General features: G+C 40.8%; 4 protein-coding genes and 1 pseudogene across 11 annotated transcripts in view; 2 read left to right on the forward strand and 3 right to left on the reverse strand.

Moving 5' to 3' along the window:
* The first annotated feature begins 23,536 nt into the window (after positions 1-23,536).
* Positions 23,537-88,469, forward strand: LOC101042120 (lutropin-choriogonadotropic hormone receptor). The gene is made up of 11 exons (XM_074384829.1): positions 23,537-23,703; positions 41,671-41,742; positions 43,740-43,814; positions 47,126-47,200; positions 49,165-49,239; positions 49,328-49,405; positions 59,891-59,959; positions 65,159-65,233; positions 69,339-69,524; positions 79,267-79,347; positions 87,307-88,469. The coding sequence occupies exons 1-11, from the start codon at positions 23,537-23,539 to the stop codon at positions 88,457-88,459; spliced, it is 2,106 nt and encodes a 701-aa protein (XP_074240930.1). The 3' UTR covers positions 88,460-88,469.
* Positions 88,470-96,445: 7,976 nt separating this feature from the next.
* Positions 96,446-183,581, reverse strand: GTF2A1L (general transcription factor IIA subunit 1 like). 2 transcript variants are annotated; one of them, XM_010333608.3, is made up of 9 exons: positions 183,542-183,581; positions 180,242-180,343; positions 179,911-180,034; positions 157,631-157,686; positions 154,710-154,794; positions 153,118-153,707; positions 123,003-123,263; positions 121,288-121,377; positions 96,446-96,714 (listed from the first exon to the last, which is right to left on the reverse strand). In XM_010333608.3, exons 1-9 carry the CDS (start codon positions 183,560-183,562, stop codon positions 96,607-96,609), a joined length of 1,437 nt encoding a protein of 478 aa, XP_010331910.1. In that variant the 5' UTR covers positions 183,563-183,581; the 3' UTR covers positions 96,446-96,606. The 2 variants fall into 2 exon arrangements, with proteins under 2 accessions (XP_010331910.1, XP_010331911.1); XM_010333609.3 differs by lacking the exon at positions 180,242-180,343.
* LOC141581682 (translationally-controlled tumor protein-like) lies at positions 167,683-168,971 on the forward strand (annotated as a pseudogene).
* Positions 183,582-201,867: 18,286 nt separating the features above from the next.
* Positions 201,868-267,646, reverse strand: STON1 (stonin 1). 5 transcript variants are annotated; one of them, XM_074400274.1, is made up of 7 exons: positions 267,521-267,646; positions 266,907-267,090; positions 239,973-240,065; positions 226,735-227,446; positions 220,764-222,740; positions 210,037-210,239; positions 201,868-205,102 (listed from the first exon to the last, which is right to left on the reverse strand). In XM_074400274.1, the coding sequence occupies exons 5-7, from the start codon at positions 222,691-222,693 to the stop codon at positions 205,028-205,030; spliced, it is 2,208 nt and encodes a 735-aa protein (XP_074256375.1). In that variant the 5' UTR covers positions 222,694-222,740; positions 226,735-227,446; positions 239,973-240,065; positions 266,907-267,090; positions 267,521-267,646; the 3' UTR covers positions 201,868-205,027. The 5 variants fall into 5 exon arrangements, with proteins under 5 accessions (XP_074256375.1, XP_074256379.1, XP_010331912.2 ...); XM_074400278.1 differs by lacking the exon at positions 226,735-227,446; XM_010333610.3 differs by lacking the exons at positions 226,735-227,446; positions 239,973-240,065.
* Positions 267,647-278,684: 11,038 nt separating this feature from the next.
* The window catches only part of PPP1R21 (protein phosphatase 1 regulatory subunit 21), an 82,918-nt gene continuing 73,244 nt past the window's right edge, over positions 278,685-288,358 (reverse strand). For all 3 annotated transcript variants that reach the window (XM_074400281.1, XM_039462629.2, XM_074400283.1), the window contains 2 exons: positions 286,500-286,628; positions 278,685-281,809 (listed from right to left, as the gene is read on the reverse strand). In XM_074400281.1, the coding sequence (XP_074256382.1) occupies positions 281,780-281,809; positions 286,500-286,628 (159 nt within the window). In that variant the 3' untranslated portion in view covers positions 278,685-281,779. The remainder of the gene's footprint in view (positions 281,810-286,499; positions 286,629-288,358) is intronic.

Consider the following 288,358-nt stretch of genomic DNA (forward strand, 5'->3'; position numbering starts at 1 on the left):
AAGAAAGTGAAAAGATAATCTATAGCATGGGAAAAAATATTTGCAGATTACATATCTGACAAGATACTTGTATCTAGAATATATAAATAACACAACTCCCCAATAAACAGACAAACAACTCAATTTAAAAATGGGCAAAGGGGGCCAGGCACTGTGGCTCTCACCTATAATCCCAGACTTTGGGAGGCTGAGGTGGATGTCTTAAACTTAGGAATTTGAGGAGGCCAGACTGGGCAACATAGTGAAACCCCATATTCACACACAAAAAAACAACTTTAACATCAGCTGGGCATGGTGGCGTGAGCCTGTGCTTCAGGCTACTTGATAGGCTGAGGTGGGAAGGATCAGTTGAGCCTGAAAGTTTGAGGCTGCAGTGAACCATGATTACATCATTGTACTCCAGCCTGGGTGATAGAGTGAGACCCTGTCTCAAGGGGAAAAAAAAAATGGGCAAAGGATTTGAATAGAATTTCTCCAAAGAAGACATATAAATGGCCAATAAATACATAAAAAATGTTCAACATTATTAATCATTACTGAAAGGCAAATCAAAACCACAATGAGATGCCACTTCATACCCATTAGGATGGTTATAATGAAAAGGAGAGACAACAAGAAGTGTTGCTGAGGATGTGGAGGAACTGGAACCCTCATACATGACTGGTGGACTATAAACTGATACAACCATATTGGAAAACAGTTGGACAGTTCCTCAGACAGTTAAGAATAGGTTGCCATAGCAATTCTACTCCTAGATATACACTCAAGAGAAATGAAAACTTACATTCACCTAAAAGTTTGTATACAAATGTTCCTAGAAGTATTACTTGTGACAATCAAAAAGTCGAAACAAACCAAATCTCAACTGAATGATGAATAGATAAACAAAATAAAGTATATCAATAAGACATAATCCAGCAACACAAAAGAATAAAGTACTACCACATGCTATTACATGGAGAAACTTGCAAATAGTATGCTGTGTGAAGAAAAGCCATACACACACAAAAATACACATACTGTATGATTCCACTTATATGAAATGTCCAGAATAAGCAAATCCATAGAAACAGAACATAGTGTAGTACCTAGGGATGGATCAGGAGAGTGAGGGGAGAGAGCAAGGAGAAAGAGTAAGTGCTAATGTACATAGAGTTTCTTCTGGGGGGTTCTTAAAATTGTTCTAAAATTAGATTTTGATGATAGTTTTTCATCAAAACTATCATCAAAAAAACACAAAGGGTTGATGAAAACCTAAGAAAAATAGTTGATGGCATGCCTAAGTTCAGGTTTCTTAACCACACTAAAGAGCAGGAACCTGGTAAAATATATAAAGATAAGTCCACTTTTTTTCATTTATGTTCCATATAAACTTAGATGATCTACTCTACATAGTCATACACTTTCAAAAGTTTACAGGATTACAAACAAATGGTTTCCATCAGAAATCTGGAATGTAATCCCCATCTTTGTCAGTAGCTTACTATAGGACAAAACCTGTACATTATTTCCTCATTAATAACTTATCCCTGGTTCTGTGTGCCTGCACAAGTATAAATAAGCAATATGAACAAAAATGGAAACTTTTCATGTGTTCTGAATACCCATGGATAAATCCATCTGAATGTATCTGAAGAGCTGGTAAAAGAGCCGCCAGGCTGTGCTGAGAGCGGTGATATGCTGGAGAAGGCTCTTTTCACCTCTTAAGAGCCAACCATGTTCCTCTCATCCACACTCTACATTCAATGACATCACGTGAGTAGCTTGAGATCAGCCATAGTTTGCGAAGGACATCCACTTTCTCAGCTTAATTTAGTCCAAGATGTCTCATGGCTTGAGCGATTTCCTTTCTGAAGACCTTTCAGTAAGGGAACTTATCAATGAATGTGTTTTATGAGCAGTCCAGTGATTAAAACCACCTGCTTTGGAGTCAGAGCGACAGAGGCTCTAGTCCTGTCTGGCTCTGCCATTTCCTAGTTACTTAACCTCTTTTCCAGAAAGCTGGTTTACCAGCACAGCACTGGCATCTTCCAAGGAAGTCTCACTTTTTAATGGCATCATGGCTCACAGCTCGACTTAAAGACCATGGATGAGGACCTAAGTAAAAGGCTGTTTTGAAGACAAAACAGTGTCCGTCACTCAAAATTGTCCTCTAGCAGAGAGTGAGTCCTAGATAACAAGGTGCTATAATGAAGAGCAGATGCTTCTTAAAGATTCCTGAGCCACATGGAACAAGAGCCCAGGGTATCCCTGAGTTTCCTTTGCCAGCAGGCAGCTAGCAGAAGTTACGGCAAGTTGTAGAGCACTCCGCAGAATCAAGTGGACCCTGCCCAAGCTGGATTTGGACTAGCTCGCATTTGGAATAAATGGAAAGAAAAATGAGACAGCCATTTGTGGACTTGTGAATTAGTTTGCACACACACATTATTTACTAACATGAACAACCTTCTTCAAGGGTCTGATAGTTTATTCTCATTCTTTGTGATTCCTGATGACTCTTCTCCAAAGCCCAAGAGACTTAAACTCATAGGTCAGATGGATGACTCTTTATTGATTTACTTATTTTTTTTAGATATCCAATTCTCTTTTATTGAGGCTTTTCTGGGCTAGGTCACATGTCTTCAATGGAAGGCTTATTTATTGGTGATGCTTCCTGAGTCCTGGGAATTCATCATATCAGGCAGCATTGGCAGGCTAAGGAAGCGCTTGATATGCACAGCCTCAAAGGAGTCTTTGGCCTGACCCAGAAAGCCAGCCACACTGTAGCTGTGGCCTGTGGCTGGGGAAGCCAAGTTCATGCATTGCCTTGCCGTCACCAGGAGTTGGTCACCCTTTTACGGTGGTTGCTAGTCAGGCAGCCATTTCAGGATGCCTTCAAAAACGCGCTTCAGCTAAAACATGGTGCTTGACTCATTGATGTCTGTGAAGATGGTGGTCATGGTCCCAGCCCAGCCCTACTCTTTTATTTTTAATAACAGCTTTATTGAGACATAATTCACGCATCACACAATTCACCCTTTTAAAGTGTATAACTTGGTAGGTTTTAGCATATTCACAGAGTTATACAACCATTACCACCATGTAATTTAGAACATTTTCATCGCCCTAAAAAGAAACCCCACACACACAGGCAGTTACTACCCATTTCTCCCTCCCCCAGCCCCTGACAACTACTAACCTACTTTTTATCTTTATGGATTTGCCTATTCTGAACATTTCATAAAAATAGAAAAATTCAACATATGTCCTTTTGCAACTAGCATCTCTCATTTAGCACAATGTTTTAAAGGTTCATCTATGCTGGAGCATGTATCAGTACTTCATTCCTTTTTATTGAAAAAACATGTTCCATTACAGGGATATACTACAAACTGTTTATCCATTTGTCAGTTGATAGACATTTGAGTTGTTTCCACTTTTTAGCTATTAAATAATCCTCCTGTAAACATTCATGTCCAAGTTGGTGCCCAGCTATTTAGGCATTTGAATCTCTCCTGGCTGTGCTCCTGGGCAGATGAATGGACCTGCAATAACATAGGCTCCCAAAGTGCCTATAGCACTTTCTTCTCCACTCTGTACTTTTTCAAGAAAACAGGTTCGTGTTCTTTGCTGGTCTCCCTGCCTCTAAGCATTCTCCAAGTCTAGTTCTCCACACATTTTTACATCAAGAGCTTTGGCTAACACTCAAAGCCTATAAGGCCCCGTCTCTTCACACTACTAATTGCTACCTTCATTCAATCTCTATCAGGAGTCACCTTGCAAATCCCTCTGCTATCTTATGCCCTCCTCTTTATGCATCCAGCAAACATTACTGAATTTCTAGGCACAGGGCTGAGCACTGGAGACATCAAGAGATGACTGGAAAAGATCTGTTGTCTTGAGTTCATTTTCTGGATCTGAGTGGAAGAGGGGGGTGGGTGGTATTGGAGAAGGTGAATGGACATATTAACAGAGAACAAGTAGGCAATACGCAGAAATGGACTCCAGTCCTATTGGTGACTCATCCAACCCTCTTAGAGTCTTTTTCTCACTCCAGATGAAGTTTTTGATGAAACTTTTTTTGGCACAGGATTTTTATAACTGACATTTTGTGAACTCTTTTTTATTTTATCATTTTTTTTGGCACAAAAATGCAAAAAGGAGTAAGCAAGTAAGCAAGCCCCATTTGCCCCAAGCAGTGCGGAGGCTGGAAAGTGGGAGGCATTCTCAGATTGCCATGAACAGCCACATCTGCATGTTGTCAGGTTTATCAAAATTGCCATGACAATGACCCAAGGGTTCTTCCTCAGATAAACCCTGCAAATACTCAGCTGATTTCAGCCAGACTCAACTGCATGCCCTTGAGGTTTGCAGTTTGCGTGCTGTAAAAAAGCTGGAAATGGGGGTGGGAGGGTATAAGGAGGAGGTAGGAGGTGACGCAAAGGGGAAGAGGCCAGCTGAGACTGCACAACCTTGGAATAATGTTCAGTTCAAATATGAAGAGAGGTCACTCGACATCCTAACTTTGTCTTTCTTAAGAAATGCTGAGGTAGACACTGTTAAGTGTCTAAAAGTCTCAGAACTGTTCCCCATCTATTGACCGGAGGAGGGTGGACCTGTGAAGAGGGAAGGTATGTATAGAGTTTTGTTCTCCAGAGACAATTCCTTAGACCCTATACCTAGGGCTTGGCCCCTGACAAACTGTAATGTCATTACATTTAATCTTCAGAGTTCTGGCCTCCAGTTTCTTGATTCTCCTAGCCTCACTTTCAGCCCTGATTCAATTTGGAGATCAGTTCCTCTCACTGTACAGATGAATACACTAAGGCCCAGAACATGAAGAGAATGGATACTCTTCACTTGGGGATACTGTAGATGAAATGCTTTCATCAAAAGAAGGTTGGACAAGATGATCCCTAATTTTATTCCAATACAAACTTTCTACAATTCTAAGACCTACCCAAAGGAACCCAGCTATTTCAAGGCAAAGTTTGGACGAAACCCCAGGTTTCTCCCCTCCCAATCTAGAAGCCCCTGGAGGATGAGCCCTAGTACATCTTTCATGATGAGCCTATCATTGATTTGGATTTTTAGCTCAGATTTTAAACATTTGTTAAGCACCATGTGAACATTATCTTCACAATTTTCATGAGAAGGAGGGGCTGCGTGGAGGGGTAAAAGAGGAATAGAGCAAGAAGACATGCAGAACTCCCTTTTTTATAACTGATACTTTCTTTAAAAGCTGAAAACACAATCACATTCTGCAAACCAAATTCCATTTCTTCTTATTCTTTTTTTTTATTGTACTTTAGGTTCCGGGGTACATGTGCAGATCATGCAGGATTGTTGCATCGGTACATACATGGCACAGTGGTTTGCTGCCTCCATCCCCCTGTCACCTATATCTGGCATTTCTCCCCATGTTATCCCTCCCCAACCTCCCCACCCCCCACTGTCCCTCCCTTAGCTGCCCCCTAACAGACCCCAGCATTTGATGCTCCCCTCCCTGTGCTCATGTGTTCTCATTGTTCAACACCCGCCTATGAGCAAGAACATGCAGTAACCAAATTCCATTTTCAAATCAAAGTTCAACTGCCCTATAAATGGATATTACTGTGAATTATTATAAAGGGGATAATCCTTTCATTGTAAAGCAAATAACCACTCCTTAATGTATTAGTGTAGGATATTTAGATGTTTGTGTTCGGTTTTTATTAAAGCTCTGCCCACATTCTTGTAGTCATTTTACCATAAAACTAAGACAGTGAAACCAAGCTCCAAAAAGGTATGTCTTGTCCAAGAACACCCTAAGACTAACTCCACACTATCATGACTTGAATCCCTTCCCTACTCACACAATTTCACAGTCTAGCTCTCTAAGGAACCAAGGGACTTGATCTGATCTCTTCACTTTGCCTACATCAGAGCCAAGAGCTCCAAGTTGGGCATATCTTGAGATTTTTTTTAAGCAAGGCTTTCAAACAACCTTGTGCTGGATACTGGCATGGAAGCAGCGGCTCACGTCCCTGACATACAAAGTCACTCTGAGTCCCCTAATTCCACAGCAATTCCCTGCCTGCTGGGTCTTATTGCTCCTCCGATATTGATCTGGACAAGTGCTGCATACTTGGGAAGACAGGGGAAAGGGTAAGAACAAAACATCTTTGAGCACATTACCCACCTGCTTGATTTCTGCAGGCTGTTCCAGTGGCCTGACTCCCTACTCTGGATGGGGGACTCTTGAGACCACAGGCTCACAAAGCTTGTGCTCCCTGGGAAGTGGTGAGCTGCAGAAATAAACTGCTCCTTTCCTTGAAGCAATCAGCCCTGCAAACTCACTCTTAGTAAAACAAAAGATATTAAATTCTTGTTTTCCTTTTTTTCTCTCACTTCCCTTTAATATGATAGCAGCTGAACTCAATGCTCATTAACCTGGCCATTTATTTACCAGTTAGGTACAGGTGGTAGGTCTTAAGTTGTTAACAGACCCTGATGGATTATCTCTGGTAAGGATCTCCTAGCTATTTGAATCTTCTGTCTCCAAGTAGGCTACATGTTCTCAGAAGACTGAGGTAGGACCATATAAGTCTTTGCTTTACCCACAGAAAGTCTTGCTAATATTTGGAGTAGAGTTGATACTCAATAGACTCATTACTCTCTGGATGATAATTTTTTTTTTTTGAGACGAAGTTTTTTTGCTCTTGTTACCCAGGCTGGAGTGCAATGGTATGATCTTAGCTCACCGCAACCTCCGCCTCCTGGGTTCAAGCAATTCTCCTGCCTCAGCCTCCCGAATAGCTGGGACTGCAGGTATGTACCACCATGCCCAGCTAATTTTTGTATTTTTAGTAGAGATGGGGTTTCACCATGTTGACCAGGATGGTCTCGATCTCTTGACCTCGTGATCCACCTGCCTCTGCCTCCCAAAGTGCTGGAATTAAAGGCGTGAGCTACCGCACCCAGCCATGGATGATAATTTTTAAGTGCCTACAACCATTATGAATCTCAATCTACAAACTGGTATCTGCCAAAAATAATCTTCTTTCTTTATTTTCATTAAATCAAATTACTTTCCATTTGAGTTCACATGCTCCTAGACTTGCAAGAACTTCAATGTCAGGCATTTACAGGAATATTCTTTCTCCTCAAGGTCTGCCTAGAATCCAGGGGTCTTCCATGGTGCTCAGAAAATCAGGGCCTCTATTGTCTTGTCTATCATAGTCATTGCTGGCAGTTTCATTATCCCAGCCCATGATGAACTGTATCTCTGCTGATTTTTTTTTAATGCCATTGGGAGCACAGGGGCCTAAGGTCAGGCCTTCCTAAGTTCACCATTCGCCCTCTCTCTGATATCTTGCCATCACTTTAGGCAAGGGACTCTCACATTGCTGAGCCCAAGTCTCCTCACTTCCTGCTTTCCAGTCCTGGTGTCCTGTTAGACTCTGAGGAAAAGTACTCTCCCTCTCCTCTTTTTGCTCTCAAGGGCACTCAACAGAGTCTCTTCAGTGAGGTCACTAAGGCCAGTTAGGTTGGGGAAATCTCTTACTGGATTGGCTTCCACAATTAGGAAGTCAATCTTCTTGCTAAAAGAATAAAGCGATCCTTTCCACCTTGGGGCAACAGAGCAAAGAATAGAAAAGATCACATGTGGAAAGAAAAGCAGAGAGACTTTATACAACCATCAGGTTCTTTGGTTGTAAGCAACTGAAACTTACTCTAAAGGAATACAGAAAAAAAATATTTATTGGGAGGAAAGAACATTGGGTAATATCCTATACATGAAAAAACATCTGAACAGTCAGTCCTCAAGAAGGATAGGAAAAAAGCAGTTCCAAGAATTCCAGTCAGAACCTCACAGAAGAAAGAAGAATGACTCATCTCCAGCCACCTCTATCTACAAGTCATTCCACTGAAGACCAAAATCCCAGGAGAGCATCTTATAGAATAATCCAGGTATATGCTCGCCAGCCACCTCTTGGGTAGGAGAGTCGAAGGTCAAGGAGCACTTAGATCAATAGGTTAACTAAACCATTAAAAAGAGGACACAGAGTCCTCCCACACCAAAAAAGAACACAGCACTATTACCAAATGAAGACGATACTGGGCAGGCAAGACAACTAATGCCTATTGCAAACAGAAGAGAGCATTTCCAGGTAACAAGTTGCCAAGAGGAGAGCAAAACCTCCTCAGCAATATTAATTATACTTGAAGCTTAAAATGAACTTGGAGCATTTACAGACGCAAATACCAAGAACGGACTGAAGAAAAGTGATATAAGCATTAATATAAAGAAATGACCAACCCCACAGAGACTGTGTGGGAAGAGAAAATAAGCCATATCCTATATAACTAAGCTAAATGGGAAAGAAAACTGTGGAACAGATGAGAAAGAGGACTGTATTCTTAAGAATAAAGATTTTTCTCAGTTATCTTGAAAGGAGCAACTTGAGATTTATTCAAGAATTCCACTTCAAAACCATATGTCATTGCTGTATAGAAGTATGTCTAGGCTAACAAGTAGTAAAATCTACATACTTCTCATAATAATGTGTGGGTTTAATTATCGTTGACTATTTTTTATGGTCTTCAAAGTCCCTGGTTAAAGAATTCTTCCCATTATTAAATATGGATACCTTAACTAGATATAATTCCAGGAAAGATTCTTAGCACCAAAGTAGGCAGAAACCAGGTAAGCTGTGCTGATTAGAGATGGTGTCTCAAGATATATTTCTCTGTGTGTGTGCATACTGCACATGAATTAAGTCTGAAATGCAGAATTTTAAAAACAAAACAGCAGCATTTCTCAAACTGGTATCCCACAAATCAGCTCTCTGAGATTCTCTTTGAGAAAAAAAAAAAAAAGAAGAATGAAGTTTTACAAGTTAAGGGGAGTAGAAATTAGAGACACAGTCTCCTATTAGAAGACCACTGAGGTAGTTCACTGGCCAGGTATTAAGGGCTGTAATAAGGAAAAGTGATTGTGGGAGCAGGTGAAGGAACAGCAAGTGAGGCATCCATCCAGGAAGCAAAATCATCAAAGTAATGTCTAGTAGTGACTGCAAAACCTAGAAGTCATGACCCTTTGTTCTTAACCATAAGCTTATCTTTCCTCAAGAATAAGTAGTTCAGCAATGACATGGATAAATCTCAAAATAATTATGCTGAGTGAAAGAAGCCAGTACATAATGTATGATTCCAATTATATAAAATTCTAAACTATGCAAACGAATCTCAAGTGACAGAAAGCAAATCAGTGGTTGACTGGGGCTGGGAAGCTGAGATGGGTGGCCCAAACAAGAGCAGAATTACAAAAGGGCAGGAGGAATATTTTGGGAGTGATGGAGAGGTTCGTTTTCTTGATTATAGTGATGGCTTTACATGTGGAGAAGTCAAAAATCATCAAACTGTATACTTTAAGTATGTACATGTCATTGTATATGAATTATACCTTTATACCTGATAAAACTGTGGAAGAAAGGAAGGGAAGGAGGGAAGGAGGGAAGGAGGGAGGGAGGGAAGGAAGGAAGGAAAGAAGAGAGGGAGGGAGGGAAGGAAGGAAGGAAGGAAGGAAGGAAGGAAGGAAGGAAGGAAGGAAGGAAGGAAAGAAGAGAGGGAGGGAGGGAAGGAGGGAGGGAGGGAAGGAGGGACGGAGGGAAGGAGGGACGGAGGGAGGGAGGGAGGGAAGGAAAGAAGGAAGGAAAGGATATGTACTTCACTCAATTTTATCTATAGCAGAGCTTTGCAACCACAGCATGACTGACATTTTAGACCAGATAATTCTTTGTTGTGGGAGAGAGCTATCCTGTGCATCTTAGGATGTTTGGCAGCATCCCTGGCTCTACCCACTATATGCCAGTAGCACTACCCACCAGCAGTGATGACCAAAGATGACTCCAGACGTTGCCAAATATCCCCTTGTCAGTAGAAAAGCTAGATGCAGAGGGAGGGCGCTCGAGAGCCGTGTGGCCCCTGATGGAATGCCACGCCACTCCTCTTCTACAGCAAAGCCAGTGCTGTAGAAGACGAGGATGAAAACCGTGGCAAAGCAAAACTCAAAGGAAAAGACAGAAGTATTTAAATAATAACTCCCATTTGTTGGCATTTCCCAGAGTATTTTTAGTCACATTATCTTACTGGGTTTTTACAAAGTCCATGTGGAGGTGGGTGGGGGTAGATATTGCTCTCTTATTTTTCAGATGTGGAAACCAAAACCTACAAGGAGCATCCATCAGCCTCTGAGTTCTTGGGTCTCTGAGCACACTGGTAGACTTTTGAGTCTCACCAGTAAAGGAGGGTTAGATAACCCTTCACCAGGCTAGACTTCCAGATAAAAGTTCTGAAGGAATGTGATTAAGAATTCTTAATCTCTGATGGCAATCCAACAAGAAACAAGCTGTAACATTGCAAGTGGGGAATTTAAGAAGTTTGGCTTAAAGAAGTATTTCTAGGGTGAGTCTTGTCAAAGAATGTATGATTGAGAGATGTTAAAGAAAATCCTCTTCTAGTGTTTAAAAATAGGAGATATTTACTTCACTGAAATGATTTAAAGTCACTGATGGAGGGAAGGAGGATAAACAGAAGGCCATGTCCAGCCCCTTCCAGTCCTGTAATTCCTTGCACCAATAAAAGGAAGGAAGAGAATTCAGAAGTGAGGGATGAAAGATCATTTGAATTGAGAGTCTAGCTTTAACCTCAGCATGAGTGAGAAGGGGCTAGATTTCAGTGTTCCCAGCCTCTCCTTTCGGCACCCTTTGCCCTTCCCAGATACTAAAACTCTTCGTTTAGAAAGACATAATCATTTACATGTACTGTAAAGGTCATGATGCCTCTCCTTTATTAAAGAAAAGTATTGCTTTTAATAAAGAATCTCAGGCCTGTGAAGGAGGTAGAGAGAGATTTGGCAAAGAGGCCTTCATGAACCACATAGTGGTAACCACATTGTCCAGTAACTCTTACAGCCCCAGAAACTAAGTTAGTCTTCATTGCAGGCTGATCACCGTCCAAGCAAATTCACAAGAGATTTCAATCACACCAACATTTCGGTTGGAAACTAATTAGTTATCAGAATGCAGTAACTATCCGTGTGTGTGTGTGCACGTGTGTGTGTGTGTGTGTGTGTGTGTGTGTAATACAATGATATTTTGATGGCCATGCTTGCATTTTGGAGTGTCTTTCTTCTAGAAAAGCTCAAGGAAAATTTCATGTGGGCTTTTAAATTCTCTAATTATCTATTTTAACAACGTTACAGTGAACTACAAACAAAATCATGAAAAAAGAAAAAATCTAGCCCTCCTTAACACAAAACCTAAGTGAGAATCAAGATGGCCTCTCCTTGTCTTAATATTGTAAGATATAAATTTTTCATAATTGCAGACAACATGGCCATACTATTTTAAGGTTTTATTTCACTCAATATCATACAATCTATATTTTTTCATGTTCCTACTTCATTCACATATTTTTAAAAAGCAATGTGATATTCAAATTGTTAACACGCCAGATTATTTAACCAACTTGCTACAGTTTGATCATTCACATTGTTTTGCACTGAAAGAAAAAAGTCTCAATGGAAGGATTCTAGTTCTATTCCATTATTTTGCTTATTCATTCATTTCTTCATGGAACATGATAGAACAAAAAAAAGGAAGCATCCTGAATCCTTGGCAGCATCTTACTGCTGCTATATCAACGCTAGACTACCTGCCTCCTGGACCCTACTTATTTAAGCCACAGTAGTCAATTTTCTGCTTCATGCAGCTAAAAGATATCCTAACTGATACACTACTGAGACATCTTTAGGTCTGCATCTCATTTCTCCTGTCTTTGAAGGAGAGATAGCCCTCCTGCTTCTTTTTTTTTTTTTTAGACAGAGTCTGGCACTATCACCAGGCACCAGGCTGGAGTACAGTGCCGCGATCTCGGCTCACTACAACCTCCACCTCCCAGGTTCAAGCAATTCTCCTGCCTCAGCCTCTGGAGTAGCTGGGACTACAGGCACATGCCGCCACGCCCAGCTAATTTTTGCATTTTTAGTAGAGACGGGATTTCACCATGTTGGCCAGGATGGTCTCCATCTCTTGACCTCGTGATCCGCCTGCCTCAGCCTCCCAAAGTGCTGGGATTACAGGCGTAAGCCGTGCCTGGCCGCCTTCCTGTCTTTTGAATTAGCTTCCACACTGACCCCATTCCCTCTTCCACCTCCTCTTAGGCCATGTTCTTACAGTCTTGTCTTTCTTTGTTTGCATACTCAGTCTTTCCCTCCATTCTGGCTCTTTTTCATGTTTACTAATAAAACTGTTAGGAATGTCCTAGCCTAAAAAAAAGAGTCCCTTTCCATTGAAATACGTTTTTAAAATACCAAGCACATCCCGAAGTTAATGCTCTCTTTGCTGTTCTCCCTTTACTACCAGACTCCTTGGCAGACTGGTCTAAATGTACTCACTCTTCTATACTTACTCAGTCTCTTTCAAGGTGGCTTTCACCCCATAACAGTGGAATCAGCAATAAGTTCACCAATAACCAGTCACCTAATTAGCAAGTCACACAAGCTTTCGCAGCCTCCATCTTCCCCCACCCCCGAGTCCCCTGGCTTTCTGCCTGTGACACTTCTGATCACCTTCTCCTCTTTTAAACTTTTTTTAAAAGTATGAACATATTATAGAAATGTTGGAGAAAATTATTTTAAATAAAATAATTTATTTAAATAGTTATTAAACATGTATCTAGTAAATGAATTAAATAATTTTAATATGTATGAAATATTTTAATTTATTTTGAAATAAATGAACATTGAAAAGTAACCATTTGTTTCCTTTCTTTTCCTAAACACCACTAAAATTAAGTTTTTTTTTAAAAGAATATACCCTCCTCCACAAAAAAGGAACACACCCAAAAGATAAAGGGAGAAAAAACAGTCTTTCATTGCCATGAGGCTACTCATGCCCCTATCTATGGGAGTCAAATTGACCAAGGATCCCCACTGCTGGGCTCTGAAATCCAGCTAAAACCACAGCTGATCTTGACCCAAGCCATGCTTCCCAGAAGAGCTCCCAACTAATCATTACTCAATGAGCATGCCAAGGAAATTAAGGCAGGTCCATTCCCAGGGTCAGCCAGCTTTGACTCGCGTACTCTCGTCAGCCTTGCTGGACTTGCCTTAGACTGCACTGTGGTCTAGGACACTTCCACTCGGCATTGCTTTCTTTCCATCACTCTCATCTCAGTCTGATGCTTTCCAAGTCTTTTCCGGCTCCCCCCTATTTTCTCTCAAACAGGCTGTTCCCTAACGAAATCCTTGCACATTTATTATCATTTGCTATCTGCCCCTTGGAGGACCTGAACTAGTGCACAACTGTAGGTGAAAGATTTTAACAACTATTTGGAAGGTACGCAGATGGAGGAGCAGTAGTTAATGGAGCAGTATGCCCTGAAAGCCCTACAGAAAGAATCTGTAAGATCTGATAAGCATTGAACTGGATTAGCAGAAAGTCTCAGGTCTTGGAGACTCAAGTTATTGCATAAGGTAGGGGTATAGTGTGGAGCTAAAAACAGATCTATTAATTGAAACTTTGTATACAGAGAATATATAAAGACCACCAAGGCCGGGCGCGGTGGCTCAAGCCTGTAATCCCAGCACTTTGGGAGGCCGAGGCGGGTGGATCACGAGGTCGAGAGATCGAGACCATCCTGGTCAACATGGTGAAACCCCGTCTCTACTAAAAGTGCAAAAAATTAGCTGGGCATGGTGGCACGTGCCTGTAATCCCAGCTACTCAGGAGGCTGAGGCAGGAGAATTGCCTGAACCCAGGAGGCGGAGGTTGCGGTGAGCCGAGATCGCGCCATTGCACTCCAACCTGGGTAACAAGAGCGAAACTCCGTCTCAAAAAAAAAAAAAAAAAAAAAAAAAAAAAAAAAGACCACCAGAGCCTCTCCGTGACCCCACCCATCTCCACCAGCTAAGCTGTCCCAAACTTCTGATCTACAGAAACTGTGCAGGCAAGTGTTATATTTTTCATTATTCATTTTATTTTTAATACAGGGTCTCACTCTGTCACCCAGGCTGGGGTGCAGTGGCATAATCATGGCTCACTACAGCCTTGATCTCCCAGCTCAAATGACCCTCCCGCCTCAGCCTACCAAGTAGCTGGGACCACAGGCGTGTGCCACAAGGCCCTGCTAATTTTTTAATGTCGTACGGACATGTGGTCTCCCTGTGTTGCCCAGGCTGGTCTCAAACTCCTGGGCTCTAGCAATCTTCCTGCCTCAGCCTCTCAAAGTGGTAGGTGTGAGCTACCACATCTGACAATATGAGCTTTTGAAAGCCATTTGGCTAGTTTTAGCATGAACATTACTTTGATGCAATTTTTCATAAGTAAAAACTTAAACAGAAGTATTTTCATTATTGGGCTGTTAGAGTGGGCTTTAATAGCTGAGATTGTCTGAAACTGGGAGAGCTGGTCCAAGCAGTCTGTGGAGGAGGTAAAAGGAGTGTGAAAGAACAGATTCTACTATAAAGTATGGAGTCAGTGGCAGCATCATAAACCAAAGAGAGAAGAGTTGGAAACCAAATCAATAAGGAACCTGGAGAGGAGCGGATTTAGGATATTTACACAGCTATTTTGGCCATCTGAGCACCTTATTACTGCCAAGAATACCCATTAGTAGCCTTGGCTTGCTTTATAAGCTACCAGTTAAATGGTACATGTACTTAACTGACTTAAAAGTACCAAATTGGGAAAGGAAATTACTGTCCATTTTTTTTCTCAAAAACCATTTACATTATTGTATTTACAATATATGTATTACTTTGTATTCTACGTTTTTCAATATACACCTTTTTCTATATCTCTAAATGAGCCAAATTATCATTTTAAATTATTACATACTTCATTAAGTGAATCGTAATGTCTTTACATCACTGTGATCTTGCTGAGTATTCAGGGTATTCCAAATTCGTCATATAGATACTGCTATAATGAACATTTTCATTCTTATGGCTTATTTATTGCCTGCAGTTATTTTCTTTGTAAAGTTCTCAGTGCTAGAATCACTGGATTGCGGGCTATACGCATATGCCTGGCTCTAGATGGGAATTACCATATTGCTTTCCAAAAGGCTTAAATCATTTTAAATGCATGAGTGTATGTTTTATAATTATTTCCCTGCCATTTGGTGCTTCCTTTAAGTGACTTTTCTCTTGGCTAATTTAGGAGTAAAGTCATACATAAGGTTTTCTTTAATTTTCATGTCTTCCATTTCGAGGAGGAATAAACTTCTTTGTTTTTGCCTGTCCTTTGTATTGTTCCTTAGGTGGATGGTGGATTCCAGTGCATATTCCACTCTCCCCGTACCTCTCTGATGGCCCCTCTGCCTTCTTCCCTGGCTCTTCAGATTCCTGTTTTTCCCCATTGTGGGTACAGATATTCCCATGGTGCCGTCCTTAGCCCTTTCTTCTTCTCCATGAGTTTCTCTATCGCTCTGAAGAAGTGTTCTCCAGAAGGCATTTCTCCCTGCATAAAAGTCACCTCAGACACCTTTTAAATGCAGATTTCCTGTCTTGATGTCAAGTATACAGAAGTAGAATCTCCCAAGATGCGCCCTCCAGATCCATCTCTTAAGGAACTTCCCAAAAGTGATTCTTAAACTTTGACAATCACGAATGTAGGATTCCCAAATTTGTCTCTCCCATTTTAGTGTTTCTCTTGCTTTACATGAGCGTAGTTCAGCTGCCTCCTGAATCTCTCCAGGCAGATGTCAGCCCAACTCTGCACATCCAAATGGCACTCCTGGTCTTGGTCACTTCCATCTCTCTCGGACATGCTCAGCACTTCTGCAAATCAGCTCCTCCTTTTGCCAAAAGAATTCTCATTTCATGAAAACAGGAGCAGCATTTGCACAGTCTGTCACCCCCACATGCACAATTCAGTACCCCCTGCTATTTCTAAACTATTCTTTGAATGAGATTCCCCTTTTGGTAAGGGCCTTACTAGTTCTAGGGTAATGACTGGCCTCTCTGTCTGCATTCCACATGATGTCCAGAAGGCATAATTCAATGTGACAGATATTATCAGCAGCAGGCATACAGATAGTTTATCTCTAATACAGCTGGCATCCAAGCAAGCAGCGTCTCAGCGTGCCTGAAAGCAGACCCTGCACAGGCTTAGGATGAGGATGAGAAAAGAGGGCCACTGCATCCACACAAAGCAAGCCAAGAGTAAAACATGGGTTTTCTTCACTCTCCCTAATCTCTGGGTTCTGAATGCATCTGAGAGCAAGCTGTATGTAGGGTCCACTTCCTGGCCCAGCTCTGATGGGAGGAATTCCTATGGGGATTCCTCGCTTCCTTCTAGAGGGCCCACCTCCTATGAGCTACACACCCAGTATTCTCGAACCACCCTGGGGTCTTCCAAACTTTTTCTAAAAATCAGTAATTCAGATGAAGATACAACTGACTCAAAGTGCTCCCACCCTGTGTTGTTTTCATTTCAAAAAGGAGCCTGGAAAGGGCAATGCCCTCAAGGAATGTATTGATAACACTGGAATTTCTAGACCTTGAATATTTGTGTTGAGGTATGGAGGGGAGAAGAATAAGGATCCAGGTGATCTTTCTTATCCTCACCAGGTCCACACATTAGTCTGCTCAATGGATGTCAAGGTCAACTCTGGCTTCCAGGCCAATGAAGGGGTTCTTTGCCATAAAATGCAAGTGTTTGAAAATTTCTGAAAAAGTTAATTTTCTCAAAGTATATTCCCAAGTCAGTATTCTTAAGGTTTCTTAAAGAAACACCAGTCCCCTGCATAACTATGGCCCTCTTGGAGATCCAGAATGCATACTAAAAGTTCTGAGAGGCCAGGCACAGTGGCTCACACCTATAATCCCAACATCTTCAGAGGCCAAGGCAAGAGGATCGCTTGAGAACAGGAGTTCGAGAACAGCAAGGGCAACAAGCAAAACCCTCATCTCTACAAAAAAACTAAAAATTAAGAAAACTAGCCACGTGTGGTCCCTGCTACTTGGGAGGCTGAGGCTTCAGTGAGCTATGATCATGCCACTGTACTCTAGCCTGAGTGACAGAGTAAGACCCCAGCTCTAAAGTAAAAATAAAAATGGTTCTGGGAAACTCTTTAGTAGAGAATTTCACTTAACTTTTTTAAACCTAATTTTACCCAAATTTCTTGAGCCTTGATCCCTTTTTCCTAAATACTGCCAATTGGCATGGCAGAAAAACACCATGCTGTGGTACAGGGATTCCCTAACCCTAAGGCCTGAACTGGTACCATTGGGTGGCCTGCTAGGAACCAGGCCACACAGCAGGAGGTTAGCAGCCCCCAAGCAAGCATTACTGCCTGAACTCTACCTCCGGTCAAATCAGTGGCAGCATTAGATTCTCACAGGAGCACGAACCCTATCATGAACTGTGCATTCAGGGATCTAAGTTCTGTGTTCCTTATGAGAATACAGTGCCTGACAATCTGAAGTGTAACAGTTTCATCCCGAAATCAGCCACTCACCCCATCCATGGAAAAGCTGTCTTCCACAAAACCAGTCCCTAGTGCCAAAAAGGTTGGGGACAGATGCTATACCACATGCTTTCATAAATTTGACACCGATTTTAAACAATCAAATCTTGTTTCTTTGTTGATTTATATCATCATTTCAGAAAACTTTCTTGCTTTCCTTGTGTTGCCCTTGTCTAATATTTCAGCCCGAAGTTTAATTGCTAAACCAAGATTTCAGTAAGAGGCCTTCCCTTAAAGAAAAATGATGTTTGGTAAGTTATGTAACAAAATGCAGCTTCTCTATAAAGAGGAATAACATGGTTCTACCACACAGCCTCTTTGGGACTTCAGTGAGCTATGATCATGCCACTGCACTCCAGCCTGGGTGACAGTGAGATCCCCAACTCTAAAGCCTCTAATTCATTCAGCAGCGCCTAATTCTTTCACATCCTTCCAGCAACATGACCAAAAAGGCAAAGCTCCTTCTCCAACTCTCACTCTCTATCAGTCTCAGAGAAGAATTCTCATGCCCCAGACCAATCATCACATTCCAATTATTGGCCCAGCTGCCTATCAGCCTGCAGCTTCAAACTCCTCCAGAGACCCATAGGAACCTCAGGGCAGTGTTGGAGATGGCACAGATGATCACAGCTCTGATTTTACGTTATGTAGACAGTGAAACGGAGATGAAATTTCCAGACAAGTGATAATTCATTCTTCAAGCCTCATTCATTAATTCACTCACTTGACTTATTTATTCCCAAAAGTACAGTGAACAAGGCTGTCCATGCAAAGGGGAAAATTCACTATGACTACAATGAGTCCTATGACAGAGATAAGAATAGAAAAGCCCTATTTCTCTCCTAACTGTGAAGGGATGAGGGAAGTCGGCAGGTTAAGTAAAGTTCACAGCAAAGGCTGATAGGAGAGATGACACATTTGGGTTGCAAGTGAGAGAGACTCAACTCCAACTAGCTTAAGCAGGAGGGGAGTGTGTCAGCTCATTATTTAGGAAGTCCAAGGATAGAGCTGGCCTCAGGCATGACCAGTTCCATAATTAAAAGAACATTAACAAGACTGTTTGCCCCCATCTGTTTCTCATGTCTACTTTTCTCCAGTTGTTGCCAGCACAAATCAGCTTTTTCCATGAGACAAGAAGGACAGCAGCCTCTAATTCATTCACATCTCACATCCTTCCAGCAACATGACCAAAAATGCAAGGCCTCTTCTCCAAGTCTCTCTCCATCAGTCTCAGAGAAGAATTCTCATGCCCCAGACCAATCATCGCATTCCAATTACTGCCCAGCTGCCTATCAGCCTGCAGCTTCAAACTCCCCCTGAGACTCACAAGAACCCCAGGGCAGTGTTAGAGGTGGCACAGATGATCACAGCTCTGATTTTACATTATGTAGACAGTGAAACGGAGATGAAATTTCCAAACAAGCCATAAAGAAGTTGCATGAAATTTCGGAGTATAACTTTCAGTACTTTTTTGTTCTCCTTATTTTGTTTCATTAGTTTTTTTTACCCCAGGTAAAAAGGTGAACAGCTCAGATGTGTAACTATATTTTTCTTTTCTTAAGCAATTTTTTCTTCCTCTGCCTACATTCACCTGTTCCTCCAAAGGAAAGGTAAAACCACTGCTTTTAAGTGAAAAGAAATATCAGTTATTGTACTAACAGGGTATGTGTTCAGGAATAAAAAACACCTTGCCTACTCTACTTAAGGTTTTAAAAATTACTTTGCTAATCCCATTACTGGGTATATATACCTAAAGGATTATATATCATTCTACACATATATTTTTTGCAGCACTGTTTACAAAAGCAAAGACTTGGAACCAACCCAAATACAAATCAAAGACTGGATAAAGAAAATGTGGCACATATACACCATGGAATACAATGCAGCCTAAAAAAGAATGAGTTCATGTTCTTTGCAGGGACATGGATATAGCTGGAAGCCATCATTTTCAGCAAACTGACACAGGAATGGAAAAACAAACACTGCATTTTCTCACTCATAAGTGGGAGTTGAACAATGAGAACACATGGACACAGAGAGGGAACATCATACACGGGAGCCTGTTGGCAGTGGGGACAAGGGGAGTGAGAGCACTGGGAGAAATATCTAATGTAGATGATGGGTTGATGGGTGCAGCAAAGCACCATGGCATGTGTAAACCTATGTAACAAACCTGCATGTTCTGCACATGTACCCCAGAACTTAAAAGTAATTTTTTTAAAAAAATTATTTTGCTAATGTCTTTAAACTCCAATGTCTTAATGTAACTTCAGGTGCTATTGAGTTTTGACCTAGTGTGGCATAAAGAAAATAGATTCCATGATTTTGGAACATTGTTCATTCCATAAGTAAATAAATAAATTTTGGCAATAAAACCAATTAAATAAGTTTAGACATTTAAACACATGCACAAAGAATATACTGTTTCTATGCATGTAGTTATACACATCAAGGTTTGAAAAAAAATGCATCGTATTATTAGGCTTCATTCGAAGTCCTTAATAAAGACTCTTGAGCTTTGTCTTCTTAAGGCAAATTTAATTCTAGAATTTCTATTTTTGTATTCCTCAAATTGTGCTCTAGGACTACATGCATCAAAATTACATGAGAAAGCTTGTTAAAATACAGATTATTGGACCCCACTTTATATCTATTGAATCAGAATCTCTTGGGGAAAGTTCTAGGAATACTTGTATTTAAAGCTTTGCAAATGGTATTTCTGCACCCTAAACTATGAGCAGCTCTGTTCTAAAACTTTGGAGAGTTTTAATTGCAATTTCTGAGTTACAGTTTCAGATACTATATTTTTCTATCTCTAAAGTAGGATAAAATACTTGTGAATTCTGTGAACTTTATTTTGTCATTAAAATGTAATTAGCAATCTTTGTGGGTCATGCTGGTTTGAAGTTCTGTGAGAAAGTAGCTATAACCATAGTTAATAAAACAAAGTCCTTTGGATTTAAAAATACTCACTCTAATGAGTATTAATGAATAAGACAGGTAAACTCCATTGTTGCAAACTTCTATGATTATAACAAATGAATCAATATGATTTTATTACAATAGGTACATTGCAAGAACTGATGTGATAAGACCCAACTGAAATTAATCTAGATAGTAAAATTTTGTGAAAACTCATTACAGTTGAGAGTTTTCTTCCAAATGAACAACCTCAGCTCTCCATAAACAGGATTTTATTTCCAATCCAAGAGAAGTTATAAGAAGTCAACATATACAATCCAGTTCCTCCCACTAGCAATGCTAGAGTTGCTGCTTAGAAAGTCCTTGCATTTTAGAGCCGGAAGAGCCTTAGGGATAGTGAACTTCAATCCTTCTTACAGATGAAGAAACTGAAGAGCAAATCGCATGATTGACGGCAGAACCAGAAGGAAAATCCTAGTGTTCTGATTACCTACTCCTCCTATTAGAGTACAGAATTAAATGATTCTTCCTGGGATATCCCTGGTTCTCAAAGATTCAGGGGTAGCTGGGAGCAAACTTTTTTATATAACAGATACACTACAGAGTTAAAAAAAAAAATTCAAGTAAACATGAGACTTGAAAGAAACACCACTCAGTCCCCTTGAGTTATTCATTCCTTCTCTCCTCCATTCGAGATACATGGTGGAAATGTTTAAAAATCCCATTGCTACCCCAACTTCCCTACCAAAATCTGACAAAACTAAAAGCAAACAGAAAACATGACCCCCAAAGCAGTCATGGATAATTACTTTATTCATATCCAGGCAGATCCAACATGGTTGAGAATAAGGCAAGTGAGGCTGTTAAGCTCTTCTCAGGTAATTTACTGAGCATCTACTACAAATCTGGGCCTGGGTTTCACTTATTCACTCTGTTATTCAGCAGATACATATGGAACACCTACTAGGAGCTAGAAGCTATGACATGCTTGGGTGATAATAAGATGAATAGACAGGAGAAAGCAGAATTAAACCCATAACTACAGTGTGTTAGATTACAGGCTATAGAACCAGGTGTTATGGCCACAACTACTCTATTAGGTGGAGTCAGAGAAGACGCAAAGTGGAAATGACATTGGACTGAGTCTTGAAAGACAATCAGAGGCTGGGTGCGGTGGCTCACGCCTATAATCCCAGCACTTTGGGAGGCCGAGGCGGGTGGATCACGAGGTCAAGAGATTGAGACCATCCTGGTCAACCTGGTGAAACCTCGTCTCTACTAAAAATACAAAAATTAGCTGGGCATGGTGGCGCATGCCTGTAGTCCCCGCTACTCGGGAGGCTGAGGCAGGAGAATTGCTTGAACCCAGGAAGCAGAGGTTGTGGTGAGCCGGGATCGCGCCATTGCACTCCAGCCTGGGTAACAAGAGCGAAACTCCATCTCAAAAAAAAAAAAAAAAAAAAAATAGAAAGACAATCAGGAGTCTATTTAATGGAATAATGAAAAAGGAAGAGAAAAGAATGGGAACAGCCCATGCAGAGGTATTAAAGGGTGAGGGGTCATCAGATAAGCAGTTGACGAGAGGATCCAGAGAAAACAATATTATAGATATAAGCATTGTTTTTGTGCCATCTAGCACAATATGGGCAAAGCCAAATGAGTTTTTAAAATAATAATAATCTACCCTCCTTGAGCAAGAGACTGTAGAATGGTGAATGTGGGAGCCCACTCTTGAAAGCTGGCTTCAGAATGAAAGAAATCTATTACGTTTCCTCTCTTTAAAGCCTCAGCTGCCTTCCCAGCTTTCAGAGCCCTCCTCTTCCTGCAAAACTGCTAGGATTTCTAAAATCCAAAAAGAGTCCTTGGAAGGAAGGAATGGTCAAATCAAAGAAGGGACATTATGCATCCCCATGATTACCATAAAATTTTGTCTCCTTTCTAAGTCCCTTGATATGTAGATCACATAGCAGTTTTTTACAATGCTGAGGGATGGTAAGTGATAGACATGAGTTCCAGGTTTCACTACTTAAAAACCATGTGACTTCAGGGAAGCCACATACCTCTCAGGACATTTTTCTCATTGTAAACACCCTGCTAGTTCAATGTGGAGCTTAGACATGATGTAAGGTAGAGCACCTGTTACCAGGTCTAGCCTATCCTGGGCCTTCTATGGGGCAACCGCTACCAGTATTATGCAGTTTCATTCATTCATTCAACAAATCTTTACTGACGACTTATCATGTAGAAGCCAGAAGGAATATAAAAATAAATCTGAATTGTATTTTGCTGTCAGTGACCTCCCAATCTATAGAAGAGATACAGGACCAACCCAAATAGCTATACCATAAAGAAGAAAGCATCTACCACCAAGAGAAATTACTGGGGTTGTAGGGAGGATGGGAAGTGATTACTCATAGAGTGGAGGGATCTGGTAAGAAAGAAGAGGAAACGATTAGGGGCTGAGGATAAAGGAGAGGAGAAATGCCTGAGCTGGGCACTCTTATGCCTTCTGCTGTGGGTATAGCGACTATCTATCCGATGCTTTCACAGATGAAATAAAAGAGGTTTCTGGAAGTATCAACTCACTCAACTCAGAACGCCCCACCTCTAACCGGAAACATATGTGGAACTTAGACATAATGTGAGGCAGAGCACCTGTTACAAGGTCTAGCCTATCCTGGGCCTTCTATGGGGCAGCCGATACCAGTATTATGCTGTTTCATTCATTCATTCAGCAAATCTTTACTGAGGACTTATCATGTAGAAGCCAGAGGAATATAAAAATAAATCTGAATTGGATTTTACTGTCAGTGACCTTCCAATCTATAGAAGAGATACAGCACCAAGCCAAATAAATCTCTCTGCCTCCTATAGCGAGGACCATTTGCAGATGGTAGGGAACAAGACAAGGGAAAGTAGCAGGAAGGAGGTGATGGGGTCACTGGGCACGCAGACAGACTCAGCGGGGTGCACGGTAAGAGGGGGAGGGCAGGGGCGGGCCGGCAGGGAAGGGTGTGTGGAAGGGCAGGTCAAGAGGCGGGGAGAGGAGTGCGGGCCGGACTCCGAGGCCGTCCAAGACACTGGCAAGCCGCAGAAGCCCAGTTCGCCGGCCATGAAGCAGCGATTGTTGGCGCTGCAGCTGCTGAAGCTGCTGCTGCTGCTGCCGCTGCCGCCGCTGCCACGAGCGCTGCGCGAGGCGCGCTGCCGCCCTGAGCCCTGCAACTGCACGCCCGACGGCGCCCTGCGCTGCCCCGGCCCCGGGGCCGGTCTCACTCGACTGTGAGTACACAGCGCTCCCGTCGCGGCCCCCTCGACGCAGGACCCTCAGTCGCTCTGTGTCACCTTCCCTCCCTTCTCTCGTGGCCCCCTTTCCCTGGAAGCTTGGAGAAAGACGCTTTGCCCTATCAAATTTCCCCCACGTTTTAGGGTGATGAGAACTCAAAGCTTGGTGGTGGTTTTTGCAACCCCATGCCCCTGAGAGCCCCGGACCCGGCTCTTTCCCCCTGGGTGGGGCTGCGGCTTGGAGAGTAGAACTATTCAGGAGCCTCAGGAGAAGGCCTGCTCTCTGCCGCTGCTGGAAGGGAATATGGGTGTGATGCTCCTCAACCAGCAGCTGTCTCTGCCAGAGAAGTCACAGGCCTTTGAGCCTAGGGCCAGCCACGTCAGGGAAGATGAATGTGGGCTCTAGCACCCTGTGGTCCTCCAGGAATGGAGTGCTCAGGCCCTATGGCCAAGGGTGACCTAATCTGTCAACTGGAACTGCTGGCGCGGTCACAGGGCCTCTTAGTGAGCATACAAGCCACTGCTCCACCGGGCCCAGATGTGCTCACACTTGAGTCTCATGGTCAAATGGACCAAAGGCCCCGTGCCCAGCCGCCGGACCCCGTGCACCACCACCACCACCTCCACACTCACAGGCCTGATTCAGGGATTGTATACACCAGCAAGCAGATGGAGGGCGTTCATTCCAGGGTGATGAGGTCAAGAGGAGAAGGGGAGCCTTTAGTGCTGGTGTATCAGGGTGTCATCAGGTCTCCTTTCTCCCGTTTAGAAAAAAAAGTACCACAGATTTTATAATCCTATTTACATGAAATGGCCAGATAAACTGAAAGTAGATTAGCAGCTGCCGGAGGTGACAGGGTGGATGGGTGACTACGATCAATGGGTATGGGGTGGGGGGTGATGAAACTTTTGTAAAATTAGATTGTAGTGACAATTGCATGTGAACATATTAAAAACCATTGCATTGTCCACTTTAAATTCTATAGTATAGGATTTACATCTCAATTCTTTTCCTTCAAAGGAAGGAAAAGAAAGAAAAAAAGACAAGTATATCTAAAAGGCTGGTAGAGGTCTTGATCATCTCCTAACCATTAGACATGATGGAATTCTGTGCTGGGGAAGGAAGGAGACCACCCCCTCTGCCATTTCCTTTGAACCCCCAACAGCCTGTTTCATAGAAGAGGCTGGCCCTCCCTAACCCTCTCAACCACAATCATTCCCAGAAGTCTGGGCTGCTTCCAGCGGAAAAGTTAAAGGCCTTCTGGGAATAACTGTGGTTGAAAGATACAGTTTAAGGGTTGAGGGATTTATATTAATTAGTTTCCATTAATTATCTTGTCAGCTCCATTCCCTGAAGGAATGGACCATGCTGATGGAATCTGTTTCCATCAATTCACAAATCCATAGCACAGGCCTTCCAAGTTCCAGCCCTGGTCCATCCCCGACAAGCTGCCGTGTTGCTCCTATGAATGACTGTACCACTAGCAGACCTTCTCACTTGCCTGCTACTTATCATGCAGATTAGAAGAAACTGAGATCCAAAGAGAAGGAATAACTTGCTCAAGGTCCCACAGCTATTGAGTAGCAATTCAGGATTTTATCTATTCATTATCTTTTTAGATTTACTTGTCTTTGTAAGAAAACCACCGCTTTCTTAATAAAACACACACACACACTCTTACACACTCAGTTTCTCCAAAATTAGTACTGAGTGAAGAACTCCCACTGGGGGCATGATTGGGTGGGCCAAGCCCCAGGTCCTTTTCAATTCAGCTTTTCAGTGAGAGAGAGCTCTTAAGGGCTCCTGCTATTCTCGAGAGGACCCCTTCCCTAGAAAAGGCTGAAGTTAATTAAAAACAAACAAACAAACAAACAAACAAACTTTCTCCTGTTGCCTCCCAGCGGGGTTTCAGGAATCCTAGAACCCCTCAGAAATATTTGGCAGGGCTGACTAGGTTTGGGGGTGGAGACCCTGAGCATGCACCAGGAACATCCTCTGCCAGTCATTTAGCCTCCTTAGCCACCCATGCTGACCCTCACCAGGTTGCATTTCCTGAGCATCAGATGGTTGAGAGATGCCCTTATCACTCTGTGGAGGAAGAGCCTATGCAAGCCAAAACAGGATGACTTTTGGCACGACATAACAACATCAACATCCATATGATGAGAGAGGTGCATGTTAAGCAAAGAGAGGGTTGTTACTTTAAGGCAGTATTTCTCTAAGTATGGTCCTAGCCCAGCAGTATGAATATCACCTGGGAAATGTTAGACTGCATATTCTGAAGCCCCAGCCCCAACCTACTGAATCAGAAACTCCAGGGGTGGGGTCCAGCAGGCTACATGTTAACAAGCTCCCCAAGTGATTCTGATGCGTACTAAAGCTTGAAAACCAAGGCACAGCTCTCCACGGAGACAGGCAAAAGTATATTTTAAATGTCTTTGTTCCCTTCTCCATCCCCCCAAAGCATGTATAACAGCTATTTATTGCAAAAAAGCAAAAATTAAAATCCTAAATCCAGAGGTAGATGGAAAATAAGCAGAATTGAGGAAGATTTTTTTTTCCTCAAAGAAGACTGGAAGAAGGAATCCATGGAGGACAGACTAAAGATACAGGGAATGAGGAAAGATTAATAATTGTTAGAGTGGGATCTCAGTGGGGGTAGGAGGAGGGCATCAGTCTAACAACATAGGGGAAATGTTAATCTTAGAACGAATAAGGATAGTTTTGAGTCCTGAAGGAAGAAGACCTTTGGGTAAAGAAATAGCTCAATATTAAGGCAAAGGACAGGAAAAGTGGACAGGTTCACACTGAAATCCTCTTTTCTTGATGGTGAATGCAAGAAATGATAAACAGTAATTATGCCACAGAAAACTGCTATAAATGGCAAGTTATCAGTTCATTAAAAAAAAAAAAAAAGACAGCTTAAATTATGAGATAAGGCTTCCAAGAGAAGATGCTATGGTCTTCCACTAAATTATTATAGACTTTGCCTCTGCAGAGAGAAGGGGGGCACTCCAGGTTCTCAGGGTTGGAGGAGGCGATTCCACAGAGCACCTTGGTATTCAGTATCAACCCCTCAATGGATGCCAGTTTATGCTTTAGTCATTTGGGCCCCTAGTAACCTAAGACCTTCATCTGAAGTTCACTATTTGGTTTAAGAAGAAGAAAAAAACCCAAGGTACATGGATTATAACTGCTTATCACTGACAAGCCCACTGCTTACAAATTTTGAAAATGGCATCGTCCAAATCTTTCCTCCCCTTCCATATTTTATGAAAAACATAGGTATTTAAAATCCAAAATGTGATTTAAAAAAAAATGGCCTCCCACATTTCATTTGTTTTAATTGGGGAAAAAAATGAAAGAAAAAATTGATTTAAAAAATTTCCTCTCCTTTCTTATTAGTTCTAGGCAACTGGAAAAAGGGGAAGAAAAAACTCTCACCTTGCCCATGGTTATATAAAGATCTTTGTCTCTATGACAACAGAAAGGTTGATCTGCTTGATATAGAAACAGCTTCTAAAAAATCTGTTAGTAAGAAAATGCTAATAATAATTACGGCAATTTATTTTTATGCCTGTTGTACCTACTGAACAGAAATTAAACTTTTAGACTTTGTTATAAGACACAATCCAGAGGCTTTGGCAAGATACTGGCTTGGTGCAAAAGTAATTGCCATTAATTTCAATGGCAAAACCACAATTATGTCTGCACCAACCTAACACAATGTTCATATCAATCCAGTGTTACTCTTTCCTCACATCTTTTTTGAGTGTCTTCCTCTTCTCACCTGCAGTGTAAATCAGGGTCCAAAACAATGTTCAATGCCATAGAGGGATGTACATGTAAACGGTGTGGTTCCTGTCCCTGAGGATCCCACAATCTCTGTGGAAACACATCTCCAAGAGACTGGTGTAGATGGAGAGAGAGACAACAGTGTCCAAGGAATTCAGAGAATGAATTAATCACTATGAATGGAAATCTCCAAGGGAAGGTTTCATGGGCCAAGTTTTAAGAAGCTTTAAAGCGGAGTCCTGGTGGAAGAACCACATGTTAAAATCAACTAGAGATCCCTGCTGAGAAGCAAGGAACAAGGTTGAATAAATTCTTCCATCTGTATCCCTCTCCCAGGCTTGAAATATTTTTTAAGAGAAGACATAAAGTTATTAGAGAGCACTGATTACCCAGAGGTTGTGCCAAAAAAAAAGAAAAGAAGAGAAAGAAAAATCCCAATATGGAGTTCTTGACTAATAAGCTTTCAGTGAAAGTCATTCTTTGATGATTCGTTGCAAAAGTGTTAAGTAAAAACCATGATTAGGAGTCACTTCCCCACGAAGCCTGCCCTGATGCCCACCACCCCAACCCCATTCCACTTCCAGCTTCCCCCTCCACATAGTCACTTCAATATCCTGGGCTTACATATATTTTTGCACATATCCCAGCATAATGCAATCATTTATTCACCATGTGCCTCTTCTGCCAGAGCAGGTTTCTAAATCTTAATAATATTAACAATTGGGGCCAGATAATTCTTTGTTATGGGAGCTGTTTTGTACCTTGTAGAATGCTTCCCACTTGATAGATGCCAGGAGCGCTTCCCTCCCAAATTGTGACAAACAAAAGTATCTCTAGACATTTGCCAGATGAACCCTGGAGGGGGCAGGGGGCAATTCCTCCCCCACCCCTTGGTTTAGAATCATTGTGCCAGAGTAAGAACCACCTGAAGAGGTGTTACTCAACTCAGGGTTCCCAGAATTTCACGTGTGTATAATTAAAGTGTTTACTGAGTTTCATGATTAAACTGAGTAGATAGCTGAATAGGAACAATTAACTCATGCAAAAAAGAAGCATGCCTACATTAGCTAGCATGTATTACATCTAAATCTCATTTTTTAAATCTCCATTTTAGAAATGGGGAAGTGAGAAAATGCTAGAGGTTGTGAAGGGAGTTATTTGTGTTATGTCAGCATCCAGATCCTATAATAGAGTTTGTAGGCTTCCAGTCTATCGTTTGAATGGGAAATAGTAGACACAGCAACTTCGAAGCTTACCTATATTAGTATATTCCATCTAGATTGTTTTCATTTTATTTTTTAGACTCACTCAGTAGGGAAGAATCAATTCCTAGCCCAAGATCCCTTAATAAAAACAAACTGAAAACAAACAAAAACCACCAAGGCAGCCTGAATTGAGAGAGATGGGCTCCCGCTGTAGGACACAAGGTAACAGCCCCCAGGAAAGAATCCACAGACAGAAATAAAACTACCAAAGTCTTGCAAGTAAGGCAGCTTGGCCCTACCCTCCGCTTTCCTAAAGCTGGGCCAGCCAAAAAATCTCTGAATTAAGAAAGTTCATGTCCCACCTCCCTAGCCCACCCCCACCACCACCACAACCACCCCTAAAGAAACAAAGGCCCAAGGCTGAGGTTAATCTTGAACCTTAGTTCTGACTCAGCTCTCCCAGCCATGCCTTCAAGGCAACTCTTAAACCTGACCTTGCTGATACACAGACTCCTCGGGACAAGCTCAGGAAGCACTAGATTTTATTTGTTTAAAAATCACTCTTTTGGGGAAAATGAATGATAGCCCCTAGCAAGACACTAAAAAAAAAAGGGACAGAGTTCCGAAAATCTTAACGCAAGTATAGAGCCAAAAGGTTCACACACAGATCCCCTTGGCATTGGACCCAGCTCCCTCGTTGGAGAGCAATAATTCCTTGGGCTTTTTTCTTCTATTTTTTTTTTTATTTCAAAAGCAGTAAATCAGATTAATTCAAGGCTCCAGTTCTGCTCCTTTGCCCACCTCTATCTTCTTCCTAAGCCCCTCAATTGGCTTCTTTTCGTGTCTTGAAATGAGGCAACAGAGGTCTCTTTCCAAAATATAATCTCCCAGAGTGACTGCACCAAATGGTGTCTTGGCGGCCATGTGTAACTCTGATCTTACACTTGAGGTTTTAAAGCCAGTTGAGTCACAGTGGTGAAGAGAAGCCCTGCTGCTCACTTCCACAGCCGAGAGGGCTGGCTCCATGGGAGCATATGTGCTTTGTTCCGGCAGCTCCCCTTGGCTGCAGAAAAATCATATTTAATGCAGATTTTAGCAAATTCCCACCAGCTTTTTTTCTTATGAAAGGAATTAAAATAATCCCACCCACCAGGCAGGTGGGCTTTCTGACTTGGTGGACAGCTTCTAGCTGCTTCTCCACAGGGTCCTCATTTACTCCCAGCTTCTGCCTCCCTGGGAGATGACACCCCCTCCTAGCAAACCACTCACAGCTGCTATGTGGCCCTGAACCTCAGCTCTTTAATGCCACCTGAGCCAAATTCAGAAAAGTACAATTTATAAATAAAACTCAACTTTTAGAATGAAGATTTAATCCCTTGCTGCTGTTACATTTGTCCTTGACTCTGATGCAATGAGGTTACGCTACTCCTGGGTTCCTAATTCCACCTCATGAGCAGAAGCAGACAGCATTTCTCAGCCCACAGAGGTGGGGATGCTCTGGTGTAACAGGATAGGGTCCAACACAGTCCCCAAATTACTCAAACTGATCAGTAGGACAGACTGGGTTCTAGCACCAGGTCCCCTTTCCCTCATTTGCACTGTAGGTATTGGCTCAATGACAAAATCTCTCTGCTGTCTGTAAAAGGGACATGAGGATTCCTGACCCTGAGTGGGGGCAGATATAGTGAAGATAAATGAGATCAAAAAAAAAAGCCAAAAGCATGGAAATAAAGTTTTCATATAACTACAAGGTATTACTGTAATAATCTGATGATGCAGAAAAGACTAAAAAACCCACAGCCCATATGTGAGGTTGAACAGTAAGTATCTGTCATCCAAGGGGCAAGCCTGATGAAACAGTTTTGTTCCTGGGAGGTGTTAATTAGAGAAAATAACCCACTATATCTTCTCAACTTGGAAAGTGAGTAAGTTAGAATCCCAAAATAGCAGAGCTCATTATTGTGTTGAGTCTAATTTCTGGCCTTTTCAGCCCAGACTGAGCTGTCCCTGCCCCTGACACATACCTCCTAATACCTGATTATAGGCTGTTTTTGGTCCTGTCTGCCCAGCTAGAGCATCCAAACCCATTCTAGATCTTCCCCGCCATCCCCCACCCCCACACCCCACCCCACTTTCCCCATCCCTAAGCCTCAGACTGGACACACAGAAAACCTTCAGATGAGACTTGTTGGCCATTCAGGAACTATGTACTGAAATGTACAAGATAGCATACAGGATCCAAAGACACCATCTCTGCCCTCCAGAAGCTTATAGTCTTCCAGGTGTAGAAGAGGGATCTTGTTCTCAAATGACTACAGAGAAATGAAGACTGTGATAAATGCTAGATAAAGGTCATAAACAAGATAGAAGTTCAGAGCAGGGAATCATCTCTTCTAGCCAAAATAACAAAGAAGCCTTGGTGGAAGTGTCATTTGAACTGTGTAATGCTTTAAGGGTCATTCTCTATAGGAGCAGCGGGGCTAACATGGCTCCCCATAAGCTCAGTTCTAGCCAGCTTAGAGAGGCCACTGAGGAATCACTATTCAAAGCTTTCTGTCATCTCACTGAGCACCAGCATGTGCCCTGAGTTATGGACTGTCCATAGAACAGTGGATTACTTCACCCTGGAAACCTTGAGTGGGGCTCTGGCTAAGTCCTTTTTCATTTGCAAGCACCAGAAATCAATTCTGACAATTTTAATCATAAGAGATTAACTTAATAGAAGGATAAGGAGGTAGAAGTATGCTGTGAAGATGTGAGGAGAATATCCGGCATCTTAGCAAAAGGAGCTCAGGGAGCTTCTCCCGAGATTTACAATGAGTCCGTTCCAAAGACAACCCCTCTCTGTCCCTCTATTATAAATTTCAAATTCCTAAAAGGAGAAACTGACTGACCCATGCACACCCAGCATAGAATCAATCTGCTCAGTCAGCAAGATTCTTCCACCATAACGCAACCAGCTCTGAGGTACTTCCAGAGAAGGGGACGTTTTTGATACAGGCAACCTGATAATGGTGGCTACCAGAGGAGATGAGTTAGTAAAAAGTGAAGGCACACACACCAGTAATTTCAGGCACCACCCATTCTCAGGCACAATGGCTTGCACCTGCAATCCTAACACTTTGGGAGGCCGAGATGGGCGGACCACTTGAAGTCAGGAGTTTGAGACCAGACTGGCCAACATGTGAAACTTCGTCTCTACTAAAAAATACCAAATAATTAGCCAGCCATGGTGGCACATGCCTGTAGTCCCAGCTACTCGTGAACCTGAAACAGGAGAATCTTTTGAACCGGAGGCGGAGGTTGCAGCGAGCCAAGATTGCACCACTGCACTCTAGCCTCGGCAACAGAGCGAGACTCTGCCTCAAAAAGAAAGAATGAAAGAAAAGAAAGAAAGAAAAAGAGAGAAAGGAAAGAAAGAAAGAGAGAGAAATGAGAAATAATAAAAGTATGTAGCATATCAGTTGCAACCAGATTTTACACATTTACTTAAAAAAAAGTTTTTCAGCCGGGCGCGGTGGCTCAAGCCTGTAATCCCAGCACTTTGGGAGGCCAAGGCGGGTGGATCACAAGGTCAAGAGATCGAGACCATCCTGGTCAACATGGTGAAACCCCGTCTCTACTAAAAATACAAAAAAAAAAAAAAATAGCTGGGCATGGTGGTGCGTGCCTGTAATCCCAGCTACTCAGGAGGCTGAGGCGGGAGAATTGCCTGAACCCAGGAGGCGGAGGTTGCGGTGAGCCGAGATCGCGCCATTGCACTCCAGCCTGGGTAACAAGAGCGAAACTCCGTCTCAAAAAAAAAAAAAAAAAGTTTTTCAGTGTTGGGAAAGAAAGTTTTTAATGAAAGAGCTTCCTGAACCATATCTGTAATGTCACTGCCTTGACAACATAATATTCTCTGCTTCTGAAAAATATTTTCAAGAAATCATTACAGATGATGCAGACATTCCCCAGGGAGAATCCAACAAGTAGTTTTATTTACCAGAGTTATTCTTGTCATGTTATATTATTGCTCTTTGAATTCTAGTTTAAAGAGACAGAGATTGGGTTATTTTGCTTTGTTTCTTTAGAAAACCTTAAATGGGTTTTGAGTAAGGGCTTAGATATACTTACTATTTTCCTCTGAGGCTTTATATTTTTAATTTACTTGTTGCACAAATGACTTGAAAAATCCATTATCCGAGAATCTTCTTAACATCTTGGTTCACGTGACAAAACATAAACTCCTCACAGCTTCTTGGGTGCTCTGGAATGGCTGTCTTAGAAGACAGTCACTCAAATTGTATTTTCCAATGGGAAAGTTTCAACTGACTTAACTTTAAAACAATCAGTGCTTGAATGCAAAATCTGCAGAGTGGCTCTCTAGAGTTGAAATATTTAATGGAAGGTTGTTCTTTATCATGTCTTAAAAAGACTATCAGACAAGGCCTAAAAGAGATATCTGAGCCCAAAAGAAAGGTACCAATTGGGAGTGTTTCTTCTCCCTCTCAGTTGTACTAATCAGAGGAGAGTCAAGAGTTAGGAACAAGCCACAGACTTAGAGGTGACTGACCCATGACAAACAGAAAAATCAATTCCAAAGTATGGAACCCACCCACCCCTACCCCCGCCAAGGAAATAGATATGTCATTAAATGTAGCCTAGGTAGCCTAACCCTTTGACAGTGAGCAGCTGGTGAATTGTTAATAAAAATGCTTATTGAGTTCTTATCTTGTACTGCATGCTATATTATGTAAATATAGATTTTTTTTAGCTTATACACATTTTATAGATATGGAATAATTTTGATTTGAACCCAGGCTGGCTCCAGAGTGTGCATTCTTAACTGCCACACTATGTGGCTGCAAGAGAGAAAGCAAGTGCAACTGGTGACGAAGACCCCTTCCACAGAACATGTAGTGCCTGAGAGGGACCTTTAATCCAAGATAGAATTTGACCAGCAAAGAAGGGAGATGTGCCAAACAGCAGGAACCGTGAATGACGTCAGCAAAGTGTGAGTCAAGTTCAGGAAGTACAACTAGTTTGATTTGTCTAAGGAGGTGCTGTTCAGTAGAAACATAATGTGAGTCACATAAGTAATTTTCAATTTCTAGTGCCCACATTTTAAAAGTTTTCAAAATGTGAAATTAACTTTAATAAAACATTTAATTTAGTCTAGTATGTACAAAATATTCTCATTTCAATATGTTATCAATACAAAATTACTGAGATATTTTACATTGGTTTTTCTTACCAAGTCTTCAATCCTGGTATGCTTTATGTTTTATTTTTGTGTGTGGGATGAAGTCTTGCTCTGGCACCAGGCTGGAGTGCAGTGGTACGATCTCGGCTCACTTCAACCTCCACCTCCTGGGTTCAAGCAATTCCCCTGCCTCCGCCTCCCAAGTAGCTGGGACTACAGGCACGGGCCACCACGCCCAGCCAATTTTTTGTATTTTAGTAGAGATGGGATTTCACCATGTTAGCCAGGATGGTCTTGATCTCCTGACCTTGCGATTCACCCACCTTGGCCTCCCAAAGTGTTGGGATTACAAGCATGAGCCACTGTGCCCGACCAGTATGCATTTTATACTTACAGCTCATCTTGATTCAGACTGGCCTATATTTCAACTGCCCAGTGGCCACTATGGCTAATGGCTGCCATATGAAACAGTGTAAGTCCAGTGTATTGGTTACATAAGGGCAAGATACAACTGGTGAATAAAGATTGAGCTTTGAATGCAAGGCTGAGACATTTGTAGATAGTTACGTTAGCCGAGAGGGAGGCACAGAAGCTATCTGACGTGAGAATGACATAGCAGGAGTTGTCAGGAAGAGTAATCTAGATTGGTCAGGGGAAAGCAATGATGGAGTCAGAGGAAACCAATTAGGAGACTCTAGAATAGTCCACATGGAGAAAATAATGGCCAAGAGTCGCAGTGGGTAAGGAATAAAGGAGCTGAAAGCAAGAGATAATTGTGAAAGCAGAATCTACCAGAGACTGGGTGTTCAATGGGAGAAGAGAGGAAATGCTCATGCCTGGCATCCAGTAAATTCTCAAATAATACTACAGGAGAAAAAAAAATAGTGTAGTCATTAAGTGCAGAGGAAGATAGAGGAAGAGAAAAACCATTCTGATAGGCTCCAAAGCTTCATGGGGAAACAGGGATTTGAGGTGCATCTTGAAACTGAGCTATGTCCTCAAGAAGCTGATGGCTCTGTTCAGGAGGCTAAGTTTTCACACAAAAAATAGAAGATCATGTAGTAGAGTGTATTAACAAACATCCAAATGAACAGTACTGATGTGACTTGATTGGTGGAGGACAACAGCACCGAACCAGGGATGAAGAAACATTTGCTTTAGTCCAGATTTGCCTCTGAATTGCCATGTGGTTTCAAAAAAAGTCATCTCCCTTTTCCCAAGTTAAGATTCTTTCTCTGTGAAGTGAGAAGTTGGACCAAATGCTTGTAAGCAACCCTTTCACTCTGATTCCTTGAGCCTAATGCAATAAGTGCAGGGAGTAATCAACAATAATCAAAACCACCTGGATTTTTAAAGCATGTTCCAAAGTTTTCTGCTGTAAAGCTTCACATATTGGATGTTCACCTATACTAACTTCATGTTTCAGTTACCATTGAAGCCTCAGCTCCCTCTAGGTAAATGCTGAAAACAATAAGCCAGTAAGTGAAGACATTCCCTGTAATGAAGCCACCAAATAGATCGATACCTTTGAAAGCTTGAATATTTAAAATCACTTGAAAAGAAGAAAGCTATTTTTTATTCTAAGATGAAAGCAAGTTTATTATAATTGTGAGCACCTTGAAAAGAACACAGAACTTCTTAAGACACTGTTAATTGTAGAACAAGATCTTAATAAATACAAAACACCAAATTCTTTTGAATTTAAATATTTAAATAAACCTCCTCCCATTTCAACAAGGTCATTAGGCAAAAAAGCTTTGACTGTCTCTGGTTTCTCTCTTTTTTCCCTTCATCTAATTTTGTAGTGTTTTAGAATTCAGGATGTAGCGCTAGCAATAAACTAATTATCTGTGGAAAATGGATGGATGTTTGTAGCTTTCTTAAATCAATAATATAGGTGGCTTTAAAAAAAAAACAATTAGAAGGTACTGAATAAAAACATTTCACTTCTGCCATGTGTTGGGCAGAAAAAGTAAAAACTCTGGTAAGTCACTCTACTCTTTGGGGAGCCCAGATTGGTGCTAGATTTCTTCCCTGGCTCTTCTTTCCCTCTGCACCTGCTCAGCCTCTGGGCCTCAGAAGACCGTCCTGCCCTAGGAAACATCTTGTGCTCAAGTTCTGAAAAACCAAGGGAAGGTGAGAAACCTACAGTTATTTGCTTTATCAATACCTGTCTTTAAAAACAGAGAGTGTGTCCACTGAACTCTATTTTCAATTCACCCAAGGAGTTTGCTATTTAAAGTAACCCTGCAGTAAATACTTCTATAGAACAAAGAAATCTTTGATAATGCTGTCTTCCAATTGATAGGTTTTTGTAAGCAAGGATTTCCAGATTTTTTTTAATTTTTAATACATATAACATACAAAACAAATCTGTTTTCTTAAAGGGAGACACTAAAACCCTCCTGACTGAAGCTCTCCAGGTAACATTATTTTGAGGATTCGTTGACAAAAATTAAACTGGGAAAATTGGCTCCTTCCAAGGCCATTTGTGTTATTGAACTTAAAAGGAAAAAAAGAAGAGGGGCCCAAGAGCCAATCCTGGGTACTCAGGAAACATTTGAAACCACTAGGGAGGACATGATAAGGTGACATTATCTTCTTTAAGGTAATTAGATTTATCTGGATGCTATAAATTTTCCTGTCACTGGACTCTGACACAGCTGCACTGAGTACTTTGCAGTTAGATTTTTCTGGGAAGGAAGTCAAGTCAGGGCCCAGGTAAGAGCTGACAGGAAGAAGCTCTGAAGATAGAATGGTCCTTCTGAGTAGACCCACCTGAAGGCATGGGGCTGGGCCTTTATTCTATACATTGTCCAGTCATTGGATGAAGGCTGCCCAAAAGAGAAGACATAATCTTGAGCAAGGTAGCAATCTTGGTCTGTGTTCTGGTCCCTTCTCACACTGCTATAAAGAAATACCCAGGACTGGATAATTTATAAAGAAAAAAGGTTTAATTGGCTCACAGTTCTGCAGGCTGTACAGGAAGCATGGCTGGGAGGCCTCAGGAAACTTACAATCATGGCAGAAGGCAAAGGGGAAGCAATCACATTTTCACATGGCCAGGGCAGGAGGAAGAGAGAGAGGAGAGGTGCTACACACTTTTAAACAACCAGATCTCACAATAACTCACTCACTATTGTAAGAGCAGCAAAGGCGAAATCTGCCCCCATGATCCAATCACCTCCCACCAGGCCCCACCTCCAACGTTGGGAATTACAATTTGACATGAGATTTGGGCAGACACAGACCCAAACCACATCAGTCTGCAAGCATAATTCTAGGAGAGCAACTGAGCTGAGAGCTTCAGCCACCCACTCTCTCCTAGCAGTTGGTGAAATTGGTGCCTCAGTACTGAAGAGTGATTTGGGTAGCCCACCAGAGAATCTGCTACAGCAACTAACCAGCTCCACTGGGTAGTACCAAAATAGGGTCACCATCTGTGCCAAGGGCCCCAGTTTGAAAGTCAGAACCAAGCAGTAAGAGATACTAGCTTGATCCTAACCAGACAGCAACCAGGAACTGTTCTAGGGCAGCACGGTCCCCTAAGGGGTAGAGTAGAGATAGAGAGACCAGGATCTGGTGACTCAGAAGAAGAAAAGGCAGGCACTAGAAGGAGCCCTACTCCTAGATGGACTCTGGGGAGACCCAGCAAGCTACAGGATAAGAAATCGAGACAAAAACATACACCAGCATGGCATGTGGGTAGGCACTTCAGGTACACTCCTGCCCCCCAAGTATTAATATTATTGGGTCCAGTATAGACAGTGCACAAGCCTCACCAGAGTCATGACCAATCCCAAGATCCCAACACTAGGGTGAATGACTTAACTCCAGCCCTAAGGAGTACAGACTGCTTCTATTTCAACTTTAACCCACAACTAAAGGGGTGGGGACCTGCAGATGGGATTAATGAATAGATGGAGGTTTCAGAGCTGAGGAAGCTGATGCAGTTTTTGGATTCCAACTGAAGCATTTGTTTCAATATCTATGGCAAAGGCACTTGGGCAAGGTGCCACCTGCATTGCATCGTCAATTTATTTAAAAACAAAGCTTCAAAACTGGAAAAATGACTGTGAAAATATAATTTAAGTAGCTACATAGTTCTACAGCCATATTTTTCACAGCTGTCACCTTTCAAGAGAGAACTCTCCACCCTGCAAGTTTAACCTCATATTTGCTCAGTAATCCTAATTCTTTACCACCCATCTGAGGTGCATAGTTGTGGTGTGTCACCCTCTTTTGCTGATACAGAAAGGGCTCTGTCCTTTTATTTTCTTTGCTATACGCATAGCTTTCATTCCTTTTTTGACCCTGGGCGGCAGAGCTGCTGAACGTCCTTGCCTTAGGCATTTTTGCCCTCAGTTCTCCTTGGCTTCTGCTCTATATCAAATGATATCAACTAGACCTTTCCACAGTAGTTCACAAAATTATTGGAATATGAGTATGCCTAACTTCAAAAAAAAAAAAAAGGAAAGGAAAGGAAGGAGAGAAGGAAGGAGAGGGGAAGGAGAAGGAAGAAAGGTAAGCAAGTAGGTAGTCAATACATCAAAACAAAACTTTTTTATTTTCCATTTGTCTCCCTGGTACAGAGGGTTAAGGTGGTCATATTTCTTCATTTAAGTAACATTATCACTAGTCTATTCAAACACCTCTCTGTTTTTAGTTATTTATTTGCTCTCATTCTCCCACTTCTGTTCCTCTCAACTCCTTAGATAACAATCCTAGTGTATGTTCATGTGCAGGAGGAGGTTAACATCTAGTGTTTTATGTACATTTATTTTAATTCTGCAAATAGTATATTATATCTCAGTAATTTCTCACTTGTTTCTCTCAGTTTCATGATTTGAAGATCCACCCATGCTACTCTGCGTGCCTTTAGACTCTCACTTCTACATGCTCTCCTAGTCAATTAGGTGTGCACTGTTCAAATTTTACCTACTCCCTCACCTAGTAATGGACACCCAGGTTGCCTCCAATCCCCTAATGCCCCAATGCTATGAAGAAAACGTTTGTAAAAGATTCCTTGTGCCAGTTTGAGACTCCGTTTGATAATTTCTCTCAGTGTATACACAAGTGGAATTGCAGGGGTTATTAAGATCATTGTTCACGTTGTTAAAAGTTTCTGGCATCATGGAAAGAATTATAGACGCATCCATTAAAGAGTGGGCACCTTCAAAGGGAGTACATTCAAATAGTTATTAACAAATCATAAAATTTATTAATAAATTCAGGAGACAGACACTTGAATGCTTAGGAACTGAGACCAACCAAAGACAAATCAGAAATGAAGATGTAATGTTTCTGAAATAAAAACATAAGTCAGTAGGGAAAATGACTGGATTCACAGAACTGCATTCTCCGTGTTGCTTCATGAGAACACTCTGTTGTGACAAGCACAGTGCGCCTGCCTATCCCCACCTCTCTCCCCATTCCCTGGCCCCCAGGCCTCTCTCTTGACCCAGTCACATCCACAAAGTCACCTGCTGTTCTTTTAGTGTCTCTTTTATAGGGGAGGCACTATTTTTACTCTCCCCACTGCTGCCTTTCCTGCTCTGCAGCATCAACATCAACGCTGCAAAATTTCAGCTTGCACCAGGGCTGCTTCTGTAGCCACTGGAGACTGCCGTTGCATGAGCTACAGTTTCTTGCACTCTGTCCGACCTTTGCTCCTCATCCCTCCTCCCTACATCAATCAAAAGCTCAGGCAACCTCCCGGTCAAATCTGAACCAAAATGCTCCTCTGGGAGTCACACCATGCTCCCATTTGGAGGAGGAGGCTGCCTGCTGAGAGACGCCAGCTTCTGGGCTCCATTTGCATGAATAAACAGCTCTGAAGGGTTCTGTTGAAGCTTTTATGTAAACACTCTCCAAAATATGTTCTCCACTGTATTATCCCCAGCAATAAAGATTCTGGAATCAGAATTTGGCTGTCAGTTTTATTGATGCTGCATGGGGTACAGTGGAATACAGCTTTCTCTTCTGGAAATTTATTGGTTTGGCAGTGCAGAGAGCAATAAAACTGTGTTTTTAATCAGGAAGCCAAGCGAACATGATTCCAGAAGAAATATAGAAAACAAATATGCCATCACAAGAAGACCTGTCCCCACACTGTCCCTGTTCTTCTCAGATCCTTTGTTAAATAAATTTAGATGTTGAACAATGTGCTTGGTGGGAATGACTTTGGGAATAGAATCAGAGACCAAAGTTGGATTATTTTCTCTAGGCTGTATCATTTCTAAGAGATTGTTGAGTGAAAATATTTTTCTAAAACGAAATTTCTGAAATTCCTCTGCATTAGCACCTAGGAAGGAACAGCTGGTAAACTGCTTTGTGGAAGGAATAGAGAGAATGTGACATGCTTCCTCTCAGGAAAGGCAAGGTTACAATGCCTGTCCCTCCACCTTGTTCACCAAGACAGTGGGTTAAGAATAATATGCTTTGGCCCAGTATTGCACAGGGAATGGGTGTCTGGAGTCATTCTGCTTGGTTGTAACCTTGTTCAGTTTACTTAATCTCTTTGTGACCCAATTTCTTCTGCTATCTAAGGGAAATACCCACCTCATACCATTGCTGAGTGGGTAAAATAAGGTCACAAATGGTGTATAATTCACACAGCAGCTTACACCTGCAGCAAGTCCCTTCTAGGACTGTAAGAAATCTTACTTTCATCTGCCCATCATGGAGGTGTTCTTTCCTAGCAGCTTAAAACAGTCTTTGCTGCATAGACATGTTAAAAACAAGACAGCATCTCTCACCTTTGTTCTCATATTCCTGATACACACTTCCCATCTGAAATATCCTTGTCCTCTCTCTTCTTCTCTGCCAGTCCTTGGGCCAAAATATTAAACTATTGTAGATGCTCAATAAACATGTTGGTCGCATGTTCACCCCTGCCTTGCAGTTGCTTTCTCCTGAGTTATCTTCACCTCCAGTTCCTTTAGCATTCCCACATCATCCTATGCTGGTTTTAGATTTCTGAGTGTCACTCTTTTCTCAAATCTCAAGTACAGCATAGCTTTCATTTCAATTTCAAGAATACTTAGATTGTTCCTGTGGGTAAACGTGAATTCCTGAAGGAAATGATCTCATAGACATTCCCCCCAAGTGACATGAGATGCCCATGTGAGTTAACCATAGGATTAAAGTTGTCTGTTTGGAATAATATTGAAATAGGCTACCTGAGAAAGACAGTAGAGATCAAGACAGGGGCATGTTCTTAATGAATCTTCTGTTCTCCTGCCTGCATAATTTCCAATTGTATTTTCATCATTCATTTCGCCACTCTACTCAACATAGTTTTTGTCCATCTTCCCAATCAAGTCTATAGGACCACTCTAGAACTATTTAACTATATACTTGGTGCCGAGCCTTGTTCTTTACATGGATAATCCTGATTAATCATCACAACAATGCTGTGAAGCGGGAATTATTATCACAATTTTACAGGCAAAGAAACTGAACTGGAGGGCATAAATAACATGCTTAGAATCACATAGCCAAGTAGTGGGAGAGCGAAGATCTGATCCCAGGTATGTCTGATCTCAACATTCACAATCTTAACCACAAAACTATATACTCTTTGATAAAGACCAAGAATAAGTCATGGCACATCTCTTCATTGATATGTTAGAATCCTCAGCCTGAATCCAGCTGTTGGAAACACTGAAGTCTCTCTGTCTCTCTCACACACATACACATACACACTTAATTCATGAACTTTAAAGGCACCGAATCATAAATCTTAAACTCTTGGATTTCCTTTTTTTCTTTTCTAGATCACTCGCCCACCTCCCTGTCAAAGTGATCCCATCTCAAGCTTTCAGAGGACTTAATGAGGTCATAAAAATGTAAGTTACTGCATATCAAAAGACATTCATAATTGAAATAATGAATTTTTTCTAAGAGAAAACACAGTTGAAAGGGGATAATTTTTCTAGGAGAGAAATTGTGTTTAAGATACTTGAATATTTTTCCTTTGTAATATAAATAATAACTAGAGATTGCTGAAGAAAAGATATGATTTTTAAAAATCATTAAAATCCAGATAATTAACCTTGCTTCAAAGAACTGAATGTATTTTATAAGTGATAATATACCTTTTAAGCAGAAAAAAAGATAGATTCCAATCATAAAAAGTCTCCTTCTGCTAGAACAGCTATTCTCTTGTGTCACATTTTTAGATAACACCCACATAGAAAAAAATGTGTTAGAAGTTTATTGTGCATCAGAAGATAATCTTTATATCTAAAATATAAGTATATGACAAAACACAATATTTATAACTATACTGATGAAAGGCACTTATCAAAAGTGTAAAGCACCCTGATAATGCTGTATGATCTCACGTTTATTAGATGTAACTTCGATCATTCACCCCTGGGTTTCAGCTTCTAGGACCAAAGTTCCCATGCTTGGAGAGACAATATTCTCAAGAGCCCAGTATTCCAGCATCTTTCTTAATATTAGCCTGAGTCAAAGGACCTCATGGCCATTGAGTTCTTACAGTGCATCTCTAATCTTAATCCACTGGACTTTGGAAGTAGATGTGCATTTCTAAAGAAGATGCTACACTATCAATCCTAGCTCCTTGTGGAACCTCTATTGCCCTTTAGGGTATTGGTAAGCAATTAGAATATTTAAAATAATTCTTCAAGAATTAGTGCATATTATAGGAAATTCACTGCAGGCCATAGACATGTGAGTTTACTTGAGCCTAACCCATGCTCTTCTGCTCTCAGGTTGGAATGTTGAGTTTTGATAACTTTTAATACATTAAGACCTCCTACTGAGAAAAGCAGCTACAGTTAAATAAGCAAACTGTTAGGCAGGAATAAGATGAACCAGCCCAAGAGCAGTCCATTCCTGTGTTGTTCAAAAAAGATGTTAGCTATCTTAAGCTCTGCCTTTCTGTGGGCTAATGCTCTCATCAAGTCTGAAGTCTTCAGTGAGTCTTAACCTTAGAAATAAGCAAACGTACACTTTGTGAGTTTGAGACATTTTTCTCAACTGGCAGAAAATGGTAGCTTATGTTGGGATTTGACAGAAACACTGACATTACCTACATGCTTGCAAATCGTATATAACAAAGCTGGTTCCTTTATTTTTGTGTCTTTTTCAAAAACACCAATTATTCATTACTCCATTCACTTATTCATTCATTCATTCATTTGTACTTTTAACTCTGTGTTAAGCAATATGAAGCCACCAGGGATTCAGAGGTGAATAGAATATATCCCCTGTCCTCAATTTGCTCACAGGTGAGAAAAACAGACAAGGAAGTAGATAATTATAATTCATGATGGATATCATGTGCAGGAGTTGACTACCTTGCAATAGCCTCAGCACAAGATTTTGAGAAACCAAGGGTTAAGAGTTTGAAACAATTCAACCCATATTAAAGCTTCACTAGAGTGACAGAATTAAGACCCAGAGATCCACATCCTAGTCTTGAACCTTAATGTAAATACTATTTGCCTCTCCTCTCGGGGCCTTAATTTCCAGAGCTGTAAAACAAAGGAATCTGACTAGATTTTCTCAAAGGGCCTATGTAGTTCTAACAATCTGTGGCACTGAGTCAGAGATAAATAAGAGAAAAATCTGTCACATAAACAGGGGTTACTAAAACTTGCATTTCAACTACACCTGGGTTGTAGGTGCCCATCAGTGCTCCTAAGGGGAGATGTTAGCACTGTATGATGTGAGGACAATTTATACGTCCCTGTTTTTCTCAGGGGGACACAGTGGAGTCCCCAGTTGTTGGTCACACATACACAGCTCCTTATCATGCAGACACAGTCATTTCTTTCATGTTTCTTTCTCTTTTCTCCCTCCCTCTCTTCCCTAGTGAAATCTCTCAGAGTGATTCCCTGGAAAGGATAGAAGCTAATGCCTTTGACAACCTCCTCAATTTGTCTGAAATGTAAGCATCAGCTAATAGACAGTTTATTGCTGTACACTATTACCCTCGCTGGCTGGAGCCCCCTTGGTATTTGTATTCAAGCATCCACTGCTTGGAATCCAAGAGGAAAAGACTACAGCAATTACTAGGTCTGGGCAGGCACTAATTTTTCTCACTGCAGTGGCCTGTAGGTTGCTATGGTGACAACTGCTTCTCCCTGGGAGCTGTATAAACTCTGAAACATCACAACACAAAGATAGAAATCAAAATTGACATTGTGAAGTCCTGCCAAGTAGCTCTTGCCTATGGAATAGAGGGTATGGAGTACTTGGGATAGTGGAAAACTTGGAAAAGAACTTAGAGATCACAAATTGGTTCACTGGGGGCTGTCTGGGTACATTCACTCATTCAGTAAATGTCTCTTGAATACCTACAATATAAAAGCTGCGTAACAGGCATGTGTGTGTTGGGCTCGTTGGGTTTCATTGTTATTGTGATGTTTTGAAACAACCCTTGCCAAAGTCTCATTTTTCGCCCAAATCACAAAAAGGATAGGAAAGGACTGGCTCAATTCAGTTTTTTCAAGTGATAAATCTGTGGCCTAAAGAGGTTAACTAACTTGCCCGACATCACACAGCAAGTTAGTGCCAAAGATGGAATTAGAAATCAAACCATGTGACTTCCAAACCAGGACTCCTACTGCTGCTTTGTGTGGTCCAAACCTGAGCTTCCAGAAGAGCACTCAAACTTCACCTACTTTGGAGTTTCAAAAGTAAGGGAAGGGAAAAGGCATCAAACATTTTTTGAGCTCTTGTGCTTGGCATTTTTTCTATGTTGTGTCATTTAATCCTCACAGCTACCATGCACAGTGGAGGTAATTATCCCTTTTGTTCAGGGGAAGTAATGGAGGCTTGGAAAGGCACAGAAACTTGACCAGTGTGACACTGTAAACCAGGGGTATCCAGTCTTTTGTCTTGGGCCACACATAAAATACACTTATACTAACAATAGCTGATGAGAAGAAAAAAAAAAAAAAGGCCTCATAATGTTTTAAGAAAGTTTACAAACTTGTGTTGGGTTGCATTCAAAGCCATCCTGGGCCGCATGTGGCACACAGGCTGTGGGTTGGACAATATTGTTTTAGACCATGGCAGGACTGGGATCCAATACCAGCCTGTCTTTCTTCAAAGCTCCTGCATTTTCCACTATACCACAAGGCCCCCCTATAAATGATCCAATGAATAATTACCTAAAGAGAATAATTAATTGGTAAGTACATGAGCAACTACCATGTGTCCAATACAGGGCCAAATGTTGCTAGAATACAGAGGAGGTAAAATATAAATGTCTACCATGAGATAACAGTGTAGCCAGGGAAGTGAGACTACTCACCAATTACGGAGAAATCCAAAATAATGAGTAAGTGCAAAAACATAGTCTGAACTTAGCTGAGAGGCAGAATCACACATAGGGCTCATTTGTAGATGACAGTCCTGTTCCAGACCTGGAAAGCTGCAGTTTTAACAGACTTCCCAGGCAATGCTAAAACACAACTTATATTGAGAACCACCAGGACAGCTAATGATAAATAAAGCTTCTCGTGATGCAAAGCAACATTTATCAACAGAAAGAAACATGAAGCACTCTCACAAAAAGTTTATGGATTCCCAAAGAAGGCCCTAAAACTAGCATGCTAGCTCCATGAAGGCTCTTTTTGCTTTGTTCACAGCTGTAGTCCCAGCATGTAGAACAATGCTTGCCACATGTTGTGCCCAATAAATGTTTGTTAAATGAATGAATGACTGGGCTAGGGTCAGGCCTCAAAAGTCTTTTATTAAATTTCTTTTAATTTTTCTTTTCTTTTTTTTTCTTTTTTTTTTAAGATACAGGGTCTCACGATGTTGCCCAGGCTGGCCTCAAATTCCTGGGCTCAAGTGATCCTCTCACCTCCTTTCCACATAGCTGGTACTACAGATGTATGCCACCACACCCAGCCCAAAAGATGTTTAGAGATAAAAGTCCCTTCCATCCCATCCACATAAGGCCCTATATGGCCTGTGATTGCTTGACTTAGTTGTTGTAGAAATAATTTCAACAAAAAAATCACTCACATCTAAGAATGAAAAGGACTGAGAAGATGGAAACAGGTACAAGTGGTGGGTAAGTTAAGTGTGGTGGAACAAGAGTCAGGAAAACTGAGTCATATCCAATTTCTTCTACTTCTCAGCTGTGTGACTGAAGACAAATCATTCAGCTTCCTAATTACAGCAACTATAATAACTGTTGTTAACACTAGTTAAGGCCTTACTGTGAACCAGACACATGTATTTATTCACCAAAAACAACACTATGAGGAAACCAAGACACAGAGAACTTTAAGTGACATATCCAAGGTGATATGCTCAGTAAAATCCGAATGAAAAACCATGCTGACTCCAGAGGCCATCCTCCTAACCAATACGTTACATTTTCTCTATAGAACAAAGGAAGTATCATTTCCACAGGTGGCTGACACCTGGATTAAGAAACCCAAAGGCATTTACTGGCCTTTTATTGGCTACTTTTTATAGGGTCACAGTCATTAGGGGAATGAGGGAGTTGGAGGGGAGGGATAACAACACAGTGGTATGTGACTGTACTTTTATACTTTGCAAAGCCCTGCCTCTACCTACTCTCTTACTCAAAACCTACTAACCTGTGAGGGAGGAAAACTATGTAATGTTATTATACCAATTTCACAGAAGAGACAGTAGCTCAAGGAAGTTAGGAGGCTGGGCATCATCACATAGCAAATTATCTACAGAATGAACATAAAATCCCCTCATGTAGAAGCCCCTGGCCTTTGCCCTGTGCCATTCCACAGACTGGTGCCCCTCTATATAACTGCTCATGTAGTTGCCAGCCAATATGAAGAGGACCAGTTTGCTTACAAGGGAGAGTAGGTAACTTGCTCATCTCTCCTGAGAGAGGAATCTCTCATCACCCTCAGCGTGCGCGGTCCACAGTGGGACAGAATCTACTCGGCCAGGAGCCCTGGATGTTGGTGCTATCTGAGGTTGGGGAGAGGGGCAGGAGGGTGCAGAGGCAGACTCCCCACTCGGATCCTTATGCCTGCCTCTTCAGAAGCTTGAGAGCAGTGCTTCCTGGAAATAGCGAACCGGCTCTCACCAAGCCATTTCCATCCCCAGAGTCGCTAGAGGTCCTCCCAATCATATAAAGGTCCTTTGGCTGATGCCATTTTCAGCCAGCAACTTCTGGTGACCACGATCTCACACATTCCAAATAATTCACATCTATTAAACAGCTGCCTTTTTTCCCCTCTCTCTTCACAGACTGATCCAGAACACCAAAAATCTGATACACATTGAGCCGGGAGCATTTACAAATCTTCCCCGATTAAAATACTTGTGAGAAATTTTCCTTTTTAAGCAACTGGGGAGGAAAAGATGGGCATCTGATGAAAATCAAAACAAGGAAGAGGTTGGGAAGATTTTGTTTAACCATATATGTAGCACTATTTGCATGTTCCTCTTCAGCCTTCTGATTTAAATTTAATTGGCATTTCTTGTCAGCCACCATGTTGGGTGCTTTTGCATACAAGTGATTCCCAACATTTTATCTGTCCTATACACCTGAAAAGAACATCACTCCTTTGCAATAATTTTCAGCATTGACAATGAGCATGGGAGATGGAGGTCATAACACTTTAAAAAGGGTAAACCAGAATCTCTAAGGTGAACAGAGACTAGGTGAAAGGGAAAGTGGCAATTCTGATTTGACTCCTATCACTGGTTGAGAATTACTCATCTCCTTTATCTCATTTTTTTCATTTGTTCACTAAATAAAAACTTTTTAAGTATTGCCTTAAAGTAGACATCGTGCCATGTAAACTCAATCATTATTTTCTACTTCCCATTAACTCTATCTGTTAACATTAGAAATTGAGTTCCCCTGTAGCCTGCCACAATCATTGCCTTGCCAGCAGTACCAAAATTCCTGAAATCTATGGATTTATCACTATGGATCTTCTCACATATCAAGTCATCCCTATTCACAAAGAAAAATTTAAGTCCCCCTAGCACAGACATCCTCTCTTTCTTCTTAAATTTCATAAAGTCTTCAGAGAATGTAAAGTCCACCTCCCATCACTGCCCAGAAAATAGGAAAACGAGAGAAGGGATATCTCTCTGCTATTTCACGTCATCAGTCTTGCTCTCAGGCCTTCTACAAAGCTGCTACTGGAACTGGCATAGTTCCTTTGTTAATTCTAACACTGAACAATTCCAGACTGAGGTGTTCTGCTTTCTCAAACTTTCAGGAAGTCTACAGGGGACATAAGCATACTATAGCATCAACTACTTTGGAAAAAAAAAAAAAAAAAAAAAAAAGAAAACCCCAGAACCAAATTTGGCCACTTATTATCTAAGAATCATTGTCTTCATTAAATAGTATTTTAATCCAGAACTGTGATATTCTCTCAACCCAAGTACACATTGCAGTCTAATCCCACACTGCTATCCCCAGCTGTAGATAGAGCAGAGATCCAGTATGACCTGGGCTTTTGGATAAGGAGGACAAGCAGAGAGAGCCAGAAGAGAAACCTGGCTTTGTTTCATTGTCATCAGGATGGCAGACAGTTCACATAAGTTGTCCAGAGCCCATGACTGGTGAATCTAAAACTCGGTGGAAATCCAGATGCATAGACTCTGAAGGAGCCCCGTTCTTGTAATAAAATATTCTTCAATTTCACCTGTCACTTAAGCTTCTCTCCTCTTCAGAGGCTAAATAAAAGGTGGGATGAAAAGAAGAGCCTTGAATAGTTCCAAACACCAGAAGAATGTTTAGTGATTTCAATGAGATGCAAAGAAGAACTTCCTGAATTGTAATGCAGTTAAGTAAGGGAAGATTTTTAATAATGAGCAATATGGACTTATAAGATTAATCTTCTTGAAGTATTTGAATCAAAATCTGCTCCAAAATTTAAGGATACTTTCTAGAGCTATCAAGAGCATGTAATAAACTAATTACCAAAAGGAAATGGAATACAATACAGTAGGAAAATGTGATTGATTTAATAAGAAAATAAAGGCTGGAAATATAAATGAAAAAGACCTTTAAGTTTGGTCCCAGTCCCCAGATATCTAAATAGGAGTCATTAGAGCATCTTTTCCCATAGCATCAGAGACTTCTGAATTCCAACAATCTTTCTCAGCTAAAAGTAGTCCTGATAATGCCAAACTCAATATTTTTAAATTTAATGTGACAGTCATATTTTCTAAGTGCCTTTCTACTCCCTTGTTATCTGTATGTCTTAATAACAATCTCTTTTACCCACTCTCTCCCCACACCACTACCCTGTCCCTAATCACAGAAGCATCTGTAACACAGGCATCAGAAAGTTTCCAGATGTTACGAAGATCTTCTCCACTGAAATTAATTTCATTCTGTAAGTAACAGGCTGATTGCTATGCATAACAGTTTCCTATTTGCAGCTAAAATTTGGAAAGTAAATATTTCTCATTTCTTTCCTCAAGGGAAATTTGTGATAACTTACACATAACCACCATACCAGGAAATGCTTTTCAAGGGATGAATAATGAATCCATAACACTGTGAGTAAACTCCCAGATTCATGTTCTGCCATACAGCCTCCTGCTATTCTCACTACTAGGTTGAGGTGAGCTCTTTCTCGTGTTTTACCACATTCCTCACTCACTGGTGACATTCTACCTGACCTAAAATGCTAAGGGTGAAGTGAGTTGTATAAGATCACAGCTGGGTCATATGTTCACATGACAGCCAACCAACCAATTCAGTTTAAAGTTAACCAAACAGGCCCTAAGGATTTTTAGTGACTGAGTTTCAAACTTACGAAATTGTTCACTGCATTAATGAAGAATGATCTAAGGCTGGGAAGAGACAGTCTAGAGAGGAGTGGCTTTCCTGGCTGAAAAAGAGCACAGAAATTTCAAGATTTCAATGGAGGAGAGATTGGAAGGATATTCTCCAAATAGGAAAAGTAGTTGATCAATGGACCTTGCTCTGTCTCTCTCCTTTTTGCCTTCCTCTTGGGTCCCACTCACTTTTGTTTCTGAACACTATCTATGCCCATTCTCTCTATCCCTTAATACTTAAAAGTAATGTGTTTTTATTTTACAGTTACTCATCAGTTACCAGGCTATCCCTTTCATGGTGTTTCCTAAGGCCTTACTATTCAAAGTATGGTCCATGAACCATCATCTTTAGCATCTTCTGAGAGCTGTCTTGCATTGCTATAAACAACTACCTGAGACTGGGTAATTTATAAAGAAAAAAGTTTAATTGGATCACAATTCTGCAGGCTTTGCAGGAAGCATGATTCTGGTATCTGCTCAGCTTCTAGGGAGGTCTCAGGGAACTTAAAACAATTCTGATGGAAGGTGAAGGGAGAGCCAGCACCTCACATGGCCAGGAGCAGTAGAAAGAGAGAGAGCAGGGAGGTGTCACACACTTTCAAACAACCAGATTTCATGAGAACTCTATGACGAGAACAGCACTAGGGGGATGGTGCTAAACCAGTCATGAGAAACCACCCCCATGATCCAGTCACCTCCCACCAGGTCCCACCTCCAACATTGAGGATTATAATTTGTAATGAGATTGGGTAGAAACACAGATCTAAACTGTATCCTCTGGTTATAAATAGCTCACTGCAGACCTACTAACTCAGAATATGCTTTTTACAAGATCCCAAGTGATTCACATGTACATTAAAATTTAAGGAAAACTGCACTAAGGTAACTCAATCCATGTTCTTCACAGTACACTTGTCTGACTTCCTTCCCTCTGGAATCCCTGCCATACATCTTCACGTAGGAGCCTTCCACTGCCCCACCATTCAGAAGCAGTATCCTGGGCACCATGTCTCATGTGTTTGTTTATTTATTTATTTATTTATTTATTGAGATGGAGCCTCACTCTGTCACTAGGCTGGAGTGCAGTAGAGAGATCTTGGCTCACTGCAACCTCCACCTCCTGGGTTCAAGCGATTCTCCTGCCTCAGCCTCCTGAGTAGCTGGAACTACAGGTGCACACCACCAGACCCAGCTAATTTTGTATTTTTAGTAGAGACAGGGTTTGACCATGTTGGCCAGGATAGTCTCGATCTCTTGACTTCACGATCTGCCCACCTCAGCCCTCCAAAGTGCTGGGATTACAGGCATGAGCCACAGTGCCTGGCCTCATTTCTTTATACCTAAAGCCCAGTGACCGTTATTTAATTCTGTTCCTCAAATCCATATCCCTCTCACTCTTTCTGCTTTGGTTACAGCCCATGGCAAAATTGTGATGAGGCAATAAAGGAGCTCACCCTTAAAGAAAAGACAAAGAACATAGATTGGAATGACTCTGAAATGAAGAGATAGATGTGAAACAAAAGAAGAGACCATCTCAGAGGACTCTCTTTTATATCACTGGATTCTAAAATTGGTATCCATGGTACACTGCCTTTGTATAGTATACACTGCCTTTTGCATAGGTGTAATTTTACATGTATAATTGTCACGTTACAAAGCTGTGACCATGTAGCTTCAGCTCAGATTACTGCAATCAAAAGAATACAGAGCAGCAACCACAAGTCATTTCAAAATAACCTATACTCTTTACTTGTAACTCTTGAACAATGGGAAGGAGACCCTGTTGATCCTAGAAATATTTCTCAACAGTCTTTCTACTCCTGCCACTTCCCTCACACACCACAGCTCTACCAGCTGCTTATAAAGTGTTTTCAACTAACCACTGCATAAAGGATCTGGAACTACTCATTCATCATGTCCCCCACCAAAAATAAGGTATTCACCAACCAAACTCCAAATGAGGTGGTATCACATGCCTTAGGATTTGGGATCTTTCATGTCTCTATTGAGAACACAAAAGACGTAGGATTAAATTGATGTCCTGGAGAAGTTCATAATCTCTATGAGGGGAAAAACATGAAAGAATGAAAGAATAATACAAGCTAGTAGATATTCACTATGAGAGTGTGTGGTACCTAGAAATAAGATCTTAAAGAAGTCCTCTTGGGCTGGGAAAGTCAGAAGAGGCTTCGTAGTGGAGCTGATAGACTTGAATTAGACCTCATAGAATCAGTAACATTTATACGGGTAAATGTGATAATAGCAGCTAATATTTATGTAGCCCTTATTAAATACCTGCACTGTTTTTAAGTGCTTTCTAAGTCTCATAGCAACCTTATGAGGTAGGAACTGTCGACCTTACTTTTAGATGAGGAGATTAAGGCACCAAGAGGTTAAGTATCACTATCCCAGGCCAAGATTTGGACCCAGGCAGTCTGGCTCCAGAGTCCTGTTCTTAACCATTATGTGGTGCCACATGCAGAGAAAGGCATGTTCTCTCTCTTGGAAGGAATCCAAGTGAGAAGACAGCAGGAGCAAAAGCATGGCAGGAGGAAAACAGAGTGAGGCTTACTTCTTGGGTGTAAACATGCTGTTTAAGGAACAGAAAGTAAGTTTAGATAACTGGCTGAGATGGAGAGGATGTTAAATTGCAGAGACTTAAATGCCAGGACAAGGGGACAGGCTTGGAAGTAATGCTGAAAAAAAAGTAATAAAAGAATCCACCCAATAAAGTAGCCTTTATTCAAAGATCACAAATATCCACAACTCTTTTAGATTTTGACCTAAATCTAAAAATAATCAGGGAGCAATAGGTACTCTTCCCAAGTAAATGTACAATGATGGGAGCGAAGTGAAGTAAGAATGAAAGGGCAGAAGACATGTAGGAGGGTGAAGAAGAAAATGAATGTTGGGATAATCCATAAGTAACTATGAGCTCACACGACTGGGCCACCCCACCAGACTCCAGGAGTAACCAAAGATTCCTTCTCACACATCATACTTCAGAATGTACACAGAGGGCTTCACTGTGTTCTTGTGACAGGGCCATTAACTTACGTTGGTCATGATTTTAAGAACAATAGTGCATGCCTGTAGGGTGTAATTGCCCCATTCTGAAGTTAATAAAGATTGAGGCTCCATGTCTCACAGAGAGCCTGTGGGACACTGTAGTTCCGTCCCCCTTGCCATTCTTGGCCCTTCATCTGGAAGGGGAGTGATTAGTCACTTGCCTGGCACTTGTTCTCTGCTGAATGGGCCCTTCTATAAGCAAAGGGTCATGTGGGGCACACTGCTGGAAAAAGGGTATTACACTAGAGAGGAAAGCCTTCTTTTCTCAGCTATAAAGTTCAACTCTCTAATTAGAAAATAATGAAAGCAAGCCTTCTCTTTTCATTATTAGTGGTACTTGAGATTTTGCTTTTTTAGAACCTGTCTTGCCCTCCCCCTACCCAAATCGTTACCAACTGTGAGCTCATTTAATGAAAACAAGTGAAGCCACTTGGTGCTGGAGAAACTCAGTGGCGCTAATGCTAAAACTATGCATTATGCTCTTATGTCCCTTCATAGCCACTTTGGTTGTTTATTAAATCTCCTCAAGAGGCCACCGTGAAATGCCCCTCTTCCCCAAATAAGCAGGATTTAGCTACACTACCTTCAAAATACTCTACATGACTGGTCATAACAGTCTCAGAAAAAGAGACAATCTTGATTCACATCTTAACTCCACAAAGAAAAGGAAAGGTCACGGCAATTAATTTTCTAAGACCCTACAGAGAAGTGATGTCTGGAAAGGCACAATGATTCCAGGCTGTACTCATGATGAGCCACAGCACATAGGCTGCTGGGTCTCTCTACTGTGTTGAAATTGGAAGCCTGGGCTTCAGTCCTGGCTCTGTGTCTGACCAGCAAAGCAGCCTTAGTCAGGTCATAGTCTGACATGCTCACTTTGACATGCCTCTGTCTCTGCCCGTTCCATGGGATTACTACCTCCTTGTGTGAATCAAATCACTTTGTGTCAACTATACAATCACCACAATTACAATTAGTCACAGTTAAAGGCTCACACATAGCAACCTGGAGCAGACCAGCTGTTTCAGACCATCTTGAAAATACCACATCTTATCATCTCCTTTTAAATGGGTCTTTTTTTGAAATTTTTAACTGACAAATTGAGGCACTTTCCATTTTTTTCATTGACAAATGTAAAGAACAGTATGATGAACACCTCTATACACCTTATGTAGATTCATCACCTATTAGCAGCTTGCCACACCCACTCCATCTCTTTGTATGTGAGTATATACCACTCACTACCCTTCAGCCAAGCCATCCAAAAGAAGTTGATAGACATCATGACATTTCATCCCTAAATACTTGAGCATGTATCTCCCTAAAACATAGACATTCTATGTAACTACAGTGCCATCACACCTAAAATCAACATGAATATAATATTATCTAACCTACAGTCCGTATTCAAATGAAAATGTCTTTTATAGATTTTTTTTAAACAATCAAAGTTTATGCATTGCATTTTTGCTGTTATTTCCCTTTGTCCTCCCAAACTCACCTCCCACATCTCCCCCCATCTCCTGAACTGTCCAGCTTCCTTTCTCTGTTCTGTATGACATAGGATCCTTTGAAAAGTCCAAGACAGTTGTCCGGATTCAGCTGACTATATTGCCATGACTAGACTCAGGTCAAGTATTTCTACAAGAACACTGCAAAGAGGTGCTGTGTCTCTCCCACTACATCAAACTAGGAAGTACATTATGCCCCACTGTCCCACTACTTGGCTGCTTGGTTAAGGCAGTGACTGCCAGATCTCTATTGTAAGAGCACATTTTCCTCTGTCATTACTAAGTAAACTGTGATAGTACACTTTGAGTTTCTGTGACTATTCAGTTGGCCAACAACTTTTCATCCAATGGTTTCAGCCTCCATTGATTATTCAGTTGTTACAAAATGGTAGTTTTTACATGCTATCATTCTTCTACATTTATTAGCCAACAACCTTCTTCAAAGAAGATGCCTCCTTTTTTCCTCTTTTCCTCGTTCTCTCTTGGTCTGTCGCTTTTTGAGTATCACCATAGAATGTGGATTTTTCAAAAAACTTATTCAACATATTAGAATCCTTTAGTGTTATCATTCTTTCTGATACCTGTTACTGTTTTTATTATTACATACAGTAAAGTCATATAAGTTGACATGAACATGGCTGAGGTAGAAGGAAACATGAAAACTCAGTGCTTCTGAGAGGCAGGAGGCACAGCCATACAGGGAGAGGGATCCCTTGCTATAAAGACTGTGAGCCCCCAGAAATGGGGGGACTCTGATTCATAACTAGGGTTACAGCAGCATAGACAGTTACTCATTTAACCATTGCCAGCACATCCACTAGAGAAGTATCTTCATACATGAGAAATTATTCAGGAAATCATTCAGCTGTAAAAGGACTTCAGCAAAGTTCCATACAGGGAAAGGGAATTCAGGATTCCTTTTCTTTATAATGCTGTTTGTATAGTCATTTGATAAAAAAAATTTGCTTACAAATATACCACCATATTTTCTAAAAGATATTTTCTAAAATGGTATGCTTTGCCTTTCAGCAATGGGGCTGCTTTTTTGAGACCCTGAGTATCTGTAAACATAAATTAAGCTTTCTTCTTAGAAATCATCCAGAAACCAGGTGATCCAAAAGGAAACTATAGAAGAATGTCTGATACTGTTCATATTAGAACCCCAGAAATGCTTTTAGAGCCCCAGGAATATTTGGAGTTCATTATAAAGCATCATTCAGACCCAAAGTATCATCTGTGATTAATATCTAAAGCCCAAATCTTATTTTGAACAAAAAGGTGCCATTCTGTCTGTTTGATTCACAATTACTGGCAGTTGAGTAAAGAGCCTAGACGATGCTTTCAAGTTAGGTACAGCTATTGTAATAGAGGAGAAGCTGGGGGAGGTGAAAATCTTCATTTTTGTGCCTGTGACAAAATCCTCAAAGTAAAGCAAAGGAAGCACGCCTTATTTAATTCTGACACCATGATGTTTTGGAAAAAAGTTATCTGAAGTGACTCTCCAGATGTTTTTTTAAGGGCATTAAAAGCATTGTTCAAGTCTGACAGCATGAGGTCTCCCACTCAGATTTGTAATTTCTCCAAAGTAAGGAAGCATCTTTTTTAATCAAAACAAGGCAGTGCATTCTATTGTGTGTGACTGGTAAGAACAGGGACAAGAGCAACTGAACAGTGGGCCACATTTTTTGGAAAGTTGAGACAAGCAGGACTGAGGCTATTAAAAAATAAATAAATAAATAAAAGACATCGAAAATGCCTAAAGGCAAAAAAGTCCATGATACTAGCACAGATTTTTAGGTGTGTGAGTACATCTGGGCAGCCCAAGCCACTGACCCGACTTGCTCTACCCAGAAAGAGAAAGACCCCCTACCTCAGTAGAGAAAGATGGTAGTTCAATTAAACAAGATGCCTGCATTTGATAGAAATCCTGTCCAGGGCTTGGAAAGGGAGACCCTTTCCCTCTGTTCTGGCCAGAAGGCTGGAGGCTACTGCGAAATATAATAATTATAGGACCAACACATTTAGCATTTATTGTGTTCCTTATAAGAAGAGAACCGAGCCGGGCGCGGTGGCTCACGCCTGTAATCCCAGCACTTTGGGAGGCCGAGGCGGGTGGATCACGAGGTCAAGAGATCGAGACTATCCTGGTCAACATGGTGAAACCCCGTCTCTACTAAAAATACAAAAAATTAGCTGGGCATGGTGGCACGTGCCTGTAATCCCAGCTACTCAGGAGGCTGAGGCAGGAGAATTGCCTGAACCCAGGAGGCGGAGGTTGCGGTGAGCCGAGATCGCGCCATTGCACTCCAGCCTGGGTAACAAGAGCGAAACTCCGTCTCAAAAAAAAAAGAGAAGAGAACCTACTTGTAAGTGCTTAACATGTATTTACATTTTTAGTCCTTATAATAGCTTTATGAGGTTGATACTATTATTATATTTTCAGATTAGGAAATTAAGCCACAGAGAAGGTAAGTAACTTGCCCCAAGTAATTCAGATTGCAATGTAGCAGAGCCGGGATTCAAGCAATTAGGTTCAGTGCCTGCAGACTTAACCACAAGGGTACATTTACAGCAATGACATTGTTAGTGTAACAGAAAAGCATAAAATCCTAACATGTATCAAAACAAGGATCGGGGTAACATGCAACCATGAAGAGTAATGGGCATCTAGACTACTGTTAGCAGCTTTGGTGAAAACAAAGCAAGGGCTGCTTTTTCTTCGACTACACATGTAGTGCCATCACTTAGAAGGTAGAGAAAGCAATTCAGGGTCTAGACCAGGCGTCCCCAGACTTTTTACACAGGGGGCCAGTTCCCTGTCCCTCAGACCGTTGGAGGGCCGCCACATACTGTGCTCCTCTCACTGACCACCAATGAAAGAGGTGTCCCTTCCTGAAGTGCGGCAGGGGGCCGGATAAGTGGCCTCAGGGGACCTCATGCAGCCCACGAGCCATAGTTTGGGGACGCCTGGTCTAGACTCTGGACACAATTCTAAGCAACGACCATCTGATTTGCCCCACTGAAACGATGATAACAGTATCATCCTATGATATACCCTAGGGCAAGGGTTCTCAAACTGGCATACTGAAGGCTCACTGGGAGAGCTTGTTATAAAAGTGCATATTTTTGGATAACACTACTAGTTTCTGATTTAATAGGTCTGAGTCTACATTTTTGACAGGCAGCTCCAGGTGATTCTAATTCATTGGATGGAGGAGAAAGCTTTGACAAATACTGGGCAAGAGTCTAAGAAATCAAATTTAAAAGGGTGTGATTCCTTTATCTAAAAGAGACAGCTTTAAAGCAATTCAACCCCTAAAAGGCAGAAGACTGCCAAAGAATAATATCTTAAGTGCAAAACAAAAAAGAATTCCAGTGAAATGGAGTTGCTAAGGAGGCAACAAGGTTGTGTATAATTATACAAGACACCGGATATCAACCCTGTACCTAAGTTCTCAGATTCTGCAATATATAAGAAGAGAACTATTGAAAGTGGCATCCAGTAATCCAATATGGGAGAGCTAGTATGTGAAGCTGTAAACTCTGAAGAATTTCAAAAGAAGCATATGAGAGCATGGGAAGCCCTGGAAGCCTCCCACCCCGGGGTTGGGCAAAGCTGCTGCCTTACCCAGGCTATTGACTGAGCTAGGTACCAGGCATTCTGTGAGGCCCCAGGGGGTTAAGAAATGAATTAAATATGCTCTCCTGCCCTCTTTGAACTGAATCTAACAAGGAGACTTAAGAACTATTTTGTAATTTCTAATTATATTTTCTGAATTTCAGAGTTTAAATATTGTACTTCAACATGAGTCATACCTTTATTTATATATTGGTTTGTCTCAGCTGTGTTATGGGTTAGTGGGAGGAGACCATACATACCTATATACAGAGAGTACACACATGCTATTGATATTACATGCATACACACACACCCCCAAAGTGAAGTTCCATGCTCATTTTATTTAATAAAGACTAGACAGGCCTTGTAGACAACAGCTCCCTGGAGCAGGAGCAAGTGAAGCATGTTTCTGAACCATTTGTCAAGTCATACCGCATAGGCTGTCCCTGGCCAGCTTCCAGCAACCCTGCAAAGGGAAGCAAGGGTGTTGGCAGATACAAGGAGTTTAACTTTACATCATACCACAGCCCTTTTTCACGTGGGTTTTACTTCATCATTGACAAAGGACTTATACAAATATTTCCATCTAAGTCAGTAGCTTTCAAACTTGTTTGGCTACGATTTATGGCAAGAAATTCATCTGACATACTCCCATTTGGTCATCCAATTCATTTAATGTATATTTACTGTAATACTCCCAAGTGCCAGGCCCTGTTGTAGATACAGGCGGATATGTTCTCCTGGAGAAGGTAAACAATAAACAAGTAAAATATAATCAAGAGTCAGATGATGATAAAGCAATGGAGGAAAAACAAATGAGGGAAGGAGGATAGGAAAAGTAGGGGGATAGGAAATTGGTGTTTTAAAAAGGGCAGCCAGGAAAGGCCCCTGTGAGAACATGACATGGACTACAGTCCTGCAGGAAGAGGATGAGTAGGCCATGAGGACATCAGAGCAGGAAGAGTAAAAAGGATCAGCAAAATCGATGTGCTGAAGTAGCCCCAGCCAAAGCATGTTCCGGTCACATTTATGCCAGTTGTGGGCGTTAGACGAGTCACTTTCCCTCGCTGAGCCTGTTTCCTTCTTTGCAAAATGAAGATGTGCTGCTTGATCCTCTCTAGACACCTTTTTGCCTCAAACATTTTTAAGTATCTGTGTTCTAAGGACCCTCTTATGTCTTATTCCAGGTAGAAGTATACATATGCGTGTGTGTGCGTGTGTGTATTTATAGGTATATACCATAAAAATGGTGGGATAAAATTTCATAAAAATTAACAGCCTAATTACTTGCAAAATGCTCTAATACTTTTCATTCTTTTCTATGCAGTTTTTTAAAATGCTGGTTACACCCAAGTAAATTGATTCACTATCAACTAATATTGTTAAAAAACTGTTTACAGACATTGAAATCTTGGTTGTGGAGCCAAATTTCACATCGGCAAAACTACCTACTCATCCAAGTAAAAAAAAAAAAAAAAAAAAAAAAAAAAAAAAAAAAACTGGCTCAGTGCTGGAGGCTGCCTCTGCCCTCAGCTTTCAACACCCAGAAAACCCATATGCCCACACAGTCCTGCAAAACCAGAGGAAAGGCTTAAGTGTTAAAACAACTCTGGCCTCAAATCCCAGCTATGCCACTGTTTTCCTTTGACATTAAGCAAACTACATAACCACACTGAGGCTTAGGTTTCTTGTCAGAATAATGGAAATGATGATAAGGATTAAGTCATAAAATACACACAGAGTGGCTGATGAAGTATCTAGCACTTAATTGAAACTTCATAAATTGATGGTGGTGGTGAGGATGGAGGTAGAGATAAACTAGAGCAAAAAGAACAGCTTCATCCACCAAGGCCCTTAGAATCTAAAATGTTAAAGAAACAGAACTAGATATTATAAATGCCTGCAATGGTCTTAGTAATAATTGTTACAGAAGGAAGAATGTGTGTTTCCAAACTGTTTCTTTCAGTTTCTTCCCATTCCTAAACCCTCTCCTCCCTCCTTCAGCCAACTATATGGAAACGGATTTGAAGAAGTACAAAGTCATGCGTTCAATGGTACGACAGTGATTTCGCTGTAAGTATTTGCTTATATCCCCAGCTCAGGAATAAAAAATGAAATATTATTCTTGCTACCAGATCACATTCAATCTTCAGCAACTAACTCAGGGCAAAAATAAACTTTCAAATGGCTAGCCCTCAGTGTTTCATGCATGTTACTAGGCAACTGGGTGGCTGGAAACCCCAGAGCACCCTGATTCCAAAGACAGATGCAGCCTGGATACATTGAAGTTGACAGTTTACTGAAATATTCAACACCCTACTTTATGCCTCCTCCAACTCAGTGCCTCCCTCTCTAGCCCCCTCACTCAGGTTGATGGTGTGTTAGAGGCAGCACAATTTCAGAAAGAAATTCTTCCCTTAGCCCCACTGCAAAGAAATCAGATACCACCACCATTTACTAGCCTAATCAGCCACAACAGACCCACTCAGAGAGTCCCATCTCTGTACTGCTAGTGCAAGATGAAGCTCATTTTCCACAAGGTAGGGAGATGTGTGCTTTCACCACACCCTACTCAGTTCTTCATGTTAACAGCATTTCACTCAAGAAGAGCATCGCCACTGTCTCCTTCATTGCTCTCAACCTTTTTCCTTCTATGGATCCTCTTCTAAAAGAGTGGCACGTTCACAAAGTTTGTGGGGCTGGGGACATTTGAACCATAGCAAGTAAAGGGTGAGGTGACAGTCACCCTACAATTTGTGCATAAGAAAAACTAAGAGCATATGAAAAGTTCAATTAAAGCCAAAATTAAGGAAAATAAACAAAAGGCTTTTAAAATAATTAAGTTGTATAAACCATGTAAACCATGATCTATAATAATGCTTCTCAAACTTTCACACACCTAAGAAGAACCTGCAGATTGTTAAAACACAGATTCCTGGGTCCTACCCCCAAAAACTTTGCAGTAGGACTAGGTAGGGCCTGAGAATTTGCAGTTTTAACAAGCTTCAGGAGATGCTGATGCTGTCAGTCTGAAATTGGGTAGTACAGTCTAAAGTTGGGTAGCACAATTTACTACAGTGTGCTATTCATTATTAATTATAGATATCTAACCAAAGACTCTTCGTGCTATATAGTTTGGTGGCTAAGAGAATAGACTTAAGAGACACTGATGGGGACTCAAACTCCAGTTCCACTATTTAACAGCTGGTATGACCTTCAGCAAGTTACTTAACCTATCTAAGCCACAGTGTCCTCATTCATAAAATGGATCCACTAATAGGCTTGTTTTTTTTGTTTGTTTGTTTTTTTGTTTTTGAGATGGAGTTCTTTGCTCTTGTTACCCAGGCTAAAGTGCAATGCCGTGATCTCAGCTCACTGCAGAATAGGCTTGTTTTGAAGATACCCCCACCAAAATGAAAAGATCTGTTTCATATCCTCAGTACTTAACACAGTGCTTGGCATATAGTAAGTGCTTACTTATTGTGTGCTATATAACAGAATTAATTATGGGTAAACCATTAAACAAGATTATATTTCTATGTGCTTAGCGCAGCATAGTAGCATGTACTAAGTGTCCAAGAAATGGTAGAATTTTTAAAGTTGTTCTCCTATCATGGTGTAAATTTGCCCTCATGTTCTTGTTGACTTGATGACTTAATGAAAGGTTCATTAGCAAGAACCCTTAAGTTAATGAAGGGTTCAGTCTGGCCAATTGAATCGGTTTCTGCCAAACTTAAATCAGAGGCATTTAGATAATCTCCTGACACAGTCCTCTCAGATGCCTCATTCCGTTATTCACTCAACAAATGTTTACCAAGCATCAGCTGCGTTTGAAGAAACATGCTGTATTTTGAGTGGGAATGAACATGGTTAAGTCCTGGTGTTGCCCTACAGGAGCTTACAGCCTAGGAGGAAGCATCTCCAAATGGTGTATAAACTGCACATTAAGTACTAACTAAAACAGAAGGCAAAGCATGAAGCCTCCCAAGAGAGAGGTGAAGTCCTCTGGGATTTCAAAGACAAGAAGAAAGGAAATTATAGAAAGCCTCTGAGAAAGGGGGGGCTTTGAGCTGGGCATAACTTAGGCAAAAATAGAGGGAAAATGCCTTCCAAGCAGGGGTCAGCAAGAAGAATGGTCCAGAGGAGGAAGTATAGGATGTGTTCATAGACCATCAGATAGTACTTTCTAGATGTGAGTTAGGGACTAAACAGGAAGGGCTTTAGATGCTGTAGTAAAGAGTTTAGACTCTTTTGCAGAAAATGAGAAGCCATTGAAAGTTCTGAGATAGAAATATGAGATGAGTGCTTAAAGAAGGTTCATCTGTGAGTAGGAAGGATGGAAGGCTGGAAGGGATAGGGCATGGCTAGAGACACAAATGCCAGGGTCATCTGAATGGAAGGGATGGCTGAAGTCCTGTGTGGCTGAGGTTACCTGAACAGGGGAATAATAAGAGAACTTAATATTAAATTAAAGGGAAACAAGATGAACAAGAGAAGCAAGAGCAAAATAAAGGAGATGGGAGGCAAAACAACACAGTATGTCTGTGTGAGGTCAGAAAAAACAGAAATATAGGAGGGAAGATTTCAGGTGGTCAGCAGAATTTCAGCTGTTACAGAGCTGCCAAAATGGGTATGAACTGTGAAAAGTCCAATTCGTCAACATACTGTATACCCCATATCTCACTGTTGCAAGAAAGAGGAAACCAAGAACATGAGTCAGTTTGCCAAGAACAAACTTCATTTCATTCAACAAACATTTATTAAGCACCACTGACATACTAAGCACTGTGTTAGGCACTGAGTCTGCAATGGTAGAGCGGACACAGTCCCTGCCCTTATGAAGTTTCTGTTCTATCAGAAGAGACAGACAAAAAAAGCAATAAATAATAGACAAAATTATTATAAGAGTAATATGTACTATGAAGGAAATAACCCATTACTGAGATCTGAGAGAGTATGAGGGGTGACCAATTTAGGCAAGGTACTCAGGATGGCCTCACCGAGGACATGATATTTAGGCTGAGCCTGAAGGATGACCAGGGTTCCACTGTGGCAGCAGTGAGGGGGGCATGCTACAGAAAGAGGGAGCAGATGTGCAAAGCCCCTGAGTTGAAAAGGAACTAAGTTGGTAAGTTCCAGGAATTAAGAGGCCAGTGTGGCTGGAGTATCTTTAGCAAAGGAGTGACTGGTGAGGGAGGAGATGGAGCAGGATTGAGCAGCCATGGGAAAGGAGTCTGAATTCTCTTCCAAGGGTAAGGCCACCCGTTGAAGAGTTTAAGCAGGGAGGGAGGAGCAGTCAAAACTGTCAAGCAAAATGGTCATGCTATACATTCAGCCCTTCCTCATAAATAGACCTGTTCAAAGTTGTTCAGAACACAATGATCCTGAAGTCCTGCAAAGTTCACAAACACCTGACTTACTAAGCAGCAAGGGAAAGACAGGTGCAGTCCCAGAAGGTTGCCCTGAGGCACCCAAGGTGTCTGGGAGTCAGTGTCTTGTTCACAGAGTACCCAGCTGGGAAAGCTTTGGTGGTGCTTGTGGGTTCTTCCACTGTGCTTCGAAAGGTCATCCTGCATGTGTGTCTCACACCAGCAAGGTCACGCCATTGGGAGAATTCTAAAAAGTGACCCCCAGGAAAAAGGGGGAAATGGATTTATTTTTTGACCAAGTTACATAACACAGAGTTATCAGTATATAGAAAGATCTGGGTTTTAATAAAATATGTGAAATACTCTGTCTGAAATTTGAACAATTAGTCTGACTGGGCTGACACAAGAATAATTTTCTCACAAAGCCCAGTTTCCATGATTTATAACTATAACTGAACATAATTAAAACAAACCAAATCAGGAAGAAGAACCACAGAGGTTTAGGAAGAAAAATTTCTTTTGATTTAGATTTTAAACAGCATTTGACTCTCACAACCTCATCTCTCTGAAAGTGGAAATACACCCAGGGGATGGGATAATGTGAGACTGACAGGTGCATTCTGATGAAACGGCTGAGGGTTTCCAAAGAAAATGTTAAGTAGAAACGTGGAAAACAGCCACCCAGAGAGTGAGATGCAAGGGCTTTTGCAGTTCTTAAATGGCAAGGGGGTGGCGAATGGGTGTTACTGTGTTTGCTCTGCTGTGTATACTGTAATGGTGGTAAGAGAATCATGTTCCTATGCTTGAAATCATCACACCGATGATAGAGCATACTGTGCCCGCCATTCGGGGTGTTTCAGATGCTCTGTGAGTCATGACCATTCTCTTACAGAGAGGAAGTGCTCAGAAGAAGGCTGGCAGGCTTGAGCCCAGGGATTCCTCATCTAGCTCCCTCGACTACCCAGAGAAGGGCCTGTGCTTGGAGATACCAGTGTCAGGGGCCAGACCGGAAGCTGCCTAGCAGGACCAGGATGTGCTGCTCCTAAGAAGTTTAGCTTGAATGACTGAGCTAAAGGCAGCAGAGCCCTCAGGGAGCTTCTTCCATAACAGCTTTCGGCTTCTTCCACAGCCTTGAGAGTAGTGGCCCTCAATGCTTTTGTTTCCATGACTCACACACACACCTGGCGATGATCATTTACACTGCACAGCCCCATGGGACACTGAGGTTATGGGGTAATTTTCTACAGAGGCTGTAAGTCCTCCTCTTTCTCATCCACTGAGAAATGCATGTCTGAAAGAAAAAGAATGCAAATTACACTACAAAAGGAATAACTTTGAAACAAGATGAGCAAGAGAAGCAGGGCAAAATAAAACAGATGGGAGGAAAACCAACACACCTTGTCTGTGTGAGGTCAGGAAAAAAGGGATAACTTTCAACGAACCCTACTTTTTCAAGTATTTGCAAACTTCGGTATATTACTATTAGCACGCTCAGAGACATCCAAGGTCACAAGGGCTGAGAGGCTAACAAAGAGCAGGCTGCACTTCAGCCCTTCAGCCTTGGCCTCTTGGAGCAGCATTTTCATCCTTACCCAGCTGCCTGGTGGTAAACTTTCAGAACTCCAGGACAGGAGCGGGTGAGTACTTTAAGCTGTAGAACAGAGTTCTACCAAGTGAGAAGGGAATGGAAGAAAATAAGATGTGGCCGAACACACATGCCAGCAATTTCATAATTTCATCAAGGACTAGCATGTCTTTCTTCCACTCTCCCTCCACTTCCCCCTTTTTTCCCTTCTAACCCTATATACCATGCACATAGTTTGGTCTAAACATGTGTAGACGCAGCTATGAATGCTTACACATGAGGTACAAACTCCACTAAGGAAAATGTCCTTCCCCACAGGGTACTAAAGGAAAATGTACATCTGGAGAGGATACACAATGGAGCCTTCCGTGGGGCCACGGGGCCCAGCATCTTGTGAGTAGAGGGGTGCTGCCTCCCCTCCTTGCCCAGTGCACCCCAACAGGACTAATTAGGGCATCCCTCCATGTCATCCCCAGGCTGATATGTGGGGCATCAGTCTCTACACCTGAAAAGGCTGCTGTTGGAAAGACCAAGTGTATCACCCCAAACTGAGAGGCTTAAACAACAGAAATTTCGTCTTATAGTTCTGGAAGCTAGATGTCCAAAATCCAGGTGTCAGCAGGGGTTGGCTCCCTCTGAGGGCTGTGAAGGAAGCGTCTATTCCAGGTCTCTCCTTGCTCGTGCTAGCTCTTTCTAGTTGGGGCAACATAACTCCAATCTTCACATGGTATTGTGTGTGTGTGTGTGTGTGTGTGTGTGTGTGTGTCCAAATCGCAACCTCTTTTTTTTTTTTTTTTTTTTTGAGATGGAGTCTCGCTCTGTCGCCCAGGCTGGAGTGCAATGGCACAATCTCAGCTCACTACAACCTCTGCCTCCCAGGTTCAAGCAATTATCCTGCCCCAGCCTCCCAAGTAGCTGGGATTACAGGCACCCACCACCATGCTCAGCTTATTTTTTGTATGTTTAGTAGAGACAGGGTTTCGCCATGCTGGCCAAGCTGGTCTCGAACTCCTGATCACGTGATCCACCTGCATCGGCCTCCCAAAGTGCTGAGATGACAAGTGTGAGCCACCATACCTGGCCCAAATTGCTCCTTTAATAAGAATAGCAGTCATATTGGATTAGAGCCCACCCAATAATCTCATTTTAACTTCAATACCGCTGTAAAGACCCTATCTCCAAATAAGGTCTCAGGTATTGGGGACTTCAAGATATGAACTTTTGGAGTGTGGGACACAATTCAACCTATAACATCAAATATGGGTGGAGAGTGGCCTCATGTGCTGGCAGAGAGGCTGGCTACCCACCTGGAATCCACTCATAGAAATCTAAGGCCAGAGATCTGGCTTGCCTCTGGCAATTGGCTGAACAGGGCTGAACTGCTGTCAGACTCTCTGAGGGTGCAAGGATTAGGGTCAGCCTCTCTCAGTTAAAAGGGGTTTCAAGGACATATGGGAAGGTTAGGAGGAACAGAACATGGAATCTGACAAAGCCTTGAGAAGCCTGAAACCTCCAATGTCCTGCAGAGACCTGAAGCTGCAGTCAGGCTTTAGGGAGAAACGCAACCGAGTTCCAGATACTGCACTGTTCTAACATAGGGCAACCGGTTACCCCATCACAGAGGTGGCAGTCCACGACGCCCTGCTCTAGCAGCTGTTATTTATCCAACAAACATTGATTGAACCTATCCTATGTACCAGGCGCCATTGTGAACAGACTATTCTGTAAGCAGAATAGCCCTGGTCCTTGCCCTTAACGAGATGACAGTCACATAAGGCAGACAACAGCAAACAGGCAAAGTGATTAACAGTCATGTCATTTTACAATGAACAAAAGTTCTAGAAAAATGGTGAGCAGGGTAACCCACTTCATTTGTTTGTTTATTCATCCATGTATTCACTAACTTATGAACCCAATTCTGTGGTAGTCACTGGATTAGACATCAGGGAAATGGCAGAGAATGAGAAGAGACAAACACTTCTGCCTTCATTAAAAGGGGAATATAGACACAGATCGAATAAGTAAATAAAATATGTAGTGGTCCAAATGCTATTGGTTGTAGAGGGGAAAACTCATTCCCTAGAGGGGGAAATTGCCATTTTAAAGGGGATGGTGAGGGAAGACTATCCCGAAAGTGTCATTTGAACGAACACCTAAAGGAAGCAAGTTATGTGATTATCTGCAGGAAAAGTGTTCAAGGAGGGGGAACAGCAAAAGCAAAGGTCTGAGACAGGATCTTACATTGTGTATTTGAAGAATGGCAAGGAGGCCAATTTGGCAGAGTGAGCAAAGAAGAGAATCATAGAATATGAGGACAGAACTGTGGAAGAGAGTTGGACCATGGGGTGGCAGAGGTGGGGGCTGTGGTCACTATATGGACTTTGTCTTTTCTTTAAGTGAGATGGGGAGGCTTTGGAGTTCTGAGCAAGGGAAGGAAATGAACTGTCCTGGTTATTCTTCATACTGTAGAACCTGCCAAGATCAACTCATGGCTCTGTCTACTTTCTATTTCCACCATTATAAAACCCAAAGTCTGTCTACTTCCTAGCTCCTGCCCCTCTCAGCCCCTCACTCTATTTCCTCCTTCCTGCTATCCACTTTTGACTGTCTACTTCCTGTTCCTGCCACTACTGAGCCTGACTGTGCTAGTTCCTAGCTCCCACTGTCAACTCCTGACTTCATTTATTTCCTAGCTCCTGCTACTGTCCAGTTCTCACTGTCTACTTCTTAAGTCCTGCCACTATACTTCCTAACTCCTACCACTAAAATTCCTACATCTTTCTGCTTCCTAACTTCTGCCACTATCAATCCTAACTCCCTCTAATCTCCACTCAACCTCATAACTTCTGTTTACTTACGACTTCCACTATTGTGTGGCTCCGCCCACTGCTTTCTCTGCTCTCAACTTCTGGCAACTTTATCCCAGGAGTCTTTTTCTGCATATCTCATAGGCAAAGTATACCAGACTCCAAATCGTGTAGGTTGGCTAAATACTCTTCAGTTTAGCACATCCTGTAGGCAGAGCTGTAACAGCAAGCTGGCCTTCTACTTGGTCACTAGGAAAACAAAGAGAGCTCCCTCTGGCTCAAGTACAAAACACAATAAAGTCACTGTGTTCCCATGGCAGTAAGAGCTGCTTCTCAGCTGCTTAGAAGTGACTTTGGGCACTACAGACCCCTACACTCTCATGTCCAAAACAGTAGCGCCAGACCCAGGTCTCTTCCTTCCCACCTTCCCAAGAGGCTGTTCTCATTATATTCCTAGGATTTGAATCGTATCTGGAAGCATCCACTCCACCCTCACTCAAAAAGTATTTCCCCCATCCACTAGTCTGTTATTAAGACTGAAAACCCAGTATCAGAGGTTCACTGCCTTGTAATGAGGCCATCCCATTTCTAAGAACCTAATTTTAAATGCACCCACTCAAAAGACAAACAAAAAATCCACCAGATCTTCAAAGAGTCCCGTGCTCAAGCCCTGAGATAAAAACCCTATAAAGCAGAATGAGAACCCTGGTTACTTAATGAACAGGGACACAAAAGCAGAGAAGTCTGAAGCCCCTGGGACTAATTTTGCTGCCTTAATTTTTCCACTGAGGGCCTACACCATCATCATTGCCTGTTGTCAAATTTATCTTCCATCAACCACCTACTGGTCCCCTCCCATGCACTGAGCACCACATCTTGGGGACAATTGCTGAGGGGACCTATGCTGCTGGAAAAGTTTTGTGAGGCATCAGCAACAGCCACTTAGAAGATGAGAAGAATTGTTTAATTTCCATTGACTCTTCCTTTTCCTAACATTTAATGTGTTAGGAATTTTCTTGGACGTTGCCTCAAGTCTGGTAAAACCAAAGGGTTCAGGACCTTGTTGACAAAGCCTGAGCTTTCCACACAGTTCTCCTTGCAAGGTTGTTTGCTTGCTTTGAACAGATGAATCAAGTTTGCATTAGAGAACATGCATTCGCTTCCTAGGTAGATGATGGCTAATGCCACGCAGCAGCTCTTAATAAGGTAACCAGCCTATGCTTCATGAAAACATCTCCTGCAGGGCTTAATCAATCAAAGACTGAAGCATCTGAAGCCCTGAATAATTCTCCCTGGGGTAGAGCACAAAAGCTGATATAACTGCATGTGCTAGCTGTCTCATAAAGCAAGTGATTATTTCACTTCTGCTAAGTGGAGAGAAGTAGAGGAAGAGAGAGGGTGGGGTAAAGGAGTTGGAAGAGGCGAGAGAGAGAGAAATGCTAATGTATGGTAGGTACAAGAAGTTATACTTAACCTTGAAAAAAATAATGAGATGCACATGAGAAAAAATACAGAATCACTTTTTTGAATTCAGATCTTAGAGTAATTGAAATGGAGAATTAAGGGAAAAGCAGAATGAAGAAAAGATTTCTCAGAGCCTAAAACGATACTATTGTTGAGGGAGGTACCATTCTCTGAAGAAAATGTATAAAATAAATAAATAAAAAGCATTTCTCCCCTTTATTGTTCAGGGATATTTCTTCCACCAAATTGCAGGCCCTGCCGAGCCATGGCCTAGAGTCCATTCAGACGCTAATTGCCACGTCATCCTATTCTCTAAAAAAATTGCCATCGAGAGAAAGATTTGTCAATCTCCTGGATGCCACACTGACTTATCCCAGCCACTGCTGTGCTTTTAGAAACGTGCCAACAAAAGAGTAAGTAAAAAATAAAATTTAAGCCTGCCCAAGCTGTGGCAGAAATTCAGATTTTGAAATGGTCAGTGAATAGACAATTCCATTCCCCTTCACTGCCTGCCTTCTCGGCCAACTTCATAGACATGGGATCACTTTCAGATAGATAAAAAGAAAACAAACTCTTCTGTTTCCTTGTGAAAACTGTTGCAAAATAATTGATTCACTGTGCAGCTAGAAGACCTTTGTGGCCCATTCTGGGTAAACTGAATTAGAGGCCACTTCAGCATTTGCAGAATAGAATACAAAACTGGCATCTCAAATGATTTGTTCTAATCCTTATCAGAAAGCATCATTTTTTTCATATATATATTTTATTGCACTTTAAGTTCTGGGGTACATGTGAAGAACATGCAGGATTGTTGCACAGGTACATACATGGCAATGTGGTTTGCTGCCTCCATCCCCCCATTACCTATATCTGGCATTTCTCCCCATGTTATCCCTCCCCAGCCCCCCACCCCCTGCTATCCCTCCCCTACTCCCCCACAAAAGACCCCAGCGTATGATGCCCCCCTCTCTGTGTCCATGTGTTCTCATTGCTCAACACCTGCCTATGAGTGAAAACATGCAGTATTTGATTTTCTGTTCTTGTGTCAGTTTGCTGAGAATGATGGTTTCCAGATACATCCATGTCCCTACAAAGGACATGAACTCATTGTTTTTTATGCTTGCATAGTATTCCATGGTGTATATGTGCCACATTTTCCCTGTCCAGTCATCATCAATGGGTATTTGGGTTGGTTCCAAGTCTTTGCTATTGTAAACAGTGCTGCAATGAACATTCATGTGCATGTGTCCTTATAGTAGAATGATTTATAATCCTTTGGATATTTACCCAGTATTGGGATTGCTGGGTCAAATGGAATTTCTATTTCTAGGTCCTTGAGGAATCGCCACACTGTCTTCCACAATGGTTGAACTAATTTACACTCTCACCAATAGTGTAAAAGTGTTCCTATTTCTCCACATCCTCTCTAGCATCTGTTGTCTCCAGATTTTTTAATGATTGCCATTCTAATTGGCATGAGATAGTATCTCAATGTGGTTTTCATTTCCATTTCTCTAATCACCAGTGATCATGAGCATTTTTTCATATGTTTGTTGGCCTCATATATGTCTTCTTTTGAAAAGTATCTGTTCATGTCCTTCACCCACTTTTGAATCGTTTTTTTTCTTGTAAATCTGTTTTAGTTCTTTGTAGATTCTGGATATTAGCCCTTTGTCAGATGGGTAGATTGCAAAAATTTTTTCCCATTCTGTTGGTTGCCAGTACACTCTAACGATTGTTTCTTTTGCTGTACAGAAGCTCTGGAGTTTAATTAGATCCCACTTGTCTATTTTGGCTATTGTTGCTAATGCTTTTAGTGTTTTAGTCATGAAGTCCTTGCCTATGCCTATGTCCTGAATGGTTTTGATGAAGCTTTTTCTAGGGTTTTTATGGTGTTAGGTCTTATGTTTAAATCTTTAACCCATCTGGAGTTAATTTTAGTATAAGGAGTCAGGAAGGGGTCCAGTTTCTGCTTTCTGCACATGGCTAGCCAGTTTTCCCAACACCATTTATTAAACAGGGAATCCTTTCCCCATTGCTTGTTTTTGTCAGGTTTGTCAAAGATCAGATGGTTGTAGATGTATGGCATTGCCTCCGAGGCCTCTGTTCTGTTCCATGGGTCTATATCTCTATTTTGGTACCAGTACCATGCTGTTTTGATTACTGTAGACTTGCAATATAGTTTGAAGTCAGGTAGCATGATGCCTTCAGCTTTGTTCTTTTTGCCTAGGATTGTCTTGGCTATGCAGGCTCTCTTTTGGTTCCATATGAAGTTTAAGGTGTTTTTTTCCAGTTCTGTGAAGAAGGTCATTGGTAGTTTGATGGGGATAACATTGAATCTATAAATTACTTTGGGCGCTATGGCCATTTTCACAATATTGATTCTTCCTAACCCTGAGCATGGAATATTTTTCTATCTGTTTGTGTCCTCGGTTATTTCCTTAAGCAGTGGTTTGTAGTTCTCCTTGAAGAGGTCCTTTACATTCTTTGTTAGTTGTATTCCTCGGTATTTTATTCTCTTTGTAGCAATTGTGAATGGCAGTTCCCTCTTGATTTGCCTCTCTTTTAGTCTGTTGTTGGTGTATAGGAATGCTTGTGATTTCTGCACATTGATTTTGTATCCTGAGACTTTGCTAAAGTTCCTTATTAGTTTCAGGAGATTTTGGGCTGAGACAATGGGGTCTTCTAAATATACAATCATGTCATCTGCAAATAGAGACAATTTGACTTCCTCCTTTCTGAATTGAATACCCTTTATTTCTTTTTCTTGCCTGACTGCTCTGGCTAGAACTTCCAATACTATATTGAATAGGAGTGGTCAGAGAGAGCATCCTTGTCTAGTGCCAGATTTCAAAGGGAATGCTTCCAGTTTTTTGCCCATTCAGTATGATATTGGCTGTGGTCTGTCACAAATAGCTTTTATTATTTTGAGATATGTTCCAACAATACCTAGTTTATTGAGAGTTTTTAGCATAAAGCGCTGTTGAATTTTGTCAAAGGCCTTCTCTGCATCTATTGAGATAATCATGTGGTTTTTGTATTTGGTTCTGTTTATGTGGTGGCTTACATTTATAGACTTGCAAATGTGGAACCAGCCTTGCATCCCTGGTATGAAGCCTATTTGATCATGATGGATAAACCTTCTGATGTGCTGTTGCAATTGGTTTGCAAGTATTTTATTGAAGATTTTTGCATCTATCTTCATCATATATATTGGCCCGAAATTTTATTTCCTTGTTGAGTCTCTGCCAGGTTTTGGTATTAGGATGATGTTGGTTTCATAAAATGATTTGGGAAGGATTCCCTCTTTCTGGATTGTTTGAAATAGTTTCAGAAGGAGTGGTACAAGCTCCTCTTTGTATGTCTGGTAGAATTTGGCTGTGAACCCATCTGGACCTGGGCTTTTTTTGTTTGGTAGGCTATTAATTGCTGCCTCAACTTCAGCCTTGTTTATGATCTATTAAGGGTTTTGACTTCTTCCTGGTTTAGGCTTAGGAGGGTGCAAATGTCCAGGAATTTAGCCATTTAGAGTTGTTTGTAGTAATCTCTGATGGTAGCTTGTATTTCTGTGGAATTGGTGGTGATATCCCCTTTATTGTTTTTTATGGCATCTATTTGATTCTTCTCTCTTTTCCTTTTTATTAATCTGGCTAGTGGTCTATTTTGTTGATCTTTTCATAAAACCAGTTCCTGGATTTATTGATTTTTTTGAAGGGTTTTTTGTGTCTCTATCTCCTTCAGTTCTGCTCTGATCTTAGTTGTTTCTTGTCTTCTGCTAGCTTTTGAGTTTTTTGATCTTGCTCCTCTAGCTCTTTCCATTTTGATGATAGGATGTTGATTTTAGAACTTTTCTTGCTTCTCATGTGGGGATTATTGCTGTAAATTTCCCTCCAGACACTGCTTAAAATGTGTCACAGAGATTCTGGTACACTGTGTCTTTGTCCTTATTGGTTTCAAATCACATCTTATTCCTGCCTTAATTTCGTTATTTACCCGATAGTCATTCAGGAGTAGGTTGTTCAATTTCCATACAGATGTGTGGTTTTGAGTGAGTTTCTTAATCCTCAGTTCTAATTTGATTGCACTGTAGTCTGAGAGACTATTTGTTATGATTTTCATTCTTTTGCATTTGCTAAGGAATGTTTTACTTCCAATTATGTGGTCGATTTTAGAGTAAGTGTGATGTGGTGCTGAGAAGAATGTATGTTCTGTGGATTTGGGATGGAGAGTTCTGTAAAAGTCTATTAGGTTTGCTTGGTCCAGGTCTGAGTTCAAATCCTGGATATCCTTGTTAATTTTCTGTCTCATTGACCTGTCTAATACTGACAGTGGAGTGTTAAAGTCTCCCACTATTGTTGTGTGGGAGTCTAAGTCCCTTTGTAGGTCATTAAGAACTTGCTTTATGTATCTGGGTGCTCCTGTATTGGGTATGTATATATTTAGGGTCATTAGCTCTTCTTGTTGCATTGATCCTTTTACCATTATGTAATGCCCTTCTTTGTCTCTTTTGATCTTTGCTGGTTTAAAGTCTATTTTATCAGAGACTAGGATTGCAACTCCTGCCTTTTTTTGCTCTCCATTTTCTTGGTAAATCTTCCTCCATCCCTTTGTTTTGAGCCTATGTGTATCCTTGCACATGAGATAGGTTTCCTGAATACAGCACACTGATGGGTTTTGGCTTTTTATCCAATTTGTGAGTCTGTGTCTTTTGATTGGAGCATTTAGCCCATTTACATTTAAGGTTAATATTGTTATGTGTGAATTTGATCCTGCCATTTTGATGCTAGCTGGTTGTTTTGCTTGTTAGTTGATGCAGTTTCTTCATCGTGTCTATGCTCTTTACCATTTGGTACATTTTTGGAGTGGCTGGTACTGGTTGTTCCTTTCTATATCTAGTGCTTCTTTGAGGAGCTCTTGTAAGGTAGGCGTGGTGGTGACAAAATCTCTCAGCAATTGTGTGTTCATAAAGGATTTTATTTTTCCTTCACTTATGAAGCTTAGATTGGCTGGATATGAAATTCTAGGTTGAAAGTTCTTTTCTTTAAGGGTGTTGAATATTGGTCCCCACTCTCTTTTGGCTTGTAGGGTTTCTGCCAAGAGATCCACTGTGAGCCTAATGGGCTTCCCTTTGTGGGTAACCCAATCTTTCTCTCTGTCTGCCCTTAGCATTTTCTCCTTCATTTCAACCCTGGTGAATCTGGTGATTATGTGCTTTGGCGTTGCTCTTCTTGCGGAATATCTTTGTGGTATTCTCTGTATTTCCTGGACTTAAATATTGGCCTGCCTTGCTAGGTTGAGGAAGTTCTCCTGGATGATATTCTCAAGAGTGTTTTCCAGCTTTGATTCATTCTCTTCATCACATTCAGGTACACCTAACAAACATAGAATAGGTCTTTTCACATAATCCCATATTTCTTGGAGGCTTTGTTCATTTCTTTTCACTCTTTTATCTCTAATCTTGACTTCTCATTTTACTTCATTGATTTGATCTTCGATCTCTGATATCCTTTCTTCTGCTTGGTCAATTTGGCTATTGAAATTTGTGTATGCTTTCCGAAGTTCTTGTGTTGTGTTTTTCAGCTCCATCGGGTCATTTATATTCCTCTCTAAGCTGTTTATTCTCATTAGCATTTTGTCAAACCTTTTTTCAAGGTTCTCAGTTTCTTTGCATTGGGTTAAGACATGTTCTTTTAGCTCAAACAAGTTTGTTATTACCTATCTTCTGAAGCCTGTTTCTGTCAATTCATCAGAATCATTCTCATACAGCTTTGTTCCTTTGCTAGTGAGGATTTGTGATCCCTTGGAGGAGGAAGGGCGTTTTCACCCTTTTTGCACTGGTTTCTTCCTATCTTTGTGGATTTATCCACCTGTGGTCTTTGTAATTGGTGACTTTGAAATGGGGCCTCTTAGTAAATGTCCTTTTTGTTGATGTTGAAGTTATTTCTTGCTGTTTTTTAGTTTTCCTTCTAACAGTCAGGCCCCTCTGCTGCAGGACTGCTGAAGGTCCACTCAAGACCATGCTTGCCTGGGAATCACCTGTAGCAGCTGCAGAACAGCAAGCATTGCTGCCAGTTTCTTCTTCTGTTATCTTCATCCCAGAAGGATACCTGCCAGATGTCAGCCTGAGCTCTCCTTTATAAGGTGTCTCTTTGGATATATGGGGTTCAGGGAGCCACTTGAGGAGACAGTCTGTCCCTTATAGGAGCTCAAGTGCTGTGCTGGGAGCTCCACTGTTCCATTCAGAGCTGCTGAACAGGTACTTTTAAATCTGGTGCAGTGGAACTCATAACTGCCTTTTTTCCCAGGTGCTCTGTCCTGGGAACATGGGGCTTTATTTATAAGTTTCTGATGTGCTGCTGTCTTTTTTCAGAGATGCCCTGCCCAGCAAGGAGTTAGCCTAGCCACAGTCTGCCAGCAGAGGTGTTGCTGAGCTGCCATGGGCTCTGCTCAGCTACTGTGTGGACTTCCTTGTGGTTTTGTTTGCAGGGGTCTAGTTAGAACTGCCTCGGTAATGGCAGTCTGCCTCAGTAATGGCGGACTGCCTCGGTAATGACAGACTGCCTCAGTAATGGCGGACTGCCTTGATATTGGTGGACTGCCTCAGTAATGGCGGATGCCCTGCCCCCCAACAAAGCTGGACCGTCCCAAGTCCAGCTGCACTTGCTGCAAAACTCTCAATCCATAGCATTTCAGATTGCTGGGCTTTGTGGGGATGAGACCTGCTGAGCCAGATCACTTGGCTCCCTGTTTCAGCCCCATTTGGGGTATTTTTTGCTGTTTGTTGTTGTTGTTGTTGTTGTTGTTGTTGTTTCAGTTGAATGGGTGGCTCTGTCTCCCAGGTGTTCCAGGAGCCAATTAAAATGGCTGCCCAGATTTTTGTGAGTTTTTGTGTGCAGACCTGCTGCGTGAGCTAAAACAGCCATGCTGGAAATTCATGGCTTTTTTCAGCCAGGGAATCTCCTGGTCTGCGGGCAGTAAACACTCATTAGGAAATGTGGTGATCACTTGCCCTCTACATTGTTCTCGCTGGGAACTGCACTCTAGAGCTGTTCCTATTCAGCCATCTTGGATCGGTATATCGAGAGCATCATTTTTTTTTTAGTGGAGGAAGAAGCCTCCGGAGGGCAACATTTAACTAATGTTTTAATCTTTCATTTCAAAATGGACACAAAACACTACAGAAGGTTTTAAAAACTATTTCTCTCCCAGTAGACAAGCATCTTCCATTTTAGAACAGAATTATAGCTAAGGATAAGCTTAGTGTGGAAACAGAAAGGGAATGAGCTCCTGGATGGTTTGCCTCCAGTCATGGGCATCTTCCTGATTCAGTTCAGTCCAGGATACTGGGGTCACAGTGGTAGAATTTCATTCTTTCCTCAGACCATTGTTTTCTAGACTTTTTGACTGAGATGCATAAGAAGAAATACTTTTGTATTGCAACCCAGTATATGTCACATATGTAACATGAATAAAATAGAGTGATCCTTAACTTTTTAATATGTAATATGCTGATATTTTATTTCACTCTATTTTATTTCATGCCTTTTTTATTTTTAATGCCAGTCTTGATGCACTCTATTGCTTTCATGACCCATCAATGGGTCACAGAACTCACAGCTGTAAAAACACTGCCCTAAAGGGCTATTATTGCAGTCTAAGGAGATAGGCTCTATCAGTTAATTACATAAGGCACCGAAAGCAGCACCAAATGCTGCTGTCTTTGTTTGAGATCAACCAAACTGAATTATTTATAATTAATCAACCAGCATGCATTATTTGTACCTTGCATATAGGAGGTTCAGTTCCACCTGAAGCTTTTGGGTTAGCTGAGAAGACAAAACACTTGCTGTGTTCACAGATTCATGCACCATTAACTGAGCTTCAAATACGTTCCAAACACTGTGTAAAAGCCTGAAGGTAAAAAGATAAGTCGCAGACAGCTGTAAAGGGGCCACACACAAGAGAGCCAAATAGGTCTATTTGAAACTTATGAAAAGGAAAATGGGCAAATGTCTTATATCTTATTTGGTTGCTGCCTTGCACCCCACTGCCCTCCGGGACCCTTGTTCTGACTTCACTAATTCTGAAAGGCTAGAATTAGTCCCTTTCTGAATTAGTCCCTTCTGATCTGTCCTTTTCCATCATGTCCAAATTCTTAATGAATACAGTTGATAACCCTTGTAATAATGGGTCAACAGCTCTATGATACCTCTTTCATAGAATGTGCATGAACTGTGTAGAAACAATGCATTGTCCCATCAGAGAAGGTGCAAATTTCATTCTCTATGAAAACAAGAATGAAATGTCATGAGAATGCCATGAGGGCAGTGAATATGAGGAGAGAAGAAATAAGAGACAATCAGGGGCATTTGTAATTATGAAGAAACCACTATTTTTTTTTTTTTCTGTAGACCTCCTCTGTAGACAACCACTATTTTTTTTTATTCGACTTTTATTTTAGACACAGAGGGTTCATGTGGCAGGTTGTTACATGAGTATATTGCATCCGGGAAGTGAGCATAATACTCAATAGGTAGTTTTTCAACCCATGCCTTCCTCCCTCCCTGCCCCCTCCAGTAGTCTGCAGTGCCTGTTGTTCCCATGTTTATGTTCATGTGTCCCCAGTGTCTGGCTCCCTCTTATAAGTGAGAACATGCAGTATTTGGTTTTCTAATCCTGGATTAATTCACTTAAGATATGGCTTCCAGCTCCATCCATATTGCTGCAAAAGATATGATTTTTTTATGGCTGCATAGTATTACATGGTATATATGTAACACATTTTCTTTATCCAATCCAGGCACCCATGTTGACTCCATGTCCTGTTATTGTGAATAGCATAGCAATGACCATATGAGTGCATGTGTCCTTTTCGTATAACGATCTATTGCATTGGGCATATATTGAGTAATAGCTGAGTTGAATAATAGCTCTGCTTTAAGTTCTTTTAGAAATCTCCCAAACTGATTTCCACAGTGGATGAACTAATTTACACTCCCACCAACAGTGTATGAGTGTTCCCTTTTCTCAAACTGTAAAAATCTTAGAAGAAAACCTAGGAAATACCCTTCTTGACATCACCCTTGGCAAAGAATTTTTAGCTAAGTCCTCAAAAGCAATTGCAACAAAAACAAAAATTGACGAGTGGGACCTAATTAAACTACAGAGCTTCTGCACAGCAAAAGAAACTAACAACAGAGTAAACAGACAACCTACAGGATGGGAAACAATATTCACCAACTATGCATTTGACAAAGGTCTAACATCCAAAATCTATAACGAAGTTAAACAAATGAACAAGCAAAAAAATAAATAAATAACCCCATGTTAAAAAATGGGCAATGGGCATGAACAGAACAGCATTTTTTCATATGTTGGTTGACTGCTTGTTTGTCTTCTAAAAAAAAAAATGCTCAACATTACTAATCATCAGAGAAATGCAAATCAAAACCAAAATGAGAAAAACAACAAATACTGGCAAGGCTGCGGAAGAAAAAGGAATGCTTGTACCCTATTTATTTATTCATTTGTATCTCCCTTAAATTTCATCCCTAGGTAAGTGCTCCCTGAGGTAAGAATGGGCCTCATTTTATTTCATTGGTATTTTTCCCCTTTCCATAGGCTAAACTTCTTGGGAAGATGGAGGAGTAGGGAACACCCACATGTGTTTCTGCACATAAGAAAAAAAAACCTAAAATTCACATCACAATGTCAGATCTGGTATCTTCAAATCCTTACAAAAAAGATGCCCAGTTACAACTCAAAACCCTGAACTCAGAATGATTATTTGATAATCAAGGCCAATGGGGAAAGGAGAGTGGTAAGGAGCAAACCTTAATACACCATAAAAGCAGCTTTTAGTAATCATTGAAAAATCCTTGATTCAATATGACAAATTTAAGATTTTTCGTCTCTAGTGACCACACAAAACGCTTAGTATTCAGAAGCATTTTATCTAAGCTGGAAGCACTCTAATGACAATTCAGAAGCCTTTACTGTCTCCTCAGGAAACATTTCAGTTAGGACAATGGTGCAAAACAAGATGCTGGTGTAATAGGTAAAGAATCTGCATGAACAAAGCATAAATAGATGCACAATCAGGTTTAGTTTGAAGACCAAAAGCTCAAATGCTTTTTATAATCTCTTCTCTTTCAGACAGAATTTTTCATTTTCCATTTCTAAAAATTTTTCCAAACAATGTGAAAGCACAGTAAGGAAACAAAATAATGAAACACTCTAAGTATTTGCATGTAAAGAAATTCAGAAGTCATATCTTGTTCTGTGTGCACCTTATATCAGCCTCAATTATTTTCTTTTGATATAAATCTTGGTTGGGGAGCTGTTGCAAAGCATCTTTTAATAGTTTTTAAATGGGAATTTTTTCTTTGCAATTGGCCTCAAGTTAATCAGGTATCTCTTTCAACTGTTTGAACAAATGATTTTATAATGTTCCTTAATATTTACTCTACAAATACATTAAATCCTCCTCAAAAATTAAAAATTTGCAGTTATTTTGATGTCACTAAAGGCTCACAGAACTGATAGCTTCATTTGTAAGAATTTTCACTTGGTCACATGGTCAGCATTCCACAGAGATTAACTAACTGCAAATGTAGCTTAGAAGTAACCATTTCTCTTTAAGAAGACTTAGGCCACGTTGTAATTTTAATCCTATCACTAACATACAATGGATGGAAGCTACATTCCTGTTTTACTGACTAATTTTTAACATTTTTCTGCTATAAAGGCTGGCTGCCTTGGCATTTTACTTGTCTTAAACTGTAAAAGAGCATGCCTCAAAAGATAATCCCAAGGGAGGGATCCAAGATGGCAAATTAGGAGCAGCTCTAGATTGCAGCTCCCAGTGACAGCATGGAGGGTGAGTGGACTCCGCATTTCCAGACAGATTTTTGTTACCCACAAGCCAGGAGATTCCTGGGCAGAGGAGCCCCACGGGTGGCCAGCATGGCTATTTTGGCTGGTACAGCAGGTCTCCACACAAAATACTCACACGGATTCAGGCGCCCTTTCAGCTGGTGACTGGAGTGCCTGAAAGACAGAGTCACCCATTCAACTGATAAAAAGGGGACTGAAACAGGGAGCCAGGCCAGGAGATTCCAGGGCTAAAAAGCACCATGAATCTCCAGCACAGCTGTTCCAGCCAATGCAGTGGGTCACCACATGGGAAATCACACAGATCTGGGTACCTTTTCTACAGGTGACTAGAACACCTGGGAGACAGAGTCACCCGTTCGACTGATAAAAAGGGACTGAAACAGGGAGTTGAGGCAGCAATTAAGAGCCTACCAACCAAAAAAAAGCCAAGGTCCAGATGGGTTCACAGCCGAATTCTACCAGACATACAAAGAGGAGCTGATACCATTCCTTCTGAAACTATTCCAAATACTCCAAAAAGAGGGAATCTTCACAAATCATTTTATGAGTGTAATATCATCCTGATACCAAAACCCAGCAGAGACTCAGCAAGAAAAGAAAACTTCAGGCCAATATCCATTATGAACATAGATGCAAACCTCTTTGATAAAATACTGGCAAACCAATTGCAACAGCCCATCAAAAAGCTTATCCACCATGATCAAGTAGGCTTCATCCCTGGGATGCAAGGCTGGTTCAACATATGCAAATCTATAATCATAATTCACCACATAAACAGAACCAAAGACATAAAACCACATGATTATCTCAATAGATGCAGAGAAGGCCTTTGACAAAATTCAACAGCCCTTTATGCTAAAAATTCTCAATAAACTAGGTATTGACAGAACGTATCTCAAAATAATAAAAGCTATTTAAGACAAACCCATAGCCAATATCATACTGAATGGGCAAAAACTGGAAGCATTCCCTTTGAAATCTCGCACCAGACAAGGAAGCCCTCTCTCACCACTCCTATTCAATATAGTATTGGAAGTTCTAGCCAGAGCAACCAGGCAAGAAAAAGAAATAAAGGGTATTCACTTCAGAAAGAAGGAAGTCAAATTGTCTCTATTTGCAGATGACATAATTGTATATTTAGAAGAACCCATCATCTCAGCCCAAAATCTCCTGAAACTGATAAGCAACTTTAGCAAAGTCTCAGGATACAAAATCAATGTGCAGAAATCACAAGCATTCCTATACACCAATAACAGATTTAGAGAGAAGCAAATCAAGAACAAACTGCCATTCACAATTGCTACAAAGAGAATAAAATACCAAGGAATACAACTAACAAAGAATGTAAAGGACCTCTTCAAGGAGAACTACAAACCACTGCTCAACGAAATAAGAGAAGACACAAACAGATGGAGAAACATGCTCATAGTTAGGAAGAATCAATATCATGAAAATGGCCATACTGCCCAAAGTAATTTACAGATTCAATGATATCCCCATAAAGCTACCAGTGACCTTCTTCACAGAACTGGAAAAAAACACCTTAAACTTCATATGGAACCAAAAGAGAGCCCACATAGCCAAGTCAATTCTAAGCAAAAAGAACAAAGCTGGAGGCATCACACTACCTGACTTCAAACTATACTACAAGGCTACAGTAATCAAAACAGCATGGTACTGGTACCAAAACAGAGATATAGACCCATAGAACAGAACAGAGGCCTCGGAGGCAATGCCACACATCTACAACCATCTGATCTTTGACAAACCTCACAAAAACAGGCAATGGGGAAAGGATTCCCTGTTTAATAAATGGTGTTGGGAAAACTGGCTAGCCATGTGCTGAAAGCAGAAACTGGACCCCTTCCTGACACCTTACACTAAAATTAACTCCAGATGGATTAAAGATTTAAACATAAGACCTAACACCATAAAAACCCTAGAAGAAAACCTAGGCAAAACCATTCAGGACATAGGCATAGGCAAGGACTTCATGACCAAAATATTAAAAGCATTGGCAACAAAAGCCAAAATAAACAAATGGGACCTAATCAAACTCCAGAGCTTCTGCATAGCAAAACAAACAGTCATTAGAGTGAATCAGCAACCAACAGAATGGGAAAAAAGTTTTGCAATCTACCATTCTGACAAAGGGCTAATATCCAGAATCTACAAAGAACTAAAACAGATTTATAAGAAAAAAACAAGCCCATTCAAAAGTGGGCAAAGGATATGAACAGACACTTTACAAAAGAAGACATATATGAGGCCAACAAATATATCAAAAAATGCTCATCATCACTGGTCATAGAGAAATGCAAATCAAAACCACATTAAGATACTATCTTATGCCAGTTAGAATGGCAATCATTAAAAAATCTGGAGACAAGAGTTGCTGGAGAGGATGTGGAAAAACTGGAACACTTTTACACTGTTGGTGGGAGTGTAAATTAGTTCAACCATTGTGGAAGACAGTGTGGCAATTCCTCAAGGACCTAGAAATAGAAATTCCATTTGACCCAGCAATCCCAATACTGAGTAAATATCTAAAGGATTATAAATCGTTCTGTTATAAGGACACATGCACACAAATGTTCATTGCAGCAGTGTTTACAATAGCAAAGACCTGGAACCAACCCAAATGCCCATTGATGATAGACTGGACAGGGAAAATGTGGCACATATACACCATGGAATACTATGCAGCCATAAAAAATGATGAGTTTGTGTCCTTTAGTGACATGGATGAACCTGGAAACCATCATTCTCAACAAACTGACACAAGAACAGAAAATCAAACACTGCATGTTCTCACTCATAGGCGGGTGTTGAGCAATGAGAACACATGGACACAAGGAGGGAAGCATCCCACACTGGGGTCTGTGGGAGGGGAACTAGCGGAGGGACAGTGTGGGGTGGGGAGTTGGGTAGGGATAACATGGGGAGAAATGCCAGATACAGGTGATGGGGAGGAAGGCAGCAAACCACACTGCCATGTATGTACCTATGCAACAATCTTGCATGTTCTTCACATGTACCCCAAAACCTAAAATGCAATAAAATATATTTTAAAAACAAGATAATCGCACTGTCCCTATACCTCATTTACTAAGATTTAGAAGTTTTATTATATCCTCTTGAGTGCTCCTTTAAGACACTTTGCCAATCTCTTTCTGAAATTTTCTCTTCTTTTCTTTTCCTATCAATCTCCAAGTAATACAGATGCTTCAGGGTGGTGTGGTGGAACGACCCTGGACTTTGGGGTTCCATTCCAAGGATATGAATCCTTGGCAGTAACCTTCCAGTAACACTATTACTGGCAAAATTTATCCTTTTTGAGACCTTTCTCCTCTAAGCAATGTGACAACACCAAGGGTAAATAAGTATTATTGTCTCCTTTTCCTTTTCTCACATTAGGTCTGACACCATGTATCCTCCAGTGGCCTTTCTTCACCCTTCCCACTCTTCTTACTCAGTATTCTATCAGTAACCTTCTACACAACTCTTTTGCAACCACATGGCTTAATTCTTATCAACAGGAAAACACTTACGGGTATAGTTAATGATAGCACCAAGGAGTGGTTTGAGGGAAACTTTAACCCATCCTCAATATAATCCTCACCAAGTTATATATGAGAATATATAACCTTGAGTTTGTTATGCTAACACTGCTTTAAGACAAGTCCCTAATCTCTAGCTAATCTCCAAAACTGACTGAAATTAACATAAAATCTAAGTAAAAAGAGCATTCACCTTGTGAAAGCATTTTATTATAAATCTACCTCCTACTTCCCACCAAATAGCCATTCCTCAGTCCCTAGAGTTTAGAAATTCTAGAGCTCGCCACTAAGCCTTATCTCTTCTCCCCAAGATAATGCATCCTTACCTCTATGGCTGGGCCTACTGTCCTCCTAAAATTTCCATCTTTTCTCCTTTCTTTCTTGTGACTGGACCAGCGGTGCTACAGCTCTCCTTCCTCTGATTCAATATTACTAAGCCTGTGTGAGCCCATTCATACTCCCCGCATAGCCCCGAAGACTAAAAACACCTCCATGCTGGGGTTTGTCAGTAAGTATGATGCTGCCCTCAGGAGCAATCCCAGGACACAAATGTAGTAACAGCAGGTGGGTGTTTAGTCTGAAGACAAATCACCAAGGAGAAAAATTGCTAGACATATGCCCATTAAGGCAAAAAAAAAAAGAAAGGACAAAGGACCAGATAGCAAGAGGAAGTGAGGAAACATGCTTGACCTCTTATTGACATAAATTTAAGCAGAAATCATGGCAGAAATTTTACAAGTTTTACAATAATGTTTCTAACAGCTGAAGCCATTTTGATAAGGGGAAAGGAGTAAAGGAAATCAGGAATAGTTAGAACGTTTTCACCTGATTTAACAAAGGTTATTATTTTGTATAAATCATCCAGAGAACTTATTTAAAATGCAAATTCCTGGGCTCTGTCTCTAGAGATTTTTCTTATTCAGCATTTGGGATAAAGCCAAGATTCTGCATTTTAACAAATACCCTGATGATTGCGATGGAGATGGTCCAAGGACCACACTTTGAAAAACAGTAAGAGAGGATGAAGTTAGGTGAAAGGTCTCTGAACTGTGGTTATGAAGACCTCATGCTGCCACTGTCACTATCCCTGAGAGACCTTGGGCAAGTCACTTACCTCCTTTAATCTTGGTCTCCTTATCAATAAAGGAAAGGATTCAATGAGATGGTCTTTAAAAACCTTTTTTTCTTTCTTTCTTTCTTTTTAGATAGCCTTATTCTGTCAACCAGGCTGGAATGCGGTGGTGCAATTTCAGCTCACTGCAAACTTCGCTTCCCAGATTCAAGCAATTCTCTTGCCTCAGCCTCCCAAGCAGCTGGAATTACAGGCCACCACGCCTGGCTAATTTTTGTATTTTTAGTAGAGATGGGGTTTCGCCATGTTGGCCATCTCATCTCAAACTCCTGACTTCAGGTGATCCACCCACCTCGGTCTCCCAAAGTGCTGGGCTTACAGGTGTGAGCCATTGTGCCCAGCCTAAAAACCTTTCTAATGCTAAGAAATTAATGATCTATTTTCTTTAATAGTTCTTCATAACCATCTTCTCCCTTTAAAGATTAAAAATGGTAATTATATTGATGTCTCTAAGAAGAGGACAAACAAATGTGCTGGTTATTACAATATTTAATAATAAAACAAGGGAGGTTCCTATGTGATCTTCTGTACATAGCAGCAGCCCTTCTCTAGCTCCAAATTGGGCTCCACAATACTCTAACACATTTTTGGAGTCCCAGGTCACAGATTTTTTTCTTTTTTTAAATCTGTGTTCATTCTCATCAGTGTTGTATTCTTCCAATTTATTATTTCCTCCACTCACTGAACTAGGTATACACTTAAAATACAGAACATGAGAAGTTAGGTTTGACAGTAGAGAAAAATATCCTTTTAATGTATAAGAACCATAAGGCTCCTCATATAGTATGCAAAAATATATTACAAATATATATTTGTAATGTCCTTGACAGAAAAATTGTGCCCATTTCTCCAGTTCCTAATATTATATTAGCAGAAGATGGGTAAAAACAAAAATGGTTTTTGAGCCTACATGCATGATCCTGTGTGCTCATTGTCTCTGTATCTTCTCAATTCTTTTCATAGCAGTATCATCCTGGTTTAGAATTATTCACTCTACAAACATTTGTTGAATGAACACTGAGCCAAAACTGTGCTAGGAACTGGGATTTCAGAAATAAGTAAAACCTAGTCCTCTGTTTTCAAGAAGCGAATAGACAATGAAAGAAGACAGACATGCATCATCACTTACTTGCAATATGTTTTGATAATTGCAGTTGTACTAACTGCAGCTCTGGCAGGTGGATAAATAAAACTCGGGGAGTATAATCAAGAAAGCCTTTATAGGAGAACTTATCTTTACAGATGAGGAGGAATTCACCAGAGAGATGAGAAAAGGAAAAAAATTCCAGCCAGAAGTATGTACAAAGACAAAGGAATGAAACAGTAGAACTTATTCAGAGAGCTACACATCATTTTATGTGACCAAAGGGAAGGTTGCACAAGGGATCTACAAGAGATAATGTTAAGAATCTCTACTATTTATTGCTTCAAGAATTATTCTAAACATTCTACATGTACGAACGCATTCAATTATTAGCACAACTTTAACATGGAAGGTATGATTATTATCCCTACTTGGCAAATAAAGAACTTGAGGTACAGAGATATAAATTAACTCTCCTGGGATTATACAGCCTGTAACAGCTGTGCTAGGGTTGGATCCTGGCAGTCTCGTTCTAGCCCATTCTCTGAATTCTGCAGCACCAGTGCTTCTTAGAGATGAGATTGAAGAGATAGGTAGAACCCAGATCAAGGAGAGCCTTGGAAATCATCACAATGAGTTTAGATTTTATCTCAACCAATGAGAACCTGGGGCAGGTTTGATTTGGGTAAGTGAAATGAATAACTTTGAATTCGGGAAAGGCCATTCTAGAAGGAACATACAAAATGGAATAGGGAGAGGGCTAAAATTGGATAAAGGATATCAGGACGAAAACTAATTGCTCCATAAGAAAGGACAAAAACCTAAACTCAGGAAGTAGCAGTGGGGTTGGAAAGGAGTGGCAAAGAAAGGACTGTTCTTTCACTAGGGACAGACTACCTCATAATCCTCCCTCAGCCTTTGACTCATATCCCTAAATAGCAATATTTTCACCACCTCTTCCTATTGTCCACAACTATATTCTTCCTCTGCTCCTAAATTTCTAATAATCTATCCTTGGTTTCTATTTCTTGATTGGACTATTTGATTAGCCAGGGACTTAAGTACAAACAAGTCCACCAGTAGCTAATGATTTTCAACGTGAGCCTTACAGTTCTATTTGTGTTCTGCAACACACAAACAGCTTGGTAGCAGTTTGGCTGGCAACTAAATGAGAGATAAATAGCTAAGAAAATGCCAAGAAAGGATTACTTTAGATTTAGCAAGCATAGATTGTCTTTCTAAACTTGTTTTCCACAGAAAATCATCCTTTGTAAACAGCTTCATTAAATCTTTGCATCAATGTAATATATATATCTATATATAGTCTAAATGGCTTTTCATTCCCTTCTTAGGGAACTCCTACATCAAATAAGAGTTCTCAAATAATTTAACAAATAAACATAAGGCTGAGGTTATTGTGGCTGTTTCCTTGTTTCTTTGGCTTTAAAAAAAACGAATAATTCTTGAAATGTTTTAATACTCAGAGAAAATCTCTTAAATCAAGCCAATAATTCTTCTTACAGTTATCCTGCCATATTTGCTGAGAGTGAACCGAGTGGCTGGGACTATGATTACGGCTTCCGCTTACCCAAGACACCCCGATGTGCTCCTGAACCAGATGCTTTTAATCCCTGTGAAGATATTATGGGTTATGACTTCCTTAGAGTCCTGATTTGGCTGATTAATATTCTAGCCATCATGGGAAACATGACTGTCCTTTTTGTTCTCCTGACAAGTCGTTACAAACTTACAGTGCCTCGTTTTCTCATGTGCAATCTCTCCTTTGCAGACTTTTGCATGGGGCTCTATCTGCTGCTCATAGCCTCAGTTGATTCCCAAACCAAAGGCCAGTACTATAACCATGCCATAGACTGGCAGACAGGGAGTGGGTGCAGCACTGCTGGCTTTTTCACTGTTTTCGCAAGTGAACTTTCCGTCTACACTCTCACCGTCATCACTCTAGAAAGATGGCACACCATCACCTATGCTATTCACCTGGACCAAAAGCTGCGATTAAGACATGCCATTCTGATTATGCTTGGAGGGTGGCTCTTTTCTTCTCTAATTGCTATGTTGCCCCTTGTGGGTGTCAGCAATTACATGAAAGTCAGTATTTGCTTCCCCATGGATGTGGAAACTACTCTCTCACAAGTCTATATATTAACCATCCTGATTCTCAATGTGGTGGCCTTCATCATAATTTGTGCTTGCTACATTAAAATTTATTTTGCAGTTCGAAACCCAGAATTAATGGCTACCAACAAAGATACAAAGATTGCCAAGAAGATGGCAATCCTCATCTTCACAGATTTCACCTGCATGGCACCTATCTCTTTTTTTGCCATCTCAGCTGCCTTCAAAATGCCTCTTATCACAGTAACCAACTCTAAAGTTTTACTGGTTCTTTTTTATCCCATCAATTCTTGTGCCAATCCATTTCTGTATGCAATATTCACTAAGACATTCCGAAGAGATTTCTTTCTGTTGCTAGGCAAATTTGGCTGCTGTAAACATCGAGCTGAACTTTACAGAAGGAAGGATTTTTCAGCGTATACCTCCAACTACAAAAATGGCTTCACTGTATCAAATAAGCCTTCTCAGTCCACCTTGAAGTTGTCCGCATTGCACTGTCAAGATACAGCTCTCCTAGACAAGAATTGCTACAAAGAATATTAACTGTTACATCAGTAACTGCATTATTGAATTGTTCTTAAACCTGTTAAAAAAAATTATCTGTACCAGTAATTTTAACATAAAGGGTTGGATTTAGAAAATTATTTATGTGTAGATACACTGGGCAAGAGACCTCTACCTAGCAGAAAGTTTAGTCTATGACCAATGCCGTTCTAAAAACTATCTGTCACTGGTACATGATGACATAAATACCGGTTAGAAATTTTTATAGAAATGTTGACACAGTAATTTTGCTTGATGAATCTAATATTTTAAAAAATTGAGGTGGTATTTTGCATATCTTTTTTTCATTTTTGTAATCTGTATTACATTCTATAAAAATATTAGTTCATAAGAGATCAGAAATTTGAAATAAACTGGCCTTTTTCCTCAGGCAGTTTGAAAAACACACTCTAGAGATGCACTGTCCGATATGGTAGCCACTAGCCACGTGTGGCTAAATTAAAATTAAATGAAAAATGTAGTTTCTCAGTTGCACTAGCCACATTTAAAGTTCTCAATAGCTATATGTGGTTATCTCACTGGACAGCACAGACACAGAATATTTTTGTCACCACAGAAAGTTCTATTTGTGCTATTATACAGACTTTTATCTATCCCCTGTCTGGATTCTACTTATTTATAATTTAAGGTAAACATCTAAAAGCACAGTTCAGCCTATTTGCTTACTGAAACATTAAGCTGTAGACTGTGAACTCCTCGTGAGTAGGAATGCTGTCTCAGTCCATTTTGTTTTCCTGCTTCCTACCTCAAGATCTTGGCAATAGTATACTACAAATGGGCCGAATTACAATTACTCTGAAGTTATCAAACATATAATGAAAAGCTTTTTCTAGAGCTTATATTTTTATTTGAATAAAAAAATAAAATGTCTAAATATTTAAAATAATTAAGCTTCATCATTTCTATACTTTGGAGAATATAGAAAAATATGTTCAGTATTTGCTAGAAGATATTTTTACTTACTGAAATTAAATCTTATAGGACAACAAAACTATGGTTTTAACTAGTGTTTTTTCTATGCTCTGTCTTTTTTTTTTAACATAATTCTTACTGAAAGCTAATTCTACACCAAACATCTTGATAAATGTTATATAATTTAACTGATTTAATCTTCATAAAACTCTACAATGTAGACATTATTCACATTTTGCAGGAAAGCAAAACCTATAATTTGCCAAAGTTCTCAAAAAAAATAAAAGATACAACTAATAGAATTTAAACTAAAAGCTCTGATTCAGGACCCTAGTCTCTCAATCACTGTATTTTACTTATTCCCGTATTGGTAAAACAGTCATCCAAGGGCTGATGCATTCAAAGTTCCTTAAATTTTCCCCAACATTTTATTACATTTTTAAATGTGCAGAAAAATTAAAAGAATTGTACAGTGAACACCCATATAGCACCATTTAGGTTCAAAAATATTTTACCATATTAGCTTCATTATATATATAATTATCATTATTTATCATCTTATTTTTTATGTATCTCAGAGTAATTTGCAGACATCAGTACTTAGCCCTAACTATTTTAGCCCTCTTATTACTAGCCATGATATTTATCTACATTTCTAGATAAAATTTACATATAGTGAAATGGACAAATCTTAAGCACACCATTTAATGAGTTTTGAGAAATACACACACCCTGTGACCCAAACTTCTGTCAAGACATTAATACTATATTATCACCCTCAGAAAGTTCCCTCATTGCCCTTCCCAGTTAATTCCTGACACCCAGCCCCAGAGGTAAGGATTGATTTTTATTTTTTTCTCCCACCAATTAGTCTGTTTTAGAGCTTCATATAAACAGACCATATAGTATATACTTTTTTTATAAGGCTTCTTTGACTCAACCCAATGTGTTTGCTATTCATCCATGTTATTGCTTGAATTGGTAGTTTATTTCTTTTCATTGTTGATTGTATTACATTGTATGAATAGAACACTGTTTCTATTATTCTATCAATATCTGTGCTATTTCCTGTTTTTAGCTCCTTTGAGATTATATAAATTTATAGACATAACTACACACTCTACACATCCAATCTGTTTTCAATCCTTATGCCACTGTGCAAAGTGATTCAAAGAGATCCTAACATTATAAATTTTATAAAATCTCTTCCCTGTACTGTGATTTCACATCTCTGACTTTTCTGCTGCATAACAAGTCACTTGTCTTTATTTAGATGCAGGTCTCTCTCACAAGCTAGTGTTTTAAGATTTGTCTCAGCAATATAACAGAATACTAATTAGTCATGTTGCTGTATACCTAACATAAACTTTCTGAGTCATATATAAATCCCAGAACCAAAACAGCTAAGTAAGCAAAAAAGCATAAAGGGAAAAATAAAATCTATTCTTGTGGAGAAACTTTATTTAAATTACACACTCAAATGCAGTCTGAGACCAAGGTACTTGTACAGATACTCTGGTGATAACTTTCATTACTTTTGCACAAAAGCTGATGTTTATTGTCTACATTTTAACACATGGAGTCACAGTTTATTCTCTCCCTCATTCTCATTCCCATATTCTTCAGTTACTAAGCTCTATCAGTTATTCTTTTGAATTGTCTTCTACACCAGTTTATATTCCAGGGCCAGGCATGGTGGCTCATGCCCAGACACATTGAGAGGACAAGGCAGGAGGATCACTTGAAGCCAAAAGTTCAAGATTAGCCTGGACAACTTGGCAAGACCCCATCTCTACAAAAATAAAAAATTTTAAATTAGCCAGATATGGTGGCAGCATGCCTCTCTAGACCCAGCTACTCAGGAGGCTGAGGCAGGAGAATCACTTGAGCTCAGGAATTCGAGGCTGGAGTGAGCTCTGATGCTACTGTACTCCAGCCTAGGCAATGAAGTGAGACCCTGTCTCAAAAAGAAAAAAAAAATCCATATAAATGTAAAATGAAAAAAAAATTGTATTCCTACTGCCACATCCACATATCAGGTCATTTTCTCCTTATTCCTGTACTGTCTCCCTAATTTTTATTCATATCCAATCTTTCCCATGTCCATACTCTCATACCCACTACCATTGATTAATCTTTATAAAATCCTATTTCACCTTATTATATACCTGCAAAGAAAAAAACCTGAGCAATTCATCCAACCTATAAATTTAAATTTTAGAGCTTAGCCTAATATTCAGGGAGCTCCAGTATCTACTCTGGCTCACTGCAGCCTCTACCTCCTGGGCTCAAGTGATCCTCCCACCCAGCCTCCCAAGTAGCTGGAACTACAGGCATGTACCACCATGCCCGGCTTTTTTTTTTTCTCTCCATGTTTTTTCTCCATGTAGAGATGAGGTTTAGCCATGTTGCCCAGGCTGGTCTTGAACTTCTGTCTTCAAGCAATCCTCCTGCCTTGGCTTCCCAAAGTGCTGGGATTACAGGCATGAGCCACCATGCCCGCCCTATCTTTTTCATTTTTAAAAAATTAAACTCTCTTTACTTTCTCCCTAATCCACTATAGTCAAGACTCCTCCTTTATCCAAAATAAAGTAGGGCATAATTAATAAATACCTAACTCACAATGGTCTCTCTCTTTGGACTTCTTTAGCATTTCTCCTCTGCATCACTCATTTGTCGCTTACCCTACACTGCTGAGTATTAATTATCTTTACAAGTACACCTCTTATTCACCTATGATAGGAATTTTTTTAGGGATACACTCATCTCTTCTGTCTCCGACTACATCTAGAGTCTTACACATCATAGATGATTAATAATGTTTTAAGCTGATTCATTTTTATGACTAAAATAAAACTGTCCTAGTTAAGAAGTATTTCCTATAGGAGACAGTCTCATCGAAAGCATGTATATTCTTATTCTGTATAATTTCTCATACCTAAATCATAAAAATTCAATACTCAATAAATTTATACTTCTATTCTGTAGTTTTTAAACAAACATTTGGTATTATCTCTGGCAGGTTGCAAAATGGCTAAGAGGGGCTAATTCATCTGGAATAACTCATCTAAATTTACAAAACAATTTTAAAAGGCAATGGTATTTTTTCCTCCATTTATAATATTTGCTGTAAAGGGCATGATTTGGGTTTCCTCAAATTGTAGTAAGTCCATATGTAAATTAAGTATCTCTGTCATGAAAATTTCAATAAATGTGCTTATAATTAGAAATAATCTTTTCCTCAAAATGAGCAGTACTTTTATCTTTTCCCCCTAAGAGTTATTACCGAGGGCTTTCTACTTACAATTTAGCTTTCTAGTTATAAATCACAATATTCCCACCTGGCTTAGAGTGTATTTACATGAAAACCAGGATAATATTAACCTACTAATGTGAGTCAGAATAAAATCTCCCACTAAATCCCTTTCCGCCTTACCCACCACAATTAATTGATGCTATTCACTCTAAGTTATTCATTTTCCTGCACAACCTAAGTGACTAAAACTGAGTGTGTCAATTAGAATTTCTTGTTGCTCTATGGAGTCTGAGATATAGAGGGGATTATTTACATATATTATAACCATGACTGAGGTGTTCCGCACATTGAATAAAATAGGTAAATGTACCAGACAAGGTCAGTTGGTCAGTCCCTAAGAGACTAACTGTGCAAACTCCGCCAGACCTTCTTAGTCTACAGAGAGAAAAGTAAGAAAGAACTACAGCATAGGCCAGGCGTAGTGGCCCACACCTGTAATCCTAGTACTTTGGGAGGCCAAGTACTTTAGGAAGCAAATCACTTGAGCTCACAAGTTTGATACCAGCCTGGGTATTGAGCTCCCTAGTACTTTGGGAGGCAAATCACTTCAACTCACAAATTTGATACCAGCCTGGGCAACATGGCAAAACCCCATCTCTACAAAAATTACAATTAGCTGGGCATGGTAGCACATGCCTGTAGTCCCAATTACTTAGGAGGCTGAAGCATGAGAATTTCTTGAGCCTGGGAAGTGGAGGTTGCAGTAAGCTGAGACAGCACCACTGCACTCCAGCATGGGTGAAAGAGCCAGACCTTGTCGTTAAAAAAAAAAAAAAAAAAGAGAGAGAGAGAGAGGAGGAGAAGGAAAAGAGGGAGTGAAGAAACAAAGAATTACAGTATGATAATAAAAAATACTTGAGAAATTCTCAAAAGTATACTGGCATAGAAATCTCTCTACCTATAAAAGAGTACAGAAATGACATTTGCCAAGAGACTGTCTTTATAAGAACTTAAGAAACTTACTTTAGAGTATTTTGTTACAAAAATGCAATAGGAAATGTTGATCTTGGACATATAAAGAGGTTCCTGAAGTAAAAGTAATATAACAAAGCCAAATCTCAGGTAAACTTTCCTGACTTACAGGGCTTGAAAAATAATTTTCTCTTTTAAAATGAACTAGTGTCTCACTCTATCTTTACTACACAGGCTAAAAATGTAGATAGTGAAATCAATTTAGTGGTCAACACTATCAACTTTTTTAATGAAACAAACAGAATCAAATAGATGATGTCAGAAGGCTATCATATGCTAAAGGCAAGCATGATTTTCTGAAATTTTTGCTTCATTTGTGTTATTGTGTGATAATGGACATGCAAATATAAACTGAGTTGTTAAATTCTATTTCTTAGTATAGATTCTGGCCAAAAAATGTGAAAGTCACTGTTCAGATGACTTCTCAAGAACTAGGATTTTTCCTAGCATTATCTGAGACTAATAAAAAAGTAACAGATCCAAAATAATTTGGTGACTCTTAATAAGCTCCATAGTCACCACTGAAACTATCTAATCAGTTTATGTTATCATGCAAGGAAAATTATTGTTTTGTGGTAAGCATACATTTAAATTGATTTTTTTTTTTTTTTTTTTTTTTTTTTTTTTTTTTTTTTGAGACGGAGTTTTGCTCTTGTTACCCAGGCTGGAGTGCAATGGCGCGATCTCGGCTCACCGCAACCTCCGCCTCCTGGGTTCAAGCAATTCTCCTGCCTCAGCTTTTGTATTTTTAGTAGAGACGGGGTTTCACCATGATGACCAGGATGGTCTCGATCTCTCGACCTCGTGATCCACCCGCCTCGGCCTCCCAAAGTGCTGGGATTACAGGCTTGAGCCACCGCGCCCGGCCGATTTTTTTGCATTTTTAAAAGACCAGGGGCAAGAGGGCAAGCAGAGACACAAATGAACAACTATGACTGTGTTCTTTAATGATAAAATTCACTACACAAATAAAGGGGCCCAATATAATAACAGTATTTGTAATATGCCACTTAAAAAAATCACTAAAGTAAAATGAGATTTTAAAGTTCACAGTGAAAAAGAGGAAAGGCATTTTAGAAACAAGTATTATTGCCTCCGCCAGGAACTTGAACCAACGCATTTATTCCCAGTTCCCAGGTGAGTACACCTTATCAATAAATTCAGCCCTTAATTTGCAATAAAATTTGCCTAGGGCAAAAACAGAATGACTGGGTGAGCCTGGAAGAAAACAGGAAGAAGAAAGTACACTCCTCAGCCCTGGAGTGGGTATTTTAGAGACAAATGCAAACAGCTCTCTTTTTGCTTTCCATGTAGAGAATACAGACATTTCATGGAAGGCAACACCTTGAAAACAACCCACAGCTCCTGGGAGTTCTCAAGATCCAGAGAAGGATCTGGAATAGCAGTGGTAATAAAGAAAAGATCAATCACTCTAAGGATGAAGCGGGCCTAGTGGGAGAATACAGTTAGGAGCCCAGCCCACTCACTAGAACTAACTGAATCCTCATGCAGCTGTCAACTTTAGGCCAGAGACAATACCCCATCCACGATGCCCAAGGCCCAAAAGAGATCCATCCAGATTTTGAGAAGATATACCAATAGCTGAGCCTCCTGGTTAGAAAGAACAAGTGTTGGAAAAAATTAAACTCCCCAGTAGGGTTACTTTTCAAAAAGATGTCAGGCCCAGGTATCAAATCCTTAAGGAGCTTTAATAGGCCATAACCTTCTCATCCCTGCACTGCTTTTTGTGTGACAGGTACCGTCCCTAAAAACACCATTCAGGGATAAAAATAGAGCTCCTAGACGTAGAAAGCATATGTGCCCCACCTGTTAAGAGCAGCAGAGTGATGGGGAAAATATTTCTTTGAGAGATGTGAATCTACTAAGAAAGACAGTATCATAGAATAATTTATTAGAATATTAGTTTGCTTTGTTTTTATTGCTACAGGAAAAATGAGGGCTATTTCTTTGATGTTTTGTTTTCTCCCTATGATTTCAAGACCGCTATCCAGGCCTCTGTATCTCAGATGAGATTGCCAAAGCAGAAGTTCCTGAAGAGAACACCTCTTCTTGACTTTTGTTTTAGAAAGCCTAAAATCAATGTAGGAGATCCCAGTTAAGAAAAAAAGGGTGAGGTACTGCCTTCGAAGAGCTAAGGGCTTGCAAAGGGGTCTTCCACTGCATGAAAAACAGAAAAAGTAGGGAGAAAGAAAAACCCACCATGATTAGGAAAAATACAGAAGTCTGAAATTTCAAGAAGTACCAACAGGAACCTAACCTACTTCCTCACAATTCCCCAGAAATATAAAGAAGAATGGCCTAGCCAAATGGTAAGTCCAGAGAGGCTGATCCTTAGCTACAGGAATCCTAGCCTCAGCAAAGATTTTTATGTTCAAATAATACTACAGGCATCTGCCTCCAAGGGACTATCTAGGCCTAAATAATCAGCATGTCTCCAATGATCAGTGCAGAATAAAAACCCAAAGAAGCCTTCTTGAATATCCCACTACTTAAAAGACTTCCAAGGACCTTCTATAACATGGTTTGGTGAGAGGTGGGAAGAATGCTGGTCCCAATCTAATAACTGATACTGACTTTACCATGAAGGGGAACTGAAATGTGATTTTAATTTTACTTCAAGAAAAAAGAAATGTGATACTTCTTCATGTTCCATTATCATAATGCATCTATGCTTTGTAATGGTATAGAATGAGAGTTCTTTAAAACTCTGTTAAGACATAAAACAAAATACATATAAAATTGTGTATTTGCATCTGCATCTGAATTATAATTTTATTAAATTCCATACAGTGAACTAAAAATTTGAGCAGCTCTGTGCTGGACTATATTTAAATAAAAATGAATTTCACAATATGCAAATAGTCCAACTGATGTTCACAAAATAGATGTACTGAGCTCACAAGGTTTACCACTCTGCATCACCAATGGCTTTTGCAAATACATAGTCTCTCCCTCCAAAACACATAACACCATCTTTCAAAAAGAATTTCCATTTGTTCTTGCTTCGATGAATCTGGGGGGAGAAAAATAGCTTAAATTAATTAATTTTACAAGTTAAAGGATCACCTGCATTACTTTGCTACAATAAATGAGATTATTCTCACCCTAAATGTGAGTACCTTAAAAGTAAAACCTCCTCAAGATAGTTTATTCATTCTACAAACATTTGAGTTGCTATGTATTAGACACTGTTTTAGGCACTGGTGATATATTAAAGATATATATAATTTTTTCTATACTGCGTATTTTATATATAAAAACATATATCCTATATATGCAAAACCAAAAAAAAATCCCTGCCTTTTAAGAGTTTACATTTTAATAGGGATGGACAGAAACCTAATATATAAGTAAATTATATAGAATATTATACTGTCATTTGAGGTGATAATTGAGCAAAAACCTTAAAGAAGATAAGGAATAAAGCCAGACAGATATTGACTCAGGAGCATTCCAGATAAAAGGAACAGAAGTGAGCAGATATAGGTGATGGGGAAGAAGGCAGCAAATCACACTGCCATGTGTGTACCTATGCAACAATCTTGCATGTTCTTCACATGTACCCCAAAACCTAAAATACAATTTTTAAAAAAATCTGAGACTTGTCTCAGATTTTTGGGATTCATACATGTAATGTAGGATGTTAATGTTTGTAAAACAGACATTATTCAATCTACTATTACAACTATACTGCCAATTATCCTTAGACTCTCTCCACAAAATAAAAAATGTTGATGAGGTACAAATAAAAAATAATAAAAATAATTTTTAAAAAAGAATTAAGTAGTCCTGAAGAGAGGCATGCCTGGATTGTTCAAGAACAGCAAAGAGTCCAGTATGTCTGCAAAGGAATAAGCAAGGAAGATGTAGTTAATATTATCAAAAATGAAAAAGTGATACTTCATTGTGAAAAAGAAAGTCACAATAAAGCACTGAACAAGGTCAGAAGATACAGCTTATAATATGTTAGATTATGCTGGCTATTTTCTAGATTCCATAAATCAGCCTAGACAGACAAAATTTTCTTAAAAAATAAGAAATTTTACTACTTCAAGAGGTAAGAAGCCATAAAATCATTGCCACCTCTAAGTAAACTGCAAGTGACTATTTAAAAGCCTTAGGAATATGTGATCTGAGATTAAGGGTAAAATTTAAACCTAGTTGTTGACTACAAATAGTCAAATCTAGGAAGAGAAGCTGTGAATGGTATTCAGATGCATTTTGTGAAGCATAAGAAAACACACAGGATAAACCCCTATTTTTGTGGGGGAGAGGGGTTTAAGTCCTAATAAAGTTTTTTTCTGAGTTTTATTCCCAAATTGTCTTGCAAAGGCACTTGCACATGTTTTAAAAATCTCTTAGGAATACAGCAGTGGCAACCAAAATCCCAAACTCAGCACAGGCAATAAAATATGACCAGACTTAGGAGGAGAAAAACAATAGAAGCAACAACTCATTGTGGTACCTTTATCTAGTGACTATGTTTTTTCTAGATATACAACAATAGCTCAATGTTTGAAATTTATTAAGATGAAAATCACATTACTGGAGTTACTGACAAATCATATAATCATCTCTAATAATGTTGAAAAAGTATTTAATAAAACTATTACATTTTAGATTCTTTAAAATTCAAAAAAAAAGAGAATAAAAGACTGTCTTACACACACACAACCTCAGTCCAAACGCCAGTGATACACTTAGTGGGAAAAAACCCTAAAAGCATTCTCACTAAAGTCAGAACACAGACAAGGATACCCACTATTATCCAACTTCTTAAACACTCTAGAGGTACTAGCCAATGCAATTAGACAAGAAAAGACAAGTAGAGATATAAAAATTGGGAAGGAATAAATTTACAAATACAGTGATTGCATGTCTCAAAAATCCAAAATAATCAATGAAAAATTACTAAGAATATGGATATAAAATTAATATAAAGAAATTCACGCCTTCACACATAGAAGTAACAGAAGACATTCTAAAGGAATAAGCCAATGAGCACCACAATCAACCAGATAAATAGGAATAAACTGAACAAATATTTGACCTACTGGTAGCACTCAACACTCTTTCTTCTGAAATATTCTCCTCACTTGGCTTCCAGAACCCTCTGGTTTTTCACTCTCTGGCCACTCCTTAATTTCCTTTACTGAATCCTACTTATGTCTCTTACCTCTCAATTTTAAAGTATACCAGGATTCTTGTTTTTGCTTATATTCACTTTCGGTGATCCTAGTCTCATGACTTTAAACACCAACTACATACTGTTCACTCCAAAAATGTATGTCTAGCTCACATCTCTCCCCTAAATCCCAAATTCTCATTCAACTGCTTCAGCATCTCCTCCTGAAGGTCAAATCAACATCTGAAGCAAGTTTAAAACTATGACACCTATACTCTCTTCCCCAAACCTCACAATCTTCCCCATCTCATTAGGAAATGACCACTTCTTATTCTAAGAGCTCAAGTCGAAAATCTTAGAGGTATTCTTTATGCTTGCTACTCACATCTCATATCCAGATCCATCAATAAATGTTAGTTCTATCTACAAAATACATCAATATTTCAAACACTTCTACCACTTCCACTACTGTTACTCTTATCTCAGCCATCATCTTATCTTGCCCAGATTAATACAATAGCCTCATAACTAGTTCCTGTTTTCACCCTTGTTCCCTGACAATACCCACTTTCAGTCTACTATAAACAGGATACCCAGAGTGTCTGCTAAAAACATAAATCAGATATCATTTATCTTCTCAAAACTCTCTAATGACTTGCCATCCAAAAACTGAAGTCCTTACAACGGACTACAAGATCCTTCATTTTTCCTCACTTATGCTCTGTCCTCTGCACTGTTCCCTGAACACACAGGCATTCTCCTACTTCAGGCTTTTTGTATTTCTTGTTCCTTCTGTCTAAAATGCTTAAACCTTAATATCCTCACAATTCATTCCCTTACCTCCTTCTGACGTTTACCCTATTACATTCTCAATAAGCATTCCCTTCCCCAGACATCCCATCTAAAATTGCAACCTATTCCTTGCCAAAATCATTAAAATACCAAATTTCATTAATTTAATGTGATCTCAATGAAAATAATCATCAGGGTTTTATTTTGAACCAGACAAGATGATTATTAAGTTAATGTGAAAAATAAACAAGAATATCCAGGAAAACCCTGCAAAAAAAATTAGTAAAGAATTATTAGCCTTACCAAATATTAATAATCTTAATAATTAAATCAGAGTAGCATAGGCCTATGGACAGACAAACCAATGGAACAAAATGGAAAATCAAGAAGTAGACCCAAATACATTTAGAAATGCAGTAGCAGATGATGAATCATTTTGTAACATTAGGAACAAAATAGACTTCTCAAAAAATGTTAGGAAAATTGAGTATCTGCCTGGAAAAAAAAATAAAAAGTTGAAACCGTATGTTACATTATACACCAAGACAAACACCAAATGAATCAAGAGAAGAAGAAGAAAGAAGAAGAAGAAGAAGAAGAAGGAAGAAGGAAGAAGAAGAAGAAAGAAGAAGAAGAAGAAGAAGAAGAGGAAGAGGAGGAAGAAGAAAAGAAGAAAGAGGGAGGAGGGGGAGGAGGGGGAGGAGGAGGAGGGGGAGGGGGAGGGGAAGGGGGAGGGGGAGGAGGGGGAGGGGAGGGGGAGGGGAGATGAGGGGGAAGGGGGAGGGGGAGGGGGAGGGGAGATGGGGGAGGGAGGGGGGAGGAATACTAGAGGCTGGCAAGATGGCCAAACAGGAACAGCTCCAGTCTGCAGCTCCCAGTGAGATAGACACAGAAGGCAGGTGATTTCTGCATTTCCAACTGAGGTACCTGCTTCATCTCAATGGAACTGGTTGGACAGTGGGTGCAGCCCACAGAGGGTGAGTCGAAACAGGCTGGGGTGTCGCCTCACCCAGGAAGTGCAAGGGATTGGGGAACTCCCTCTCCTAGCCAAGGGAAGCCATATGGGACTACACCATGCACTCCTGTCCAGATACTGTGCTTATCCCATGATCTTTTCAACCACAGACCAGGAGATTCCCTCCAATGCCTATGCCACCAGGGTTGTGGGTTTCCAGCACAGAAGTGGACAGCCATTTTAAGACACCAAGCTAGCCACAGGACTTTCTTCTCCATACACCACTGATGCCTGGAACCCCTGCAAGACAGAAACATTCACTACCCTGGAAAGGGGGCTGAAGCCAGGGAGTCAAGTGGTCTAGTTCGTCAGGTCCCACCCCCACAGAGCCCAGAAATCTAAGATCCACTGGCTTGAAATTCTCACTGCTAGCACAGCAGCCTGAGCTTGACCTGGGATGCTTGAGCTTGGTGGAGGGAAGGAAGTCCACCATTGCTGAAGCTTGAGTAGGTGGTTTTACCCTCACAGTGTAAACAAAGCCAACAGGAAGTTAGAACTGGGCAGAGCCCACTGCAGCTCAGTAAGACCTAGCCAGACTGCCTCTCCTCTCTGAGTAGAGGATCTCTGAAGAAAAGGCAGCAGCCCCAATCAGGAACTTACAGATAAAACCCACATCTCTCTGAGACACAGCACTTGGGGGAAGGGGTGGTTGTGGGTGCAGCTTCAGCAGGCTTAAATATCCCTGCCTCCCAGTTCTGAAGAGAGCAGCAGACCTCCCAGCACAGCATTCAAGCTCTGATAAGGGACAGACTACCTCCTCAAGTGGGTCCCTGACCCTATTGTATCCTGACTCTGAGACATCTCCAAGTAGGAGCTGACAGACACCTCATACAGGAGAACTCTGGCTGGCATCTGGCGGGTACCCCTCAGGGACGAAGCTTCCAGAAAAAGAAATAAGAACGAATCTTTGCTGTTCTGCAGCGTCCACTGGTGATACCCAGGCAAACTTCCAGCAAACTCCAGCAGAGGAGCTTGCCTGTTAGAAGGAAAACTAACAAACAAAAGAATAGTATCAACATCAACAAAAAGGACATCCATTCAGAGACTGCATCTGAAGGTCACCAACTTCAAAGACCAAAGGTAGATAAATCCATGAAGATGGGGAGTAACGAACACAAAAAGGATGAAAATTCCAGAAACCAGAACACCTCTTCTCCTCCAAAGGATCACAACTCCTCACCAGCAAGGGAACAAAACTGGATGGAGAATGAGTTTGACGAATTGACAGAAGTAGGCTTCAGAAGGTGGTTAATAACAAACTCCTCCAAACAAAAGGAACACGTTTTAACTCAATGCAAGAAAGCTAAGGACCTTGAAAAAAGGTTAGACGAATTGCTAACTAGAAAACCAGTTTAGAGAAAAACATAAATGACCTGATGGAGCTGAAAAACACAGCACAAGAACTTTGTGAAGCATACATAAGTATCAATAGCCAAATCGATTAAGCAGAAGAAAGGATATCACAGATAAAAGATCCATTTAATAAAATAAAATGAGAAGACAAGATTAGAGACAAAAGAGTGAAAAGAAATGAACAAGGCCTCCAGGAAATATGAGACTATGTGATAAGACCAAATCTACATTTGACTGGTGTATCTGAAAGTGATGCAGAGAATGGAACCAAGTTGGAAAACACTTTTCAGGATATTATCATATTTCCCCAACATAGCAAGGCAGGCCAACATTCAAATTCAGGAAATACAGAGAATGCCACAAAGATACTCCTCAGAAAAAGCAACCCCAATACACATAAACATCAGACTCACCAAGGTTGAAATGAAGGAAAAAATGTTAAGGACAGCCAGTGAATAAGGTCAGGTTACCCACCAAGGGAAGCCCATCAGACTCACAGCTGATCTCTCAGCAGAAACCCTATAAGCCAGAAGAGAGTAGGGGCCAATATTCAACATTCTTAGAAGAATTTTCTTTTTTATTTTTTTTTATTTTTATTTTTATTTTTTTTTTATTTTATTGCATTTTAGGTTTCGGGGTACATGTGATGAACATGCAAGATTGTCGCATAGGTACACACATGGCAGCGTGGTTTGCTGCCTTCCGTCCCCTCACCTGTATCTGTCATTTCTCCCCATGCTATCTCTTCCCACTTCCACCCCCCGCCCCTCCCCCATTTCCCCCCAACGGACCCCAGTGTGTAGTGCTCCCCTCCCTGTGTCCTTGTGTTCTCATTGTTCAGCACCCGCCTATGAGTGAGAATATACGGTGTTTGATTTTCTGCTCTTGTGTCAGTTTGCTGAGAATGATGGTTTCCAGGTTCATCCATGTCCCTACAAAGGACGTGAACTCATCCTTTTTGATGGCTGCGTAATATTCCATGGTGTATATGTACCACATTTTCCCTATCCAGTCTATCATCGTTGGGCATTTGGGTTGGTTCCAGGTCTTTGCTATTGTAAACAGTGCTGCAATGAACATTCGTGTGCATGTGTCCTTGTAGTAGAATGATTTATAATCCTTTGGATATATACCCAGTAATGGGATTGCTGGGTCAAATGGGATTTCTATTTTTAGGTCCTTGAGGAATCGCCACACTGTCTTCCACAATGGTTGAACTAATTTACATTCCCACCAACAGTGTAAAAGTGTTCCTATTTCTCCACATCCTCTCCAGCATCTGTTGTTTCCCGATTTTTTAATGATCGCCATTCTAACTGGTGTGAGATGGTATCTCAATGCGGTTTTGATTTGCATTTCTCTGATGACCAGTGATGATGAGCATTTTTTCATATGTTTGTTGGCCTCATGTATGTCTTCTTTTGTAAAGTACCTGTTCATGTCCTTTGCCCATTTTTGAATGGGCTTGTTTGTTTTTTTCTTGTAGATCTGCTTTAGTTCTTTGTAAATTCTGGATATCAGCCCCTTGTCAGATGGGTAGGCTGCAAAAATTTTTTCCCATTCTGTTGGTTGCCGATTCACTCTACTGACTGTTTCTTTTGCCATGCAGAAGCTGTGGAGTTTGATTAGGTCCCATTTGTCTATTTTGGCTTTTGTTGCCATTGCTTTTGGCGTTTTGGTCATGAAGTCCTTGCCTACACCTATGTCCTGAATGGTTTTGCCTAGATTTTCCTCTAAGGTTTTTATGGTGTTAGGTCTGATGTTTAAGTCTTTAATCCATCTAGAGTTAATTTTGGTGTAAGGTGTCAGGAAGGGGTCCTGTTTCTGCTTTCTGCACATGGCTAGCAAGTTTTCCCAACACCATTTATTAAACAGGGAGTCCTTTCCCCATTGCTTGTTTTTGTCAGGTTTGTCGAAGATCAGATGGTTGTGGGTATGTTGTTTTTCCTGTGAGGCCTCTGTTCTGTTCCATTGGTCTATATCTCTGTTTCGGTACCAGTACCATGCTGTTTTGATTACTGTAGCCTTGTAGTATAGTTTGAAGTCCGGTAGTGTGATGCCTCCTGCTTTGTTCTTTTTGCTTAGAGTTGACTTGGCTATGCGGGCTCTCTTTTGGTTCCATATGAAGTTTAAGGTGTTTTTTTCCAGTTCTGTGAAGAAGGTCATTGGTAGCTTGATGGGAATAGCGTTGAATCTGTAAATTACTTTGGGCAGTATGGCCATTTTCACAATGTTGATTCTTCCTAACCATGAACATGGAATGTTTCTCCATCTGTTTGTATCCTCTCTTATTTCATTGAGCAATGGCTTGTAGTTCTCCTTAAAGAGGTCCTTTACGTTCCTTGTTAGTTGTATTCCTAGGTACTTTATTCTCTTTGTAGCAATTGTGAATGGCAGTTCGTTCTTGATTTGGCTCTCTTGAAGTCTATTACTGGTGTACAGGAATGCTTGTGATTTTTGCACGTTGATTTTGTATCCTGAGACTTTGCTGAAGTTGTTTATCAGTTTCAGGAGATTTTGGGCTGAGATGATGGGGTCTTCCAGATATACAATCATGTCATCTGCAAATAGAGACAATTTGATTTCCTCCTTTCCAATTTGAATACCCTTTATTTCTTTTTCTTGCCTGATTGCTCTGGCTAGAACTTCCAGTACTATATTGAATAGGAGTGGTGAGAGAGGGCATCCTTGTCTAGTGCCAGATTTCAAAGGGAATGCTTCCAGTTTTTGCCCATTCAGTATGATATTGGCTGTTGGTTTGTCGTAAATAGCTTTTATTGTTTTGAGATACGTTCCATCAATACCTAGTTTATTGAGGGTTTTTAGCATAAAGGGTTGTTGAATTTTGTCAAAAGCCTTCTCTGCGTCAATTGAGATAATCATGTGGTTTTTGTCTTTGGTTCTGTTTATGTGGTGAATTACGTTTATGGACTTGCGTATGTTGAACCAGCCTTGCATCCCCGGGATGAATCCTACTTGATCATGGTGGATGAGCTTTTTGATATGCTGTTGCAATCGGTTTGCCAGTATTTTATTGAAGATTTTTGCATCTATGTTCATCATGGATATTGGCCTGAAATTTTCTTTTCTTGTTGAGTCTCTGCCGGGTTTTGGTATCAGGATGATGTTTGTCTCGTAAAATGATTTGGGAAGAATTCCCTCTTTTTGGATTGTCTGGAATAGTTTCAGAAGGAATGGTATCAGCTCCTCTTTGTATGTCTGGTAGAATTCAGCTGTGAACCCATCTGGACCTGCGCTTTTTTTGGGTGGTAGGCTCTTTATTGCTGCCTCGACTTCAGACCATGTTATTGGTCTATTCAGAGTTTCGGCTTCTTCCACGTTTAGGCTTGGGAGGGTGCAGGTGTCCAGGAATTTATCCATTTCTTCCAGGTTTACTAATTTATGTGCATAGAGTTGTTTGTAATAATCTCTGATGATGGTTTGGATTTCTGTGGAATCTGTGGTGATATCCCCTTTATCGTTTTTTATTGCATCAATTTGGTTATTCTCTCTTTTCTTTTTTATTAATCTGGCTAGTGGTCTGTCTATTTTGTTGATCTTTTCAAAAAACCAGCTCCTGGATTTATTGATTTTTTGAAGAGTTTTTTGTGTCCCTATTTCCTTCAGTTCTGCTCTGATCTTAGATATTTCCTGTCTTCTGCTAGGTTTTGAGTTTTTTTGATCTTGCTCCTCTAGCTCTTTCAATTTTGATGATAGGGTGTCAATTTTTGACCTCTCCTTTCTTCTCATGTGGGCACTCATTGCTATATATTTTCCTCTAGAGACTGCTTTAAATGTGTCCCAGAGATTCTGGTATGTTGTGTCTTCGTTCTCATTGGTTTCTAAGAACATCTTTATTTCTGCCTTCATTTCATTGTTTATCCAGTCAACATTCAAGAGCAAGTTGTTCAGTTTCCATGAAGCTGTGTGATTCTGAGTTAGTTTCTGTATTCTGAGTTCTACCTCGATTGCACTGTGGTCTGAGAGACTGTTTGTTATGATTTCTGTTCTTTTGCATTTGCTGAGGAGTGATTTACTGCCAATTATGTGGTCAATTTTAGAGTAGGTGTGATGTGGTGCTGAGAAGAATGTATATTCTGTGGATTTGGGGTGGAGAGTTCTGTAAATGTCTATTAGGTTTGCTTGTTCCAGGTCTGAGTTCAGGTCCTGGATATCCTTGTTGATTTTCTGTCTGGATGATCTGTCTAGTATTGACAGTGGGGTGTTAAAGTCTCCCACTATTATTGTGTGGGAGTCTAAGTCTCTTTGTAGGTCATTAAGAACTTGCTTTATGTATCTGGGTGCTCCTGTATTGGGTGCGTATATATTTAGGATCGTTAGGTCTTCTTGTTGCAGTGATCCTTTTACCATTATGTAATGTCCTTCTTTGTCTCTTTTGATCTTTGTTGCTTTAAAGTCTATTTTATCCGAGATGAGAGTTGCAACTCCTGCCTTTTTTTGCTCTCCATTTGCTTGGTAGATCTTCCTCCATCCCTTTATTTTGAGCCTTTGTGTATCCTTGCATGTAAGATGGGTTTCCTGGATACAGCACACTGATGGGTTTTGGCTTTTTATCCAGTTTGCCAGTCTGTGTCTTTTGATTGGGGCATTTAGTCCATTGACATTTAGGGATAGTATTGTTATGTGTGATTTTGATACTGTCATTTTGATGCTACCTGGCTGTTTTGTTGGTTAGTTGATGCAGATTCTTGATTGTGTCGATGCTCTTTTACCATTTGGTGTGTTTTTGGAGTGCCTGGTACTGGTTGTTCCTTTATAAGTGTAGAGCCTCTTTCAGGAGTTCTTGTAGAGCAGGTTTGGTGGTGATGAAATCTCTGAGCGCTTGCTTGTTCACAAAGGATTTTATTTTTCCTTCGCTTATGAAGCTTAGTTTGGCTGGATAGGAGATTCTGGGTTGAAAGTTCTTTTCTTTAAGGATGTTGAATATTGGCCCCCAATCTCTTCTGGCTTGTAGGATTTCTGCTGAGAGATCTGCTGTGAGTCTAATGGGCTTCCCTTTGTGGGTAACCCGACCTTTCTCTCTGGCTGCCCTTAGCATTTTCTCTTTCATTTCAACCTTGGTGAATCTCACGATTATGTGCCTTGGGGTTGCTCTTCTTGAGGAATATCGTTGTGGTGTTCTCTGTATTTCCTGGATTTGAATATTGGTCTGCCTTGCTAGGTTAGGGAAGTTTTCCTGGATAATATCCTGAAGAGTATTTTCCAGCTTGGATTCATTCTCTTCATCACATTCAGGTACACCTATCAGACGTAGATTAGGTCTTTTCACATAGTCCCACATTTCCTGAAGATTTTGTTCATTCCTTTTTGCGCTTTTTTCTCTGTTCTTGCCTTCTCTTTTTATTTCATTGAGTTGATCTTCGACCTCTGCTATCCTTTCTTCTGCTTGGTCAATTCGGCTGTTGAAGCTTGTGCATGCTTCACAAAGTTCTCGTGTTGCGTTTTTCAGCTCCATCAATTCACTTATACTCCTCTCTATGCTGTCCATTCTTGTCAGCAGTTCGTCCAATCTTTTTTCAAGGTTCCTATTTTCTTTGCGTGCGGTTAGAACATGTTCTTTTAGCTCGCTGTAGTTTCTAACTACCCACCTTCTGAAGTCTGATTCTGTCATTTCATCACTCTCCTTCTCCATCCAGTCTGGTTCCCTTGCTGGTGAGGAGTTGTGATCCCTTTTAGGAGGAGAGGTGTTCTGGTTTCGGGAGTTTTCATCCTTTTTACGCTGGTTTCTTCCCATTTTTGTGGGTTTATCCACCTGTTGTCTGTCTCTGTCCCAGGGAGTTGGAGCTTTATGAGTTTCCGTTGCACTACTGCCTTTTTTTGATTTTTCTTTCAGGTCTGACCCGCCCAGCTAGCAGCACGCCTAGCCACTGCCTGCCCGCAGGGGCTTTGCTGAGCTGCTGTGGGCTCCGCCCAGCTGCCCTGAGCTCTTCCCTGTAGTCCTTTTTATATGGGAGTAGTTAGAACTGTCTCGGCAACGGTGGCCCCGCCTCTGTTATGGCGGACTCTCTCTGTTGTGGGAGGTTGCCTCGGCAACGGCAGCCTGCCTCCGTAGCGGTGGAGAGTCTCAGTAATGGCGGAAGCCCCTCCCCCACGGAGCCGGGCCGTCCAGGTTCAGCTGTGCTTGGTTTGAAGGGCTCAACCCAGAGGGTTTCCAATTACTGTTTTTGTTTTCCTTGTTGTTGGGGGTGGAAGGCTGGGACCAACCGAGCCTGATCACCTGGCTCCCTGACTCCGAGTCTTTTCTTTTAAGTTGAACGACCCCGAGTTCCGGTCGCTTGTTGAAAAGGCGCCGGGATCTCCCGTACTGCGACTCACGGAGTCGGCTCGGACTGCGGCGCCGGCTCCTGGTGGATTTTCTGCCTAGGAATCTCCTGGCCTGACTCGCTATTTCAGATGAATGGCCCACTATGCCGTCTCAGGGCTCTGCTCGTCAGCTAAGAGGGCTCCCAGACCAGTGGTTTTTGTACGGAGAACCGCAGCAACAGGGAGTGGTCACAGCAGCCGCGCGGGCGGAATCAGCCCCACAGGGGCCAAAACAGCCACACCGGCTGGGACTGCGACACTGGCGACCCCTCTGCCTGGGTATCTCCTGGTCTGTGGGCAATAACAGTTCATCTGCAAATGCGGCGTTCACTCACCCTCTGCACTTTCACTGGGAGCTGAAGTCCTGAGCTGTTCTTAGGCGGCCATCTTCCCAGCATTCCCCTTAGAAGAATTTTCAACCCAGAATTTCATATCTAGCCAAACTAAGCTTCATAAGTGAAGGAGAAATAAAATTCTTTACAGACAAGCAAATGCTGAGAGATTTTGTCACCACCAGGACAGCCTTACAAGAGCTCCTGAAGGAAGCATTAAATATGGAAAGGAACAACTGGTACCAGCCACTGCCAAAACATACTAAATTGTAAAGACCATCGACGCTATGAAGAAACTGTATCAAGTAATAGGCAAAATAACCAGATACTATCCTAATAACAGGATCAAATTCACACATAACAATATTAACCTTGAATGTAAATGGGATAATGGTCCAATCAAAAGACACAGACTAGCAAATTGGATAAAGAGTCAAGACTCATCGGTGTGCTATATTCAGGAGACCCATCTCACATGCAAAGACACACACTGACTCAAAATAAAGGGATGGAGGAATATTTAAAAGCAAATGAAAGCAAAAAAAAAAAAAAAAAAAAAAAAAAGGAGGGGTTGCAATCCTAGACTCTGACATAACAGACTTTAAAACAACAAAGATCAAAAGAGACAAAGGGCATTACATAATGATAAAGGGATCAATGCAACAAGAAAAGCTAACTACCCTAAATATACATGCACCCAATACAGGAGCCCCCAGATACATAAAACAAGTTCTTAGAGACCTACAAAAAGACTTAAGACTCCCACACAATAATAGTGGGAGACTTCAACACCCCACTGTCAATATTAGACAAATCAACGAGACAGAAAATTAGCAAGGATATCCAGGACTTGAACTCAGCTCTGAACCAAGTGAACCTAATAGGCATCTACAGAACTCTCCACCCCAAATCAACAGAAGATACATTCCTCTGAGGACCATATCACACTTATTCTAAAATTGACCACATAATTGGAAGTAAAACACTCCTCAGCAAATGCAAAAGAATGAAAATCACAACAAATAGTCCCTCAGACCACAGTGCAATCAAATTAGAACTCAGAATTCAGAAACTCACTCAAAACCACACATCTATATGGAAACCGAACAACCTAATCCTGAATGACTATTGGGTAAATAACGAAATTAAGGCAGGAATAAAGATGTTCTTTGAAATCAATAAGAACAAAGAAACAATATGCCAGAATCTCTGGAAGAACACATTAAAAGCAATGAGTAGAGGAAAATTTATAGCAATAAATGCCCACAAGAGAAAACAAGAAAGATCTAAAATTGACACCCTAACATCATAATTAAAAGAACTAGAAAAGCAAGAACAAATTCAAAAGCTAGCAGAAGACAAGAAATAACTAGGATCAGAGCAGAACTGAAGCAATAAAGACACGAAAAACCCTTCAAAAAAATCAATAAATCCAGGCGCTGGTTTTTTGAAAGGATCAACAAAATAGGCCACTAGCCAGACTAACAAAGAAGCAAAGAGAGAAGTATCAAACAGACACAGAAATACAAACTACCATCAGAGAATACTACAAACACCTCTAAGCAAATAAACTAGAAAATCTAGAAGAAATGGATAAATTCCTGGACACATACACCCTCACAAGACTAAACCAGGAAGAAATCAAATCCCTGAACAGATCAATAACAAGTTTTGAAATTGAGGCAGTAATTAATAGCCCACCAACTAAAAAAAGTCTAGGACCAGATGAATTCACAGCCAAATTCTACCAGAAGTACAAAGAGGAGCAGGTACCATTCCTTCTGAAACTAATCCAAACAACAGAAAAAGAGGGACTCCTCCCTAACTCATTTTATAAGTCTGGCACCATCCTGATATCAAAACCTGGCAGAAACACACACAAAAAAGAAAATTTTTTCAAATGGAAAAAATATCCCTGATGAACATCAATGTGAAATCCTCAATAAAATATTGGCAAACTGAATCTAGCAGCACACCAAAAAGCTTATCCATCACAATCAAGTCAGCTTCATTACTGGGATGCAAGCCTTGTTCAATGTATGCAAATCGATAAATGTAATCCATCATATAAACAGAACCAATGACAAAAACCACATGATTATCTCAACAGATGCAGAAAGGCCTTCAACAGATATGAACAGACACTTTACAAAAGAAGACATATATGCGGCCAACATATATATGAAAAAATTCTCATCATCACTAGTCATTAGAGAAATGCAAATCAAAACCACACTGAGATACCATCTCATGCCAGCTAGAATGGCAATCGTTAAAAAATCTGGAGACAACAGATGCTAGAGAGGATGTGGAGAAATAGGAACACTTTTACACTATTGGTGAGAGTGTATATTAGTTCAGCCATTGTGGAAGACAGTATGGCGATTCCTCAAGGACCTAGAAATAGAAATTCCATTTGACCCAGCAATCCCATTATTGGGTAAATATCCAAAGGACTATCAATCATTCTACTATAAGGACACATGCACATAAATGTTCATTGCAGCACTGTTTACAGTAGCAAAGACTAGAAACCAACTCAAATACCCATTGATGATAGACTTGACAGGGAAAATGTGGCACATATACACCATGGAATACTATGCAACCATAAAAAAAAATGAGTTCATGTCCTTTGTAGGGACATGGATGAACCTGGAAACCATCATTCTCAGCAAACTCACACAGGAACAGAGAATCAAAGACCACATGTTCTCACTCTTAGGCAGGTGTTGAACAATGGGAACACATGAACACAGGGAGGGGAGCATCACACACTGGGGTCTATGGGGGAAACTAGGGGAGGGAGACTGGGGGTGGGGAGTTGGGGAGGGATGGCATAGGGAGAAATGCCGGATGTGGGTGATGGGGAGGAAGGCAGCAAACCACATTGCCATCTGTGTACCTATGCAACAATCTTGCATGTTCTTCACATGTACCCCCAAACCTAAAATGCAATAAAATATATATTTTTTAAAAAGGCCTTCAACAAAATTCAATAGCTCTTCATGCTAAGAATTCTCAGTAAACTAAGTATTCATGGAACATATCTCAAAATAGTAAGAGTTAGTTATGACAAACCCACAGCCAATATCATACAGGCTGGAAGCATTCCCTTTGAAAACCAGCACAAGACAAGGATGCCCTCTCTCACCACTCCTATTCAGCATAGTATTACAAGTTCTGGCCGGGGCAATCAGGCAAGAGAAAGAAATAAAGAGTATTCAATTAGAAAAAGAGGAAGTAAAATTGTCTCTGTTTGTAGATGACATGACTGTATACTTAGAAAACCCCATCGTCTCAGCCCAAAATCTCCTTAAGCTGATAAGCAACTTCAGCAAAGTCTCAGAATATAAAATCAGTGTGCAAAAATCACAAGCATTCCTATACACCTATAGACAGAGAGTCAAATCATGAGTGAACTCCTATTCACAATTTCTACAAAGAGAATAAAATACCTAGGAATACAACTTACAAGAGATGTGAAGGACCTCTTCAAGGAGAACTGCAAACCACTGCTCAAGGAAATAAGAGAGGACACAAACAAAAGGAAAAAATACCCCATGCTCATGGATAGGAAGAATCAGTATCATGAAAATGGCCCTACTGCCCAACGTAATTTATAGATTCAATGCTATCCCCATCAAGGCACCACTGACTTTCTTCACAGAATTGGGAAAAAAAATACTTTAAATTTCATATGGAACGAAAAAAGAGCCCACATAGTCAAAAAAATCCTAAGCAAAATGAACAAAGCTGGAGGCATCATGCTACCTGACTTCAAACTACACTACAAGGCTACAGTAACAAAAACAGCATGGTACTGGTACCAAAACCGATATATAAACCAATGGAACAGAACAGAGGTCTCAGAAAGAATGCCACACATCTACAACTATCTGATCTTTGACAAACCTGACAAAAACAAGAAATGGGGAAAGGATTCCCTATACAATAAATGGTGTTGGGAAAACTGGCTGGCCATATGCAGAAAGCTGAAACTGGATCCCTTCCTTATACCTTATACAAAAATTAACTCAAGATAGATTAAAGACTTAAACATAAGACCTAAAATCATAAAAACCCTAGAAGAAAACCTAGGCAATATCATTCAGGATACAGGCATGGGCAAAGACTTCAGGGCTAAAACACCAAAAGCAATGAAAACAAAAGCCGAAATAGACAAATGGGATCTAATTAAACTAAAGAGCTTCTGCACTGCAAAAGAAACTATCATCAGAGTGAACAGGGAACCTACAGAATGGGAAAAAAAGTTTGCCATCTATCTATCTGACAAAGGGCTAATATCCAGAATCTACCAAGAACTTAAACAAATTCACAAAAAGAAAAAAAAAAAACTCCATCAAAAAGTGAGTGAAGGATATGAACAGCACTTCTCAAAAGAAGACATTTATGCAGCCAGCAAACATATTAAAAAAAAAAAAAAAAAAAAAAAAAAAAAAAAGCTTATCATCACTGGTCATTAGAGAAATGCAAATCAAAACCACAATGAGATATCATGTCACACCAGTTAGAATGGCGATCATTTAATAAGTCAGGAAACAACAGTTGCTGAAGAGGATGTGAAGAAATAGGAATGCTTTTACACTGTTGGTGGGAGTGTAAATTAGTTCAAACATTGTGGAAGACAGTATGGTGATTCCTCAAAGATCTAGAACTAGAAATACCATCTGACCTAGCAATCCCATTACTGGATATATACCCAAAGGATTATAAATCATTCTGCTAAAAGACACGTGCACAGATATGTTTATTGCAATATTGTTCACAATAGCAAAGACTTGAAACTAACCCAAATGCCCATCAATGATAGACTGGATAAAGAAAATGTGGCACATATACATCATGGAAAACTATGCAGCAATAAAAAATGATGAGTTCATGTCCTTTTCAGGGACATAGATAAAGCTGGAAACCATCATTCTCAGCAAACTAACACAGGAACAGAAAATCAAATGCTGCATGTTCTCACTCATAAGTGGGAGTTGAACAAATGAAAATGCATGGACACAGAGAGGGGAACATCACACACTGGGGCCTGTTGGGGGCTGATGGGAAACCAGCAGAAGGATAGCATTAAGAGAAATACCTAATGTAGATAACAGGTTGACAGGTGCCACAAACCACTATGGCACGTGTATACCTACAAACCTGCACATGTACCCCAGAACTTAAAGTACAATTTAAAAAACAAAAGAAAGAAATAGTAGATGAAAACACACGCTTCCCTTTAAAACTCTGAGGTAAGAAAGAACTTTTTATTCATCACTCAAAATTCAGAAGACATAAAATTAAAGACTGACAGATTCAAAATATGCACATTAAGAACAAAAATCAATCAAAATAACTGAGCAAAAAATACTTCTGTGTATAACAAAAATCTCATCTTCCCCAAAATAATATGGAGCTCTTAGAGATCACTAAATGTAAGACCAAATAATCTAATGTTTTAAAAAGACAAAGGTTATGAATAAGCAGTTCACAAAAAGTAAATACAAATGACCCTTTAACACATGGAAAGTGAAAAATTCCAACAAGGTATCATTTTTTATCTTTCATAATGGCAAAGATCCAAATTTGTTATCACACTTTATTGGAAGGGTAGAGAAAAATAGGCACTCTAAAACCACTGTAGTGGGAGTGCATACTGGAACACCCTCTTAGAGAGCATTTTGGGAATACCTAACCAGATACATTTGCTCTTTGACCCAGAATCCCATTTCTGAGGATTTATTTAATAGATATATCTGCACACGTTATGAAAATGTCTTATGGTCATGGAAGTGACACGTAAATACACCAGAAATTTGGTGGGAAAAAAAATGTCTTATGTACATAGTAATTCAAATCAGAAGACTGAAAAATCACAAATATCCATCAGTAGAGGATTAAAGTTTAATAATCCTACAATAGGATATTATACAACTATTAAAATATCATCACAAAGAAAGCCTCCTTGTGTGGGAAGATCTGAGAGATATGTTGTTAAAAGAAAAAAAGCAAGGTACAGAATATAGTGTTAACTACGTTATCTTTTGTATTTATATTTGAATAAAGAAATTCTGTACTAGACAAGGACGCCCTCTCTCACCACTCCTATTCAATATAGTACTGGAAGTTCTAGCCAGAGCAATCAGGCAAGAAAAAGAAATAAAGGGTATTCAAATAGGAAAGGAGGAAGTCAAATTGACTCTATTTGCAGACAACATGATTGTATATCTAGAAGACCCCATCGTCTCAGCCCAAAATCTCCTGAAACTGATAAGCAACTTCAGCAAAGTCTCAGGATACAAAACCAATGTGCAAAAATCACAAGCATTCCTAGACACCAACAACAGACTTAAAGAGAGCCAAATCAAGAACAAACTGCGATTCATAATTGCTACAAAGAGAATAAAATACCTAGGAATACAACTAACAAGGAACATAAAGGACTTCGTCAAGGAGAATTACAAGCCACTGCTCAATGATATAAGAGAGGACACAAGCAGATGGAGAAACATTCCGTGTTCGTGGTTAGGAAGAATCAATATCGTGAAAATGGCAATACTACCCAAAGTAATTTACAGATTCAGTGCTATCCCCATCAAGCTACCAATGACCTTCTTCACAGAACTGGAAAAAACCACCTTAAAATTCGTTAAACTCACCTCAAATGGAACCAAAAGAGAGTCCACATAGCCAAGTCAATTCTAAGCAAAAAGAACAAAGCAGGAGGCATCACACTACCGGACTTCAAACTATACTACAAGGCTACAGTAATCAAAACAGCATGATACTGGTACCAAAACAGAAATATAGACCAATGGAACAGAACAGAGGCCTCAGAGGCAACACAACATATCTACAACCATCCGATCTTTGACAAACCTGAAAAAAACAAGTAATGAGGAAAGGATTCCCTGTTTAATAAATGGTTTTGGGAAAACTGGCTAGCCATGCGCAGAAAGCAGAAACTGGACCCCTTCCTGACACCTTACACTAAAATTAACTCCAGATGGATTAAAGACTTAAACATAAGACCTAACACCATAAAAACCCTAGAAGAAAATCTAGGCAAAACCATTCAGGACATAGGCATAGGCAAGGACTTCATGACCAAAACACCAAAAGCATTGGCAACAAAAGCCAAAATAGACAAATGGGACCTAATCAAACTCCACAGCTTCTGCACGGCAAAAGAAACAGTCATTAGACTGAATCAGCAACCAACAGAATGGGAAAAAGTTTTTGCAGTCTACCCATCCGACAAAGGGCTGATATCCAGAATTTATAAAGAACTAAAACAGGTTTATGAGAAAAAAAACAAACAAGCCCATTCAAAAGTGGGCAAAGGATATGAACAGACGCTTTACAAAAGAAGACATACATGAGGCCAACAAACATATGAAAAAATGCTCATCATCACTGGTCATTAGAGAAATGCAAATCAAAACTACATTGAGATACCATCTCGCACCAGTTAGAATGGCGATCATTAAAAAATCTGGAGACAACAGATGCTGGAGAGGATGTGGAGAAATAGGAACACTTTTACACTGTTGGTGGGAGTGTAAATTAGTTCAACCATTGTGGAAGACAGTGTGGCGATTCCTTTAGGACCTAGAAATAGAAATTTCATTTGACCCAGCAATCCCATTACTGGGTATATATCCAAAGGATTATAAATTATTCTACTATAAGGACACATGCACACAAATGTTCATTGCAGCACTGTTTACAATAGCAAAGACCTGGAACCAACCCAAATGCCCATCGATGATAGACTGGACAGGGAAAATGTGGTACATATACACCATGGAATATTATGCAGCCATCAGAAACAATGAGTTCATGGATGAACCTGGAAACCATCATTCTCAGCAAACTGACACAAGAGCAGAAAATTAAACACCACATGTTCTCACTCATAGGCGGGTGTTGAACAATGAGAACACATGGACACAGGGAGGGGAGCACTACACACTGGGGTCTGTTGGGAGGAAATTGGGGAGGGACAGGGGGTGGAGAGAGATAGCATGGGGAGAAATGCCAGATATAGGTGAAGGGGAGGAAGGCAGCAAATCACACTGACATGTGTGTACCCATGCAACAATCTTGCATGTTCTTCACATGTACCCTGAAACCTAAAATGCAATTTAAAAAAAAAATCTATAAAAAAAGAAATTCTATGAAAACTAACAGAACTACTTATTTGCTTTCAAGACAGGAAAAGGAGCTACTAATAGAAAGCACAAATGGTGAAGGAATGGGAACCAGACTTTTCACTGTATACCTTTTTATAGTATTTTGATTTTTTAACCATGTGTATGAACTATCTATTCAAAGAAGGAAATGTACATATGTATAAAGAGACTATTATATAGAGATACACAGATATATAGACTATATATATATATATACACACACACACACACACATATGAATACATATCTCTCTCTGTATCTATAAAAAAACCATGCTACACACCTAGAAATTAATCACTGCATAGCATTCTAAGGGATAAAGTCAGCTATAAGTAAGTCTGCTAAACTGTCAAGTGAAGATATAGGATATTCAAATGGTTTCACATCCCACTATAAATAGGGTCCTATTTGTAGCACAGAACACTTCCATCTGTAGTAAAAGGTTTCATTTTACCATTAATTTTCCCTATAATATCTTTATTACTTAAATCTTTATATTAATTTTAGACACTTTCTAGGCCTCTGAAAAAAAAATATACATACCCTTTAACTAACTCTCACCCAGTATGTAAACCAGTGGCCTTCATTTAGCCCTTTTCCACTGTACATGTTTATATTTTCAAAGTTTTCCCCCCAATTGTTAACCTATAAATTTTAAAGATAAATTCCACCTGTTAACCAAATCCAAATAGAATATATTAAAGAAACCAAACAGTGCTTCTCAAAATTTAATGGACATGAAAATCATTTAGGAGTCTTATTAAAATATACATTCTTATCCAGTACTCTGGGGTAGGACTCAGGATTCTGCATTTGTAATACTGTTCCAGAAGAACTGATACTACCTGTCTTTAAAACAAGCTGAGTAAGTTAGCAGAATGGCACAGCAAAAGCGTGCTGAGCCCCTGAAACACAGTGAATAGCAAAACTCTTAAAAAAGACTCATAATGAAAGTTCTTTCAATTCACTTGGGTTAGAATACATTCAATACTATTTGAAACAAATCAACCAGTGACCAGCACTGGAAAGTTTTTCTTTTACAAAGATTCACTATAACAGTGTTTCTCATCCCACTTTGACCTTATAGATACATTCTTTTGGCTATCTTCTGACTATATCACTCCCTTTTTTTTTTTTTTTCTTTTGAGAGGGAGTGTCGCTCAGTAGCACAGACTCGAGTGCAGTGGTGCAATCTCAGCGTACTGCAACCTCCTCCTCCTGGGTTCAACAGATTATCCTGCCTCAGCCTCCTGAGTAGCTGGGATTACAGGCATGTGCCACCATGTACGGCTATTTTTATTTTTTGTACTTTTAATACAGACAGGGTTTCACCACGTTAGTCAGGCTGGTTTCAGACTCCTGACCTCCTGATCCGCCCACCTCAGCCTCCCAAAGTGCTGGGATTACAGGCGTGAGCAACTGGGCCCGGCCCATCACTCCTTTTTTGTTAAATGTTTCAATGGTTCCCCAATGCCCTGCTTACCATTATTTTTTTTACCACTGTTCTTAAAATATTCACTAATTAGAAGTGTTGTCAGATACTGTATTTGTTAGCAGTGTATATTTAATATCATCTCTCTCTATTCCATAAGGTTACTATAAGAAGCAAAAGATAATATATGAGAAAACACACTGAAAAAATACAAAGTACTATGTAATTAATTACAAGCCGTCTCCCACATTGCAGCAAACAAACGATATAATATCCAGAATGGTCTAGAAAATTATTCATGAGACTTTATGGAATGAATATATAATTAAGTGCCTTATAATGCTCTCTTTATAGAAGGCAATATGTTGTTTACAAGAAACTAAAACAAGTTTCAAACTAAGAACTGTTCCTTTTCTATCCCCTATTCCTTCTTATGTTTATATTTCTATTCAGCATCTAAATTGCTTTTTTCTATTTGTAGAAAATGTTATACGGGAGAAAGTCACCTTATTTTCAGAGAAAAAGATTTATTTTTACTGCAATTCAAAACATTACCCCTTGTTTCCCCCAAGTATATTCAAATTGTGACTAGAAAAAAAGTCTAAATATATAAATATGCATTAGTTATCAGGAAAATACAAATCAAAACTGCAATGATATACCATTTCACACCCATTAGAATGGTTAGAATTAGAAAGTCAGATCACAACCAGTGCTGGCCAAGATGTGAAGAAACTGAAACCCTCATATACTGCTAGGAAGAATGTAAAACAGTACAACCACTTTGGAAAATAGTCTAGCAGTTCCTTAAACTGTTACCACATGACCCAGGAGTTAACTCCTAAGTATATACCAAGACAGATGAAAACATATATCCATGCAAAAACTTGTACACAAATGTTCAGAGAGGCATATTCAGAATAGCAAAAAGGTATCTACGGGGTTCAGAACACATCACCCCATATGTGTTCTGGTATCCTGACATTTGAAAAAAAATGGCAGAAACAGGGAAGTCTTTCTGATCTTGCCCTCACCCTTCGCCCTTGAAGCAGGCCATAAAAGAATTATCTGATCTTCCTCTAAAGTAAGTCATGAAATCTTTATTACAGCGGTCCCTATCCTATACACAAAGGAAAATAAGTATTCTTATTTCTGAAGACACAGAGACACATATAATCTGAACAAACAGGCCTTACTAAGTTCCCTCCAGTTTATTGCCATTAGGTCATATCCTTTTTTCCTCCAATCATACTTCAGTACATCTGTCCAGAAAAAGTTTTCCCTGTTTATTTCGGTCTTCATTTCTAACGATTCCTGTGTCAGTAAAATGTACATTAAAATAAATTTGAATGATTTTTCTCTTGTTAATCTGTCTTTTTTATAGTTGCCTCAGCCAGGGACATCGCAATGGGTGAGGAAAAGGTATTACTTTTTTCTCCCCTACAGTGGAAACAACCCAAATGTCCATCAACAGACAAATGGAAAAAGAAAATGTGGTATATCCATTCAATAGACTATTATTCAGCATTTTTTTAAAAAAATGAAGACCTGATACATGTTACAACATGGATGACTCTTAAAAACACCATGCTAAGTGAAAGAAGTCAGGAACAAAAGACCATGTATTATATAATTCCTTTTATATGAAATTCCAGAACAGGAAAATCCATAGAAATAGAGTAAATCGGCAGTTTCTTAGGCTTAGGGGCTTGGAGTGGGGAAAATGGGGAGATGCTGCACTGAGAATTAAAAGTATGAGGTTTCTTTTGGGGATGACAAAACAGTTCTAAAGTTGTGATAAATGTCATACATATCCATGAATAATACTAAAAAAAAAAAAAAAAAAAAAAAAAAACATTGAATTGTATACTTTAAATAGATGAACTGTCTACTAAGTTAATTATACCTCAAAGCTACTTTAAGAATATAAATATCCATGAATTAAGATCAAAAACTCCCCATTTGACTACATAATCACAGCTGTAGTGTTTCTAAAAGAGAACAAAAGCAGTATTATTTTTCGTTGCTAGAGTTAAACTTCTACTAACTTAATCTCCAGGCTGGAAACCTGAGACAACTTCAACTAATGACCAAGTCTCACTGATTCTTCAATCATTACCTCTGACTTTCCCATGTTCTTACCCTGCCATCCTGTCTGGGCTCTGGTTACTTCATGTCTGCCCTAACCACTTTTACCATTTGCTTTTTCCAAATCAAACACATCTAACTTTTAAACCCAATTATATGATTTTCTCAATAACCTTCTCAGAAGGCTAATGTCCCTCAGAGCAAATTTAGATTGTTGCTACTAGCATGCTAATCTGCTTCCTACTCTGTCTCCCAACCCAGCTTCATTTCCTAGTACTGTTCATCCAGTAAGAGAGCACTTTGTTCAAACCAGACCTGTCTCTTCAGTGTCCCTTGTACCTACTATATCCATTCATTTATCTGCTTTTCACTGGGCTATTCTATTCTGATGCTTATTCTCCGTATTTACCTGTATCCTACAAATCACTCAAGGTCCATTTCAAAACCCCATATTACCCATGAAGGACTTGTGGGGAACTCCAACTACAAATGATTTCTTACATTTCCTAGCCACTTCTAGGGCTTACTATCTGTGCTGCATATCTTAGCACCTGATTTACATGTCACTCATCTTAGCATTTGATTTACATACCACATATTTTAGCATTTGATTTACCTGTCACATATTTTAGCTGTTGATTTACCTACCATCTCATTGTATGCCTTTCTAGTTTTCCAAAAGAAACACCTTATTTCAATAAGATCATTACTTCCTTAAGGACTATCACTTTTTTTGATATCACTGAGATCACACAGCACAGTGCTAGGCCCAAAATACATACTCAGAATTTTCAGAATTAAACTGCTGTTTCTACTAATTGTGAAGTATAACTCACCACCATATTTCCCATCGCTTTACATACCTTTTTACAATAAATGAAGTTAAAGAACCCAAAGTCCAAAACATAAATACAGTACCTTATCATACTGACAGACAATTATATTATCTGTGTCAAACAGGTCTGGCACATCCTGTTCACTAACATCATCTCCAGAATTTAAAGGGTCCTGAAGACGAAAGATGATCTCATTAAGGAATTTTATGATGCTTTAAATTTTTTAAAGATAAAGAGATATATAGAAATAAAGGAACTTGGCTGGCCACGGTGGCTGACGCCTATAATCCCAGCACTATGGGAGGCCTAGGCAAGCAGATTGCTTGGGGCCAGGAGTTCAAGACTAGCTTTGGCAACATGGTGAAATCCTATCTCTACCAAAAATACAAAAAATTAATTGGCATGGTGGCACACACCTGTAATCCCAGCTACTCAGGAGGGTAAGATAAGAGAATCATCTGAGCCCAGTAAGTTGAGGCTGCAGTGAGCCGTGATTGCACCACTGCACTCAAGCTTGAACAACAGAGCGAGACTCCCATCTCAAAAAACAAAACAAAGAAATAAAGGAACCTGGAGCAGCAGAATAGACCTGTACTTAAAAGTCAAACAGCCTGAGTTTAAATCCCCATTTGAGCTGGGTGCAGTGGCTCGCTCTCGTAATCCCAGCACTTTGAAAGGCCGACGCAGGCAGATCACTTGAGGCCAGGAGTTTGAGACCAACCTGGCCAACATGGTGAAATTCCACCTCTACTGAAAATACAAATATTAGCTGGGCATGGTGGTGTGCCTGTAATGCCAGCTACTCAGGAGGCTTAGGCATGAGAATCATTTGAACCCAGGAGGCAGAGGTTGCAGTGAGTCAAGATCATACCATTGCACTCCAGCCTGGGCTACAGAGCAAGACCCTGTCTCAAAAAATAGTAACAATAATTAAAAAGTAAATCCTTTTTTGGCCACTTAATAATTACAAAACTGACCTTGGGCAAGTTACTACAACTCTCCAAATCTGAGTTTCCTCATGTGTAAAATCAGGCTAGCAATAAGACCCATAGGACATTGGGACTATTAAGACAAGGCAGGTAAGACTTAGTATGATACCTGGCACATATGTAAGGCTACCATAAATGATAGCTAATACTACTTACATATTTTTTAATAAGCACACTACCTGGAGTCTATGACATTTATTAGAATTAGAGCAGATACTATATGTTTCTACCCAGGTTGCCTTCTTTAACCGTCACTCCCATTCCCTAGATCACCTACTACCTCTAGTTAAGACCGATAGAGAAGCCCATTCCCAAATACCTAAAATGGGTTTTAAATTACAGTTGAAGATTAAAAGTTTAAATCCCACCATATAAATAATTTTGTTTTGTTTTGTTTCGTTGAGACAGAATCTTGCTCTGTTGCCCAGGCTGAAGTGCCGCGGCACTTCTTGGCTCACTACAATCTCTGTCTCCTGGGTTCAAGCAATTCTCTTGCCTCAGCCTCCCAAGCAGCTGGCTTTACAGGCATGCGCCACTATATACAGCTAATTTTTGTATTATTAGTAGAGAGAAGGATTCACCATGTTGGCCAATCTGGCCTCGAACTTCAAACCTCAAATGAACTACCTGCCTCATCTCCCAAAGTGCTGGGATTACAAGCGTAAGCCACCATGCCCGGCCCCAAATAAGTCTTATTTTAGAACAGTAAGTCAAGATTAATCTTGCTATTCCTTTTGGTTCCAAAGCATAATAAAATAGAAATGTTATAAATTAATAAAGAAAGTCTCAACTCAAAGGTCATCCTCACCTCTTCTACAATGTCTACTTGAGAGTCTTCATTATCACTACTGTTTGCGGCAGAATCCTCATTTGAAATACTGTCAGCTTCTTCTTCAAGTACCTTCAGATCTTCCGTATCAATAATCCCTAGAAGTTCATTCTCGTCTACATCTCTTGCATTTCCTATTTCTTCATTGGGAGATGTATCACCAGTTCCATCTACTTGAATTATTTCGTTAATATCATCATCGGTAACCTGAATGCTTAAATCTACCTGACAATTAGAATCCTAAAAAGAGAGAGAAATAAAATAAAGTTCAAGTTAAATAAGTTATATAAAATATTGAATCCAAATTTAAAATTGACATTCCACAAATGATTACTTCAAGCAAATTTCTGCCTTAAACATTAAAACCTAACTTTGAATTTTAGAATTACCCCTAGCATTTCTATGCAATGTAGGAATAACTTTTTAAATTATCAATAAAGTAACTCACAATCATAAGTAGACAGCAATTGAGCTCATTACTTTCAGACAATATTTAACAGTTTTTACGCATACCATCTTAAATTTATGTAGTACCTATTAGGCTTTAACTATTTCATTTGACTTTAAACAATAATTCAGTGAAGCAGAAAAGACAAATGTCATTGTGCTTAATGGATAAATAAAAATGTAAATGATTATACTAAGTGAAATAACCCAAACACAGAAGAACAAATTTTATATGATTCTGCTTACATGAGGAACCTAGAATAGGCAAATTCATAGAAACAGATAGTAAAATTGAGGTTGCTAGGGGCTATGAATAGGGGAATGAAAAGTTACTGTTTAATGGGTACAGAGTTTCTATTTGAGAAGATGAAAAAGAGAAATAAAGAGTGGTGATGGTTGCATAAAACTGTGAATTACTTAGTACCACTGAAATGTACACCTAAAAATGGGTATAACAGCAAACTTTTACATTATATATATTTCACCACAACAAAAATAAAAAATATACAAAGGAAATTCAGTAATCACCTCTGGTCACATAGACGGCTATTATTTTTATCATTACCTTCATCTAGCACAGTTAAGAAATAAACCCCTCTGCTAGTATTTTATAGGCATTTTCTAATTTAAACCTGAAAGTAATACACTGAGAAATAAGATACTATGGCTTACCAAGCTCACAAAACCAGGAAAACATGAACCAGGATTCAAATCCAAGTTTGATTATGGAGACTACACTCTTCACTCTTCTATGTGGACTTCTATATTGGTCATACCATACTACTCCTCCCCACATTAGTTTGTCATAGACAGGACAAAGATCAATATAATTTCTAGCACCTTAAGATCAGGGGCTGTTTTATATGATTATATATGCTACAGAATCTATAGTAGTAGTTCTTAACCTCTTTGGAAAAGTCAGAGGCCCCTTGAAAACTTGGCAAAAGCTCCAGATGCTATGATGCTGGTTGTTTTGGAAACCCATACATATACTGACACACATACTGCATAAATAATAGGTTACATTAGCTTTAAGTTTGGAGTACTGAAGTGTAGCCCAAGCACATGGAAAGGAATAAGAAATACAAAGGATTATACTAAGTGAAATAAGGCAAACACAAAAGGACAAATCTCATACAACTCCACTTCTACAAGGCACCTAGAATAGGCAAGTTCATAAAAACAGAAAGTAAAATCAAGGTTGCCAGGGGCTATGAAGAGAGGAACGAAGAGTAATACAGCACCCAAAGAGCCTTCATATCAGCCTGGGAAGTCTTGGGAATCTGCAGGGTCAAGAAGGCCCCTAACAGAAGCCAAGAAGTTTTACTAAGGTTTGAACAGATGCCCTTTATTCATCTTTCTTCTGAGTTTGCAAGTCATAGGTGATGTTTAATAATACACATCTCAGTAACTTAAGATACAACTTTATTAATATGCATATACTCAACTTATTTTCTGAGTGGACAACTGCCCTTCTAGGATTCAAACTCATATGAATATTACCAATAATGAACCTCAAAAAAGTATTCCCAAAAAATAATCCTGTGTAGAAAAATTCAAATTAATAGACTAAAATTACATGTTTACATGTAATTAATTTTTACTAGATTGGAAACAGATTTCCTTCACAGATTAAATATAAGGAATATCACATGTATGCAAAAATTAATGGCTATGTGCTCAAAAATGAAAACAAGTCCAAATTACATAAATAAAATAAGTTTTTATTCTGCTAAGAATAAGAGAAATCTTAAGAGGGTCCACTGCCCATAATGTAAAAGCTGAAAAGATTGCCTCTACCACACTAACAATGAATAAAAGCTGGATAAATTACAAAATCACAACTTTTCTTGAAGCAACCTGAAATCCAAGAAGGGATAGCCCCTACAGATGAGACATGCAAACGTACTCTCTATAAGAAGAGTAATGCCCATTTCCAACTATAAATACTATTTACCTCAGTCTCTCCTTTCCTATATAAGATGTCTGACATTCAATCAAAAATAATGAGGCTGGGCATGGCCACTCATGCCTGTAATCCCAGTACTTTGGGAGGCCAAAGGTGGCAGATTGCTTGAGCCCAGAAGTTCAGGACTAGTCTGGAACACATAGCAAGATGACATTATCTACAAAAAATATATTAAAAAAAAATTAGCTGGGATTTGTGGTGCATGCTGAGGAGGTGGAGGCAAGAAGATCACCTGAGCCCAGGAACGTTGAGGCTGCAGTGAGTTGTGATTGCACCACTGCACTCCAGCCTAAGTGACAGAGTGAGACCCTCCTCAAAAATGATAATAAACAAAAAAGCAACAAAAACCAACTATCACACACCAAAGCAATCAAGAGACTCAGACTCAGAGATAGAACTGTCAGACTATGATTGATATAATCTAGTGAAAATATCTAGTGAAATAATCTAGTGAAAAAAGTAGGGAAAATGCATGAATAAATAAAGAATTTCAGCACAGATAACAAGTTTGGGGAGTTCGGAAAAGAAAAAAAAAAAGAAAAAGAAGAATTTCAGCACAAAATTCTAAAAATAAACACCACCAATATCAGAGTAAAAATTTCATCTGAAGGGTTCATCAGTAGATGTGACGTGGCCAAGAAAAGAATCAAAAGCACTGAGGAAAACAGAAAAAAAGGAAGAACACACACACACACACACACACACACACACACACACACACACACCCCCTGACAAGTTGATTGATAAATATATTAAATATAAATTACCTAAACATCTCATTTAAAAGATTTAGACTGGATTAAATTAGCAAGACCCAACCATATGCTGTCTATAACAAATTCACTTTAAATACAATGACACAGGTAGGTTAAAAGTAAATTAACAGGAAAAAAAAAAACCATACCATGCAAACACTAATCAAAATAAACCTAAAACTGCTATATTAATATCAGAAAAAAATAAACTTCAGAACCAGAAATGTTACCAGAGATAAATAAAAACATTACAAAATTATAAAGGGATCAACTGAAGATGACTATCTGAAACACTTGTACACCTATCAACCTAGCTTCAAAAATACATAAACTAAAAAGTAATGAAAATAAAAAAAGAAATAGACAAATCCACAATTATAGCTGAAGACTTAACATTCCTCTCTCAGTACTCAATAGAAAAAGTGAACTGAAATTCAGTAAAGATATGGAAACCTTGGACAATGCAACCAGCCCACTTGACCTAATTAATATATATATGGAACACTCCACTCAAAAATAACCAAATAGCTTCAAGAGCACACATCATGTTCACCAAGATAAACTGTATTCTGAAACATAAAACAAACACTGACAAATTTAAAATACATAAAGTATGTTCTCTGACCACAAAGGAATTACACTGAAAACCAATAACAGAAAGGTATCTGGAAAATCCTCCCAATATTTAAAAATTAAATATCACAGTTCTAAATACCCAAGGGTCAAAGACTAAATCATAAGAGAAATTAGAAAATAATTGTAATTGAATGTAAATGAAAGCATAATGTCAAAACTTTTGAGACGTACCCAAAGCAGTACCTAGAGGGAAATATATCACATTAAATTATTTTATCAGAAAATAAGTACATCTCAAATCAATTGCCTAATATTCCACATTAAGAAACTAGAAAAGGAAGGCCAAAATAAGTCCAAAGTAAACAGAAGGAAGGAAACAATAAAAAGTTTAAAAGGGAAAAAAGGAAAATTGAAAACCAAAAAAAAAAAAAAAAAAAAAGAGAGAGAGAGAGAAAGAGAAATCAGTAAGGCCAAAAGTTCATTCTTTAAAATTCTCAATAAAATGGAAAAACCTGGCCAGGCGAAGTGGCTCACACCTGTAATCCCAGATCTTTTAGGAGGCAAGGCAGGTGGATCACTTGAGGTCAAGAGTTGGAGGCTTGCATGATGAAACCCAGCCTCTACTAAAAATACAAAAATTAGTCAGATGTGGTGGTGCAAACCTGTAATCCCAACTAGCGGGGTGGCTGAGGCACAAGAATGACTTGAACCCAGGAGACCCAGGTTGTAGTGAGCCAAAATCATGCCACCTGAACTCCAGCCTGAACAACAGAGACTCTGTTTCAAAAAAAAAAAAAAAAAAAAAAAAAAAAAAAAAAAAATTCGAAAAACTTCTAACATGACAGAGAGAGAGCAAGAGAGACAGACAGAAGACACAAGCAAACAGTATTAAGAATTAAAGAAGAAATGTTGAATAGATCCTAAAGGCATTAAAAGAATGTATTATCAACTGTCACTAAATTTTACAACTTAAAATGGATATATTCATTGAAAGAAATTACCAAAATTTAACCAAGAAGAAACAGATAACCTAAAGAGATGTATCAGTTAAAGAAATTATATTCCCTTAAAAACCTTCCCACGAAGAAAAATTCAGAATTTTTCTTCGTGGGAAGGTTTTTAAGGGAATATAAACAGGGGAGATAAATATACATAGCAATTCATTTTACGAAACTAGTATTACCCTAATACCCAGCACAAAAAAAGAAAACTACAGACCAGTATTCCTCATGAACATTGAGGCAAAAATCCACAACAAAATCTTAGCAAACTGAATACAACAATATATAAAATGAATAACACAACATGACTGAAGGAAGTTGATCCTGGGAATGTATTTGAAAGCTGAACATTCAAAAGTCAATCAGTGTATCTCACCACATCAAAACATGAAATTCATTTATTTCAATAGATATAGAGGAAAATTGTTTCACTTAACATCAACTCATGATAAAAAAAAAAAAAAGACATTAAAGAAAACTTTCTCTAACTGATAAAGGATATCTACCAAAAAAAAAAAAAATTAAAACCATACAGCTAACATAGTACTTGATGAAAGATAGAATGCTTTCCCCTTAAGATCAGGAACAAGATCTCTGCTCTCAGCACTCCTATTTAACTCTGTACTGAAAGTCCTAAATCAGTGCAATAAGCCAAGAAAAAAAGTGATTCTGATTGGGAAGAAAGAATTTTTTATTTATCAAAATAGATTATAGTCTACATAGCTTTATGTAGACCACAAAGGGTCTACAAAATAACTGCTAAAATTAAGCGGGTGTAACAAGGTCACAGGATATAAGGTCAATTTACAAAATTCAACTGCATAGCTATATAGTAGCAAGAAATAATTAGAAGTTAAAATTTAAAAATACCTTTAAACAAGGTGTGGTGGTTTATGCCTGTAATCCCAGCATTTTGGGAGGACAAGACAAAAAGATCACTTGAGCTCAGGAGTTCAAGACCAATCTTATCTCTACTAAAAATAAAAATGTTTAAAAATTAGCCAGGTATGGTGGTGTGTGCCTATAGTCCCAGCTACTCAGGAGGCTGAAGCAGGAGAACCACTTGAGCCTGGGAGATCAGAGCTACAGTGAACTATAACCTGCCACTGCACTCCAGCCTGGGCATCACAGCAAGATCCTGTCTAATATATAAAAATAAAAATAATTTTTAAATATTTATTATATAGCATTTTATGTTTTAAAAAATTATTTTCGGGCCGGGCACGGTGGCTCAAGCCTGTAATCCCAGCACTTTGGGAGGCCGAGGTGGGTGGATCACGAGGTCGAGAGATCGAAACCATCCTGGTCAACATGGTGAAACCCCGTCTCTACTAAAAATACAAAAAATTAGTTGGGCATGGTGGCACGTGCCTGTAAGCCTGTAATCCCAGCTGGTCAGGAGGCTGAGACAGGAGAATTGCCTGAACCCAGGAGGCGGAGGTTGCAGTGAGCCGAGATTGCGCCATTGCACTCCAGCCTGGGTAACAAGAGCGAAACTCTGTCTCAAAAAAAAAAAAAAAAAAAATTATTTTCATAAGATACATTTTTTATATTAGAGATTTCAAAATGGGAAAATAAGTGTTTTACAGTTTTATACTTAGACAGATTGTTTTAGGACAAGTAAAATAAACATATTTGAAGGATTAAGTTTCAGTTTTGATTAAGATAGGGTCTCACTCTGTTGTCCAGGCTGAAATTCAGTGGCCCAATCTCAGCTCACTGCAGCCTTGACCTCCTGGGCTCAAGCAATCCTCCCACCTCAGCCTCCTGAGGAGCTGGAACTGCAGGAGGGCACCACCATGCCCAGCTAATTTTTTTGTGTTTTTTTTACTGATGGGGTTTTGCCATGTTGCCTAGGCTGGTCTTGAACTCCTGGACTCAAGCAATCCTCCTTCCTCAGCCTCCCAAAGTGCTGAAATTACAGTCATGAGCCATTGTGATCAGCCAAGTTTCAGTTTAGAATGTGTAATATTTTAATGCATCTACAAGGGAGATCTCTTTCCTAAATGGAACTTTGCTCTTTTTCTTTCACTTTTACTTTAGGTTCAGGGATATATGTACAGGTTTGTTATGCAGGTAAATTATATGTCACAGGGGTTTAGTTTACAGATAATATCATCACCCAGGTAATAAGCATAGTATTTAATGAGTACGGATTTTTTTCTGATCCTCTCCCTCCTCCCACACTCCACCCTTAATTATTCCCATGTTCACTGTTCCCCTCCTAGTGTCCATGTGTTCTTGTTGTTTAGCTCCCACTTATAAGTGAGAATATGCAGTAGTCGGAAATAAATTTTTTTAATAACTTTAAAGCATCAAGAGAAAAGCAATTCATCGATGTATACGGAATCCTTAATAACTGTTTTGGCAGATTCCCCAGCAGAAGTTTCAAGACCACAAGATGGTGGGATGACATACTTAAAGTGTTTAAAAAAATTTTTTTTAAATAAAAAAATAAAAAGATCAACCAAGAATTCTATATCTGGCAAAATTATCTTGCAAAAATAAGGGAGGGAGTTGAGTCCAGTCTCTCTCTCCCACTGCAAAACCCAGCTAGGGTAGTTCCTACTGCCATAGATCCCTGTGAATAAACTCTGCCTTACCATCTTTTAAAAAATGAGAGATAAATTAAGACATTCCTAGACAAAAAAACAAGGTAATTCATTACCATTAGATTTTCCCTACAAGAAATATTAAAAAGGAGTCCTTTAAATTAAAATGAATACATGCTAGATAGTAATAAAATGTTACTACACAAAAGCAAAATTATCTGGTAAAGGTAAATACATGGACAAATACAAAAATCAGTATTAATGTAATTTTAGTTTACAATTATTTTTATTGTTCTATATCATTTAAAAGACAAAAGCATAAAAAACTGTTAGGGTAAATAATATATAAAGAAGTAGTAATCTGTAACAGCAATAAGACAAAGTGGGGGAGGGCAAAGTTGTAAAGGAATAAACTTTTTGTATGTGATTGAATTTAAGTAGGTATCTGATTAAAATACATCATTATAAGCCTAAAATATTCTATGCAATACCCATGGTAACCACAAGAAAATATCTATGAAATGTACGCAAAGGAAAAGAGAAGGGAAACCAAAAATCAATTAAACACAGAGGAAGGTAATAAACGAGGAAATCACAGAAAAGCTAAATACATGTAGAAAACAACAAAATGGCAATTTAGTTCTTCCTATTAGTAATTACTCTAAATGTAAATGAATTAAACTTTCCAATCAATAACATAGTTTGAAAGAATGGATACAAAAAAAAATCCAACTATATGCTCTCCATAAGAGACAAAAGATGTAGGATATGAATAGGCTGAAAGTGAAACGATGGAAAAATAAATTCCATGCAAATCATAACCAACAGAGCTGCAGTGGCTATGTTACCATCAGACAAGATGGATTTTAGGTCAAAAACTGTTATTTAAAAAGGAAAAAACAAAATTTTTAATTACATAATGATGAACGAATCAGTGACCCAATATTGTACCTGGGTACTCCAGCCTGGGCAACAGAGTAAAACTCCACCTAAAAAAACAAAAACAAAAAAAAGGATCGGGATGCAGTGAAAACAATGCTAAGAGGGAAATGTATACTTATAAATGCTTACATTTAAAAAGATCAATCTCAAATTAATAGCTTCACTTTGCACCTTAAAAAGCTAGAAAGAACAAATCAAACCTAAAGCTAACAGAATAAAATAATTAGAGAAAAAGAAAACACAGAAATGAGAATAAATAGAGAAAAATCAACAAAACCAAGAGTTGCTTCTTCAAAAAGATCAATAAAATGGATAAACCTTTATAACTAGACTGATAAGAAGAAGAGAAGACCCAACTAAAATTATAAATAAGGGCCAGGTGCAGTGGCTCACACCTATAATCACAGCACTCTGATAGGCTGAGGCAGGTGAATCACTTGAGGCCAGGAGTTAGAGAGCAGCCTGGCCAGCACAACCCCAACTCTACTATAAATACAAAAATTAGCCGGGTATAGCAGAGCACACCTGCAATCCCAGCTACTCAGGAGGCTGATGCACAAGAATCATTTACACTCAGGAGGCAGAGGTTGTAGTGAGCCAAGATTGCACCACTGCACTCCATCCTGGGCAACAGAGTGAGATCCTGTTTCAAAAATAATAATAATAACATTATAAATAAAAGAGGGGACATCATTACCAATTTTACAGAAAAATAAAGAACTTTAAGAGAAGGTAAAAACATGGACAAATATAAAAATCAGTATTAATGTAATTTTAGTTCATAATTATTTTTATTCTTTTGCATCATTTAAAAGATAAAAGCATAAAAAACTATGTTAATGGGTAAATAATATATAAAGAAGTAATCTGTAACAGCAATAAGACAAAGTGGGGTAGGGCAAAGTTGTAAAGGAGTAAACCTTTTGTGACTTACACCACAACAAATCAGAAAATCTATTTAAAAATTTTTAAAGTCCTAGAAATACACAATCTAGACTGAATCAGGAAGAAATAAAAATCTTAATAAGTCTATTAACTGGAAAGTAGACTGGATAATCAAAACCCTACCTACAAAGAAAAATCCAGGACAAATGGCTTCACTAGCAAATTATGCCAAACATTTAAAGACAAATTATACCAATCATCCTCAAACTCTTTCAAAAAATGGAATAGCACAGAATATCTCCAAACTTATTTTATGAGGTCAGCATTACCCTGATACCAAAGTCAGACAAAGACAAAACATAAAACTTACAGACCGGGCCGGGCGCAGTGGCTCACGCCTGTAATCCCAGCACTTTGGGAGGCCGAGACGGGTGGATCATGAGGTCAAGAGATCGAGACCATCCTGGTCCACATGGTGAAACCCCGTCTCTACTAAAAATACAAAAAAATTAGCTGGGCATGGTGGCGGACGCCTGTAATCCCAGCTTCTCGGGAGGCTGAGGCAGGAGAATTGCCTGAACCCAGGAGGTGGAGGTTGCAGTGAGCCGAGATCACGCCATTGCACTCCAGCCTGGGTAACAAGAGCGAAACTCCGTCTCAAAAAAAAAAAAAAAAAAAAAACTTACAGACCAATATTTCTTATGAATATTCATGCAAAAATGCTCAATAAAATATTGGCAAATATATATAATAGCACATTACAAGAATCCTACACCATGACCAAATGAGATTTATTCCTGGGATGCAAGGATAGTTCAACATAAAACAAAAGTCATATTCAATGGTAAATGCCTGAAATCTCTTCTCTAAGATTAGAAAGAAGGGAAGGACAACTACTTTCACCGCTTCTATTCAGCAGAATACTAAAAGTACTAGCTAGGACAATTAGGCAAGAAAAAGAAATAAAAGACATCAAAATTAGAAAGCAAAAACTAAAATTATCTCTGTTTATAGAGAATATGCCTTTATATATAGAAACCCTAAAGTTTCCATACACATAGACATGTAAACTGTTAGGACTAATAAATAAATTCCACAATGTTGTTGAATACAAAATCAACATACAAAAATCAGCTGCATTTCAATAAATAATAATTTAAAACTTAATAAGAAAATTAGGAAAGTAATTCCATTTTCAATAGTATCAAAAAGAATAGGATATTTAGGAACAAACGGAACAATGGAGGCAAAAGACTTGTATATGCTGAAAACAACAAAAAGTTATGGAAAGAAAATAAAGACAAAAATAAATTGAAAGACATCCTGTGTTCATTGATTCAAAAATCAATATGATTAAGATGTGACTATTATCCAAAGCCATCTAAAGATTCAATGCAATGTCTATCAAAAACCCAACAAGAGTGTTTGCAGAAAAAGAAAAAAATCTACCCAAAAATTCAAATCTCAAGGAATGCCAAATAGCCAAAGCAATCTTGATCAAGAAGAACCAAGTTGAAAGTCTTACATTTCTTGATTTTAAAACATACTATAAATTTACAATAATAAAAATAGTGTGGTATTGGCATTATGTAAAGCAATCAAATCTATGAATTACTGGCATTCTTGAAAGAGAAAGAAGAAAACTACACAAACTAGAAAACATATTTGATGGAATAATTCAAGAACATTTCCCTAATCTTGCTAGAAAGGTAGCTATCCAAATACAAGAAATTGAGAGAACACCTCCAAGGTACCATACAAAATAAACATTACCAAGGCATATAGCTACCAGACTATGCAAGGTCAATACTACATATATAGGCAACTAGAGAAAAAAGTCATCATGTACAAAGGGAAACCCACCAGGTTAACAGTAGACTTCTCAGCAGAAACCTTACCAGTCAGGAGAGATTGTAGGCCTATTTCCAGCATTCTTGAAGAAAAGAAATTCCAACCGACAATTTCATATCCCACCAAATTAGGCTTCGTAAGTGAAGGATATATAAGAGCTTTCTCATACAAGCAAGTACTAGCTAGATTAACAAAGAAAAACAAAGAGAAGATCCAAATATGCACAATCAGAAATGACACAGGTGACATTACAACCAATCCCATAGAAATTCAAAAGATCCTTAGGGACTATTATGGACACAAAGTAGACAATCTAGAGGAAATTAATAAATTCCTGAAAGCAATCTCCCAAGAATGAATCAGGAAGAAATTAAAACTCTAAATAGACCAATACCTAATTATGAAATTGAATCAGTAAAAAACCTACCAACCAAAATAAAACCCTAGACCATTTTCAAATTCATATGCAACCAACAAGGAGCCTGAACAGCCAAAACAATCACAGGCAAAAAAAACAAAGCTGGACACATCACATTACAAACTTCAACCCATATTATAAAGTGACAGTAATCAAAACAGCATGGAACTCATACAAAAACAAACACATAGACCAAACGAACAGAATAGAGCACTCAGAAATATAGCCACATACCTACAGCCATCTGCTCTTTGACAAAGTCAGCAAAAATAACAATGAGAAAAGGACTCCCTATTCACTAAATGGTGATGGGACAGCTGGCTAGCCATATACAGATGAGTGAAGCTGGACTCTTACATTGCACCATATACAAACCTTAACTCAAGATGAATTAAAGATTTAAATGTAAGACCTCAAACTATAAAAAATCCGAGAAAGGATGGATCAAAGATGGCCAATTAGGAGCAGCTCAGGATTGCAGCTCCCAGCCAAAGCGCGGCAGGTGAGTGGATGCCGCATTTCCAGATGGATTTTTATTGCCCACAGACCAGGAGATTCCCAGGCAGAGGAGCCCCATGGGTCACCAGTGTTGCTGTTTTGGCCAGCGCAGCTGTTTCAGCCAGAGGGGCTGTTTTAGCCGGCACCCCGGCACGGCTGTTCTCTGTACAAAATACGCAGGTCCAGGCACCGTTTTAGCTGGCGATTGGAGCTCAGGGAAGACAGAGTCACCCATTCAACTGATAGAAAAGGGGACTAAAACAGGGAGCCAGGCCAGGAGATTCCTGGGCAAAAAAGCACCATGAATCTCAGCGTGGCTGTTTCAACCTGCGCAGTGGGTCGCGGCATGGGAAATCACAAAGATCCCGGTGCCTTATCAACAGGTGACTGGAACACCTGGGAGACAAAAAAAACAAGGCTCTGAGACAGGGAGCCAAGTGATCAGGCTCGGCTGGTCCCACCCCCACAAAAAACCAGCAATCTGAAATGCTCTCAATGCAGAGTTTCACAGCAAGCACAGCTGAACCCAGGACAATCCAGCTCTGTGGGGGAGGGGCATCCTCCATTACGGAGGCACTCCACCACTACAAAGGTAGTCTGCCACTGCTGAGGCAGCCCACCGTTGCCGAGGCAGCCCGCCATTACAGAGAGAGTCTGCCATTAGATAAGTGGGCTGCCATTGCCAAGGCAGTTCTAACTACACCTGTATAAACAAGACTGCAGGGAAGTTCACACGGCAGCTGGGCAGAGCCCACAGTAGCTCAGCAAAGCCTCTGCAGGCAGACAGTGACTAGGCTGCCTCCTCACTGGGCAGGGCAGCCCTGAAAAAAGCCAGCAGCACAACAGAAACTCATAAATAAAGCCCTAACTCCCTGGGACAGAGCACCTGGAAAAAAAGGGGGGGTTATGAGTTCAGCTGCAGCAGACTTAAACATACCTGCCCAGCAACTCTAAATGAACAACGGGGCTCACAGTTCAGCACTTGTGCTCCTATAAAGGACAGACTGTCTCCTCAAGCAGCTCCCTGACTCCCGTATATCCAAACAGTCACCACATAAAGGAGAGCTCAGACTGACATCTGGCGGGTATCCTTAAGGGACAAAGATAGCAGAAGAAACTGGCAGCAACCCTTACTGTTCTGCAGCTGCTGCAGGTGATCCCCAGACAAGCAGGGCCTTGAGTGGACCTCAGCAGTCCTACAGCAGAGGGGCCTGACTGGTAGAAGAAAAACTAAGAAACAGAAATAAATGACTTCATCATCAACAAACTGGAAGTCCACTCAGAGACCCAATCTGAAAGTCAACAACTACAAAGACGGCAGGTGGATAAAGACCCAAAGATGAGAAGAAACCAGCGCAAAAAGGATGAAAACACCCAAAATCAGAACACCTCTCCTCCTACAAGGCATCACAACACCTCACCAGCAAGGGAACAAGGCTGGATAGAGAATGACTGTGATGAATTGACAGAATCAGGCTTCAGAAGGTGGGTAATAAGAAACTTCTGTGAGCTAAAAGAACATGTTCTAACCCAATGCAAAGAAACTAAGAACGTTGAAAAAAGATTTGGAAATGCTAATGAGAATAAACAACTTAGAAATATAAATGACCCGATGGAGCAGAAAAACACAACACAAGAACTTCGCGTAATATACACAAGTTTCAACAGCCAAATTGACCAAGCAGAAGAAAGATATCAGAGGTGGAAGATCAACTCAATGAAATAAAACGAGAAGGCAAGATCAGAGAAAAAAGGGTAAAAAGGAATGAAAAAAGTCTCCAAGAAATACGGGACTACATGAAAAGACCTAATCTACATTTGATAGGTGTACCTGAATGTAATGGAGAGAATGAATCCAAGCTGGAAAATCCTCTTCAGGATATTATCCAGGAAGACTTTCCCAACCTAGCAAGGCAGACCAATATTCAAGTCCAGAAAATACAGAGACCACCACAAAGATATTCCTAAAGAAGAGCAACCCGAAGGCACATAATCGTCAAACTCACCAGGGTTGAAATAAAAGAGAAAATGCTAAGGGCAGCCAGAGAGAAAGGTCAGGTTACCAACAAAGGGAAGCCATGCAGACTCACAGCAGATCTCTCAGCAGAAACCCTACAAGCCAGAAGAGAGTGGGAGCCAATATTCAACATCCTTAAAGAAAAGAACTTTCAACCCAGAATTTCATATCCAGCCAAACTAAGCTTCATAACTGAGGGAAAAATAAAATCCTTTACAAACAAGCAAGTACTCAGAGATTTCATCACCACCAGGCCCGCTTTACAAGAGCTCCTGAAAGAGGCACTAAACATAGAAAGGAACAACCAGTACCAGCCACTCCAAAAACATAACAAATGGTAAAGAGCATTAACACAATGAAGAAACTGCATAAACTAATGGGCAAAACAGCCAGCTAGCATCAAAATGGCAGGATCAAATTCACATATAACAATATAAGCCCTAAATGTAAATGGGCTAAATGCCCCAATCAAAAGACACAGACTGGCAAATTGGATAAAAAGCCAAAACCTGTTGGTGTGCTGTATCCAGGAAACCCATCTCACATGCAAGGATACACAAAGGCTCAAAATAAAGAAATAACTTTTTAGGGGGGAAGATTTACCAAGAAAATGGAGAGCAAAAAAAAAGCAGGAGTTACAATTCTCATCTCAGATAAAATAGACTTTAACCCAACAAAGATCAAAAGAGACAAAGGAGGGCATTACATAATGGTCAAAGAATCAATGCAACAAGAAGAGCTAACGATCCTAAATATATACCCACCCAATACAGGAGCACCCAGATACATAAAGCAAGTTCTTAATGACCTACAAAGAGACTTAGACTCCCACACAATAATAGTGGGAGACTTTAGTACCCCACTGTCAATATTAGACAGATCAACAAGACAGAAAATTAACAAGGATATCCAGGACTTGAACTCAGATCTAGAACAAGCAAACCTAATAGACATTTACAGAACTCTCCACCCCAAATCCACAGAATATGCATTCTTCTCAGCACATCACACCTACTCTAAAATTGACCACATAATTGGAAGTAAATCACTCCTCAGCAAATGCAAAAGAACGGAAATCATAACAAACAGTCTCTTAGACCACAATGCAATCAAGTTAGAACTCAGAATAGAGAAACTATCTCAGAACCGCATAGCTTCATGGAAACTGAACAACTGGCTCTTGAATGCTGACTGGATAAACAATGAAATGAAGGCAAAAATAAAGATCTTCTTCAAAACCAACGAGAATGAAGACACAACATACCAGAATCTCCGGGACACATTTAATGTCTAGAGGAAAATTTATAGCAATAAATGTTCACATGAGAAGCAAGGAAAGATCTAAAATCGACACCCTATCATCAAAATTGAAAGTGCTAGAGGAGCAAGACCAAAAAAATTCAAAACCTAGCAGAAGACAAGAAATAACTAAGATCAGAGCAGAACTGAAGGAGATAGACACACAAAAAACCCTTCAAAAAATCAATAAATACAGAAGCTGTTTTTTTTAAAAGATCAACAAAACAGACAAACCACTAGCAAGATTAACAAAAAAGGACAGAATAATCAAATAGACGCAATAAAAAACGATAAAGGGGGTATCACCACAGATTCCACAGAAATACAAACCATCATCAGAGATCATTACAAACATCTCTATGCACATAAACTGTTAAACCTGGAAGAAATGGATAAATTCTTGGACACTTCCATCCTCCCCAACCTAAACCAGGAAGAAGCTGAAACCCTAAATAGACCAATAACAAGGTCTGAAGTTGAGGCAGCAATTAAGAGCCTACCAACCAAAAAAAGCCCAGGTCCAGACAGGTTCACAGCCAAATTCTAACAGACATACAAAGAGGAGTTGGTACCATTCCTTCTGAAACTATTCCAAACAATCCAAAAAGAGGGAATCCTTCCCAAATCATTTTATGAAACCAACATCATCCTGATACCAAAACCTGGCAGAGACTCAAGAAAAGAAAACTTCAGGCCAATATCCATGATAAACATAGATGCAAAAATCTTCAATAAAATACCAGCAAACCGATTGCAACAGCGCATCAAAAAGCTTATCCACCATGATCAAATAGGCTTGATCCCAGGGATGCAAGGCTGGTTCAACATACACAAGTCTATAAACGTAATTCACCACATAAACAGAACCAAAGACCAAAACCACATGATTATCTCAATTGATGCAGAGAAGGCCTTTGACAAAATTCAGCAGCCCTTTATGCTAAAAACCCTCAATAAACTAGGTATCGACGGAATGTATCTCAAAATAATAAAAGCTATTTATAACAAACCAACAGCCAATATCATACTGAATGGGCAAAAACTGGAAGCATTCCCTTTGAAATACGGCACTAGACAAGGATGCCCTCTCTCACCACTCCTATTCAATATAGTATTGTGAGTTCTAGCCAGAGCAATCAGGCAAGAAGAGAAATAAAGTGTATTCAAATAGGAAAGGAGGAAGTTAAATTGTCTCTGTTTGCAGACGAAATGATTGTATATCTAGAAGACCCCATTGTCTCAGCCCAAAATCTCCTGAAACTGATAAGCAACTTCAGCAAAGTCTCAGGATACAAAATCAACGTGCAATAATCACAAGCATTCCTATACGACAATAACAGACCTAAAGAGAGGCAAATCAAGAACGAATGGACATTCACGATTGTTACAAAGAGAATAAAATACCTGGGAATACAACTAACAAATAATGTAAAGGACCTCTTCAAGGAGAACTACAAGCCATTGCTCAACGAAACAAGAGAGGACACAAACAGATGGAGAAACATTCCATGTTCATGGTTAGGAAAAATCAATATCGTGAAAATGGCCATACTGTCCAAAGTAATTTACAGATTCAATGCTATCCCCATCAAGCTACCAATGACCTTCTTCACAGAAATGGAAAAAAACACCTTAAACTTCATATGGAACCAAAAGAGAGCCCACATAGCCAAGTCAATTCTAAGCAAAAAAAAAAACAAAGCACAAAGCATCACACTACCAGACTTCAAACTATACTACAAGACTACAGTAATCAAAACAGCATGGTACTGGTACCAAAATAGATATATAGACCAAAGGAACAGAACAGAGGCCTCGGAGGCAACACAACACATCTACAACCATCCAATCTTTCACAAACCTGACAAAAACAAGCAATGGGGAAAGGATTCCCTGTTTAATAAATGGTGTTGGGAAAACTGGCTAGCCATGTGCAGAAAGCAGTAACTGGACCCCTTCCTGACACCTTACACTAAAATTAACTCCAGATGGATTAAAGACTTAAACATAAGACCTAACACCATAAAAGCCCTAGAAGAAAACCTAGGCAAAACCATTCAGGACATAGGAGTAGGCAAGGATTTCATGAGCAAAACACCAAAAGCATTGGCAACAAAAGCCAAAATAGACAAATGGGACCTAATCAAACTCCAGAGCTTCTGCACAGCAAAAGAAACAGTCATTAGAGTGACTCACCAATCAAAAGAATGGGAAAAAACTTTTGCAATCTACCCATCTGACAAAGGGCTGATATCCAGAATCTACAAAGAACTAAAACAGATTTATGAGAAAAAAAAAAAAAAAAAAAAAAACATTCAAAAGTGGGCAAAGGACATGAACAGACACTTTACAAAAGAAGACATACATGAGGCCAACAAATATATGAAAAAATGCTCAACATCACTGGTCATTAGAGAAATGCAAATCAAAACCACATTGAAATACCATCTTATGCCAGTTAGAATGGCAATCGCTAAAAAATCTGGAGACAACAGATGCTAGAGAGGATGTGGAGGAATAGGAACACTTTTACACTGTTGGTGGGAGTGTAAATTAGTTCAACCATTATGGAAGACAGTGTGGTGATTCCTCAAGGACCTAGAAATAGAAATTCCATTTGACCCAGCAATCCCATTACTGGGTATATATCCAAGGGATTATAAATCGTTCTACTATAAGGATACATGCACACAAATGTTCATTGCAGCACTGTTTACAATAGCAACGACTTGGAACCAACCCAAATGCCCATCGATGATAGACTGGACAGGCACATATACACCATGGAATACTATGCAGCCATCAAAAACAATGAGTTTGCATCGTTTGTAGGTACATGGATGAACCTGGAAACCATCATTCTCAGCAAACTGACACAAGAAGAGAAAATCAAACACCACATGTTCCCACTCATAGGTGGGTGTTGAACAATGAGAACACATGGACACAGGAAGGGGAGCATCACACACTGCGGTCTGTAGTGGGGAAATAGGGGAGGGACCACAGGGGGCGGGGAGTTGGGGAGAGATAGCATGGGGAGTAATGCCAGATATAGGTGAAGGGGAGGAAGGCAGCACATCACATTGCCATATGTGTGCCTATGCAACAATCTTGCATGTTCTTCACATGTACCCCAAAACCTAAAATGCAATTTTTAAAAAAACTGAAGAAAGAAAAAGTCCGAGAAAAAACTTGGGAAACACCATTCTGGACATCAGCCTTGAGAAATAATTTATAACTAAGTCTTCAAAAGTAATTGCAACTAAAACAAAAATTGACAAGTGAGACCTAATTAAACTAAAGAGGTTCTGCACAGCAAAAGAAATTATCAACAGAGTAAACAGACAACCTACAGAATTAGAGAAAATATTCACAAACTACGCATCTGACAAGGTTGTAATATCCAGAATTTATAAGGAACTTAATTCAACAAGCAAAATCAAATAACCCCATTACAAAGCAGGCAAATGACATGAATAGATACTTCTTAAAAGAAGAGATAGAAGCAGCCAAGAAATATATGAAAAAAAATGTTCCACATCTTACTAATCATCAGAGAAATACAAATCAAAAGCGCAATAAGATACATTCTCACACAAGTCAGAATGGATATGATTAAAAAGTCAAAAAAACAAGAGATGCCAGCAAGCAGAGAAAAAGGAATGGTTGTACACTGTTGGAGGGAATGTAAATTAGTTCAGCCACCATGGACAACAGTTTGGAGATTTCTCAAAGAACTTAAAACAGAGCAAGCATTCAATCCAGCAATCCCATTACTGGGTATATACCCAAAGGAAAAGAAGTCTTTCTACCAAAAACATATCTGCACTCATATGTTTATTGAAGTACTAGTCACAATAGCAAAGACATGGAATCAGCCCAAGTGCCCATTCATGGTGGACTGAGTAAAGAAAACATGTTACATATAGACTGTGGAATACTATACTAAAACATGGATGAACCCTGAGAGATTATGCTAAATGAAGAAGACCAAATACTGTCTGATTCCACTTATATGAGGTAACTAAAATAGTCAAATTCACAGAGATGGAAAGTAGAATGCTTACTTGCCAGGGACTGGGGGAGTGAGAAACGGGGAGTTGCTATTTAATGGGCATTGAGTTTGGGAAGACGAAAAATTTCTAGATATGGGTAGTGGTGATAGCTGAACAACAATGTGAATATAATTACTGCCACTAAGCTATACAGCTAAAAATTGTAAAAACAATTTAAAAATAAAATAGTTAAATGGTTAATTTTATGTGTATTTTAGCACAAGAGAAAAATCAAATTTTTAAAAATCAGTAGCAATATACTGTCAACTATGTGGCAAAACTGATCAAAGTACTGGTGGCAGGGAAAACCAGCACAACCTCCTTTGAAAATATTGTGGCAATGTACTTCAAATGACTTAGAAATTTTTAGGTTTTTTTCTACCTTTTAAAAAATTTATTTTAGGCCCAGCACAGTGGGTCATCTATTTGTAATCCCAGCACGTTGGGAAACCAAGGTGGGACAAGTGCTTGAGGCCAGAAGTTCGAGACCAGACTGGGTAACACAGTGAGACTGTCTCCACAAATTAATGAATTAATTAAAAATTAAAATACATCTTTAAAAATATAATGCAAAAGAGGCTTGAAATGAGAATAAAAATGTTCTTGATGGCATTTTTAGGTACCATTTATAATAGCACCAAAAATCATGAAATATTTAGATAAAAATATAACAGAATATGTACAATAGGTATATGCTGCAAATGAGAAAACATTAGTAAGAGAAGTCAAAAACCTAAATTTACAAAAAAAAAAAAAACCTATGTCCATGAATTGGAAGACTCAATATTCAACACAACCCAAATCAGTCTTAGCAACTTTTTTTTTATAAATTAACAAGCACATTCTAACACTTACATGGAAACATGAAGGAATTAGAATAACCCAAACAACTTGGAAAAAAGAACAAATTTAAGAGATTCACACTCTCTGATTTACTATAAAGTTACCATAATCAAGACAGTGTGGTACTAGCGAAAAGATAGTCACATGAATTAATGAAACAGAACAAACCTTCAGTAATAAACCAACCCAGATGTAGTAATTTTCACTAAAGGTGAAGTGCGTTAGATACTTAATGTGCACAGACAACTCACTCAGTGAGACGGGGTAGACTTTTTAACAAACAATGCTAAAACAATTGAATATCCATATATTTTTTAAAAAATGAGCTGGCTGGACACAGCGGCTCACACCTGTAATCTCGGCACTTTGGGAGGTGGAGGCAGGTGGATCATCTGAGGTCAGGCGTTCAAGACCAGCCTGACCAATATGGTGAAACCCTTTCTCTACTAAAAACACAAAAAATTAGCCAGGCATGTGGTGGGAACCTGTAATCTCAGCTTTTTGGGAGACTGAGACAAGGAGAATCACTTGAACCTGAGAGGTGGAGGTTGCAGAGAGCCGAGATCACACCACTGCACTCCAGCCTGGGCGACACAACAATACTCTGTCTCCAAAAAAAAAAAAAAAAAAAAAAAAAAAAATTAACCTCAATCCTAACCTTGCCCCATATACACCACTAAGCCAGAATAGATCACAGCCCTAAATGTAAAACCTATAACTATACAATTTTTAGAAATATAAGAAAATCTTTGCAGCCTTTGGTAAGATACATGAAGTAGAAGTCAAAAGATAAAAATAATAAACTGGACTTCATCAAAGTTAAAAACTTCTCCTTACCAAAAGATAGCGTTGACTACCAAGGATGTGGTGTAACAACAAATGTTAAACGTTGCTGGTAGAAATGCAAAATTCCACCATATATTGCTGGTGGAAATAAATACAGCCACCTTGGAAATGAATTTGACTGGTTCTCATAAGCATATATCTGTCATCTTACCTAACAACCCCATTCGTAAGTTTTTACTCAAAATAAAAGGAAAGCACATACACACACAAAACCTGCATAGAAATGTTTCCGGGGGCTCACTCTTTCTTTTCTTTCTTTCTTTTCTTTTGTTCTTTTCCCTTTCTTTCTTTTTCTTTTTCTTTCTTCCTTTTTCTTTTTCTTTCTTTCCTTTTTTGAGACAGAGCCTCATTCTGTCTTCAAGGCTGGAGTGCAGTGGCATGATCTCAGCTCAGTGGGTTCAAACAATCCTCTCTCATGTCTAAGCCTCCCAAGTAGCTGGGATTACAGGCATGTACCACCATGTCCAGCTAATTTTTGTATTTTTAGTAGAGACAGGGTTTCACCATGTTGGCCAGGCTGGTCTTGAACTCCTGACCTCAAGTGATACACTCACCCCAGTCTCTCAAAGTGCTAGGATTACCCAGTGCCAGCCCTTTCAGGGGCTTTATTCACAAACATCAAACCTGGAAACAACCCAAATGTCTAACTGGTAAATAAATGTGGTGCAACCATACAATGGAGTATACTGATACATGCAACAACATGGATGAATCTCAAGTGTATTATGCTAAAAATACATGCTGCATGATTGTATCTAATATTCTGGAAAAGGCAAACCCATCCCAAAAGAAAACAGATCAGTGAGTGACGGCCAGAAACTGGGAATAGAAAGAGGGTATTGACTAAAAAAGACACATGAGGAACCCTGACGAAATGAAAATGTTCTCTATCTCAGGTAGGGTTGTATAACTTCCTATTTGTGAAAATTCATATGGTACATCTAAAAACTATATACCTTTTACAAGATGAATTTTTACTGTGTATATATAATCATACCTCTTTAAATCTGAGTTATTTGAAAGTCAATTAGTTCAAGACCAGCCTGGCCAACATGATGAAAACCCTGTGTCTACCAAAAATACAAAAATTAGCTGGGCAAAAATTAGCTCTTGAACCTGGGAGGCAAGGGTTGCAGTGAGCCAAGATCGTGCCACTGTACTCCAGTCTGGGTGACAGAGATTCCATCTCGAAAATAAATAAAATAATACTAGTAAAGTAAATTAGTATAAGATTTGTCCTAGGCCTAAACCATATGTTGAAATTGGCTTTTTTTTTTTTTTTTTTTTTTTGCTTTTTTTTTTTTGAGATGGAGTCTCACTCTGTTGCCCAGGCTGAAGTGTAGTAGCACAATCTTGGCTCACTGCAATGTCCGTCTCCCAGGTTCAAGCAATTCTCTTGCCTCAGCTCCTGAGCAGCTGGGATTACAGATGCCTGCCATCACACCCAGATACTTTTTATATTTTTAGTAGAAATGGGGTTTTGCCACACTGACCAGGCTGGTCTAGAACTCCTAACCTTAAGTGATCTACCCGCCTCAGCCTCCCAAAGTGCTGAGATTACAGGTGTGAGCCACCACACCCGACCTGGATTTTCATTTTAATAGCAACAAGCATTGAAAACCTTAAGCCACAAGATCTTTTGTTGAAAAATGAATCAGAGCTTCTATGTTACTTTGCCAGATGAGCATGAGCTTATGAAGGAATACTGAAGATTCCAAGACTCTTCTACTTGAATTTATGTAGCCTCATTCTATTTTCCTTCAGTCAGTGAGGTCCTCTTTACTCTGGGAGCGGATTAAAATTACAAATAAAATTTAATTTCAATAACAGCAAAAGAGTTCTCAACTTTTTTATTCAGAAGCACTTCCACCAAGCATTGAAAACTTCTCTTCTGAAGTGGTAGTCTGACCAAAATGGCCAGGAGTTGTGCAGAAACATCCATAATTGATGCTGCAGGACTATGAAAAGAAAGATTTAAGTCTTTCATACAGCCAAATATCCACCACATAGATTATCAATGAACTCCTCTAGGTCAAATTGTTATGAAGGGACTTTTGCTCCCTCTCAAAAATAGTAAATGTCTCCCCAAGGATCAAGCAAGGGCTTCAAGCACTGTCCTTTGGAAAGCCAGAAAAATTCTGCATAAAGAATTTAATATTCTGACTACATTTTTTGATAAATGTCTTGGGAAACACAATAATTCAAAACCTTGGCTCTAATATATTTGAGTTTTATGTCAGAAGATGAGACTTCTTTTAGAATTATTGGCTGTATCTTAGCACTAATGCATGCCATGTGCTGAAATAGACAGCAATGCTTTCTTTACTAAAGCAGCAAAACCATGTTTTGCCAAGCATCTCAGGAGCTCCAATAATGTAGAGTCTCAAATTTTACTAGCCAAACTTTTCATTATTACAAAGATGTCAGCTTCCAATTAAATAAAAGAGCTCACAACATAAAAATTATGTGATGGTATCAATGTACAAATAATGATTAAAATCAGATGTTGGCAGCCCTAAGAAGCACTGGTATTTTTATACTGTTGAATGTTAAGGAAAGTCGCTGCTGATACTTCTATAAATTCCAGCCAGACATGAAAGAAATGTCAACAATTCTAATGCAGATGATGTCATCTGACAGAGGAAATGCTTCCATTTTCTTTCTCGGCTCTAAAACAAACCAGCTCAATAATGTCCAGTATTCTCAGCTTAACCAAGGTGTCTTTGATTTTATGTGGTTTCTGTGACTGGGTAGTACAGTAAGTAAATAGGATGTCTCACGATAAAGCTTTGTTTGCCATATCCAGCTTCCAGTCTTTGCAATTTAAGCTTTCCTCCAATGAAAGAACCATATTTTTCCAATGGCTAGTAAAGATTTGCAGAACTTCATACCCATACGTGGAGAAATACATAAAATAAGATAAGCCTAAGCTGTAATACACATTCTTTTCATATTTTCAACCTAAAACTATGTCAAATTCAGTGGCCTATAATTGTAATGGCAGGGCACATTTTAATTCTTAACAAGAATTTAATCTATTACAATATAGTAACAATGATAATTATATATTACCTGACCATGTACAGTAGCATCCCATGCCACTCCACTCTTATTTGGAATGAAATATATCTTACTATATTTTGAAAGATATAAAAAATTATTTTGTTAAATTGGCTTTCTTCTTATAATGAAGAAAAAGTCATATACCTGGTTTAAACATCTCTGATTTTGATATACTAATTTCATAATGGTAATACTGACTCAAAAAGTATCTACTCAATTTAAATGAATTCTAAAGTCAAATAATTATAGATAGGACTTTGATCTTTTAGAGGAATATCCGTGTGGACTTAGAAGAAAAATGAAAATTCTTACTTAGAAGTTATATATTGCTTATCCTCTCCATTTTTCACTCACACATTGATTTTGAGTTAAATCAGTGGTTCTTAGCCTTTCAATTACAATCACCTCAGAAGCCCTTAAATATAGATTACCAGACCCCATTCCAGATCAATTAGATTTAAATCTCTTGGGGTAGACCTCCTTTTTTTTTTTAATGGCCCAATGACTTTAACATTCAGCCAGGATTGAGAACAACTGAGCCAAATAAACTAATTCTAGATCTATCCTTAAAAGCTTATACTCTAGTACACATGAGTGTGCATAGATTCTTAGGTTACCACATATACAAAGATAAATATATCTGTCAATGCAAACAGAACATTTCAATATATCTTTGAGCTACATTATGACAGACACATGTTTCAGCTGCTATGACAACACAGAAGAGCAACATCCAATTTAATAATGAAGGAAAAGTTAGGTGGAGAGGTACTGAAGATTTCTGCAGGAAGTAATCAATTTGCAGGAATTAACCAGAGGAAAGGATGGTGGGCAGAAAATCCAGGCATCAAATAGAATAACAAAAAACAAAAAGAGAAGTAGGAAACATTGGTTCTTTATATCGCAGGTTGTGATTTTAAAAAAGAAAAAAGAGAAGTAGGAGACAACAAGGTTAAAAACCAAGAATCGCTCACAGTTTTGTGTTCCCAATAAAGTACTACGCATTTGAGGAAGGAAGAGTAAATGGGAAATTTTGGCAGAGAAAGAACGCATAATATGCTTCTTCTATGCATATCAAGGCACCTTAAGTTTATTTATTATAGGTAATGAACAGTCAGTGATGTGTTAAGTGGAGAAAAGACACAATCAGGCTGCATTTGGGACAGATCTCTGGAAGCCACCAAGAAGAGAGTGCTAACATGCACTGAGCACTTACCATGGTGCCAGTGTGCTGCTGAGCACTTTACATTGATTGTCTTGACTAATCCTACCACAATCATATGGTAGATTCTGTTATCTTTATTTTACAAATGAGTAACTTGTCTAAGTCATATAGTTACTAAGGAATAGAGAAGGGATTCAAAACAATTCTGATCCCAACAACTAGGCCTTTGACCTCTAGGATGGATGGATTGGCAGGAACAGTGTAAGAGGTAGAAGAGACTACACACTGATAAATTAGTTAGAAAACAATTATCCCACATGAGAAAGAATTAGGGCAATGGCACTAGGAGTGGAGAAGAAGGACAGATTCCAGGAATATTTATAAAATTTAAAAATTATCAAATTCACATGATTCAGCCTTAAAAAGAAATGAAATTCTGACACATGCTACAACATGGACTAACCTTGAAAACATTACGCTAAGTGAAATAAGACAGTCACCAAAGGACAAATATTGTATGATTCCACTTTTAAAGTCCCTACAAGAGTCAAATTCATACAATGAAAACAGAACAGAAGTTACCAGGGGCATAATCAAAAGCTGTCAAGAATACATATTGTCTTTGAAATCTGGCACTAGACAAGGATGCCCTCTCTCACCACTCCTATTCAATATAGTACTGGAAGTTCTAGCCAGAGCAATCAGGCAAGAAAAAGAAATAAAGGGTATCCAAATTGGAAAGGAGGAAATCAAATTGTCTCTATTTGCAGATGACATGATTGTATATCTGGAAGACCCCATCATCTCAGCCCAAAATCTCCTGAAACTGATAAACAACTTCAGCAAAGTCTCAGGATACAAAATCAACGTGCAAAAATCACAAGCATTCCTATACACCAGTAATAGACTTCAAGAGAGCCAAATCAAGAACGAACTGCCATTCACAATTGCTACAAAGAGAATAAAGTACCTAGGAATACAACTAACAAGGAACGTAAAGGACCTCTTCAAGGAGAACTACAAGCCATTGCTCAACGAAATAAGAGAGGATACAAACAGATGGAGAAACATTCCATGTTCATGGTTAGGAAGAATCAACATCGTGAAAATGGCCGTACTGCCCAAAGTAATTTACAGATTCAACGCTATTCCCATCAAGCTACCAATGACCTTCTTCACAGAACTGGAAAAAAACACCTTAAACTTCACATGGAACCAAAAGAGAGCCCACATAGCCAAGTCAATTCTAAGCAAAAAGAACAAAGCAGGAGGCATCACACTACTGGACTTCAAACTATACTACAAGGCTACAGTAATCAAAACAGCATGGTACTGGTACCAAAACAGAGATATAGACCAATGGAACAGAACAGAGGCCTCAGAGGAAATACAACATACCCACAACCATCTGATCTTTGACAAACCTGACAAAAACAAGCAATGGGGAAAGGACTCCCTGTTTAATAAATGGTGTTGGGAAAACTTGCTAGCCATGTGCAGAAAGCAGAAACAGGACCCCTTCCTGACACCTTACACCAAAATTAACTCCAGATGGATTAACGACTTAAACATCAGACCTAATACCATAAAAACCTTACAAGAAAATCTAGGCAAAACCATTCAGGACAAAGGTGTAGGCAAGGACTTCATGACCAAAACGCCAAAAGCAATGGCAACAAAAGCCAAAATAGACAAATGGGACCTAATCAAACTCCACAGCTTCTGCATGGCAAAAGAAACAGTCAGTAGAGTGAATCGGCAACCAACAGAATGGGAAAAAATTTTTGCAGCCTACCCATCTGACAAGGGGCTGATATCCAGAATTTACAAAGAACTAAAGCAGATCTACAAGAAAAAAAACAAACAAGCCCATTCAAAAATGGGCGAAGGATATGAATAGATACTTTACAAAAGAAGACATACAGGAGGCCAACAAACGTATGAAAAAATGCTCATCATCACTGGTCATCAGAGAAATGCAAATCAAAACCACATTGAGATACCATCTCACACCAGTTAGAATGGCGATCATTAAAAAATCAGGAAACAACAGATGCTGGAGAGGATGTGGAGAAATAGGAACACTTTTACACTGTTGGTGGGAATGTAAATTAATTCAACCATTGTGGAAGACAGTGTGGCGATTCCTCAAGGACCTAAAAATAGAAATCCCATTTGACCCAGCAATCCCATTACTGGGTATATATCCAAAGGATTATAAATCATTCTACTACAAGGACACGTGCACACGAATGTTCATTGCAGCACTGTTTACAATAGCAAAGACCTGGAACCAACCCAAATGCCCAACGATGATAGACTGGATAGGGAAAATGTGGTACATATACACCATGGAATATTATGCAGCCATCAAAAACGATGAGTTCACGTCCTTTGTAGGGACCTGGATGAACCTGGAAACCATCATTCTCAGCAAACTGACACAAGAGCAGAAAATCAAACACCGTATATTCTCGCTCATAGGCGGGTGTTGAACAATGAGAACACATGGACACAGGGAGGGGAGCACTACACACTGGGGTCCGTTGGGGGGAAATGGGGGAGGGGCGGGGGGGTGGGGAGGTGGGAAGAGATAGCATGGGGAGAAATGACAGATACAGGTGAGGGGACAGAAGGCAGCAAAGCACACTGCCATGTGTGTACCTATGCAACAATCTTGCATGTTCATCACATGTACCCCAAAACCTAAAATGCAATTTAAAAAAATAAATAAATAAATAAAAAGAATACATATTGTAAAACAGAATGTTAAACCCACATAGATCCTTATCTCTTAAACCTATAGATCCATAAGCTCTCTAGCAGTTTACAACACAGGAAAACTAAACAAGTATACTGATTATAACTTGTTTTAAGCTACGTATAAAAAGAAAAACTACTTATAAATTCTTTGAAAATTAGTTTGGCATAAACTTACCAAATTGCTTACTATCTTAAAGGTAACTTAAACAAATAAGCATTTTATATACACTCTTGAATGTTTGGATTTTTGTGTTTTAGATATAGACCTATTTTAAAACTAACAAATAACTTACATGAAAAGCTACCCAACATAGTACAAGCCCATAGAGCATAATAGTACTAGTCTAAATCTTCTATGGTACCAGAAACCTTAAATATTCCATACATATTATCTCTGATAATTCTCAGAATTACAAGGTTGGTATTAGGGCCAATTTAAAGTCTAACATTAATTTCAGGGAGTCATGTTGCATAGTTTGCAAGTAGTGAACGTAGAATTTGAACCCACTGTGGTTTCAAAGTCTATGTTCTCAACCACTACCCTCTAAGCAATCCCTCATTAATATCCCTTAACTAATCTATTTCCACATAGCAGAAAAAGTATATGATGACATACAATACATAACAGTAGAATAAGTTCTTGACTCATCACACCAAAAATCTGCAAAGTTCCTACAGAATCCAGGTGAAAAATGTCTCCAAAGGTAGCAGTGGTAAAAACAAACATTTTACACTTGCAACTAACTAGTTTTACCTCAAAACCAAATGTTTCATAATTAGTTTAGCCTACATTATTTACTAAGTTTTATCTATTATGTTAAAAATCATTAAAAATACTCAATAAAACATTTTAATATGAATACTTATAGCAAAACTAAAAACAGATTTGCTAAGAGATCTTGAACAGGTTTCATTAAATATATGAAACATTCTAAAACAGGTCAAATAGTTTCTGACATTTTCTTTGTTCATGGCCTTTCCCTATACCCCCTATAGCTTTCCCTAACTAGAAAAATTTAAATATCCTGAAAATAAAATATTAAGGTGACAATTAACTGTCTATTGCTACAGATTTATACACTGGCTCTAGATGATGGCTAAACCACCAGCAGAAGCAAAAATCTTTAAGTATTTGTCACATGTCCTAAATTGCAGAAATAGAATTAGCCACAAGAGGTATTTCAGAGTTGTAAAAAAATCTATATATATTTCTTTAATTCTTATAATTCAAAATTCTCCATTAATCTGTCTGCCATTACTATGAATTCTTCGAAAATTAATAACTCAGACCTATTTTCAGTATCAAAAGTTAACTAGGAGCCAATTTTTAATGGTTTCAATTCCAAAAGGAATTAAGTAAAACTTGTATTTTAGTAGGCAGAGAGAAACAAAATTACTAGCAAGATAATCCCTCATGTAGGGAAAACTTCCCATATAGGAATTCAGAAAAATTAGGTAGAGCAATGAAAAAAAAATACTTTGTGGGCTTCTGTTGTATATTAATTTGATAATTAATTATCTCAAAACATTCTGTAAACTACTGGTCTGGATTTCTGGGTCTTTTAATTTTTACCTGCAGACAAAAAATAAGTTTCCCAATGTAAGAGACTGGTAAATAGATTACCTGCTAAAACAACTGTATTTTCTCTAAAGAAGTATTCTAATTCATCTACTGAAATGAAAAATTTAGAAATGCTGAGCATGAATATTTTAAGAACTGATGGTTATATTAAAAAACAACAATAAAGAAACAATATGCTTGGTTGTACAACATGTGAATTGGTATTAGGGCCAATTTAAAGACTAACATAACTTTCAGAGAGTAACGTTGCATAGTTTGCTTGCAAGTAGTGAACCTAGAATTTGAACCTACTGTGGTTTCAAAGTCTATGTTCTCAACCACTACCCCCAATCAATTCTTGATTAATATCCCTTAACTAATCTATTTTCAATTTGTTTTATCTTTTTTTTTTTAACACTACTGATCTGTACTCTTTAAAAGGGTTAAGTTGGTAGATTTTATGGTATGTCTTTTACCACAATTAATTTTTTTTAATCACTAGAAAAATGAAATAATTAATCTTCTAAAGGAAAAAACAACAACAAAAAAAAACTTTCTGATACCAAGAAGTTGGATACAGAACTATACCTTCTTTGATACAAGTATGTTGCTGGGTTCCTGTATATTTCTTGGTTGCTTTACAGAATCACATCCATACATCCTATTTTTAAGAATATGAGGCTGAGTATCAGTCATGTGCTGATGGAGAGCTCCATGAGGGCTCATGGAGAAGGACCCACCATGCAGATTCTGAGTCATGCTAGCTGAACCACTGAGCACTGACTCCACATTAGAATTTGTTTGAGAGACCTGTGGAGAAAATACAACACTTGGAAGACTGACGTAGTGAGAGCTTTCCTGATGACTCAACAAAACTTCAGGCATGATTTTATGCTCATTTCCAGGAGATACAAGTGTATCACTGGTGGCATTTTCTAAGTGTTTTCTATCTACTGGTCCAGAAGTTAGAATTGTGGGTTGTTGTAGCACAGTTTCAATTCTCTGTGACTTTTCAGTAGTTGCTTGAAGAGAGCATGGATTCAATTGTGGAACACTAGTTTGTATTACTGAAGGCTGGCCAAGCTGTTGAAATACTTGCTGAATTGGATGCTGAAGAATACCTGCTCTTCCAGAAGTCTGTGTCACCATTATTGGTACATTTACTTTATAAAGGTGACCTTAAAAGGAGAAAACAAAATTGTAAGTATAATAGAATTAAAATTTCCCCTGACAACAACGAAAAAAAATCTCATTCACAATAGGCTGGCAAAAATATACCAATATGTTAATGGTGGTTATCTCTAGGATTTTTTGGATTTTCTTCAATCAATATTTAATTCTTATTTTTTTAATTATGTATGTTTTGCTTTAATTCCAGCCTTTTTCCACAATTGCTTATATGGCACACTTTGAGATACATAAAGGCCACCAATATTTAATCCATGAACCTCTTCCATTGTTTGATAAATTAATGTTATCAGTCAAAACCTGGATTTTAACAAACATAATCATGTAAAATACACTTCATATATTTAAAATGCCATATAACAAGACAATGCTACCCAAAATAGAGTTTAATGATTTCAAAAGTAATCAAATTTCTTCTCCTTCCTTTTTTTAAAATAACACTATAAAAGAAAAAAAAAAGGACTAATTTTTTAGCATTGAGTTAGGTGCTTTACTTAAACTTTACAACCCAAAGAAGCAGTATGATCCCCTTCAAAATCAAGAGATGGTGCTCTGAAAAGCAGAGATTAGTTAACCTCCAAACTCTTGGATGATCTATCAGACCATGCAACCTCTAATAAGAAAGGGGACAAAGATTGATCAACCTAATCTTTAATTTGTAATTAGAGCTAGCAGGAATGCAGGTATGTTATTTATTTTGTATTTGTTAAAACTCAGATAACTGACTTGAATTAGAAAAAAAATATATACAAAGAAACCCTATACGATGTTGAGAAAGAGAACTTAGAATGAAATACAGGACAGGCCTATATAGCGTCTTTTGTGGCAGATTGCCTCCATAACAATAAAAACCACCATTTATCATTATTTCTAAAATCTATTAAAGGTTTATATAACTTCTGGTATATAGTTTATTTAAAAATCATGAAGCTTAATGTCCAAAAACTAATACCAATGCTAAAAATAAAAATATTCTTAGAATATACTCTCACCAGATGCAGTCTGTAGTGTCACACCTGCTGGCACATGAATGGAATATCCAGGAAAAGTAAAGTTTGCACTGGAGTTTGAAGTGCCCTAGATATAAGAAATTTATATTAGAAAGTTAGAAAAAGACTTTACTTGTATCTTTTTTTCCCTGATCTCATAGGGGGTCAAATAATCTGATTCTAGACAACAGTCTGACAATACTTAACATTTAACGTTAGGGCTGAATTCTTTGAATAAAATAGCTTTTTAATATTGTTTTCAGATCATCCCATTAAGGATCAAGAGGAATTCTATTCTACAGTTATTAGCAATGAAGCCAGTAAGTCCTAATGAACAGTATAAACATTGACTCAAAAATCTTGCCCAAGACATAGCTTTGCAGGGCCATTGATTCTCAGAGCTGCAAAAACTTGAAAGACTGGTAACATCTAGTGTTGTTGCGAATGTGATAAATAACTGGTTCTCTCAAACAGGGTATGAATGCATATTGGTACAATCCTTTTAGAGGATAATTTTTGCAATATATACCAAAACAGAAAACACATATGACCTTTGACCCAGGAATTCTACTTTTAGGAATTTATCCTGATTATTACACAAACTCACAGACATATATACAAGCATAATCAATAGAATACTATATTAGAAAAATATTGGAAATAATTCAAATGTGCACCAACGAACATTTGTTAAACTGTGTTACATCCACTAAAGCCAATTTGTATTAACTGAAATTGAAACCAGTCCATCTACATTACTAAATTTAAAAACAGAAATTACAGAAACAACAAAAAAGTATTCCTACTTTTTACCGTGAAAATACAGATTTCATGAAAGAAGTCTGGATGGATAAACATCAAACAGTTAAAATACTTATTCTTGGAACGTAAGACTACAGAGCTCTTCCTTTTTATTTATAAATTTGTTTTAGCTGGGCGCGGTGGCTCACGCCTGTAATCCCAGCACTTTGGGAGGCCCAGGCGGATGGATCACGAGATCAAGAGATCGAGACCATCCTGGTCAACAAGGTAAAACCCCGTCTCTACTAAAAATACAAAAATTAGCTGGGCGTGGTGGTGCGTGCCTGTAGTCCCAGCTACTCGGGAGGCTGAGGCAGGAGAATTGCTTGAACCCAGGAGGCGGAGGTTGCAGTAGGCTGAGATCACGCCATTGCACTCCAGCCTGGGTAACAAGAGCGAAACCCCGTCTCAAAAACAAAAACAAAAACAAAAACAAAAAAAATTTGTTTTGCTCTTTTATTTTTAAGAGGCAGGGTTTCATTCTGTTGCCCAGGCTGAAGAGCAGTGGTGCAATCATAACTCACTATAACCTCCAGTTCCTAGGCTCAAGTGATCCTTCTGCCTCAGCCTTTCAAGTAGCTAGGACTACAGGCACAAACCACCATGCTCGGCTAATTTTTTAAAAAAATTTTTGTAGAGAGGGCATGGTGACTCACACCTTTAATTCCAACACTTTGAGAGACCGAGGTGGGTGGATCACTTGAGGTCAGGAGTTTGAGACCACCCTGGCCAACATGGTGAAACCCTGTCTCAACTAAAATACAAAAAATTAGCTGGCATCATGGCAGGCGTCTGTAATCACAGCTACTCGGGAGGCTGAGGCAGAAGAATCACTTGAACCCAGGAGGCGGAGGTTGCAGTGAGCTGAGATCATGCCACCTCACTCTAGCCTGGGCAACAGAGTGAGACTCTGCCAAAAAAAAAAAACTTGTAGAGATATGGTCTTGCTATGTTGCCCAGTATCTCAGTCTCCCAAAGCACTGGGATTACAGGTGTGACCCACCACGCCTAGCCTATTTTTACTTATTAATACAAGCATATTGTTTATTTAAACAGGAAAAAAGATATTTCCTTGAATTCCAAAGGCATAGATATTTCTTCATTGCTCTCCTATCAAAAGCAGCACTATTCTTTCCAAAAATCCTATTAAGCAGTGTGTTTTTGGCTGTTCTTAGCAAAGAAATGGAAATAACTAGCCCACTAAGCATTTGCCCTAAAAAGGCAACCTATGGGCTGAAAGAAAATTTTTTAAAAAACAGTCAGTAGATTATATACTGTCAGTATCACGGAAGAAAGATAAAAGTGAAAAGCTGCTCTTCTTCTCTACCCAAGAAACTACTTGATTTTCTGTTAACTTGTCAATTTATCTTCTGCCTCTAACTCCTAAGGGGAAAAATATAAACAAGCTGTACTTCACAAAGGTACAAAATGACCAACATATTCCAGTTCAATTAAAGGAAAAACTATGATGTTGCTCCACTCTGGATGGGGGAAAAAAAAAAAAAACAGAAAAACCTCAAAATTATCTATTTAGGATGTAACAAGCATATAACATTATACAGTGTATTAAAACCCCATACAACATCACTTCAGACATTTCCTAACCTTGTAGGTATAGTCTTGGAAGATGCTAACAACTGCTCTGAAAGACAGGAAAACTTGGCAAGAAAATGTCAATTCTGGAACTTCTGAGTTCTGTCTCTTCACTCTTTACCATATCCTTTTTTTTAAGACAGAATTTCACTCTTGTTGCCCGGGCTGGAGTGCAATGGCACAATCTCAGCTCATTGCAACCTCCACCTCCCAGGTTTAAGCGATTCTCCTGCCTCAGTATCCTGAGTAGCTGAGATTATAGGTGCCCACCACTACACCCAGCTAAATTTTGTATTTCTAGTAGAGACAGGGTTTCGCCATGTTGGCCAGACTGGTCTCGAACTCCTGATCTCAGGCAACCCATCTCCTTAGCCTCCCAAAGTGCTGGGATTGCAGGCATAAGCCACCGCGCCCAGCCATATCTTTTCACTTTCAACTGGAGGATTAGAAATTACATCTATGTTACATTTTGCTACCACTCACTAAAAGTGGGGCATGTCTTTTAAAATACATTTCAGTAAGCTACATACCAGTTCTGTTGTGGTAAAACTTGGAAGAGTTCTACCAGCAGGAATAACTAATGATGCTGCATAGAAAACAAAATAAATATACATTCATTAGAATTTACCAATTTAATAAAATCACTAAATATAGCTTATTTTTTAAAAAAAAATTTTTCTATCACTAACAGGTTAAACCAGGATGAATTCTAAACTTCCTGATTTCCAAGTGAAGTAAAAAGTAATTACATTTTTTCCAACAACTTCAGATAAAGACTTTACAAATAAACTCCTTTAAGTGCCAAAAGAAAATATCTCATTGTAATGAACTACATTATACTTTGGAAATCCATAACAAAACACCTAGATTGTCCTTAGTAAGTCAAGGAAACACCAAATCTCTTATTACAACCTTTCATTGGAGAGAAAAAGTAGTATTTATTAAAGTGGCACATTTCCAAGAGACTACAATATCAGGCATAAATATGTAACCCAACATTAACCCATTCTAAATTGTATTGGTTCAAAATAAATTCCAACTCATTATTTTATGAAAAATTATTTACGGTATTTTGGTCAAGTAAGCAAGCACAGTTGCATAGTTTTAGGAACAAATGAATAAGAACATGTCTCCTAAAGTCTCTGCAATAAAACAGGTTCAACTGCTAAAAGTATGTAAGAAAACAAATTCCCAAGAGAATGACAACTCGATCTACATTAAAGCTACAATCTTACATAGCTTTCCTTTATTATCTGCCAGTTTTCTATGCTAACAAGCCTTTCATTTATAATACATCTAAAAGATTGACCAGCTAGTTGTAAATGTAATTTATCATTTAAAAATAAGTGTAAAGAAAACTTAATAACTATAGTAGATGGGTCTCAACTGATCAATATACTTTAGATACTTAAGGTTCATTTTATCTAAACATGACTAAATATGGCTGTTAGAATGTCATTTCACTTCATCTTTAATAAAAACAAAACTTTTTAACATGTTTATATGTTAATGTAATATTTATTATTGCCTGTTTTTCACATACTGCATTAAGGAAAATTGCCCCAAAGATCTGCTTCTAGCATTAGAATGACTCCACCATGTAAAACAAACAACTCATAAAAGCAAACATTTTTTAAATTAACCATTCCTTCCACGTTAAAACAACAGAAGAAAGGCTGCAGAATGATGGTTAATGAAGCACATAATTACTTTTATTCTCTGTTCACCTATGATTTTGCTTATTAACAGGCAATATTTTAGAAAAGCTAAAATAGAAAGAATTGGACTGGCAGGAACACAATGGTATTAGTCTTCATTAGCTGAAGTGAACAAAGCTTAAGCTGCTACAGCTGAAGTCATAGCCTGAGAGGAAACAAAAATCTGTTAACACATTGTCTAAAGCAATTAAATGAACTGCTTGAGAAAAAATAGCAACAATCATCCTCTTTTAGATACCTTGCAATAAATCCTGAGAGATAATTCACTATATTTAAAGAAATTAAACAGAATTATAGAGGAGTTTTTGAAGTTTCTTTATAGACTTTGGAATAAAAGCATTGAATAGTTCTATAATGAAATTTCATGCAGCTCCTATTTAATTTTGTTACTAAATTCACAAGTTATATACACTATTTTTATATGTTCACAAGTTATATATGGCAGTAAATGTACATGAAAAAAATTTTAAAATTTGAGATGGTTTTAATAATAAGTTTTAAATGAGTATGTGTTTTTACTCAAACTAAAAGCGTCATAACTCTGGTCTTCACATCTATGTTCTAGAAACACTAAATTTTTTTAACTTCTATTTAAAGTTTGGGGTGCATGTGAAGGTTCATGACACAGGTAAACTCATGTCACAGGGATTTGTTATAGATTATTTAATTACCCAGGAATTAAGCACAGTACCCAGTAGTTATCTTTTCTGCTCCTCTACCCCCGCCCACCCTCCACTCTCAAGTAGACCTAGTATCTGTTGTTTCCTTCTTTGTGTTCGTAAGTTCTCATCACCTAGCTCAGGCTTATAAGTGAGAACATGCAGTATTTTGTTATCTTTCCTGCATTAGTTTGTTGAGGATAGCCTCCAGCTCCATCCATGTTCCCACAAAAGACGTGATCTCATTCTTTTTTATGGCTGCATAGTATGCATGGGGTATATGTACCACATTTCCTTTAACCAATCTGTCACTGATGAGCATTTAGGTTGATTCCATGTCTTTGCTATTGTGAAAAGTGCTGCAATGAACATTCGCATGCATCTTTACAGTAGAATGCTTTATATTCCTCTGAGTATATACCCAGTAATGGGATTCTTGGGTCAATTGGTAGTTCTGCTTTTTGCTTTCTGAGGAATTGCCATACTGTTTTCCACAATGGGTGAACTAATTTACATTCCCACCAACAGTGTATAACTATTTCCTTTTATCTGCAACCTCACCAATATCTGTTGTTGTTTTTTTTTTACTTTTTAACAATAGCCATTCGGACTGGTGTGAGATGGTATCTCCTTGTGGTCTTGATTTGCATTTCCCTAATGATCGGTGATATTGAGCTTTTTTTCATATGCTTTTTGCCTGCATGTATATCTTCTTTTGAAAAGTATCTGTGCTGGGCGCGGTGGCTCAAGTCTGTAATCCCAGCACTTTGGGAGGCCAAGGCGGGTGGATCACGAGGTCAAGAGATTGAGACCATCCTGGTCAACATGGTGAAACCCCGTCTCTACTAAAAATACAAAAAATTAGCTGGGCATGGTGGCTCGTGCCTGTAATCCCAGCTACTCAGGAGGCTGAGGCAGGAGAACTGCCTGAACCCAGGAGGCGGAGGTTGCGGTGAGCCGAGATCAGGCCATTGCACTCTAGCCTGGGTAACAAGAACGAAACTCCATCTCAAAAAAAAAAAAAAAAAAGAAAGAAAAAAGAAAAGAAAAGAAAAGTATCTGTTCACGTCCTTTACCCACTTTTTAATGGGACTGGTATTCTCTTGCAAATTTTTTTTAAGTTCCTTATAGATGCTGGATATTAGACCTTTATCAGATGCATAGTTTGCAAATATTTTCTTCTATTTTGTATGCTGTTTCCTCTGTTTATGTTTCTTTCACTGTGTAGAAACTCTTAAGTTTAATTAGATCTCACTCATCAATTTTTGATTTTCTTGTGATTGCTTTTGGTGTCTTTGTCATGAAATCTTTGCCTATTCCTATGTCCAAGATGGTATTGCCTTGGTTGTTTTCCAGGGCTTTTACAGTTTGGGGTTTTACATTTAAGTCTTTAATTCATCTCGAGTTGATTTTTGTATGTGGTATAAGAAAGGGTCCAGCTTCAGTTTTCTGCATATGGCTAGCCAGTTATCCCAGCACCATTTATTGAATTGGGAGTCCTTTCCCCATTACTTACTTTTGTTTACTTAGTCAATGATCAGATGACTATAGGTGTGCAGCCTTATTTCCAGACACTCTATTCTGTTCCATTGGTCTATGGGCCTGTTTTATAACCATGCTGTTTTGGTTACCATAGCCCTATAGTATAGTTTGAAGTCGGATAATGTAATGCCTCCAGCGTTGTCCTTTTTGCTTAGGATTGCCTTGGCTATTCAGGCTCTTTGTTGGTTCAACATAAATTTTAAAATAGTTTTTTCCAGCTCGGTGATGAATTACATTGGTAATTTGATAGGAATAGCATTGAATCTGTACATTGCTTTGGGCAGTATGGCCATTGTAATAATACTGATTCTTCCTATCCATGAGTATGGAATGTTTTTCCATTTGTTTGTGTCTTCTCTGATTTCTTTGTTTGTTTGTTTTTGTTTTTTTTTAATTGCATTTTAGGTTTTGGGGTACATATGAAGAACATGCAAGATTGTTGCATAGGTACACACATGGCAGTGTGATTTGCTGCCTTCCTCCCCTTCACCTACATCTGTCATTTCTCCCCATGCTATCTCTCCCCTCCTCCCCACCCCCATCCCTCCCCCAATTCCCCCCAACAGGCCCCAGTGTGTAGTGCTCCCCTCCCTGTGCCCATGTGTTCTCACTGTCCAACACCCGCCTATGAGTGAGAATATGCGGTGTTTGATTTTCTGCTCTTGCGTCAGTGTGCTGAGAATTATGGTTTCCAGGTTCATCCATGTCCCTACAAAAGACACGAACTCATCGTTTTTGATGGCTGCATAATATTCCATGGTGTATATGTACCACATTTTCCCTGTCCAGTCTATCAAGTGTTTTGTAACTCTCATTGTGAATATCTTTCACCTCCCACTTAGCTGTATTTCTCGGTGTTTTTTTCTTTTTGTGGCAATGAAATTGCCTTTCTGGTTTGGCTCTTAGCTTGGCTACTATTGGTGTGTGGGAATCCTAGTGATTTTTGTATATTGGTTTTGTATCCTAAAACTTTGCTGAAGTTGTTTATTACCTGGAGGAGCTTTTAGGTCAAGACTATAGAGTTTTCTACATATGGAATCATATCATCTGCAAATAGGGAGTTTGACTTCCTCTCTTCCTATTTGGATGTCCTTTATTTCTTTGTCTTGCCTCATGCTCTGGCCAGGACTTCCAATGCTAGGTTGAATAGGAGTGGTGAACGAGGTCATACTTGTCTTGTGCTGTGTTCAAGGGGAAGGCATTCAGCTTTTCCCCCATTCAGTATAATGTTGGCTGTGGGTTTGTCACAGACAGCTCATAGTATTTTAAGGTATGTTCCTTCAATACCTAGGTTATTGAGAGTTTTTAACATGAAAGGCTGTTGAATTTTATATAAAACCTTTTCTGCGTCTATTGAGAAAATCACTTGGTTTTTGTCTTTAGTTTTGTTTATGTGATGAGTCACATATATTGATTTGAGTATGTTGAACCAACTTTGCATTCTGGGGATAAAGCCCACTTGAGCATGGTGAATTAACTTTTTGATGTGCTGATAAATTCGGTTTGCAAGTATTTTGTTGAGGGTTTTTGCGGCAATGTTCATGAGGGATATTGGCCTGAAGGCTTATTTTTTGTCGTATCTCTGCCAGGCTAGGGTATCAGGATGATGCTGGCCTCACAGAATTAGCTCGGGAAGAGTCCCTCCTTCTCAGTTTTTTTGAATAGTTTCTGTAGGAATAGTATCAACTCTTTTTTGTACATCTGGTAGAATTCAGCTGTTTATCCATCAGGTCTTGGGCTTTTATTTTGTTTGGTAGGCTATTTATTACTGATTCAATTTTGGAGTTACTTATTCTGTTCAAGGAATCAATTTCTTCCTGGTTAAGTCTTGGGAGAGTATATGTGTTCAGAAATTTATCCATCTCTTCTGTTTTCTAGTTTTGTGTGCATAGAAGTGTTGTTCACAATAGATTCTGATGGTTATTTTTATTTCTGTGGGGTCAGTGGTAACATTCCCTTCCTCATTTCTAATTGTTTATGTGGATCTTCTCTCTTTATTAGTCTAGGCAGCAGCCTCTCGATCTTATTAATTTTTTTGAAAACCAACTCCTGGATTCATTAATCTTTTGAATCTTTTTTTGTGTCTTGATTTCTTTCAGTTCAGCTCCAATTTTGGTTATTTCTTGTCTTTTGCTAGCTTTGAAATTGATTTGTTCTTGCTTCCCTAATTCTTTCGATTGTGATGTTATGTTCTTACTTCAAGATCTTTCTAACTTTCTGATGTGGACATTTAGTGCTATGAATTTCCCTCTTAACCCTGCCTTAGCTGTGTCCCAGAGATTCTGGTATATTGTATCTTTGTTCTAATTAGAAATATTAAATTTAACAATAAATTTTAACATAGCAAGAAGTCAATTCCACAAACATAATTTTAAAAATTTTGTAATACACTAATATGGCATAGCAATATCCACATTCATAAGTGTATTGTTTCTTATTCACCATCAAAAATTATTTGATACAAAGTGGCAGTTACAGTTTTATGATTCTTGGATCTGCTTTAAACCAATCCAAATCTTAATATTTAAATTACACAATTCAGGAAATATAAAAACCGGTGAATTTCTTCTTTATGACTATTCATTAGCATAAATTTGTCTCCTGATGACCAAACAATATTCTAACTCTCAAATCACCTAAAGAACCAACCACATTGCTGAAATTTTCAATACATCTAAGTGCAAGAACAATTGGACATATAGTTTGCACCTATATTTTAGGAGTTTTAATGCTCAAATATGAAAGCCATCACAAACCTCTTCTCCCTGTTCTTCCCTTTCCTTCTTTCCATAATGACTGATAGTATCAGTTTAGAAAGATCATGTGACATGAAGACCAAATACAGAAGATGACTTGAAGCTCCCTAGAAATAAGGCAATCATAAGGTGACTACATGTCCCAGTTCTCCCAGAACAGTCTCAGTTTATACCTATTATTCTGAGGTAATATTTAATAGAATCCAATTTCTCTCTCTCTCAAAACTGGATTATAAATTACATATAGTCACCCTAAGAGCAGAACAACAGTTCTCAGAGTATACAAACCACTGAGGGTACCTAAGACCCTTTCCAGGGTGTTCATAAGGTCAAAACTATTTTCATAATACCAATGTGCCTTTTTCTTATTTAGTATATTTATTTGGTTTTGTTGACATTTATAGCAATGATGCAAAAGCAATAACAAGTAAAATTATAGGCATCTTAGCATCAATTAAGGGAGTAGCACCAAACCTGCAAGTGGTCACTGTATTCTCCATTGCTATTCACAGTTAAAAAACACAACAGACAAAAACAGCAGAGACCACCACAAATCTATTTCACTTAAGATAAGAAAGTCATTTGCATAATCTAAGAATTATTAATTATACTAAATTTCAACTAGCAGGTATACTTCCTTTTAATATTTTATGAGATGAAATAGAAGGAAAAAGCATTTCTGCAGCATACAAAAGTACAAAAAAAGTACAAGGAAAAGCATTTGTGCCATGATTTAAGATGGGAGTTAATATGGCCTTTTTTTTCTTAAGGTGGCATATGAATGCCTTTTAGCAGGCCTCAGCCATTTGGAAATAACAAGACAGTAAACAAAGATCAATGGTGTAAGCTTTAATTCAAGAAGGAAAATAGGAATCCACTGAAATCATGAAGGACACTCCAAATCCCAGAGACGAGAATCCCAGCAAACAGCCACTATGATGGCATTTGACAGATAAAAGTAAGTGAAACCCCAGTACAGAAAGAAAGACAGCCTCCCTCAGTGATTCACCTTTCCACTGGGAATCAAAGCAACCCAGGCTGAGAGAGAAATTTTTTTTCTCCCAAACCCTGGAGCTAACCTGGGGAGAGGGTTGGAGACACTGTGAGGGAAAAACACTAGGAGAAGCTGCAGACACTTTCCCAGACATAGGACCAAGCACAGGATGCCATTTTTAATCTGGGAACATACAAGTCAGTTATTCTAGGCAAGCCAGCTGCATGTTCTCACAAGCATTTGTCTTGGGACATAGACTGGATTGCCTACTCTGGAGCAGGGTAGTAGCCTCCACAGCCTCCACCACTTCTGAGGTGAAAAGCACCTCAGAAGTAGGTGCTGGAATTATACTCTTCCCTGTTGCAAGCCTGGAGTGGGAGGAAAACTGCTACAGCTGCAATTTCTCTTGGGCAATGAGACTTGCAGCCAGGGTCAGCTTGGCAACCTGAAACTGATCTGCATGTGCCATCACTGGATTCCCCTGCCTGTTCCCCTGGGATCAAGATGAAATGGGGGTCCCTTGTGCTCCATCCAGGCAGAAATCCAGGCATTCAGGGTACCCTCTTGCCTGACCTAGGAGCGTGAACCATGCATCCTTCATGGACATAGATCGTGGTGCAGCAGGGCCATCTCCACTCCATGCCCAGGCAGATGTCCAGACATTTGGAGCACCCACTCACCTTGATAAGCAGCCTAACCCACCCCACCCTTCCTATGCAGAGATTCTAATATAAGGGGGCCCTCTCTGCTACACACCTAAGCAGATCTCCAGGCATTCATAGCACCTGCCTGCCTGGTCCAATAGCTTGAGTCATCCCACGCTTCCTATGCAGAGATCTTGATGCAGGGGGGCCCTCTCCACTCCATTCCCAAGCAGATCTCCAGGTATTGGAGCACTCATTACCCTGGATTAGAAGTTTAGGCTGCCCCTCATCACTCTGCAGTGACCTTGAAGCCAAGGAGGTTTCCAAGTTCCATGCCTAGATATATCCTGGGCACCTGGTAGCTGCCCACTGGATTCTCCCTCAGCATTGTACCCACCACTTGTACCTGCCACTGAGGGACGTGCAGGTGTATCTGCCCAGTCTGGTCCCACCCTTCATGGCCCCTGCCCTCCCAGACTGTCCAAGGTGAATGCTAAAGAAAAAAATCTTAAAGACAGCTAGAGAAAAAGATCAGATCATATACAGAAGGAAACCCTTTAGGCTAAAAGCAGACATCTCAGCAGAAACTTTACAAGCCAGGAGAGACTAAGAGCCTATTTTCAGCATTCTTAATGAAAGGAAATTCCAACCAAGAATTTCATACCCTGCCAAGTTAAGTTTCACAAGCACAGGAGAAATAAAAGCTTTTCCAGACATCCAAGCATTAAGGGAATTTGTTACCATTAGACTATCATTACAAGAGCGCCTTAAGAAAGTTCTAAACACGGAAACAAAAGAATGATGCCAGCTACCATGAAAATACACATAAGCCCACAGACACTATAAAGTAACCACACAATAGAAACTACAAAGCAATCAGCTAACAATTTCATGATAGGCTCAAAACCTCACATAGCCAGAGACACAGTGGCTTACACCTGTAATTCCAGCAATTTGGGAGGCAGGCAGATTGCTTGAGGTAAGAAGTTAGAGATCAGCCTCACCAACATGGTGAAACCCCGTCTCTACTGAAAATATAAAAATTAGCCATGCGTGGTGATGCTCGTATGCAGTCCCAGCTACTCAGGAGGCTGAGGCAGAAGAATCTCTTGAACCCAGAAAGGAAGGTTACAATGAGTTGAGATCGTGCCACTGCACTCCAGCCTGAGTGACAGAGCGAGACTCCATCTCAATAAAAACAAAACTTCACATATTAATATTATCTTTGAATGTAAATGATCTATACACTCCGCTAAAAAGGCACAAAATGACAAGTTGGATAAAAAGCAAGATGCACGTAACAACAATCGTAGGCTCAAAATAAAGGGCTAAAGAGTGATCCACCAAGCAAATAGAAAACAGAAAAAGAGGCCGGGCACAGTGGCTCAAGCCTGTAATCCCAGCACTTTGGGAGGCCAAGGAGGGTGGATCACGAGGTCAAGAGATCGAGACCATCCTGGTCAACATGGTGAAACCCCGTCCCTACTAAAAATACAAAAATTAGCTGGGCGTGGTGGCGCGTGCCTGTAATCCCAGCTGCTCAGGAGGCTGAGGCAGGAGAATTGCCTGAACCCAGGAGGCAGAGGTTGCGGTGAGCCGAGATCAGGCCATTGCACTCCAGCCTGGGTAACAAGAGCGAAACTCCATCTCAAAAAAAAAAAGAAAAAGAAAACAGAAAAAGAGCAGCGGTCACTAATAGTGATAAAACAGACTTTAAACCAACAACAATAACAAAGGACAAAGAAGGCCATCATATAATGACAAAATATTCGATTCAACAAGAAGACTTAACTGTCTTACACACACATTCACCCAAAATTGGAGCACCTAGATCACAAACAAGTACTTCTAGACCTACAAAACTTTTATACAGCCATGCAATAATAGTAGGGGACTTCAATACCCTACTGGAAGCATTAGACAGATCATCGAGGCAGAAAGCTAACAAAGAAATTCTGAATTTAAACGTGACCAGTGGACCTAATGGACATCTACAGAATACTCCACCCATTGACCACAGAATCACACTCTTCTCATCTGCACATGGAACATACTCCACAACTGACCGTATGCTCAGCCATAAAGCAAGTATCAATAAATTCAAAAAAATTAACATCACACCAACCATGCTCATGGACCACAGAGGAATAAAAATAGAAATCGCCTTTTCCACCCTCCCAACAAGCACTGTTCCAGCTGCATCATGTTCACTCTGATCTCTGGGATCCTGCTAAGCCAGCACCACTGCTGTCTCCCTTCAGCTGCCATCATGATTATCTACCCAGACCTTACCAGCCATGAGATGTTCTCCAACATTTACAGTACCTGGGAGATTGCAGATGAGCTGTGCCTGGAAGTGAGGTGGGGGGGTTGGGGGAAAGACGGTCATTAGGACAGAGGGTAACATTGACAGAAATGCCTCCACAGAAGACCCTGAAGGTGAAGGTGTCGAAAGCACATTAATCACTTAACGTTGATACTGTCATGAAACACCACTTGCAGAAAACAAATCTCACAAAAGAAGCCTACAAGAAGTACATCAAATATTACATAAAATCAATCAAAGGCCAACTTGAAGAACAGTGACCTAAATAGTAAAACCTTTTATGACAGAAGCTACAGAACAAACCAAGCAGAGTTTACTAATTTCAACAACTACCAGTTTTTTACTGGTAAAAACGTGAATCCAGATGAAATGATTGCTCTGCCATGAAGATGGTATGACCCCATATATGATTTTCTTTTTTTGTTTTGCTTTGTTTTGTTTTTGTTTTTTTGAGACAGGGTTTCACCATATTGGTCAGACTGGTCTCAAACTCCTGACCTCAGGTGATCCACCTGCCTCAGCCTCCCAAAGTGCTGGGATTACAGGCGTGAGCCACCACACCCAGCCGATTTTCTTTAAAGATGGTTTAGAAATGGAAAAATGTTAACAAATTGGCAATTACTTTGGCTCTAACACCTGTCATCATAACTGCCTGCTGCCTATCATCCACATGAACACAATGACAAGACAAATTGGACTGATGTCATCTTGAGCTCTTCATTTATTTTGACCATTATGTATTTGGCATGGAAGCATTGTTTGTTTGTTTGTTTGTTTGTTTGTTTTTTGAGACAGAGTCTTGCTCTGTCACCAAGAGCCAGGCTGGAGTGCAGTGATACGATCTCCATTCACTGCAACCTCTGCCTCCCAGGTTCAAGCAATTCTCCTGCCTCAGCCTCCCAAGTAGCTGGGACTACAGGCAAGTGCCACTACACCCAGCTAATTTTTTGTATTTTTTAGTAGAGACAGGGTTTCACCATGTTAACCAGGATGGTCTCAGTCTCTTGACTTCATGATCCACCCGCCTCAGCCTCCCAAAGTGCTGGGATTACAGGTGTGAGCCACCACACTTGGCCACTGGAAGCATTGTGTTTAAGAAAAACATTCCATGTAAGTTGTTTAAAAATACAATGCACTTAAACACATTTAAAATAATGCCTTTTTAGTTTAATACATATTTATGCTAAATCCATCTTGCAGCATTCCTGGAGAGGCTAGAGCCTGGCTGTTAGTCAGTACTAGGACGAATAAGACTATCATTAGATAACCTCTATAGAGGAAATTACTTCTGAGACTAGAATATTAAAAAAGAATAAAAAGTTTTAATTCTCAGTTGAGTAAAGGAAGAGATCACACTCATAGCAGAATCAACATCTAAAGTGGAGCCTTATACATTTATCACCTATAACAGAAGTAGTTAACTCTGGAAGACACTACCAAGAGAATAAAAAGAGACTAATAACAGTTGGAAGCAAAAAACAACAAAGACAACAAAGAAGCAAATCAATGCCAAGATTTTTCCAAATCACACAATTACATGGCAATTTTAAAACTTGTTACTGAATGACTTTTGGATAAACAACAAAGTTAAGGCAGAAATCAAAAAATTCTTTGAAATAAATGAAAACACAGACAACATACCAAAAATCTCTGAGATGCAGTGAAAGCAGTGTTAGAAAGAAACTGTATAGTACTAAATGGCTACTACAAAAAGTTGGAAAGATCTGAAGTTAACAATCTAACCTCACACCTAGAAGAACTAGAAAAACAAGAACTAACCCTAAAGCCTGATGAAAACAAATAACTAAAATCAGAGTGAAACTTAACAAAATTGAGACCCCAAAATCCATACAACGAATCAATGATTTTCTTACACTGATCATTAAGGGGGAAAAAAGAATCAATGAAACCAAAAACTGGTTCTCTGAAAGGATAAGCAAAATTGATAGAACACTAACTAGATTAACAAAGAAAAAAATGGAAGATTCCAATAAGCACAGTCAGAAATGACAAAGATGACATCACAATCAATCCCACAGAGATATAAAAGATCCTCAGAAGCTATTAGACTACCTCGTCATATACAAACTAGAAAATCTAGAGGAAATGGATAAATTCCTAGAAACATAAAATCTCCCAAGGTTGAATCAGGAAAAAATTAAAACTGAACAGACCAATATCAAGTTCAAAAATTGAATTAGCAATAAAAAACCTAGCACCCAAAAAAAGCCCCAGGCCAGATGGACTCACAGCTAAATTCTGCCAGATGTTTAAAGAAGCGCTGATACTACTCCAAATATGCTGAAAAGATTCCAAAATGTTGAGGAGAAGGGACTCCTCTCTAACTCATTCTATGAAGCCAGCATTGCCCTTATACCAAAACCTGGAAAAGACATGATGAAAAAAAAATGTAGAAGCCAATATCCCTGATGAACATAGATGCAGAAACTCCTCAACAAAATACTAGCAAACTGAATCCGGCAGCATATCAAAAGTTAACTCACCACAACTAAATAGGCTTTATTCCTGGGATGTAAAGTTGGTTCAATATATGCAAATCAATCAATGTGATTTATTGACAAACACAATAAACAGAAATAAAACACATAAACAGAATTAAAAGCAAAAACCTATGATTATCTCAATATACATGAAAAAAGGTTTTAGTAAAACTCAACATGACTTAATGATTAAATTTTAAAAAAAAACACCCTCAAGAAATGAAGCATTGAAGGAACATACCTCAAAATAATAAGAGCCATCTATGACAAACTCACAACCAACAGCATGCTAAATGGACAAAAACTGGAATCATTCTCCTTGAGAACCAGAACAAGACAAGGATGCCCAATTGCACCACTCCTATTCAATATAATACTAGAAGTACAGAGCTATCACTCAAGAGAAGAAGTAAAAGGCATCCAAATAGGAAAAGAAGTCAAACTATCTCTCTTAGCTGACAATATGTTCTTATACCTAGAAAACCCTAACGACTTCATCAAAAGACTCCTAGAACTAATAAATGACTTCAGTTAAGTTTCAGGAAACAAAATCAATGTATAAAATTAGTAGCATTTCTATACACCAACAACATTCAAGCTAAAAGCCAAATCAAGAACACAACCCCATTTACAATAGCCACATGCAAAAATAAAATACCTAGGAACACATTTAATGAAGGAGGGAAAGATCTCTACGAGGAGAACTACAAAACACTGCTGAAAGAAATCACAGATCACACAAATGGAGAAACACTCCAAGCTCATGGAATGGAACAATCAGTATCATTTAAAATGGCCATACATCCTAAAGCAATCTGCATATTCAATCAAACTACCAACATCATTTTTGACAGAACTAGAAAAAAAAACTATTCTAAAATTCATATAGAACCACCAAGGAGTCTGAACAGCCAAAACAGTCATAAGCTAAAAAAAAAAAAAAAAAAGCACAACTGGAAGCATCATATTACAGAACTTCAACCCAGACTATAAGGCTATAGTAACCAAAACAGCATAGCAAAAGTACAAAAACAAAAACATACACATAGACCAATGGAACAGAACAGAAAACTCAGAAATAAAGTCACATACCTACAGCCATCTGATCTTTGACAAAGTCAACAAAAATAAGCAATGGAGAAAGGACTCCCTATTCAATAAATGGTGCTGGAGTAACTGGCTAGCCATATGCAGAAGAATGAACTAGACTCCTACCTTTCACCATATAAAAAAATTAACTCAAGATGTAACTGGGAAGCCTAACTTCAAAATACATTTTAAAACTTTTTTTTCCTTTCCCTTGGGATTCAAGACCTAACCTTGAAGCAAACTACAAAAGCCTCTTCCCTTACCCTGAAAATAGACCCCATGTCCTTCCATTTCTCACTGCATATACTCCCTTCACATTTATCCAACTGCATGCTAGTATCTAATTATGTGCCTACCTGGAAGTTCTATGGGCTAATCTTAATACAAACAGACCAAGCCTGGGGGCCCAACTGCAAAACTGCAGTGATAAACTCAAGGAACCTAGTCCACAACCTCACCATTGTTGAGATGACTCTAGCCCACACTCCAGGTGGACTGGAACCCAAGAAAGCCAACAGAACAAGACACGCAGACATTGTACTCAGCATAATTCTTGCATGCCTTTTACATCAAATTTTACCTTTTTAAACCCTTGACTTCCTCCACCAAAATTGAAAGTGATTGGCTGGGCGCTGTGGCTCACACCTGTAATCCCAGCACTTTGGGAGGCCGAGGCGGGTGGATCACGAGGTCAAGAGATCGAGACCATCCTGGTCAACATGGTGAAACCCCGTTTCTACTAAAAATACAAAAAATTAGCTGGGCATGGTGGCGCGTGCCTGTAATCCCAGCTACTCAGGAGGCTGAGGCAGGAGAATCGTCTGAACCCAGGAGGCGGAGGTTGCGGTGAGCCTAGACCGCACCATTGCACTCCAGCCTGGGTAACAAGAGCGAAACTCCGTCTCAAAAAAAAAAAAAAAAAAAAGTGATGTAATAGTGAGTGGCTGAACTTGCATTCAGTTGCAAAGATAAGTTAAAGAATTAAATCTAAGACCTCAAAGTATAAGAGTCCTAGAAAACTTAGGAAACGCCATTCTGGACACTGGCCCTGGGAAATAATTTATGACTAAATTCTCAAAAGCAATCAGCCTTGGGAAATAAGTTATGACTAAATTCTCAAAAAAAAAAAAAAACCAAAATTGACAAGTGAGATCTAATTAAATTATAGAGCTTCTACACAGCAAAAGAAACTACCAACAGAGTAAACAGACAACCAATAGAACGGTAGAAAATATTCGCAAACTATTCATCTGACAAAGTTATAATATCCAGAATCTATAAGGAACTTAATTCAACAAAAAATCAAATAAGCCCATTAAAAAGTGGGCAAAAGACATGAACAGATGCTTCTTGGCCAGGCGCAGTGGCTCTTGCCTGTAATCCCAGCACTTTGGGAGGCCAAGGTGGGCAGATCACAAGGTCAGGAGATGAAGACCATCCTAGCCAACATGGTGAAACCCTGTCTCTACTAAAAACAATACAAAAATTAGCTGGGCATAGTGGCATATGCCTGTAATCTCAGCTACTCGGGAGGCTGAGGCAGAAGAATGGCTTGAACCAGGGATTCAGAGGTTATTGTGATCCAAGATCGCACCACTGCCCTCCAGCCTAGCGACAGAGCAAGACTCCATCTCAAAAATAAATAAATAAGTAAAAATAAAAAACAAAAGAAAAAATAAAAAGTGGGCCAAAGACATAAACAGACGCTTCTCAAAAGAAGATATAGAAGTGGAAAATGCATGAAAACATGTTCCACATCACTAACCATCAGAGAAATACAAATCAAAACCACAAGATACCACCTCACACCAGTCAAAATGGCTATTACTAAAAAGTCAAAAACAACAGATGCTAGCAAGACTGCAGAGAAAAAGGAATGCTTGTGCACTGTTGGTGGGAATGTAAATTTGTTCAGCCACTGTGGACAGCAGTTTGGAGATTTCTCTAAGAATCTAAAATAGAACTACCACTTGATCCAGCAATCCCATTACTGGCTACATATCTGAAGGAAAAGAAATCTTTCTACCAAAATGACACATGCACTCCCATGTTCATTGCAGTACTATTCACAAAAGCAAAGATATTCAGCCAATCCAGGTGACCATCCACAGTGGACTGGATAAAGAAAATGTGGTATATCTACACCATGGAACACTATGCAACCATAAAAAACCAAGAAATTATGTCCTTTGCAGAAACATGAATGCTGCTGGAAGCCACCAGTATCCTAAGTGAATTAATGCAGGAACAGAAAAATAAATACCACATATTCTTACTTTCAAATAGAAGCTAAATATTGAGTACCCATGAACATAAAGATGTCAACAAGAGAACCTGGGCACTACTAGAGAGATGAGGGTGAGAGGAGGGCAAGGGTTGAAAAACTCACTATTGGATACTATGCTCAGTACCTAGGGGTACTATGCATTTGTAACCCAAACTTCTGTATCATGACACATACCCATGTAACAAACTTGCCCATGTACCCCTGAATCTAGAATAAAAGTTGAAAAGAAAAAAAACATAGCCTCTTCTTTCAAGAAACACCATTTTTACTTGAAAGAATAACTGACAGCAACTATAATTATTCGAACTGGGTATCTGGCAGACATTTTATTAAACATAAACTAAGTATGCATACCACTTCAAGAAAAACTAACAGCATGTATTTGCCAATGATAAAACTCAAGTTTTCAAGCAAAAATTTAACTTTGGGAAATTCATATCAACCACAATGGATGAGATGCATAGTTATATCAATGAACATGATTTTTTAATCTTGTATAATGAACACTGTTTCAACTGCATGACAGCAAACCAATATTTTCCAAATAAACCAATGTATACTACAACATTACACATGTGTTAAAGAGCCATTCAGGGTGCAAGATATACCAATAAACCCTAATGAAATATTCCAGAAAGTTCCTTGTTGTTCCAGATTCCATTATGCAGCTAACCTCTCAGAAACTACCATTTTTTGAGTTTTAGTATAGTATCAATTATCTGAAAATACTATTAAAATTCTTCTCTTTTTCCCAATTATATATCTGTGAAAGGCCAGATTTTCTTCATCTACTTTCACAAAAACAACGTATCACAACAGACTGAATTTAGGAACAGATATAAGAAATAAAGAGTCAGAGGTAGTAACTAAAAATCTCCCAACATAGAAAAGCCCAGAACCCGACAGCTTAATGGCTGAATTCTACCAAGTATTCAGAGGATGAATTTAGTAAAGTTGCAGGATATAAAATCAACATAAAAAATCAGTGGCATTTCTGTACACAAATAACTACCTATCCAAAAAAAATCATGAAAACAATCTCATTTACAATAACATGTTAAAAATAAAATTCTTAAGAATATATTTAACCAAGAAGGTGAAAGATATGCACACTCTGGGAGGCCAAGATAGGTGGATTGCTTACACTCAGAAGTTTGAGACCAGCCTCAGCAATATGGAGAAATTATACCTCTGCAAAAGATATAAAAACTATCCAGATGTGGTGGCACATGCCTGTAGTCCCAGCTACTTGGCAGTCTAAGGTGGGAGGATGGCTTGTGCCTGGAGGTGGAGGCTGCAGTAAGCCACGATTGTGCCACTGCACTTCAGCCTAGATGAGAGAGCCAGATCCTTTCTCAAAAAAACATAAAAGATATATACACTGAAAACTATAAAACACTGATATAAGAAACTGAAGGACAAAAATAATTGGAAAAATACTGGTGTTCATGGACTGGAAGAACTGATATCATTAAAATGTCCATACTACTCAAAGCAAAATATGATTCAACAAAATCTCTATCAAAATTCTAATGATTTTCTTTATAGAAAAAAAATCCTAAAATTCATATGGAGCCACAGAACACATCAAAAAAAAAAAAAGAGTTGGAGGTATCACATTTTCTTGTTTATATTACAAATCTATAGTAATCAAAACACTATGGTACTGACATAAAAACAGACACAGAGACCAGCAGAACAGAATAGAGAGCCCAGAAATAAACCCAAACACATATAGTCAATTAATTTTCAACAAGTGTGATAAGAAAACACAATGGGAAAAGGATAGTTTCTTCAATAAATGGTTGCTACTGGGAAAAGCGAATTTCCACACACGAAAGAATGAAATGTACTCTTTTTTATACTATACATAAAAATCAACTCAAAACAGATAAAAGACCTAAATATAAGACCTTAAACCATAAAACTCCAAGACAAACACACAGAGGAAAACCTCCTTGACAATGGCCTTGGCAATATTTTTTGGATATCATGCCAAAAGCTCGGGCTGCAAAAGCAGAAATAAATAAGCCAGGTACAATGGCTCACACCTGTAATCCCAGCACTGTGGGAGGCTGAGGTGGGAGGATTGCTTCAGTCTAAGAGTTCAAGACTAGCCTAGGCAACACAGCAAAATCCAGTCTCTACAAAAAAATTAAAAATTAGACAGGCATAACAGGGTGTGCCTATATTCCCAGTTAGTCATGAAGTTGATATGAGCAGATCAATTGATCCTGGGCTTAATATCCAAAATATATTAAAAGATTCACAACTCAGGAAGAGAAGAACAAGTAACCCCATTCAAAAATTGTCAAATGACCTGAATAGATCTTTTTCCAAAGACAACATAAAAACAGCTAACAAATATATGAAAAAGTGTTCAACATCACCAATCATCAGAGAAACACAAGTCAAAACTACATTAATTGATCAATTCATACCTGTTAGAATGGCTATTACCAAACAGAAAAGAGATGACAAGTGATGGTGAAAGTACAGAGGAAAGGAAACCCCCGTATTCTGTTAGTGGGAATGCAGAATGCTCAGCCATTGTATAAAACTGTGTAGAGATTCCCAAAGAAATTAAAAATAGAACTACCACATGACTCAGCAATCCTTCTTATGAGATATACACCCAAAGGAAATTATACTACTACCTCATAAAAATATCTACACTCCCATGTTCAATGCAACATTACTCATGATAGCCAGGATTTGTAAACAACCAAAGTATCTGCAAATGAACAAACAGATAAAGATAATGTGGTATGTGTGGTATGTCTGTACACACACACACACACAGAAATATTATTCAGCTTTTTAAGAGAGATTCTGCCATTTGTCACAACATAGATGAATGTGAAGGACTTTAAGTGAAATAAGCCAGACACAAAAAGTATTCCATTATTTCATTTATATGTCAAAAAAAAAAAAAACAACCCACAGACAAATACAGAAATAGAAAATAAAATAGCAGTTACCAGGGGCAGGAAGGGAGAAAATAAGATGTAGGCTAAAGGATACGAAGTCACAGATACATAGGATCAGTAAGTCTAAATATCTAATAGATAACATGAGGGCTCTGCTTAATAATGTTGTACTGCTCTTGGGGTTTTTGCTAAAAGAGTAGAATTTAGGTACTTTAAAAGTATCTGAAATAAATAGAAATAGGTAAGAATCCAACTCATTTCTGTAGATCTCATTAAGCAACATTAGCAAGACCTGCAGAAAAGTCAAACAATGCCACTCTTCTAATTATTTTTTGTTCTAAGGAGAATTATTATTCATAAATATATGCTATTGTTAATATGTAACTGAATTTTTAAATAGACCAATATTTTTTAAATTTCTGCTTTAATTTCTAATATGGTAAATAGATACTTACAACCTGCATTTTAAAAGTTATTTGGGATCCTTAATTTTTATGAGCTTAAAGGAGTCCTGAGACCAAAGTTGAGAACTGAAGATACAGGAAATTACTAAACAAATCAAAAACAAAGAACATATGATAGAGCGAACAAGTTTCTGGTTTTTTTTTTTAGATTCAGGCGGCATGTGTACAGGTTTGATACATGGGTATATCACATGATGCTGAGGCTCAAGCTTCTATTGATCCCGTCACCCAAATAGTGAACATAGTACCCAACGGGTAGTTTTTCAATCCTTGTCCTTTTCTCTCCCTCTCTCCTATTGGAGTCCACGCTGTTCCCACCTTTCTGTCTGTATGTAGCCAATGTTTACCTCCCATTTGTAAGTGAGAACATGCAGTATACAGTGTTCTGTTCCAGTGTTAATTCACTTAGGATAATGGCCCCAGCACCACCTATGTTGCTGCAAAGGACATTTCCTTCTCTGTTTTTTATGGTTGCATAGTATTCCGTGGTATATATGTGCCATGTGCCACATTTTCTTTATCCATTCCACCATGTATGAGTTGGGTTGATCCATTATCTTTCCTAATGTGAAAAGGACTGCAATAAACATACAAGTGTGGGTGTCTTTTTGTTAGAACACTTTACTTTCTTTCAGGTAAATTCCCAATAATAGGATGCTGAGTTAGCTCTAAGTTCTTTGAAAAATCTGCAAACTGCTTTCCACGGTGGCTGAACAAATTTACATTCCCGCCAATAGTGTGTAAGTGGTGCCCTTTTTGCACAACTTCACCAACATCTGTTTTTGAGCATTTTAGTAATAGCCATTCTGACTGGTGTGAGATGGTATCTCATCGTGATTTTGATTGAGCAAACAAATTTTAAGATCGAACAAAGGTAAATGACTTATTGAATTGTGGATTTAATTTGAACTTGTTATCAAAAGAGATTAAAAGGGTGTAGAAATTATTTTAATCAGGCTTTTAAAAGCATACCATGAGAAGATATAATTAAGAAGTACTTCAATTTTATGAGACTATTTATTTCAAGAATGTTATTCTTCAGTACCTAAAGATGAAGAGAGACAGGAACAGGCCTATAATGTACTTTTAAGGGATAAATGTCCTTCCTCTTAAACCTCTTCTTTAAAAATGATGTTGAAGAGAATAAGGAGAAAAACTATTTAAAATGTAATTATTTCTATTATTCTAACTGCTAAGATACAGAATAAGGTGCTGAGTAAAAACAAGCTAGTAGATACAATAGTGGCAAGACTATTTTGTTATTTAAATCACTGGTAATATTACCATCTTGTGACAAAATCAAGTATTGCAATTTTGAGTGACAGAATCTTAGAAGTGTTACCATGCTTTTTTTTTTTTTTTTTTTTTTGAGACAGTTTCACTCTTGTTGCCCAGGCTGGAGTGCAATGACGTGATCTTGGCTCACTGCAACCTCTACCTCCCAGCTTCAAGTGATTCTCCTGCCTCAGCCTCCCAGGTAGCTGGAATTACAGGCATGAGCCACCACTCTGGCTCATTTTTGTTTTTTGTTTTTTTTTAAAGTAGAGACAGGGTTTCACCATGTTGGCCAGGCTGGTCTAGAACTCCTGACCTCAGGTGATCCACCCACCTCGGCCTCTTTTGATAAAAAACAGTCAAGTATTTTCCTCTTCCGTACCCACAACACCCTCATGCCAACCATAAGTTTTAAAAAAATTGTTAACGTTCTGTAACAAATAAAACAGTGATAAAGAAAACAAAAGTCCAAAAGAATGTTATTTAAACAGAAAAAGGGATGTCCCAATGAAACAGTGGTTAAAAATTAAAGCATAACCAAAAACCCAACTGAAGAAAAATGTTTCAATGTGTCAACTCAACAATTAAAACTGCCAAGACTAATTCTTACAGAGCAAAATTATAGTTTATAAGTATAGTATTCCATAAAATTTGTATTTGGTAATTCAACATTCGTTGTTAATTTATTCATTTTTATATGTTAGAATTGCTGCCACATGTAAATTCTCCCATTTTATAAAAGAAGTACAAGTATTCTTACAACGTTCTCTTCACCTTGGCCCATGTGATCTGCATGTGAATTTTCCAAAGCATGCAAAGAACTATCTACTTATTGACAATTTAATCCAAAATCTTCCCTCACTTCTTGCAGACTAATCTGAATTTCAGCTAAATCCAATAAAACTTGTTTGTATGTGAGTATACATTTATATATACAAACATGAATAGCATAAAGATTATAAGAACTGGAGGAGAAATCAAGCCTACAAAGATGGAAAACTCTTAAGTTTTATCTTTTATTAGCTAGTCCCTTCCAGTTTAAATTGATACACATAATATAGACAAATATTTCCCTTAAAAGCAGAAGTCCTAGATTTATGAAGTCCAAGAATAAAAATAAATGCATATGGTCAATTTCTAGCCATCATTTTATATATCCAAAACAGTGAGGTAGCCTAGATAATCTCCATATTCTGGTTAACTCTCCATTTTGCTTCCAATACAATGGATTTCTAATATACATAAAAAGTAAGAGAAAGAGAACACACAAACTTGCAAGCACTCACCTTTCCCTATGCTACTTCAAATCCTTGACTAGACCCAATCAGATTATCTGAAATTACCAATGGGTGCTCCCAAGAGCCAACAAACTATGTGACTTTCCTCTAAAGAAAGGCTTTATCACCTTTGTGGAATTTAATACTTAAAAACTAGTTTGAACAACCTGAGTTTGTAATCAATAATTACATGGGGCAATTATTTATACTGTGTTCATTTAACAGAAATGATTTAGGAATCCAAGCCTTCTCACCCTAAGAACATTACTTTGTCTAATTGAAAAACACCCCCAAATGAGAATTTGTTCTGAAGATACAAATAGTACTCATTTACTAATTGTACCCAACCTGTTGACGATTGCAAGGTTTGGTGCAAGTTGTGTGGCAACTGAAGAGTAAACAGAGGTGACTGGATGCTATTTCTGAAGAAGTCTTCTGTTGCTTTAGACTGCAAAACCTTGGTTTCCCAAAGCTGCAGAGAAGAAAAAAAAAAAAAAGTTTGCTTTAAAAATATATACATATGTAATTATTTTTTTAAGTTTTTAAAAAATTAATTTGTCATCCTGATGATACAATGAATAAAGTATGAAACTATAATTTGAGAGATCAGAACTATATCAATTTTGTGCGCTGGAAAAACAACAAAAGACAGGAAGAAAATGTTGTATTGGCTACAAACCTGCTTCAAGTCTTTTAAAACTTGTTCCTCTATACCTTCTTCAGCAAATAGATTCCGAACTCCTTCAATTACATCTTCAATTACAGATCTGTAGAGTTTAGGCTATATAAAAGAAATGTTAAAGTTTTATTTTGTTGTTTTGTTTTGTTTAGATGGAGTCATGCTCTGTCGCCCAGGCTTAAATGCAGTGGCATGATCTCTGCTCACTGCAACCTCCACCACCCAGTTTCAAGCAATTCTCCTGCCTCAGCCTCCTAAGTAGCTGGAATTACAGGCACATGCCACCATGCCCAGCTAATTTTTGTATTTTTAGTAGAGATGGGATTTCACCATGTTGATCAGGCCGGTCTCAAACTCCTGACCTTGTGATCCACCCACCTCAGCCTACCAAAGTGCTAGGATTACAAGCATGAGCCACTGCACCCCACCAGTTAAAAGTTTTAACATCTTAAGTTTGAACATATTTAGCCTTAAAAGATATGCAGTAGCTGGGCGCAGTGGCTCAAGCCTGTAATCCCAGCACTTTGGGAGGCTGAGGTGGGTGGATCACGAGGTCAAGAGATCAAGACCATCCTGGTCAACATGGTGAAACCCCATCTCTACTAAAAATACAAAACATTAGCTGGGCATGGTGGCACATGCCTGTAATCCCAGCTATTCAGGAGGCTGAGGCAGGAGAACTGCCTGAACCCATGAGGCGGAGGTTGCGGTCAGCCGAGATAGCACCATTGCACTCCAGCCTGGGTGACAAGAGCGAAATTCCATCTCAAAAAAAAATAAATAAATAAAAGATATGCAGTATACCTACTAGTCTTGTAAAGTCATCATAAAAACTTTTACTAAGTACATTCCTATTCCCAATATAGTCTTAGCTTTCCGTAAATTGTGTTAGCTTCGGACCCATAATCTCAGCCTGAATCTACAAGACTGAATTACAGGAACACAATAACATATGAGCTAATAATCTCAAAGATGTATTGTTATTGTCATGTTACTTGCCTTTTGTATCAGTATTTAACATCCTCAACTAGTTTTAAAAACAGAAATTAATGCAAGGCAGCTGGAAATAGGCCTTCTGTTTTCAATTTACCTTTTTATCAAAGTGGTCAAAGGAGATTTTTTAGGGTTCACTATATTATTTCCACAAATGTAAATAAACTCCAAGCCAGAAGACTGGGGTAAGCACTTAAAATAGAGCAATCAAAGCCCATCTCGCTTCCAAAATACACCCAGTCCAAAAAATACATATTCTAGACCATTGTCAAATACAACTGCTCCAAAATGGATTTCTTAACAGAACCTAAGAAGGGCACAAACGAACCTTACCCCTCCACCATGCATACTGAAGAGACTAAATAACTTTCTAAAATTCCTCCTAGTCAAACATGCCATGACAATAAAATTAAGCAGACTTCTACCCAGATTAAACACTAGTTATATCAACAAAAAAAGGGGTATGTAAAAACACTCAGCCCTTCAAATCTATATAAACTATGCCCCCAGGCCAAAACAGCAATGCTATGTGCTGACCATACTGACCTAGTAGAAGTACCATGGGCAAGAAATAGAAAGGCAAGAATTTAGTTGAGCTGCTTTTATTTCAAATTGCTTAATCAAGCCAAAATGACAATGAAAATTGTGAAACTCTAGGATTGCCTTTTCATACTACCCAATAAATAAATACTCTTAAATGCTCCTGCTCATGCCATGAGTAGCTATGCTTTTTTTTTTTTTTTTTTTTTTTTTTTGAGACGAGTCTTGCTCTGTCACCAGGCTGGAGTGCAGTGGCATAATCTGTGCTCACTGCATCTGCCTCCTGGGTTCAAGTGGTTCTCCGATCTCAGCCTCTGGAGTAGCTGGGACTACAGGTGCATGCCACCTTACCCAGCTAATTTTTTGTATTTTTAGTAGAGATGGGGTTTCATCATGTTGGCCAGGCTGGTTTTGAATTGCTAGGCTCAAGTAATCTGCCCACCTCAGCCTCCCAAAGTGCTGGGATTGCAGGCCACAAAAGCAGCTATGCTTTAAACTAATCCTTCTAAACACCCAGGGTAAGCCTTTATGAATAGGCCAACCAGTACCATTTTAATAATGTTATTCACAAGCACATGTACTAAGACTAAATGCCCCTAAATTAGCTGCTTCTTCTAAAACAGTTTATCATGATAATGGCATACTAAATTGATGCATCAGTGGTAGTCCCAGTTAGTGTGATCACACAACATTGAAGGAAAAAACTCCTAGAGCTGAAAACATCTTTACACAGCAGTGGTCAAGAAGTACCCATTAGAACACAGTTTTTCGAAAATCAAAATAGATATTGAACATATTTTCTCTTCTAGGACCACAGACTTTGTATTGCTTTTCCTGTTACCTTTATTAAAACCATATCTAGTCCATCTCAACTCCTCTATTTAAAACACAAACACTCCTTCATAGAATTCACAATCAGGTAAATTGGCATACCCAGTAAGCTTACATTCAGGCAGAGTATACGTATCTTATGTATCTTAAAACACGCTATCATAAAACAGATATAATTAAAGTAGCATGTCTCTAAAAATGGAGCTTTTATACTGCGTATAAAATACCCGGAACCCCATAAAATTACACAGGTCTGGACAAGCACATTGTCTTTCACGAAATGTGAAGTCTGTTGAGATGAATTGCTACTAAAGATGAATCCTCTATTTGTATTCTTTGATTCAGGTTTTTAAGACTGATGGTCTCATAAGTGACATTAAGACTATAAATTCTCACTGTGGAAATTAACTGTCCGCTCGGGGTAGGAGGGCCATTGTATGTAGGTTGTACACTTAAGCATTCAGCTGTTAAAGGACGACGAAATGGGCGGGTAGGGGAAGACACTAAAATCATGCGGGGAGGTAACTAATATAAGGTAACACATTGTGATTTCAAGCAGTAAATAATACAGCTTGGAATTAACACTGTCCACAGTAAAATTAATACAACCGAACTTGGGGTTTTACTAACATCTAGGAAACCAGCAAGGTTGAGGGTGAGTTCCACCTCTAAACACCCAACTAGATAGCCTCAGTTTGGGTGAAAAGGGAAAAAGGACACTTTGTCCCTGCGGGGCTGGCCCAACTTCCTGCTGAATTACCGGCCCTCATCCACTTCCTCCGACACGGAGGTGAGGCAGAGCCTCAGCCCCCAAGGAAGAGGGTTTATGACCGTCTGTAAAGCGTCAGGGGAAACAAAAGGGTGTGCAGGGTTCAGCTGCCGTGAACCCGGAGTCCTAGGGCGCTCCCTCTACACAAAGCCCGAGGTCCTCCTTACCACCGGGTTGAGGCAGGCCATAACAGCACCTCCAGCACCTGGCCCTTTGCGCCTGCGCAGCACGCAGCGCACGCAGAGGGAGACCGTGGGCACGTTTTGAACGACGCACACGTCACGTGCGCAACCGCGGAGGACGCCGGGGGCGTGGCTGGGCAGGAGAGGAGAGTTAATGGATGGAGTGGGCTCAACTGGAGGCTGGGGCCAACGCGGCGAGGCAGTGGCCTGTGTGAGCGAAGAGACTAGCTAAAACGAATGGTTAGGTTGGATCTAGCCAGCTTTGGGCCGTCCACAGGTTATTTCCTCAATCTGTGAAAGATGAAGAAAATCGAGGAGGGGCAATGCAGGGGTAGATCTCAGTCTAACTTCAGCTTTGAAGAAGATGGGGAAGAAAGGAAGGGAGACTAGTGCTATCTGTCCTCTGCATTTACCAATTTTCGTTCCTCCCCCTACACCCCACTCACAGCTGAACTCCATTTTTTGTTGTATAAAAATATAACAAGAGCCAAATTTTTCTAAGACTTGTCGGCGTGGTGCAGCAGCCTCAGCAGCATCTTGGAACTTGTTAAATATGCAAATGATGGGTCCCACCCCAGCCCTCCTGAATCTGACTGGAGGATGGGCCCTAGCATTCTGTAAATTTAACATGCTCTCCAGGTGATTCTGATGAGTGCTGAAATGAGACCCTCTGACCTAAGACAGAGTCTCAATATTGGGTGCCCATTAAAATCACCTGGGCAGCTTAAAAAAAGTTTAGTGCCTGAATCCCACTCGGCAGAATCTGATTCTAATATACAGCCAAGGTGGTAAACCACTGCTAAAATAAAGTCAGCAGCCCATACCTTCCTGTCTCTTTTTCTTCCTCGGACAGAAATCATCAGCTCTTTACCTGCAATAATTCTCTCTCCTGAAGGGCAGGGCATCTTGGGGCATACCTTACTTAGCTAAGGCTGAAGGAAGATGTAAGCACAGATAACCTGGAGGAAAGAAGTCACCATCTGTAGCCACAACTCTGCCTTCTTTTATTTTTTGGAGGCAGGGTCTCACACTGTTGCCCAGGCTAGAATGCAGTAGCATGATCACAGCTCGCTGCAGCCTCTACCTCCAGGGCTCAAGCAACCCACCCACCACAGCCTCCACGCCCAGCTATTTGTGTGGGGGGGGTGGGGGGGTTCACCATGTTGCCCAGGCTGATCTCAAGTGATCCACCAGCCTCCGCCCCACAAAGTGCTGGAATTACAGGCATGGCTCACCACACTTGTCCACAACTCTGCCTTTTTTTTTTTTTTTTTTTTTTTTTTTTGAGTCAGAGTTTCACTCTTGTTACCCAGGCTGGAGAGCAACGGCGCGATCTCGGCTCACCACAGCCTCCACCTCCTGGGTTCAAGCAATTCTCTTGCCTCAGCCTCCCGAGTAGCCTCCCGAGGCGCACACCACTATGCCCAGCTAATTTTTGTGGTTTTTTTAGAGACGGGATTTCACCATGTTGACCAGGATGGTCTCGATCTCTTGACATCATGATCCATCCACCTCGGCCTCCCAAAGTGCTGGGATTATAGGCATGAGCCACCGCGCCCGGCCCACAACGGTACCTTTTAAACAGCCTTTCTAGCCTGCAGATAGGTCTAGACCTAACTAGATGGATAAGTTATTTGATGATTAAAAATCTTATTAGATTTTAAATTGGCTGTTTATGTATTTGTGCATGTAAGTGCAGTAGAGCTGTTTATGTCCTATCACTCGGTATGTGATTTGCCTGGGTCAGGTACCTTATGGTTTGTGAGTTTCAAGTAGCTGATTTATATGACACCCAGTAGAAAACTTTCCCACATTGAACACTATTAGAAATTTCTTTTACAAAAAGCCAAGAAGTATATATGGTAATTTTTAATGTTATATCTCTCTACCTGGCAATTTACTACCAGGAGTGTTCAAAGTGACTTATCTTTCACCCAAAGTAGGAAGGCTAAAAGCAGTCATTGATTCCTACTGATATTATAAAATCCAATTAAATTATTCAAGCTGGGGAATAAGAAAGCTAAAAGGGTCCCTTGTTTTCCATCTTTTTCATAGCAAGGTTTTAAAGCTTTATTTCTAAATGCATAGGATTGGTAATCACCTAACTTTCTGTGACAGCACACTGTTTTACTTTATTATACATTATACCCTTCTCAGAACTATATTGTAGATCATGTATATTTTTAAAATTATTCTTGGATCTTGGTACCCATGAAAAGTGTATCTAAAAGTTGAGTTGTTATTTCTTACTACACTCAGTACACTCAAGTTATGGAGAGGCTATATAATGCTGGCAGAGAAATGACAGCAAATTTCCATTTGCCCCTTGCAGTCTGAATGATCAGTAGTCATTTCTTCCCAGTAACAAGCAATGACTACTAGAGGAGGTATGCTTTAATGTAACTTCTAGGTGAATCCAAGTTGCAAATCTGCCACATGAACCTGTGGTAGCCAGTTTTCAAGATGGCCCCCAGTGATCCTTCCTCCCAGTATTGACTACTTGGTGTTGTCCCCTCCTACCTTGTACCATGGTTTACCAGTAAAATAAAGAAGAAGCAATAGCATATCACTTTTGAGATAAGGTTACTTGTGGATTCTTTCTTGGTCTCGCTCTCTCAGTTTGGAGGAAGCCAGCTGTTGTATTATAAGGTTACTCAGGTAGCTTATGGAGGGGTCTCTGTGGCAAGGAACTGAGACTGCAGTCCACAGTCAGCAAGAAACCTGCGAACAGTCACATAAGCTTGGAAATAGATCCTTCCCCAGTTGAACTATCAGATAGTTGCAGCTCTATTAAGCTTAACTACATATCTTTGAGTTATCTTGAATCAAATCTACCCTCTAAGCATCTCCTAGATTCCTGATCCTCAGAAGCTGTATGATATCATGAATATTTGTAATTTTATTTGCAGTTAAATTTTGGGGTAATTTGTTACACAGTGTGAGACACCTAAAACAGGGCCCATTCTCTGATTGAACTGTCCCTCATTGTGATCTCAAGTGTCTTGAGTGTCCTCACCAGTCAAAAGAGCATTTGCAAAGTATATAAAAGAATCTGTTAAAACTTGTTTGACAACTTATCAAATTATCATGAAACAAGCAGAATATTATAGTCATAATGGTTACATTTCTTTTGTCAATTTTTTAAACTCACAGGGGAAGTCGTTGCATACACAAACCACTTTTTTTAGAGAGAGAGAGAGGGTCTAGGTCTGTCACCCAGGCTGGACTGCAGTGGTATGATCATACCTCACCACAGCCTCGAACTCCTGGCCTCAAGCAATCCTTACACCTCAGCCTCCCAAAGTGCTAGAATTGTGAGCATGAGCCACTGCATCCAGCCCACAAGGTACTTTTGATGCTAAAATTGAAATTTCATGATCATAAAGCCTCAGCGAGGCAATTTTACAGTGACTATTTTTTGTTAGTAAATAAAGAATAAAAAAGAAATGTCGAACCTTAGTTCTTCTTTGAGTATTTATCACTTTGAAATTACACCTCTGCCGAAGCATAAATCTCCTCCTTAACTAGCCAGCACAGTCTGGAGCATCAGATTTTCATTTTTCTTCTATTTTGTTTAGAGACCATAATATATAATATATATTTACCACTGATAATCAATACCAGTTTTGCAACATTAAGGAAATCTTAATAATCAAGATTAATTTTCTTCCCCATATGTTCTCATAACTTTTGTCTGGAGTTGTTAGTGATACTCTCTGAAAGTAAAGAAATAATTTTACTTCGCTTATTGTGAGCAAAGGCCATATTTATGAAGTCATTTTGTTGGATAAAAATGTAAAGAAAAGCTGGGTGCAATGGCTCACCTCTGTAATCCCAGCACTTTGAGAGGCCAAGGCAGATAGATCCCCTGAAGTCAGGAGTTAAAGACCAGCCTAGCCAACATGGTGAAACCAGCTCTACTAAAAATACAACAATTAGCCGGGCATGGTGCATACCTGTAATCCCAGCTACCCAGGCGGCTAAGGCAGGAGAATCGCTTTAACCTAGGAGGCAGAGGTGCAGTGAGCCAAGATGAAGCCACTGAACTCCATCCTGGGTGACAAAGTAAGACTCCATCTCAAAAAAAAACAAAAATTCAAGAAAAAATATTTTACAGACAGCCCAGTTTTAAATAGTAAACTTTACAGTCAAATACAAAGTATTTCAATAACTGTATACTCTCTAAATAATTATTTATTGGTGATGAAAATACAAGTTAGTATTTCAGCATATGACTTAAGGTAGCAAATATTCAGAACTGACTTCTGAACATCTGTAACCAGTGCACTAAACCCAGAAGTATTGTGTTTCTCTGACTCTGTTTCATCCTTTACATCTTATAGGAAATAAAAATCCAAATAATCTCTGCCTCACCCTGTAACTTTGAAATGGTGATGGTGTTGGCAGTTCTGATTTATTTTATACTCTGCACTTTTGTAACATTTTCCATTTTCTAAAACAGCTCCAAAATCAACTTGCTTTGTTTGAACATCAGATTCTATTCCACCATGATTAATTCCTCCTCCCACTCCAACAAGATTTCAGTTAAAGTGACCATATGACGCAATGCAATGACCCACTGGCGACCTTATCACATAGTGGAACACTGTTAATGAGTATATGACTGCCTACTTCAAAATATTTTAATATTCAAGAGATGTATATAACTGCTAGTTATAATTAACTCATTAAAAGTATGCAGGATCACTTCAAACACAATTTTCTTCATCACTACTTTTTCAACATTCTCATCAAGTTCTTGCTAAGGATTCAGTAATTTCCTAGCTAACAAATGATTACACTTTCATTTCTTTAATCATAATGCATATAATCATACATGAACACGAAATATTAGCAAGGATAATGTTGATTGTCTCCAGTTAATTCTCCAACCTGAACAAGATGGAGATAAAGACAAATAATCTGAACTTAAGGCAGAAAACCAACCAGATCTGTTCCCTTAATAACTGTGCTTTTCTTATTTCCTAATTTGTCTCATTTTATAAGGGGTAAATGGCAGCATCTTGACTGTTCTATTCTGTTGTCTCAGATGCTTCAAATATTGGGAGAGGCAGGGACAACATAAACACATTTCTTCCTATTCATTCTGCTACGAACAGCTAAAATGTTATATATCTAGACAAACATAAGACTCTGAAAAGTGGGGAGAAGATGGCAGACCAATTATGGACCTCACAATCCCGAGAGTTCTCCGATTTTCTTTTTGCCTCCCATAATCCCAAATTGGGTGCTGGAGAAGCTAGCAACCCAGAAATACCAATGGTCACAAAGAAGAAACAAATTATAAGTGCTTGCTTTTTCTACCCAAAAAGCAGGGAATATTCTTTCAAGTACAAGAAAAAAGTATTCTTTTTTTAATTTAGAGATGTGGTTTCACCATGTTGGCCAGGATGGTCTAGATATCTTGACCTTGTGATCCGCCCACCACGGCCTCCCAAAGTGCTGGGATTACAGGCGTAAGCCACCAGGCCTGGCCAGAAAAAGTGTTCTACAGTTACACAAGGGTTTCAAGATACCTTTAACAAGAGACAGATGTTTTCATTTCACAATGAGAAATAACACTCCTTGGCCAGGCATGGTGGCTCATGCCTGTAATCCCAGCATTTTGGGAGGCCAAGGTGGGTGAACTGCTTGAGTCCAGGAGTTCAAGACCAGCCTGGTCTATAGTGAAACTCCTTCTCTACTAAAACTATAAAAAATTAGCCAGCAATGGTGGCACATACCTGTAATGCCAGCTACTGGGAAGACTGAGACACAAGAATCACTTGAACCCAGGAGGCAAAGGTTGCAGTGAGCCAAGATTGTGCCACTGCGCTCCAGCCTGGGCAACAGAGCAAGAATCTGTTTCAAAAAAAAAAAAAAGAGAGAGAGAAGTAACACTTTTTTGTAAGATACTGGGTATTAGAAAACACAATCCCAGACAAACAGTAGGTGCTATAAATTTTACCAGCTTTCAAAAACAGGATTAAATCAAATTTTAAAACAAATATTTTAATCTTTTTCAACCCCTTGGATATGTGTGTGTGTTTATTTTTTAAAGGGCATTTGCCACCATAAGTGTAATAGATTTTACATTTCTTGAGGACTTAGGCTGTGTATTATTCATTCTTATATGCCCCTTGAATTCCTAGCATAGTACCTCAAACAGGAAAAACATTCATTAAAAGTTATTATTGATATGAATTTATTCTTAAGCTGTTATAAAAATGGAATTTCTAGCCGATAGGAGGGATAAAGTTAGGGATTAAAATGCAACTATTGTAGGGAGAAAAGTAGTGCATTCATGTAAATTTATCCTATCATTCTTCATGTAGTGTTTCTTATTGAACACATAAATCATAATCTCTGGCCACGGGATTAGCCTGATACCACTGGCTTTGCTACTACCATCACCTACCACCACCCTTGCAGATGATTCCCTTCCCAGAAAAAGAGAAATAATCGTGGGCAGAGCCACCCCAATCAAAATCTCAAAGAAGGTGGAGGGAAAAGAAAAAGATGCAAGTAATTACAATATAATGGGATTAGTACAAAAAAAAACCTGTGAAGTTCACCTAACCTGAATGGGGGGGGGGCCAGGGAAGGCTTCTTAGAACTGGTCCCTAAATTGAGATCTGCAGAATGAGTAAGGGACACAGGACAGTGGCAAGGAAGAGTACTCCAGGGAGAGGGCACTGTATCAGCCAAAGCTTGGGGTTTGAGAACACGGGGTTGGCAGGGGGCGGTGTGTTGGCAGCATGATGGGTTTGAGGAAATGACAGCAGTTTGTTTGATTTGGCTGGAGGATAGAGAAAAAGGCACGATGTGGCAAAAGTTAAGGCTCACTGGTAAGCAAAGGCAAGATAATGTGTCCCTTACTGACTGCAGCACAAAGGGTGGACTGGAGGATGGAGGAGAGCCACACCGAAGGCAGAGAAGCAGTTAAAGGTCTGTGGGGTATGGAGGAATAAGCAGCACCATTGGAAAAGCCTGCAGCAGAAGAACACCAAGATCTAAGTTACTGATATCTATCCTTCCATGGCACTCAATCATATAAGGCAAAAAGAGGGAGGGGGAAAGACCCCAGAAGCCTTGAAGAGGTATAGGGGGAAGGGGCTGGAGATCACTAATGGAGGAAGAAGCAATAAAAGAGGGCTACAAATATCGTCTAGTTCACAGTCTTACCCAAGCCCATCTCTGATCCCAGTGTGAGTTTAATATAGAATGTGTCCTTTTCCACAATAAGTACTTAGCAAAGCCTTTGAAAAGTGTTTCAGAATATCTCAAAATTATCCACTGGAGAGGCAGACTCTTGGCATTTAACAATGCCACTGTTCAAAGATGCTCTTTCCTTGTCCTTTTCATGGCACTTGAGGACCTTTGGGTGGAATTCTCTCTGAGCAATGTGAAAATATCAAAATAAAACTCTACAGAAAAGGGCAAGCACTGCTCCGAGGCGGCATCTCCCACCCCACCCGGCCACTCACAGCTCTGTAGCGTCTCTCTCAGAGATGAAAAGCAAAAAAAGAAAATTCTAGGGTGCTCACAAATGGATTTCCCAAATCAGAGCTGCCTTAACCATTTATTTCCTGTTAAAGGGAATTGATTGTCTTAGTTCCAAAATCACAAGAATGTCTTCTTTGGGGTCAGTATAGTTGATACCAGTCAAGCATTAATACCAGTGACATCCATGGCAACCTCTATCATGAAAAAAGAAAAAAAAAATACCAGTAAAGAACAGATATTAAAAGTGATTAAACTTTTCAAGAAAATAAAATTAGGCAGTGCAGTGGCTCAAGCCTATAATCCCATCACTTTGGGAGGCCAAGGTGGGCAGATCACTTGAGGTCAGGAGTTTGAGACCAGCATGACCAACATGGTAAAATCCTGTCTCTACAGAAAATACAAAAATAAGCCAGGCATGGTGGCAGGCACTTGAAGTCCCAGCTACTTGGGAGGCTGAGGCAGGAGAATCACTTGAACCTACGAGGCAGAGACTGCAGTGGGCTGAGTTGGGGCCACTGCACTCCAGCCTGGGTGGCAGAGTGAGACTCCACCTTAAAACAAAACAAAACAAAACAAAGCAAAACAAACAAAAAAAAACCCAAGAGAAAAAAGAAAATTAAAGTAGGTAATAAAGGGTCCTTAAAGAAACAGGATCCTCTGTCTCTGGGACTGTGAAGTCTCCGAATCCAGTTCCACTTCTAGGAAAGAAACCAAGAAAGAACACCTTAGATGACAGGCCTGAATTCATCTGCACCCATAGATTCTGTCTTGCCTCTTATTGCCGTGGATGAACTGTTTGTGCTCTGATCTGTCAGCTCACCTGCTGGTGCCTTGGGTCCCTTCTCCTCTCATCTGCCCAGAGATTTGGCCCTAGCCATTGTCTCTCTCTCTCTCTCCTTCGCATCATTAACTTTTGTTTTGTGTTGTGTTGTTTTGAGATGGAGTCTCACTCTTGTCACCCAGTCTGGAGTGCAGTGGCATGATCCCAACTCACTCCAATCTCTGCCTTCCGGGTTCAAGCAATTTCTTCTGCCTCAGAGTCCAGAGGAGCTGGGACTACAGGCATGCACCACCAAGCCCCGCTAATTTTTGTAATTTTAGTATAGATGAGGTTTGCCATGTTGGCCAGGCTGGTCTCAAACTCCTGACCTCGGGTGATCCACCCATCTCAGCCTCCCAAACTGTTGGGACTACAGGCATGAGCCACCATGCCTGGCTGCATCACTAATTTTCCTTTCACCACTGGATCACTGCCAATTTGCAGAAGTATTTGTCATCCAGTGTTGTACTAAGTATGGGGAAGTGAGCAGTCCTGGGCACAGGCAATAATGAGAAGCATTGTTTCTTGATAATTTAAACACAATGATAAAACAACAGAAAGTCAGTCTGCTTTTGATTATCACCACATTCTGGCAATTCTAAGGAATGCCCACAATTAAATATTCTACTTCCCCTCTGTACCAATTTTTTATTTAATATTGTCATACATTCTAAACAATGGGTACAATTACTGTTGAGTTTTAATAATGCATATGAAAGATTCAAATCAGCAATTTTTTTTAGTTTCTTAGCATGTAATAAACATCATATCCTACATAGAAGTTAATTTGGAGAACTCCCAGTTATACCCTTCTGACCCATGTGGACTGATACCCATATTCATCTGAGGATTCATAATGGTCCAGGTGAAATTTTTGTCTTTGTTCCATTTGGTACTATGTATTCTTGGATTTAAACAATAGATTTAAAATAAATTGTGATTGTAAAGATAAATAGATTTTACGTAACTTTTTTTTTTTTAAGACAGAGTCTTGCTCTATCTCCTGGGTTGGAATTCAGTGGTGCAATCTTGGCTCACTGCGACCTCTGCCTCCCGAGTTTAAGCAGTTCTCCTGCCTCAGCCTCCAGAGTAGCTGGGATTATAGGAGCCTGCCACCACATCCCGCTAATTTTTTTTTTTTTTCTTTTTTAGTAGAGATGGGGTTTCACTCTGTTGGCCAGGCTGGTCTCAAACTCCTGGCCTCAAGTGACCCACCCTCCTTGGCCTCCCAAACTGCTAGGATTACATGCGTGAGCCACTGTACCTGGCCAATATTTTTGTTCATTTGTTTGAGATAGAGTCTCACTCTGTGGCCCAGGCTGGAGTGCAGTGATACAATCTCTGCAATCCTGGACTCACTGCAACTTCTGTCTCCTGGGTTCAAATTATTCTCATGCCTCATCCTCCCAAGTATCTGGGATTACAGATGCCCACCACCATGCATGACTAATGTTTGTATTTTTAGTAGAGACAGGGTTTCAGTATGTTGGCCAGGCTGGTCTTGAACTCCCAACCTCAAGTGATCCGCCTGTCTCAGCCTCACAAAGTGCTGGTATTACAGGTAGGAGCCACTGTGCCTGGCCAAACTTACATTACTTCAATTCTGTCATTCTGTCTGCCTAGAGTTTTTACTTGTACCTTTAAATTTAAAAGGCTAAAATGGAGTATGAATTGCAAGATGTAATATTTTTGTTTAGTAAGTTTTGTTTCATTACTTTATACATTATTTACCATATTTGAGTAATAATATTTTTATATTGAAGTTTATTCTTCTATTTTAATTGAGAATTGTTTTTGTTACATAGCTTTGAAATGATTCCAAACACATATACAGTTTGCTATGAGTGGCATATGTTTTACTGTGATAAAAACTGACAATGTACTTCCACTTCTTAGAGAATGTTACATTACACCTTATCAGACCCCATATGTGAGCTATTGACTTCAAGTACTGGACTCCAAAATACAGTGGTGTGCTTCATAACAATGTTTCTGTCAATGAGGGACTGCTTGTAAAACAGTAGCCCCATGAGATTATAATACCACATTTTTACTGTATCTTTTCTTTGTTTAGATATGTTTAGATGCACAAAATCATTGTATTACTGCTGCCTACAGTATTCAGTATAGTAAGATGCTGTTACTGAAAACAGCTTTGTAGCCTAGGAGCAATAGACTATAAGGTAAAGCCTATACTATCTAGGTTTGTGTAAGTAAATTCTATGGTGCTTGCACAACAATGAACTGTCCTAACAACACATTTCTCATTTTGTACGTTTTCCCATTGGTAAGTAATGCACGACTTACCTACAAACCTAAGAGTTTGACAGACACTTGGAGAGCGTAGACCATGGCGTGACTGCACTCTATCGAGTTGCTTCTCCGAACATCATGAGCTCCAGGTGTGGCAGGGCTACATCCTGTTAACCTTTGGGCTCATCTCCAATGCCTCGTCAGCAACACCTGCACTCCGGCATGAAGGAGCCTCCCGTGTCTTCAGGGGTCTCTGTCTCATTGGTCAAGCCATCTCTCCCAAGATCCTCTCTTACACTCATACCTCACACTTCAACTAGCTTTTCTGCTTTCATCCTAATTGAGCAACTAGACTTCAGTAATTTTTGAACTCACTTACTATATGGTTAATGTACTTCATCTATCAAGTGTATTCTCTGTGATATTTGTTCTTGTGGTTCTTCCCATCTTTAAGCATTGTGGGAAAAAAAAAATTCCCTTTGTATGGCTATAATCCTGTGAGTCATGAAATTTTGATGCCCTCCTTAATTAAACCATACAAAACGGTTTTAAAATAAATAATGAATCAAAACAATGAAATATCACATGAATAGCATGATTTCACAGTAGCCTAAATTGTACCTTTCACAGATACTTTAATTTTATTAAAATTCATTTGTTAATTACTGAACAATTATTTACATAGAATATTATCACGTCAACTATAATAATCAAAATTCAAACCATTAGGTAGTTATAAAAACTATGAATAAATAGGTGTGCTTTTTTTTTTATCCTGCAGGTACTTCATAGGCATTCTTAAGATTATGAAACCAGCAACTGGTTTATAATTATTGTAAATTTCATAACAAAATTTGAAGTGGGATTACCATCCTAATATGAAATGACATCGACCCAGTCAAACTCAACCAAGAAAAATTTTAAAACAAAGCAGGATGTGATTAAAGCAATGGCTAAATTTATTTTAAAATGTGTAATGCCTGTAACACCACACATATAGTTAATGAAAATTCTGAAGAAATACAAGTTGGCATAGTCAAAGAACCTATCCTAGAAACAGCAAATGATTCAGATGACATGGGCTAAAAGATGACAAGAAATTATTTTCTATAAGCATTAACAATAGGGAAGAGAAAATTTTAGCAAGAGTTAACATCAAGAAGATAAAAATAATAATAATGACAAGGAGCGAGAAGAGCAGACAAAGAATCAAGGTTAAGGGATGTCAGGGAAGGGTTAAAATCTCATCCTTCCCAGCTACTGTCCCAGTGTTCACACTGACAGCAACACTACTCAAAAGAGCTGAAGGGGGTCAGGCATGGTGGCTCATGATTGTAATCCCAGCACTTTAGGAGGCAGAGGTGGGTGGATCACTTGAGGTCAGGAGTTTAGCCTGGCCAACAGAGTGAAATCCCATCTCCACTGAAAATACAAAAATTAGCCAGCAGTGGTGGCACACATCTGTAACACCAGCTAATTGGGAGGCTGAGGCATGAGAATCACTTGAACCTGGGAGGTGGAGGTTGCAGTAAGCCGAGATGGCACCACTGCACTCCAGCCTGGGCAACAAGAGCAAGAATCTATCTCCCAAAAAAGCAAGGTGGGGGGGTTGCTGAAGGGATTCAGAACATGCCACCCCAAAATACGCTTATTGGCATATTGATTATTTTAAGCTGAAGGTGCTTGAGAAACAGCTCATGCAGGAGGGCTCTGATATGGTTTGGATGTTTCACCTCCAAATTTTATGTTGCAATGTGACCTCCAATGTTAGAGACGAGCCTAGCGGGAGGTGTTTGGATCATGGGCAGATCCCTCATGAATGTCTTCATGCTGTTCTTGCGAAAATGAGTTCTCACTCTTCGTTCATGCAGAGCCGGTTAAGAGCCTGGAAGCTCCTCCTCTCGCTCGTGCTTCTTTCTCACCACGTGACGTGCCTGCTCCCGCTTCGCCTTCTGCCATGAGCAAAAACTTCCCGAGGCCTCACCAGAAGCCAAGCAAATGCTGGTTCCATGCTTGAGCAGCTTGCCAAACTGTGAGCCAATTAAACCTCTTTTCTTTATAAATTACTAAGTCTCAGGTATTCCTTTATAGCAATGCAAAACGAACTAACACAGGCTCTCTGACCTCCTCATTTCTACCTAAAAACAGATCATACAATTTTCTATGAAAAAGGTGCCTTCCCTGTACTAGGAGGAGAAGAACATTCCTAGCACCAGAGACCAGCAGTTGATGCTGAAATGGACCTCCATGTCAAACCTACTAAAATGATCTTCGTCTTTCATTAGTCTCTCCCATGTATTTCCTAGGCACTGTCCTACAATTTAATGCCCGGAGCCCAAGCCCCTCTGTCTTGTCATATCCCCCATAATTTATTGTTCTTTGCATGAAATGGCATATAAGCTTCATGGCCTAATGACTTCCTAGGGTCTTCATTTTCCTTTTGAAGACTGCCACGTACATGTAAAAATATTAAATAAAATTGGTATGCTTTTCTCCTGTGAATCTGTCTTATGTCAGTTTAATTATTGGACCAACCACAGAACTGAAGAGGGTAGAAGGAAATTTTGCTACAAAGGCATTTACTCCCTGGGTCCAAATCTTCATGAGTTTGCTTCCATTGCTGTCACGTCAATGTCACTGTTTCTGCCCAGGTCACCGATTTCCATGTTGCTAGATCCAGTTACTAACCCTGAGTCCTCACCTGACTCTAGCAGCAGCATTTGAGGAAACTGATTACATCCTCTTTCACTTGGCGGCTGAAATACCATTCTTTCTTCTACTCCAGCTACTCTTCCTCAGTGTACTTTACAGCATTGCCCTCATTTTCCTGACCTCTAAACTCCAGGGAGCCAAAGCGCTCAATTCTCAGCCCACTTCTTTTCTATTCTATATTTACTCCCAGGTAATCCCAGTCAGTCCCAGCTGAAAGTGCTGATATCTCTAAGAGTTGCATCTCTATCCCAGCACTCCTTCCTGCCTTGCGCATTCAATTGCTACTTGCTGTCTCCACTGGATATCTAACAGGCATCTCAAAGTTAACACATCCAAACATGAATTCTCGATCTTTCTCCACAAAACCTGCTCCTACAACACTCTTCCCCACCTCCACAAAAACAATCTATTCTTTCATTGCTCAGGCCAAAAATCTGGCAGTCGTTTTTGGTTCCCTTCTTTTCCGTCACACCCCACATCTAATCGATCAGCATATCCTATTAGCCCTATATTTCAAATATGTTCCGAGTTCAACCATTTTTCGTCTCCTATTACCACTCTCAATCACCATCACCTCTCACCTGGTGCTATCATCTGAATGTTTGTGTCCCACACAAAATTCGTACGTTGAAACCTTACCCCAAGATGATGGTAGTGAAAAGTGGGGCCTTTGGGAGGTAATTAGGCATGAAGGCTCTCTCCTCATGAATGGAACTAGTGCCTTCACAAGAGAGGGTTCAGGGAGCCCTTTTGCCCCTCCTGCCATATGAGAACAGAGCAAGAACATGCCGACTATGAGGACCAGACAGGCATTCCCCAGACACTGAATCTATTGGCACCTTGATCTTGGACTTCCCTGCCTCCAAGATTGTGAGCAATTTCTGCTATCCCCCAGTCTCAGGTATAGCAGCAGCAAAGGACTAAGACGCCTGAGTTATTGCAATAGGCTTAACTTTCTCTGCTTCCTTTTTATCAGCATAGAATCATGTTCACATGTAATGAAGTTCATATCACTCCTCTGCACTAAGCCTTCCAGGGGGTCCCATCTCACTCAGAATAAAATCCATGACTCACAAAACTCTAGGTGGTCTGCCTCCCCCACCTCCGCACAATCTCTCTGATCTCTTTCCACCTCCGTCCCACCCACTTGCTCACTCTGATACAGCCACCCAGCAGCCATCTGTCCTCTGTGATGTTCCTCTGATGGGTTAGCACCCCCACCCCCGAGTCCAGCACCTGTGCACTAGTGGAGCCCTCTGCTGGACAAACTCTTCCCTGGGGATCTGGGTGGCACTCTAACCTCATTTCTTTTAAGTCTCACTGCTAGAATGTCACTTCATTCTAGAGATGACATGACCTAGAGAACATCCCTTACCAATCTAAAATGGCACACTTCTACCATTCTTTACTGTTTTAGCATGCTTTACTTTTCTGCACGGCAATAATCACCACTTGATATTTATTGTCTGACTTCCTCCACTATTATACACTCTCTATAAGAGCAAGAATTAACTGTCTTTGTAATTGCTTATCCCTAGTACCTAAAAAAATGCAGACATATAGTTAGCACTTAAAAAAATTAAAACAATCAGCAAGATGACTAGTTGGAAGGAAGGTCACATAGCATTTTGAGGTGACTCAGAGTGGCAAACTGTGGCAGCCAATGTCTTAAGGAAGCCTTCTGTACTTCAGAAGACATCTTTGGGAATGCAGCTATACTCACAAACTTACTCATGATATAAGACTTTTGGAAACAGAGTGTCCTAACAGGCTTTATAAAAGAATGACAACATCCACCCAGAAAGATTTCTGAGAGAAATACAGAGCCCATCTTGAAAAGGACAATGCTCATTACTGCTTTCTGAGAACTGAAACAGTACCAAGGCTTGTCCCTGAGTCAAGGTAGCATGAAATATTCCCTGAAAGCATGTATCTTCTTGTTCTTGCCTAAGAAGCTGAAAGTAAAATCCTAGACTGGAGATTTTTAGAGACCACATTGACCTTGATACATGCCAAAGCAGGATGAATTAATCATAATATCTTATAAATCTTTTAAAGAAAGATGTTGAGTTTATTAACTCTCATTAGAAAAAGTTTGTTTGAAATCTGCAGAGAAGGAAGACACTGTTTTTCTATCTCTATAACAGTTCAAAATTTTAGAGATAAGCACGGTATTTAAATCTCTGGGATGTGTAAAACTGTATTAGACAGCATTTTTAGACTAGGCATTAAGAATACTTTAATGTGTTTGTCTACTGCTTTAATTTTAATTATAGTCCACTGGACTCACAATGCTTTGAAATGCTTTATTAAATGCCCCCAAGATCTAGTACTAATCATAATACAGGCACCACGAAATTCAAATGCTGATGTTTCTAGCACTGGGTAGCATCAGCTTGCCTGAGGGCACCCTCTTCTGTTTCAAGAGTGTACTGCAAATTACATTTCATGGAGTTCACAATTCTGGGTTCCACAAAAGGGGCTTCTCAGGAAAATGTGGACACACACAATCATATTATTTAAAGGAGCCACTCTTCCCTCTGAAGTTTGAAAGGCTGTGCGAGTGCAGATACATGAAGGGGAAGCAGCAAAACCCAGAGTATAACCATGTCGTGCCTTTCTTTCCCAGGAAGTCTCATGGAAATAAACTAAAATATTTTAAAACACTGGGCAATTAATCTAATCAGTTGTCCTCTTTCTTGCAGATGAAACAAGATTCTAAAGGCACAATATTACCTGTAGCTTGTAATTTTTTTTTTTTTTTTGGTAACTCAACTATTTTCTTCTTGACCAGCAACTCTGTCTTGTTTTAAAAACTAGAGTCACATTCATATTTAAATGCCAGTTCTAAGCGGGATAACAAAAAATGCTTGTATCGTATGACCCAGGGAAATATGTGTAGAATTAAATTGAGCCTGTGAAACTCCCATCAAGAAAGGTAAATATTGGCAATTACTTACGGTTCAACAGAATACACATAACCCTATGTTTTAGGGCCCTGGCTAAGGGCACAAAAGCTCCTTGGAATACAGTAGCTGGAGAGAATGTGGAGGGTCTAGGAAAGACAACATGGAAATCTACACTGTGTCCACACAAAAGCGGTGGGACAGGCTAGCCAGAATTGAGACAAAACAGTAAAGAACTTAGCTACATAACAACTACAAAAAAAAAAAAAAAAAAAAAAAAAAAAAAAAAAAAAAACAGGGAAGAACTGATTGATGGGATTTTGAGGACTGTTGTTACAGACATGGTCAGTTTTTACCACTCATTCCTTTTGCTGTTCCTGAAGAACGAGGGCTAATCTTTGTGAGTGCTCACAGTGGCTACAATGGTGCTTAATGATCTATCTTCTACGAAGCACTGTTGCCATTTTGAAATATTAACTTATTAACTTAGTAGCTAAATAAAAATCTAATTTCAACACAAGGCAGATTTCTTGTAAAAAGGAGGGTGGAGAGCTTGTTACGTTGGTCTTTCATAAGCACTGATTCACCTTCGTATCTACTAGGGCCTCCCTCCACTCCCCTCAACTCCCCTCCACTCCCCAACTCCCCTCCACTCCCCCACAACTCCCCTCCACTCCCCTCCACTCCCCACAACTCCCCTTCACTCCTCACAACTCCCCTCCACTCCCCACAACTCCCCTCTACTCCCCACAACTGCCCGCCACTCCCCACAACTCCCCTCCACTCCCCTCCAACTCCCCTCCACTCCCCACAACTCCCCTCCACTCCCCACAACTCCCCTCCACTCCCCACAGCTCCCCTCCACTCCCCTCCAACTCCCCTCCACTCCCCCACAACTCCCCTCCACTCCCCCACAACTCCCCTCCACTCCCCCACAACTCCCCTCCACTCCCAACTCCCCTCCACTCCCCACAACTCCGCTCCACTCCCCACAACTCCCCTCCACTCCCCACAACTCCCCTCTACTCCCCACAACTCCCCTCCACTCCCCCACAACTCCCCTCCACTCCCCACAACTCCCCTCCACTCCCCCCAACTCCCCTCTACTCCCCACAACTGCCCTCCACTCCCCACAACTCCCCTCCACTTCCCCACAACTCCCCTCCACTCCCCACAACTCCCCTCCACTCCCCACAACTCCCCTCCACTCCCCACAACTCCCCTCCACTTCCCCACAACTCCCCTCCACTCCCCACAACTCCCCTCCACTCCCAACTCTCCTCCACTCCCACACAACTCCCCCCCAACTCCCCTCCACTCTCCCCAACTCCCTACCACCCACAGGTACACTTTACCTGAAATATATTCTGTAAAATTATGTAAAACTGGTTTTCTAAACTTTAAAAATGCAGCTCTTAGGTGCCAATTAATTCTACAGGACTACTCTACAAGTTGCCAAAGTTTGAAAATTCCATGGGGTTCTGTGGACAAAGTTTTTCCTATATTAGGGAAAAGTTGTGAAAGGCTTTGAATACAAGTCCTGTCTAGCTCATTCATCCAGGTTATCAACACTGTCACTGTCTTTGAGTTATTTTACAACTCTGTAAATTGTAGAAAACTGATGATAATGTAAATAATCCTTGTCCAGATAAATGCAGATTGATTGTATTGGGGTAGGAGAAATTACTGTTCATTGCCCTGTGGATGGATCCATTTTATATCTATTTGCAAATTCATTTCAGAATTCCTTACTTCTTATATATGTCTCTGTTCTTTGAATTCTCCTTGGAACCAGTTGTAACATGTTACCAGTTCCCTCATTAGTTAACGAGTTAAATAAAATCTTATGCACATATTCATTTCATATCTTTATGAGTCATGATTATACTCTGTTTTAAAAATCATCCTTTATAACATTATCAACTATACTTTGATGGTGTCATTTTTCCAGGATATGCCAAGAGGTCATGGTCACTGACTCCTTAATAGTCAAGCTGTGTACATATGCCTGACAGAGAGTCAATTGCTTAAGGTTACTGAAATTGATTTCCTACCTTAAGAAAAAAAATAGCCTCAGGTCTTGCATAAGGTATAAATTCATAGCACAGTAAGAATCATTTGAAATACATTTTTAATTTTTGAAAAATCAATATGTAATCTACAAAATATTTTGTTACATGACTAAGGCTCAACCTGTTTTATATTTGTATTGACAGAATATAAAACCGCATTTTAAGTAAAACATAATAGTCATTGTTAAGGAAGGCCTTCTAACTAATTTATAAGAAAAGGGGCTACATCACAAGCACAGCTCTAGAATGAAGGGAACTAACATCCTAGAACTGTCTAATATACATGACAGGTTGAAAATTCCAGCCTTTTTTTATGTGCTGGAAAGTATCTTTTTTACATATATTTTTTAAATGGATAAACACTTGTGATTCCCACAGAAAAAGGAAATGTCTTTAAATTCAGATGTGGACAATTAATCATGTAATAATCTACCCACGAATTCATTTACACAGTTAATATGATCCTGTAACTGGAAAGGTGACCAGACTAGTCACAAACTGGTCAACTCCTTGGAAGTCTGCTCATTTGACCCCAAAATGGTCAAACTCACAATGGAGTGATCTATAGCAAAATACTAGAAAAGGGATATTTCCTCCCTTTTTCCTTTCTTTTCCCTCTCCCCTCCCTTAAAAGCAGGAGTTTTTTGAAGATCGCTATTCTGGCAAGGGCAATTCTGCTTAATTTGAACCTTGCCTGATTGTTCACCTAGAGTTCTGTAGTCACATTTGACCTCCTGCCTGTTCTGAGGTCAGAAGAATTGAATAAGCCTCCCCTACATACATGAAATGGTAATTTAATACTAAGCAATGAATATTTAAGAATCCGAATAGATATGCAAATTAACAATTATGCTGTAGCACCCTGCTGTTAATGCTATCAGCCTCTGCATTGCCACGGACACTCCATTTGGGCTTTAGTCCAGCTTTTGCTATTATATTGTCAACTCTGAATCTTGACATGTCCTGAAGGCCCAGTGGCTTGTGAGTGAATAACCCTGGCAGGGAGGTACCCACAGATACTAGTCAACCTGTGAAGCATGAGGGGCGATTAAGTAAACTCTTTGCTGAATATATTTTGAGGTGTAAATCATCATTAGGTTCATCCTAATCAGACTGAGTTCTTTGTGGGCAGGATGCCACAAAACACACATAGAAAGGATTGGTAGTAATTAACCCAGCTAACTTCGCCGGGACTATGGGCAGCATCAGTTTCGGGCTGCCTCCATATTTGTTTTGAGCAGACTGAAGTGACTCTAGAGTGCACTCACATCAGATGATAAGAAAAGATGATGGAATTTTTTTAAATGACATACACACACAGATTTGCCCTACTATACATCAACAGTGCGCCTCAAGCATATGATATTATAAGCAATGCATCAAATGAAGTTAAAAAGAGCAATAGCGGCTAGGCGCAGTGGCTCACACATGTAATCCCAGAATTTAGGGAGGCCAAGGTGGGAGGATCACCTAAGGTCACGAGTTTGAGACCAGCCTGGTCCACAGTCTCTACTAAAAATACAAAAGAATTTCAGCTGGGCATGGTGGCTTGCGCCTGTAATCCCAGCTACTCAGGAGGTTGAGGCACGAGGATTGCTTGAACCCAGGAGGCAGAGGTTGCAGTGAGCAAAAATCGCACCACTGCACTCCAACCTGGGTAAGAGAGTGAGACCCCATTTCAAAAAAAATAAAAAATAAAAACAGCAATAGCAATTCCTTTCAACCATTACCTTTTGCATTCTTTGCCTTTGCAGTAAAATAATGAAGAGCAATAAAATCTGCTGATTGATACAGACCATTATGTTTGTCTTAATCTGTTTTTGAACAGATTACAATGAATGTAATATAATATTAAATAAAACATATGAAATAAACTCTGTAGGCCAATACCTAAATGTTCTTTGGAAGAACATTACATCAGTTTTGACTCAAAACAAATCTAGCCAATAGAGAAAAGTATCTCCTTATTTAAAATTCAACCTAAATTGAAGGTATATTAATACCACATGGGGAAGTTTGTTTTTCAGACTAAAAATGATATTTGGAATATAAATTTCATAAATTTTAAAATTCTCACTTTTTACTGTAAATGCTAAAAGGAAATTATAAACAGAATTGTAAGTGCTAATGCTATTGACTTTTCATTAGAAACCAAACTATTATAGTTATTTACCTGACTCTGAAGAATAAAAATGTTGCCTCTTAGAAATCTGGGTAAAATAACCAAGTATCTTTCACTTTGCTCACCTTTTAATGAAAAATATTCTAAATTAAGCAGAATTAGCATAAAATAGCACGATAGCAGAACTAGTATAAAACAATCATAATGTGATTTAGACTTCTACTCAAGAGAGGCGCATGTTCATTACAATACTTTATCAAAATACGTCCTTAGAGTCTGTACTTTTGGAAAATAATATTCATAAATTTTTAAAATTCATATTTAATATATAAATATGCTAACTAGTGTCCAATACTCAGATTCCATTTTGAAAGGAATCCTGCCAAGTGAAAGGAAATATGTCTAAGTGATTTGTACTAAAATATGTAGGACAACAGAAATAGCTTCTTTGCAGCACACACCAGAATACAAACACATTTTGAAAATAACAATACAGTAGGAGAGAGACAGGTACCAAATATAGCCAATTATTACTTAGCTATGTGGTAAGAAGACAGGAAAATAAGTAATTCAAAAGCACAGACACTTCCAGATCTACATTTTAGCCTGTGGTTTCATCATTCTACACCTAGCCACATTTCAGAGGCAAGCAAGAGGGAAAATTAAGTATTTTGGTTCATGTCTCCTTTGACTTCCTTACCCTCTGGTACAGGAACTAACCAGCAAGAAGAGATGGGAAAAGATAAAGATGGCAGCTCAGTAATCCAGGGTGCCAAACAATCAGCCACTGAGTAATCAAAAATCACACTGGCTGCAGGGTCCTTTGAGTTTCAACAGGAAGCTAAACATCACACAAATTATAGAAACATTTTAGATCAAACCCCTAGGACAAAAGCATATGAAAAGCATGAAATACAGATTGTTCAGTTTTAGATCTAAACTTCTCTAAACACAGCCATCAGACCTGTCCTAAAACCACTATTCAGAAGTCATTTCCGTGACGCAGTAGCAGGACTTGTGTGTGGTTTCAGTGAATTACATATCTGACAAGTGGGGTGTCATCATAAACTCTTGCTACTCCTACTGAGTTATGCAGTCACCAATTTTATCTGGGTCTTCTCCATCGATTTTAATCCACTTCTTTTCTATTTCCACCTGTTATGCAAAAGCAAAACATAGGCAACATTAACAAATGCAACACAGCACTCACACCTCTTCAGTCTATTTTATACATCCAGCACAGACTGCAAAAACCTCACCCTTTGGACACAGACACAGTCCTCTACCCTCCTGCAGTAGCTTCCGAGTGAAGCACTCTGCTTGCCTTTTGAGCAATAGTCCCCCCAAATCCTCCCCGCCAGGGTCAAATCTTCAAGAGCACCAAAGCTGTCTTCTAAGTCAAACATAATTTTTATAAAATGTATACAGAATACGTATGTTGAGAAAAGCACAGATCTGGCTAGAACAGACATGTGATCAATTATCCCTCCCCCCTGCATATACGGCTGTAACATATATCTGGCCATTGACCCCCTGAGATTTATAATATACCCAAATTCTCTCTCTAACTGAAAGAAACCAGCTTACAAACTATTAGGTTGGTGCAAAACTAATGGCAAAAACCGTGATTACTTTTGCAGCAACCTAATAGTGAGCCAGCTGGGCCAAACCATCTGCTCTTTGTCATTTTTGTCTCAGCTCAAATGTCACATCATCATGGAGGTCCTGCAGGACTATCCCAGATAAAGCCCTCCAGTCACTTTCTAGCCTGTTACCCTATTTTAGTATCTTTAGAATTTTTCATTAACTGAAATCATATTACTTATTTATTTATCTACTAATTATTTTTTGTTTACCCCCACTAGAAACTATGCTCCATAGGGACAGGAACCTTGTCTCTCTGTTCACACTGCTGTGTCCCTGCATATGGAGCAGTATCTGGCACTTTGAAACTACAACAGATAATTACTAAATGGAAGAAAACATTTTGAAACTGCCACCAGGTGCAGATCAACTAGTAAATGCTATTAAAGCTAGAGATATTTTGTAAATTTTTTTTTTTTTTTTTTTTTTTTTTTTTTTTTTTTTTTTTTTGAGACAGAGTCTTGCTCTGTTGCCAGGCTGGAGTGCAGAGTCACCATCTCGGATCACTGCAACCCCCATCTCCCAGGTTCAAGCAATTCTCCTGCCTCAGCCTCCTGAGTAGCTGGAATTACAGGCATGAACCACCACGCCCAGCTAATTTTTGTACTTTTAGTAGAGACGGGGTTTCACCATATTGAACAAGATGGTCTCGATCTCTTGACCTCGTGACCCACCTGCCTCGGCCTCCCAAAGTGCTAGGATTACAGGTGTGAGTCACCACACCCAGCCTTGTAAAGTAATTTTTAATTGTCCACTAAAACTTCACGAACCTGGCATATCCTGTGAATAGGAAAATAAATATAAACGCAGTCTCCATGCACACTGGACCCACATTTCAGTCACACATAATACTTATATACCTAGTGTTATAGGTCAGGTTCCCCAAGAAGTAGATGTTGAGATGGAGATCTGTGTGCAGAAAGTTTACTGGAGAGTGCTGTCAAGGTCAACACTCATGGGGAAGTGAGGCAGGAAAGGAAGCTAAAGGGGCAGAGGGAGAAGCTGGGCTGCAATGTAGTCATAATGAAGGCTTCTGCCCAGGCTCTGGAGAGCTGAAGCTGGGCTGACCCTATAGAGTTAGCCCAAGTTGATGCAAAGGGGCCTGTACACCCCTGCATCTATTCCAGGAAGGAGGTGTGACCTCGGGGAGGGCAGCTATCTTCAGCCGGGGCAATTCCCAGCTGATGGGGAAATGCATCCTTCAGTTCTGAAGGGGCTGCACGGGGTAGCACTACCTATCTTTTTTTTTTTTTTTTTTTTGAGACAAAGTTTCACTCTTGTTGCCCAGGCTGGAGTGCAACGGCGCGAACCCGACTCACCGCAATATCCGCTTCCTGGGTTCAAGTGATTATCCAGCCTCAGACTCCTGAGTAGCTGGGATTGCAGGCATGTGTCACCAAGCCCGGCTAATTTTGTATTTTTAATAGAGAGAGGTTTTCTCCATGTTAGTCAGGCTGGTCTCAAACCCCCGACCTAAGGTGATCCACCCCCGGCGGCTTTCCAAAGTGCTGGGATTACAGGCATGAGCCACCACACCCAGCCCCCATTACTTTTATAATAGAAAAAGGTAACTGGTGGCCAGGCCCAGTGGCTCACGCCTGTAATCCCAGCACTTTGGGAGGCCGAGGCAGGCAGACACAAGGTCAGGAGAACGAGACCATCCTGGCCAACATGGTGAAACCTCTTCTCTACTAAAAATACAAAATAAATTAGCTGGGCGTGAAGGCACACACCTGTAGTCCCAGCTACTCAGGAGGCTGAGGCAGGAGAATTGCTTGAACCCAGGAGGCGGAGATTGCAGTGAGCCGAGATTGTGCCACTGCACTACAGCCTGGACCATAGTGTGACACTCCGTCTCAAAAAGAAAAAGAAAAAGGTAACTGGACCCAAACGTAGACTTCTAAACAGACAGTCCAAAAAAAAAAATCCTGGCCAGGCGCGGTGGCTCAAGCCTGTAATCCCAGCACTTTGGGAGGCCGAGGCGGGTGGATCACGAGGTCAAGAGATCAAGACCATCCTGGTCAACATGGTGAAACCCCGTCTCTACTAAAATACAAAAAAAAATTAGCTGGGCATGGTGGCGCGTGCCTGTAATACCAGCTACTCAGGAGGCTGAGGCAGGAGAATTGCCTGAACCCAGGAGGTGGAGGTTGCCATGAGCAGAGACTGCGCCATTGCACTCCAGCCTGGGTAACGAAAGCGAAACTCCATCTCAAAAAAAGAAAAAAAAAAAAAGAAAAATCCTGACTTGCATTACTATAGTATAGGAGCCCCAGTTGGATTAATGATGTCATGTATAATATCACTATTTTTAATAGAAATAAATGAGTAGGCTGGGCGTGGTGGCTCACGCCTGTAATCCCAGCACTTTGGAAGGCCGAGGCGGGTGGATCACAAGGTCAAGAGATTGAGACCATCCTGGCCAACATGGTGAAACCCCTGTCTCTACTAAAAATACAAAAAATTAGCTGGGCACGGTGGCACGTGCCTGTAATCCCAGCTACTCAGGAGGCTGAGGCAGGAGAATTGCCTGAACCCAGGAGGCGGAGGTTGCAGTGAGCTGAGATTGTGCCATTGCACTCCAGCCTGGGTAACAAGAGGGAAACTCCGTCTCAAAAAAAAAAAAAAAAGAAAGAAATGAGTAGAAAATCAGAATGGCATTCATCATTGCTACAAGTCAAGCAACATATAGATTTTAAAAGCTATTCGAGGAACACATGTTCTCAGGCTGTGTCACAAGCAAAATTTAAATGTTTAAAAATAAAATAAATGCTATTAGAAATCATAAAATATTGCTCATATGAAAGTCAAAATGGAAACAAATTCTAAACTGAACCACCTGTCTGTAATGCACTGTTTAATTTTTGTGATTTCTGAAATATTTTCTAAAATACTTTTAGGCCAGGTGCAGTGTCTCACACCTGTAATCCCAGCACTTTGGGAGGCTGAGGCAGGCAGATCATGAGGTCAGGAGTTCGAGATCAGCCTGGCCAACATGGTGAAACCCCATCTCCACTAAAAATACAAAAAATTATCCGAGTATGGTGGCACATACCTGTAATTCCAGCCACTCAGGAGGCTGAGACAGGAGAATCACTTGAACCCAGGAGGCAGAGGCTGCAGTGAGTCGAGACCATGCCACTGCACTCCAGCCTGGGCAACAGAGCAAGACTCTGTCTCAAAAAAAAAAACCATAAAATTTAAAATAAAACCAGCAAGACATGTCATCGGTTCAAGATACTGTGAGAAATACGTGGCAAAGAATATCCATATATCTACTAAACTTAAGGATAAGAAAGGAAAACAAGGTTAGAAACAGATGTAAGTGTATGCCCTCCTTTAGTTCATCTGCCTAAGAATTCAGAAGAGCTGGTGGCAAACATTTAAAACTACCGTAATAGCAGGCTGGGCATAGTGGCTCATGCCTGTAATCTCGGCAACTTTGGGAGGCCGAGGCAGGAGGATCACTTGAGGCCAGGAGTTAAGACCAGTTTGACCAACATAATGAGACCCTATCTCTATTTAAAAATTTAAAATAAAACTTAAAACTTCCATAAGCTAGGTGTGGTGGCTCACGCCTGAATCCCAGCACTTTGGGAGGCCAAGGCAGTCAGATCACCTGAGGTTGGGAGTTCGAGACCAGCCTGGCCAACATGGCGAAACGCCATCTCTACTAAAAATACAATACAAAACAAAAAAAAATAGCTGGGTATGATCCAGGTGCCTATAATTGCAGTTAGTTGGGAGGCTGAGGTAAAAGAATCTCTTAGACCCAGGAGGCGTGGGTTGCAGTGAGCCAAGATCATGCCACTGCACTCCAGCCTGGGTGACACAGTGAGACACCACCTTAAAAAAAAAACAACAACTTCAAACTACCATAATAGAGCAACTCAGCATTTCCTAAAGCAAGCTCCACAGAATACTATTTCCCAAGATAGGGATAAGTGTTTTACATACACAAACCCAGATAGACAAGACACCATAGCCAATGAGTTGGGGAAAGTTGGGTTAACTAAATTTAACACTTTATTGCAGGACTTCTCAGGACCTTTAACATTAATTTAGTATATGCATTCCCCAACTTATTTTTCTCTTGGGTAATTATATGGGACATGTGTTCTGCAGCACACATTTTGAGAAATGGTATTCTAACACCAAAACTCTTAAAATAAATATGCTTCTAAAATGTAGATTCATTTTTAAAATCTGTTTTTCATTGAGAGCTAAATCATCAGGTATTCCCAACATTCTACAGAATGGATGGGAAGAAATAAGCTCAATGGTGGTCATCAAGTTTTCACAGCTGAGATACTCTCAAGGGCAAATCTCACCACACACACACACACACACACACACACACACACACACACACCCCGTCACAAAAGACAGCAAAACAAATATTTAAAGTGAAATCAGGTGACAGTTCTGAAAGCTGTGGGATGTACCTGGATGTTGTAGCAAGCTCGCTGCTGAACATGTTTCTGTGGCTGGACATCACTCTCCACCCCCAGAGACCTGACCTCTGTCCTTGAGGCACAGGTGTCAGGCATGGAAAAGTGAACGGTAGCAAATGGATACCAATCCGAGGGAATTTCTTGGTCTGATCCAAGCTCTAATTTGTATGACAGACAATGGGGATGATCAAGACCTTGAGGGGAAAAAAAAGTCAAATAGTCAAAGTATTTTTGTGGCCATTGAACACTTCTCTTGAATGTAAAAGGCACTCCTCTCCTTAATAAGGAATTTGATTAGCACTGCAGCAGTGCAAATTTCATTTAAACAACATACCATGAAAATCTACAATTTTGCACTAACTAGAGGGAAGCCGTCTGAGATTTTTAAGTACCGGCTTTAAAACAAGTATGACTTTATTACTGTTTTGAATAAGAATGGTAAAAGTTGGCCGGTCGCAGTGGCTCAGGCCTGTAATCCCAGCGCTTTGGGAGGCCGAGGCGGGTGGATCATGAGGTCAAGAGATCAAGACCTGGCCGGGCACGGTGGCTCAAGCCTGTAATCCCAGCACTTTGGGAGGCCGAGGCGGGTGGATCACGAGGTCAAGAGATCGAGACCATCCTGGTCAACATGGTGAAACCCCGTCTCTACTAAAAATACAAAAAATTAGCTGGGCATGGTGGCGTGTGCCTGTAATCCCAGCTACTCAGGAGGCTGAGGCAGGAGAATTGCCTGAACCCAGGAGGCGGAGGTTGCGGTGAGCCGAGATCGCGCCATTGCACTCCAGCCTGGGCAACAAGAGCGAAACTCCGTCTCAAAAAAAAAAAAAAAAAGAGAGATCAAGACCATCCTGGTCAACATGGTGAAATCCCGTCTCTACTAAAAATACAAAAAATTAGCTGGGCATGGTGGTGTGTGCCTGTCATCCCAGCTATTCAGGAGGCTGAGGCAGGAGAATTGCCTGAACCCAGGAGGCGGAGGTTGCAGTGAGCAGAGATAGCACCATTGCACTCCAGCCTGGGTAACAAGAGCGAAACTCCGTCTCAAAAAAAAAAAAAAAAAAAAAGAATTGTAAAAGTTAAAAGTTAAAAAATTTAAAATATATTACTATATGCATGCACAGATAAACCCCTAAAAACATTTTCAATGAGAAACATTACTACTAATTAGAAATATTACTATAATATTTAGCAGATTATAATATTAATATATATTATACTATAATAATTACTGTTATACTAATATAATCTGCTAAATGTTTATATTTAAAAATATTAATTACTCTTAATGTTTAATTTATATTAAATATTATGTTTAATTTATATTAAACAATATAGTAATATTGTTCAGCTTAAGTTTTCCTTAATTAAAAGATGAAAGTAATATTTATATTAAACATAATTTGGCTACAATGCGCTCAAGCCTGTACAAGCTGCTTTTTCTTAGACTAAATAACATCTTATAATTATTAACTTATTCATTTTCTTACCATCTATTTATAGATAACTCAAAAATAAACTCCAGCCCAAATTAAGTTATATTATTTTAAAATTCTTATCTTTAAAAATTAAACAACTTTTCAGAAAACATTCCAGACCAAGAATTCCTTTTTCAGTGAACAAATTATTTTTCCTACTGCAATTCTCACTCATCTTTCCAAAATACTCTGACTGGAACAGCTATACAGAGTAGAGATGGGCATATTGGCCTTTAATATTTTAATCTAATACTGATTTTCACTCAATTCGGTTTGTCACTTATTCAGCATCTATGCTATGCCAGGCCAGGTTCAGTGCCAGATCCAGAGACACTGGATATACTCAAAGATTTTAGATGGGGGTCTGAGAGTGAGAGAGAGAGAGAGAGAGAGAGAGAGAGAGAGAGAGAGAGAGAGAGAGTGTTATAAGGAAATGAAAAATATTTTCTTTGTAATCACTGTAGCAGCTTTACAAACGTTCTGTGATTCTGTTGCATTGTTCACAGCATCTCCATATTCAATGTGGCTATCCTTACTTAAATAAATGTATGAAATAAGAGTAATTTCCAGAGGCAGATTAAATGACTGTAGCACTGACATAGCTGAAGAAAGGGCATTTCCATCTGAATATAGCTTTAGGCACAAAAACAAGAGTTTAAAGGATTTCACTTAATTCTTAAAAGATAAATTGCCTTTCCTTCCATACAACCTGTTTCTTATAGAGAGACTAATAGGATTCTAAGGCTGTAAAAGGCCTTGAGAAGTCATCAATTAATTAACCAACAGATGCACACTAGCCATCTCTGCCACTTACAGGTAAGGTAGGACAACAGTGGCCTCTGAGATACCCTTAACAACCCAGATCACTGCAGGCAAGTAATAACTTCATTCTTATACACACACACCCAGAGAGATTCCATACTCTTGTTACTCTTTCTAGTCTTCTGTCTGCAGTGAGGATACAGCAAGTTCATTTACACTTCATGCAGGCACTCTTTCAGTCTTGTTATGGCAAAGTGGTTAAGGCTAGGGTTACAAATTGCTTACCTCTCGGAGCCTCAGTTTCTCCATCTGAAAATGAGGATAATGAGGATAACCTGAACCTTATAAAGGTGGTTGTGAAGATTAACCTGTTCATAGGCATACAGAACTGAGGCAGTAGCATTCTATATCGGTATAGATGAGCTAGACATATTATTTTTCAAAGTGTTATTCAATTCTAAAGCCAGTATTATTTAATTACTATAATTTTGCTAATACAAGGACTGTGAATGCTATACATTCAGAGTTAAAAATGATACCAGATATGATCTGGTTTGATACTCACACTTTATAAGAAAAAACTATTTGGGGAAATTTTATGATGAAAATTGAAGAAAAAAACTAAACCCAAGTTGAAGACTTAATGCTCCAAAAATTTCAGAAACAAAACCTTTCTACTCACTTTTCTTTAAAAATGGTAAAAGAAAGCCTTTTTCAAGTTTTCTGGCTTATTTTTTATGGCTTTTGAAAATGCTAAATGCTCTACAGTATTTAGTAACACACTCCCTCTCCAGACTTTGTGCTCCATAGGGACAGGTATCAGGTCTGTCCTTAGCACAATGTCAGTCATGTTTGGGGCTTAATCAAATTCACCCATTAATGAATAAAAGATAGAGGAAAATCCTGTTGTCTCAGGGCTGACCACCAGGGGGAACTGTCGAGCTTTGGTCATTGTTCTCTCAACAATTCCTTTTCTTAGGATAGGGAATGTAAATCACAAAATCTTAGGTCTAGCTGATATCTGTCCCTCTTGAACCAAAATATTTTACATCTGAAACTGAATTGTTAGAGGGCTGAAGGGAATGAATGGCAAGAGGATGACAGAAGTGGAGGAGGAGAGAGCAACCAATGTGTTGATGACAGGGCAGAGAAAAAAGAGAAAAAGAAAAATTGGGAAGTTAGAGGTAAATATATTTAATCAATCCTCCACCTCTCTCATCCTTCTTTCTAATTATATGCCACTACATACACATCCTCTGGCTAACTAGCATCCTCATTTGTCTTCAGCTGTCTTTCTTTCTTTCTTTCTCTCTCTCTCTCTCTCTCTCTCTCTCTCTACCAGCCCAACAAAGCCTAAGCTCCTCTACTGTCCTTTACACTTTAGTATGAATGAAGTCTGTGAGCTACTGCCTCAGGCAAACCTTTGTTGTACAATAAAAGACTTGCCCACTATTGAAGAAATACTAAGCATTGACAAGCTTTTAGAAGAGACATTAAGAGACCAGCAACCCTCCCCACCTTTCCAGAAATCACAGGTAAGTGATTTCTCCAATAAAAAAGGTCAGTCCTGATCCCTCAAATTCCCAGGAAGGAAAAAAAAAAAAAAAAAAAAAAAAAACGGTTTTATAATTAGAGTATAGACTAGTGGATATATTCTTGCCAGGTATGGTAGCTCACACCTGTAATCCAAACACTTGGAAGGCCAAAGCGGGTGGATTGCCTGAGCTGAGTTTGAGACCAGCCTGAGCAACTGGCAAAACCCCATCTCTACCAAAAATACAAAAAATTAGCCAGGCATGGTGGCACCTGCTGTGCTCAGAGCTACTTGGGAGGCTGAGGTGGAAGCATAGCTTGAGCCTGGGAGGTAGAAGTTGCAGTGAGCTGAGATCTCATCGCTGCACTCCAGTGCTAAAAGTGAAAGATTTACGAGCAAATTATAGACACAGGGAAGTTGGGAAAAGGTGAGGGATGCTGAGCAAAGGCAGTGGCAGTAAGATGCAAGGGATGGGTAAGTGAATTCAGAGGAGGTGAAACCCCATCTCTACTAAAAAATACAAAAATTAGCCGGGCATGGTGGCAAGTGCCTATAGTCCCAGCTACTCAGGAGGCTGAGGCAGAAAATACATTTTTTCTTTCAGTTTCCATTTTTGAAGTATTTTTTCAAATAATACAAGTTTTTCAGAAGCTACCTTGAAAAGGATAAAATTGTAAAAAGCTTTTAAAAAACTTTACATTCTCTAAATGCACAACTGATCTAAAAGTCATATAGAAAAATAGAGATGCATTCTGGGATCCTGCTGTTCTAAGTGTGTTCCTTGGGCTAGATGTGTTGCCATCACGTCAGCACTTGTCAGAAATCACAGTATTCCACATCCCACTTGCTCAGTCAGAACCCGCATTTTAACAAAGTGATTCCTGGGCACACAAAAGTTTGAGAAGCATTGCCTTAGGACAGATTTCCCCTCTGCTCCAACCTTATTCTTTCCATACTTCTCAAGAAGCAAATTAGGTTATAGCCTGCCTTGGCACCCTCTCACTCTGCATTACTCTCCCAACCCCCTTAACAGAGAAGCCTGGTGCAGAGCCCTGTAATCACAGAAATGTCCTGCCCTAAGCCAGGCTCACAGCTGCATCATGCCCTCTGGACTCCACCTGACACAGCCCCACTGTTTTCCCTGGGCCTCCTCTTGTGCAGAGACCTAATCTCAATAAAGCAGCTGTGATCCCAAAGGATTTGTTCAGTGAATTATCACTGTGTAATTGACTGAAATGCTTGTAAAATGTTGTGTGGGCCTGGTGATATGACAGTCTTACAAAAGAATTCCTGAAGGCAAAGATCAAATCCAGCCAGTTTCTCTGGAAATGTCCATTCTTGTCATTGTTCTTGGTGAGCTCCACTGCTAATACTCATGGGAGGCTGAGCACAGTGGCTCATGCCTGTAATCCCAGCACTTTGAGAGGCCGAGATGGGCGGATCATGAGGTCAGGAGTTCGAGACCAGCCTGGCCAATATGGTGAAAACCTGTCTCTACTAAAAATTAGCTGGGTGTGGTGGCATGCGCCTGTAGTCCCTGTTGCTCAGGAGGCTGAGGCAGAAGAATCTCTTGAACCTGGGAGGTGGAGGTTGCAGTGAGCCAATATGGCGCCACTGCACTCCAGCCTGGGAGACAGAGCAAGACTCCATCTCAAAAATAAACACTCATGGGAGGGCAATCATAGAGTTCTAGAAGACACAAGGATACACAGAGCAAGAATGAAAGAATGATCCCTGCCTAGGGGACCAGGTCGGTACTCAACTCTGGCCACATGAGCCTTTATAAACATCAATAACTGGGCCTCACCTTCACAGAGCCTGATTAGTAGGGTCAGGAGTTAGAGACCAGACTGGCCAACATGATGAAACCCTGCCTCTACAAAAAAATGTTAAGAAATTAGGCCAGGTGTGGTGGCACACGCCTGCAATCCTAGCTACTTGGGAGGCTGAGGCACGAGAATCGCTTAAACCCGCAAGGCAGAGGTTGTAGTGAGTCGAGATCATACCCCTGCACTCCAGCCTGGGCAACAGAGCAAGATTCCATCTCAAAAAAAAAGAAAGCAGGAGACATTATCTTCATGGATTATATCATGGAAGATATAAATCTTTCCTCTGCACTGCATGCCAGCCTTTCTGGAACAAGATATTATTCTGTAGCAATCATGCCTGAAAACAACCCTGAGGACCTGGTGACACACAAACTTCACATCCCACAGCATGGCCCACTGGTCCTAATACACTGGTCTCTTCCCCCACCATTCCCTCAGCTCTGAAACTGAGGCAAGATTCCCCACGTACACACCTGTGGTTCTGCTGTTTCTTTCTTTGATGGAAACTCTATTGACTCTCCCAGCCATCAGTTCTTCCACAAAGCCCTCCCTAGTCCCCAGGCAGTTTATCACCCTTTCCTCTGGAATCCCTAAGTGTTCATGTTTGTACAAGCCTGAAACTGTGCACTTTCCCACAGTGCCTTTGGGTAGCTGTTTCAGAGTCTGTCTCACCTTCTAGACGTTAAGTTTCTAGTAGAGTCGGAATCATGTTTGTGTCTGTATCTCTTAAGCACTCAGCACACAGCCTATAACTAGAAGAAACTTAGTAGATGTTTGTGGAATAAATGAGTGAGCCTCCTTCTCAATAAATTGATTGAATCAGTTAACTACATCATTAACTCTGAAAAAAAAATGCAGGGTTATAAACAGGATTATTTTCACATGAAGCTTTATATATGTCTGTACTTCCAAAATTAAGAAAGATGATTGGTATGGGTTCTCAGTTTAAAAAAAAAAAAAAAAAAAAAAAAAAAACAAACTGTGGTTATCCCGGCCAGGCTTAGCCAAGGGCTTAGTTTCTTTAGGGCCTCCTGGAATGCATCTGCTCTAAGTAGAGCAATAGGAATGGACTGCAGAGGGGGCCTCTGACACCAGGTGGACAAGCCTGCAGGCTGAGCCAGTTGTGCTGCTCTCTCAAAAGCATAATTACCACTTCAAGACTATGCAAACTGCTTTGGACCTTTTGTTCCAGTCCCTGTGACCATCTCTAGGATCAACGGAAAACAGCAGGAGTTAGTTTATCATCAGATTTCACAGGAAGCCTGCAGATCCAGGAGGTTCCAGTAGCCGTTCCAGCCTGCCTGCCTTTCTGCCTGCTTCTCTTTCCCTTTTTGTTTAGCAAAATGAAAGCCAATACTCTGATTTTGTTTAACCCCTCTAACCTAAAACTAGCACAAATAACTTTCAGAATAAACCATTTTGAACCTTGTATGAAGACCTCAAAACTGGTTTCCCTGGCATAAAGATAATCTGCATGTGGTTCAGTTTGCCTCTCTAGCCAAGTTATAAAAGAAAGCAGGGGCCGGGCATGCTGGCTCACACCTGTAATCCCAGCACTTTGGGAGGCTGAGGTGGGCAGATCACCTGAGGTCAGGAGTTAGAGACCAGCCTGGCCAACATGATGAAACCCTGCCTCTACAAAAAAATGTAAGAAATTAGGCCGGGTGTGGTGGCGCACGCCTGTAATCCTAGCTACTTGGGAGGCTGAGGCACAAGAATCACTTAAACCCAGAAGGCAGAGGTTGCAGTGAGCAGAGATCGTACCCCTGCACTCGAGCCTGAGCAACAGAGCAAGACTCCATCTCAAAAAAAAAAAGAAAGCAGGAGACATTATCTTCATGGATTATATCATGGAAGATATTGACCTTCCCTCCCATCACAGCGGAGTTAATCAGAAGATGCTGTTTGAGGCCATTCACTGTGGCCACGCTGCACCATCACCACCTCACCCTGCCCTAAGTCTGAGCTATCCTTGCCAGTTTGGGGAAACAGAACATAATTAATGCGAGTCTTGAGAATGCTGTGGGATGAAAGTTGGCATTAATGAAGAAGGGTGTGGGGTGTCAGGAAGGAAGACAGTATAGGAACTTCCCTCTACACAGCGTCCCGGAGCTCCTCAGCTCACCAGGCCTGTATCTCTCACCTGCAGGATCCTGCCCATAGCTCAAGCTCCATCAGTCAACAGATGCTAAACCAGCAAACAGAGAGTCACAGACAAGGTGGTCCCATGGCCTCCAGAATGCAGTCCCTGCTGCCCAAGTCAATTGTAGTCTGGGGCTTGCTCTTCTGGTTCTACAACTTCACGACACCTGGAGAGCAGTGTTCTTCCCCATGACTACATGTTAGGTTCACCTGGAGAGATCTTCAAACAAATACTTGGCCCCTGGCTCCCTCCCCTCCGAGAGATTCCGATTTAATTATCGTGAAGTGGAGCCTGAACATTGAGATTATTTGAAAGCCCTCAAGCTATTCTAATATAGTCAGGTCTGACCAGGTGCAGTGGCTCACACCTGTAATCCCAACACTTTGGGAGGCCAAGGCAGGTGGATCACTTGAGGTCAGGAGTTCAAGACCAGCCTGGCCGACATGGCAAAACCCTCATCTCTACTACAAATACAAAAATAAGCAAGGCATGGTGACACACGCCTATAGTCCCAGCTACTTGGGAGGCTGAAGCAAGAGAAGCACTTGAACCCGGGAGGCAGAGGTTGCAGTGAGATCGCACTGCCCTCTGGCCTGGGCAACAGAGTGAGCCTCCGTCTCAAAATAATAATAATAATATAGTCGGTTTTAAAAACACTGCCTTAAGGCCACCCCAAAGAAAAATGCTTCCTCTTAAGTCCGCAACCTGGGGAGGCAAGCTTAAATTTCTCTGAAGGACTGCAGCAGCTGGGAGCTAACTGGAAACAAGGATCCATCTGGAAACAGGGATCCGATTTTTATTTATCTTTATCCCCAGCACTTGATGTGGCATTTGGTACACAGTACATGCTCAGTAAAGGTTTGGATGGATGGATGGATGGATGGAATGACGGGTGGATCAACTCAGGCCTCCCAACCCTGCCCCCAGTTTAACTCGAGACCAGTGACCAGCACTCTGCTAGGGAAAAAACAAAAAACAAAAAACAAAAAAAAAAAAACACTCAACTAAAATAGGGAACAGCTCTAATTTTAAAATTTGGTTTTTGACTTTATTCTATTATGCCCACCACTAACTTACTCCTCCAAAATAAATGCGATACTATAATTGTCTTTTCAAGTTCTGACTTCTAGATAATGGTTTTCTTTGCAAAATTTTTAAAAATTAACTGAATTTTTAACACTCAAGTGTGTCCACCGAATTCTAAAACAATCAGTTAAGGCCATTCATACATGGTGGCTCACACTTGCAATCCTAGCATTTTGGGAGGCCAAGGTGGAAGGATTCCTTGAGCCCAGGAATTCAAAACGGGCCTGGGCAACATAGGAAGACATAGCCTCTACTAAAAAAAAACAAAACAAAAAAAAAAAAAAAAACAAAAAATTAGCCAGGCACGATGGTATGCATCCGTAATCCTAGGTACTGGGGAAGCTGAGGCAGGAAGTTCACTTGAGCCTGGGAAGTAGAGGCTACAGTGAGTCATGATCATGCCACTGCACTCCAGCCTGGATAACAAGAGTGCAATCCTGTCTCAAATACAAAAGCAATAACAGTTGAGATGGCCAAGTGAATTCAGTCAACAAAAATCAATTTGGGTAAAAGTGAAAGCAGTCTTATTTCAAAGAGCAGGGAGCAAACCTAAGGAAGAAGTGGTATTGGCTGAGAATGAAAAAAAGTTCTGGTACATTGACAATGACAGATCTTTAAAGAATAATTAGGGCCGGTGCAGTGGCTCACGCCTGTAATCCCAGCACTTTGGGAGGCCAAGGCGGGTGAATCACGAAGTCAAGAGAGAGAGAGCATCCCGGTCAACATGGTGAAACCCCGTCTCTACTAAAAATACAAAAAATTAGCTGGGCATGGTGGCGTGTGCCTGTAATCCCAGCTACTCGGGAGGCTGAGGCAGGAGAATTGCCTGAAACCAGGAGGCGGAGGTTGCGGTGAGCCAAGATCGCACCATTGCACTCCAGCCTGGGTAACAAGAGCAAAACTCCGTCTGAAAAAAAAAAGAAATGCAGGATAAGGCCGGGTGCGGTGGCTCAAGCCTGTAATCCCAGCACTTTGGGAGGCCGAGGCGGGTGGATCACGAGGTCAAGAGATCGAGACCATCCTGGTCAACATGGTGAAACCCCGTCTCTACTAAAAATACAAAAATTAGCTGGGCATGGTGGCGCCTGCCTGCAATCCCAGCTCAGGAGGCTGAGGCAGGAGAACTGCTTGAACCCAGGAGGCGGAGGTTGCCGTGAGCTGAGATCACGCCATTGCACTCCAGCCTGGGTAACAAGAGCAAAACTCCGTCTCAAAAAAAAAAAAAAAGAATAATTAGGGAATCTCAGCTATATTAGAAACATTTTTAGCATTTGAAGTTGATGGGTTAATCTCAGACATGGATATCAACGAATTTTCTGTTAGTGCTGCCATCCACAACAAATTCCTAGCCTAACATGGTATTTTGTATGATTTTTTTTTTTTTTTTTTGATACGGAGTCTCACTCTCCCCCAGGCTGGAGTGTGGTGGCGTAATCTTGGCTCACTGCAGCCTCAGCCTCCTGCGTTCAAGCAATTCTCCTGCCTCAGCCTCCCAGGTAGCTGGGACTACAGGCACATGCCACCACGCCCAGCTAATTTTTTGTATTTTTAGTAGAGACGGGGTTTCACCATGTTGGCCAGGATGGTCTCGATCTCTTGACCTCATGATCCGCCCGCCTCGGCCTCCCAAAGTGCTGGGATTACAGGCTTGAGCCACCGTGCCCGGCCGATATTTTTTTAAAATGTTAAACAGTTAAACTTATCTGGTAGAAATAGCTGCAAAAGGAAACAAATAAACCAGCTGTTTAGCTAAATGTTCCCTCTCCTACCCCAAAGCATGGCTTCGGCTGACAAATTGCCATCTGTCTCTACCTGGTTTCAACCCAAGGAGGAAGGTGAAAACATTTAAGCTATTTCCCATGAAAATAAACGGAGTGTTGAATATTTACTTGAATTTTTGTCTGGAAGCCGATCTATCTTCCATACCACTGCCTGGTAGGCACTCTCATATTTTGCTGACCCCACAGTGACTTGAATGACAGGTTCAGATTCAAGTTCGTATAAACTCCCCAGACATGCCCGGCGGTTCATTTTGGCTTTCAGAGACTTCTGCCTCTGGAGGTTCATAGTCCATAGGGCCTTGATCCACTGCGATGGGACAGGAAAGTGTATCATTATATTGTCACAGGACCTTAAAGAACCAGCATGGGATGACCTCTGCACCAATGGGGCCATGTTGACAAAAGCCTGAAGCTCCACATATGCTCCCTGGACAACCACTGCAGACTTCAAGGAAAAGGGAAGGTCACCCCCATTATACAAAGTCTTGAAGCGCAGCAGCTCAAAACGGCAGGCATCCACAGATACAAACTTAATGATTCTTGATTGCTCAAATTCTTGTACTTTCACACACTTATGAAGATGGTAATCAAGAATATCAATCCCCCTTTTTTCTGAGTCCTTCTCAAAATAGGATTCATCTCGCTTCGGCAACTCAAGATCATTCAAGGTTAAAAAGCATTCCAGGTTCCCATTCACAAAGCAGAGGCAATAAATTTGAGTTATCACAGCACTTTCAACCAATTTTCCTTCTTTTGTAACTTTACCCCAAAAGTTGTCCACAATTTCCAAGGAAATTTCTTCCTCCTCATAGTTCTTTTTTGGTTTTGAAATAGCTGGCAACTTAATCAGCTCCTCCTCCACAGTAGTCAGAAAGTCAAGGAAGTCATGGTACGATGTGGACCCCAACTTCAGCATCTGTTCTACATCTGGTTCGTGAACTACTTCTGTCTTAGAATGGTATTTCCTTTTTTCTGTGTAAGACACATGTTCAATCTTCACAGTATGGATTTTTCCTGCTACACTAAAGTTCTCAACCTTGGGTTCAGAAAGCCTACAATGTGGATCAAGCTGTATCTCTTTAAATGGTTTTTCTAATCCCTGCTCATAATACATCTGCAAAATTCCTCCAGGCAAAACTTTCAGAAAAATTGGTCCCCATTGCCGGGAAGACATCATATTCTTCTTCTCAGGAATTCTCAGCATGAAAGACCATCCGGCTTTTGGCTGACTCCTGAAGAGTGTGTGGGGGACAAAGGCAGAGGCATTTTCTTCAGCATATAGATAGTGCATAGACAAACTTCTAAGTGAGTCTTGGTTCTCAGCTGACTGGAGATGTTCAAGCTTCTCACAGATATAGTTGAGTGAACATTTATTTAGGCTTTTTTGATCAATAGGCATCTCTCTGTCTCTTGATGAAAACATCTTTTTGCTGCCTGGTGGGTCAAGGGTGAACTGGGAATCATTGCCTTCATCTTTCCAAAATGGACTTGAAAAAGCACAGTCCTCTCGAAAATACTGAAACTGGGGAAGATCATCTCTTTGGAATTCTAGGCTTTCAGCCTGGTGAGGGTTAATTTCATCTGGAAGGCCTACTTTGGGAGCTGGATGTGTACAAGAGTGGTCACTGGGTAACAACGCATGAGATAAACAGGTTGGTCTGGGAGGCAGTAAAGAAGATCCCCCTCCTGGTATTGTGAGTGGGCTATCTGAAGATGATTCCGGAATAGGATAAAGCACATGAGTCCCCGCTTTGGGGATGCCAGGAAAACCTGGGAAGTCTTTGGTAGGTGTAGAAAGAGGAGAGTTACTTGGAGGTCCTGGACTGAAATAAAAGTCTACAATGGGGGAGGAGAGAGGGGTGCTGCTGGTGGAAGAAGATCCACTAGGAAATTCCCTGAGGCCAGGAAGGTTCAGCTTCAGTCCATTTGGTCTACAGACACCTTGATTCTCCAGAGGAAAATTCTTTGACTTTTGAGAAGATTGGAAAGCAGGATCATCATCAAAGGTGACCCAGTTGCCTGGGTTTGTGGAGCACATCTTTGGGATCAGATTGTGGTCTTGTCAAGGAATCAAATATGTTGTCTCTGTTAAAAAATAATAAAAAAGAGAAAATAGGCATATAAAATGAAGGGGGGAAATAGTTACTAAAGGTCTTTAGTTCTGATAAATATTTGGATATTAAGGCATCCAGGTTTACAGATTAACCAAGTTCAAAGAAATGTTTAAAAATTAAAATTCTTTTTTTTTTTTTTTTTTTTTTTGAGACGGAGTTTCGCTCTTGTTACCCAGGCTGGAGTGCAATGGTGCGATCTCAGCTCACTGCAACCTCTGCCTCCTGGGTACAGGCAATTCTCCTGCCTCAGCCTCCGGAGTAGCTGGGATTACAGGCACGAGCCACCATGCCCAGCTAATTTTTTGTATTTTTAGGAGAGACGGGGTTTCACCATGTTGACCAGGATGGTCTCGATCTCTTGACCTCGTGATCCACCCGCCTCGGCCTCCCAAAGTGCTAGGATTACAGGCTTGAGCCACCACGCCCGGCCTTTAAAAATTAAAATTCTATTGTTGGCTAAGTGGATTAAAAATAAATTAAAAAACAAGATCCAACTATATGCTGTCTATAAGGGACTCACATTAGATTTAAGGACACACATATGCTGAAAGTGAAAGGATGGAAAAAGTTATTCCATGAAAATGATATCCGAGCGAGCAGGAGTCGCCATATCTAAGCAAAATAAACTTTAAGTCAAAAACCATCGTTGGAAACAAAGAAGGACATTATATAACAATGAAAGAGTCAATTTACTAGGAAGACATAACAATTATAAATATACATTAATCCAGCCAGGACTAGTGGCTCACAACTGTAATCCCAGCACTTTGGGAGGCCAAGGCAAGCAGGTCACCTGAGGTCAGGAGTTCGAGACCAGCCTGGCCGAAATGGTGAAACCCCATCTCTACTAAAAATACAAAAATTAGCCAAGCATGGTGGTAGGCACCTGTAATCCTAGCTACTCGGGAGGCTGAGGCAAGAGAATTACTTGAACCTGGGAGCAGAGGTTGCAGTGAACTGTGATAGTGTCACTGCACTCCAGCCTGGATGATGGAGTAAGACTCTGTCTCAAAACACACACACACACACACACACACACACACACACATATATATACACACACACACACATACCCAACATCAGAGCACCCAAATATATGAAGCAAACATTGAGTGAACTGAAGGGAGAACTAGCCACTCATTAATAATAGGAGATTTCAATGCCATGCTTTCAACAATACATAGAACATTCAAATAGAAGACCACTAAAGAAACAGAGGACCTGAACACTATAAACTAAACAAAACTCTAGACATATTCAGAACATTCCACCAAACAGCAGCAGAACACATATTCCTCTCAAGCACACACAGAACATTCTCCAAAGCAGATCATATGTTAGCTTATAAAATAAATATTAACAAATGTGAGAAGATTAAAATCACACAAACATTTTTTCTAACCACAATGGAATAAAACTAGAAATTAATAATAGAAGGAAAACTTAAAAATTCAGAAATATGTGAAAATTAAAAAACATAGTCTCAAACAACCAACAGATCAAAGAAGAAATAAAAAAGCAAATTAGAAAATATCTTGAGACAAAAAAAAAATGAAAACGGCACACCAGAACTTATGGGATGCAGCAAAAGCAGTATCCAGAGGGAATTTTATAGCCACAAATGCCTATATTAAAAAAGAAAAGAGGTCTGGATGCAGTGGCTCACACCTATAACCCCAACACTTTGGGAAGCCAAGGTGGGCAGGTCACCTGAGGTTAGGAGTTTGAGACCAGCCTAGCCAACATGGTGAAAACCCATATCTACTAAAAACACAAAAAATTAGTTGGGCGTGGTGGCACATGCTTGTAATACCAGCTGCTTGGGAGGCTGAGGCAGGAAAATCGCTTGAACCTGGGAGGCAGAGGTTGTGGTGAGCCAAGATTGGGTCATTGCTCTCCAGCCTGGGCAACGAGAGTGAAACTTTGTCTCAATTAAATGGTGTTGGAAAAACTCAATATTCATGTGCAAAAGAATGAAACTAAACTGTTACCATATATCAGGGATGTCCAACCTTTTGGCTTCCATTGGCCACACTGGAAGAAGAATTGAGGTCAGGTGCAGTGGCTCACACCTGTCTGTAATTCCAACACTTTGGGAAGCTAAGGCAGGTAGATCACTTGAGGTCAGGAGTTCGAGATCAGACTGGCCAACATGGCAAAACCCCATCTCTACTAAAAATACAAAAATTAGCCAAGAGTGGTGGTAGGCATCTCTAATCCCAGCTACCTGGGAGGCTAAGGCAGGAGGATCGCTAGAACCTGGGAGGCGGATATTGCAGTGAGCTGAGATTACACCATTGTACTACAGTCTGGGCAACAGAGAAGGACTCTGTCTAAAAAAAAAAAAAAAGGAAGAGGAACAAGAAGAACTGTCTGGGTCACCCAGAAAATACACTAACACTAATGATAGCTGATGAGCTGGAAAAAAAAAAAAAAGATAAGAGAAAAGAAGGGAAAAAAAATCTCATAATGTTTTAAGAAAGTTTAAAATTTGTGTTGGGCAGCATTCAAAGCCATCCTGGGCCACATGTGGCCTGTGGGCTGCAGGCTGGAGAAGCTTGTTTTATATCATATACAACAATCAACTCGAAATGGATCAAAGAGGCCAGGTATAGTGGCTCATGCCTGCAATCCCAACAACTTTGGGAGGTTGAGGTGGATAGATCACCTGAGGTCAGGAGTTCAAGATCAGCCTGGCCAACATGGTAAAACCCCCATCTCTACTAAAAATACAAAAAAATTAGCCAGGCCCGGTGGCGCACTCCTGTAATCCCAGCTACTCAGGAGGCTGAGGCAGAAGAATTGCTTGAACCTGGGAGGCAGAGGTTGTGGTGAGCCAAGTTTGCACCACTGCACTTCAAAAAAAAAAAAAAAAAAAAAAAAAAGGATAAAAGATTTAAACATAAGACTTGAAACTATAAAACTTTTTTTTTTTGAGATGGAGTCTTGCTCTATGTCCAGGCTGAAGTGCAGTGGCACAATCTCGACTCACTGCAACCTCCACCTCCTGGGTTCAAGCGATTATCCTGCCTCAGCCTCCTGAGTAACTGGGACTACAGGCCCGTGCCACCATACCCGGCTAAATTTTGTATTTTTAGAAGAGATGGGGTCTCACCATGTTGGTCAGGCTGGTCTTAAACTCCTGATCTCATGATGTGCCCACCTCAGCCTCCCAGAGTGCTGGGATTACAGGGGTGAGCCACCACACCCAGCCAAAACTATAAAACTCTTATAGTTTTATAAGTGCAGAGGAAAATCTTCATAACATTGGTCTTGGCAATCATTTCTTGGATATGGCAGCAAAGCACAGGCAACAAAAGCAGAAACAGAAAAGTAAGGCCAGGCACGGTGGCTCAAGCCTGTAATCCCAGCACTTTGGGAGGCCGAGGTGGGTGGATCATGAGGTCAAGAAATCGAGACCAACATGGTCAAATCGAGGTCAACATGGTGAAACCCCGTCTCTACTAAAAATACAAAACATTAGCTGGGCGTGGTGGTGTGTGCCTGTAATCCCAGCTACTCAGGAGGCTGAGGCAGGAGAATTGCCTGAACCCAGGAGGCGGAGGTTGCGGTGAGCCGAGATCGCGCCATTGCACTCCAGCCTGGGTAACAAGAGCGAAACTCCGTCTCAAAAAAAAAGAAAGAAACAGAAAAGTAAGACACCATTAAACTTAAAGTTTCTGCACAGCAAAGGAAGCAATCAACAAAGTAAAAAGGTAACATAAAGAATAGGAGAAAACATTTGCAAACGGTATTTCCGATAAGGAATTAATATCCCAAACATAAGGAACTCAGTAAACTCAACAGCAAAAAAATAAATCATGCAATTTAGTAATTGGCAAAGTACTTGGGATATGTCTCCAAAAAGACATACAAATGGCCAGAAAGTATATGAAAATATGTTCAGCATCACTAATCATCAGGAAAATGCAAATCAAAATTACAGTAAGATAATCACCTCATACCTTTTAGAATGGCCATAATTTTCTTTTTAAAAAATGAAAATATGGCCAGGTGAGGTGGCTCACGCCTGTAATCCCAGCACTTTAGGAAGCTGAGGCGGGTGGATCACTTGAGGTCGGGAGTTCAAGACCAGCCTGGCCAACAAGGTGAAATTCCATCTCTACTAAAAATACAAAAATTAGCCAGGTGTGGTGGCGGGTGCCTGTAATTCCAGCTATTCAGGAGACTGAGGCACGAGAATCGCTTGAATCCAGAAGGCAGAGGTTGCAGTGAGCTGAGATCACACCACTGCACTTCAGCCTAGGTGACAGAGTGAGACTCTGTCTCAAAAAAAAAAGGAAAATAACAAATCCTGGCAAGGATATAAGAAATTGGAACCCGTGTGTATTGTTGCTGGGAATGTAAAGTGGTGCAGCCACTAAGGAGAACACTATGGAAAGCCCTCAAAAAATTAAAAATAGGGCCAGGTACAGTGGCTCACTCCTATAATCCCAGCACACTGGGAGGCCAAGACAGCGGATAACCTAAGATCAGGAGTTTGAGACCAGCCTGGCCAACATGGTGAAATCGCATCTCTACTAAAAATACAAAATTAACTAGGCGTGGTGGCAAGCGCCTGTAATCTCTGCTACTTGGCAGGCTGAGGCAGAAGAATTGCTTGAACCCAGGAGGCACAGGTTGCAGTGAGCAGATATGATGCCATTGCACTCCAGCCTAGGAAACAAGAGCAAAACACCATATCAATAAAATAAAATAAAATAAAAATAGAACTACCATATGATCTAGCAATCTTACTTCTGGGTATTTATCCAAAAGAATTGAAAACAAGGTCTTGAAAAAATGTTTGCCCTCTCATATTCATTGCATTATTATTTACAATAGTCAACAGATGGGAAAACCCAAATGTTCATCAGTGGATGGATGCATACAGAAAATGCAGCATATTCATACAATGGAATATTATTCAGTATTAAAAGGAAGAAAATTCTGATGCAGGCTGCAACACAGATGAACCTTCATCACATTATGCTAAGTGCAGTAGGCCTATCACAGAAGGACAAATCCTATGTAACTCCTCTTATACGAAGTATGTAAAGTACTCAGACTCATACAACAGAAAGTAAAATGGTGGTTGCCAGGAACTGGGAGGAAGTAAAAATGGGAAGTTGCTGTTCAATGGATATAGTTTCAGTTACGTAAGATGGAAAAGTTCTAGACAGCTGCTGTACAACGATGCGCATATTGTTCATGTTTTGTACACTTAAAAACTCTTAAAAGAGTAGCTCTCCTGTTATGTAGTTTCATTTACCACAACTGAATAAAACTGGAATACATTTGAATCAGTTCAATAAATCTTTTTTTTTTTTTGAGACAGAGTCTTGCTATGTCGGCCAACCTTGAGTGCAATGGCCTGATCTCGGCTCACTGCAACCTCCGTCTCCTAGGTTCAAGTGATTCTCTTGCCTCAGCCACCTGAGTAGCTGGAATTACAGACATGTACCACCATGTCCAGCTAATTTTTGTATTTTTAGTAGAGATGGGGTTTCGCCATGTTGGCCAGGCTGGTCTTGAACTCCTGACCTCGTGATCCGCCCGTCTCGGCCTTCCAAAGTGGTGGGATTACAGGCGTGAGCCACCACGGCAGCCTAATTCAATAAATCTTTATCTGAGTGACCACTATGTACCCAGATCTTATTATTATTGTGAAAAATACAAGAGGAGAAGATTAAAAATCCAATTTATAATGAACTTATAACCCAATTTATAATGAATTTACAAGCCCAAAAATATGTGCAGTTTACAGTTTAGAAGCATTTTCAAATTCACAATCTCAGTTATCAAAAAGACCCTGTGAAGTGTATTATTATTCCTCTTTCATAGCTGAGACGACTTGGGTTTAGGTTCATTGCCTAAAGTGGCCCAGACAGTAAGAGGTAGAGCCAGGGCTGGGCACTGTGGCTCATGCCTGTAATCCCAGCTCTTCGGGAGGCAGAGGCGGGAGGATAGCTTGAGCCCAGGAGTTTGAGACCTGCCTGGACAATATAGCGAGACCCTGTTCTCCACAAAAAGGAAAAAAACAAAAAGACCCAAAAAAATAAAAATAAATAAATAAAGAGGTAGAGCCAGGATGTTTTAAATAACGGTTTTATTGAGATATCATTCTTTTTTTTTTTTTTTTTTTTTTTTTGAGACAGAGTTTTGCTCTTGTTACCCTGGCTGGAATGCAATGGCGCAATCTCGGCTCACCGCAACCTCCACCTCCTGGGTTCAAGCAATTCTCCTGTCTCAGCCTCCTGAGTAGCTGGGATTACAGACATGCACCACCATGCCCAGCTAATTTTTTGTATTTTTAGTAGAAACGGGGTTTCCACCTTGTTGACCAAGGTTGGTCTCAATCTCTTGACCTCGTGATCCACCCACCTCGGCCTCCCAAAGTGCTGGAATTACAGGCTTGAGCCACCGCGCCCGGCCGAGATATCATTCTTATACCATAAATTCACCCTTTTAGTGGCCGGGCGCAATGGCTCAAGCCTGTAATCCCAGCACTTTGGGAAGCCGAGGTGGGCGGATCACAAGGTCAAGAGATCAAGACCATCCTGGCCAACATGGTGAAACCCCATGGTTTCGCCATGTTGGCCAGGCAGGTCTCTACTAAAAATACAAAAATTAGCTGGGCGTGGTGGCGTGCGCCTGTAGTCCCAGCTACTTGGGAGGCTGAGGCAGAAGAATTGCTTGAACCCAGGAGGCGGAGGTTGCAGTGAGCCAAGATTGTGCCACTGCACTCCAGCCTGGCACCTGGCGACAGAGTGAGACTCTGTCTCAAAACAAAAACAAAAAAAAAATTCACCCTTTTAAAAAAAAGTGTCAATTCAGTGCCTTTTAGTATGTTAGCAGAATTGTGCAACCATCACAACTATCAATTCCCACAGCAATTTTTTTTTTTTTTTTTTTTGAGATGGAGTCTCACTCTGTCACCCAGGCTGGAGTGCAGTGATGTGACCTCAGTTCACTGCAACCTTCCCAGGTTCAAGCGATTCTCCTGACTCAGCCTCCTGAGTAGCTAGGATTACAGGCACGCACCACCACACCGGGCTAATTTTTGTATTTTCAGTAGAAATGGGGTTTCGCCATGTTGGCCAGGCAGGTCTCGAACTCTTGATCTCAAGTGATCCACCCACGTGGGCCTCCCAAAGTGCTGGGATTACAGGCGTGAGCCACCACACCTGGCCAAATCCTGCAACATTCTTATCGTCCCGATAATAAACCCTGTATACTTATTAGTAGTCACTCCACATACTCCCCTTCCCACCAGCCCTGAAAACCACTAAACTAACTTCTGTCTCTATGAATTTGCCTTTCAGGACATTTCATATAAATTAAATCACACAACATATGGCTTTTGTCTGGCTTCTTTCACCTAGCATAATGTTTCCAAGGTCATCCATGTTGTAGCACATATCAGTGCTTCCTTTCTTTTTATGGCTGAATAGTAGTCCACTGCATGGAAATATCACACTTTGTTTATCCATTTATCAGTTGATAGACATTTGGTTTATTTCCACTTTTTAGCTATTTTGAATAATGCTGCTCCGAATATTTGTGTATAAGTTTCATGTGATCATTTCTCTTGAGTATATACCTAGGCATGGAAAAACCAGGATCACTTCAGCCCAACTTGATACAACAAATTATTGAAATTATTCTAATGACACCAGAGGCAATGAAGTGTACGGACCACAACACTGATGAGGGGTTTGGGTAACCCAAATTCTGGGCACTGCTCTGTCACTCACTAGCTATGTGCACAGCCTCCCCGGACATTCAGTGATTACACTAGAATGAGCTCTGTGGTCCTTTCCAACTCTAAAGTGACGCTATGGTGGCTGACACCCAGCGGAAAATTTTATCAAAAGCAGAAATTGTATTACCACTAAGTACATGGGCTTCAGTGCTGGGATATTTATCTTTCAGAGGAGAGATCTTGCTATGTTTCCCAGACCAGTCTCAAATTCCTGGGCTCAAGTGATCCTCCTACTTCAGCCTCCCAAATAGCTGGGATAGGGCAAATGTCCAAAATGACAGAAAATGAAACTCCCTGAGATCTACTGATGGAAAAATGCAAAACCTGCTGGAATCATGCCCATGGGAAAGGCCTATTTTTCTCCCTCCAGCCCACTGTCTTGCCTCTCCTTGTGGATAATGAAGCTTCAACCAATGCAGTCATTCAACCTTGGAAAATAGCCAACACAAAGAGTAAGAAGGCCTGGGGCTCACAAGGGACAGAGCACTCACTGTTGTCATTTGCTGCATCCACACATTCCTGAGGGCACAAAAACACACAGTGGAGGGTGGCCCAGGCTGCTGGCTCTCTGGAAGCCATTTCACTGTCACTGTTCTTGAAGCTGCCATGAAGCACCTCCCCTCAGAGCAGAGACAGCACGGTTTCAAGGGGACCCACCAGGAGGCTCAGAGGTGGGAAATCAGCAACACTATTTCTGACCCATCTCCATCTCACCCTCTTCAAAAGGCATCCAGCCAGAATAACTCCTCCTATAGAGTGAGAGCTTGGGAAAATATTTAGTTGGGTTTATTAAAAAGAAAGGAAAAAGAAGAAATAATTCCATTTCAGACTGAATACGATTCTGATGTATACCAAAAATTTTGCCTCCTCAGTTTTCCTTGTAGCTTCAAAATTTGCAACAGTGATGTTGGTGTCTTCAGTTTTGGGTTATTATGAGGCAAATAAACCAATTTCCATAAGCAGGACAAAATAAATCAAGCCCATTACTTTGTAAGCAGCCCTGAATTTTTTTAAAGCAAACCTTACACAAAAATCTCCTACTTCAGCTGGGCATGGTGGCTCATACCTGCAATCCCAGCAATTTGGGAGGCTGAATGGGTAGATCACCAGGTCAGGAGTTCAAGACAAGCCTGACCAAGATGGTGAAATCCCCGTCTCTACAAAAAATAAAAAATGAGGCATGGTGGCAGGTGCCTATAATCCCAGCTACTCGGGAGGCTGAAGCAGAGAACTGCCTGCCATCTGGGAGGCGGAGGCTGCAGTGAGCCAAGATCGAACCACTGCACTCCAGCCTGGGTGACAGAGCAAGACTCAGTCTCAAAAAAAAATCTCCTACCTTGAACCCCAAATCTATGTAAAGTGCACTCCTACCCCCTCACTGTCCGCCTTTCACCCCTGTATAGGACTCTTTCATAGAAAGCACTCAGCAAATGGGATGTGAGTTTTATTCAACTCAACAAAACTTCATATGGTGCCCCACAGGAACCCAAACCTTTGTCCTGGAAGTCTGATCATGTTCTGGAGTCAGCAGCTCCGATTTCCCACTGTCAAGGGAAGGCCTGTTTCCCACTGTGCTCCTCTTCCTCTCCTCTTGAATCTCTTGCTATCTTCCTTTATCATTTTTTTTTTCCAGACAGAGTCTTGCTCTGTCACCCAGGCTGGAGTACAGTGGCACAATCTTGGCTCATTGCAACCTCTGCCTCCCAGGTTCAAGTGATTCTCCTGCCTCAGCCTCCCAAATAGCTGGGATTACAGTCACCCACCACCGCACCTGGCTAATTTTTGTATTTTTAGGAGAGACAGGGTTTTACCATGTTAGCCAGGCTGGTCTCCAACTCCTGACCTCGTGGTCAGCACCCGCCTTAGCCTCCCAGAGTGCTGGGATTGCAGACATGAGCCACCATGCCCAGTCTATCAATCCTTTTTACGCTCGCTTCCATTTCTCTCACCTCTTTCACCTCCTCCCTCTATATGACTTCATCTTCCTATTCTGGTCTCAAAACCCCACCAGCCAGTTGGCACAAAGTCAGCAACTAAGATCAATTCCATGCAGCAGCTTCCTTCCCTCCTAATCCTCTCATAGGAAAGGGGGGCCACACCCTGTCCAGAGCCTGGGTCTGTTAGAAGCCTATTGGGTCTCCGAGAGATAAGAAGGCTCAGAGAAGTTTAGATGCATCTTCCTCAGTCATCTGCTACTTTATCCTATGCACTTTGAGACACTGGAATCCAAAAGTATTCAAGTGGCAACATCTATGTAACTTAAGTTTTGTTTTGTTCTTGCGTTACAAGTAGAGTTGGTCTAGATATGTACTTGTGCCTCCCAGAAGGCCCTTCACAGGTGTGGGAAGTAGGAAAGTTCCTTTTTAAAGTTTCTTTCCTTGTTAAAAAATAAGTGTGCTAATAACTTTGTTAGGCCCTAACCTATGTAACTGTTAGACATGCCATGCTTACAGGCAGGTAGTACATTCTATGTCCTTGTACTTTAACCAAGATATCTATGTTGGATATGCTCACAGGCATGTCCCAGCTCTCCACTGCTTTTACCTGTTTAGAAAAGTTTTAAGTTCTTAGCCAATTGGGTTTTAGTTTAGATTGTGAGGTCTGACTCCAGCCAACAGAGAGCGGACACAGCAGTAAGGATGACCCCAAATGTATAATGAATAAATTTGTGTGTTTTCCTTTGTTCATTGTACTCTTGTGGCAAAACAGCTAGCAAGAGTACCCTTCCTGCAGTCCAGGAAGTAATAATTGCATTGCTGAAAGACCCTTTGTCTCAGTGCTAATTTTTCTTGCGGTACGGAGCATCTACTTCCAACAACAGGCAACATCTCATTTAAACTGTGTGACAATACAGAGCAGACCACAGCATATGGGCACTTTCCCCCAGGTCTCAAGTCCAGTTAGTGCAGCGCTGGGAACCAAGGACTCCCGGCGCCAAGTCCCTAGCTGCCTTCCTCCATAGCCAAGATTCCTCTATTCTGATTCCCTGGCTTTTTCCTTAGCTGTGGATTCCATCCCAGCCTGCATGCCCCATACTTTTCAAAGGTCTGTTTTCAATCTGGAATACCCTGCAAACTCCTAGAGGACAATTCCACACAAAATTCAGAGACAAGACCAGTCACAGTGGCTTATGCCTATAATCCCAGCAATCTGGGAGGCTGAGGTGGGCAGATCACTTGAGGCCAGGAGTTCAAGACCAGCCTGGCCAACATGGCGAAACCCTGTCTCTACCAAAAATACAAAAATTAGCCAGGTGTGGTGGCACTTCTCACAGCTACTTTGGGAAGCTGAGGCAGGATAATAGTTCGAGCCCAGGAGGTGGAGGTTGCAGTGAGCCAAGATCCAACTACTGCTCTCCAGCCTGGGGGACAGAACAAGACTCTGTCTTAAAAAAAAAAGGAAAAAGAAAATTCAAAGACAGACAAAACAGTAAGACTCTGAATGGGGCCCAGAAAGAAAAGGATAATATATTATGGCGAGAATTTCTAGAAATCTATTTCTGAGGTTCAAAGGTTTCTAGGGAAGCATTTGCTTCCTCTTGAAACTCTTAGACATTTTTTTCAGCTGCGTGTTTTCAAAGCACTGAACTCAAGAAGAAATTAAAAATAGACACACATGCTTATTCACACCAGGAAAAACAAGGACCTAGGAAACAATGGTTTGCAAACTTAGACCTCAACATGTGCGACAAATGGCATTTAGAAGCCTAGCACATGCTCTTGGATGTACCCAGAATTTAGCACTCCCCATATTTAGGGAAGCCCTGAACTAATTAATTGTCCCTATCACTTAAGTGGTGATCAGTAATAGGAGGGTTCACAGGAAACATGAACAAAGGCTGCACTTGCACACAGTTCTTAACACTCCACCGTTCTCCCACTTAAGAAATCATGCTGGAATTCTTTTTCTTTTTTTGAGACTGAGTCTCACTCTGTCATGCAGGCTGGAGTGCAGTGGTGCAATCTCGGCTCACTGCAACCTCCACCTCCCGAGTTCAAGTGATTCTCCTGCCTCAGCTTCCCAAGTAGCTGGGATTACAGATGTGCACCACCATGCCTGGCTAATTTTTGTATTTTCAGTAGAGATGGGGTTTTGCCACATTGGCCAAACTCCTGGCCTCAAGTGATCTCTCTGCCTTGGCCTCCCAAAGTGCTGGGATTACAGGCATGAGCCACTGCACCCAGCCTGGAATTCTTTTAAGAGTATTATGGAGATTATCATGATTGACTCTAAATCGTTTAAAAATACATCTTTCACAAACAGTAATATCTTAAATATTATTACAGGTTGAATATTCCCTAATTCCAAAACCCAAAATCTGAACTGCTTCAAAATTAAAAATGTTTTGAATGGCAACATGACACTCAAAGGAAAGGCGCACTGAAGCGTTTTAGGTTTGGGGATGCAAATATTCCAAAATCCAAAGAAAATTTAAAATACTTCTGGTCTAAGCATTTGATGTAAGGGATACTCAACCTGTAATAATATTGCAAATTACTTGCAACAAGCCCTATAAATAAGAAGCGCTGGTATGGAAAAATGATCTCACAAAAAGGAATGTAAGGATAAAGTCTTTCAAGCTATCATAGGAAAAAATTCATATGTTCTTTTGAGAGTCAGACTGAAGCTTTTTCAAGTAAAGAGCATGTCTCATTTATTAAGAAATTTTCCACACCATCTACAAATGCCTGACACAAATACACATAGCTTAATACATTTCTGATTGAATAATTTTAAATGGTCTTTTCACTTTTCCACAAATTAAATCTCTCTACTGCCTTCCCGGGTTCAAAGAAGGACTGGATTTTAGAGTTAGGAAGACATTGAAGGCATTCTGTTCAATTAACCACACTAATAAACACTTGCCAAATAACTATGTGCTCATGGTGTGCTAAGAACTGTATAGGCATGATCTCATTTAATAATCACAATCTCATAAGTAATATTATCGTTACTTTGTAGAAAAGGAAAATTAAGTTCAGAGAAGTTAAGCTACTTGCCTAAAGTCGCCGACCAGTAAGACGTAGAACCTAGACTGTGACCAGGTCTGTCTGATCCCAAAGTCCACCATCCCAGAGGTCCAGAGAGAACCAACGCTTTGCTAGCATCCCGGGTCCTGCCTTTTCTGCACTCTCCACCACCCTACTCGTCACTAATGAAACAGCACCAGGGTAGAGGCACCACCACTTCCTGGAGCCAGGAGCTCTAGATTGGAAGGATGCTGTTCTCACCTGAAAAGAGCCTATTTTTCCAGCAAGCCCACCATACGTGTCTGCCCCTTGGACATCAGGCTGTGGGAAAAGCAGACTCTGTGATAATTTTCCCCAAGGTTGCTCAAGAACAACAGCTCAGTATAAATTTGGGTCATTTCTGAGAATGGCTTTCATAACTCAGCTCACCCTATTTCCTGCCTTTTCTTGACTGCATCAATGGGCTGTCCTACCCTTAGTGATGAACAGTTTCTCAGAATTGTTGTCTAATAAATATATTTAGGTGCCCTGCTCCTCTTCTAGTGGCGATACTGGTATACTGTCTAATTTTCCAAACTTTGTGTAACTCCCTGCAAAGTCCATCCCTCCCACACCATCATCCCCCTACTCCCCACCATCCTCAAGGGTCTACTTCTGCTGTTCTTTGCAGTTTTCCTCTATATTTCTTCACAAGCCACTCAAATAAAATGTAATTATGAAATTCTACCTTCTCTTGTAGATTGTTGAAGTCAGGTTAGATGCATGTGGTGACAAAACAGCAATCCAAGTCATTTGCAGCTGAAGACTGTCCCCACTTAAGTATGTATCTGTGGGGAAAAGCACCCTCCAACGTGGTCCCTAACGTCTGGCTCCTCTGTATCTGCCAGCTGTCAGGAAAGGACTGATGCTGAGGAGGTATTCACCAGAGCTCAGGAAGGCATCGCCAGCACTTTTCAGTAGCCTCCTTGTATCAACCCAACCAACTTGTCCCTGTTGGGCCAGTTCCTACTCAAGCCTCAGGAATACCCTCTCCCGCTTCAGCAGAGGGCTGAATTGGGTCCTTTATGCCTGTGGCTTTTTTTTGCTCTGTAACAATGCTACATACTCTAGAGAAAGAATGTCTTCATGTCAGTGTCTGTGTGGTTCCATTGGCAGATTCTCAAATAAGGAATTCTCAGACTCCCTATAGCGCCAGACTCCTCAAGAGCAACACTGTAACTAGACTGGAGCAGCATTTCCAAATCCTCAATCTGGTTTTGTATGATTGGAGGTCTGCAATCTAGCTACCCTCACTGTTATTCCAGACTGTACATCCTGGAAACAAAGCCAAAGTCAGGGGCAGGCCAGTTTGTAAAAATGCATCTGTGAAGATTTTCTTAAGGACTTGCTATGACAGTATTTATAATATCATTCCTTGCCGGGTGCAGTGGTTCACGCCTATAATTCCAACACTCTGGAATTACAGGGAAGCTGAGGTGAGCAGATCACCTGAGATCAGGAGTTCTAAACCAGCTTGGCCAACACAGTAAAACTGCGTCTCTACTAAAAATACAAAAATTAGCCAGGCGAGGTGGTGGGTACCTGTAATCCCAGCTATTCAGGAGGCTGAGGCAGGAGAATCACTTGAACTCAGGAGGCGGAGGTTGCAGTGAGCCCAGATCGTGCCACTGCACTCCAGCCTGGGCAAGAGAGCAAGACGCTATCTCAAATAAATAAATAAATAAATAAAATATAATTCCTATAAGAGGTTTCCTTCTGCCAGGCGCGGTGGCTCAAGCCTGTAATCCCAGCACTTTGGGAGGCTGAGGCGGGTGGATCACGAGGTCAAGAGATCGAGACCATCCTGGTCAACATGGTGAAACCCCGTCTCTACTAAAGATACAAAAAATTAGCTGGGCATGGTGGCGCGTGCCTGTAATCCCAGCTACTCAGGAGGCTGAGACAGGAGAATTGCCTGAGCCCAGGAGGCGGAGGTTGCGGTGAGCCGAGATCGCGCCATTGCACTCCAGCCTGGGTAACAAGAGCAAAAACTCTGTCTCAAAAAAAAAAAAAAAGGAGGTTTCCTTCTAAAGGGGAAAGCAAACGTTTGGAACGAAAAGGAATCATCAGAAAACACGAAACCTTAAGCAAAATTAAAAAGCCTCACCTTCATCTTAGATCATGGGAAAAGTGCCCACAGGCTGCATGAACCATATAATTAGCACATATGTTCTGCAGCTCATAACGCTTAATCACAAACATGTGTGGTATTTAGTTCAGCTATGTAACAGGAAATAACATTTGTAAAATATTAAACCCCAGCAAAACCTAACCATGCCTTCAAATATTGTCAGTGTTGGTTCCAGCTCTTTCTCAACACTGCCCCTCCCCTATGGTATTTAACCTTCAATTTTCCAGCATGAATTTGGTGTCCACTTTTTAAAAATATATATATATATATTCTTGTAATAATCTGTTTATTTCCTAAATTTAGAGAATAGTGACATAAATTCTCTCTTCGACCAAATTCTAGTCAGGCGCACAGCCTGCTTCTTGAATAGGCCTTTCAACTTCAGCCTGTACCGTCTTGAACAAACACTAATATAGTTGTTTCTTAAGGCTCAAGACCACACCCCTACAACACCAGACCCTCTTAAAGTGCCTGCCTGAGAAAACGCAAGGCTGCCTGAAGAATTCAGTTTGTTTCAATCAAAACCTGAAGATAGAGCGCCTGCCTTCCAGCCTCAGTGGGAGGGTAGGAGCCTAACTTTGATAAATGCCAGTTTGCAAACCCAGATGGATTTTACATGGACCAACCCATCATTCCCACTTTCTGTAATTTTTCACTTCCCTGACTCCCCTGAGCTCATTCTCCCTTTAAAATGCCCAGTCACAGGCTGGGCACGATGGCTCACACCTGTAATCCCTACTCTTTGGGAGACCGAGATGGGTGGATCGCCTGAGATCAGGAGAACAAGATCAGGCTGATCAACGTGGTGAAACCCTGTCTCTACTGAAAGTAGAAAACTTAGCCAGGCATGGTGGCAGGTGCCTGTAATCCCACCTACTTGAGAGGCTGAGGAAGGAGAATCATTTGAACCTGGGAGGTGGAGGTTGCAGTGAGCCAAGATGGCGCCACTGCACTCCAGCCTGGGCAACAAGAGCGAAACTCCATCTTGGAAATTAATTAATTAATTAAATTTAATAAAAAATAAAATGCCCAGTCACCTTTGTACAATGGAAATTGAGTTCAGTTCAACCTAGACTCATTTCCCTGTTGCAATAGTTATTACCAATTAAAATCTATTCTCACCATTTTAATGTCCAGCTGTGTTTATCTTTGACAGTAATAAGAACAGAATGCAACCCAAATTGGCTAGTCCCAGGAAATGGTCATGACATGAACAAAGAAGAGATTTGGAGTCAGTGGGCATTCTGATTTTAGAATTTTATCCTTATTATCATGACATTTCTATGATGTATTCATACCATGTTTGTGTCACTGCCATAGATGCTATAGAAATTTGCTAAGCAGGTCCCTGAGCCACAGTTTCCTCATCTGTAAAATGGTAATATTAATTTTACCTCAGTAAAATGCCTCATGAAAGTACTCAATATATGTTAGTTTTCCTTTCTCCTCCTCTGTCCCTACTCTAGCCTTTAGAACACCTGCTTTCTCTAGTCAGGAGGAAGCTAAAGAGCCCCAACTCTGGAGTTTGGTTTACCATCAAGACAACTTGTTATGAATACTTTTCTAGAACTGTGTCTCCATTCTGCCTAACTTATGACCACACCACTGTTCTGCCCTGGGGATCTGATCATACAGTTCCCTGTCTTAGATCCCTGGGCCCAATTCCCTGCTTAGGGATCCTCCTTTGTTATAGGCTTAATGTTTGTGTCTCCACAAAATTCCTATGTTGAAACCTTAACCCCAATGTAATGGTATTTAGAGGTGGGGCCCTTAGAAGATAATGAGGTCATAAGGGTAGAGCCCTCATGAATAGGATTAGTACCCGTATAAGAAGAAGCCAGAGGATCTAGCTCACTCTCTTTCTGCCACGTGAGGATGTAATGAGACATCAGCCATCTGCAGCCCTCATCAGAACCCAACCATGCTAGTACCCTGATCTTGGATCTCAGCCTCCAGAACTATGAGAAATAAATCTCTGTTGCTTATAAGCCACCCGGTCTGTGGCATTTTGTAATAGTAACTTAAACTTGAAGACATTCTTCAAGATGCTATCTTCAAGAATGTATTTATATTGTGTTGCCAACTGTCTGCTATGACCAGTTCTTCAAAATGGAGAAGTTAATAGGTTTGTGGGGAAAGATCCATGGACAAATGCCTGTGAGAAATCCTTATCAGAAAGGGCTTACAGGTCTCTTCATGGTAATCCTTCTGAGAGCCTGTCATGGGCCTCTAAGAGGAAGGAGAAACAGGTAGGTTTCCTTAAGAACCCAGATGGAGGCCAGGCACGGTGGCTCATACCTGTAATCCCAGTACTTTGGTAGGCTGAGGTGGGCAGATTGCTTGAGTCCAGGAGTTCAAGACCAATCTGGGCAACATAGTGAGACCTCATCTCTATTAAAAGTTAAAAAAAAAAAAAAGAAAAATCAGCCAGGCATGGTGGCATGTGCCTGTAGTCCCAGCTACTTAGGAGGCCAAGGTGCCTATAGTCCCAGCTATTTAGGAAGCCAATGTGGGAGAACTGCTTGAGCCTGGAAGGCTGAGCTGCAGTGAACTGAAATCACGCCACTGTACTCCAGCCTGGATGACAGAGTGAAACCCTGTCTCAAAAAAAAAAAAAAAAAAAACCACACATGGAGGGTGTGCCTCAGAACTTTCAGGAGCCTGCTGAAGATACAAGTGTCTGAGACCAGGGAACACATAGTCCACCTTTACCTCTGGACACCTTGGTCTTTGTATTCTGTTGCCAACTGTCTGCTATGACCATGGGGACTGGCTCTGTGCCTATAGCAGCTTCTTAGCATCACTCAGGACAAGCAAGAGCCACAGAGTCTTTCCCTGGGACACCAGCAGTGTTCATAGGAGGAGATCCTTACCTTTGCTTTCCCAAACAGCAGACCAAAGAGCTTCCACACAGACCATGACTGAAATGAGCTCTTGCTTTTGACCCTGGCAAACATGCAAGGGCTTTCTTCCCCAAGGCATCTTCTGGGCATTGACAGTGGCACCTGGCAGCTCTCATCACAGTCCCTCTTGACTGTCAGCACTCAAGCCTCCCACCTACAGGCCCCAGGCCTCTCCTGGCTAAGGTGGAGAAATCAGGGGGCTCAGACTCTCCCATGGGAATTGGGTCTCTGCAATGCTGCAGAGTGGGCACTCTGGCTAGGGCCATGGGGCCACAGTCTGTCTCCCCTCAACCTGACCATGTCACCACACATGGTCATCTGCCCTTCACAGACCTCTGGGAACCCTCCTCAGTTTCCTATTACAGAGGGCGAGCTCATTCAGCCTCTCATCTACAGTTTAAGTGGCACTGAACTCTTGGCCTATTGTCTCTGGGAAAAGTGAGCACCCAATATGTTGGACGACCAAGTGTTGTCCAAGTTATCAAGGAGGAAGCTCTCTTAATGGAAGCTTTCCCTGTGTTGAACATAGTGCTAGGACTCATGGTCTCAACCAGCCATCTGCCTGGCCTATAGGTCTGCTCTCCACCCACAGAACCTGCAGGTGGCAAGATGGGCAACTTCTGAACCCCAATTAAAGGGAGCTCCTTGCCGGGCGTGGTGGCTCACACCTGTAATCCCAGTACTTTGGGAGGCCAAGGCGGGTGGATCACAAGGTCAAGAGATCGAGACCATGCTGGTCAACATGGTGAAACCCCGTCTCTACTAAAAATACAAAAAAGTAGCTGGGCATGGTGGCACATGCCTGTAATCCCAGCTACTCAGGAGGCTGAGGCAGGAGAATTGCCTGAACCCAGGAGGCGGAGGTTGCGGTGAGCCGAGATTGCGCCATTGCACTCCAGCCTGGGTAACAAGAGCGAAACTCCATCTCAAAAAAAAAAAAAAGGAGCTCCTCCTTCATAGGCCTCTGTGCTCTGGCCAATGCAAAGGCTCAACCCAAGAAGGCAGAAGAGCAAAGGGATTTAGCGTCACTGGCTTTCATGCCAGTCTCCTGGCCTCTCATGGCAGGTCTTCTACTTAGCTTCTCTGAGGCAGTGTTGCTTCAGATCTTTTGGCCTCAATTTCCTCTTCTGTAAAGTGAAAGCAAGTAACACCTACTTCACAAGGACCAAATAAATTAACATTAGCAAAATTGCTCACAGTAGGTGCTTTAAACAAATCATTGTCCCAAGTGTGGGCAGGGTGTTCAAATCTGCATTCACCTTTGCTTCAAGCCTGGGGTCCCTGAGCAGCAAGGTGATGCCAAGCCTGCAGGGGCCCCCACTGAGAGTTCCGAGGCCTCTGTACAACTTGGAATTGGTCTCTCATTCTCCGACAACATACTATCAAGGTGCAATCCCAGTGTGTTCTGAATTGAAAAATGTGTAAAATGAAAGGAACTACTTCATCAAGCAAGTCAGTCAGAACAGCACATGGAGATGTCAAAAATAACTGGGAAAAAGACTAATCAAAAGTAACGTGAGGCCAGGTGTGGTGGCTCACACCTGTAATTCCAGAACTTTGGGAGGCCAAGGTGGGTGGATTACTTGAGGTCAGGAGTTCAAGATGAGCCTGGCCAACATGGTGAAATCCCATCTCTACTAAAAATACAAAAATTAGCTGGGCGTGGTGGCACACACCTGTAGTCCCAGCTACTCAGGAGGCGAGGCGGGAGAATCACTTGAACCCAGGAGGCAGAGGTTGCAGTGAGCTGAGATCGCATCACTGCACTCCAGCCTGGGTGACAGAGTAAGACAGAGTCCATGTGGGGGTACCTCAGAGCTGACCAATGTGCATAAAACCAGCAGGACAGAGAGCTGGTTTTACGCACATTGGTGAGCTCTGAAGCACCCCCACATGGAAACCTCATTCAAGAAGCTAGACAAGAGGCAGTACCCAGAGAGAAAACCAAGGGCTAGAGGTATAGAGTAAGAGTCTTTCAGGGCTAAATGAGAGCTGAATGCAAGACATTGGGAAATGCAACGGCGTCACTTTATAAGAAGAGGAAATGAAAAGGAGAAAGTAAGACACACCCAGAAAAGCTAAGGTGAAACCGGGAGATGGAGGAGCCCCCAGGGCAGAAAAGTTTCCTCTTTGAAGAACCGCAGAGAGCAGAGACAAGGAAAGACTTTGGGGCTCACTGATTAGGTGGGTGGCGATAGAGTGGAGGCCAATTTTAGGGAGGCCAGGCTGCCCATCTGGAAGCAAGGCAGCATGTGGCCTGCTTGCCCGGTATGGATGCTGGGTCCCAGGGAAGAGGCCTGGATCTTACTCCCGACCCTCTCACCCAGCTCCTGGGTTTCTGCAGCTCTGCTCACTGCAGCTGTGGAGTTGTGTTGTTTCCTGTGTGGACCAACTTCTGGCTGCCCTAGCAATGGCTGCCTCTTCGTACCCTACCTACCTTCTGTTCGCAGGAGCAGCACAAAGAGTACCCCAGGGCTTCCTACTCTCCAAAAAATGTAGCCCACCCCTGGTCTTCAGAAGGAGGCAGACAAGCAGGCTTCGTTCAGGCAAAGACCTGCAAACAAGGCTTGCTTTCAGGGCTGCCCAATGGCATGTGTTCCGTGGGCTCTTCAGTGGAAAGGGCAGGGCACTCAAAGACAAATGAGAAAGGGCCTGACCCCCAAAGGGTCCCCAGGGTTGGGCTGGGGTGCAGGGCCCGTGGTCACTAGATGGTGACGTCTGGATTTTGATTCTGAATTCTCAAAGGAAGCCAGGGAAAAGACGAGATAAAGTTAGCTGAAGGGTGTTTGGCTTAGACCACACATTTTAAATATGCAAATCTCGTCCTTTCCCTCTCTCCTGCAGGCCCACTGTCCTTCCTGAAGATGAGCAGAAAGTCCTGAAGCTTATAAAAAGGATCTCAGGACTTAACAGTTAGGTGGGGGGGAATAAATGAAACCAATCACTTTGCTATGAAAATCTGTCAAGTAATTTATCTTAATTACTGTGTAATTGTTTTTAGTGTTTTGAGAGAAGCCAGGTAACGAAATGACCCAGAAAGGATATCTAATACCCTAAAATGTAATTCCTTCCCACACACTAAACAAGCTACATTCAGACTGGAATGGCCTGTATGAGAAGTGAAGGACGACATCTGCAGAGAGAGTCACCCAGGATCTCTACCCTCGGATGCTGGGCCTCAGGGAAATGTTGGCCAAAGGTTCTGGTACAAATTCTTGTATTACACATCCCCTGCTTATTCATTCAGTGAAGACCATATCCCCTAAGTGCTGGGTTCTGAGTTAAGCACCATGGAAACCACAGAGGTCTGATTCTGTAGTGGTATGGCAGGGAAAGGGCTTAAAAGTTAGAGAGATTTGTGTTTGAATCCCAGCCCTGCTGCTGCCTAGCAACGACATGGAGCAAGTTACTTCAATTCCCTGAGCCTGTCTTCTCAGGTGTAAAACAAAGATAACCTTAGTTACTTCTATGTTCTGGATGTTTACATCTCCCAAAATTCATATGCTAAAACTTAATCCCCAATGTGATAGTAGCAAGAGGTGGGCCCTTTGGGAGTTGATTAGGTCATAAGGGCTCTGCCCTTATGTATAAAATTACTATCTTTATCAAAGAGGCCCCAGAGAGCTTGTTTGACCCTTCCACCATCTGAGAACAAACAGAAGGTGCCATCTATGAGGAACAGGAACTCATCAGACATCAAGTCCACTGGAGCCTTCATACTGGACTTCGCAGGCTCCAGAACTGTGAGCAAGAAATTTCTGTTCTTATAAGCTACTCAATCTTTTTTTTTTTTTTTTTTTTTGAGACGGAGTTTCGCTCTTGTTACCCAGGCTGGAGTGCAATGGCGCTATCTCGGCTCACCGCAACCTCCGCCTCCTGGGTTCAGGCAATTCTCCTGCCTCAGCCTCCTGAGTAGCTGGGATTACAGGCACACGCCACCATGCCCAGCTAATTTTTTTGTATTTTTAGTAGAGACGGGGTTTCACCATGTTGACCAGGATGGTCTCGATCTCTTGACCTCGTGATCCACCCGCCTCAGCCTCCCAAAGTGCTGGGATTACAGGCTTGAGCCACCGCGCCCGGCTAAGCTACTCAATCTAAGCTATTTTTTGTTACAGCAATCTGAAGGGAGTAAGGCAGTTATGTTAAAGGGTTCTTGCACATACTAAATAAAGTAGCAACTGTAAAATGCCAGGTACATGGGGGAGATGTTAAATAGAAGCTGCTGTTACTACAGGTTGGATATCCTTTCTCTAAAATGCTTGGGACCAGAAGCATTTCAGATTTCAGACTTTTTCAGATTTTGAAATATATGTATGATACTTACCAGTTCAGCATCCCTAATCTGAAAATCCAAAATCTGAAACACCCCATTAAGCATTTCCTTTCAGCCTCAGGTCAGCATTCAAAAAGGTCCTAATTTTGGAGATTTCAGATTTTCGATTAGGGATGCTCAACCTGTATAGATTCCTGCTCATTATAACCTGGTAGGAAAGACCAGAGAAAACAACAAATGAAAGATAAAATGTCCTCATCCTCCTCTGCTAAAGTGCGCTGGAAGATTAGGAGTGAATAGTATCACATGCAGCCCCGGCTCAGGAGCAAGGAGGGCTCCATGGGGAAGGGACATCTGCTTGAGTAAACAAACACATGGGGCAGCAAACCAGCCATTCGCCATTGTATCCTCTGTTCATGTTTCTGTTATTTGGGTCTTGTGCCAGTTAACACCAGTGTAAAGGAATTTCTCCCACCTGGCTTTATTCACCCCAGTAAGCAGACACAAAATCCAATTACACACCCTACGATCATAGCTATGGCAGGTCTTTTCTCTGGCGGCCCAAATTGGGCCACAAGCCACTGATCAGAGATTCACAGTATTGTGTGTGTGCCACAAAATCAAAGGCATGGCCAGGCGCGGTGGCTCAAGCCTGTAATCCCAGCACTTTGGGAAGCCGAGGCGGGTGGATCATGAGTTCGAGAGATCGAGACCATCCTGGTCAACATGGTGAAACCCCGTCTCTACTAAAAATACAAAAAATTAGCTGGGCATGGTGGTGCGTGCCTGTAATACCAGCTACTCAGGAGGCTGAGGCAGGAGAATTGCCTGAACCCAGGAGGTGGAGGTTGCAGTGAGCCGAGATTGTGCCATTGCACTCCAGCCTGGGTAACAAGAGCGAAACTCCGTCTCAAAAAAAAAAAAAAAAATCAAAGGCATATTGGTTTGTCCATGGCCAGTCCTAAACTGTTGCTGACCATCAAGCTCACCTAGAAATGTCCAAATCACTGTGGACACGGGCAAGTACTGCTGAATTACAGAATAGCATGTCTGTTTCTATTCCTCTCTACTTCCATGGAATTCCATTGATATATATGTGTACAATTATGTAACAACTTGAACAATACTCAAAATAGAGAAAGATTTTTAAAATCCTTCATTAAACCAAACTAGTTATAAAAGGTTGGCATTTACTTTAGTAGTGTCTTAGTCTCAAATGCAGATTTCGGCACACACAAAAATAAATATTCATGTCTCTAAATCTATGGGGAGTGCTTACAAAATGCTTGTGAACTTTATTGAATTTCAAAGACTACCAAAGTCTTTAACAAAGAATTTTGCACTTAAAACAGTTTGAGTAGAAACACATACGCGGGAGCCAATGACTAGATTTGCCAACTAACATTCTCAACGTTAGCCTATATGTAAATTTACACATCTCTAACTTTCAGCCTTGGGCAGTGGAGCCCCTGGTAGGTTAGCCTCTTTCCTCCCAACTCTGAGTCCAATTTAAAGAAGTAACAGGTGAGCGCAGTGACTCATGCCTGTAATTCCAGCACTTTGGGAGGCCAGGTGGACGGATCACCTGAGGTCAGGAGTTTGAAACCAATCTGGCCAACATGGTGAAACCCTGTCTTTACTGAAAATACAAAAAATTATCTAGGCATGATGGTGGGCGCCTGTTATCTCAGCTACTGGGGAGACTGAGGCAGGAGAATTGCCTCAACCTAGGAGGTGCAAGTTGCAGTGAGCTGAGATCGTGCCATTGCACTCCAGCTTGGGTAACAGAGACTCTGTCCCAAAAATAAATAAATAAATAAAGGAGTAACACTCAGTCTCCTCAGGAAGCCCGAGTCGTCTCAGGTATCTATGCACAGCCCAGCTCAGCAAGGCTCACTAGCCCCTAACAGATCCAGGCCAGCAGAACCAGGGGCTCACACCACCTCTAAGGTGATGGCTGGTCTTGACTGGACACCACCCAGGGCTCTGCTCTCTCCCCACACCAATCTCTCCAACAGACTTTGTACTCCTGCTCAGAGCACATAGAAATTCTTTGGGTGAAATCCCCACAGCTGTTTGCCTCTCCTGGGAACCATGAGGCCAGTACTTAGGTTTTCTTCTAACTCTGCTTTTCTCTCTGCCTTAAGAACAAGTCACTGCTAGCAAGCAGTTTCCAAGGTCCCTTCAAACTCAATCTATGAGGATCAATTCTGCTAAGAAGGAGTCAATGGGTGGTCACAGTGGCTCATGCCTATAATTCCAGCACTTTGGAAGGCTGAAGCAGGTAGATCATTTGAAATCAGGAGTTTGAGACCAACCTGGCCAACATGGTGAAACTCCGCCTCTACTCAAAATACAAAAATTAGCCAGGAGTAGTGGCACCCACCTGTAATCCCAGCTACTCAGGAGGCTGAGGCAGAAGAATCACTTAAACCCGAGAGGCGGAGGCTGCAATGAGCCGAGATCCTGCCATTGCATTCCAGCCTGGGCAACAAGAGCAAAACTCCAGGAAAAAAAAGAAAAAGAAGAAAGCAAGCAAGCGGGGTGGGGGTGGGGGGGAAGGAAGGAAAGGAAAGAAAAGGTCTGCAGAGAAGTATGTGTCCCTGAAGCTGCCTTTCTGCCTAAACTCTTGAGCACTCCTACAACCGTGCTTCAGGCCAGAGGTTTTCCAAGGTAGAGCAACAATATCTGTCATCCCCTGCTCTTTTGAAATGTCACCTTGCCCCTCTTCCATCAAGAGGAAGGCTCTGTTTCCCCTTCTCTTGGATCTGGTGGGCCCTGTCACTGCTCTGACCAGTACAATGTAGCAGACATGATGCTGTGACAATTTGGTCACAGCCCTGAAATGACCCAAAGGCTTCCATTTCTGACTTGTCAGAGTCTGAGATACCATGTCAGAAGCCGAGCTACTCTTCCAGATAGAGAAGCTACATGGAGCAGCCACTCCAGGGCACCACCTTGGATGTCCATTTGCCATCAGGTTGCAACTACATGAGAAACCCAAGCAAGAACCACTCAGCTGAGCCCAACCAACCCACAGAACCAAAAGAGAAAATATTAAACTGTGGTTTTCAACCTCTGCATGTTTTCTGTGATAAAATCTACCCTTTTAACCATTTGTAAGTATACACTTTATTTTATTTTTTTTGAAATGGAGTCTCTCTCAGCTGCTCAGCCTGGAATGCAGTGACACCATCTCGGCTCACTGCAGCCTCCATCTCCCAGGTTCAAGTGATTCCCCTGCCTTGGCCTCCTGAGTAGCTGGGATTACAGGTGTGCGCCACCATGCCCTGCTAATTTTTTTCTCTTTTAGTAGAGATGGGTTTCACCACGTTGGCCAGGCTGATCTCAAACTCCTGAACTCAGGAGATCTGCCCACCTCAGCCTCCCAAAGTGCTGGGATTACAGGCGTGAGCCACTGTGCCCAGCCAGTAAGAGTACACTTTAGTGGCATTAAATACATTCATATTGTTGTGTAACCATCACCATTATCCATCTCTAAAACTTTTTCATCTTTCCAAACGAAAACTCTGTACCCATAAAACAATTACTCCTCATTCATCTTCTCTCCAGCCCCTACAGCCACCATTCTACCCTCTGTCTTCATGATTTTGTCTACTCTAAGTACCTCATATAAATGGAATCAGACAGTACGTGTCCTCTTGTGTCCGGCTTACTTCCCATAGCATTTTGTCTTTAAGGCCTATCCACACAGGAGCTTACATCAGTATTTCATTTCTTCTTAAGGCTGAATAACATTCCATTGTGTGGACATGCCCCGTTGTTTATTCACTCGTCTGTTGATGAAAATCTCAACATTTTGGAGTAGCTGCTCTGCAGCAACAGATCACTGGAGCAGCAGGAGATGCAGCCATGGAAAGCGGAGCTGGGCTTCCATAGCTGATGTCAGGACCTGAAGAGTCCACCCAGAACACAGGACACCAGGAATTAACCCTCAGAGCAGATGAAGTTGGTGACTAACCAGGAGTCCAGGTTGGAGATCCCAACAGCACTTGTCACAGTGGGCACTGGGTACCTCCTCAGGTCTCTAGGCTGGGAGCAGCTCCAGCACAGGGGATGATGGGATCTTATTCATGCCTGGATTCTCTGCCCTGGCATAGGTTGAGGGCCTGGAGCCCCATAAATGTTTGGTAAATGTACCTGACACTTCAGCCAGGTTCTGACTCATCCCAGAGTTTTCTACATGTTCCTTGCAAGGCAAGAGCCATGCCAAAGAAAGTGCGGGAGACTAGCTGCTTCTGACTGGAAAGGAAAGGGAGAGGAAGCAGCAAAAGGACATTCTGTCAGAGAAAAATTCACCGCTAGACAGCTCAGGATTTCCATCAAAGCACCCCCGCCCCCAGAGTTAGGCAGGCAGCCACAGGGAGCAGAGGCTTTACTATCTGAAGGCTAGAAAGGTATCTAGGGCATCAAGCTGAGCCTACAGGACGAGGCCAGGGGCAGAGGATCTTGGCCCTTAGTCATGGCACAGGCCATGGAAGGTGGGGAAGAGTACTTGACTTTTGAGCTCAGTTGCATACCCCAACCCTGGGAGCACTGAAGCAGTGACCTTCCTTCACTGCAGGAGGACTCAAATTAGTTACACTCTGTCCTCAAGCCTCTCACCCATTACTGCTTTACCCAGGAAACCCCCAATAATAGGCACAACCCATTCTCCCTGTTGTGATGTTCCACTTGGCCACATAACTAGGGTGCCTGACACAGGTCAGGACACACCACAGCATAGGTGTTAATTCCAAGTTTGAGAAGAAGACTTGTTCTTGATTGACTTAAAGAGTGAATGCCACCCAGTTAACAAACCTGCACATGTACCCCTCTAGATCTACAATGATCTAAAAGTTGAAAAAATAATAACAAATACAGAAACCAGTAAAATAAAGACAAAAATAGTGACAAAAAATTTTTTTTAAGTAAAAAGAAAAGAGAAAGAGTGAACGCCAACCATATAATGCTCACTCGGAAGTTTAACAAAAAGAACTCAAGTTGAATTTCAATTCTGCATTTAGGTTTTCCAGTCCCTAAAGATAAAGTAATGCCTTGAGCAATAACTCTGAAGGCATTTTTCTTTTTTTTTCTTCCAGACATACACCTTGAAATTTAGGAACTGCTTAACATGTGGAAAGCAACTATAAACATCAGTGAAAGAATTCAGAAAACAGGAGCTTTGAACTTTGAGCAAACCAATTATCATCCTGAGCCTCAGTTTCCTAATTCATAAAATACAGGATAATATTATGTATTCCCATGGTATGGTTATGTGCATTCAAAAGAATACATACATTCTATATTTATTTATTTATTTAGAATTTAGAATATTTATAAATATATATCTCATATATATCTTCATAAGAATAGTTATGGCTGGGCATGGTGGCTCACGCCTGTAATCCCAGCACTTTGGGATGCTGAGGTGGGTGGATCACTAGATCAGGAGATCAAGACCATCCTGGCTAACATGGTGAAACCCCGTCTCGAAAAAAAAAAAAAAGAACAGTTAAGTGGGGTTTTCTGGTTTTTGATTTTTTGAGACAACCGAGTTTCCCTCTTGTTGCCCAAGCTGGAGTGCAGTGGTGCAATCTCAGCGCACTGCAGCCTCACCTCCCAAGTTCAAGTGATTCTCCTGCCTCAGCCTCCCAAGTAGCTGGATTACAGGCATGTACCACCACACCCAGTTAATTTTTTTGTATTTAGTAGAGACAGGGTTTCACCATGTTGGTCAGGCTAGTCTCAAACTCCTGATCTCAGGTGACCCACCCGCTTCAGCCTCCCAAAGTGTGGGGATTACAGGCGCGAGCCACTGCATTCAGCCTGTAGATATGTTTAAGATGTATTTATTTACTGAGTGCTTGTTGATAGCTGCTGAATAAACGATTGAATAACCTAAGATTCTGACAAGACTGCCATGTGGTGAGAGCAAGTCTTGCTCCACACTTCAGAATCTGTAACTAGAGCATCTACTAGATTCTAGAAGCCAACTCACTGCCCAGGGGACCACTGCCCAGCTGTCCCATGTCTTAACAACTGGCTCCCAAGCCAGCACTCTTCCCTCCTGTCTAGACTTATATTCTCCCAACCTGCTCAGCTGGAGTTGGCCTGATCTTGAGGACTAGAGACTACCCCACCACCCCTGCCCACCCCCAGCCAAGTTCCTACCTCCAAACCTGGCACTAGGCTGCTGCTGCTTTTTTTTTTTTTTTTTTTTTTTTTTTTTTTTTTTTTTTTTTGAGATGGAGTCTCACTTTGTCATCCAGGCTGGAGTACAGTGACGCAATCTCAACTTGCTGCAACCTCCGTCCCACAGGTTCAAGCCACTCTCCTGCCTCAGCTTCCCGAGTAGCTGAGATTACAGATGCCTACCACCATGCCTGACTAATTTTTGTATTTTTAGTAGAGAAGGAGTTTCACTATGTTGGCCAGGCTGGTCTCAAACTCCTGACCTCAGGTGATCCACCCTCCTTGGCCTCCCAAAGGGCTGGGATTACAGGTGTGAGCCACCACACCCAGGCTAGGCTGCTTCTTAAACCAACTGACAAACCAGAACCCTAGGTCTGCACTCAGGGTCTCCACACCTTTGATACCCAGATGGAAACAACTCATTCTCTCTCCCTGGTTTTCCTTTTTTTTTTTTTTTTTTTCTTCTTGAGACAGAGTTTCACTCGTTACCCAGGCTAGAGTGCAATGGCGCGATCTCAGCTCACCGCAACCTCCGCCTCCTGGGTTCAGGCAATTCTCCTGCCTCAGCCTCCTGAGTAGCTGGGATTACAGGCACGCGCCACCATGCCCAGCTAATTTTTTGTATTTTTAGTAGAGACGGGGTTTCACCATGTTGACCAGGATGATCTCGATCTCTTGACCTCGTGATCCACCCGCCTCGGCCTCCCAAAGTGCTGGGATTACAGGCTTGAGCCACCACGCCCAGCCTAGTTTTCTGAAGCATAGCTCCATGGAAGGTTTGCGGACCAGCAGCCTCCTCCACACACCCCAGGCCTGGACTCCATCCTTGACCTTCACCTACCAGGGTCAAGGATGGGTTCTTCTACCTCAGGGTGCTTTGGGGAGCATCATGTAAGGTGATGGACTGGAAAGTTTCTTTGAAAAATAGGAAGCCCTTGATAAATTCTACTGCTCTTGCTATTCTTTTTAGTTTACTTCAGTGTGGTCTCACTGAGTCTATGGAGGCCTGGGATTATTTCCCGGATAAATTCTTTTGGTACAATGACCACACAGAGGGAAAACAGCTTGCTGCTCTTTGTGACTCCAGTGCTATTAGCAAATGCACTGTGATCTCCAGGACAGAGGCTGAGAGGAAAGTCAAGAAATCTGGGTTCCGGGCTCATTGACTCTGCCAGTAAATTAAGCAAGTCACTAACTTCTCTGGGCATTTTTCTTCATGCACACAAAGGAGCTTTGAAGCCGCCCACATTCCTATTCACTAGGATACCAAGAGGGCCAAGAGTTTGAAAAGAAAAACACTGCACAGTAAAAATGTTGTAATATTCAGTGGGCATGGAGGGTTTAGAGAGAAGCGATGAAAAAAAAAATGAGGCCGGGCGCAATGGCTCATGCCTATAATTCCAGCACTTTGGGAGGCCAAGGCGGGCACATCACATGAGATCAGGAGTTCAAGACCAGCCTGAGCAGCATGGTGAAACCCCCATATCTACTAAAAATACAAAAATTAGCCAGGCATAGTGGTGCATGCCTGTAATTTCAGCTACTTGGGAGATTGGGGTTTGGGAATCGCTTAACCCTTGGAGACGTAGGCTGCAGTGAGCCGAGATCGTGCCTCTGCACTCCAGCCTGAGCAACAGAGGGAGAGCTGTCTCAAGGAAGAAAAAGAAAAAAAAAAGAAAGAAAAATGAAAGAAGAAAAGAAACAAAAGACAGAGAAAGCAAGCATTTGGGGTAAAGTGTGAGGCTCTTGAGGAAGCAAGAATGGAAGGCCATGGAAGTTTCCAGCACAGAGCCTCAGACTCAGTATGTAGATTCCATTTACCCCAGGGTCTCCAGCAGATGAAAGCGAAATGGAAGGAAAGAAAGTCTCCCATCACCTGAGGTGGCATAGGCATGTACTAGAAGCAGCCGAGGCTCAATCCCATGTGCTTTCACAGCTCAGCTCAGAGCAAGAAAACAGATGAGGAAATAATAAAGAAGTCCACTACCTATAAAAATTGTCATGTCCCTAGAAAGGCCCTGGCCAAGCCACATCCTGGCACAAGAGGTCCCATTCAAGGAGCTCCACTTTAAGGGGGACATTCAAAGACTAAAGAGTTCCCAAAGACTGGCCACCAGAACGTCAGGGCATGCCGAGATCATATGACAAAAGGAAGAGCTATGCAATCTGAAAGTATTTACCTAGACCTGATTTGGTAAGGACATGAGAAGCAGAAAAAAAAAAACTTTAAGCCACATCTAGCCCAACCCTCACAATTCAGGAATCCCTAACACAACATCTCTGATGAGGAATTACCCAGTGCCGTGTAAATTCTTCCAATGATAGAGGCCTCATTACTGTATAATGTGAGTTCATCTCATTTTCATGTGGACAAGATTAAACTCTTCTTCCTGTTAACCCCAAATTAAACTCCTCCTGGCTTCTATCTATGCTCTGGGGGACATCAACTAAATCTGAACACTTTTCACTTACCCAGCCTTCAGATAACTTGAGACAAATAGCCGGCATTGATGGCTTGCACTGAGATTTCTGGAAGTCCTTCCTGAGAGCAGGGCACATTTTCAGTGTATCCCTGAAAGCACACTACCCAGCCTACTCCTACGCTTGTTTCCTGGTGATCTCAGGCCAACTTTGACCCCACACTGCCATGGGACACTGACTGCTGTCCCTGTCTCACTCAGGACTTCTCATCCTGGCCATGACCCGTAGCTCTGTGTTTGCTTAACAGTTGTTAGGTCCTGGCCTCCTGCTTCACTTTAGGCAAACTCTGGTCCATCTCTTGGTCTTATCTTTGCAGCCCTGCCCAATGCTAAGGGCCTGCCATGAACATGCTCCATGGTAAGGCTTAAAAATGAGGGTCCCGGGCCAGGCACGGTGGCTCACGCCTGTAATCCCAGCACTTTAGGAGGCTGAGGCGGGTGGATCACAAGGTCAAGAGATCGAGACCATCCTGGTCAACACAGTGAAACCCCGTCTCTACTAAAAAAAAAAATACAAAAAAATTAGCTGGGCATGGTGGTGCATGCCTGTAATCCCAGCTACTCAGGAGGCTGAGGCAGGAGAATTGCCTGAACCCAGGAGGCGGAGGTTGCGGTGAGCCGAGATCGCGCCATTGCACTCCAGCCTGGGTAACAAGAGAGAAACTCCGTCTCAAAAAAAAAAAAAAAAAAAAAATGAGGGTCCCAAATTCATGCCATTTAATGAAAAGCAGTGGTCATTTGACTTTAAGCCTAATAATGATTGACGTCAGAATGTTCAATGGGCATTAAATATTATCTTTTCTAACATTTCATTTGAGAGATAAGGAAATAAGAGTCCCAAGAGATCAAATGATTCATTTGGAGTAACATATCTGAGAAGATAAACATGAGCTCTAATCTTATTTTCCAGCCCCATATTCTTTATATGGTAGTTAAAAAGGAAGCAAGGTTACATTATGCCTCTCTTCTAAGTCTATTTTGGAGTAAATTTTCCATAGTTTGTGTGCATGTGCATTAATTCTTTATTTGACTCAAAAGAAACTCACTAAGCATCTACTATGTGCTTTGTAAATATTCTCAGTAAGATTTGAAGTAAGCTTCCCATTGGGATCTATGTCTTGGTTTGTGTTCATGCAGTCTAGTGGAAGGTGTGTGTGAATTGATTCTTGCACGGCCAGGTGCAGCGGCTCATACTTGTAATCCCAGCACTTTGGGAGGCCAAAGCAGGAGGATCACTTGAGGCCAGGAGTTCCAGACCAGACTGGGCAACATAGCGAGACCCCATCTCTAAAATAATAATTCTTCCATGCATTCATTCAACAGCAACAACTGAGAACTCAAAACTATACTATACACTGCTGCAAATAAAAATAGTCATAGTCCTTTATCTTAGGGCATTTTCTGTCTAGGAAATAATTCTGAAGTACTTTGTTCATGTGATAAAGCCAAATCCAGGGTTCTGTGAGGACCCAAAGCCAGATGTCTAATCAAGATCGGCAGGAATGACAGTGGCAAGTGTCCATAATTGTGATATGGGGACAAAGCTGCAGGTCCTGGAATATTGCAAAGGCCTCACGGAAGCATGAGCTTCAGAGCTAAATGTTGAAGGCTGATATGCTCAGGCAGAACAGAGTGCACAGAGCTGAGTGTGTGTGCAAAGACAGGGAGGCAGGAGACAGCTTGACTAGAGGTAGACAGCCAGGCTGGAGCCAGGAGTTAATGCAGGTGACACAGGGAGAGAGAACTACAGCCAAGTGAGGTCGAAGAAGCCACTCTGTCTCACAATAGAGCTTGATTTTATCCAAAAGAAAACGAGGATGCAGTGAAAAGACTTAAAAGAGACAATAAACAGGATCAAATCAGAATTTTAGAAAGAGCGAAGGACAGACCAGAGGATGATAAAGCTGACGGCAAGAATATCAGATAGGAGGCTATGGCAGGAACTCAGGAAAGACAAGGTTGGAAACCTGACAACTCTTTCCCCACACATTTATATTTTAAGTATGAAATATAAGAGGAGAGAAGGAATTGTTTTTCATATACCTCTCTCGTGGCATGGGGAAATCTCCCCAAAGCTTTGCAGATCTGCAACATCACCCTTATCGTTCTCCACAGTGACTGGGTGGCCCCAGAAAGTAATGTCAGCCTTGGCATCATGACCAATTTCGATATGTAGGTGCCTGACACAGAGCAGCTGCTCAGTAAGTGGGGACTGAATGCATAAGCCACATACATCAAAAGTGGGTGGAGGCAGAGAAGTCCTAAACAAAGTGAGGTCACTGCCCAGGAAGCACCCAGAAGTCAAGTCCAAGCAAAGTAACAAATCAGAAGACAAACAGAAAAGTTCCAGGAGGCATAAGGTTAAAGGAACTAAGTTCACAGCCATGGAGAGTGAGGAGCACAGGCAGATGAGGAAACCGCTAAAGGAGCCGGTGCCTGTCTGGTGAGGAGATTCTGTGTGTCCTGTCTCCGAAGGCAGGGGGCAAATTGAGGCAGCCCTCAGGAGAATCACAGAAAGGTGGCCCCTCCGGTCAGACAGCCGGCCGCTAGGGGCAGGAGTTTGTAGCAGGGTCATGGGGCTGGCCAGGGTCTGTGCGACCGTATAGGTGCACACGTGTGAGCAGTTAAGTTGGAACACCTGGCAGAGATGGGAATGTGCAGGTGCAGAGGAGGCCAATGCCGACAAGCAGGGGCTGCTGAAAGCTGGCTAAACCCCATTGCATGTGGTATAGAGTCATTCTCACTTGGAGTTTATAGTCAGATGATCGATAAAGATGATGTCAGATGCCTAAACTAATAATTTCCTGCCATACTGAAGAAACCTGTTAACCTAGGCAAGTACGAGCCTATCAAACAGTTACCAGGAAAGCCTGATCATATTTTTTCAACAAGGTAATTTCTTCTCAAAGTCAGGAGCACCTGACCACCAGTGTTCTACTGAGAATGACCTCAACTAGGCACCTTCTGCTGAAGCCAAGACTAACAGATGTACCGGGATTTTCACAAAATTTATAAGGCTCGGCCTCAAGCCACAAATGAGCAACAGGCCTGGAGCTGCACTAGGAGGGATTCCTGGTTGCAAAATATTGAGAGTAAAATGTTTCTCTACGTTCATGTTAACACTAAATTGGGGCCAACAAAAACAAGGTTTGTAGCATCAAACCTTATGGCCAGGCTCAGGAGCTCACGCCTGTAATCCCAGCACTTTGGGAAGCCAAGGCAGGTGGATCACTTGAGGTCAGGAGTTCAAGACCAGCCTGGCCAGCATGGTGGAACCTCCATCTCTACTAAAAATAAAAAATTAGCCAGGCATGGTGGCAGGTGCCTGTAATCCCAGCTACTTGGGATGCTAAGGCAGAAGGATCACTTGAACCCGGGAGGCAGAGGTTGCAGTGAGCCGAGATCATGCCATTGCATTCCAGCCTAGGCAACAAAGCAAGACTCTGTCTCAAAAAACAAACAAACAAAAACCCTTATGGCCTTATTACCTACCCGGCCCTCCAAGTTGTCCCTGAATAGGAGTTACCACAAGCTAGGAAGAAAACATTCGAAGGTATGAACAGAGGCCAATGTATCAGCCCTGTCTCTGAATTTCTGGGCCATAGCTGTTTTAAATTAGATTATCAATGCTCAATATCTCATGAAACTCCTGACTTAGCTCTGCAATGAAAAAGCTATTTTTGTGCTTTGAGCCACAGATATTTATATGAAGGCAAATCCATAATTCCAATTATGTTTTCTTTTCTTTTTTTGAGATGGAGTTTCGCTCTTGTTACCCAGGCTGGAGTGCAACGGCGCAATCTCGGCTCACCGCAACCTCCACCTCCTGGGTTCAGGCAATTCTCCTGCCTCAGCCTCCTGAGTAGCTGGGATTACAGGCACTTGCCATCATGCCCAGCTAATTTTTTGTATTTTTAGTAGAGACGGGGTTTCACCATGTTGACTAGGATGGTCTCGATCTCTTGGCCTTGTGATCCATCTGCCTCGGCCTCCCAAAGTGCTGGGATTACAGGCGTGAGCCACCGCGCCCGGCCTTATGTTTTACTTTCATGACATTCTTTTCTTCTACTTAAAAAATCATGATCAGAGGTCTAGACACACACACTCCAAAGAAGAAAAAAAATAGCTATCATCATTATTATTTCTGAGACACTTGTAAAAAGCAACATGTTCTGAGCCAAATACAGATTCCACAGGGCCCAGATAAATGACTGTTATAAAACAGGCAGATTTTAGGTCTTGTAAAATTCTCAAAAAAAATACCTTCAGTTCTTCTGTCTCCTCTGGCCACCTCTTTGTTAATTCCCTAACCGCACCTACTCCTCAATCACTCAGGGACTTCATAGTCCCTCCTGGGAAAACCTAGTCCCAGAAGTGGATCTATCTGATATTTACACCTCACATAGTCTCTCTGGGGTCTTTGCATTTAAAATGTTATCTTTGTTACAGGCACGGTAGTTCAAGACTATAATCCCAGAGCTTTGGGAGGCCAAGGCGGGTGGATCCCCTGAGGCCAGGAGTTCAAGACAGACCTGACCAACATAGAGAAACTCCATCTCTACTAAAAATACAAAAATTAGGTGGGCGTGGTGGTGCATGCCTGTAGTCCCAGCTACTGGGGAGGCTGAGGCATGAAAATTGCTTGAACCCAGGAGGCAGAGGTTGCAGTGAGCCAAGATCCTGCCACTGTACTCCAGCCTGGGCCATGGAGCAAGGCTCCATCTAAAAAAAAAAAGTTATCATTAAGAATGAATGAAATAAAGAGTTTTTATCTCCTAAAAGGCAGGAGCACCAACAAATAAGGCAGAGAGATATTTCTTTTCTTTTTTTTTTTACAAAGACACGGTTTCACCATGTTGGTCAGGCTAGTCTTGAACTCCCGACCTCAGGTGATCTACCCGTCTTGGCCTCCAAAGTGCTTGGATTACAGGCATGAGCCACCACGCCCGGCCAGCAAAGAGATATTTCTGGTTAAGAGGGACATGCTTCTTAAGTAACAACATAGCTACTCTATAGAAAGATCCAGCAATAGGCTGGGAGGCCTACTAACAGCTGGTACAGAAGCAAAATAAACCAGCTGTCCAAAAAGTTTCAGGAAATTCACCCAAAATAAATCTAAATTGATTACCAAAAAAAATCCAAATATGGCCAGGTGCAGTGGCTCACACCTATAATCCCAGCACTTTGGGAGGCTCAGGTAAGTGATTCACCTGACGTCAGGAGTTTGAGACCAGCCTGGCCAACATGGCGAAACCCCATCTCTACTAAAAATACAAAAATTAGCTGTGCGTGGTGGCAGATGCCTGTAATCCCAGTTACTCAGGAGGCTGAGGCAGGAGAATTGCTTGAACCCAGGAAGCAGAGGTTGCAGTGAGCCGAGATCGTGCCACTGCACTCCAGCCTGAGTGACAGCACGAGACTCCGTCTCAAAAAAAAAAAAACCAAAAATCAAGATATCAGGTGTAACCATGGCAATTCCCCAAAAGTGTCTCTGATTAGACCTTCTTTTTTTTGAGACAGAGTCTCACTCTGTTACCCAGGCTGGAGTGCAGTGATGTGGTATCGGCTCACTGCAACCTACATCTCCCAGGCTCAAGCAATCTGTGTGCCTCAGGCTCCTGAGCAGTTAGAATTACAAGTGTGCACCATCATGTCTGGCTAATTTTTGTATTTTTGTAGAGATGGGGTTTCACCATGTTGGCCAGGCTGGTCTCAAACTCCTGGCCTCAAGTGATCCACCCACCTCGGCCTCCCAAAGTGGTAGAATTACAGGCATGAGCCACCATACCTACCCTGATTAGACCTCCTGAAGCACAATTCTACTCTGAAAGAATCAGAGTAGGGTAGTGGAGATGATGGGAGGAAACTAACATTTGTAAGCTTATAATGCTTCTAATAATGCTTATATTATTTCCAATTATCTCAATCTTCAGAACAAGCTTTTGAGGTAGATCTTGTTATTACTGTTTTATAAGGAAGACAATTTAGCCTCAGAGGTGTTAAGTAACTTGCCCAAGGCCACACATCTAATCAGTGGCAAAGCTTGGATTCAAACCCAGATCTGCTTGACTCCAAAGAGGGACACTGATAAAGCTGTTAAAAGGGCCAGAGAAGGCCAAGGACTATGGGGAAAATATCTTTGTGTAGATTTCTTTCAGCATTATAAATAGGCTCCATTGATATTGATCAACATTCCCAGAGATGGAATCAGCCACAAGTAAAGAATCGATTGCTCAATGTAAAACTCTCTGCACTCTTAAGAGACACACGTACACAGCCATGCCCAGCAGAAATAGAACGTCATCTTCATCTCCAAGGACAACAGGAACTTTTCCACAAGTTTTTTCTTTTCAACATAGATGTGAGTTAAGATGCTAGTTAAGCATGAGGTTTTGATCTACTACAGAGAATCTAAAGGACAACATATGGTTGTATGGTTGGGAAATTCAGATCTTTTCTGACCTGAGAACATTGGCCAGATGAGGGTGAGACACCCCAGTAAGGGTGCAGGGTCCCAGATGGTAGCAGTGGCACACAGTACTATTTATTCACACCTCTTCTTGGGTACATTCTCTCAGTAGCAGGAGACTTCCACACAGGAGCCAATGTACATGTATTTACTTTGCTGTATCCTGTTTTGGGTTTCTTCTTTTTAAGACTGAGTTTGACTCTTTTCACCCAGGCTGGAGTGCAGTGGCCTGATCTTGGCTCACTACAACCTCCATAACCTGGGTTCAAGCGATTCTCCTGCCTCTCAGCCACCCAAGTAGCTGGGACTACAGGCATGCACCACCATACCCAGCTAATTTTGTATCTTTTTTTTTTTTTTGGTTTGTCTTTAGTAGAGAAGGGATTTCACCATGTTGGTCAGGCTGGTCTTGAACTCCTGACCTCAAGTGATCTACCCACCTTAGCCTCCCAAAGTGCTGAGATTACAGCGTGAGCCACCGCATCCAGCCTACTTCGCTGTATTCTATTACATTTTATATATAACAAAATAAGCTTTTTTTTTTTTTTTTTTTTTTTTTTCAGATGGAGTCTCACTCTGTTGCCCAGGCTGGGGTGCAGTGGCAAGATCTAGGCTTACTGCAATCTCCACCCCCACTAGGTTCAAGCAACTCTTCTGCCTCAGCCTCCTGAGGAGTTGGGACTACAGGTGCGTCCCGCCACACTCAGCTAAATTTGTATTTTTAGTAGAGAAGGGTTTCACCATGTTGGCCAGGCTGGTCTTGAACTCCTAACCTCAAGTGATCTGCCCGCCTCTGCCTCCCAAAATTCCAGGATTACAGGCATGAGCCACCATGCCCAGCCCCAAATAAACTTTTAAATTAGGAGTTAAGAACCTCCTTCAGTATGATGGATTAGGTTGGAAATACCCCTTTGTGTAAGAAAAACTCTGTAGCCATGTTTTTCCTCCACTCTCACACCACAATAATCACCAACACAAAAGAAGACTTCTTGTGACCAAAAGTGTGGGAGCTTTTTCCAAATACACAAAGCAACAGACAGGAGCTAGGTGTCCTCTGAGGAACTATCTACCCTGAGACAGTGTCAGATCCCATTGCTGAGGGGTTAGTTCCCAAGACTGCCCCTCCCCACATGCCAGTGTGATAAGCTGCTTTTTGTTAGCTTAAACTGACTCTTTGTTAGCTGAGAGCTGTTCAGGCTTCTTGTTAGCTTCTTGAGCCAGACAGACTCCATCATAGCTTCTTCATTTTAGTTATTCCCCTCATTAAGTATGTAACTGTAGTATGTAGCTGGGGCAGGTAACACCGGGCACATCCAGGAGTGCATTTGCTGATAAGAAGTTGAGTTAAGCGGCACCAGCAGGGCCTGGGAATGCAGGTGCTGTCGAGTACCCAGAGCCCCCATACCTGTAAGTTGTATGTCTTTTTAGGACAGCTTTAGCCCTTGCACCTGGTACTGTTTTATTTCTCATGTACTAGTTTATATTTTAACTTTTTGCTTACTCTTCTTCTGTAAGAAAAACTTGCTTCAGCTAGGATCCCCTCTCCGTTTTCAAACGGGTATAAAAAAAAAAACCCGACTCTTTCTTTGGGGCCGAGAGAATTTGAGGCATTAGTCACCTCTCGGTGGCGCATTCCTTGAGCTCAGGTATAACACCAGTCACAAGTCTAAGCCTTGGGAACTTCTGACTGACCCGCCTCAAGTCGAGGCTCAAGACCCTGCTCTTTGGGTTCAGTTAATTTGCTGGAGCGGCTCACAGAACTCAGGGAAAATTACTTAGGTTTACTGTTTTACTATAAAAAATATTGCAAAAGATACAGATGAGAAGATGAGTAGGGCCGTATGAGGGAAGGGGCACGGCCCTTCCGTGCTCTGCCTGGGTGTACCACCTCCAGGAACCTTTCTGTGTTCAGCTATCCAGAAGCTCCATGAGCCTCCTGGCTCAGCATTCCTTCCTCCAGGGAATTGGGTGGAACACCCTCATTACAGGCCTGCCTTGGGGTAAGTGAAAGGAGGGCAGGAGAAGGTCAGAGGACTGCTTCTGAGGCCAAACACACCCAGTGTTATAACCCAAAAAAACTGTAACAAGGGCTATGCAGGAGTGGTTATGAGCCAGGAACCATGAATAAAAACCAGCATATATCATAATACCATATCCTCCCATTCAGATGCTTCAAAACATTGAACAAAACTATGATTAAAAAAATATCGCCAGGCGCGGTGGTCCGTGCCTGTAGTCCCAGCTACTTGGGAGGCTGAGGTGGGAGGATCGCTTGAGCCCCGGAGTTCTGGGCTGTAGTGGCTATACTGAACAGGTGTCCACACTAAGTTCAGCATCAGTATAGTGACCTCCCGGGAATGGGGGACCACCAGGTTGCCTAAGGACGGGTGAATCGGCCCAGGTCAGAAACAGAGCAGATCAAAACTCCCATGCTGATCTGTAGTGGAATCGCGCCTGTGAACAGCCACTGCACTCCAGCCTGTGCAACATAGCGAGACCCCATCTCTTAAAAAATAATAATAATAATCTGGGCCGGGCGCTGGCTCACACCTGTAATCCCAGCACTTTGGGAGGCCGAGGTGGGTGGATCACGAGATCAGGAGTGCAAGACCAGCCTGGCCAGCACGGTGAAACCCCATCTCTACCAAAAATATAAAATATTAGAAGGGCATGTGGTGGGAGCCTGTGGTCCCAGCTACTTGGGAGGCTGACGCAGGAGAATTGTTTGAACCTGGGAGGTGGAGGTTGCAGTGAGCTGAGATTGCACCACTGCACTCCAGCCTAGGCAACAGAGTGAGACTCCCTCTCAAAAAAAAAAAAAAAAAAAAAAAAAAAAAAAAAAAAAAAAGTAGTAAATAAACAGATAAAGATCTGTTAAAAATTGTTTAAGAAAAACATATATAGCTGGGCGCGGTGGCTCACGCCTATAATCCCAGCACTTTGGGAGGCTGAGTCGGGCAGATCACGAGGTCAGGGGTTCAAGATCAGCCTGACCAACATGGTGAAACCCGGTCTCTACTTAAAAAAATACAAAAATTGGCTGGGCATGGTGGTGCACACCTGTAGTCCCAGCTACTCGGGAGGCTGAGGCAGGAGAATTGCTTGAACCCGGGAGGCGGCGGTTGCAGTGAGCCGAGATCGCGCCTCTGCACTCCAGCCTTGCGCCTGGCAACAGAGCGAGACTCTGTCTCAAAAAAAAAAAAAAGAAAAAATACAAAAAATTAGCCAGGCATGGTGGTGCACACCGGTAATCCCAGCTACTTGGGAGGCTGAAGCAGGAGGATTGCTTGAACCTGGGAGGCAGAGGTTGGAGTGAGCTGAAAGCATGACATTGCACTCCAGCCTGGGTAACACTGTGAGACGCCATCTCAAAAAAAAGAAAGAGCCGGGTGCGGTGGCTCAAGCCTGTAATCCCAGCACTTTGGGAGGCCGAGGTGGGTGAATCACAAGGTCGAGAGATCGAGACCAACCTGGTCAACATGGTGAAACCCCGTCTCTACTAAAAATACAAAAAAATTAGCTGGGCATGGTGGCGCGTGCCTGTAATCCCAGCTACTCAGGAGGCTGAGACAGGAGAATTGCCTGAACCCAGGAGGCGGAGGTTGCGGTGAGCCGAGATCGTGCCACTGCACTCCAGCCTGGGTAACAAGAGCGAAACTCCGTCTCAAAAAAAAAAAAAAAAGAAAGAAAGAAAGAAAGAAAGAAAGAAAAACATATATGAAAGAGGAAAAGCCGCTCAACTTAATAGGGCCAATGTAATCTTGATACCAAACAATATGAGAACAATTTTCGTTTTCTTTTTTTTTCAGTTAAAGATAGTAAGACAAGGGTGCCCGCCATCACAGTTCTATTGAACTCCGTACTGGAGCATCCACCTACCCCAATGCAACAAGGAAAGAAAAAGATGTAGGAGTCAAGGAAATGGAAAAGATAAATTACTGTTGTTTTACAATTGTCTACATAGAAAATTCAATTATCTATATGCAGACTATTAGAACTAATAAGAGAAGTCAGCTGGGATGCTGGGTAAAAAAACAAATTCAAAAATCAGGAATGTTTGTTTCTATGGGCCAGCAAGTAAACTAGAGAATATTCTAGGACAAAAGATATTGTTTAAAATATCAACAAAACCTACAGGAAATAAATACAGCAAAAGTTGTAGAAGACATTTATAGGGGAAATCACCAGTAACCATTGAATTAAAGGAAAAGATGGGAAGAGCCAGCATTGTAAAGATGTCAGTATTAACTGAATGCAATTTCAAAGAGAATCTCAACAGGAGTTTCTGTATGTGTGCAACTAGACAAACTAACATTTTTATAAACTGGTCAAATCCAAGGTGGCCCAGAAATTCTGAAAAAATACAAAAGTAATCATAATAGTGAACAATTTTTGTGTTCTTCTTCCTTATATGGTAGGCACTATTCTAACATTTTCTTTTCCTTTTTCTTTTTTTTTTTCTGTGAGATGGCATCTCACTCTGTCACCCAGGCTGGAATGCAGTGGCACGATCGGCTCACCGAAACCTCTGCCTCCCAGGTTCAAGCGATTCTCCTGCCTCAGCCTCCCGAGTAGCTGAGATTACAGGCACCCACCACACGCCCAGCTAATTTTTGTATTTTTAGTAGAGATGGGGTTTTGCCATGTTGGTCAGGCTTGTCTCAAACTCCTGAACTCAGGTGACCTACCCACCTCGGCCTCCCGAAGTGCTGGGATTATAGGCATGAGCCACCGCACCATGCCTATTCTAACATTTTCATGTACTATCTCTTTACAATATCTCTGTAATATATACTATCATTATTTATACTGCACAGATGAGACTGAGAGAAACTGGCGACTTGCCAAAGGTCACACAGCTCACTGAGTAATCACAAATCCTCACAAATGTGTTTTTTAGGTTTTTTTAAAATTTATTTTATGAGACAGGCTGTCACTGTCGCCCAGGCTGGAGTGTAGTGACCTGATCTCAGAGTCCCACACTTCATGTATTGATATTTCCAACTCATCTGACCTGTCCAGATGATCACCAGCTGCTTTTTATGGCTGTCTGGAGATGCAGCCTTTATCTAACCATCCAGATCAACTGCTCCTTAAGTCCAGGCCCCTGTGGCCTTCATTACATCCCCAGCCTTTCCTCGGACTGCTGGGCAGACTCTTGTGCCCATGGCAAACCATCCAGTCTAACAATAGTTCATGAGGTGGTACAAAAGCTGGACAAGGCAGAAAGGCAACTTTTCTCCAAACAGTATAAGGTTGACTTCCAGGATATTAAATGCACTATTAAAAATTCTCAGGAAGAGGAAGAAACTGAAGATTTTTATCTGAACACAGTACATTGTTTTTCTAAGCAACAGGGCCAAACAAGTTCAGAACTTCACTTTTTCCTTTACTTGCTTTTTTTTTTTTGGACTTACTTTTTGAATGGAAGTCACAACACTTTCCTATCAATGATTTTTTTTTTTTTTGGAGACAGAGTCTCGCTCTGTTGCCCAGGCTGGAGTGCAGTGGTAAGATCTCCCGGCTCACTGCAATCTCTGCCTCCCAGGTCCAGATGATTCTTGTCTCAGGCTCCTGAGTAGCTGGATTACAGGCACCTGCCACCTCATCGGCTAGCTTTTGTATTTTTAATAGAGACAGGGTTCATCATGTTGGCCAGGCTGGCCTCCAAGTCCTGACCTCAAGTCATCCAACCGCCTCAGCCTCCCAAAGTGCTGGCATTACAGGCATGAGCCCCCGTGCCCTGCCTCAATGATGTTTTGAGACCACAGTAAAACCTAACTGATTCATACCAATGGGGAACTGCCGATCTGAATCAGTGGAGAGAAGTGAATTACATCGTTTTTAACACAAACTCTTTTATTTCCAGTGGAATTCAAATAAAATCTTTATTTCCAAATAATAATACTTGGACCTGTTTTTTAATGGGTTGTTCAGAATCTGATCCACTACATTTGTTACAACCACATTTATTGGCCAAAGTTTTTGAGAAGTGTGTTCTTCCTAAAAATGTAAACATCCAACATCCCCCAGCAACCCTGCTCATTCCTTGGTAGAGCTTTTTCTTCCCAGGTCATGTGGAAGAAAACCCCAGCTTAGACTGCTCCCGGCTGCTCTGGTTCTGAGTGTGCAGAGGTTTGCAATATCAGCCCAGGTCAAGCCCTGAAAAAAATCTCTCCAGACTTATCTGTCCAGACCCATCTGAGAATTAATAGGCTCCCCATGGTGCCAAGAGAAGCAAGCCTGCCATGGAAACACTGATTCAACCATAATAACTACTGACATAAAAACCACACAAATGAACTAAACATTTCTTCCACCCAATCAGAGTCTAGGGGAGGCCATAGCTTCAGGATTAAAATAAGTAAGGCTGTTTTTATTATGTGGTCCAGCTCATTTGAGCCTCTCCCATTGCCTTGTTTTCACAGCTCCCTTTTATGAGAAGGATGGGAGTGGGGGGGTTGGGAGGGAGACTAGAGCTATGCAGATGGGAATGCCAGGCTGGGAATACCAACACAGTGTGGTGCATGTCAGGCAAATTCAAACTTCTAGCCTGGAGGAGGCTGTAATCATGTTTGGGATTAGTCTGAAAACAAGCTCCACTGAAATTTTATCTCCCAGAAAAACAGTCGAGTGTGGACTGAAGTCAAAAATGAGTATTTTTAGCAAGCATTCTATCTCTTCCGTTTACTACTTTCTTCCTTTTTCTGTCTTTAGATATTAGAAATTCTAATTACATGAAGTATCATTATTATTAGAAGAAAGCACAGGGGGTTAAAAATAAAAAGATGCCAAACCAACAGAAGCAGTACATCCTAAGGAGGAAAATATGTTAATTTTTCCCATACCCACAAGGCTCAGTTTGTGGGTCCTAGGGGGTCCAACCCCAATACCCAGTGAATGTCATACCTTCAGGAAATATGTGGGCCAGTGTGGTGGCCCCCGCAGCTGTGGCCCCCTGGCCTGACTCCTTGCCTTCCAGGACAGGAGGGGACTCCCGGGCTGCAGGCACCAGCTGAGGTCCGAGCTGAGGTCCCAGGGAGCAGGGAGGGGGCAGCAGCCCAAATAACAGCAGCCAGAAAGAAGTGGGAGTCTGGAGGCGGGAGAGAGACACAGAGGCCCCGAGGGAGGCGTGAAGGGCGCAGACCTGGTGGCCGGGTCCGAGAGCTCGAGGGGCCGCGCGCGGGTGAGAACGAGCCCCGACCCCCGCCCGCAGAACTGAGACGATATTCTTTTCTTTGCAGTTTGAGTTTTCTCTTTATAGTCGGACCCCGGTCCCAGCAGCAGCCTCAGAACAGAGGGGAGGCGAGGAGTCCCTGCCTGGGGGCCACCCCTCTGTGGGCCCCAGGGCGCCTCTGGGGGCGGCCAGCGCGGGCGCCGGGAGATGGGGAGGCGCCGAGCGGCCCCGGAGATGCCCGCGTCCCGGGGCGCCCGCAAACTTTCCCAGAGACGGCGGGAGTCCCCACCCTGGAGAAGGGGTTCCCAGGCTTCCCAGTCTCTGTCCTCCGGGGCTGGTCACTCACCGGCAGCGCGGTTGGGGCTCCGAATCTGGCCGCCGCCATCCACACCGGGAGAAGGGGGAGGAGGGAGAAGAGAAGGAGGAGGAGGAGGAGGGGGAGGAGGAGAGAAGGGGAAGAAGGGCCCCGGGCCGCCGAGTGGAAGGCGGGGAGGGGCGGCAGTGGCGCAGTGACTCCTCCCACTCCAGCGCCCGCCCCTTCTCCCCTGCTGAGCCTCCCTTCTCTCTTCACGCCTTCGTTCCCACCCCGAATCCCCCAGAGTTTTTCTGGTGTCCAACTCTCCATTGTCTTCCCTCCAGCGCATCTTCTGTCCCAAAGTCTCCAGCCTCCCAGAGGAAGGGAGAGCCCTCCCTCCTGCAAAAGTGCGGGGACGGGGTGTAGGTATATGAGTTACGCTTCGATGCCCCCTTGAAGCAGATAGCTTGAACCCTTGGGAGGTCCGAAGCCACTCAGCACCCCAAGACCTTGTCCTCACCTCTGGGTGGGGGTGATGGAGGGCCTTTGTGGTCGTGCTTTCAGTGGCTTCATGGAGTTTGTTTTGTACTCCCGCCCCACCCCATCCCCCACCTTGTGATTAGAAGAACTAAAGAATTACTTTTGAAAGGTAGAGATGAAGCCCCACCTTCCTGGGCGAATCAGTCTCAGCAGGAGGAAGGACACACGATAGGTCAGTGAGGGCCAAGCTATGGGGGCGGAGAGGAGGTAAACGCGTCCAGATGCCTCCTCTGTGCTGCCTGCAGAGTGCAGAGAGAGGGAGAAGGGGAGTTGTTCTCCCAGGAGAGGTTGCAGGGTGGCTTGTAGTCCCTAATCCATCACCGGCTGGCAAATGACTCTAGGCAAGTCACTTGGCATCTCAACCTCTTCCTCAATCAGGGAGGCCTCACTGGGAGCCAGTCGGAATGAAGGAAGTTGCCTCCCTCCCAACCCCTCCAGGGTAAACTGGAGGGACACCAAGCCCAGGATGAGAGGCTGAGCTGGGTTGGAACAGGCTCAGAGAGAATAGAAGAGGGCATTTTAGGCCTCGGGGCGTGGTGCTTTGGCGACTGGCCAGACTGGAAGGCTTAGAGGAAGTGGGCAATATTTAGATGGGAAGGTGGAACTGGGCACGAAGCAGAATATAAGAAATCCCTGAAAGTTTTTAAGCGAAGGCATACAGTGGGCAGCCAGTGAATCCTTGAGGAATCAAAATGGCGCAAAGGAAATACTGGTTTAAAGGAATGCAGGATGGACTACCTGGGAAGAGAGAGACTGCATTCAAGGAGAGGGGTTAGGAGGCCCTGGTGGGCATCTCAACTTGAAGTACTACTATGCTGGCAGATGGAAAGGAAATGAGAGAATTCTTTTTTCTTTAATCATAAATTTCCTTGAGAAGCCTGGCTAACTCATATGTGGTGCACCCAGAGTTGGTGAAAATGTGTAAACACTTCCTTGCATTTGCATAACAGTAATTCTCTTTTAAATGTTCTTTCGGGTGTAGCCTTGTTTTTGACCTTGGAGTTCCCAGGTGAACTGGAAATATATTCAGTACCCTATTGGACCCCCAGCCAGTGCTAAGAACCTGTGCTCAGGGCTTTGAGGAAGAAAACTGACATTCCAAGAGGGCACTCCTTGAGGGCCTGAAATCACGCAGCCAGGAACTATTTAGGATACTTTTATTCTCAGATAAACTGCTAATTGTGCTTATGCTTAATATATCCTAAAAGACACTGGTTTCTTCTCAGCCTCTCATTTCATCCAGCTGCCTTCCTCCAGTCAACTGACTGGCTGGTTGACTTGTCAGAGATTGTTCCATGGGACCCGATAGGTACTGGGCCCCTAAGTCCGGCTCCCGGTAAGATGCTGAGAGAAGTGGAGCAAGGAGGACGCAGGAAGCAGGACCAGAAGGAAGGGAAGGAAAAAGAGAAGTGGCAACTCATTGTCGTCCTCATGCTTTGATCCCAGGCATTTTGGGGTCCTCAAATTGAACCCCCAAATTGAACATTTTGGGTCCTATGTCCAGCCCACTTTTCACGAGTGGGCCTTCCAAAGAGACCAGCCCGTCTCAGAAAGTGCCACAGCTAACTGGAGACAGGACTCATGCAGGAAGCAGTGACATGTGACAAACAGTAATCAACATTGCATTTACATAGAGTTCTGTATGCACCTTTTAAATTCTGTCATCTTTGAAAGAAGCAGTATGGCCTTTATTAGTGGGTAGTCACCTGGTGAAAGAAATCTTTTTTGGAAACTGTGACACTTCTGCAAAGCAAATAGGCTCATAATTTTCTAAAGACCAAATATAGTTGGTTGAAAACCATTTTATCTTTTGCAAAGGACAGGCCCTCCCCTTCTGTGTGATTCAACATTGCCCCAAAAGTTGCCAGTTTCATGAATGAAGATTTATTTCTTGCAGCTTCACCACGTATGTCCACAGGATCCTTTCTGGTAGTGTCCCTTCATATCAAAATCTGGTGGTAAACAGCTTAGCCTGGCCTCAATAGCTAAGCCACCGCAGCCGTTCATCACAGCTGTGACCTCATTTTACTCCAGTTACTGTTCTTTCCCTGTTTTACAATAAGTAGACCCTTGAACTATGTCATTCTCATTTTTATTAGCAGATTTCTCTTCCTGGCAGCTTTTTCATGGAAACATTTAGAACTTCCCCACTGTTTAACAAGAGGTCTCCAAAATATCTGTAGATATGACCTAACAGATTGGCTTCGAAGTCCTGAAAACTCATGTCAGCTGAAGCTGTCAGGATCATTTAATATACATCCAAGGGGAGGGAAATGCTGAGTCCTGATGCTTAGTAGGAACATTCCTCTCTAAAAATTTGGCAACAGCAAATCTCTATTTACATTTTAACACTCATTCAAAACACAGCTTTTTGGCCGGACACAGTGGCTCATGCCTGTAATCCCAGCACTCTGGGAGGCTGAGGCAGGTGGATCACCTGAGATCAGGAATTCAAGACCAGCCTGGCCAATATGGTGAAGCCCCATCTCTACTAAAAATACAAAAATTAGCAGGGTGTGTTGGCAGATGCCTGTAATACCAGCTACTTGGGAGGCTGAGGCAGTAGAATCGCTTGAACCCAGAAGGTGGAGGTTGCAGTGAGCCTAGACAGCAAGACTGCACCCCAGCCTGGGCAACAGAGCAAGACTCCATCTCAAAAAAAAAAAAAAAAAAACGAACAAAACAAATACGGCTCTTTTGAAAACCATTAAATTACCCAGTAGATGGCTTCAACAATAGTTAAAATGAAATAGAAAAAATTTAAAAATTACCATCTTGAGAGCATGACGCATTTTGCTGATATTTGATAAACAAGCACACAGTTTTTAAACGATTTCTTTTCTATAAATAAACCCAAATACTCTTTGGATGGAAAATTCCAGCGATAAATAAAAAGCTTACATCTTCCCTGGAAATGCCAGTTGAAATCAGTAATACTTAGAAGTAGGATAATCAGTTCAGAATGGCTGATGATTGTCCTTTGTCCTGAAGATGGGATACTCTTGAGTGTAGTTGAGCTACACTGACCATTGCTACAGCTGGCCTTGGCCTGATTTCTAAAATGTATCCAGTTAGCATTTATTGAAAACCTACTGTGTACAAGACATTCTCCTAGGCACTGTTGGGGAGTTAAGTATGAGACACAGTTCCTGCCTCACAGCATCTATTGCTGTTCAGGAAATGGCATGCATGAGAATAACTACATGAGATATGTTGACAGTTGACCACGATACGAGGGATGTCCTAAAAATACAAGAAAGCCAAAGAAAGGGAGAATATTCTCCACCATCTCAGCAAGATGTAAGTGAATGACATTTTGCTCTTTGTTAACTGGTCTGTGCTATTTCTTTCTTCTTTTTTTTTTTTCTTTTAACCTGCAACTGTCTTGATCGAGTTATAGATCTGTGCTATTTCTATTCTTGGGCCTATAAGATGTCACTGCTTAGCTCTTCCACAACTATCTGGTGTTTTGGGAAGCAGTGGGATTGAGCTGACAGATAGTAAAGCCACTGGTAAAACAAGCACAAAGGTTCTAAATGGGGAGATACAGGCCCCTGTAACTGCAAACAAGCCAACAGATTCCAGCATGCCTCCCCATCTACCAGTCGATTATTCTAATCTTTTGTGTGTGTGTGTGTGTGTGTGTGTGAGAGAGAGAGAGAGAGAGAGAGACAGGGTCTCACTCTGTCACCCAGGTTGAAGTGCAATGGCACAATCTCGGCTCACTGCAGCCTTGATCTCCCTGGTCTCAGGTGATTTTCCCACCTCTGCCTCCTGAGTAGCTGGGACCACAGTCACATGCCACCATAGCCTGCTAGAGTTTATTTTATTTTATTTTATTTTTAGTAGACGTGAGGTTTTGCAGTGTTGCCCAGGCTGGTCTCAAACTCCTAGCCTTAAGTGATCCGCCTACCTCAGCCTCCTGGAGTGCTGGAGTTACAGGCGTCAGCCACCACAACCTACTGTATTCCTCTTCTTATAAAGAATTATCCTAATGCTCTCTTTTTTTTTTTTTTTTTCCCAGAGATTTGGAAGAGCTATAATGGGTTTTCCTGCTCTAATGCTTTGACTGCCAGTTAATTTCCTAATTTGGAGCTAACTACTAAACTGCTTAAAAATTTAAGACAAAGAGGCAACCACTTACCAACAAGCTTTCCATTTATTGCCATGGTATCTGAGGACATGGCTCTTAGCCGAGAACAGAAGCTTCCTCTTCTGTCATAAAACAAACTACTCCCTTGTTAATATGGCTCTGCCAGATGTTTTCTTAGCCATCATCAACCAACTTACATTGCTATATTCATATGTAAAAGTAACGGAAGAATTTGAAGCCTTTTAAGATCTGAGAGCAACTTCCAGGGTTAATGCTACATAAAACTATAAACTGCATGTTTTTCCATCTGAATTCATATTCTTTATGAATTATAAAGGCTTAAATTCATAGCCATTTGGTGAGAGTCTTTTGTTCCAACTCTTTTGGTGGTTTTCTTAGCTAACTGGGTCTTCTTTGTAATTCTTTTGAAAATTTTTGTTTAGAAATCCTGTAGTAAGTTGTGTTTCGTCTTGTTTCAAAGGGTAATGAACTTAAAAAGTGGTCATGTTGTTAAAAAGTATCTGTGGGCTGGGCATGGTGGCTCACACCTGTAATCCTAGCACTTTGGGTGGCCAAGGTGGGCAGATCACAAGGTCAAGGGTTAGAGATCAGCCTGGCCAACATGGTGAAACCCTAAAAGAAAAAAAAAAAAAAAAAGTAGCTGGGCATGGTGGTACACATCTGTAGTCCCTGCTACTCGGGAGGCTGAGGCAGTAGAATCACTTGAACCCCGGAGGCAGAGGTTGCAGTGAGCCAAAATCGTGCCACTGCACTCCAGTCTGGTGACAAAGCAAGGCTCCATCTCAAAAAAAAAAAAAAAAGTATCTGTGTTAGTTAATGTGGGCATGGTGGCTCATGCCTATAATCCTACACTTTGGAAGGCCAAGGGGGGTGGATTGGGTGGATTGCCTGAGGAGTTTGAGATCAGTCCAGGCAACAGGGTGAAACTCCATCTCTACTAAAATACAAAAAATCAGTCAGGCATGGTGGCACCCACCTGTAATCCCATCTACTTAGGAGACTGAAGCATGAGAATCCTTAAACCCAGGAGGTGGAGGTTGCAGTGAGCTGAGATCATACCACTTCACTCCAGCCTGGGTGACAGCACAAGACTCTGTCTCCCCACCACAAAACAAAAACAAAAACAAAAACAAAAGCAGAAAATCTGTGTTAGTTGAACTGATAGAGTTAGTTTCTTACCAAAAGCAACGGAGAATCCAGTAGTTGTATCAGCTTTGCAAAGTGAGTAGTATTGCATGTAACAACTAAATTTGGGGGCAGTTGGTGACAAAAGGTATGACAAAACGAATGCTATTTATCAGTATCTTAAGCTGTGCCTGGAGACTTACCTCTTCAACCTAGGATTGCTGGGTTTTCTATTGAACACAACGTGAATGGTGCCCTCCAGAGTTATGCAACCAGGTTATTTACTCCCTCTCTTCCTATCAAATAACTTTTTTTTTCTCATTTGAAATTTCTTTTTTTTTTTTTTAGATGAAGTCTTCCTCTGTTGCTCAGGTGATCTTGGCTCACTGCAACCTCCGCCTCCCAGGTTCAAGCAATTCTCCTGCCTCAGCCTCCCGAGTAGCTGGGGTTACAGGTGAGCACCACCACGCCCAGCTAATTTTTGTATTTTTAGTAGAAACAGGGTTTCACCATGTAGCCAGGCTGGTCTTGAACCCCTGACCTCAAGTGATCTGCCCGCTTCAGCCTCCCAAAGTGCTGGGAATACAGGCGTAAACCACCATGCCAGGCCTTATTTGAAATTTTTTATAACACAATCCAACTTTTTTCTCACTTGGAATTTCTTATAAGCCCAACTTTGATTAAAAACACATTTATATATGCATGAAGTAAAAAGCAGGAACAAACATAAACGTTAATAGGTAAATCTCTGCTCTTGATTCATTTCCTCATTTTCTAAATTTTCAAAAATTTTAATATGTTTTTTTTTTTTTTTTTTTTTTTTTTTTGAGACGGAGTTTCTCTCTTGTTACCCAGGCTGGAGTGCAATGGCACGATCTCGGCTCACCGCAGCCTCCGCCTCCTGGGTTCAGGCAATTCTCCTGCCTCAGCCTCCTGAGTAGCTGGGATTACAGGCACGCGCCACCATGCCCAGCTAATTTTTTGTATTTTTAGTAGAGACGGGGTTTCACCATGTTGACCAGGATGGTCTCGATCTCTTGACCTCGTGATCCACCCGCCTCGGCCTCCCAAAGTGCTGGGATTACAGGCTTGAGCCACCGCGCCCGGCCAGTTTTTGGCTTTTTTGTTTTGAGACGGAATCTCACTCTGTTGCCCAGGCTGGAGTACAGTGGCACAATCTAGGCTAACTGCAACCTCGGCTTCCCAGGTTCAGGTGATTATCCTGCCTCAATGTCCCAAGCAGCTGGGATTATAAGTACACGCCACCACGCCCAGCTACATTTTGTATTTTTAGTAGAGTAGGGGTTTCACTATGTTGTCCTGGCTGGTCTCAAACTCCTGACTTCAAGTGATCGGCCCACCTCGGCCTCCCAAAGTGCTGGAATTACAGGTGTGAGCTACTGGACTTGGCCTTTGGTTTCCATGTCTTTTTAGAGACTGGGTCTCACTCTGTTGCACAGGCTGGAGGGCAGCAGCACAATCACGGCTCACTGCAGCCTTGAACTCCTGGGCTCAGGCAGTCATCCTGCCTCAGCCTCTTAAGTAGCTAGGAGTACAGGCGTGAGCCACACACCTAGACCCAAATGTCAGTATAACTAGTTTAAACAGTGAGTGTATGTATATGTATGTGAGAGATGCAAAGGGGAGGCAGATAAAACAGACAAATATGGCCAGGCGCGGTGGCTCAAGCCTGTAATCCCAGCACTTTGGGAGGCCGAGGCGGGTGGATCACAAGGTCAAGAGATCGAGACCATCCTGGTCAACACGGTGAAACCCCGTCTCTACTAAAAATACAAAAAATTAGCTGGGCATGGTAGTGCGTGCCTGTAATCCCAGCTACTCAGGAGGCTGAGGCAGGAGAATTGCCTGAACCCAGGAGGCGGAGGTTGCGGTGAGCCGAGATCGTGCCATTGCACTCCAGCCTGGGTAACAAGAGCGAAACTCCGTCTCAAAAAAAAAAAAACAAAAAACAAAAAACAAAAAACAGACAAATACTTATCTTCCAACTGTAAATTCAATTAATAATGCCTAAGAAGAAGAGCAAAGGTAGCATGCCATTTTGGAAATATAGGTAACAAAAATAGTGAATGGAAGTGGTTTTTCTGTGGGGTGCATGAAATGGGGGGAGGATCAGGGGGTCTGTTTTGTTTGTTTTCCCTTATTTTGTCTTAGTAATAACTGTTTAAGAACAGCCCAACTCAAACTAAGTTCAAAACTTTGATTACAAATACAGATATTGGCCATGCTCGGTAGCTCACACCTGTAATCCAAGCACTTTGTGAAGCTGAGGCAAGTGTATCACCTGAGGTCAGGAGTTCGAGACCAGCCTGACCAACATGGTGAAACTCTGTCTCTACTAAAAATACAAAAAACAGCCAGGCATGGTGGCAGGCGCCTGTAATCCCCGCTACTTAGGAGACTGAGGCACGAGAATCAATTGAACTCAGGAGGCAGAGGTGCCACCAGAGATGACACCACTGCACTCCAGCCGGCGTGACAGTGAGTCCCTGTCTCAAAAAAATATATATATACAGACGCACACACACACACACACACACATACACATACAGATACTACTTGAAAAAAAACCTCCATGTATTTTTTTTTTATTGTTTTGTTTTTTGTTTTAATCTCCATGTGTTTTTTTGTTTGTTTTTTTGAGACAAAGTCTTGCTCTGTCACCCAGGCTGGAGTGCACTGGCACAATCTCAGCTCACTGCAACCTCTGCCTCCTGGGTTCAAGCAATTCTCCTGTCTCAGCCTCCCGAGTAGCTGGAACTACAGGTGCCTGCCACCACGCCTGGCAAATTTTTGTATTTTTAGTAGAGATGGGGTTTCACCATATTGGTCAGGCTGGTCTTGAACTCCTGACCTCAGGTGATCTGCCTGCCTTCGCCTCCCAAAGTGCTGAGATTACAGCATACCCAGCCAAAAAGTCTTCATGTATTATCTCTTCCTTATTGCTCTGAGATAATCCCAGGACAGGTGGACAACAAATGAATTTGTGATTATGATTTGTGTGCTCACTCCCTTGTCTCACTAAAAACAGGCTGTAAGCCCTTCTCAAGGGCAGCCAGCATGTCTGGTGTGCACACCACAGTCTGCTCAGCACTGAGCACACAACAGGCACTCGGCACACACTTGCCAAATGAATGGTGATGTGGATAAAATAGGCTCCCATTTTTTTTTTTTTTTTTTTTTTTAAAGACAGGGTTTCAACATGTTGGTCGGGCTGGTCTTGAACTCCCGACCTCAGGTGATCCGCCCGCCTTGGCCTCCAAAGTGCTTGGATTATAGGTGTGAGCCACCATGCCTGGCCTTTTTTTTTTTTTTTTTTTTTTTTTTTAATAGAGACAGGGTTTCACCATGTTGGTCAGCCTGGTCATGAACTCCTGACTTCAGGTGATCTGCCCATCTCAGCCTCTCAAAGTGCTGGGATTATAGGTGTGAGCCACTGTGCCCGGCCGACAGGCTCCCATCTTTACAAACACCCGTAAAACTGAAGTATTTATAGACTAAATGACCCAGTGTCCAAGAATGGCTTTAAAATACTCCATACAAAAAGAAGTGTGGAAAAAAGATAAAACAAGATTGGCAAAATGTTCGTAAGGAGTGATGGGGACATAGGGCTTGTACAAGTCTATTTTTGTGCGTGTTAGAAAATTCCTATAATAAAACAGCAACAATAAGAACATTTGGCACAGATAGAGGACCAGAACGAAGAGTCGGCATCATGGTATAAACATATAAAATTCAGAGTCTGGTGTTCAGCAAGGCTGTTGTTACAAGAAATATGTAAGTAAAAATGAGGAATCAGGGGAAGAAAAAATTGTCAAAGTTCACTAAAAGCTGACTGGGCCAGGTGCAGTGGCTCATGCCTGTAATCCCAGCACTTTGGGAGGCCAAGGCAGGCACCTGAGGTTCAAAGCAGCCTGACCAACATGGTGAAATCTCATCTCTACTAAAAATACAAAATTAGCCAGACATGATGGCACATGCCTGGGCTACAAGACTAAAACTCCGTTTCAAAAAAAAAAAACTGACTGAAAGGAGTCTCAGGGGTACTTAGTGAAGATGTAGAAGGGGGATGTTGAATGAAATACTGCTGGAGTTGCTGAGAAATTTAATATCTATATTTTCTTTTTTTAGATGGAGTCTTGCTCTGTCACTCAGGCTGGCGTGCAGAGGCATGATCTCAGCTCTCCACAACCTCCGCCACCTGGGTGCAAGCGATTCTCCTGCCTCAGCCTCCCGAGTAGCTGGGATTACAGGTGCATGCCACTGCATCCAACTAATTTTTGTATTTTTAGTAGAGATGGGGGTTTCACCACGTTGGCCATGCTGGTCTTGAACTCCTGACCTCAGGTGATCCACCTGCCTCGGCCTCCCAAAGTGCTAGGATTATTGGCGTGAGCCACCGCACCTGCCCCCCGCCCCCACCGCCTTTTTTATTTGAGATAGAGTCTTGCTCTGTCACTCAGAGTGCACTGGTGTGAACATGGCTTACTGCAGCCTTGACTTCCTGGGCTCAAGAGATCCTCCTGCCTCAGCCCCCTATGTAGCTCAGACCAAAGCTATGCACAAACACCCCTAGATAATTTTTTAAAATGTTTTGTAGAGATGAGGTCTTACTATGTTACCCAGGCTGGTCTCAAACCTCTGGGCTCAAGCAATCCTCCTGACAGTCTCCTAAAGTGCTGAGATTACAGGAATGGGCCCCTACACCTGACCAAAATTTAGTATTTTATGTTCCAAATATATAGTACCTGAAGGAGGTGAAAATCCCCAATTTCTTTTCTTTTTTTTATTTGAGACAGAGTTTTGCTCTGTCACCCAGGCTGGAGTGTAGTGGCACAACTTGGTACTGCAACCTCTGCCTCCCAGGTTCCAGAGATTCTCCTGCCTCAGCCTCCTAAGTAGCTGGGATTAGAGGCACACACGACCATGCCCAGCTAATTTTTGTATTTGTAGTAGAGACAGCGTTTCACCGTATTGGTCAGGCTGCTCTCGAACTCCTAACCTCGTGATCAGTCCCCCTCTGCCTCCCAAAGTGCTGGAAAACCCCCAATTTCAAAGGCTCATAGCACAGTAGTGAATAATCCAAGCTGAGTCAGACTAGACTGGGTTTGATCCTGGCTCCAACAGGTACCGTGTGACTGTGGAAAAGTTGCTTAGTCCCTCTAAGCCTTGGTTTTCTGTAAATTGGGGATAGTGATAGTATGTATGAGATACGGTTGCTGGGAACCATATCTGAAAAGTATCTGGAAACTTCCTTCCTGTAAAGGCTGGACGATTCAGTAAGATGACCAATGAGATGTGTGAGGTGAGGAGGAATCAGAGGTACTTCTAGGACTCCAGCTTCCATTACAAGCAGATGGAAGCTACTTGCTCCTCTCTCAATCCTCCTGCTCAGTAAAGTTTGTCCAGACCAAAGCCTTTGGCTTCATCTCTGACTTCTTTATTTCTTTCACACCCCACATCCTGTCCAATCAACTTTCATTCAACAAATATTCACTGATGCCAGCCAGTGTTCTAAGTACAGGGAACACAGCAAGACAAAAACACCTGCCTTGTTGAAGCTGCATCTAGAGGGAGAAACAGGTAATAAATAAGAAAAATAAGTAAAATATATCATATGTTACATTATAAGTATTAAGGAGTAAAATAAAGCTGGGAAGAAGGCCGGTGTGGTGGCTCACGCCTGTAATCCAAGCACTTTGGGAGGCCAAGGTGGGCGGATCACCTGAGTTCGGGAGTTCAAGACCAGCCTGACCAACATGGTGAAACCCTGTCTTTTAAAAAAAAAAAAAAGCTGGGAAGAGTAATAGAAGCACAGGGGATAAGAGTAGCCATCTTAGACAAATCTGTCAGCAAGCTGTATCGGTGGTGGCACATGCCTATAGTCCTAGCTACTTGGGAGGCTGAGGCAGGAAGATCACTTGAGCCCAGGAGGTTGAGGCTGCAGTGAGCTGTGATCACGCCACTGCACTCCAGCCTGGGTGACAGAGTGTCACCCTGTCTCAAAAAAATTAAATTAATAAAAAAAAGAATGGGGTAAGTTCAATTTGTTTGGAAGCTGAGGGAGAGGAATCGGTAGAATGAGAAATTGAAGAGCTGAAAGTGAAAAACAAGCACTAGAAAAGGTATGGCATTAACAGCATCAAACACTATAGCTTTAGGGTAGCAAAGACACCTCTGCCTCTGAAGCAGGGGGGAACGGGAAGCATAGGTAAATATATAAAGCAGAGAGACAGTTGAGAAGTACTCTGACAGGCTGTGATTTTTGATGATACAGATCCTGACTGAAGGGGGCAGACTCTAAGGAGAGAAGTGGTGTAGCCATTATTGAAATTTAGAATAAAAATGGACTAAAAATACCCAGACTGTCTTGGAACAATGAAAGGCTGGCAGGAGCTCGAAACCGTAAGTTCATGATGAAGCTAATCAGGGGCTTTTTTTTTTTTTTAAAGACAGAGTCTTACCGGGCGCGGTGGCTCACGCCTGTAATCCCAGCACTTTGGGAGGCCGAGGCGGGTGGATCACGAGGTCAAGAGATCAAGACCATCCTGGTCAACATGGTGAAACCCCGTCTCTACTAAAGATACAAAAATCTAGCTGGGCATGATGGCGCGTGCCTGTAATCCCAGCTACTCAGGAGGCTGAGGCAGGAGAATTGCCTGAACCCAGGAGGTGGAGGTTGCGGTAAGCCGAGATCGCGCCATTGCACTCCAGCCTGGGTAACAAGAGCGAAACTCCGTCTCAAAAAAAAAAAAAAAAAAAAGGACAGAGTCTTACTCTGTCATCCAGGCTGGAGTACATTGGTGGGATCTCAGCTCACTGCAAACTCCGTATCCTGGATTCAAGTGATTCTTCTGCCTCAGCCTCTCAAGTAGCTGGGATTAAAGACACATGCCACCACGCCTGGCTAATTTTTTGTAGTCTTAGCAGAGATGGCGTTTCACCATGTTGACCAGGCTGGTTTTGAACTCCTGGCCTCAAGTGATTCCCCTGCCTCAGCCTCCTGAGGTGCTGGGATTACAGGCTTGAGCCACCGCGCCAGGCCCAGCATGGCTCTTTGACGTTTCCCTGGTGGTGTTTGGGGGCCTAATCACAGCTGCAATGAAAACAGCTGGCTGAATTAATAGAAAACTGAAAACGGACAGGGCAGGGAAAAGAGAAATGGAAGAGGGGCTAGGGACATGAAGGGCTGCGAAGAATGGGACTGAACCAACCCAGAGACCCCCCAACTCAGGATCCAACGCTTTCACTGTGGTGACGACTGGGCCTAACAACCAGAGTCTCTGTGTGTGGCAGGCAGCTGAGGACTTAGGGCAGAGGCCAAGGAGTTGGCTTTTGTGCTGAGCACAGAGGGAAGCCAGTGATGGCCTCTCAGGTAAACTCCAGAATAAAACATTTTAGAGGGTGACTGGCAACTGCCTAGAGTAGCCTCAAGGGAGATGGAGCCACGGGTGGGGTGGTAAGGAAGAAGGAGTTTCAGAAACCCTCAGCTAATCTGGAGACCTGGACACAGGGGTGAAATGGGACTTTGTAAGCAGTTCAGAAAGGAGTAATGTATTTAGGGCCTTGGGAGTAGGGGTGGAGAATGCTGGCAGAGCCACTCCTGAGATGTACACTAATACAACACAATGTTTATGCTATAAGCCAAGGAGAGCCTTAAAGGGCTCAGGCTCTTTGCTTAAAGTGTGGTTTAAAGGAGCTTTCAAGGCAAAACTCAAGAGCTTTACTAAAGGATTAACTGTACAATTATTTCAATTTAAGGAATCAGAGGATTACAGCTAAGTCGACTGGCATGATATGTTTTGTAAAGGCTGACTTTAATAGGGTTCAGTTTCCTGTATCAAATTTTCATAAAGACTGAAAGTGTGATATAAGTATGAATTTATTGACATGAACTTCCTTTAGCTATTATTCTAACACAGGGTATCAAAGAGCTGAAGACAATGATACTAAACCCACAGGATCTGAAGTTTGCAAGGCTCCCTCCCTACCAGAGAGAAAGGGCAGAGGGGGAGAAAGAGAGAAAGAGAGAGAGAGAGAAATATGAACAAATCTTTTAAAAAGAATCTGGAGAATGCTTTCAACTACAGTAAGTAGTAATGACAGTTTGACAATTTATGCATTTTTTTCCAGAAACATATATCTATTCCATAGATACCAAATCGATTGCCATATAATTGTTTGAAAGTATACAAAATATTTGTTGTTCTTACATACTGAAATTAAAACCTAATTTTAAAAAGTGCACAGTAAAAACAGCATAAGGAAACCTACAATATCCATGATATATGTATTGTTTTCCATTTACTGCTGACATCAACTTCTGTATTTGTCTCACTGGTTACAAATATGTTTTAAATATTTCAAGGCCCTTTCCAACACTGACTAGTGTATTAGGTCCAACAATACTTCAGCTTCCTGAAGGCAGCCAGCATGGACGTGGTCGCAGCCTTGTGGCTTTGTGCAGCAGGAGCAGCTCTGCAAAGAACAGTCGCCAACCAGCTATTTGAAAACTACCGACTCTTGTTCTTTTTAGAATTCCCCTGTGCAAAGAAAAATATCAACAATAAGAACACAAACATCCAAAAAAAAAAAAAAAAACCAAACAAAGTTTATAAACTAAGCTGTGTCTGAACACTTTAGTTTCCAAAAGGGATAATAGCTGATAACCTTTCATGTTAACTTTTATTCAATAATCGCAAAGCAGTTTGTTACTTTTTTTTTTTTTTTTTTTTTTTGGGAGATAATTTCACTCTTGTTGTTCAGGCTGGAATGCAATGGTGTGATCTCAGCTCACTGAAACCTCCACCACCTGGGTTCAAGTGATTCTTCTGCCTCAGGCCTCCCAATAGCTGGGACTACAGGCGCGCACCACCAAGCCCAGCTAATTTTTTGTATTTAGTAGAGATGAGATTTCACTATGTTGGTCAGGCTGGTCTCAAACTCCTGACCTCAGGTGATCCACTCGCCTTGGCATCCCAAAGTGCTGGTATTACAGGCGTGAGCCACCAGGCACGACCCAGTTTGTTACTTTTAACTCTCTCCACTCTCTGCTTCCACAGGCTCTATCCCTATGGAGGCCTAGGACAGGAAATAAAGAAAGAAAAAAAAGCTACTATCTTGGATTTATCAAAACTACAAAAATTCACTTTGTTCCAAAGACAAAAGAGTCTAAGATTTCAAGAAGCTGAATAAAAGAATGTTAGCCTAAACATGTCTTGTTATTATTTAAACATCTTTTAATTATTTTTTCTTTTTTTGAGACGGAGTTTCGCTCTTGTTACCCAGGCTGGAGTGCAATGGCGCAATCTCGGCTCGCCGCAACCTCCGCCTCCTGGGTTCAGGCAATTCTCCTGCCTCAGCCTCCTGAGTAGCTGGGATTACAGGCACGTGCCACCATGCCCAGCTAATGTTCTGTATTTTTAGTAGAGACGGGGTTTCACCATGTTGACTAGGATGCTCTCGATCTCTTGACCTCGTGATCCACCCGCCTCAGCCTCCCAAAGTGCTGGGATTACAGGCTTGAGCCACTGCACCCGGACTATTTAAACAACTTTTAAAGGTCTTAATAGGTAATAACTCTGAATATATGCTAACTAACACCCAGATGGCACAGATTATGTCAAAAGTCAGCTTGGATACTGGCTGAGAACAAATCAGAGGGAAGATAACATATTTCCAGTTTCCTCAAATAGGGACGTTTGGATTTTCTAATTTTTCTTCTTTCTGGAGAGGCTCACTTCTTAAGAATATATTCTAATTAAATTCATGTATATAACTCTTAGGCATAAATATATTTTCTTCATGGAAGAAATGTTTGCAGAATACAAACACTAAAAGCAAGATCATAGCAAACAAATGGTTGAGGATGTTTACTTGGTATCCAACGGAGACAATGTCAACCATAAGATGATGCTATAGCAATGTAAATTACAAGCGGATAAAAGCAAAATACAGGATTACAGCATGATCGAAGAAAGATGAACAATATAAATTCAAACTGAAGAAGGGTCTCTTAGAGTTTTATTAATAGCAAGTATTTTAAGGAATAGATCAAAAAGCTCTAAGAGGCTGGATGCAGTAGCTTATGCCTGTAATCCCAGCACTTTGGGAGCCTGCAGCAGACAGATCACTAGAGCCTGGGAGTTTGAGACCAGCCTAAGCAACATGGTGAAACCCTGTTGCAAAAGTGCAAAAAAAGATTAGCCAGGCGTGGTGATGAATGCCTGTAGTCCCAGCTACTAGGGAGGTGGGAAAATCTCTTGAACCTGGCAGATAAGGGTGCATTGAGCCAAGATCTTGCCACTAACTGCACTCCAGCCTGAGTGACAGAGCGAGACTCCATCTGAAGAAAAAAAAAGTCAAAGAAAACTTGAAAATTCCCTAACTTATGCCAGGCGTGGTGGCTCAAGCCTGTAATCCCAGCACTCCCCAGCACTTTGGGAGGTGGAGGCGGGTGGATCACCTGAGGTCAGGAATTCGAGACCAGCCTGACCAACATGGAGAAACACCGTCTCTACTAAAAATACAAAAAATTAGCTGGGCATGGTGGTCATGACTGTAATCCCAGATACTTGGGGCTGAGGCAGGAGAATTGCTTGAAGAGGCAGAGGTTGTGGTGAGCTCAGACTGTGCCATTGCACTCCAGTCTGGGCAACAAGATTGAAACTCCAACTCAAAAAAAAAAAAGAGAAGAAAATTCCCTGACTTCTGAAGTAGCTGCAATCCAATTACCTTCAGGACAATGAGCTTTGCTGTACTCAACATATACCCTTCTCAATTCAAAACCAAATACTTCTTAAGTTCCAGAGACTGGAAGGCATTCTAAAATTATGCTACTTCTTGTCAAATGTTAGGTGCTAATACAGGCTTTCTCAGACTACTACACTAAAATAAATTATACATACCATGAGAAAACCCAAAACATGACCTCTTCAATGTGTGTTTTTTTTTTCTCTCTCTCTCTCTCTCTTTTTCTTTTTTTAAAGTAGAGAAGGGGTTTCACCATGTTGCCCAGGCTGGTCTTGAACTCCTGAGCTCAGGTGATCTGCCTGCTTCAGCCTCCCAAAGTGTTAGGAAGTATTAGGATTACAGGTGTGAGCCACCGTGCCCAGCCTGTATCTTCACTTTGTACACCTCAGTATTTTTTTTTTTTTTTTTTTTTTTTTGAGATGGAGTCTCGTTCTATTGACCAGGCTGGAATGCAGTGGCCCAGTCTCAGCTCACTGCAACCTCTGCCTCCAGGGTTCAAGCGATTCTCCTGCCTCTGCCTCCCAGAAGCTGGGATTACAGGTACCTGCCACCAAGCCTGGCTAATTTTTTGTATTTTTAGTAGAGACGGGGTTTCACCATGTTGGCCAGGCTGGTCTTGAACTCCTGACCTCAAGTGATCCACTTGCCTTGGCCTTCCAAAGAGCTGATTACAGGCATGAGCCACAGCACCAGGCCAATATGTGCGTTTTCTACCATTACTAAGAATATAATTTGTGAGTTAGATACCTCTCTGCTGGAATATGGATTATCAAGAAACTAAAAGGTTAAAGGAGGTTTTCCTCAAAAGGAACAGCTCCCCACCCGCCCCCCACACCCACCATGCCCTACCCGCAAGCTCAAGTTTCCACAAGTAATTGGAGAACCATAAGAACCACATTGGATGGTTACAATCATCACAGAAACAGCCCAGAAAAGCATCAGACCCTCCAAAGCAGCAAGAAGTCAATGAATACCATGAAACTATGCTGATAAACAAAATCATATAATGCAGACGCCAATGCATTAACATGATACATTTTCCAAGAAGACCCCAAATGAACAGAATGCTGTACTGACACCACTAGCAGATGCTAAAATAAAGCCATGGTTTCTTCATCTCTGTTTTTCCCCAGTGTGCATAGCAGGAATTCAATAAATGCCTGCTGAATTAAAAAGGGGCAGCAGCAGATCTCAAAGACTGCAGGCTGGAGATGGTAAATCCCAGCTGGTGGTGGTGTAATACTGAATTACAAAAATGGGCTAAGCACATGATATGATGCCAACTGAGTGAGCACCTGGCCTCTCAAAGTTTACCTTTCATGGCAAACAGTATATACAGTGTTACAGTAATAAAGACACAGTGTGTGATTACCCATTTCAGCCTAAACATATTACCCAACATCTACTACCTCAGTCTGGGCAAGCAGAGGGATTATGGGAAATGAAATCAAAGGAAATCTAGTTAAAATGGTAAGACATTCTAAGGTTACATGAATATTTATGAGAACAAATTTTCTATCTTTCTTTTTTTTTTTTTTTTTGAGACGGAGTTTCGCTCTTGTTACCCAGGCTGGAGTGCAATGGCGTGATCTTGGCTCACCGCAACCTCTGCCTCGTGGGTTCAGGCAATTCTCCTGCCTCAGCCTCCTGAGTAGCTGGGATTACAGGCACGCGCCACCATGCCCAGCTAATTTTTTGTATTTTTAGTAGAGACAGGGTTTCACCATGTTGACCAGGATGGTCTCGATCTCTTGACCTCGTGATCCACCTGCCTCGGCCTCCCAAAGTGCTGGGATTACAGGCGTGAGCCACCGCGCCCGGCCGAGAACAAATTTTCTAAAGTTTACTCTTCAGCAGTACCATTTTAAGTCTTATATAATAAAGAGCAGTCCCCCTCCTAAAGCCCTTTGTGAGTCTCCCAAACTCTTATACAACAGGAGCAGAAACACCAAAAATGCCAAAAACCAGCTGATACACTACTAAAGCCCTAAAGGCCAGACTTTCTCAGCTTCTAACTCAGCCAAAGACACATAATGCTTTTGGAAAAAAGGACAAATGATAGTAAGGAAAATTATTTACAGATACTTTTTTTTTTCTTTTTTAGAGACAGAGTCTCAACTCTGTCCTGCAGGCTGGAGTGTTGTGGCACAATCATAGCTTGAGGTAACCTCAAACTCCTGGGTTTAAGCAATCCTCCCACCTCATCCTCCCAAGTAGCTGAGACTATCGGCGCACACCCTCATTGACTAATTTTTTCATTTTTTTGTAGAGATGAAGTATCACTATGTTGCCCACTCTGCTCTCAAACTCCTGGCCTCAAGGGATCCTGCCACCTCAGCCTCCCAAAGTGCTGGGATTACAGGCTTGAGCCACTGCACCTGGCCCTTACAAACACTTTAAATCTTATGTCCTTTTGTTCCTGAAATGCGTAAGAATAAAATACCTTACATTAAATATTATATTTCAGAGAGACTCATATACCTTACTGGACATCTTTAGTGTGTCAATCTCTTCTCTCTGTTTGGATAATGTCTCATTCATGCTGCACAGGTGGTCACTCATCATACTTAACTGATCCTCGTAACTCCTCTTGGTAGTTGTCAGTTCATCCTAAATAGCAAAGAGAGAAAAATCAACACCCCACTAGTCATACTACTCTGAAGTTTTAATTCACAAAAGAAAAATGTGGAGTAGGGAAATTACAGTTCTTACTAATTTTTTGTATATTTCACAATAGCTACATAAAAGAAGAATTGTTATGTTCTCAACACAAAGATAAATGTTTGAGGCAGTGGACATCCAAATTGCCCTGAATTGATCATTACATATTGTACACAGGTATCAAAACAATCAAAATACCATATGTACCCCCTCAAAACATGTACAACTCTTATGTATCAATTTTAAAAATTTTTTCTTTTAACTGGAAAAGCAACCTATCAAGATAGTCTATCTGATCAATTAACATGAAGGTTACGGCAAAGGCCTAGCAAGAGAACAAAGTTAAAAGAAATGGGAAAAAGTTTTTCTCAGGCTTCAAAATATGTTCATAATGTCTTTGCAAAAATTTAAGGTTTTCTTTCTATGCCAAGTATAAAATTTTAAGAAAAGCCACAGGCCCTCATTATCTTTCCAAATGCCCTCAGGTTTTGCCAAGCCCTAGGTGACCACCATCCTACACCTCAATGGCCTACAGCCCTCCTGGCAGCACCTTTCCTGAAAGAAGCCCCCTTCATCTCTCTTCCCATCTCTCATGCTATCTTCCACCACCTAAAATGTAATCCTGTGTGCCTAATTAATTTGATAAATGAATCTGAAGCTAAGAAGAAGTGGGTATTGCTGTACTGCCATGTTTTTTCCTTGCCTATCATCATGTTTTTATTAACAGAGGTTTTCTGAAAACAAATGTTTAAAACCAGGCAGTGAGTAAGAACTATGTTATAGCCCCACCTTTCAGTTTAGATCCATTTTATGAAACAGGAAAGGAAAGAAACAGTAATAATGTACAGAACAAGCCTACAGCCCACCACGATGGTTATGTACAAGGAAGAGGAAAGAAAGATTCTGAGTAAAGTATTATTTAAGCAAATGCTGCCTATAAAATGATTATGATTTAAAGTTAGAATCGAGTCAGAGAAACAACTACTTTTTACCTAACATAAGATGTTGTGTGTTTTTTTTTTCTCTTTTTCTTTTTTTTTTTAATTAAAGCCCAAACAGACCACGTTTCTGCTTTTTTTTGAGACAGGTCTTGCTCTGTCGTCCAGGCTGGAGTGCAGTAGCAAGATCTCAGCTCACTGCAACTTCCGCCTTCCAGATTCAAGCAATTCTCCTGCCTCAGCCTCCTGAGTACCTGGGACTACAGGCACATGCCACTACGCCTGGCAAATTTTCTTTTTTTTTTTTTTTTTTTTTTTGAGACGGAGTTTCGCTCTTGTTACCCAGGCTGGAGTGCAATGGCGCGATCTCGGCTCACCGCAACCTCCGCCTCCTGGGTTCAGGCAATTCTCCTGCCTCAGCCTCCTGAGTAGCTCGGATTACAGGCATGTGCCACCATGCCCAGCTACTTTTTTTTTTGTATTTTTAGTAGAGACGGGGTTTCACCATATTGACCAGGACAGTCTTGATCTCTCGACCTGGTGATCCACCCGCCTCGGCCTCCCAAAGTGCTGGGATTACAGGCATGAGCCACCATGCCCAGCAAGATGTTATTTTAAAATCAATTAGAAATACAGTGGTTACGGCCGGGCACGGTGGCTCAAGCATGTAATCCCAGCACTTTGGGAGGCCGAGGCGGATGGATCACAAGGTCAAGAGATCGAGACCATCCTGGTCAACAT

This window comes from Saimiri boliviensis, chromosome 1, assembly GCF_048565385.1.
Source record: "Saimiri boliviensis isolate mSaiBol1 chromosome 1, mSaiBol1.pri, whole genome shotgun sequence".
Lineage (NCBI taxonomy): Eukaryota > Metazoa > Chordata > Mammalia > Primates > Cebidae > Saimiri > Saimiri boliviensis.

Excerpts from the sequence above, each read along its gene's own strand:
- LOC101042120 (XM_074384829.1), top strand. The coding sequence starts at position 23,537 with ATGAAGCAGCGATTGTTGGCGCTGCAGCTGCTGAAGCTGCTGCTGCTG. Across the intron at positions 49,406-59,890 it reads AATAATGAATCCATAACACT|CCAACTATATGGAAACGGAT; the intron begins GTGAGTAAACTC and ends TCCCTCCTTCAG. Across the intron at positions 65,234-69,338 it reads GCCACGGGGCCCAGCATCTT|GGATATTTCTTCCACCAAAT; the intron begins GTGAGTAGAGGG and ends TTTATTGTTCAG.
- STON1 (XM_074400279.1), bottom strand. The coding sequence starts at position 222,693 with ATGTGCTCCACAAACCCAGGCAACTGGGTCACCTTTGATGATGATCCT. Across the intron at positions 210,240-220,763 it reads GCTTCCAGACAAAAATTCAA|GTCTTGATCATCCCCATTGT; the intron begins GTAAATATTCAA and ends TTTCCCCTCAAG. Across the intron at positions 205,103-210,036 it reads GAGCTTGCTACAACATCCAG|GTGGAAATAGAAAAGAAGTG; the intron begins GTACATCCCACA and ends TTTGCATAACAG.
- GTF2A1L (XM_010333608.3), bottom strand. The coding sequence starts at position 183,562 with ATGGCCTGCCTCAACCCGGTG. Across the intron at positions 180,035-180,241 it reads TTTTAAAAGACTTGAAGCAG|CTTTGGGAAACCAAGGTTTT; the intron begins GTTTGTAGCCAA and ends TCTTCTCTGCAG. Across the intron at positions 157,687-179,910 it reads AACCTTGCAATCGTCAACAG|CATCATTAGTTATTCCTGCT; the intron begins GTTGGGTACAAT and ends TTTTCTATGCAG.